This window comes from Phaseolus vulgaris, chromosome 3 (assembly GCF_051622355.1).
Source record: "Phaseolus vulgaris cultivar YP4 chromosome 3, ASM5162235v1, whole genome shotgun sequence".
In the NCBI taxonomy this organism is placed as follows: Eukaryota; Viridiplantae; Streptophyta; class Magnoliopsida; order Fabales; family Fabaceae; genus Phaseolus; species Phaseolus vulgaris.
The window spans coordinates 2,722,906-2,952,783 of NC_143500.1; the positions used below are offsets into that span (position 1 = coordinate 2,722,906).

Genomic DNA, 229,878 nt, shown 5'->3' on the forward strand with positions numbered 1-229,878 from the left:
TATCCAAATAGTTCCCATTAAAATTAGTTATTTTTTATTTTTATTCTCCTAAAATATAATTTAATATTTTTCGTTTTCCTATAATATAAAATAGGATTTTTGTTTTTTTTTTCTATGACAAGAAAATTATAATTTATTTGATGCTCAATATAAGATAATTATCTTATTATGCAACAATAACTTTGTAACTCTTATATTGTATATTTCATTAAATTGTAAAATAGTTATTGTGAGCTTTATATCTTTATCAAACTTAAATTCAAGTGATGATTCATTGCATATCTTGAGTTTACATTCAAGAGAAGTTTACCATTATCCATATTTTATATTTGGTTTCTTTAATTTGGTTAATTTTTTTGTTAATTTTCACAAGTTATTAATATTCTCTTCTTTAGTTTCTTTCATTATATGAATCGAAAATCAATGTAGTCACAAAGTGATTTTTATACTCATTATTGTTCATGACATTTGATCTATGAGTTCTTCTTCTTTTTAATGTTTTTTCTTTTTAATTTCGTCATTTACATTTCTTAGTTTATCAATTTTATGTTTAATTTGTTGTGTTTTTTAAGTTTTTCACAAAATGGTTTCATACCATTTTAAGGGTGATGTGTTCTTGATGAATTATATAATCTAATCAATTGAATCTTCTTCTTAAATCATTCTAAGACAACCTATAGGTAGATATTGTGTTTCATTAGTTTGATTGTGATTGGTGAGTCTACACCATGTCTTAATACCATTAACAAATGTGTTAAATTGTTACATCCCTATAAAATAACTTCTTGAAATCACTTTTTAAAGTGTCGTGTGCATGTTCATGTGCTTGTTGGAAAACCATGTCCGACATCATAAATATAATTTCTTATAGTTAATATTCTATTTGAACATCAAGGAATATCACTAACTTTCTCATATCATGTTCATTTTATGTAATTCTTCATTTCTTTAATTCATTTCTCTATTATTCTTTGTTGGGTTTTGTACATGTCATGGGTGGTTAGTTTCAATCGTCTTAATCTGTTTCAAAGACTCTACCAAACTAGTGCAAGGTTTTTTTTTTTTTATATATACAAAGCAATTAGCATGTCCACATTGTTATGGACACTTATCAAGCCTATGTTATGTGATTCCTTTTTTGGAATTTTTTTTAGGGATTATGTGAGGTAACCTTTTTTAGTGTAAAAGGATTGAAGTACCCCTTAAATACTTATTTTTATTCAATTAATTTATTGTCGATAAAAAATAAAAATATAATTCTTCATAAACCCATAACAAAGTTTGCTTGTATCATTTCGTGCATCTCCATTCAAGTCAACAAGTTCCAATAGAAATAACTTAAAGTCAACATGCAAAGATAACACTCAAATATGTGACTTTTGCTTTATATTTTCCTATTCTAAAATTAATCAATATATAATACATTTTAGGTATATTTTAATACAGTACATTTTATTTACAAACTTTTTCAACAATGATCAACAAATAATGTATGGAAAGTACTACTAATAGAAACATCACAGGGGAAAGAAAAATATAATTAATATCACACCCCAAGCGTAATGACGACGAAAAATTTGCAGTAGAGGTGTGATGGCGAGAAGCTTGCAAAGATGGTGTGGTGGGAACAATGTCACGATGGTAAAGGTCGTTGCTAATTAGAGACCTCAAGTGCGAGGAAGAAGATGGAGAAGTACGTGAGTGATAATGACGACGAAGAGATATCTCGAGAGAGCAAACTTGTGAGGGAGAAAGTTGCGAGTACGATGACTAATGAGAAAGAAGAAGTTGAATTAGATAACACAAAAATGTCAAGTTTCATAATAATATCTAACATAAAAGTTTTTATCTAAACAAAAATGTCATGCACAAATGAGGTATATTTAAAGAATATTTTTTAATGATGGTTAACTAATATAAAACTATCATTTCTACATTGTTTAATATTTAATTAACATACATAACGTATTTTTACATTGATTATAACATCTTAACATTTACAAAAATTCAACTCCACAAATTTTACATTAATTATATCAATGTAGAATCTTGTCTTGAAATACTTATTTTTGGTATTTTTATACTTTAAAATGTTCATTTTCCATAATAAATCTTACAAGTGATATAGAGGGTGAACCCATTAGCTCACCACAATTTTAGCAAGACATGCTGACATTTTATTTTTGCTAGTCTACTTTGGTCTATTGACTTTTTTTAATACTTTATTACATTATAGTATTTATTTAAAAGATGAACTTAAATTTCAACACTTATAAATTAAATTTCAATTATAAATAACAACAGAGTAATTTAGCAAGTAAATATAATAATCCACTTAAATTATCTAACTTAATCAATTAAAGATTAAAAAATATGTACATAATTAAATGTACTTTAAGAATATATATATATATATATATATATATATATATATATATATATTCTAAAAAAACTGATGAACTAGCACACTGGGTGTTTCTTCCTGCAATCCATCATTCTTCTTCCTACACTCCATCAAAAATTTGAAATGACAAAAATGACCATGAGAGAAAAAGTCATCCCAAAATACTTTTTTGAAACACATATTTTACTTTGAAATTTAACTTTTCATAAATTAAAATAATGTGTTCCAAAAAAAATATTTCTAAATGCTTTTTTTTTTCTTTCAGGTCGTCTATTATGTAAATAACTTTGCGTCTTTTTTTACTTACAAAATTGTGATTCTAGAACTCATTTTACCCATTCTAGATTACCAACTCCGAAAGTCGTTTTGAAAACCCGATTCTAAAAAGATGTCATAATAATCCAAAACAATACAACATAACTCGTTTTTTTTAGCTCAAACCACCAACGAAGCCTTCTCAACACACCACCACCTCCACCATAGCTCTGCCATTTGCTGCAACAACCTCAATGGTGTAAAAACCTGCAACTCATACACTGCCATGGAATCCACGTTTCCAAATAAAATGACAAGGGCAATTTGGATACTTTAAAAAATGATGAGGTGCAGGAAGAAGAATGATGGGGGTGCAGGAAGAAACACCCCTAGTCAATTTTACCAAACCAATAAAAAACCTGACTTAAACGGAACGGACTCAGTTTTCCCTAACTTTGAATAATATCAAATGGAAATTTTCTGCAATTTTCTTTTCCCATAAACTAATAAAGTTCATTAAAAGTACAAAAGATACCAATAATAATAATAATAATAATAATAATAATAATAATAGCATAAATCACAAACACTTACTAATTAATTTATACCTTAATATGTTCATTTTCTGAGTGAAATTTATTGATCAACTCATTGTGAGTAGCATTAATAGGAAACTCATCCTGCATACTTTTTTCCAATGAACTAATTTGTTCCTGTAAAACATAAAAATAAGAATAACAACACAATAACATAAATTTTCAAACACTTATTATTGAAATTATACCTTAAGATGTTCATTTTCTGAAGTAAGCTTATGGATAAACTCATTGTTAGTAACATTAGCAGATAACTTTTGTAAAGAAGTTTTCTTTTCCAATAGTTTAATCCGTTCCTGTAAAACATAAAAAATAAAGATAATAATAATAATAATAATAATAATAATAGTTACAACAATGCATAAATTTCAAATACTTGATGCTTAATTTGTACCTTAATATGTTTATTTTCTGAAGTAAGTTTATTGATCAACTCATAGTTGGTAACATTAGTAGGTAACTCCTGCACAATTTTCTTTTCCAGTGAATTCACCAGTTCCTGCACAGAATAAAAAATGAAACACACTTAACAACTTAATTATTAACTTCATAAATAAATATGAACCATCTCAGCAGGTGGTTCAATCCTTATACATCTTAGACAGAAAGTTCACAAGAGTCCAAACAACAACAACAACCCCCACAAACAGCAGAAGGAATCACTTGTCAAACCTAACATAAATAACTTGTTTTTAATCGAAAACATATAAACCAAAGGATGAAGACACCAATCTATAAAGAAAAAACAAGGAAATTTGAAAGTAAACCAAGATTAGATCTTCAGGTGAGTCAAGGAGAACATTTCAAAATAATCAATCTCCTTCCTTGAAAATATACAATGAGTTCCTCATTTTTTGTCATTAACTTATCAATCAATTCAATGTGAACATCATTAACAGGAATACCTGCATAGTTGGAGGTTGCTCAACTACTTTCTTGGCAGCTTGTTCCTGAATGAGCACTGCCTTAGTTTCTTGGAACTGAAGCTTCATCTCTTGCAAATCATGCTGTAGTTTTTCAGTTTCATGTGTCTTGGCTTCCTTAATTTCTTGGAACTGATGTTGCATCTCTTGCAAAGCATGTTTTAGTTTTTCAGTTTCTTGTGTCTTGGCTTCCACAATTTCTTGTAACCGAACCTCCTTCTCTTGCAAAGCTTGTTGCAGTGTTTCATTTTCTTGTGTCTTAGCTTCCTCAATATCATAATGATAAAAACAACATTTAGCATGTTGGAGATAAATAATAAAATAACCAAATTAGCAATACTAGGCATGAAGAAACACTATTACATGCTTCTGCATTTTCATTTACTGTAAATAAATAAATTACCCTCATTGTCTTCTCTTCTTCTAGACAAGAAGTTAATTCTTTGACTTGCTTTTCCAGATCATTTTTTGCAGCTTCAAGTGCCTTGGCTTCCCTGGCAGCCTGCACTAAGTTGAAATTTAGATGTACATATATATATATATGTATATATATGCATTATACATATATATATTAGTTGGTGATAACATCAAAGTTCTTGTTACAAAAGATAAGCCATCATTGTCATTGGAAATACTTGTGATGGAGGGGTTCAATGTTCAGAAATGTGATTCACATCAAACATTGTATGATTGATAATTTTTAAAAGTAAACAAGAGGGAAGAGGGAACACCATTTTAAGCTTTCGAAGTTCTCTCCTAGCCAATGCTCTCTTCCTGGAACACACTGCAAATGTTGTTGCTTTCTTTAGCCTCTGGAAATAAGTACGATCTGTATAACCTCTATATAGAACCTATGATAAGAAGAAAAAAACCCATTAAATTAATCAAGTTTTATGTATAATGCACCAAATATAATACAATTACTACTGATATAAACAATTTTCCAACACTTTCAATGCTTTAACCTCAAGCTTGTTCTGTCTTTACAAAGAAAAACATATTACAATGAAAGAAAGGGTAAGTAAAAGACTTAAATTTCAGTTGAGATTCTATAGTTATACTTAAAAGAAATAGATGAAATGTATTTTTCTGATGTGATTTACAAATGTGAATACAGTCTCAATTTATAGACGGTTTACAACTTTAAGAAAAGAAATAATAGGTAATGAAAATAAGAAATAATGAGTTTGTACAAATCAAATCACTAACAAGTTACAGTAAATAGAGAATGAAATCTACACTTAATTACACAATAATTTTTCTGATTATGCAACAGTTATGACAGATGGGGAGTCTACTAAACAATGTTCCTTTCATTATGGTCCTAGTGAAGGGTAGAAAGTTTTCATCTTTATACCTATGATATGATTGAAAGAAAACAAAGGTAATTGGCAAATATATAAAGGCAAAAGCTTACATACAGAACCATAGGTACTGTTGGTGCTGTTTTTCATTCATATTTAGAGTTTCATTCAGTAGTATACATTGTAGTTACTAAGATGCAAATTATCAAAGTAAAACTCCAAATTTTATTACAAAATAACATCAACAATTCCTATGCTAGAGTATCTAAGTTTTGTTCATGTATATTTTAAATAGGGAAAACTAAGCAGAAGTTTGAGATAGTAGTCTTCTTTAACTAAGAAGAAAATGCTTCTCTATCCTACCTGAATAACAATTGCAGCTAGTGATCGTTTTCTGAATCTAAGTTCTTTTCTAGCAACCATCCCTCTCAGACCAATTTGAATATAAATAGCTGATGCATAAATGGTTTTGTAAGCATTTCTGGAAATATGCATTAGGAAATCTTTCTGAATTTTCAAACAAGCTGCTTTTCTCCTCATGCATTCATACTGATGTCGTGCAAGTTTTCCTACATTAAATTTAGAGCGCATAAATGTAGAATCAACAACTGCATAGTAATATCTAACATCTAACATGAAAACTTTTATAAAAAAAATGTAATCAACATGTAATAGTATTTCATTGATTACATAGTAAAACACTTCAAACAGTCCTAAAGGATTCACATAAATGACACCTTTGGCAACCCTTTGAAGTTCTATGGCAGACAACTGCATTAAGATGTACTGTTTCTGACAGAGAAACGTGCGGAATTTTCTCTGAATGACAGTTGCAAATCTTCCCAGGGCCTCTGCACGACATGCATCTAGTTCTGCCATTTGACCTGCTCTCAGAAACACTTTTGTCTTTCCAATCTGCAATGGGAATAGTTCATTCAACAAGAGTTTTTTCTATTTCTTTTATAATCTTAAATCCAGGAGTCACACAAGCACATGAATGTCAAAAGCATGTGGCTGGTGAATTGCAAAAACATATGCCGCTGTATCTCAATATGCCTCTTGCAAAATCGCAATGAGATGGAGACTGCACATCAGATGTACAGGTAGACAAAGTCTCAACCTCAATAACAAAGTTGTTTCAAAATCAGAACATTTGTCCTTTCGATCAAGTTTAATCTGCAAATGCATAATTCCGAAGGAGAAAAAGATTCAAAGATAAACGCTTTTGTAGTTTAGGTATGGACTGCAAGTGCTCTAAGATTCTTAGAATCTTGATGTAATGTGACTCCATAATTTTTTATCAATATATACATGTTTGAAGGTATATTCTATAGGATGTGTTGTAAATATGATGCATCATGTTGATGGGTTGAAGCACTCCAAGGACTCCATTTAATTAGTTTATTATTGCTGATTAAAGAAAAAAACACAGAAATGCAATGCAATAGCAGTTAACTTTGTTAGTAAATAGCTAGAACATTACTTGCTTTCTTCATGGTGTTACTCAAACCAATGGAAAAGGAAAGAAAAAATAAAATATCCAAATAATATTTTGTTGGAAATCCAACATCGACTAGAGATTAAGACATTTCATAGTATATATGTGTATGCAAACCTTACCTTATAAACTGATTTTATAAGGTTCTTAAAATCTACTTCTTAATATGGTATCAGAGCCAGCTTAATTACAGAATAAATATCTCCTAATTATGCACAACATATTTTATTCCAATCCATGTTAAAGTAAACCAGCATGCAATGTAAATGTTACTACTGATATCATTAGAAACTCTAGTTGGATAAATTGGCACCTGATAATCTTTAAGATCCACTCTATCTAGAATCCTCTTGCAAGCAGTCATCCCATCACGGCTGAGAATGTATGGTTATTGTTATTGTTATTCGGTTTCAAATACTCCTGAATCAGATTCATCTACATGACTGGAAAAGGAAAAACAAAAAGTGGAAAGGCATGAAAATACCATGATTTCAGAACCTCAGGTTCCAGGATGCTAAACCTCTGAACAAATTCTTCAAATTTCTTTCTAGTGGGATATCCAGCACAACTTATCCGAATTGCCTCCAATACTCCCTGTGAACGGCATCCACAAAGTCTCAAGTCACTTGGCCAAAGTACTCATCACTACAAGAAAATCATTAAATAGAAACTAATTTTAGAGACAAAATAATTAGTTAATATAATAACTAATTATTTTTAGTCTCTAAAATTGATTTCTATTTAATAGTTTTTTAATAGTGCATGTCATACAAGAGAACACAGCCAAAATGGTATTGAACTTACTCCACATCGAAGCTGCTGCAACACATTATTGTTGTCGAATATCCGTGGCTTCAGAACATTATTTGGCTTTACACAACGAATGTAGTGTGGCTCGGTAGCATTTAGAGTTTCAAGCAATGATTGCAGTTGTAGCTTTGTAATACATGCATTAGCATAATGTAGATAAATACAAGGCAGAGATAATTTGCAATTATATACTTGGCAAAACAAAACAGACCTTATAGTTATAGTCTACCTATGTATCGTTTTTGTTAACATATGAGTTTTGGTTTAGTCTCTCTATAATACTTTTTTTATGTGATAATAGATGATTATTGTTACTTGAGGTATCAGCCTAACTGAGATGTCAAGTTGTATAGTGATACCTAACATGAAAGCTTTTATAAAGAAAAACAAAACAAACCTTAAACTGAGTGGCTATAGAAGAGAACTTTTTCGATTTTGTAGCATCCTGAGGTGAAGGTGGGAACAACCCTGAAACAAAGGAGCACTTGGAGGCCCTGAGTAGAGTAGCATGCTCTGGAATAACATAGTCTTTATTTTTATCAAGGAAAAGATTAGTTTGATAAGTGACCTGAAATTGAAAATCACCACATATTAAACCCTTTTTCTTTGCTGATATATTTTAAGTTGAATTGATATGCTGACTAGTTAAAAATTAAAGTAAAATTAGTCAGAACTTGAGAAAACTATGCAGATCAAAATGTACTTCACTTACATCACCGGCATAGTGCTTAATGGTGAAGTCAGTGCGAGACAACTTTGGCTTGTTGAAGCGTTTCTTGCCTATGAAGGTTTGATACATCTTTTCAGCAAATGTTTCATGCGTTGATCTTGGAAACATACTACAAAGAATAAGCAGGTGAAACTCACAATCTCAAAGAACATGCATAGCAGATGCCATTAAATATACCATCTAGAAGTATATTTATTGCAAAAGTGAATAATATTAGCCATTCTATGTCTAATTGAACAACCATAATCAAGTGTTTGAACCACTCAGTGATCAAATACATACCAGGCTTCATCCAGGAGAGCAATAATGCCAACAGGTTTCTGAAGTTATTGTAAGTGTACATGAATTAGAAATGTAAAATACGAAGAAACAAGTATAGCTCAGTAAAGTTCAAATGCAAACTCTTTAAAGAAAAAGAAAATGTTAAAGCCTAACAAGAAACAATACTACACAGAGGGAAAAGATTCTGAAACTCATCTTCAGAAGCCATGAACCAAGGTATACAAATACCCTTTCATTGCCACTCTACTTAAAGAAGGTCTTGTTTATTGGCAAAACTAAACTAACTCTGTTAAACTCCTGCTGAACTGTTACCCTTTTACTCCTTTTTCCTCTTATGATTCACTTTTAAACCCTTTTCTCTTAAGGTTATTGCTATGACTTGGTCCTAACATATGCAGTTATATGCACTAGCATTGCATCTACTTCCTTTAGAAATAGATTGTGAGATTAAAAAGAATTTACTGAACCATTATCATCACTTTGTCCAAAAATCTAGGTAGTTGTAACATCAATAGAATAATCACTATTCACTAATCATGACAGATTAACTTATGAGGAGTTTTAATTTGAATGGATGTTTCAAAAAAAGCATCATGAAAACTTATCAGGTTAATGATACTCACACTAAATCTCATGCAAGACTGAGATGAGAAAATGATAGAAGTTCCCTACAATGGAAAAATGGATGGAATTGTGAACTACACCTTCTCTATGAGATCAATAACATCTTGATTATCAACGAACTCAATATAACTCCAATCAATCTCTTCCTTTTTATATTCCTCTTGCTCCATTTTGAAGACATGCTGCATAATGAAATGTTGTTAATTGAGTCTACAACATAAATTGTCTAGCAGAAAATGGATTCCAACAAGATGGAAAATATAAACGAAATTAACCTGGTTGAAATGTTGCTGTAATTTCTCATTTGTTAAATTGATACAAAATTGCTCAAAGCTGGAAGTAACCATTAGATCATAGGAGAGTTCCAAAAGTTAGTAAGCCACATAAAAAGGGTTAATCCAAAAAATTACACCCTCTTTCTCACCCATCAACAACCAACACAATTATTTCTACTCTCCAAAAATTCTAACACCAGCTACCACAACATTTTTTAACCATTTATCCTATGCTTGAATCAAGCTTAACAAAATACTGTGACATGCAAAGAAGACAGATGCATATCAAGATATTGTCCCTTGGTTAATAAATGCATTGCACATAACTTCCCATAGTTAATAATCCCACTTCATGTAAACAAACACCTGAAAAAAAAAAGGTACTGGTTAAGCACCTGTTGGTCTTGAAACTCTCAAATCCATATATATCTAGAACTCCAATCAAACTATTTGACTTTGGATCTTGCCCAATAGTGTCGTTTATCTTGCACATAATCCTGAAAAACACATGTTTCCATCAATCAAATTACACAGAAACTCATGTATATTAAAATGAGCTTTTATAAGGATATGTAAACTTTTGAGCATCACAGATGTTACCAGTCAAAAAGCCTTGAATAAATTATTTTAGCTAATGCATCTCTGCTGAGAGCTGCAGAATTTGGATCAAGCGATTTTGTTATGGTATCACCACGAGTCACCATGATACGTTTGCAGAAAGAGTCTTCAAGGGATTTCTCATCACACCTTCCACAAACAAACAAGTAAATAAATAACCACAGAAGATTAATCTTCAAGAGAAACAGCAAATAAATTAATGGCATCACTTACATCAAAAGCTCAGCTGCGGTTTTTAGGTGGAAATAAGATTTTTCATCCTTGGGCTGAGAGGAATCCAACACCTCTTCCACTCCATTAACAAGATCAACATTTCCTAAATGAAGTATTGCAGCTACTGTTCGAAATATAGCATCCTGAGAGGAGGGATCACAAATATTTCTAATGAAAACAATAAATAGAAAAAAAGAAGAAACACACACTCTGCAATGGGGATGTTACTGAGGGGTACCTGCTCCTCAGAGCTGATCCCAACAACCTCCATAGCTCTCTTAGTTGCAAGGTACTCCTTAGAATCATCCACCCCATCAAGCTCAATGCAGCTTGATTGATTAAGGTAATGAAATTTTCTTGGATCTTCCAGTTTGTACTTACCAACATCCTAGACATGGGAAAACTCAAATAAAAACAAATTCACATTGTTAATTAGGAATGAAGAAAATTAATATAGGATTGATATTCCTTGTATAAATTAAACACACATGGGTCTTTATTTACAGATGAGAATAATAACAGGATCAATAACATAATAATATAAACTATGGGCTAAGCCCCTTTCATTCAACACACATCAAAGACTCATTATCTCACATCAAACAAGATCAACCAACAAGGTATTTCAAAATCCAACTCTTGAAGCTCATATGCATGTTGAGAATGCTCATTAACTTTTGTAATGAAACAGTAAATCTTGTAAGCACAGTTTTATCATTAAGTAATTACATTCAGAAACTATCCTTCAAGTTGATATATGAGTTCTAGATCTGGAGGCTTGTGCTTCTGTAAAACCCTAACCATAACTTGAATTTTATTCAATGGCTAGAGGCATCAAAGCCACTATGGATCATAGCTCATACACTATTTTATTGGAAGAAGATCTTAATGTTATCACACAAATTTTTTGCATTTGATGGAAAGCATATCTTCAATTTTGTAGGCCAAAATTTATTATCTGAAAGGAAGAATCATCTACCTCTTGTGGTGCAGCACAAAGCATATAAAAGCAATGATAATTTCTCTCAGGATTAGAAACTTGACAGACACGGGATCTTTCCAGCAAATATGTTCTGATAGCAGCTCCTGAAATTCTCCCCTTTTGATCAAACTGAATCTCCACAAACTTACCAAAACGACTGAAATTATACTATGGAAACTTAGGACAAAATTTAAATAAATTTAGGCAAAGAGGGTGCAGAGGAAATTGCAAAGGAAAAAAATATTACTGGACAACACATTTGGTACCTAGAATTATTATTCCTAACTGTCTTTGCATTGCCAAATGCTTCTAAAACTGGATTGGACTGCACAAGTGTGAATAACATGCAAAATAAGTAATAACATCCATGACTATATTTCTCAAGAGTGTGTCACTAAATTTACAATCACAATACTTTCACTACAAGAAAATCGTTAAATAAAAACTAATTTTAGAGACAAAAATAATTAGTTGCTATATTGACTAAATTAAATACTATTTTAAAAACTAAACAAGTTATTAGTTTTTAAATTAATTTCTATTATTGATAAATAGTTTCTAGATTGGTATCTAATTAGTTACCAATATTTTTGCTACCAAATTTAGAATCTAATTAATTGGTATTTAAAACCTTGGTAGCTAATTAAATACTAATTGATAAACTATTTATTAATGATAGAAACCGATAACTTTTTTTAGTCTCTAAAATAGTATCTAATGTAGTCAATATAACAACTAATTATTTGTGGTCTCTAAAATTGGTTTCTATTTAATGATTTCTAGTAGTGTAATATTTAGCATGTGGTTGGACAAGAAAACTAAAAGGCAGAAATATAATCAGAATACATGTCAAAATTTAGTTTCTTACCTCGAGAACTTGTTGCTCCACAGACCGTCCTTCAGTTTCTGCTCTTCCTCCTAAAAAAGCTAGATACTGCATGAGCATCTTTGTACTTTCAGTTTTACCAGCTCCACTTTCTCCACTAACCAAAATAGATTGGCTTCTTTTTTCGTTTATCATCTTGCTGTAGATAGTTTTATTGGTTAGTGAATGCAGACATGTCTTATTCATAATTTTATATCATTTCATAAGTGCCAAGAAGCTTTGATACTGTTAAGAAACCAGAAACTGTAAAAAAGAGTTATAAAACCAGAAATACAGAGAAGTCTTTTGTGTAGTTACTCAACGGAAGAAGAAAGAAGAAAAACAATTATCGTTCTATTTAATAATTTTCTTGTAATGTAGTATACGGTACATGTTACAAACTTATTTGTTTCTTAATTATCTAGATCTGTCATCATCATGTTTAAACCATAGAAACAGGTTAAAGCCACAAACCAAGACACAAAAAACTGAGAGCAGCAACAAGGTACCTATATGCAGAACTTGCAATTGCAAAAGGATGTGGACTCTGTTCACCAAAAGCTGCACCTTTATACTTCATCATGGTACTAGTTTCAGTCAAATGAGGTAACCTTTGAAAAGGGTTCACAGCTATCAATATATTTCCAGTGTATGTCTGCAAACACCACCACCAAAAGTTAAAGCTTCATTGCAGTGACTGTCAAAGCAAAGCAAAGCACATCTGAAATATGAAATTTCATTGCACAAGAAATATTTGACATCTTACATAAATTTTATTTCCGGAATATCGAATTTTCAAATTCTGAAGAACTCCTGGTTCATGCAGATATGCCAGTTTTGTCATATCTTCCACACCATTAGGTGGGAATTCTGGATCTTTGGGATACATGTTAGTCGATTTGCTCACAACCTGCAATGAAGATGCACATGGTGTTGAGTACTTTTAAAAGTTTTAATAATCTCATTGTGTAAGTGAATTGGTTTAACTCTAAAGTATACTGCAGAATCTTGCAGACAAACTTCTTGAAAAGATTTTAGCTAAACTACACAATTCCTTTCTAAAGAAGTATCCATGATGTGAATATCAGATGCACTGAGAAGGAATAAACTCTGCAACATACCGTGATATTCCTTTTCACCCATATAATAAGGCATCACACACCCAAAATTGCCTCAAAATGTACAAAGCATTGGAGAAAAGAACTACATATACTAGAAAAAGAGAAAATGTTTGTTATATTTGGTTAATATGTTTAAATTTGATCATGTTTGGATCATCAGTTACAAACCAATATGTGGAGAAGAAATAAGAAATGCAATACAGCTTCTGATGACATAGTATGTTTGTTACTTATAAGTGAGCTAATTCAGAACTATATAAAGAAACACATAGTATATTTGGATCTCTTTTTCTTTTATATACAGTACATGCATTGGTTATTCCAAACAACTATTGATGAGTGTAATTCTTCTAAAGTTAACAAATAATAAATCTTAAAATGGAGTATACAATTCTTCTATAGAATATTCACGTTTATTCACTTCTATATATCTGTATAAGGGTTGAGGCGCTTTTAAAGTATCTCATTTTATTTTATTTATTCTTTACTGATAAAAAATGATTTAATATACATTGAGGAAACTCACCCTGGTGCCCGATTTAAAGATAATGGTGACCTCATCTTTCTTAGAATCCTGGATTTCTCCATCTATCCAAGCTAATTCAGGGTCCTCAACCCACACAAAGGACCCTGCTACATAATTGAGTTGACCAGCAGCCTGTGCATTCAAAAGGATAATCAGTGCTTTTATCATCATAATAGAATTTCATTTGAATTTATATTGGCATCAATTGTGGACATGCTCACACTTTGCTCCCACATTAATTACAAGTAAAGGTCAATCATATAAATGAAGCTAATGCTGCCAAGTTTACATGACAACATAGTACATGCTACCTAGTTAATGTTAAGCATTAAACTCAAAGCCAGTTTTGTTTTAGAAATTTGAATGACCAATAATTATTATCTTTAATTCTAGTTTTGAATGTCATTTATACTATGATTTTAAATGTAATTAATAGTATAGTTTTTACCAGATAACATGTAGAATTTAAGAAGTCTATTGTGAAACCATTTAGAGAGATTATATTCTTATTTGGAAAGCAGCAGTCAAATAAGAATATACTAATACATTTAAGCCCCTTTAAACTTCAAAACATTGTCATCCATAACAAAAGTAAAAACAGAAACAAAACACTTCTGCATGATATTTAATAAGATGCATCTGTTCTTAACCAGAGTGCCTTAGCACACCTTTTAAATTATTTTTCTAAGAGAATCCAACATGCCCATCCACATCTACTTCAACCATGTCGAGAAATAATATCATACAACAACTTCATTGAAACTAGAAACAGATATAATCTAGTCATATTAAAGATTTTGTTGCCCCAAAAATGGGAAAAATCAGTTTAAAGCACTAGCCACCAAGGAATTTCAACCATCTCCATGTTATAGGACTAAAACAAATAAGCAAAAGCTTCAAAGGGTTGCTGACACTAAAAAAATATAGGTGAATGAAAAGTGCTTATTTGAACCATGTAACAGAATGTGAATCCTATCTAACTAAAGCACACGCAAGGAAAAGTAACACAATGTGAAATTGGAAAGTGTTAAAAGGTATTACCATTGCTAACAAAATGTTATGCTCCCAAATGAATCCGAGGATCAGCTACTCAAACCTTGGATTGCATCACCAGAGTCTACCAAGCAATGTGGAGAAAATAACTTGAGAATATTGAAACAAACTTGCTACTGTTACATATCTAACTTGGCGTTTTCTTGGTATGAAGATTGAAAGATTCAAAATGGGAGTCACCCCGGGAAAGTAGAGTTGCAGAAGAGGCTTCACAATCACGTTGCTTTTCACAAGAAGATGATCAAACCTATGCTAACCCTCCTCTGCAACTATCTTCCTCTATTCTCTTCTCTTGCTTCTACCCAACACGTTATAACATGACACATGAAACGTGATCACAAACAACAACTATGTATCTTAATCTTATGTAACTGGCACACCATGAAATCCAACTTCACATGTTGTCCTTATTCCTGTCACAAGATACCATATACACTTCCAACTAAAATTAAAAATCTTTGAATCCCTCGTTGTTTCTTCACACCTTGGATTCATTGTTTGCACATGAATCTCACACATGCACTATGCCATCATGTGATCCCCTTTGTTGAATACAAATACACCATGTCTTGTAAACTCTTGATGAGTTTTGACGTGATCAATCTCAGAAAGTGTCTTTAATCTTTCTCCTCCCTTCACCCTTCTTCTTCCACATCATGCATGATCATCCAAAAATGATGATCTTATCATAAATCTAAAGAAATTAAGAGAAAACACAAAATATACCCTTGTTGAAGAACTAATTGGTGCAACATCACCAGGGTGGTAGTTTTTCAACCATTGAATTGAATCTGAATATCTGATAGAAAATTGTTGTTTTTGGCAGAATTCAATGGCTTAGAAAACTCATGCTAGTTATGATTACAATTATAATTATTTTGTGTTCTCAACTATGTCTATATTTCTATTCTATGATCTCATTTGAGCTAGGATAAGTTGTTTTTTTTTTTGTTTTTGATAATTGAAGTGTATAATAATTTTAGCTGTAGTATATTTACACATGTTTATTTATAAACATTTTCTTAGTTTTTTTTTTATGTTTTTATTATTTAAAAACCATGATAAATTACTATATTTTAACTTTTTTTATCGTACAAAGTTGTATATTGCACTTGATACTTGGTAGTGTTTCATTGATATGTTATTTTTTTATATATAAAGCTTTCATGTTAAACATTATTATGCAACTTAACATCTCAGTTAGACTGACACCCCAAGTAACAACAATCATCTGTCATCACATGAAACAAATATTATTAAAAGAAAAATAAAGAAAATACAAAAAAAATATAGAGATTAGACCAAAACTCATATGTTGACAAAAACTATGTATAGGTAAATTATACTTATTCATAAAGAACTCTAAGAATATACTAGATAAAAACCTATTATACCAATGAAATAAGTCTCTCTACAAATAAATCTTAAGTTAGCCAACTTATCCGCTCACACATTCTCTTCACGAAAAATATAAGTAAACCCAAACCTTATTTTCCCACATTAATTAAGACAAGTATTCTACCGATTACGAAGCATCCACGGAACCTTAGTCCGAGCCATAAATGCACCATTAACCTAGGCAGAATCACATTCAAGTCCTACATTAGTAAGACCTATTTTTTTGAGTTTCCTCCCTAACATATATAACTCCATAAAACTCTGCTACCAAAGCATTCTGAACGTGAATAAACGTAAAGAAATCACCAATAAACTCTCTCATACAATTTCCAATTTAAGCAGAAAAATATACAATTTCTATATATCAAAATAAGAAAAATTACATGGACATAGTTGAGAACATACACTTCAAAATATTCAGATGATAGAACTTATCAAAATAATTGAGATGATAGAACTTATCAAAATAATATAAATTATTATACAGTTCTATTTTTCTTATTTTGATATATATATAGAAATCGTATATTTTTCTGCTTAAATAGAAACATAACATAGACATAGTTGAGAACACAAAATAATTATAATTGTAACCATAACTAGCATGAGTTTAGAATAAGATTTAAATGTAATATTAATATTAATACTATAATAGCAAAAATTAGTATAAAAATAGAAAATGAAGTAGATTTAACCACGTAGAGAAGCTAGTTAGATCTCAGGTTTTCCTCGAATAAGGGTAAACAAACATTGGTATGATTCATATCTGTTAAGGAAAAAAGGTAACATGCCACCGTTGCACCAATACACAAGTAAGTGACATTTTCTAAGCCATTGAATTCTGCCAAAAACAAAGAATTTCTATCAGATATTCAGATTCAATTTAATGGTTGAAAAGCTACCACACTGGTGATGTTGCACCAACGAGTTCTTCAACAACGATGAGGGTGGATGCTAGATGCTTGGATTCAAGAAAAGGCGTGTAGATTTTGTGTTTTCTCTTAATTTCTTTAGATTTATGATAAGATCATCATTTGTGGACGATCATGCATGATGTGGAAGAAGAAGGGTGAAGGGAGGAAAAAGATTAAAGACACTTTCTGAGATTGATCACGTCAAAACTCTCATCCCATGCATCAAGAATTTACAAGACATGGTATATTTGGGTTCAACAAAGGGGATCCCATGATGGCATAATGCATGTGTGAGATTCATGTGCAAACAATGAGTCCAAGGTGTGAAGAAACAACGAGGGATTCAAAGATTTTTTATTTTAGTTGGAAGTGTATATGGCATCTTGTGAGAGGAATAAGGACAACATGTGAAGTTGGATTTCATGGTGTGCCAGTTACATAAGATTAAGATACATAGCTGTTGGGGATATACATACATAGTTTTTGTTTGTGATCACGTTTCATGTGTCATGTTATAACGTGTTTACGTTGTTGGGGAAGACACGCACAAGGCAATTGGGTAGAGACATAGAAGGAAAAGAGTGAGGCAGAAGCAAGAGAAGAGAATAGAGGGAGATAGTTGCAGAGGAGGGGTTAGCATAGGTTGGATCATCTTCTTGTGAAAAGCCACGTGATTGTGAAGCCTCTTCTGCAACGCTATCCCGGGGTGACTCCCATTTTGAATCTTTCAATCTTGATACCAAGAAAAGGCCAAGTTAGATATATAACACTAGCAAGTTTCTTTCAGTTAGAGATAGATACATAGACAGCTTAGCAAGATAATCTACTCCTTGCACCCTTCGAGATTCAATATTCTCAAGTTATTTTCTCCACATTGCTTGGTAGACTGTGATGCAATCCAAGGTTTGAGTAGCTGATCCTCGGATTCATTTGGGTGCAGAACATTTTGTTAGCAATGGTAATACCTTTCTTCACTTTCCAATTTCACATTGTGTTACTTTTCCTTGCGTGTGCTTTAGTTAGAAGGATTCACATTCTGTTACTTTGTTCAAATAAACACTTTTCATTCACCTAGTACTTTTTTAGTGTCAGCACTCCTTTGAAGCTTTTGCTTATTTGTTTTAGTCCTAGAACATGGAGATGGTTGAAAATCTTTGGTGGCAAGTGCTTTAAACTCATTTTTCCCGTTTTGGGGCTACAAAATCTTTAATATGACTAGATTATATCTGATTCTAGTTTCTCTGAAGTTGTTGTATGATATTATTTCTCGACATGGTTGAAGTAGATGTGGATGCGCATGTTGGATTCTCTTACAAAAATAATTAGAAAGGTGTGCTAAGGCACTGTGGTTAAAAACAGATGCATCTTATTAAATATCATTCAGAAGTGTTTTTTGTTTTACTTTTGTTATGGATGACAATGTTTTTGAAGTTTAATGGGGCTTAACTAGGTGGCATGTACTATGTTGTGTCATGTAAAATTTGCAGCATTAGCTTCATTTTTATGATTGACCTTTACTTGTAATTAATGTGGGAGCAAAGTGTGAGCATGTCCACAATTGATGCCAATATAAATTCAAATGAAATTGTATTATGATGATAAAAGCACTGATTATTGTTTTGAATGCACAGGCTGGTCAACTCAGTTATGTAGCTGGGTCCTTGGTTTGGGTAGAGGACCCTGAGTCAGCTTGGATAGATGGAGAAATCCAGGATTCTAAGAAAGATGACATCACCATTATCTTTGAATCAGGAACCAGGGTGAGTTTCCTCAACATTTATTAAATCCGTATATACATGTCTGTATCAAGAAAAGAAATTGTGTAGTTTAGCTCAAATTTTTTCAAGAAGTTTGTTTGCAAGATTCTGCAGTATACTTTAGAGTTAAACCAATTCATTTACACAATGAGATTATTAAAACTGTTAAAAAGTACTCAACACCATGGGCATCTTCATTGCAGGTTGTGAGCAAATCGGCTAACATGTATCCCAAAGATCCAGAATTCCCACCTAATGGTGTGGAAGATATGACAAGACTGGCATATCTGCATGAACCAGGAGTTCTTCAGAATTTGAAAGTTCGATATTCCGAAAATGAAATTTATGTAAGATGTCAAATTTGTCTTGTGCAATGAAATTACTTATTCTGGATGTGCTTTGCTTTGCTTTTCTTTGACAGTAAGTACACCGAATCTTTAACTTTTGGTGGTGGTGTTTGCAGACATACACGGGAAATATATTGATAGCTGTGAACCCTTTTCAAAGGTTACCTCATTTGTCTGAAACTAGTACCATGGCAAAGTATAAAGGTGCAGCTTTTGGTGAGCAGAGCCCGCATCCTTTTGCAATTGCAAGTTCTGCATATAGGTACCTTGTTGCTGCTCTCAGTTTTCTGTGCCTCGGTTTTTGGCTTTACCCTGTTTCTTGGTTTAAACATGATGACAGGTCTAGATAGTTACTATTTGATATTTTTTATTTGTAGCTTTTGCATCCATTTTCACTAGAAGCAAAGGTTCATGGCAATTGCAAATGATATAAAATATTGAATAAGACATATCTGCATTCACTAACCAAGATAACTGTGCACAGCAAAATGATAAACGAAGAAAGAAGCCAATCTATTTTGGTTAGTGGAGAAAGTGGAGCTGGAAAAACTGAGAGTACAAAGATGCTTATGCATTATCTTGCTTTTTTGGGAGGCAGAGCAGCAACTGAAGGACGGTCTGTGGAGCAACAAGTTCTCGAGGTAAGAAACTAAATTTTGCATGATTGTAAGTACTATGATTATAAGTTTAGAGACACATTCTTGAGAAATATAGTTTTGGATGTTATTACTTATTTTGCATGTTATTCACACTTGTGCAGTCCAATCCAGTTTTAGAAGCATTTGGCAATGCAAAGACAGTAAGGAATAATAATTCTAGGTACCAAATGTGTTGTCCAGTAATATTTTTTTTCCTTTGCAATTTCCTCTGCACCCTCTTTGCCTAAATTTATTTAAAGTCTGTCCTAAGCTTCCATAGTATAATTTCAGTCGTTTTGGTAAGTTTGTGGAGATTCAGTTTGATCAAAAGGGGAGAATTTCAGGAGCTGCTATCAGAACATATTTGCTGGAACGATCCCGTGTTTGTCAAGTTTCTGATCCTGAGAGAAACTATCATTGCTTTTATATGCTTTGTGCTGCACCAAAAGAGGTACATGATTCTTCCTTTTGTATAATAAATTTTGGCCTATAAAATTTAAGATCTGCTTCCATGATATGCAAAAATTTGCTTAACAACATTAAGATCTTCTTCCAATAAAATAATGTATGAGCAATGATCCATCGTGGCTTTGATGCCTCTAGCCATTGAATAAAGTCAGAGTTATGGTTAGGGTTTTGCAGACGAATAAGCCTCCAGATTTGGAATTCATATATCAACTTGGAGGATAATTTCTGAATGTAATTACTTGATGATAAAAATGTGCAAAGGTACGCATTACATAGACAAGACAGTATAAATAGTTTACCAATATAAGACTACATAGGGTAACAAACAATGTGATTTGATTTCTCTTAATTAGAGTGTAATTAGTGGAGGAATTTCACAGTGCTTTGCATAAATGAAGTGCTCTTGTTTTTTAGAGATAGGGGAGGAGAGTACACTAGGTTTGCTCCTTATGTGTAAAATACAGTCACCAATGTCCAAGATGGTGGATACTAGTGGTAGGTTGGGTTGGTGATTCTATCTGCTGTTTGTGAGGGGCTGTTGTGTGGACTGTTGTGGGCTTTCAGTCCAAGATGTATAAGGGTTGGACCACTCATGAAATGGTTCACATTTATTTATTTTTTCTTGCTGATAAAAAAAAGTCACCAATGTCGGAGGTGGAATAGATAATGTGATAAAATGGTTCATGGTTGTTTTGGTACAATGATGACAAAGAGGATTAAATTTTATAAACTCAAACTATCCAATTCCCTCATCACTATCTTGATCCAAGTATCTCACAAGATTCATGGTTTTACTACAAAAGTTCATGAGCATTCTCTACATGCATATGAGCTTCAAAAGTTGGGTTTTGAATTTAGCTTGTTAGTTGATCTTGTTTGATGTGAGATAATGAGCCTTTGATGTGAATTTGTTATTATTTGAGTTTTCCCATGTCTAGGATTCTGGAAAATACAAATTGGGAGATCCAAGAAAATTCCATTACCTTAATCAATCAAATTGCATTGAGCTGGATGGGCTGGATGATTCTAAGGAGTACCTTGCAACTAAGAGAGCCATGGAGGTTGTTGGGATCAGCTCAGATGAGCAGGTACCCCTCAGTAACATTCCCATTGGAGAGTGTGTGTATGCTTCTTCATTTTTTCTTTTTATTGTTTTCATTAGAAAAGTTTGCCATCTCTCATCTCAGGATGCTATATTTCGAATAGTAGCCGCAGTACTTCATTTAGGAAACATTGAGTTTATTAAGGGAGCAGAAGAGGAGTTAGATTCCTCTCAGCCCAAGGATGAAAAATCCTTTTACCACCTAAAAATAGCAGCAGAACTTTTGATGTAAGTGAAGTCGTTAATTTATTTGGTGTTTCTTATGAAGATTATTCCTCAAGGCTATTGCATCTATGGTTATTTGTTTGTTTGTGGAAGGTGTGATGAGAAGTCCCTCGAAGACTCTTTCTGCAAACGTGTTATGGTGACTCGTGGTGACACCATAACAAAATCCCTTGATCCAAATTCTGCAGCTCTCAGTAGAGATGCATTGGCAAAAATTGTTTATTCAAGGCTTTTTGACTGGTATATCTGTGATGTTCAAGAAGTTTATGTGTTGTTATAACAGCTCATTTCAATATGTATGATTTTCTGTAATTCGATTTGTGCAAAACATCTGGTGATGCAGGATTGTGTGCAAGATAAACAACACCATTGGGCAAGATCCAGAATCAAATAAATTGATCGGAGTTCTTGATATATATGGATTTGAGAGTTTCAAAACCAACAGGTGCTTAGCCTTTTCCCTTTTTTTGCCCAGGTGTTTTACATGAAATGGGATTATTAACTATATGAACTTATGTGCTATGCAATAATGAATATGTTGTATTGTGTCATAGCAACAATGCTAATTATGTAGGTTGGTTTATGTTGTTTTTTATTTGAAAGTGAGGAAGGTATTTGTATACAGGTTGGGACACTCCTGAAGTGTTTCTTTTTTAATTCATTTAATTCTTTGTTGATAAAAAAAATAGGAACTTATGTGCTCTGTGTCTGTAAATTATGATACAGAAGTTGATAAAGCGATAAATTTTTTATTTTATGCATTAGGAGACAATATTATTGGTTATGGATCTGTTCTTAGGGGATAAATTTTGTATTTTATGCATTAGGGGACAATATTATGTTATTGGTAATGGGAAAAGATTTAATGTAGCATGGCTTTAACTAAACTTGATGTAAAGATGATAAAGAAAAGTGTATAAAAACTGGCTATTCACTTAAAACTTTAGTATATAAGTGGGTGCAAACCTCATCTTATAAGTTGGTTTATCTTATAAGCTGGTTTATGGGTGTAATTTTTTGGATTGACCCTTTTTTGTGGCTTACTAACTTTTGGAACTCTCCTATGATCTAATGGTCACGCCCAGCTTTGAGCAATTTTGTATCAATTTGACAAATGAGAAATTACAGCAACATTTCAACCAGGTTAGTTTCTTTTATATTCTCCATCTTGTTGGAATTCATTTTCTGCTAAACAATTTCTGTAGACTCAGTTAACATTTCATTATGCAGCATGTCTTCAAAATGGAGCAAGAGGAATATACAAAGGAAGAGATCGATTGGAGTTATATTGAGTTCGTTGATAATCAAGATGTTCTTGATCTCATAGAGAAGGTGTAATTCACGCTTTCATCCATTTTTTAATTGTAGGAAAGTTCTATCAGTTTGCCATCTCATTCTTTTGTTACATGTATTTTCATTCACATTTCGATGGTTTCACCATTTATACACAAGACAATATTAGTGATGATGATAATACATGTATTGTCTAACATTTTCATGATGCCTGTTTTCTAAAACTTGCCATTCAAATAAAAACTTATCAGCAACTTAAATATATTAAGAATAGTGAATAGTCATTATTCTATTAATGTTACAATTACTTAGACTTTCTTATAAAATGATGAAATAAATTTCTTTTATCTTGCAAGGATGTGCATTGATTGTTGTGGATATAACTTCATATGTTTTTGAACTTTACTGAGATATACTTGTTTGTTTGAATTTTACACTTCTAATTGATGTACTTCTATAACTTCAGAAACCTGGTGGTGTTATTGCTCTCCTGGATGAGGCCTGGTATGTATTTAAAGACTGAATGGTTCAAATACCTGTATTATGGTTACTCTTTCAGATATGGAATGGCTAATCTTATTCATTTTGCATTAAATATACATGTATTATGTAATGATATCTGCATGTGCATATCCTTTGAGATTGTGAGGTTGTCCTTCTTATTCTTTGTAGTATGTTTCCAAGATCAACGCATGAAACATTTGCTGAAAAGCTATACCAAACCTTTAGAGACAACAAACGCTTCAGCAAGCCAAAGTTGTCTCGCACTGATTTCACCATTAACCACTATGCCGGTGATGTAAGTGAAGTACATTTTGGTCTACATAGTTATTCACCATTAACACAAAGAAAAAAGGCTTAATATATGATGGTTTTCAATTTCAGGTCACTTATCAAACTGACTTTTTCCTTGATAAAAATAAAGACTATGTTGTTCCGGAGCATGCTGCTCTACTCAGTGCTTCCAAGTGCCCATTTGTTTCAGGGTTGTTTCCACCTTTACCCGAGGAAACTACAAAATCAACAAAGTTCTCTTCTATAGCCACTCAGTTTAAGGTTTGTTTTGTTTTGCCAAGCCTATACTGCAAATTATCTGCCTTGTATTTATTGGTATTATTCTTGATGCATGTTTTATGAAGCTGCAACTTCAATCTTTGCTTGAAACACTAAACGCTACCGAGCCTCACTATATTCGTTGTGTAAAGCCAAATAATCTTCTGAAGCCAGGGATATTCGAGAACAGTAATGTGTTGCAGCAGCTTCGATGTGGAGTAAGTTCAATGCAATTTTGGCTGCGTTCTCTTGTCTGACATGAGTATTGGTTGGTGTTAGAGTAGTATAGTTAGTATTCTGTTAGCTGGTTGTATAAGGATTGATTCATCCCTGAAGTGATCTATATTTATTTGTTTATTATTGCTGATAAAAAAAATATTTTGGCCAAGTGACTTGAGACTTTGTGGTGACATTCACAGGGAGTAATGGAGGCGATTCGGATAAGTTGTGCCGGATATCCCACTAGAAAGAACTTTGATGAATTTGTTCAGCGGTTTACCATCCTGGAACCTTTGGTTCTGAAAGCATGGTATTTTCATCCATTTCCATTTTCTGTTTTGCTTTTTCCAGTCATCTTATATGAATCTGATTGTGGAGTCTTTGAAACCGAATAACAATAACCATATATTCACAGCCCTGATGAGATGACTGCATGCAAGAGGCTTCTAGATAGAGCAAGCCTTAAAGACTATCAGGTGCCAATTTATCCAACCAGAGTTTCTGTTGATCTCAGTTGAACATTTACATTGCTTGCTGGTTACATGGATAGTAGTTAATGCTACCTTGCTTCCAACACATGTTATATTAACATGGATTATAAATTTACATGCTTTTGGAGACTTTCTTTTTTCCTCTTACATGGTTTAAGTAACACCATGGACAAAACAGGAGTTGTTTCACCTAGTACAAACAAAGTTAACTACTATTGCATCCATGTGATTGTGTGATTGCTGGATTTAAGATCTTAGCATAAAAGGAAAGAAGATAAAACTCTTGCTGACTGAACTATTTGCATTGCAGATTGGAAAGACAAAAGTGTTTCTGAGAGCAGGTCAAATGGCAGAACTAGATGCATGTCGTGCTGAGGTCTTGGGAAAGTCTGCAAGTGTTATTCAGAGAAAAGTCCGCACGTTTCTCTGTCGAAAACGATACGTCATATTGCAGTTGTCTGCCATAGAACTTCAAAGGGTTGCGAAAGGTGTCATTTATATGAATCCTTTAGGACTGTTTGCAGTGTTTTACTGTGTAATCAATGAAAGACTATTACATTGTACATTTCTGTGCTCTGAATTTTATGCAGGACAACTTGCACGACATCAGTTTGAATGCTTGAGGAGGGAAGCCGCTTCTATGAAAATTCAGAAAGATTTCCGCATGTATATTTCCAGAAATGCTTATAAAACTACATATGCCTCAGCTATTTGTATTCAAACTGGTATGCGAGGGATGGCTGCTAGAAATGATCTTAGATTCAGGAGACGGACAAAAGCTGCAATTATTATTCAGGTAGGATAGAGGAGCCTTCTCTTAGTTTTTTTTTATATATATAAAGCTTTCATGTTCGACATCATTAAACAACTTGACATCTCAGTTATACTAATATCTCAAGTAATAACAATCATTTGTCATCACACAAAAAAATATTATTAAAAATACAAAAAAAAACGACTACTATCTGAGACATTACCTTAGTTTTCTTTCAATCATGGTATTAAGATGTAAACTTTTTACCATCCACTAGCACCATAATGGAAGGAACTTTGTTTACTGGACTCCCCATCATATATTGGATCCTAGTTTTGAAATTCAGTTTCTCTGTTAACTAGATGTTCAACAGAAATTTGTGTCTTTTATTTACCCTTTCTTTCTATGTAACATGTTTTTAAAATTTTACAAATGACAGAACAAGCCTGAGGTTAAAGCTTTGAAAAGTGTTAGAGCAATTGTTTGTCTCAATAGTAATCATATATTCATACTATATGATATTTGGTGCGTTATACATACAACATGATTAATTTATTGTGCTTTTGTTCTTATCATAGGGTCGATACAGATGTCATTCGGCTAGTACTTATTTCCGGAAGCTAAAGAAAGCAGCAATCTTTGCACAGTGTTCCTGGAGGAGAACAATAGCACGGAGAGAACTTCGAAAGCTTAAAATGGTGCTCCCTCTTCTCCCTTGATTACTTTACTTGATTCTTCACAACATTAGAGAACTGCAAGTGTTTTTCATTTTAAAAGTAACTGTCATTCTTAGACATTTTGATTACTTTGAGAAATTGATCAGTTTTGTTACCATGAATTTCTTTATATCACTATTGTCTACTATTATATGCTGCTTTGCTCTTAGATTATATAATTTTGTAAGAAGTCAGTTATGTAGCTATTCTTTGTATTACCTCATGCTATTAGAGATAAGGCTTGAGACCAAGTTTACTTACTAGATATAACCTAACAACATATATTCTGTTGGGTACATATAAAGCACTGACAACACTGCAACTTTCAAATTCCTTATTCTCTGTCTTTTAGTTTCCTCTCTATGCAGTAAACCAGTTAGCACCGACTAATTTAACTATGTATCTATTGGAAATGAGTTTATTGTTTGGAAAGTGTTATTTTCTTCCTTTAAATATGAAAATGTAGTGTTATATCTATTTTACATGTGTATAAGTTTGCTACAAAGGTTTTGTATATGAACTTCTGTTATTTCTTTAAATAATTGAAAAAGATCTAAATTTTAACTTACTGCAGGCTGCCAAGGAAGCTAAGGTACTTGAAGAGGCAAAAAACAATCTGGAAAAGCAAGTCAAAGAATTAACTTCATGTCTAGAAGAAGAAAAGACAATGAGGGTAATTTACTTACAGTAAATGAAAAAGTAGAAGCATGACAAAGTTTCTTCATGCCTACTACTGCTAACTTGGTTATTTTAGCTATAAAGTACTGTTTTAATTGTATTGTTTCACCGACATTCTAAATGTTTCGGTTCATTGTGATATTGAGGAAGCCAAGACACGGGAAAATGAAAAACTACAAAATGCTTTGCAAGAGAAGGAGCTTCAATTCCAAGAACTTAAGGAAGTCAAGGAAAAGGAAACTGAAAAACTGCAGCATGATTTGAAAGAGATGGAGCTTCAGTTCGAAGAAATTAAGGAAGCCAAGATACAGGAAACTGAAAAACTACAATGTGCTTTGAAAGAGATGGAGCTTCAGTTCCAAGAAACTAAGGAAGCACTCATTCAGGAACAAGAAGCTAAGGAAGCACTCATTCAGGAACATGAAGCTGCCATGAAAGTAGCTGAGCAAACTCCAAGTATACAGGAGAATTCTGTTAATGATGTTGACAATGAATTGGTCAATAAGCTTACAGCAGAAAATGATCAACTCAAGGTAAGCATTGCATAAAAAGTGTTTGATAAATTTATGCTGCGATGTGTGGCATAGTATCCAAAGTTATAATTATTCTATATTCTTTACAGGAACTGGTTAATTCTTTGGAAAAGAAAACTGTACAGGAGATACCTGTTAATGTTACTGACAATGAGTTGATCAGTAAACTTACTTCAGAAAATGAACAACTTAAGGTATAAATTAAATAATAAGTGTTTGAAATTTATACATTACCATTATTAGTGTTATCATTATCATTATTTTTGTTCTGCTTTACAGGAACAGATTAATTCATTGGAAAAGAAAACTGTACAGGAGTTTCCGGTTCATGATACTGACAATGAGTTGATCAGTAAACTTACTTCAGAAAATGAACATCTTAAGGTATAAATTGTGGTGCCAGTACAGTTGGGGTGTAAACAACATAGTGATGCCTTAGCATTCTCATTTCTATTAAAAAAAAGTGTTTGAAATTTACATTGTATCATCATTGTTATTGTTATTTTTTATGTTTCACAGGAACAGATTAATTCATTGGAAAAGAAAACGGTACAGGAGTTTGCTGCTAATGTTACTGAAAATGAGTTGATAAATAAACTTGCCTCGGAAAATGAGAATCTTAAGGTATAAATTAAATAATAAATGTTTTTGTGTTATGTTTTTTTTTATGCTTTAGAGGAACTGAACTGACTAGTTCATTGGAAAAGAAAACTGTGCAGGAGTCTCCAGTTAATGCTTCCGACAATGAGTTGATTAGTAAACCTAAGACAGAAAATGAACAGGAGTCTGCAGTTAAGGCTACCGACAATGAGTTGATTAGTAAACTTAAGACAGAAAATGAACAGGAGTCTGCAGTTAATGCTACAGACAATGAGTTGATTAGTAAACTTAAGACAGAAAATGAACAGCTTAAGGTATAAATTACATAAGAAATGTTTTGAAATTTATGCTTAAGGTTGTCATAACATGAAAATAACTCCTGAGGCACTGCAGGGTCAGGTTAGTTCATTGGAAATAAAAATTGATGAAACAGAGAGGAAATATGAAGAAACTAACAGGATTAGTGAGGATCGCATGAGTCAGATTATAGAGACAGAATCAAAGATGATTGAGATAAAGACAAATATGCAGAGGTTTGTATTTGGTCTTTGTTTTTGCAGATATGCATTATAAGGAATATTAGATTCTCTCCTTGTTTTGATATGTTGCCTTCTTATGAACTAGACTTGAAGAAAAAGTATCCGACATGGAAACTGAGAATCAAGTTTTGAGGCAGCAAACCTTGTTGAGTTCATCATCCAGAAGAATGTCAGGAAAGTTTTCACCGGGTGCAGTTCCGGTAAGTACAAGATCATTGCTTATTAAGTGATGTTGTTGGTACTCTTAGTTGTATATGTACATTCCCGTCATTTACTTTTAATTGATATTTTTTAAATTATCCTCAATTAGATCATTTTTTTTTAATGCTGGTCCTAAGTCCTATGTAATTGTATTATTAGTTGTGTATACACACCTTGAGGAAAATTTGGAAAATTTCAATTAAACCAAGTTAATGAGTAATGTGAATTTACCCTTACTGGAGATTACATTAATGTCTTTTTTTTTCTTGCTACTGCAGGCTGCAGAAAATGGAATTCAGGTAATCAGGGGCTTAGATTTGAAAGCCCTTTTACTTTTCTTGTAATTTATGCATTTTCTTTGTATCAAGAAAGAAAAGTTTTATGAAGGTTTTGAATAAAAGTTTATTTTCTATAGGGACAGCAGACTTCTGTGCCTGCGAAAACATTTGGTTCAGAAGATAGTAAAGTAAGGAGATCTCTTATGGAGAGACATCAAGTATGCTTTTGTAGAATAATTGTTTATAATAATATATTTAATTTATGCTTATAAGTTATATGTAATTTTTTAGAATTTATTCAGATTGTCTTTTTGTTTGATTTCCCTGTGTATAGGAGAGTGTAGATATTCTTTTCAAATGTGTGACAAAAGATCTTGGGTTCTCTGAAGGAAAACCTGTTGCAGCATTTACCCTTTATAATTGTCTGCTACATTGGAAATCTTTTGAAGCAGAAAAAACAAGCATATTTGATCGTCTTATTCAGATTATTGGTTCTGAAATAGAGGTAAATGTCTATTTACTCAAACTATTTTTGCATCTGTTTGTTAGAGGTAAAGTTTATCAGATTTAGTCTTTGAAAATTAGTTCAGCCATGACAATAAGAACTTCTAATAGTAGAAAGGATTTGTAGTTGCTTATTAACACCTACACAAAGCGAATGGTATGCAAAATACTAATGATTTGTAGTACTGAAAATAATTTGTTGTGGGCTTTCCAATTCAGAGCACTATCAGACTTAGTTTAAGATAGATGATGGGTTTCTCCACAAGTTTTCATTATCAGGTTTCTTTCATTAAGTTCTCGATGTCCTAATCACTCCCAATGTTGTGATTTTTCTCTAGGGTACTCCAAAAGTCTTACAACCCAAACTTGCTATCTCTCTAAAGTTAAAGAAGATCTAATATATATTTCCTTTTAGAAACAAATATATCTTGCTTCGAGTAGGTAATTTCTATCCAAAGGAAGTACACTTCAATCTTAAGGTTCTTCATCTCAAGATGAATAGCTAATTCTCCTTTGAATCATTCTTTCAAGCTCATCATCACCTAACACGTGAAGACTGGTTAAGGTCATAAAAGGCCTTGTTTAATCATATCTCAGTCAGATATGCATAGTCTGACATCTGATATGTATAGTTTGATACGCATAATCTGATACAGACTCAGACTGCATCATCTAATACACCTTCTTACCTCAGTCTATTTCTATATTTCAGCTGAGCCTTATATTCTCCTTCAACAATATCTATTTGCATCTAATCTAGCCTTATTCAGTCCAATGTGCCTTCATTGTGAATATCCCCTTTGCAACTTATTGCATTGCCTTCTTATCTTCCCAAATGTTTAGTCTGATATACATAGTCAATATCAGACTCATACTGCATCATCTAATACACCATCTTGCCTCGGTCTAATTCTACATTTCAGCTGTCTTATATTCTCCTTCACATGCAATATTCCAACAGTGTCTCTTTGCATCTAGTCTAGCCTTATTCGGTTCAACGTTCACTGTGTATATATTCACTTGCATCATCTAGTTTATCTTCTTTTTTTATCAGCAAAGAATAAATAAAATAAAATTTGCACTTCAAGGGTGTCCCAACCCTTATACAAATAATCCCAACACAAACTTCTTATCCCCCAACCAGTTGAGGGTCCTGCAGACATTACAACACATTAGTCACATTATTAACATACCATAACAAGATACAAAAGCACATCAATATACAATTAAATCAACCCGCCTTCTTATCTTTTGTCTCTCTACTATCTCCCACCTCATTCCTTTCCAATGCACTCAATAGGTGAACTAAAAATGGTTTAGATATTGTATAGAGTCGATAGGTGAAATCTTGATTCTTGTATCTCATTCCTAAAAACATCAAATTCTCATCATTTAAGGCTTCTTGTATTGGTATAGAGATTTTAATCGAGTCAACAGGTGAAATTAAACTTTGTCAAGGATCTTTTTCTCATTGTCAAGGGAATTGGTAAATAATCAAGGTTAGATAAAAGGAATAAATAACAAAATCATTTTCTGTCTTTTACTCTGCAAAAATTGAAAACAATGTAGCATTTCTATAATAATAATTATAAACATATGGGACAAAAATTAAAAACACATTAAAAAGAGTGGCATTTTTGTGTGCTTGGTGTTCTTTAGTGTCCACATATAAACTGCACTCGAATATTTGAGGTAGGCACCCCTCTTTGACATATGTATACCAAACCAAGTCTATCAGAATAGGCAATTACCAAGATTAGCTATAAGTTTGATACCATGTCAAATTTCTTTTTAAAATTGTTTTGCACTAAGTGAATTTGCCCGATGTGGAACTTCCCAACATTTAGCACTACCATTTTATTGAAAAAAAGTGTATGTGTAGTTTAGATAAGGGAGATACATGGTTATTTTAATGTGGTCTCACCTGATATTGAACTTAACATTTTTGCAGGATCCTGACAAAAATGATTGTATGGCTTATTGGCTATCCAACACATCTTGTTTATTTTTCCATCTTCATCGATGTCTAAGAGTACCTACAGCACGGAAACCACCCACTCCGACATCATTTTTTGGGAGGATGGCCCAGGTATGAAGTTTCTTTATTGCTATCCAAATTGGAGATCCCACAACTAGAGATTAGAATATTTCATTTTTTATAAATAGATGCAAATCTCACCTTATAAGCTGGTTTTATGAGGTTAAGTTAGACTAACAACTTTCTTGATAAAAAAAATAATAGATTCATTTTTTGGTCTGGTTTTTGTCTCAAACTACATTATTCTTTTCATGTTAAATAGACAACTATGAATAATGGTATTTTACTCATTAAACTAACATTAAGGAATTTTTTGATGTTGTTTCTCAGGGTTTCCGCTCATCTAATAGTCTTTCCAGCAGTGCTTTTGATGTAGTGCATCAGGTTGATGCCAAGTATCCAGCTTTGCTTTTCAAGCAACAGCTTGCAGCTTATGTGGAAAAGATATATGGAATCGTTCGAGAAAATTTTAAGACAGACTTGTTACCTGTGCTTTCTTCTTGCATTAAGGTATGGAGGTTGTGTACTTTGTTATGAAATATGTCTTGGTATTCATATGCATGTGGTGCCTGTGTGCAGCAAATTTTACTCTGGTAGGATCAATAGCATAGGTAGCAACTAGCTCTTCTTTGTCTTACTTAATTGTGCACCAATCTGGTGTAAATCTTACCAAAGAAACTTCCTATTGGCATTGACTTCATATCTTCAAAGTTTTTACTCTAAATATTTATTTCTCCTGGTGTCTTGATGTCTTAGTATCTTGTTCATTCGTGTAAAGGCATGCATCATTTGAACACTTTGTTTTATATTCTAGACTCTTGCCTTTGGAAACATGAGATATGTCATTTTTTTCTCCTTTCTCTAAAACAATAAAACTAAGGACTCATGGTTAGCTTGAAGATGTCTCTTGCACGCCTGTGGGGTGGAGATCAATATGAATCTAGTTGACTATTGTTGGAGATCACACATCAACTAGAGATTAGAAAACAAGGAAATAATCTTTTGAAGAAGCTAAGAGAACTTCTACAAATTAACTTTTGAAAAAGCTTACTTTCTTTTTCTCTCTGTCAGAAGTACTTAAAAGAGAAGTTTATCTACAACGAGTGTCAATTTCACTGTGCTTATTCCACTTACCTATGATAATATGACTTCAGGCAGATAGAGCATCAGATGAAAACAGCCAACAAGCTGGTTCTTGGCTCAGCATTATGGAATGCCTTAATAAATATCTCAAGATTTTGAAAGAAAACTATGTATGTGAAGGTTTGATAGTGAATTGGTATCTTTACAGCCCTTGCCTTTCAAGTCCATTTTAATGTTATAGAGCAAACTGATATTTTGAATTTTGCCCCAGGTGCCTACTGTTCTAGTTCAGAAGCTATTCAATCAAGTTTTTCAATACATAAATGTGGAACTCTTTAATAGGTAAGCATGTCTTGTTTCATTCAACCCTTTTACAGTAATGGACTAATTATAGGCATTGCATCTGGGTTGACTTGTGAATTGGGAATGCTATGTTCTCCAGCATTCTTTTGCATGAAGAATGCTGCACATTCAAACATGGAGAATATTTAAAATCAGGGTTGGCTGAACTAGAACAATGGTGTACTGAAGCAACGGAGGAGGTACACTGTATCCACCCTTTCATAACTTTCCAATGCACACTGAAGTCACATACACTGTTTTCTCAGTGATTTAAGAGTCTGTCCACTATAACTATGAAGCTAATAACTATATCTGTTGCAGTACATTGGCTCATCTTGGGATGAACTCAAACATGCATCACAAGCAGTTAGATTCTTGGTATGTCTATGACCTCTTCTGTGATGTGAACACTTTTTCTTTGTAAACAGACTTCCTATCTATATAGCACAGACACTGATACAACACGGACATGGAGATACGTATAATCTCTAAAATGTAGGACACGAGGACACGGATCTATATATTATACAATTATGAATTATATAAATTGACATTAAAGATTTATGTGCACAAGTATGTTTCAATTTTTTTTGTAACAGAAAGGTGTTTCTCATGGCTGGTTCAAAAGGAGTTGTTCCTTATTTTTGTAATCGTAATAAAAATTTATACAACAAGTTTGAGTTTTTAGAAAATTAATGTATTTCTTCTTTTTAAAATTATGTTAAAATTGTCAGAAATCCAACAATTATTTTTTGAATTGGACACTTCACCGATACGTATCCTACAAGTGTCGTACAAGTGTCGGTGTTTGATACATGTATCCGACACGGACACACCATTTAAGAGGCGTGTCTGAGCCTCATAGAAGCCTATTGATTAACATGTTACTCTAGACTTTCTTTCTTTCCCATTGAGAAACTAGTAAGATGACATGTGAAAGGCACAATGGCTTACTTGTTTTTATATTATTACTGCAAACATACATGAGAATTTTCCTAAATCTTCAAACATTCATTCCTCTCCCTTGTTTTAATTTTTCATGAAATCATATTTCCAGGTTGCAGAAAAGAAAGATGAGCTATCTTATGATGATCTTACAAATGACATATGCCCTGTAAGTGTTTTCATCTTATGAGTGATTCATAACACATGTAAGCTAAAGCTATGAATACATGATCTTGCTTGTAAAATAAATATGAACAGAACACCACACACTGAATATCCTAACATTAACTTTGACTAAATTGTTTCTATATGAGCAAAAGATGGAAAAGATTTCTTTCTTTCTGTGTCTCCTATGTTTAGAAAGTAAGCATGTCTTTCTGTCCACACTTTGCATTACTCAACTTATTTCTTTTTATAAGCAAGAAAAATTAATAAATATATGAACTACTTCAGGATGATCAAACCTTTATACAGAACAACAAACCAACAACTCCTCACCTTTCCCCTTACAGCTTGTCAACCGGCCTACAAAACTAACAGAAATGCAAAAGTGAACTAACACTTTGCATTACTCAGCTTATTATAGTATGATATTAGTTATAACACCAACAACCCTCTTGCCTTATCTCACTAATTGTGATCAGCAACATGAATAAGACACATTGTATTCTGTCAAATATAATATAGATTTAATATGGTTCTTACTTCTTGATTCCTGCAAATATGACAATTTTATGCTTTAGTCATTCAATTTTTTTTTTATGGATTTGGTTTTTATAATTATAAGTTTTGAAAATGGTACCTGTCATCATTTAAAACATGGTATGTCATGTGCCATTTCATTGATCACTTTATCAGTAAATGATACCTATAATCACTTTAAAAACATATCATGGAGATCAAAACCAACAAAAAGTTTTGAAATGATTAAAACTAAAAACTTTTATAAACCTGTAATATACATAACTAGGTGCAATGTTTCTGTCACTCTAACATCTCTATATATATATGTGTGTGCTGAATTTAGGTCCTGAGTGCTCAACAACTTACTAGAATATGTACACTTTACTCTGATGAAGATGATGACAAAAAACAAAGTGTATCAACAGATGTAAGTTGCATCTATCTATATCTATCTATCCACATGTTTTCCTCCAAGCCATTACTTTGTCATGTGAATATTAGCTATTGTAATAACTGCTATGTACCTGTGTAGGTCACTACTAGATTGAAGCTTCTAATGACAGATGATGAAGATGAAGGTAGTAAAACCTACTCGCTGGAGGACAACACAAGGTAAACTCACACATATACATTAGGATCAGTTACAAGAAAATTTATTTTAATTGAAACTGCACTCTTCACCTTTCACTGTTTTTGTGCAAACTGCAGTCATCCTATTATAGTTGAAGAGATCCCTGCTTCTTCTCAAGATAAGAACATTCCAAAAGTAAAACCTCCTGATGAACTTCTTGAGAATGCAAACTTCCAATTTCTCCATGACTATTGCTAGTTCTCATGTGATGCAGCTTAGCTTTTAAGGTTCAAAATTGTTCTCTAATTCAACATCATGTTGTAAATCCACCCCATTCTGGCCCCTTTTCTTGTATTTTGTGAGCATCCATCATGTATTGGTTGTGTTAGCAAAAAGGCATGGTAGGTTTCATAACATCTCTTCACATTTTCTTTTCACCTCTTTTGTTATTAGATTATGAAAAGTTAGCAAATCTTTGTATTAGTGTGAAGGAAAAAAAGTAACCATTTGTAAAATGCTAGGAGTTGATCACTTAGATTTTGTTCTTCTGCCCTCAAATTTCACTGTAGAAAGCATTATATTACCATCAAATGATATGCTGCTGATATTGTTGGCCATATATAAGAGCATCATTCTTTGCAAGTCTGTTCAACTAAATTTGTCTTTTGTTAATTTTTTAATCTATTGTGTCAACTTTTACTTCATATAGGTTATTCTCACAACCACACAATTAAAAAAAAATTAATTAGGTTTTAGGGTATTATCAATTGAGTTTCTATTAAAAATAATATTTTTATTAAATATCCAAAATATTTTTATTTTTATTTGCATAACTACATTTAATTTTTGTGTTAACGAGATGATAAACATAATAATCACATCATTTTATGGACGACAAAAGTTAAACAACATAGTACTTAGACAAAAAATACAAAATATTTTGAACAATCAATAAAACAACTTTTTTACTAGAAACTCAATTAAAAATAGCCTAATTTATAGATTCTTAATTATAACATAATTAAGCCTAAAAAAATATAATTTTGTAATCATGTATAAATAAATTTTCCTATTATTATTTAAATTAATTATGTTGTCTCAAACATATTTTCAATTAACTGAAATTCCAAAGCTTATGACTTGTTTTATACTAAATAATAATAAAGGATATTTTAGGTTAAAAAATATTTTTTAAAGTGCATTTAACTAAATTAAAGGATATTATCTAACTTTTTTAGGAAGTATTAAGTAACTTTTTAATTACTGTAAAAGTTACTTAATTTTTTTATGTTTTAGTTAGGAGAAGTAATATATCTATGAGAATACTTGGTCATTGACCAAAAAGTTTCCTAAAATCTCTCATCTTATTATTTATTTATTTGTTTTTTATGCCGAAGTTTAAATTTATAAAGAAAAAGTTTGAGGTTTGGATGAATAAATAGTATTTGTTAAGCATAATGGTTGGTGTTGGTGATTGAAGGATTAGAAGTTGGTAGTTTTTTCGTCTATTCCTACATTTTTTTCTTGCACTCCCAAAATTTTGACATTGGTCTTGATCTTTTATTTAAAAAAGGCATCGTGGTGGAGATGGTTTGACACTGTTCTTCTTCTTCATTCATCTCGGCCACTGGTGGAGGGTCATTTTAGCTGTACAGAGTAAGGTGGAAAAGTGGGTTATGTTGTCAAAGTGATGTTTGACTTCTAAAAGTAAGAATTAAGTTTTTTTTTAAGAGCATTGATGGTTATAAAATTTTTGTGATTACCAGAAATCCAGATTCGAGAGTGTTCTACGGATTGATCAATCTAGAGTACTCTACGTAGCGGTGTAGGAAGAAACTGCCTTAAAAATTTTGATAGGTTAGCTACAAATATGAAAACGAACTTTGATTTTTGCAACTTTTTTTTATTTCTTTTATATATATATATATATATATATATATTGTTAAAAGTACAAAACACTTCTTTTTATATATAAAACATTCAAAGTTCTTTTTTTCCTCACACCATCTTCATTGTTTTGTTTTTGAATTTATCGTGGGAGATTTTACATTAAGTGATTTTTCAAATTCTAGATTTGTTAGATTATGACCAATTTGAAAGTTTAAAAATATATTTTATGGGAATAATCTAGAAATATTTTATCAATTACATGTCTCGTAAAAGTTTTTAAAATGAGTAATTCAAAAGTTTATATAATCATTAGATTTAGTAATTTGGAATTGATCTTTTTATATAACTACAAGGAAAAAAATGTCTTTAACATAAGTTTATTTTTTACAAATCATCATTTAAGTATGGTTATAGTTTTTACAGAAAAATCATTTGTTTAGAAGATATTTTTTAGTATTTTTTTTAATCTTAGAAAATATTAATTTTGTCGATATTTTTTATAATATTTAACATAGACTTCAACCCATCAATTTGTGTGAGGTTTCAAAAGCTCCGGTTAAATAATGTGGATCTTGAAACCTCCGCAAAATACTATGAATTTAAGAACTTTCATAATTTATCATGAATTTTAATGTCAAGAGTTTTTGTTGTCTTTTTTTCTCACAGCTTTTCATCAATGACAAAAAGAGTTAACATTTTGCGATCACCCTAATTCAAAGTCATTTTCTGATTAATTATTAAATAAAATTTAATTTTATAAATAACAAATAATTAGTAAATATATTAATTAAATTAGACATTATTTTATAAATTAAAAAAATAATTGGTATTTAAAATAATTTTTTGTTATTAATAAGTGGTTTCTAAATTGGTATTTAATTAACTATAAATTATTTTTTTATTTTTAAAATTATTTTTTATTTAATAAGTTTTTTTTTCTAATGTATAATATTAAAACTAAATTAACAACTTAATTTATATGCAATTAAAATGATTTCAAATTATGTCATGTGATATAATGTTTCAATTTAATTAGTTGTTGAAATTTGAATATAGAATTAGGTTAAACTCTTTTAGAGAGAGTTTTGGTATCACAATAACTCCTATTTAGCTCAAGAAAATTGCCTCTCCTAAAAAATATGATGAAAATACTTTTTCTTATTTTTTTTTAGCTTATATATTAAATATTACTATGCAATTTGACAAAACACAACTTTATACAAATACTTCATTACTATTACCATTTTGTTAACAAAATTAATGTGTAAATATTCCTTAAACTATTTATTATCTTTAGTAATTTCATTTAGAATTGGTAATAGAACTTTTATCATCCTTATTAATTAATGGTGTGACTACTTTAAGTTAAATCAATAAACAAAAGTTTTTTTTTTTTTTTATGTTGAAAAGGGAATGCACCTTTTATGGTATTAATCATTATTAAAAAAAATAGTGTTATTTAAAAAATATTTGTTGAAACCCTAATGTAGGGGTGAACAATATTGCATGGTAATTATTTATTTTTGTAATTGTTGTGTGTTGGAAGAAAAGAAAAGTAAATAATAATAATAATAATAGTAGTAGTAGCATTTTTTTTATTATCTTTTTATTATTTTAATAATATTTTTTATTATGTAAAGTTTTTGTAAAAAAAATAAATAAAATAAGTGTAGTATTTATGGATGGAAATTGATGTGATGCAATGGCATGGAGGTGCAACAGAAAGGGTAGAAATTGAAAAGCAAACGATGTGGGATTGAAAAATAGAGAGAGAAAGAGAAAGTGGCAGAAAAAGAAAAGAGAAGAAGGATCATAAAAACCTTCCCATTTGCTTCCAAATACTATACTCATTCCATCCAAAGCAACAACAACACTCTTTCCAACCAATTCACCATTTTCTCTCTCTCTCTCTCTCTCTCTCTCTGCGTCTCTTCAACAATCCTTTCACTGTCGCTCGTTCTCTCTCTCTCTCTCTCTTTCTCTCGCCGCCATTGTCAATGCCGGCGGCCTCTCCGTGTGCGCCGCTGCTCTAGCAGGAGATTCTGCGCCGGAGATTCCCGCCGCGGTTCCGTCGGATTTTTCTAGGGTTTTCTGATCGTTCGGTTCGGTTCGGGTTGCGCTCCGTGGCATCGACGACCTCATGCCTCCGCCGCGCCGACGCGGAGCGAACAAGGCGAAGGCCAATGGTCACTTGAGGTTGGGCGATCTCGTGCTCGCTAAGGTTAAGGGATTCCCGTATTGGCCTGCCATGGTGCGCTTTCTTTGTTTATCGAACTTTATTTCTGGATGTTCTTTTTCGAATTTTGTGTGTGTTTTTCAAATCTTTGTTATTCGATTCCGGATGGATGGGTGTAGTTTCGAGAATTTTTTTGGATGAGGGGCTTTTGCATTATTGGTAGGGATTTTCTTTTCGTTGAGTGGGTGCGCGTTGTTTTCATGTCGAACATCGTTAGGCTCTGATTGATCTCTGATTTTTGTTTTATCGTTATGTAATATGTTGGAGTGTTTGATTATGCTTCATCTCTCTGTTTTTGGTGATTTTTCTGTATTGTTAAATTGTTAGCTGACTTGCCGTTGAGGTTGGATTTTCGTTTGGTAGTTAATGCTGAGGTTACTGATTTTGTTTATTCTGTATGTTCAGATAAGCAGGCCTGAAGATTGGGAGAAACCCCCTGATCCAAAGAAATATTTTGTTCAATTTTTTGGGACCAAAGAAATGTGAGTCTCTCTCTCATTTCAATTCAAGCATTTATAGTTCACCACATGGTTTTAAATTCTAGTTGCTTCCCCATTGTGGTGAATGTGGTTTGCAATAACACCCTAAAGCTGTTGTGGCTACCACCGTAGCTGAGACATTGCAGCCACATCATGCAATGTACTCCATAATTTTCGCAGTTTTACCCTTAACAACGTGTGAGCAGATAGGTTGTGAAGTTATTTAGTGGATGTTTATAAACTCTTCAGTAGCTGATAATGGCTAGGTTGTCAAGTAATTGAATGAACGTTGACATATTCGGTAGTAAAATGAAAAGGCCAGGCGGATGCCATGGACCCCCCACCCACCTCGGGTCAGGTCCACTATGTGGGTCTATAGTATAGTAGGCAACCTTACCTGATTCCATGACCTGAACTTGTGGCCTCTGGGTCACATAGAGCTCATTTCAAAGGTTGCACGCAGGCTCCCCTCGATGACGAAAAAGAGAAAAATGGTTATCATGTGTATTAGCTCAAGAGTAGTAATAAATATTAGTGGACACTGATGTTGTTCAGAGCTGGAAAAGTAATACAAATGACTACTGGAGTTTGGAATTAACATCCTGACTCTTGTTGGCTTGCAGTTTGTCTGGCTGTCTATTTTAATCCCTTTTGGTTATGATTATTGCAAAATGAGCCCAAATACACAATAATACACACTAGAAAACTAGAAGAAGAAACACAAGATTTTGTACGGCTAGATATGTTAACACAAGTTCATTAGAAAACTATATATTTTCCATTTATGCACAATGCTTGTAAATAGACATTGATGATTTCTCATTAATGCACAAACATAGCTGTAGATGATTGTCACAATCTACAAAAGAATGATTGTGATAATTAAAAACAACTTTAGCAGGTATTTTACCCCTACCCATATCAAAATATATTTTCCATTTATGCACAATGCTTGTAAATAGACATTGATGATTTCTCATTAATGCACAAACATAGCTGTAGATGATTGTCACAATCTACAAAAGAATGATTGTGATAATTAAAAACAACTTTAGCAGGTATTTTACCCCTACCCATATCAAAATATATTATTTGTTCAATAAACATGTCCCCAAAGTGTTGTTCCAAGCAGTAGCATCTTGTAAGAGAGGAGGAAAGAAACTGATAGATACTATTACTAGTTAGGTGTCTGCTAGTTAGGTGTCTGCTAGTTAGGTTAGTTGGGCAGGGTGATATGGTAGAAGAAACAAGGCATATGGCCTATATATAATAGAACTGGGAGATCGATCTCAATTATTTTTGGAATTTGGGTTTGAGCCTAACATAACCTCTAAAGTTAGCTAATGAGACGAGGGTTGCTCCTCACTTACATGCACTATTTTGGTCAAGTCTCTACTCAATGTGAGATCTTCAACACACTATTTTATGTGCATGCGTGGGCAGCACTTTAGCTTTTATTTTATATTTTAAATTAAATTGTTGTTTTAATTTAAGAGCTCTTCTTTTTCCATCTTCTATTTCCTTTTTGAGTTATTTTCTGTCAACAGCATATGTGACTCATTTTAGAAATTTGGCAACCCTCCCTTGCTTAAGTGTTAAGCAGACAAATATGACATAGTCATGTATATACAAGGTCACGTAATTTGTTGACCCTTTTCCAAATACCTAAGTAATTTGTTTATTGTTTAATTCGACTGGCCATCTTGCTTTTATCTTCTTACTTTGTGCCTTTTCTTTCGCAGAGCTTTTGTTGCCCCTGCGGATATTCAAGCATTCACCACTGAGACTAAAACTAAGTTGTCTGCTCGGTGTCAAGGAAAGGCAAAATTCTTCGCCAAAGCTGTTAAGGAGATCTGTGCAGCATTTGAGGAGTTGGAGAAACAGAAAGCTAGTGGTTTGAAAGAGGACACTGATGATTCACATATTGGTTCAGGAACTCCTGTTGTTGGGGTAGTGGCTCCCCTAAAGGATGCCACTGATGCTGTGGTACTAAACGTAGAAAAAACTAACACATATGTGGGAGATGCTGGCTCAAATTTGGAGCAATGTACACAGAGATGTGAAGTAAGTGGTAGCCAAGGTGCAAAACCTTCTTTGTCTGGTCGTCCAATTGACAGTGCTTCTCCAGCGTTGTCCCCTGTGCTTGAAACTAAACCATCAATTGGTGAAGAACTAACTAAGCATGGTAGCAAATCTGACCTTGATGAACGACCATGTCTTAAAGTTGAAGTGTCTGATATTGAGGATGTGTGCAATGTTAATGACTTAAAGCAAGCTGATTATGTACAGAGTGTTTCTACAAATGGGAACAACTCAAGAAAGATTGTTAGTGGCTCAAGGAGAAGCAAAATTGCAGATGATAGAAAAAGAAGTGGTGAAGTTAGTAGAGCATATTTGAAGGATGAAAGTTGTGCAGGTTATGGTGGTCATTCTAGGTCTGGAGAGAAATTGAAAGATAAAAAAAAGGGGAAAGATTCATTTTCTGTTAAATCAGACTCTGATATTAACAGTGGAAGTAAAAATAATAACTTGCTGAAAGTTAAAACAAGTCTTAAGGTTAAAAATGAGTTACAAGAGAGCTTTGTATGTTTAGAGGCTGAGAGAAAAAAATCTTTTAAGCAAAACAAAACCCAAGTTCATGGAAAACGTAATTTGGGAACAAATGAAAGCTCACATGCTACCAAGAAGCTGAAGTGTATGGATAACAAAGACAACAAAACTTCAAAATCTCACTTGGAAGATGGGAATAGTGTTTTTCCTAGCTCTCCTGTTGTTGATGACAAAGAATTCAAACAAACAGAGTTCAAAAGGTCTACATCACGTTTGAAAACAGAAAAAGGTTTGCCATCAAGGGGTCAGATCAACATTGTAGGTTCTGATTATTCTGCTGGTGAATTGCTGCCTGAGACAAAACATCATACCCAAGTCCAGCAAGCTATGCCTGATTCTGCTAGCATTGCATCTGGTGGACATACAGAAATGAGTTCTCTTAGATTGAAAGGTGACACAAATAATCTTACAATTAAGCAAGTGAAGAGGAGACGGAGAGCTGTTTGTGTTTTTGATGATGATGAAGATGATGAACCCAAAACTCCTGTTCACGGCATAGCTGCTAAAGATATTAAATCACCTTTTGTTTCAGAGGGTATGAAGAGCAGTGATACATTGCTAGAGAACACTGATGTTGCTCAGCTGGCTACCAAAAAACCTAGTGCACATGAGGATATCCATTTTAAAGAATCCACTTCTGAATTACATAATGACAGTTTGTTAGCTGGGCATCCTCAAAAAGAGACTGATGAAGTTATTCCTGTTCAATTACCTCACAGTCCTGGGAGATTAGGTTCAGAGCAACTGCCTCCCAAGGTGGTGGATAAATTGAGCTCCATCTCTCCTGTAAATTCACCTCATTCTCTTCATACATCAAAGTCAAATGCTGAGCAACATAAATCTTCCAAACGTGTGCTTCATGTTTCCACTAATTCTACTCAAAAGAAGGTTGATAACAGGTCTTCAAAGAATTTAAATAGCATCAGCTCTTCACCAAGTCAGGTCACTACTCATAAAAAGAAGCCTGCATCTTCAGCAGAAACTTCTAAAACTACTCCAAAGACATTGCTACAGGCAGTTGAAGTTCCTGTTACAACAGAAAATTTAAAAGAATTTGATGCTTTTCATGTCGATAGGTACATATTTTTTTAATTTTCTTTTATTTCTGTATTTTATTCTTTGGATTTTCTTTTCATTTCCACTTCTTTATTTATATTATTACAGAATTGAGGTGGGCATGGAAGAAAAAAATAGTCTGTACACTGTTTCTAGGACTCCAGATAAGACTATGAAGAATCTTATTGCTGCTGCACAGGCAAAACGGAAACAAGTAGCTCAGGCTCAATGCCATCCTCTTTCCATTTACTATACTCAAGGGGGAACACCTAGCCCCTCTACCATTCAACCATTTCTGTCTGTCGCAAATAATATTGACCAGGCCGATTGGCAGGGAGTTCTTGAACACCCAACATTGGCTTCTCCATCAACTAGTGGGTATCAATCCATTTCTCAAAATCAACCTGATGCTGAAGAAAACGAGGAGAAAATAGTTAGTCCAGTGCAAAAGGATGTAAGGGGCTCTCTGAGTGGTGGTACTGATGCCGCTATTGCTCGTGATGCCTTTGAAGGAATGATAGAGACTTTGTCTAGGACCAAGGAAAGTATTGGGCGTGCAACACGTTTAGCCATTGATTGTGCGAAGTATGGCATTGCCAATGAGGTATGTTTTTTCATGTCATTTCTATTTCTAAAACAATAAATCAGATAACAACTAAAAACTTTATTCCGTATCTTCCATATCAAGTATGAGTATAAAATTGCTTTTAGTGTGCTTTTAGTCTCAGCATTAGTTATTGCTAGCTCTCTTGGAATGCTTTTTTATCAGTTGGTATACCATAAGTCCGTATTGTCACATAGGTGAATCGGTAAGCTCGGCTCTTGTTGAAAGCTAACCCTTAAGTTTTTAAAATGAAGCATTTTTGAACATTGTATTATCATGTATATATATTTAAAATAAACTAGTTAGTTTGCTTGCTTGTGTGTATCTGTGTTCAATTTTGTACTTGTAGAACATGGCAATGCTGTTTTTTGTACATTTTAAGAGTTTGTGATGTGAATATATGTTCTTTAATAATGTTAGGCTCGTACAATTACTTTTTACCTATGATGCGCAGATACAATATGCATATTGGATATAGTATGCATCTTAAATGATGATTCAATATTCTTAAAATATATAAGATGCAATACGTTTAAGATATATCTAGGTATGTATGGAAATTTATAAAACATAATAATAGATACATGATTGCAATTCTACAAATCTAAATTAAGAACAATCATATGACAAAAAATGTAATACATTGTCTTAAGTTATTTCCTATTATTTAAAAATATAATAACACTATGAATCTCATTCTTTCTTGAAATCATCTATAATGAGAACAATCTTCATTATTGGTTTATCAATACAATAGACAGTGCGTTCATGTTTCTATTATACATGTTTATATGTCTCGTGTAGTTTTTTATTTTCATAAATTATTTTGTAGGCTTGGATACTTCAATGTATGTATTGGTGAAGTATCCAAAAGTATTGGTATCAAATACATATCAAAATAGACATGTGAAGCAAATTGAAGTGCCGATTGTAACATCAATTTGATTGTTATTTTGCTTGTAATGGACTTACTTTGAAGTTTATGTTCAGGTTGTTCAACTTCTTATCCGAAAGCTGGAAAATGAAACTAGTTTTCATCGTAAAGTGGATTTGTTTTTTCTTGTTGATTCCATCACCCAGTGCTCACATAATCAAAAAGGTGGGAGTATGTACCACATAGTACACTGTTAGTTGCATTTGTTATGATGTGTCTGTATCTCACTCTTTTCTCTATTAGCTACAAATTTGCAAGTCTCAGGTAGTGGCTTTAATGACAACATGAACTGTAATCGTAAATATACTTTCAGGCATTGCAGGAGCCTCATACATCCCAACAGTTCAAGGAGGGTTGCCACGTCTTCTTAGTGCTGCTGCTCCCCCTGGGGCTAGTGCTTCTGAAAATCGTCGCCAATGTCTCAAGGTAAGCTCTTTCCTTTGGTAAACAGAAATTTTGTTTGAGAGGAAAAAATGGCAGTATAAAGAGGAATATAATTATACTCCAAAACAGAGCAATAAAACCAATAATGCAACTTCCACACTTTATTTATCAGCATTGAAGCAGACTGAATGCTCTAGATAGAAGCCATAAATACTATTACTTTGCCAGACTTTTTTTATCTCTTATAAACTACTTTAAAGTTAAATTTAAAAATAATAGCTTTAGGGTTTAATGTTGAAGTTGTTTGGTGTTTTTATACTTTTTAAGCTTGGAAGTTACTTTTTAGTCAAAAATTTCCGTGTAGTGCAATTGTAGACCTGAAAATTTGGAATTATGAGGGAAGGAGATGGCAAAAGTTCCTAAAATTCACTACTTTTTTTAAAGCTTATTTATCTTTATTATTTTCATTAAAAACTACTATTTTGGATGCCCTTTTTGTTTGTCTAGCTTCTCCTTCTAAGGAAAAAAGAAGCCTAAAATGACTGTACCAAACACTACCTAGTGTTTGGTAAGCTCAATAAGTTGAAATAATGTGATAGAACTGGTGTCAAAACAGTGAGAAAATTGAATTTAATAGAGAATAATAGTTAGAGAATCAATCAACCACTACAAAAATAGCATCCTTTGCCCTTGGCTTTAGGAAGACCATTATCTAGATGCATAGAGCTTGTTATGTCATTGGATCTTTAGAAGAAATGACTCTGAGGATCACCACCAACATTTTCTAATAAGTGGGAAGGCACCACAATTTTTTGCGTGCAGCGAAAGCAATAAAGAAGGGAAGGGACATTATTGTCCTCATTTGTGTACACAAATCAAATTGTAGCACTTGAGACTCTGGACTACTTTCGGTGATAAGAGAGAATAAAAGAATGTTCACATACCTACCTCAATTGTTCTCAAAAGAGAATTGTGTCATAGACATACTGGGGTTAGACACAATAACTTGCTGTGAACTAACTCTGATCCCCTTGATGATCCTATATCAACAATCATTGAGAACACCTGTTTCAAAATATCACCAAAGTAAGCTACAGTGTAGATTGAATCTCCCAATCTGATTTCTTATCATCTGTAGAATTAAGAGAGGATATTTTGTAGGATTATCTATTAGTTGATTACAACTTTCTTTAATAGGATATAATCAAAGGTAGTTTTCTATAGGAGTGTTTTTGTGCCAGTTTTTGTAAGTGGGTATACTGTGTGCCTGAGGGATATTAATTTGTTTGTTTTTACATGTGTGTGTGTGGAATGCAGGTTTTAAGGCTGTGGCTTGAGAGGAAAATTTTTCCTGAATCTGTTCTTCGTCGTTACATGGATGATATGACAGTTAGTTGTTCTTTTAGGCGTCCTTCTCGAGCCGAACGGTCTCTGGATGACCCAATTAGAGAATTGGAGGACATGTTTGTTGATGAGTATGGAAGGTGTGAATTTTTTTGTTTCATTGTTGTTATTAGGTTGGAAGCTCATTTTTGTGTCTGATCTCATTCTTATGTAATGTTTTCTTTCTAATAGTCTTTTGTTATTTCTAGACTATTAGTCTCTCGTAAAGAAAGAAAACAGATACAGCAAAAAATGGAATATATCCATTTGGAATTATGGCATATCAATGAGCTTTACAATATAGTTTGTAATCAAAAGGAAGAAGTGGGTTGAAAATAGTTTCATTAATTTGTATGAATTTAAATTGGTTTCTAATTGCATTTGTCAAAATTGTTTTGAAAAAGCAATCCTGCAGGATTTTCTTTTCTGACCTACTTTGACTGAAAACTAACTGTATATTCTTGATTTAAGCGGTGATTGTCAAAATGTAGTGGAAAGATTCTGGTCTAGTGCAGTGGCCAACAAACTCTAGACTCCACTGATATAGGAATTATTTAGGTGCTAAGTAGAATACAAAAGGGGGGGAGAGAGAAGAATAACAGATCCAAGAAACTGTGATCTGCACTTCATTATCACTTCAGTGTCTAAAATGTACAGCAGCCTGCTTTAGTTATTGGCGGCTATCCTGCAGCTTACCATTATAAAATCCCAACTAACAATAGCTGCCCAAATAATCAACTAACATCCTCTTTTTATTTATATTCACACACCACTCTAATTACCGTTATAGGAAACAAGAAATTGTACATGGAACATGTTAGAGATCTCATATCGACTATAAATAAGGCCAGTTTATAGTATATAAGTGAGTACAAAACCTCACTTTACGAACCGGTTTTGTAAAGTTGAATTAGGCTTAAAGTCCACTTCTTAATATGGTATCAGAGTTTTATGGGTGAGGTTTAAGTCTAACTTAACCTTACAAAATTAGCTCATAATGTGAGATTTTGTAAGGTTAAATTAGGTTTAAAGTTCACTTCTTAATATGGTATTAGAGTCATTTAGAGCCTATCATAGCTAGAATTTGTTGGGCTGATCATTTCACTCGCTATAGGATCAATATCAAACCACTCTTAAATATATAGTCACACGCACAAGTCTACTTAATAGAACATATTTTTTTTCTATTTGCATTTTCCTATTTTATATCACTCAACATGCTATTAATGATATTAAGATTTACTTCGTTTTATGAAATACAACTGTCTTGGTTGTTTTCTACTCTATTGATAAAGCTTTCTAATTCTAATTCTTTTTATATATCTGGATGTGTACCAGTAATACATTTCAGCTGCCTGGCTTTTTATCTTCTTGTGTGTTTGAAGAAGATGAAGACAATGATTTTCCTAGTAATGCATCTCCAGCAGATGCCACTCGCATTATTGTGGATTCAGAAACTTCTACTGTCACCCCAAGTGACAAGCGACATTGTGTCTTGGAGGATGTGGATGGTGAGCTGGAAATGGAAGATGTTTCAGGTCACCTTAAGGAGGAAAGACCTTTATTGCTGAACAGTCCTTCTGAAAAGAATTCTCAACTTCAGGGCTCAGAGATGATTTTGGATCCAGCTTCGAACATTTCTGCAGAGATACCTGATATTCTTGAGGGTTCTCCTCCTTTGCCATTAGATTCACCCCCTTCTCCCCCACCTTTGCCTTCTTCACCTCCTCCTTTGCCACCCCCAAGCCCTCCACCTTCACTGATTTCTCAAACATCTGGGCCTGGTCAGCCTCCGCTTTTCTCCCAGACAACAGTGCCACCTCAATCATCGCAACAGTCATCACCATTGTCAGGGTGTCAGCATAGTGTACCTCATGATTTTAGTGGCTCAACCAATGTAAGATGTTTTGGCTTTCAAATATCACTGGTTTGTTTTGGATTTGTTTGCTTTGATGGTTTTGACAAATCGAGTCATCCTCCCTACAGGGCAACCAAATAGTTCAACTGGCTGGAAATTCTTTAACTGGAAGTCACAATAGTTCAGTTGTCAAAAGTGAAATATTGCAACAGCCATCTGCTTGCTTTCCTGCAATGGCAGGCTGCAACTCTCAAGAACCTTCTGGTTTTAACCCTCCAAGGCAGTTAGAATATGGACAAAATGATATGTATCTAAATTCTCAAGGCCCTCAACCTAATATGCAATTTCAGCCGGCTAACCCACCATTTGCTCCAAGACATATGCATCCTGCCCTACCCCAAAATTCATCCAATCAATATTCATATCCAAAGCCTACAATTCCACAGCACCTTCCACATTCTTTCCATCCCCCCTTCTCATTGCCATCAGTTCCAGATGGGCAGAGACAATTTGGTGCTAATGAGCAATGGAGGATGCCATCAAGTGAATTTATAACAAACAATCAGCAGGGTCTATGGATGGGGAGAAATCCTTCATGTCCTGGTGGTCCTCCCTTTGGCCAGGAAGGTATATTCAGCTTACTGAATCCAACTGATTATCAAAGTAAAATATTATTGATGTTTTGTGCTGTTTAGTTTGTTTGTATTTCTTATTCCTGAATGTTTGTCATTAGCTTTAGCTTTTCATGAAGACTTGCATTCATCTATTTTTTTAGTATTTTTGTGCTGTGAGTACAGTTTAATGTTATAAATTCTGTTTTAATGGTGATAATGATAGGTTTTTTTCGGCCACCACTAGAAAGACCACCAATAAACAATGTAGGTTTTCAGCATCCAAATCCTAGCAACATACCTGCTCATCCGATGACAGGTATCTTTTGTTATTTTGCATTTCATCACTGTTTCCTGGCTCTTGGTTTCTGGCTTTGAGCTTCCACTTCTTAATAAATTACATTTATGCGTCAAGATCATTAATTCCTTCTTCAGGACATGGTGTTCCTCAGATGTTATCCTGTAGACCAGATATTCCTGCACTTAATTTTTGGAGGCCTACCTGATGCTGATAGAAATATTGTAAAATTCATCTGTACAATTGATGGGTAAGTATTGTCTATTGTATTCATATTTGTGCCTTGTTTGAAATGTTTACATAACTTAATTGTTTACGTCAAGAGGAAAATTACTTTAAATTAATGATCTTTGCTGCCTATGCATGGAATCAGTTTCTTTCATTATAAAAAATTAGGTGGTTGTATATATACTATGCTTTTTCTAAGTTTTTGGTCAGTTTTTATTCTGAAGAAAAATATTATTTCGTAGTTCTAGGTTGTCATACTGAATTATGATTGTCATTCTACCTTTCAGTGCCGATGCTGGTGGATCAACTATCGAGGTTACACATTGTGGTTTGAAGTTAGATTCACTTGTGTAGGACATACGCACAACTCCCCCTAAAGAAAGTTTTGAAAACTTGTGGAGGCTTTTGGCAGGACTGTGTATATTATAATTTTTCCTGACAATGTATCCCAAGAACATTTGCTTCCAAGTTTAGGTCCTTGTTTCTGACTTGGTTAGTTTGTCTGTTCTCATCCCTTGTAATTATTACATAAGATCGCTCTCTTTATATTGAAATTAGTTTCATGCACTCAATTTAAACTACAATAGTGGAAGTTAATTCTAGCAAAGCAATTGTTTTCTCTTCTCAAATTTTATTTTCTTGATTCTTTTCAGTGTTTTGTAAACTTGAAATGTTCAGTGTGTTTTATTGACTTCAGTGTCTGACCTGTCGGTATGTATTAATTGAGTTATGAAGCACTTAAATGATACCAATCTTTTAATTAATTGAAAAGAAAAAGTGCGGTAATTGATGGCAGGTGTTAACTTTGTTTTAGTGGATTTTTTTTTTTTCATATTGCTGAATATTCACTCCGTGTAAAAATTTAGTTTATTCATATTCATTTATGCATACTACCTTTTTCACCTGCTGTTCTCCCTGATATTCAAAATTTGTTTTAGAATATTGTCCATGATGCCTATACCGGGAAACAATAAATAATATAGGTTGAATGTGTCTGCTATTTCCCATGAAAGTTTCTGAAAGGAAAATTTAACCAGGGTATGGGGAAGTCGTGATAATTTTTTGTTTTGATAGAACCCATTGGTTTGGTGATTCAAGCAGTAGGAAGGAGAGCACCTAAGTGGGATAAAGGCCTAAAGTTTGATTTTCTATTTTGACTTAGAATTATAAATCTGTTTCCCATTTTGATCTGCTTTGGTGAATAAAATAGGTGATGGTATCTACAGTAAAGTTGGAAGCATATTATGAGGTATTGGTGTTCAACATGTAAACCAGGTGAAAAGTCAGTTTTGTCAGAGGCAGCCCTTGGTTTGTTTTATTTTAACATTTTAATTGAAACTGTGATTAATAGCACACTTATAAGGACATGCTTCCAAAATTTGTTAGAGTACCTTTAACTCAGTATTATCTCATCTTTGGCCAAAATATCTTTAGCTTGGCCTCAACTAGAGTATTTATAACTTAGGCCTTGCTAAAATATCTTTGACTCAACCTTGGCCAGAGTATCCTTAACACGACCTCATCAACAAAGTCCACCAAATGGGTCTGTAGGGAAAACATTAAGTGATTGGCCTCAACAAATCATGCCAACTTGAAGCAAGGCAAAGCTAAAGCAGTCATACCAAGCACAAGGAGACGAATTCAACCATATAGAGTACAACAAACAAAGTTAATAAACAAGGCAAGGGTTGCCTAAAAGTGTAAAACCTTGTAGATGATTCATATGAACCTATTCTTGAAACTCTCAATGCAAGACATTTTGAATTTCCAAATGGAAAAAGTGCAAGGGAGAATGATTTCCATTGCATAAAGAAGAAGAACAAAGGTGATTTTGACGATGTACCCATTGTCAAGACCAAAAATATGAGTGCATCTTTTAGCCACCAAGTGAGCTTTAATAATGTTTCCATTGAGACCAATCTTCACTGTATAAACTAGTGAAAATCTGAAATGGACCTGTTAGGGAGTAAAGGGACAAAGTTCATAAGTTTTATTGGTGTGTAAAACATCAATTTCCTCCAACATCAACTGTTGTGTGTAGGGATTACCAATGGTTTCACTTGTAGAGTTAGGAATAATTGTAGAATCGAAAGAAGGGATAAAGGAGAAATAGGATGGATATAAACAATCATAATTAAGAGTAAAAGCACATAAAGGGTTAACGTTTCAAGAGGATCAAATACTGTTTTTCAAAGCAATAAGAAGGTTTGATGCAGGAAACATAGGCAAATGGACGTTTGGAACAGGATATTATGTTTGAGGATTAGTAGATGCAACCGTCAATGAAGGTTAGTGGAGGTGGAGTACAGGCAATTATTGGAGTTAGAACAATGACTAGAACAACTAGTGAAAGTAATGATAACCTTTTTGAATGTGAGAGTAACAAGGATTGAAAGACTTGGTGGAGAGTTGTCTTTACATAGAATGAGATCATGGACAAAGCAAGTGCAACCAATTACATAGAGAAAATAATGTATAAAGGAGTAAAACACCTCACTGTTAAAAACAATTAGACTTCTTTCTTAACAGGTTTAAACTCCCTATGTTTCGCTTTGTATAGCTTTTGTGATTTTTTTTTTGTTTTTCAGCATAGGTTTTGGCCTAGTCCCCCTATGTTTGTTTGTGTCTTTTTTTTCTGTTTTATGTTATCTTTCATGTGATGGCATATGATAGTTGAAATCTAGGGTGTCAGCCTAACTGAGATGTCAGATTTCATTGTGATGCCTAATATGAGTTTATAAAAAAAAATAAGAACAAGCAAGACATGGGTTGATAAGATAACATTTTTGTGTAACACTCCGGAAGCGAAGAGAAAGATTATAATGAAAGAGGAAGGTACAATCTATTTCAGCTAAGTGACAAATTTTCCATTTGACATCATTCTATTGTTATGTGTGGGCAATGGCATTTCGTGAAAAATTCCCAACAAGGTTAGAGAATACTGGAATTGGGATATATATATATATGCATTAGTAATGTACAAAATTTTTAATCGTAGTACTAAATTATTTGTGATCCTCATTCGAGAAACCTTGTAAGATGGAGAAAACATTAAAGTTATTTCTCACTAAAAGTATTTGGTTATATGAGAAAAGTCATCAATACAAGTGACTAAATAGAAATAACGTAAGGTTGAATAGACTTGACCAAGACCCCAGATATTATTGTACGAAAGAAAAAGGTGATAACATGTATTCACATGTTGATTGTGAGTATGATGAATATGTTTGTGTAATTAACAAGACTCCTCTTGGGTATTCCAAATTATTCTGTCAATGTTATTCTTGTTTAAAGATTGTTGATATTTTAAAAATATTTGAAATTTGTATAGTTGATTATCAAACTAATGTTTGGAGTACTGTCATTATATTTAGGATTTGATGATTGTTATCCATGTTCTTGTGGAAGTTAAATTGACATCTTTGTATTCAAGATTTTCTACATTTTAGTTGTGATTATATCATTATTAGTTATTTATCGTTGTTTAAATGTTGCATTTAACTCTTATTAATGTGTCAGTACTGAAAATTTGATTGACTAAATGATGGCACATTTGCTGGCACGTGTCTTTTAAATTGACCTCGTTACTTCAGTGAAATTAGAGAGCTGCTTAGTCACTCATTATATTTCCTTGAGCTATCCAATCTGTAATGGTGGTGTTCCTCTTGTTCAAGGACTATTTATATTTATATTTTTATGAACGGTTCATTGTTTTTGGAAATTCATATTTGGATTAGTCTTTGGACAACCTGAAAGTTGTCCTTTATATTTGGGATTTTGTCAGTTGTTGACCTTATTTTTTTATTTACATTTTTAAAATTTACTGTTTTAAGTATCACTTTTTTATGATCATGATGTCCAATTATGACTCTTCTGCATGTTGATTCAATGTAAAATACTAGCACATTATTACAGTTTGCGTTCATTTCTTATTAGGATCCCATTTGAAGAAATTTATTATGTCACAATTTAGTGTTATTTGGATTACATGATTAACAAAATCACAGTTTTCTCAAAGATTGAGTCAGTAGCAGGGACAGTAGAGACACTGAGCATAAGCATTATGATAGTTCCTTTAGAAAGAGAGGGAATTTTAACCAGGATATGTGCTTGAAGATAAAGTTAGAGATATTGCTGTTTGGCACAATTAGAATTTCTTCTTGATTTAGCTCATTCAGGAACTTAATATTTCTTCTGGAGTCATAACTTCAATGACAAGTGATATAGAATTAACAGCAATAACATGTTGAATATTTGTCAAACTACAATCAACAGCTATTTCCCATTATGTGTTGTATAAGACTAGTTTAGAAACAGGTGTCGAATTACTATTTTTGTGTTAGGTGGCTACTATCAGTGATGATGACCAATCTCTTCCTTTACTAATGCTGGAGATTTGTTATTGGCCTATAAGTGTTCTATTACGGGCTGAGTTCTTTCTGATATAGAGAGGTTACACTGCTTGCGTTTTTTAAAGTTTGACCTTCTTGAGCTAACTGTTTACTTTTTGTTTCTCTTTTTTTATCCTTTAAAAAAAATTCTACAATAAATATTTTCCCTGCTTTTTTAAAGGTTTTAGAGTAGAAGAAAGCTGGTAGGTTGTGGAGTTGATGTCTTGCTGGAAGTGTGGATTATGTTGAAAAACTCACATTTGATGATTGCTAAAATATATGAAATATGGCCCTGTTATGTTGTATGAATTTCATGTTGCTTGAGCTAGGTTACTTGGTAATGTGTATAAAATATTAATTTCCCGGGTTAGGATGGTGTTTGGTTTGTTTTATATGTTCATATTTAGTTTCTTGTTTGATACCTTTCGTTTGTTTGATGTTTCAAGGATTTTGTGCAGAAATAGAGAAAATATGATTTTATTTTTCACCATTTAGTTAACAAATCTTTTTGTAATTTATTAATAAAGCCTCATTTGACAATTAAAACAAATCTGATACATCAAATATCCTTCAGATCTACATGATGCTGAAAGGGGAGAATCATATAAAAAAATGGGAAGTTGTCATCAAAGAACATTGCTGTAAAATTCCAACACGCCGATTTTCCATTGATTATAGCTGATCTCAGAAATGGTATTTAATGAGCGTTTCATATTCTGCTACTTAAAGTTGTGGATTAAAGGTATGAACACTGTAATGTTAATGATTATATTAAGGGTTTGTTAGGAGAAAACTTGTAGAATAAGAAAATAAGAAGGGAAAATAAAATAAGTTCATACATTAACTAATTTGCAAAAATGATCTTATATTAGCCTTTCTGAAATCTAGTTTTTAATTTCTGTGTAAGTTAATTTTAGTTTATAGGATTTATTTTAATTTTCTTTTCTTGGAGTTTATGGAAGAATTTCTCCAAATAAGCCTTAAAATTATAAAGTTGTGTGCATGTTTATGTTTTTTTAGGAATTAAAGCACAAGTGACTTTGAAATGCATATAAGTAAAACTTAAATGCAATCTAAATGTTTGTTTATAAACATTATTATGCTGAGAATCTTTACAAAATTAACAAATTTTGTAGACATCTTAATTTATTGCAACTCATTCATGGATTTTACAGAGTTATTGAGAAGAGCAGGTACTTGAAGTTTTGCTTTTATACAAGAGCTCATATCACCATTGCTGAAAAACAGGTTGAACTTTTTGGTTTGGTTTTTCTATCGTAACATTTCAATTTAGGCATAGCTGTATACATTGCTTTGCATGGATTGTTCGTTGATATTGTGAGAGATTGTAGCTAGGACAGTCATGCCATGGCTTTTGGATTGTGACACAATCATGGACACTTTATCTTGATGGCATGTCATGCTCTTTAGTATAAAATATATAATCCTATTCTTGTATTCAAGCACGTTATAAATATAATGCTTGAGTTGCATGTTAACCTTTCTATGCTGCTGAAGAGGAATTTTGAGTAACTTGAACATTTCAGGTTTTTTTGTAAGCGGAGATGGAGATTCGTATTACCTTTCTCATGTTTACAATGTGATTACTGAATGAACAATGAACAAGGTCAGACACTCAGACTCACATTGCATCCGAAACTCTAGATCTTCGAACTAGATAGTTGACATGGAGGAACTTAATTTCTTGTTATGTATTATACATACAATTTCTATGCTTGTGAAGGGCTAAAAAAATTTAGTAATATATTTCTGAATAGGATGACGTTTAATTGCACATTACGATGTTCAGATAGTCATGCACATCTTAATACACTTCTAGTTATTTTGTATACATACGGAAGAATCTTGAACAAAGATCTTTTTGTATTTCACTGTAGAAATCATTTCTGATGCCTGTCATTCTGCCTTCCCCATCAATCAGCAGATCAATTTAGTACCTTTTAAATACCTTATTTCATGCTTTATTATCATAGTTCATTGTTAGGGAAGATATGAGAGATTGTTGGTATCTGATTCTCGACTATCATCTCAAAATTGCATGAGGGTTTTTCTTATTTGAAGAATCCGATTTCTAAGCATCACAAAAGAACATATTTTACATTTAACAGTCTCTTTAGGAACTAACTTCACTAGATGTTTTAAGGACATATTCTCTCTGGACATTTGAAATTGAATGAGAATTGACTCCCACAAACTTGGATATAGATCCAAGGTAGTTATCATCTTAGATATGTTTTTTGTTTGTTTCCTCCACCTCCCAAAAATTTAATTTACTCTATATCTTTTTCATTTATAAAACGGGAGGGATTGTACATTCAAAATGTATTTCTCGATCCAGAAATTCATTTTGGAATGTACACTCTAAAATGAAAAAATATATATTTTGGAATGGACATTCTAGAATAGAAAAAATATAGTTCAGAAATGTATTATAGATTGTACATTGTTATATAAAATCTTAACTTCTAACTTTCAAAAATGTGCAATGTGAGAAGGGTAAAATTAAAATTTCAAATTATTTTGAGGTTGTAGCTTTGAGAAAATAGGGTGCAGAATGTAAGTGACCTAATTGAGTTAGGTTAGCCGGCTACATATAGTTAGTACTAGTTTGATTTTTTTTTTTTGCACCTCCAGAGGTTAGGCAAAAGATCATTTTGTCTTTAAAAAATACATTTTGGATTTTATAATATAAATATATATTTTTTATTATATCTTTTGGATTGTATAATTTGAAAGGTACTTTTGAATTATAGAAATTTTTTTTCTTTAAAAAGGTACAGCATGGATTATAAAATTCAAAATATATTTCTATTTAGAAATACTTTTTAAATTCTGTAATCTGGAAATATTATTGGATTTTATAATCTATTTTTTTAAATAAACTCGTTATGGATTATAGAATCCAAAACTGGAATATATTTGTAATTACTTTCCAAATTTTAGATCAATAATAGAATAAAAGATATTTTTAGTATTTTAAAAAAGTTGGGTGATATAATAAGTTAAGGTGAAGAGACAACCTTAATAGTATTTAGTAGTATTGTTTTAGATTCTAATAAAGAAGGTAGGTTGGCATGTTAACTTAAATTTCTAATTATAAATTACATTTAAAATAATTAAAAATATATTTATATGAATTTTTTTAATTTTAATTCGTTAATTAATATGTTTAATTCAATGATAATTGACGTTTTTATGATAAATTACTGAAGCACAATAAATAATTGGGAATTAATTTAAAAGTGTTTATAATTTAAATAAATGCTTTTATTTTTTACACAACACAAGGTAAAAAAAATGTAACAATTTACATAATAGCACTTTTTAGTTTATTTTTAAGAAAATAATTTTAATATTTAAAACTTATAAAATTAGAAAAATGCAAACAGGTTGAGAAATCAACTTGTTCTATTCCACAAGTGACTTAATAGGGTATTTCTTTTATTATCTCCATATTTATACATCTGTATAAGGGTAGGAAAATACCGACTTATCCATGGATTAGAAACATTTTATACTGCACAATTAGAGAAATATATTTTGGAGTGTGAAATATAAAAATAAAAGAATATATTTTAAATTATATAATTTGGAAATATATTATCAATGCTATAATTTAAAATATATTTATGAATTAAGTAATTTTGAAATCTGAATATATCTAAAATTACATATATTTTCAGATTAAAGAATTTAAAATTTATAAATATATTTTAGATTATGTAGTAAATCTTTAATACATTTTCGAATTATATAATGTGGAAATCTAAAAACATATTTTAAATTATATAATTTGAAATATATTTTTAAATTATGGAATATGGAATGTAAAAACCAGAAAATATATTTCATACTGAAAGTACATTACACATTGTGTAATTCTAAGCATATTTCAGAATTCCATAATAAAAAGCATTTTTAGACATTTTTAATGTTCCATGGAGGTGCAGGAAGAAACCATGGTTGTAAAATGTTATTTTCCTAAATGAGTTTGAATATTTTTCTCTTCTTCGTGGATTTGGGGTTATTTTTTTTTTTTCTTTTAGCACATTCATACTTTCCTCCTATACCTCCATAGCTGTTTTAAAAAGTTCAAATTATCCAATTTATTTTGAATTATGCAATTGAAAAATCGAGAATGTAGTCTTGATTATGCAAATTTAGATTATACAATCCAAAAATATATACAAATTATGCAATCTGAATACATTTCTGAAATTGAAAATATATTTTCAATCACACAATCCATTCCATTATGGAATGTATAATTTTACATAATTCATAGATATTATGTTCCACCTCGTCAACATTTCAGTGAAGTAACAAAAATAATATATTAAAATCTTTATTTTTCAGAAAATGTTATCCAAACTATATTAAAAGTTTAGATTACACACTCTATATACATTCTAGAAAAATATATCTTACTTAAAGAATGTTTTAGAATGAATAGTCATAAATGTTATTCGAGATTATGCATCTTGAAACGAAAGAGGATGCATTTTAAAAAAAATCATTCAAAATGTATTTGTAATTCGAAACTTATTTTTACATCTCAGATAATGTCTTCGAAAACTATATAAGTGAGGTAGAAGAAGAAATTATGAAAGTATAAAAAAAACAATTGTTCACCTTAGAATGATGAACATGAATTCCTGGAAAAATATTTGAGTCACATTTTATCTTTCCCAAATGGAGATTGTTAACAGAAGTCTAATTATGGGGATTTACATAATTCAAATTCTTCTTGCATGCAGAGAAAACTCAGTCCAATCACAGTTTTCCTTTATATACTCTTGTACATTTTTACAGCAACAAGAATTTTTACCTTGAGCTTGCTCCAATGGCAGAAGAAGCAATGAAGAGCAGCTTGCAAGACAAATCCAACACACAACAACAACCTTCATTACCACAGCCTCCACTCCCCCTTCAATATTCAACACCATACCCTCCTTATTTAGCTTTCTATTTCCCATCTTCATAAACATTCAGAACTCTAGCCACAATGAACTCAACAATCTTCCAGGCTAAGAATTTCATAATGAATTCTAGTATACTCTAGAATTTTCATTATGTAACTTCAAAACGCCTACTCTGAAATAGTAAAATTGTCCATTCTAAAGGATAATCCCTTGTAGAATATTCAAATAGGTTTCAGATTATATGTTTTGAAACTGCTTTACACTCTTTAATGGCTTCTGGAATGCTCTTCCATCTCAAAATGATTTTCCCGAAGGGATAAGTTTTCTGAAAAGGTGTTGAATTCTCTGTCTTTAATAGGTTTTCCTGGAAGGGTTGTTGAATTCTTTTTGGAATTGATTGTCAGGGAACAGATAAACATTTTGTAAGAAACAGCAGTCTAAATTTTAAAAAAAACTTAGGAACAACTTGATCATTTCATTTTTTGGGAGATGCAGGCCAAGATTCTTACTGTGTAGGAAGAAAGAGCCTTTCCAAACTTGTACATTAGCCAATCTGTGTGTGGCCAAAATCACTATAACTAAAAATGATTATATGAAGCCTAAGGTTGGGAAATCTGATCCTTTCAATCCTGTATTTCCTTTTAATATGGACAATAGGCAGCCAAGATATTTGAAAAAATAAATAAATTGAAGTATTTTCTGGCATAAAAATAATGCCCCTATTCAAAGAAATAAAATGTGATGTTTGATTATTTTTTTTGTATGTTATGTTCTTTCTACATTGTTTTACTTCCTCCAATCTACCCACTGGTGTAGCAGCTAATGATTCCATAACCTCTCAAACAGGGTCAAAATTGTGTTTGATATGGATACTATACATTAATCAAGTGCAGCTTTATTTTTTCGACCAGTTGTTGGTTTGGGCAAGCCATCAAAGATTGATTTTCCAATGGATGCAGTTGAGAGGGACTGCAAATCTGGTTTCAAATTCCACATTGCGGTTGGCCAAATGGATGAGGAGCCACTGTTATCTTGATCCTGTAAACAGGAAGTACTTGATGATTTCCTCACCCTAGATGAACCTTCATTTAGTGTAGCATCCCCCATACCCATTGCCACAGGATTCAAACCATTTTGTTCAGAATCAGTTGCCAATGTGGTTCGGCTAGCTGCTTTCTGTCTCAGAGCTAAGCCCTTTCCAGTTCTTGTAGGAAGAACACCAGTGCTGTTATTATCCTCCCTTAGAAGCAACTCTGGTATCCTGCTAAAGTCAGCTACAGATTTCTGACGTCTCTGGACAAGTTTGTAATTACATTTACCGGAGTCAACTTCCCCGATTATTGCAGCTGATGCATCATTTGATTTTTCCATAATCTCTTCCAAAATTACATTGACCAAGCTTTTAGATTTCCGATGACTACTGAGTGGTCTGTCAGACATAGGTGTGTTTCTGGGGAAACCATCTTCTGAGGGACTTGAGGACCCTTTTAGTCCATAGTAACCCTGGAATGAGCTCATGGCTGGTGAGACCTTCCGGTCAGATGACTTTATTTTCAGGGATTGGAATGAATCAAGCAGATCATGGAGTGCGTGAGTAGGAGAACTTTGATCTGAATTACCATATCTGAAGTGACAACATTCATGGCCTTAAGTGATTTAAATGCTAATGGGAAAGAAATCACACAGTAGTAATAATATAAAATAGAATATTGAAACAAACACAAATAGTGCATATTATAGATCTATTTTTTAATTAAAATTTCTTCTGAAATTTCCACATGAGCCCAATTCCTGTTCACAGAATTTCATATGGTAAGAAATTGATACAAATGACAGGTAAAATTCATAACAAGGCCCAGAGGATACCGAATTACAGTATAATTAAGTTAAAATGCAATTCTTAAATAGCAAGTTAGAAAAAAAAAGCAGCATTTAAGAAACAGAGAAATATATCTTCAACTACCAGAACCAATTTCAACACTATGATGAACAATATTACCCACCATGTCAATTTCCTAAGACCCCTTAACATTACAAACACATTTTACACTGCATTATAAGCAACCGTGATTGCCACAACCATTGCCATAATTTATTCTTAAGCATCCATCAGAAAACAGATTCTCATACAGGTGAATTCACAGTTATCAAAATCACAAAATCTTTAAAACGAGTATGCAGGATTCATCCATATTAATTATCTAGAAGCGAGTACACAGTCATATGATGGAAGAAAACAAAGGCGCCACACATAAAGGAAGAAAAAAACATGATAAATAGTGTTGATATGATAACAGAGCAGAATAAAGGAATAACAGCAATCTCAATGATATTATAGATACAAGAAACTAAACAAACTGAACTAGTGATGGAACAAAGCTAAGGATTTAATTTTGCTCGATGACAGCATAAAAATGGTTTTACAATGACAGAATACAATCTAAAAACTATAGCATTGAATTTCATTCTAGATGCATTCTCAGTTTCCCACATTCACCTTCATTTTCTTGTCAGTCTGTACAAGCATGCCCAACATATGCACTTAACCGAAGCACAATAAATTACTCTGCAGCAAGCTATTTTAACAAGAAGCATGCCCAAAATATCAAACTCCACTATGAAAGCTCTTATAAGGTAAGAAATCAGAAATTCCTCCCCCACCCCCTCCCTTTTGTTGTATACAAGATACTTTTCTCAAATATTTCAGTAACACCAAAAATTATGAGGCAGCATTTGACACACAAATAAAACATAATGGACGTTTTGTTACATTCTCCTTGACTCCACCCTTTGAGTGGAACCAAAATATACCAAATGACTTAAAATTATGTCCTATACTGTACTCTTTTTAAAGTACACCAAACATAGAACATGACCTACATGTTGTCCCTGCCTAATCTGTTCACCAAATGCTCCCTAAGACCTAGTTTCTCGTATTTAATGCTTTTCCTTGATCCAACAAATATAAACATACCCAGGAGTACTGGAACCATTTGATAAACAAGGAGATGGAGGATGCCTTCCAGGTAGCGGAATGTGGAGAGTTTTAAGAGCAAACATTTGATGGTCTGTAACAAGGTTATTCAACTTTTTGACATCTGCAACCTACAATTTTCCAAATAAAATAGAGGTGAAGAAATTACACTTCATTGCACAATTCAAATTGATTAAAGAAAAAACTTAGAAAAATAAAATTCAGCACAGTGCTCCCACCAAAAGTGGTGCTGGAGAAAAGGTCGGAACCGACTAACCAATGAAATCGACAAGGAAATAATAAAAATACAACAAAAAATCCTACAACCATTTAAAAACAGAAAACAATTTGAGTTTTCACCATTATTAATAGTATCTCTTCCTCTTAGTTGTGCCCCAAATTTCCTGTCATTTAAATTTTTCCACACACAAATGATGATTCCAACTAAAACATCTCAAAAGGAGATCTTATCATGTCCGTCCGCAAATCCTAGATTCAATATCCCCATGTACAGTTTCTAATCAGAATTGAAATTTGAACTAGATAATCCAAATAACAAAGCGTTGCATAAAAAGTCAAGATACGTTACCAATCAAAGAGCAATTCTGATTACAAAACAACATCGAAAGAACCTAAAAAAAATCTATCTAAGTTTTGTCATATCATATCAAACATAGGCTGCACCCACATCACACGCCACACACAAAATTGCGTGAATTTGACTCATTTATGGTACCATTTCATCATACGATTCCCTCCTGCATATAGCACCATTTCATCATCAAATTCCCGCTGGCATGAATTTCACTCATCAGCGACCCTCTCTCATCACTAAATTCCCCTTTGCGTGAATCTGACTCACACGGTACCTTTTAATCATCAAAAAAAAAATGACACCCTTTGATCATCAAATTCCCCCTTGCATGAATTTGACTCATACCCTAACCTCTAATCATCAACTTCCCAAAGAGGGTAAACACACGCGCGTGCACTTAAACCATCAGAACCAAGCTGATACAGAGCAGAAACTACAAAATTAAAAAAAAAAAAAAAGATAAAATTGAATTAAAATAATAATAATAATAAAAAGTACCTCAACACCATACTTGATAGCAACACCAACCAAGGTATCAAATTTTGAAACATAGTGTTCAATGTATCCAACTCTGGGAGGCGAAGAAGACAGCGAAGAAGGCTTCGCCGGACTCCGTTCTTCGCTCTGTACCTCTCCGTCGTAATAATCACACACAAACCTATCGTAATAGTATCCATTGCCGTTGCTGTTGCCATTGCCATTGCAATTCTCCTTCCACTTTTCCCTTTCCATCGCGTATTTCAACCCACACTTCAACATCGCAAACCCATTTTCGTATGAATCAGAATCGATCAATCGATTGATCAATCAATGAACAAACGAACGAACGAATGCTGCAACGCTCGAATTCGCGGATCTGTGTTTGTTTCTGTGTTTCTCAACGTTTTCTTCCTTTTTCTCGGAAAACGAAGGAAAAGAAAATTGATTTTTTTTTCTCTCTCTCTTCCTTTTCCTCAGATTTAGTTACAAAGATATTTATTTTTTTTCTCCATTCTTATAAATAATAAATACTCCAATTAATAATAAATGAGAGAAACAAGCTTTTGAAGAAAAAAAAAATCACACACAAAATTAGAATGTAGATATTACGTGTTAATTTGGCATTAGCTTTTTTTTTTGTATACTTTTAGCAATATAATTAGTAATAATTTAAAATTCTCAAAATTTCGATTAACGAATAATAATTTAAAATAATACACAAAATGTAATAAAGATATTATATTGAAAGCTAAAAATAAGAGAGAAGTCAAAATTGCATTTATGGGAAAATGAATAGAAAGAGAATAGAAGAATGGTCACATATTGGTTTTTTTTTTAACAAATGGATAATTTTCTTAAAAGATAATGTGTTAGGATAAACTATTTTACTATAAATAAATAAATGGTCACTTTTAATTCAAGTTATTACTTTTAAAATTTAAATTTATTTATTTTAATGAAATCGTTATTTAAGTGATGATTTTAAGTTTTATATATTAATTATAGAAGTATAATTAATGTTTTAAAACATAAAAGTAATATAAAATTAATTATTTCCTGTTTTATACATCAATAATTTTTAATTTATATATTAATAATTAGTTATGCACTATTTTCAATCAATGTATGTTTTACTATTAGTTAAAAAAACATTTTTTTAATGTTTACCATAATTTATTGTTATTTCATTTTATTCTTTAAATTACACAATAAAAATTCTCTTCAATCACATAATTCCTAATTAAAAAAATTCATTGAGATTATCATCTTAAAATCAACTAATTACATTTTTTTAAAATTAGATATGTAACATGATATTTAAATTGTAATTAATTAATATACTATATATATATCTACAAATTTAATTATTCAATCAATACTTTTCTTTTATTTATATTAATAATTACTTTATACACTACTTTTATATTCTAAAGTATCAATTACACCTATATAATTAATACAATATATATATATATATATATAATACAGTAATTAATTTTTTTTGTCAAGATTTCATTGAAAGAATCAAAGCCATTATTTAAGTGGCTACTTCATAAAAAAAATATAAATAACCACCTAAATGGTGACTTAAAAAAATTATAATTAAAATGACTCTTATAAAAAGAATAAGTCAATTAAGTAATACATTTTTTTGGAATGAAGTCAACTCACTAATGATTTATTCAAATCCCAAACTTTTTTAAGAAATTTACTCATTTCAAGAATTTACAGAAACAAATTTGATAAAATGCTCACACATTCATGTTAGTTTCGATCAAGTGATTAAGTCTCTCTTTAGATTTGCTCATTATAAAAGAAAAAATATATAATTTTTAATATATAAATACTTTTAATTTTTTTTTAAAATTTGTTACCTTTAATTTGTATTTCTAAAATTTATTAAAAAAAATATTTTTTAAATATAATATCAATCAAATCAATTACAAATTTTTCACTTTTTCACTCTTTTTCTTTCTTTTTTTTTCTTTCCTTTTTCACACCCTTTTAATCCAAACTTTTCAATTTTTATTTTTTCTTTTTTCTTTTTTCTTTTCTTTCCTTTTCCACACCCTTTTAATCCAAAATTTTCAATTTTTCTTTTTTCTTTTTTCTTTTTTCTTTTCTTTTCTTTTCTTTTCCATACCCTTTTGAGGGAGAGGATAAATCAAGAAATGAAAAATAAACAAATCAATTTAGTGGAAAAAAACAAACAACACAAGCCAATGAAATAAACTAAACACATTAGAAGAAGGCTTTAAAACCAATACCATATTTAATAGGTCTAGTGATAAACATAATTAAACAATTAATATTTGATTATAACAAGAAGGTTGAATTAGGAATATGAGTTAGGAAGTAATAGAAATCAATAGCCATGTTCTTACCTTCTTTCCATAAGTTTAAGAATGTTAATCAAGTGGAGATGGTCAATAGGAAATGTACAGTTACTTTTTTTTTTGTATTTAAGAATTATTATTGTGATGCCAAAATATTTCATATCATCAAAATCATTTAGAAAGATTTTTTTTATTGTGTGGGTACATTTTTGTTTTTAATTTAATAAATGGTTACTCTAACATTTATTGGGCACATAATGATTCTGACATATGTCTTTTATACATAAATTTGCCTATTGAGTTTATGGTCAAAAGTTTGAGACTTCTCAATGATCATCATTTTTTCTTCTTAAACTTGTTTTTTTCTTCGTCCTAGGATACTTTCTCCTTAGAAATTAACTTTAAATTATCTTTATCCTATTTTAAAGTTTTTTTTTTTTTGAATTTTTTTATTGTATTGATTCTTGCATCTAAGCATGTGCTTATTCTAGACATCATTTTCATAAAGCTTTTAAAACCCTAATTTTTCTTGTATATGACTATACTTTGGAGTAGATTTTACTTGTAGGCATTTGTCACATATTGTTAAAATCACATTTTGATCACAATGTTGGAATACACTCATGCACTTGCGGGATTGATTTATATCTTAAAAAAACTTTGTTCTAAAGTTTTAATTAAAAAAACCTAAATTCTTATAAATATGTTATAGAAAATCTCACAATTTTTCATGGTGAATGATTCATACTAACGCGTGAGGGTGACTACCCTCAACTAAACATCATCATTTTCTTCGTAGTTGATTTTGGGAGAATCTTGTATCTCTTTAGTCATTTTTAACCTGTAATAATATATTGACAATTCATATTTTTTACACCACCATCAATACTATTATTTTAATATATTTTATATCGTTTAATTATAAATTTATCCTTCGTTATATATATATTTATATCTAAATTCATCCATAAAAAATTGTATACAACAACTTCTAGCATTGTCAAATCACATTTGCCAAACTTTTTTATATCATCTTTTCATAAAACACAAATAAATGTGCACCTAACTTGAATGTTTAAATGCATGTAGTTGAAGTTTTCTTACGTCTCTTCTCAAACATCAATCTCTGTGTACCATATGTAGTACATAAATTTGATATACATCTCCATTATCTTTCCAATAAGAGAAATCTTCCCTTATAAATGTGAATGGCTCCACGATAAGATGTCAATGTTAGGACCTTATCTCTAATTACCACATGTGCAATTCACACAATTTTTGCTTATATTCCTCTCTTTTTCCCTTCCTTTTCTACTAACTGTCTTTTCTTCTCTAAAACACCCTAAAATAGTGTATTTAACTTTTTCTTGAAATTGGGTAAAGATCCATTAACAATCCATATTTTGAGTTAACTCAAAGTTGTAAGAGTTGTATAGAAATCTAAAATTTTTGTATATCCTATATCATAAACCCTAATTATATATATATATATATATACTCAAAAAAGGAACGAATCAGATCTGAATTATACACTTATTATATTCTGCTATCTTCACTGAATCTGCTCACAGACACAAGAGATGGACACCAACTCAACATTATTTCTCCCTTTCACAGCAGTGTTCTTTCTCTTCACCATTATCATCTTTCTGAGAGCCCTCACTTCACTCCTCACTCCAAACAAAACCAAACCAAACCTTCCACCAGGCCCTAAAGGTCTTCCCCTTGTGGGAAACCTCTTCCAACTGGGTGCAAAGCCCCACCAGACCCTGGCCACCCTGGCCAAGACTCATGGCTCAATAATGACCCTCAAACTGGGCCAAGTCACCACCATCGTCATGTCCTCTGCAGAGACAGCCAAAGGGGTGCTCCAAACCCATGATCAGTTCCTCTCAAACAGGAAGGTCCCTGATGCAATGAGAGGTGCCAACCATGACCAGTTCAGCTTGCCCTTCATCCCAGTTTCACACCAGTGGAGAGACCTCAGGAAAATCTGCAATGGCCTCTTGTTCTCCAACAAGAACTTGGACGCCACTCAGGAACTCAGAAGCAAGAAGATTCAAGAACTTTACAGTGACATTCACCATAGCAGCTTGAAGGGTGAACCTGTGAATATTGGAAGGTTTGCATGTTCTTTCTTATCAGCAATTGGTGATTCAACTTTATACAAAGAAGCCACATGATAACATAATCCCTTTCAAACAATTACTAAAAATACTAATCTTGACAAAACCAAACTTCAACTTGATGAAAGAATTACATTAAGAATTACATTTTCAAGTGTTTCAGTTTTACTTTTTGTGAGGTTTTTCATGTTAATACCAACTATATTATTATGTTGAATCTGTTTCTGTCTCTGAACCATGTTTTCTGACACCATGAATTGGAAGGTTGGCTTTCAAGACAACAATAAATCTGTTGTCCAACACAGTCTTCTCAGAGGATTTCATTCAGTCTGCTGAAAAAGCAGGGGAGATGAAGGAGTTGGTGGCCAACATCATGAAAGAGGTTGGAAGGCCAAATTTGGCTGATTGTTTCCCAGTGTTGAAGGTGGTTGACCCTCATGGCATCAGAAGACGCACAGGAACCTACTTTTGGAAGCTTTTGAACATCTTCAAGTGCTTGATTCACAAAAGGTTGGAACTGAGAAAAGATGATGCTGGTTACTGCACCAAAAATGACATGTTGGAGGTCATGCTCAACAATGCTCCACAACACACTTCTCAAGAGATGAACATAGTTAAGATTCAACGTTTGTCACTGGTATTTCCCTTTTCTGCACTTTTTTTTTCTCTAATTAAGCTTTCCTAAATGTTCAATCCATGTTACTTTTTCATCTGCAGAAGAAAATATTGAATGAATATGCATATGTTTTATCATAATAAATATATGAAGACAACTTTTATATATATATATAGACAACTTTTTCATCTGCAGTACTGTTGTAATACTCTGCAATCATATTTAATGTTTTCTTTTTTAATAAGTGATGCATTTAATAAAATAAAACATAAAATTTGATTGAAAAATCATACCAAAGGTTTCCTTTTTGAGAAAAAAATGAGACATGTCTGTACTATAGTTTTATGATAAATACAAGAAAAATAATAAAATATTTTTATTCGTAAATTAGAATTAACTTGTACACGTCCACAAGTTGAACAAATTTAAATTGAATTTTTTAATAAATTAGTTTTTATATAAATAATATTACAAGAAAATTATTAAATAAAAACAAATTTTAAATACTAAAATAATTAGTTATTATTTGACTAAATTAAAGATCATTTTAAAAATTAAAAAAAATTATTGATATCTAAAGTATTTTTTATTAATAATAAAAGTTTATAAAATAATTTTGAAATTAATATATAATCTTTAACTACCAAGATTTTTACTACTTACTACTTTATATTATAAATTAGTCTTTCTTAATATTTTAAATATCAATTTAGAATTTAAAATATTAATAACTAAAATTCAATAACTAATTTAAATATTAATTTAAAAACTATTTTATAAATTTTTATTATAATAGAAACAAATTTATATATTAATAATTTTTTAATCTTTAATTAATATCTAAATTAGTTAATATAATTACTAATTATTTTTAATATAAGTTTTAAATTAATCTGTCAAATCAATCATTATACAAATCATGCTTGGTGATGATTTTTCTGATATTTTTTAACCAATGGTTTGCCTTACTTTCACATGAACATTGGATTGGTAGTGAAATGACATCAAGAAAATGAAATGAAAAACATGGTGGACCCAAACTGCATGTGAAAGTCATATATGCTGACAAGTTTTGTTATCCTAAAGGATATTATGTTTTGTCAATACAAATGTAAAAGATCTGAACATTATGGTGATTGAGAACTGATACATTCAATCACTCTACAATTTCATCTATTTATTTAGAATTGTAGTTTTCTTTGTCAATGAAATGACAAAAAGTACTTTTTTTTAGTATCATGAATAAACAGATTATATACTAGCAGTTGTTATTCACATATCATTATCAAATTAAATGCGTATAATGTGTTGTCAGGATTTGTTTGCGGCAGGAACTGATACAGTAACAACCACAGTAGAATGGGGCATGGCTGAGTTACTTCGCAACCCAAATGTTATGTCAAAGGCAAAAGAAGAGTTGGAGAAGTGTGTTGGAAAAGGTAAGATTGTGGAAGAGTCACACATACCCAAACTCCATTATTTGCAAGCAATAGTGAAGGAGACTTTCAGACTGCACCCTGCAGTGCCACTTTTACTGCCTAGAGAAGCTGAAGAGGAATTGGAGATGCATGGCCACACAATTCCAAAGGGTGCACAAGTGTTGGTTAATGTGTGGGCCATAGGGAGGGACCCTAATTTGTGGGACAAGCCTGCTTTGTTTTGGCCTGAGAGATTCCTGGGATCAGAAATTGACTTTAGAGGAAGAAGTTTTGAGCTAACTCCTTTTGGGGGTGGGAGGAGAATATGCCCTGGCTTGTCTTTGGCCATAAGGTTGGTGTTCTTGATGTTGGGATTGTTCATCCATTCCTTTCATTGGGAGCTTGAGGGTGGGATTCAACCACAGGATATCAACATGGATGAAAGTTTTGGACTAACCTTGGAGAAGGCTCAACCTTTGTTAGTTATTCCAATCACACCAAACTAATAGTTATCTGGTATGCTAAATTCTCAAAGTGTTAGAATTGTCAGAAATTTTAAAAAAAAAATAATTGAACATTTTATCGATATGTATTTTATGAATGTCGTACACGTATTAGTGTCTGGTACGTATGTTTGATATGGATACTTCATATAAGAAACGTGTCCCAAACTTCATAATTTGATAGTAGTATGTTGACACATTCTCTCTCTTAATGCATTTTTAAGCATTTTCAATATACAATTTTTAAAATAAATATATAAGTATTAAATAAATATTTTTCTTAATTATCTCTTCAAAATTCCAATAATAGAATCTTGTATAATTTATTAGATTTGATATATTAACACCTCTGCAAATCTTGTATAATTTATTGGATTTTGATATATTAATACCTCTGTGGTGAAAACACACACTTTACACCATGATAAATTAATATTTTATTATTTTTATTTTATTTTTTAATTTAAAAGTATTATTATATTATTATAAATGTCAAATGTATATTTTTTAGGGTTCATGTTGTGAAGAAAATGAATAATGGTTGTTCTCATGGGTTATTTGTGAAGTTAATCGCATCAGAGCATAATAATTGGAAAAATTATTATGTGATTTAAATATAATCTTGATTAATTTTTTCATTATACGGAGTTAAATGTTACTAATTTTATTTCCAAAAACTAAAAAAAAATATTTAGGTAGGTGTCTCATAAAAATTATCAAATCCATAAATTCAAAATTTTATTAGTATATGATAAATTTTCCATACTTTAATAGGTTTCCACCTTGTCTGTTCTTAGAATTCTTTATGAATAGGTACCGTCTACCTATGTATCGCGTTTTTGTTAACATATGGGTTTTGGTTTAGTCTTCCGTATTTTTGTATTTTTTTTTCTTTTGTTTAATAATATTTTTTTCATGTGATGGTAAATGATTGTTGTTACTTGAGGTGTTAGCCTAGCTGAAATCTTAAGTAGCATAGTGATGCCTAACATGAAAGCTTTTATTTAAAAAAAAAATACTTTAGGATCTAAACTTTTTAGGTTAGAGTGATCTTGTGTCAATATAAGTAACAAACAAACAAAAAATAAAAATTTTGCCAATGCAATTTATAACTAAAACAGTAGACTTGATTCATTTTCAATCTAGAATTCACAAATTGTTAATTGTGTACATAGAGAAAAATGAAAAAAATGTGTTAAATATATAAGTAATAACAGATTACCATTTTAAATATTTTCTCTAAATTAAATAAATAATAATAATATTAATATGATATTTAATATAATTTTAAAAATTAAAATAAGTTATGATAACGTATAAAAATAGAGAATGGGTTAAATGCAACATTCATAATTCTAAAACTTATATATAAATATAGAAATAAATTATTATCTAAATTATTTCTCTAAATCAAACATGTTTTTTTTATGTGATAATAATAAGAATAATAAAGTTAAAAGATATCACAAATATTTTTTAGGCTTAGTTAAATTTTAAACTGTTGATAAATTTAGATATTTTTAATTAAGTTTCTATTAAATTTTATTGGTTTAATGAGTATTTTATATATTTTTTAATTTTTCTGTTAATTGAGTGATCTAATCTTATCTTGTCTTGTCATCTAATTTAGTTATTTTCACATGTTATTTGTGTTAATATTAAATAATGTAGTTTTGTAATTAATATAACAATACTTCTGTTGTTGGTTAAGGATAAATTTGAATTCCTTACCCAACTTTGAATTCGTGTTGCTGTAAAGTTATTTCTTTTTAATAGTATTTTTAATACTTTTAAAATATTTTAGTAACTCAATAATTGATTATGTTAAACTCTCTAAATTTTTTAGTAGGACACAAAAAGTGAACCTTATGAAAAAAATATAAGATTTTTTTTTCACATAATAATTAACTATCGCAAAATAGCTTCATCCTACTATAATAATATAATATGTTAATAGAGTAGGTCAAGCCTACGAAGCTTAACATGATACTAAAAATTGAAAAATAAAACATAAATATAATGAATAAGTTTTAAAGTGACACAAAAAAGTAAACATTGAAGTAAGATTAACATTAATTAACATAAAAATAGTGTTGACGTAGTTCACACAAAGATTAATTTAAAGAAAAAATGATTAAAATGAAAAATTAGATAGGAATTTAAAACTAAGATTTAGATTTATATTAGATTATGATTTATGATTACCATTACAATGATATATTGAATTTGGATTTTTGAATTAATTTAAAATATATAATGAATTTTTATTTTTGATTGATATAGATAGTCACTTTAAATAACTTTTTAAACTAAGTTTATTTTTTTCTTATTTAAAATCGACACTATTATTATCTCCTTGACACTAAATTATATAACTTTCACTTTAAAAATTAACTTTAAATTGACACAATTTGAACGTAATAACACCTTAGCTTCCGTCTTTTTGCTCAACATGGTAAAAATTTAATTATTTAATTATCAATTTATGAATAATAATAAAATATGAAATGTAAATATCTGTGAATGTGTAATTTTCGAGTAAATAAAAATGTTAATTGTAGATTAGTATTTTACAAAATTTTGTGTACCAATATATGATATTGGAATTTGGAATTTGTAGTCATCGTTATTGACCTAATATTTTAATGTTCTTGGAATTTGTGGTCAACGTTTTGATCTAACGTTTTAGGTAATTTCTTCCTCCACCATATCAATTTCAGCATGCACCCAATCAACTCTAAAAATGACAAAAATACTCATTTTAAATGACGAAAATAACCTTACACAAAAATGGAAAAATTATTTTTGAAATTTTTATCTGAAATATTTTGGATTTCAATTTTCCAAACATATTTTTGAATTTTGAAATTTTTTATCTAGAATGTATTTTTAGTTTTGTGTTCAGAATTTTTTTCCAGCATGTATTTTTTTATTTCTCAATTATAATTATTATTTTAGATTTTTTAATTTGGAATAAGGGTAGTTTTGGAAATTTAAAAAATTGATTTGGTGGAGGTTAAAAAATTGATATGGTGCAGGAGGATAGTTTTGGAAATTTAAAAAATTGATATGGTGGAGGTTAAAATTGATATGGTGGAGAAAGAATTTGCCAATAACGCTCCATTTTCTATCCTACTAATTGGAAACTATAAAACTTTATAATACATAAACTTTTAGCCTCACAATAATTAAAAAGTCCATAAATTTTTAAAATATATATATATATATATATTTATATATATATATATATATATATATATATATATATAAAGTATACTCTTATATCAAATAAGATCATGGCAACAAGCACATATATAAAAATAAGTATATAGGCAAAATAAAAATATATTTTTTTATTATCATCAATTATATGTAATCAAACATTATGTCATTATTAGAAGTGAAACCTTCTTCAAAATAATCTAAAACTATATGATAAACAAATGTCACATAATTACACCATCTATCTATTAAGGGAGTTATGTGCCTTACAAACTCATGCAATTTTATCATTAATCTTTAGAATTCATTTAAGTTAAAACATAAATACCAAGACACTAAGTAGCTTTTATCATTTATGTAACATATATAATTAAGTAATTATGAAATAATTATTATTAATATTTTTTTAGAGTTTGTTTGAGTTGAAACATAGAGTCAAATATGAAAAATCAAAATACTGGTCAATTTTTTACAATTTTATGTAATATACATAATAAAGTATTCATAACTATAATAAAATTATTAAATAAATTTTTTTATAGATAAAAATAATTAATTATTATATTGACTAAATTAGATAGTATTTTAAAGATAACAAAATTATTGTATCTAAAATAATTTTTATTATAAATAAATATTTTTTAAATTGGTATTTAATTAACTAACCAATAGCTTAAACATTGATAACTAATTATATTCATTTATAAAATATTTATTAATAATAAAAATTATTTAAATACTGATAATTATTTTAATTTTAAAATAATATTTAATTTATTTAAAATAATGACTAATTATTATTATTTTATCTAAAATTAATTTTTATTTAATGTTTTTTTTAATGTAAAATGATTATTCTATTATTAATCATTAAGTTAAAACATAAAAAAGTAGAGCATAGAAAGTCAAAGCACTAGTCAGTTTTTACAATTTATGTAATATATACCTTATAAAGTTATCATGGAATTGATTATTATATCATTAATATCCTTAATTATAATTGATTTGAGTTGAAACATCCAAAAGTATAAAGATAATTTATTTAAAAAATATCACAAATATAAAAATTTAATAAATATTTTCCTCATATAAGATATCTCATTATGTTTAATTTGCGTAAAGTTAGTCAAAAGACTAATGTTCACACAACTACAAATTTGAACATTTTAATAATTAGGTGTTGAAATAAGGCTTATTTTTGGACAAGTTTTCTTAAGCTCTTCTTTTTAAAAGGAAAATTAAAATTAGTTTATTCAGCTTATACATAAATTAATTTATAGAACTTATATATTCTTTTATATTTTTACTTTTATTGTTACACAAACTAATTTTAACTTATGATTTTTTCTAAAAAAATGTATCCTCTAAATAATTCTAAAAAAGTAGACCACATATCACTACAAGAAAATCATGAAATAAAAACCAATTTTTAGAGACCAAAATAATTAGTTACAATAAGAACTAAAATAGAGATCATTTTAAAAACTAAAAAAAAAAATGGTTTCTAAATTAGTTTATATTATTTTCTATTATTGTCAAATAGTTTCTAAATTGGTATCTAATTAACCACTAAGGTTTTAACTACCAATTATTTAGTTTCTAAATTTGGTAGAAAAACCTTGGTTGCTAATTAGATACCAATTTAGAAATTATTTAACAATAATAAAAACTTTTTTTAGTTTCTAAAATGGTCTCTAATTTAATTACTATTGCAACTAATTATTTTGGTTTGTACAAATCTTGTAGTATATACTCTTCTTAATCACAAAACTAAAAAAATAAAATTATATTTGAATATTCTTAAACATTTTTTAATTACAACAAAAATTAATTCTAAATAAAAAAAATCAATTACCATATATACTATCTTACAAACTAGATTATAATCTAAAATAATTAATATTTAAATTCAGATAGTTAAATAGATACTAATTTAAAAACTAGTTTATACTAATGATTCAAACTACTTTATATATTCATAATTTTTTTACTTTACAAAATAATATCTAATTTAGTCAATATAATAAATAATAATAATTTGTTTCTTACTTTACAAAATAATATATAATCTAGTCAATATAATAAATAATAATGGTTTGATTATTTTTTATATAAATATCTATATAAAAAAGTGTTTTATATCTTAGTCCAATCTTAAATTACTATAAAAAAACAGACAAAAATTAGTATGCATGCTAATTTGTAATTAGGTTTTAAAATATTTATTGTGGAATATTAAAAAGTATTTGTGAAGTGATTGTGCTATAAATAGAGCACACCATGGTTTCTCTTTACAAAGCAATAACATTGTGAAAGAAACACCTAAATTGGTTTCTCTCTTGCTACATGAAATCAATAGCAGTGATGATGAGTCTAAGCAGAGTCTTCATTTTCATGGTTCTCCTTTTCTGTTCTTTCCAAGTTCATCATGCAACCTCTTCTTCTTCTTCTTCTTCTTCTTCTGGTGGTGATTACAAACAAGCACTGACAAATTCTTTGCTGTATTTTGAGGGGCAACGTTCAGGGAAGTTGCCCTCCAACCAGAGAGTGAACTGGAGAGGAGATTCAGCACTTCAAGATGGTGAAGATGCTGGAGTAATATTTCTAATCTCATTTCACATTTTCCTTTTTTTTCATTTTGATTTAGAGTTTTTGCATATTACTATGTTTTTTAAGAAGAAAATATATAGTCAAACTCTTATAAAAAAAAATCAAAACTACCAGATATTACCAAACCTTCCAAATTACTATATAAAAGACTGAATTTAAGTGCATAATAATACCATTTAATCTCTCCAATTAATATGTAAGTTTCATATCCTTTTAGATGCATACATACATACACATATATATATATATATATGATTGAAAGGAGATTTTTTACTAAAGTTATTAATTGCAATATTTTTAGAAAGATTTATAACCATTTTAAAAATTAGTGGGGCATGTATATTAATAATATGCTTCTTTACTTTTAGTTTATGTTGAAAATATAGTGAATTGTTTGAGATTATAATTGTTAAAAGTAGGAAAAATAATATTTATAATTGACAACCATTTGTATTTTTTTTATTAAGATTGAATAATTTTGAAATTGTATTGATAAAATCATAATTATAAACTGGGGTCTTTCAATCGGTTTTTCACATTAACATTTTCCTTAATTTTTCATTGTAATGTGAGTTTGTGCGAGAAAATGATTTTTTTTTGAAAGGTTGTAAATGGGTGATTTTGACTCTAAAATTTTTAAAATAATATTTTTATTTTTATGTGAGTCATTATCTAAAAAAAATTGAATGATTAAGTTTAGAAGAACCACTTTTTTTAATCACTTATGGATTTTTAATTTGAAATTTTATTGGTTTTATAAATATCATTCATTAAATTAGAAAAAAAAATTATTTGTTGATTGATATACTAATTATTTGTGAACATTTTTAAATTATATTATCCTAAACGTTAATGTTAACGAATTCTTAGAAAAACAAGGAAAAAAAAATCAGTGTGTAAAACCCCATTCAACGTGACGGTTTTGTAAGTTATCATTAACTTTAAAATATTTTTTAGCTAATCCAAAAGATTAATTATGGTTATTTTTCACAAGTTTTAATGTTATACCTTAATTTTGTATATGTCAGTTTTTCTTTTCTTTTAAAACTTTACTCATTAATTATCAGTTTGTTCCTAAATTTCATACATATCATAGTTATAGGTTGACTCAAAATGAAAACATAAGTTAAACGCATACGAAATAGTGCAAACTTTTGTAACAGAGAAAAATAATTTCCTAAATTAAATATCTCATTACTATTTTATTTAATTTTTTTAATCAGCAAAACTATTTTATTTAATAACAAATCTCTATGATATCAAATCAATGTTTCAACTATTTTATTTAATAACAACTCTATGTGGATGCTATCAAATTATTGTTTATTTGGTGGTTCATCAACTCATAATTGTTTGATCCCATAAAATGATTATGATAAAAAAAAATTAGTGTTAGTTCTATATTAATTTCTATTATTGATAAATAATTTTTAAATTAGTATTTAATTAGTGAAAATATATCTAAATTAAATAGTATATAATTTAATCAATATACCAACTAATTATTATTTTTTTTTTCTAGAATTGAGTTGTATTTGATGATTTTCAACAATTTATTAAAAGAAAAACCTTTTTTACTCAAATATTAACTAATTTTTTCTGGCAGATTGATCTTGTTGGTGGATACTATGATGCTGGAGATAACCTGAAACTAGGGTTTCCACTAGCATTCACCTTAACCATGATTTCATGGAGCACAATAGAGTTCAATGACCAACTTTCCAAGCAGAATGAACTCCAAAACGCACTCAGGGCCATCAAATGGGGAACAGATTATTTGATCAAAGCACACGCCAGTCCGGATGTGTTATACGGCGAGATCGGAGATCCAGATTCTGATCATTCATGCTGGCAGAGACCAGAAGATATGACAACTTCTCGTACCTCTTACAAACTCGATGATCAGCATCCGGGTTCCGATCTCGCCGCTGAAACAGCAGCGGCCCTTGCCGCTGCCTCCATAGCGTTTCAGTCCACGAATACAAAATATTCTTCCACCATGTTACTTCATGCAACACAGGTAAGGATATATATAACACTAAAATACTTTCATTACATGGTTACCTAAACACAATATATTATTTATTAAGGTGTGAGATTGCTAATTTTTAAGACACTAATTAACAAAACTATTTCTTCAAAAACAAAAACAAAAAATCCTAAGTTAAATATTCTATGAATAAAGTTTCTTTGAGACTCTAGTAAAAAATAATCACTCCACGACTGTTTTTTTTATATATAAAATATATATATGAAATTGGTGTCAAGTATTATTATTCTAAATTAGTAACTGAATTTCTAATCATGATATATTCACAACTCATTTATTTTAATAATTTTTACATTTAATTATAATTTTTTTGGTTAAAATTCTCACATAAAATATTATGTATAATTCTCCAGTTGTCAAAGTATAATTTTTTATTTTAATTTTTATTTTTTGTGATAATTTATGGTGATTGTTTTCATTTGCAGTTGTTTGACTTTGCAAACAGTCATCGAGGTAAGTATTCAGACAGTATCCCACCAGCAAGGGAAGTATATTCCAGCAGCGGATACGAGGTGTGTATATATAAATCACTGAATGGCACTAATTAATACTTTTGGGAAATTAAAATTAAATGAAATATGCATATTAGTTATAGTTTTATATTATATATTTAAAATATGTAAAAATTTATTTAATTGTTTTAAGTTAACAATCTTTATAACATTACAACTCAAACAGAAATATTTTTTTATGAAATAAAATAATTTAAAATTATACTGATAGTTGGAGATTCCACGTGAACTAAAAATACTAAAAATTATGTATATTTCGTTTTTATAAGTAAGTGTAAATCTCATCTTATAAACTGTTTTTACGATATTGACTTACATTTGAAGTCTATATCAGAGTCATTTAAAAGTTTATACTAATGAGTGTTCTTCAATCGGACCGTTATCTAACCATCTATAATATATAGTTCTCACACATACGAGTTGGTAGCCTTCGTAGAATAACATTTTTCTTTGTTTTAATTAACAGGATGAACTGATGTGGGCAGCAGCATGGCTTTATCGTGCGAGCAGCATGAAGAAATACCTTGATTACCTGGGAGCAGTGACAGACAGTGGTGGTGTGAGAGCAGAGTTTAGTTGGGATGATAAGTATGTGGGTGCACATATTCTTGCAGCAAAGGTATCATTCAATTTTCACAGATACTAATGTTTAATCTCAAACTATGATATTGTTGAACTTTATGTAATTTGTTTTGAATGTGATGTGTGTGTGTGATGCAGCTTGTTTTGGATGGTAAAGTGAATGCATCAGGGATATGGGGTCAATACAAGTCACAGGCAGAAGAATACATATGCTCCTGTGCTCAGAAATCAAACCAAAATGTGGCAAAAACACCAGGGGGTCTCTTCTGGTTCTTGCCATGGAACAATAACCAATATGTTGCTACTGCAACATTTGTCATGTCTGTTTATTCCAAATATTTATCTTCATTGGGTTCTTCCCTTAACTGCACTGCTGGTGTTGTTACTCCTGATGATCTCACTTCTCTTGTTCGTTATCAGGTACTTCCATTCATCTCTTCTTAAAAACATTTTATAATATATAAGTAAATACAAATATTTACTAGGGTAGAAATGACATTTTACACTAGTTTTATGAGACATTTTATCACCAGTATAAATGTGGGCGTGTAAAATGTCAAATATAACACTAATTGAGTTATGTGACTCTATATTATACCAATTATTCGAGTCAATCGGTGTAATATATGAGCTTACTAACTAGCCATTTAAGTTCCTATATTACATTGGGTGACTCGAATAATCGGTGTAATATATGGTCAATTTCGAGTGATGAGTAAAATTCATATTACACTGATTTTATAAGATGGTAAAAACATTTTATAGCATTTAAGTGGATATAAACTTCATTTTATAGACCAATTTTATAAGATGATAAACATTTTATAATATATAAGTACAAAATTGAATTAAACTTGAAATACAAAATAACTGAAAGTTGTACTCTCTTCTTTGTGGCTATAGGTTGACTACATTTTGGGTTCAAACCCTAAGAACATGAGTTACATGGTTGGATATGGATCAAATTTCCCACAGAAGATTCATCACAGAGGAGCATCAATCATATCAATAAAGAAGGATCCTAGTCCAGTAACATGCAAAGATGGGTTTCCGAAATGGTTCTATAAGAATGCACCAAACCCTAATGTGTTGGTTGGTGGAGTTGTGAGTCCAGATGCAAATGATAATTATGAAGATAGTAGGAATGATTTCCAACTAGCTGAGCCAGCAACTGTTACTTTGGGACCTTTGGTGGGTGTTCTTGCTAGTTTAGCTTAATTTTTTAGAGTTTCACCTTTAATCTAAATCAATATCTTCAATCCTGACATGTATTAGATGATAAAAATGATCTCATATAATATATCAGATAAATTTTCAGTTGTAACTATCTTTTTAGTTGTAACTGTTTTATCATCAGTTGTAACTATCTTTTTAATTGTAACTCTTTTTTCAGTTATGGCTGTTATCGGTTGTAACTGTTACATCAGTATTATGATAATGAGTTTTTATATAATCGGATTTTTGTTGGTGTTGAAATAATATGGATTGAAAGAATTAATAATATATATATATATTTATTTATTTGTAACTCTTCGTTTATGCCAGAATTTTTATATTGCTTTAGTTTCAAGTTTCTTCTATACTCTTATAACTGTAACACTCCATATAATATTTTGCACTAACTAACTCAAAATATTCAATATCTACACGTTACGATAAATTATAATTTATCCAACAGCAGGTTTACGAAAAAAAATCTATATTTACAACCAAAATATGAAATAACAAAATAAACTAGATTTTTCTATCAATCTTGGCTCATCTATTTTAATTTGCATCTTTTTTTTACTTGCATATTAAATAAAATTAAACAATTACATAAAACAAGTAATATAAGATTTGATTCAATATACATTACTACTAGAAAATCAATAAATAAAAAATAACTAATTATTATATTAATTAAATTAAATATTATTTTAAAAAGAAAAAATATTATTTAAATTAGTTTATATATTAATACAAATTTATTTATTAGTTTCTAAAATCTTAATAAATAATTAGATATCAATTTAAAAATTAATTTGTAAACTATTATTAATAATAGAAATTGACTTCAAATAACAATTATTTTTTATAAAAAAATATAATTGAGTGAGTATAGAGTAAATAATTATTTTTTATTTTTAAAATTAATTTTTATTACAATATTAATTACTTTTTTTATCAAGCATATTCGAATTTACATATTAATTAATATTCGATTGATTGATACGAGGTTATCCAAAATCTCTTTATTATCATCACTATTCATTAATACTAAATCTCTCACAATCCAAAACTCTAAAATTTCAATACAAAGATCAATAAAAATCGATGACTTGCAACCACTAATTCAATATTATCTTAATGTACTTTATGATTCAAAGGTAAAGTAATACCAAACTATAACATATGTAGAGTTCACTTCCTTTCTGTTATTTCTTAAATTTTAACCAATATTATCTTATTCTAAAAAGTTTGTATTTTCTTTCAATAATCACAACTTTTTAAATAAGTTACATATCATCTTATTAGGAGCTTAGATTAACTAACATTACACATCCTCAAGACCAGTTGATGAAGAAGTATATCCAGCAAAAAAAAATTGAAAATAATTTAAGATGTAAGTTGCGCATAATCTGTTAATGATAGTGTACTTTAATTATAACAAATTGACCTCATCTTTTTCCCATTAGTTAGCTGATCTCCTATTAAGAGGGAATATAATTTATTTACAAAATCAATTACAAAATCTATTAATTATTAAGAAAGATTCCATAAAATTACCTAGAATTTTAGAGAAAAAAAATATCTATCGATTAAGAAAAATACAATTACATAAGATTAATTAAAACGCAACTAAGACTTGTGAAATACATGTCAATGAGAAATACGAATTCTAAATGTTCAAACTTGATACTACTTAAACTTTAAATCACAACAAAACCCAAACAATAAATTTCTCTCAATCTTTTCAAATACCTTACTATCTAACTTAAAAGACCATATCATGATCATAACAATTTCATTAAAGTGATAATAATTTAAAGGAAGAAGTTTGTGAACCCTAAATGAAAAAAAGTCTCCATAAAAAATGCACATTCTAACTCAAAATAAGGAGTGAATAATGAAACAACAATTTAACAACATTTCTAACGGGTTAAGAAAATAAAAAAAAATGCTATGTCACGAGTGTGGCGATACACATGGAATTTTCCGTTGCAAAATTTTTTCAGTAGCTCAATCGTCATTATCTGGAATTGAAGACCAGTTCAAAAAGTTGAAAACGTAATGACACGCAAGCAAACATGACCCTCCATAAAATAAAGCTACTCGAAAGAGAGACCCCAACAACTCGAAAACAACCGCGAAATTCTTCTAACAGAGAACAAAACCTCTCACAGAATAAAAGGAAAACTCTCTCTGTTTCTCTCTCTTTTTCTCCTTTTCCTTTTTACTTGTTCGTTGAAACCGAATCAAAATCAGAACCTATCGCATCGCAATAGCAGACTCTTCGTATGCGCAATCGAGCGCCGCAGAACAATGGCGTCTCCGGAATCGTTATTTCTAGAAGATTTCGGGCAGACGGTTGATCTCACGCGCCGCATCCGCGAGGTTCTGCTCAACTATCCGGAGGGAACCACGGTGCTCAAGGAGCTCATACAGAATGCAGACGACGCCGGCGCCACCACCGTTTCGCTCTGCCTCGATCGACGCTCTCACCGCGGCGACTCGCTGCTTGCGAACTCTCTCGCGCAGTGGCAGGGACCGGCGCTGCTGGCCTACAACGACGCCGTTTTCACGGAGGACGATTTCGTCAGCATCTCCAAGATCGGCGGAAGCGCCAAGCACGGACAGGCCTCCAAGACCGGTCGCTTCGGGTAGCTTATTTTTCGCCGCGGTGTAATTGAGCTTATTCAATTGAACTGTGATTATGTTGGTTGGTGTTGTGTGTTTGTTTTGTGTTGATGATTGGTTCAATCCAAGGAGTGAAGTTATTGTAGTTGTCGCTGGAGTATAGCGAGAGAAGTAATGTGTGGTTGTTGACAAAGGAGTTGTGTTGTTATGTTCTATTTTTTTTATAGATGATTTTAGTATTTTATGCTTGTGAGAAGTTAAAAAACGTAGTGCACTGCTTTTGTTGTGAATTTTGTTGCTGTTGTAGTTATTACTGGAAAATATCGTCAGAGAAGTGATGTGTTTGGTTGTAGAAGATTGACGAAGAAGTTGTATAGTTATGGATTTTGATTGCTTTTTCTAGCTTATTCGTGTTTGTTGAGAACTTCAAAAATATAGTACGCTTGTTTAGGTGTAATTTTTTTGTTTTAGTTGTAACCGGAAATTATGGTGAGAGAAGTGGTGTGTGGTTGTTGACGATTGATGAAGGAGTTGTAGAGTTATATAGAGTATGAATGTTTTTTGGAATTTTATGTGTTTTGAGAGAATGTAAAAATGTAGTCCGATGGTTTGTTTTTGTTGATCATTTCCTTTTCATGGACGAGTGAACTGTAGGAACTGAAGCTGGACTTTCTGTACTGCAATGTCAAGGCTCTGATAATGAGATTGATGTGTGGGAATTTCATAATGATTTTTATTCATAAACTGAATGGGGGATGTTGTTGAATTTTAATGTTTGTCATTTAGTGTACCTATAGATATAGTTGCACTCATATTTAAAAAGAAAAGGAAAGCTGTCCAAGGACACTTAAATGCTAATCCACATAGAGAGAAAGAGAGTAAAAAGAAAGAAGTCTAGGTATGATAGGAAGATAGAGATAGAGAGAAGGGATAGGTGGTAACGAGGTGTTTGATATACAGGAGTGTTTTTATATCATTACTCTTTCAAAATTGTCATTTTGTTCAATAACCAACGTTGCTGGTTTCCCTTTCTCTGTCTGTCCTTTTTCTTTTCTGGAAAAAAAATCATATTGACCTGATTTTTGGGTTCTCTGCATTTCTCTAATTCTTTCATCATTTTGTTCTGCATATGCATTTTAGGGTTGGCTTCAACTCAGTGTACCATTTGACAGATCTTCCCTCTTTTGTGAGCGGCAAATACGTTGTATTGTTTGATCCTCAGGGTGCTTATCTTCCAAGAGTTTCTGCAGCAAATCCCGGGAAGCGGATTGATTTCACTGGCTCATCTGCCCTCTCCTTTTACAGGGACCAGTTTTCCCCATATTGTGCATTTGGTTGTGACATGCAAAGTCCTTTTTCTGGAACTTTGTTCCGTTTTCCTTTGAGGAATGCAGACCAGGCAGCCAGAAGTAAGCTCTCAAGGCAAGCATATTCACCAGAAGACATTTCCTCCATGTTTGTGCAGCTCTTCGAAGAAGGGGTTTTGGCACTTCTCTTTCTTAAGAGTGTGCTGTGCATTGAAATGTATTTGTGGGATGTTGGAGAACCTAAACCTAAGAAAATTTATTCATGTTCTGTCAGTTCAGTATCTGATGATACAGTTTGGCATCGACAGGCACTGGTCAGATTGTCTAAATGTTTAAATACTACTGCTGAAATGGATGCATTTCAATTGGAATTCTTAAGTGAGAGAATAAGTGGTGATGAAGTTAAGAGGCAAACTGAGAGATTTTATGTGGTGCAAACCATGGCTGCAGCATCTAGTAGGATTGGCTCTTTTGCTACTACTGCATCAAAAGATTATGACATTCACTTGCTGCCCTGGGCATCAATTGCGGCATGCATTTCTGAAAATTCAACAAAAGTAATTTTCAATATCTTATGCCTTTTGCTGTTGCCCCAGCCTCCTCTCTCTCTCTCTCTTTCTCTCTCTCTCTCTCTCTTTCTCTCTCTCTCTCTCTCTCTCTCTCTCTCTCTCTCTCGTGCATACACACATTGAATTGTAGTTGTCTATAACTTTGAATTTGCTTTTGATTCTGCACCATTATTAACTTTAATCTTATTGTGGAAGTGAAGTCAGTTGAAAGTGGTGTCCCATTTACCTACATTTTGGTTCATACAGACCTGCAATTAATTTTGACTGCAATTGATGATTCAAAGTTAAACATGTAACTCTGTTTGAAGTATAAAAACTTCTTGGGCTTGTTCAAAGAGTTTGAAAAGATTTCACTCCTCTGGTTAGAGGTTTTGGGAGATCAATGGGGTGGTTGTTTCAGAGAAAAATGCAATCATGCTGTTGCTTGTTTGTGTTCTGGATATGGTATTTAGATCAGAGTTGTATCTTTAATAGGCCATCAAGTGGACTAGAGCTCTATACTGATGTGTTACAGCTTTCTATGTTTTTTGGTCCTCTGCTTGCTTTACTTTCTTTCCCTTTGTTCTTGTAGAATATGGTATTTTTCACGGTATGTTGCTAGTTTAAATTCTTGATTGTTTTTTCTGTTTCTAGATTTATTTTTAGAATTTTGTTTAAAACAAACTGCCATTATGGTGAATCTGTTATATGTAATGTTTTCCATGATGCATGATGCGTCCATTAGAACTTGCTTTGTTTTATAGGTGTCCCAGTCTAAATAAGAAAATGATTGAGGTGATAAAGTTACCCATGACAAAGATATTACATGCACAAGTGTGATTCTTCCTTATTTTTTGGAGCCCTTTGTTTATATATATACATATAGATAGATAGATATTCATGGTCCATTCCTCTTATTATTGTATTGTGTTTTTCACAGAACAATATTCTTAGGACTGGTCAGGCTTTCTGTTTTCTTCCACTACCTGTTAGAACTGGCCTTACTGTACAAGTCAATGGATTCTTTGAGGTCTCATCAAATCGTCGTGGTATCTGGTATGGGGATGACATGGACAGAAGTGGAAAAGTTCGTTCTATCTGGAATAGGCTTCTTTTGGAAGATCTTGTTGCTCCTGCTTTTACGCATATGCTACTTGGTATTAAAGAATTGTTAGGGCCAACAGACATTTACTATTCTTTATGGCCTATTGGCAGTTTTGAAGAGCCATGGAATATATTGGTTCAACAAATATACAAAAATATTGGTAATGCTACAGTTCTGTATTCGGATGTCAATGGAGGAAGTTGGGTATCACCAAGTGAAGCCTTTCTTCATGATGAAAAATTCACCAAAAGTGAAGACCTTGGTTTGGCTCTGATGCAGCTGGGAATGCCAGTTGTGCATTTGCCTAATTCATTGTTTGATATGCTTTTACAGTATAGTTCAAGCAAGGTGGTTACATCTGGTACAGTACGTCAATTTCTTAGAGAAAATGGTACATTTAATTATTTGAGCAGACAGTACAAACTTCTATTGCTCGAATATTGCCTAGAGGACTTGGTTGATGATGATGTTGGAAAAGAGGCTTATGATCTGCCTTTACTTCCTTTAGCTAATGGTAATTTTGCATCATTTTCAGAAGCATCAAAAGAAGTCTCTTATTTCATTTGTGATGAATTAGAATACAAACTTATGCATCCGGTTTCTGATAGAGTAATTGATCAGAACATTCCTCCCAATATATTGAGCAGACTCTCTGGCATTGCGATGTCCTCAAAAACCAATGTCATTCTTTGTAGTATTCACCATTTTGCTAAGCTATTCCCTGCATTTATGCCAGGTGATTGGAAATATAGAAGTAAAGTGTTTTGGAACCCTGACTCTTGTCAAAAGCCAACATCATCATGGTTTCTGCTATTCTGGCAATATCTAGGAAAGCACACTGAAATATTACCACTATTTATTGATTGGCCAATTTTGCCTTCCACATCGGGGCATCTGTTGAAACCTTCCAGACAATTGAAAATGATCAATGGAAGCAATATCTCTGAAACGGTGCAGGATATCCTTGTCAAAGTTGGATGTAATATATTGAATCCAAATTATGTAATTGAGCATCCAGATATATCTAGTTATGTATGTGATGACAGTGCAACAGGTGTTTTGGAATCAATATTTAATGCAGTTTCTAGTCCTGATGTTATGCATGCTTCACTTGATAGTCTAGTAACTGAAGAAAGAAATGAACTCCGAAGATTTCTTCTTGATCCTAAATGGTATGTTGGACACTCTATGGATGAATTTAGCATACGGTTTTGCAAGAGATTACCTATATTTAGAGTCTATGGAAGAGATTCTGCTGATGATTTCCAATTCTCTGCCTTAGAAAATCCTCGAATGTACTTACCACCATTGGATGTGCCGGAGATTATTCTGGCGGGCATCGAGTTCATGGTCAAATCCTCAAAAGTAGAAGAGGATATTTTGTCAAGATGTTATGGAGTTGAGAGAATGGGTAAAGCACAATTTTACATGCAACATGTTTTTAATAGAGTTGGCGAGTTGCAAGCTGATGTTCGGGATAACATTATGTTATCAGTTCTACAAAATTTGGCACTTTTGTCCCTTGAAGATACAAATATCAGGGACTCATTGAAAAATTTGAAATTCATACCGACACTCACTGGTGCTCTTAAGTGTCCTTCAGTTTTATATGATCCTTGTAATGAAGAACTATATGCATTACTAGAGGACTCAGATAGTTTCCCTTCTGGGGCTTTTCGAGAATCTGAAATACTTAATATTCTACGAGGCCTGGGACTTAGAACTTCTGTGTCTCCAGATACTGTTTTAGAATGTGCTCGATGCATTGATCGCTTGATGCATGAGGATCAACAAAAGGCATATTTAAGAGGGAAAGTGCTTTTCTCTTACCTTGAAGTTAATTCATTAAAGTGGCTTCCTGATCAAGTTGTTGATAATAAAGGAGCAGTTAACCGAATATTGTCACGAGCAACAACTGCTTTTAGGTCTAGCAACACAAAATCTGATCTTGAAAAATTCTGGAATGACCTACGACTGATTTCCTGGTGCCCAGTTTTAGTCACTACTCCTTTTCAGTCATTACCATGGCCAGTTGTGTCATCAATGGTTGCTCCTCCAAAACTTGTAAGGCCACTGAATGATTTGTGGCTTGTCTCAGCTAGCATGCGGATATTGGATGTTGAATGCTCTTCCACAGCTTTATTGTATGGCCTGGGATGGATGTCTCCACCTGGAGGAGGTGTAATTGCTGCACAGTTACTGGAGCTTGGGAAAAACAATGAGATTGTGTCTGATCAAGTTCTTAGGCAGGAATTAGCTTTGTCAATGCCGAGAATATACTCAATACTGACTGGAATGATGTCTTCAGATGAGATTGAGATTGTAAAAGCTGTTCTTGAAGGATGTCGATGGATTTGGGTGGGGGATGGATTTGCAACTTCTGAAGAAGTTGTCCTGGATGGTCCTCTTCATTTGGCTCCATATATTCGTGTTATCCCAGTTGATTTGGCAGTTTTCAAAAAATTGTTTCTTGAACTTGGTATTCGTGAATTCTTGCAACCTGCTGATTATGCTAATATTCTTCATAGGATGGCAGTTAGAAAAGGATCATCTCCTCTTGACACACAGGAGATAAGGGCCGTCACGCTAATAGTGCATCATATAGCTGAAGTTTACCATCATGAACAAAAAGTCCAGCTCTATCTTCCAGATGTGTCAAGTAGACTATTTCTTGCCGGTGACTTGGTTTATAATGATGCCCCCTGGTTGCTTGGCTCTGATGATTCTAGTGGCTCATTTGGCAGTGCACCAACTGTGGCTTGGAATGCAAAGAGAACAGTTCAAAAATTTGTGCATGGAAACATTTCTAATGATGTAGCAGAAAAACTTGGAGTTTGCTCTCTTCGCCGGATGTTGCTGGCAGAGAGTTCAGATTCAATGAATTTTGGCCTGTCTGGAGCTGCTGAGGCTTTTGGACAGCATGAGGCTTTGACTACAAGGCTTAAGCATATACTTGAAATGTATGCTGATGGACCTGGGACCCTATTTGAGCTGGTACAAAATGCAGAAGATGCAGGAGCTTCTGAAGTAATATTTCTTTTGGATAATTCTCACTATGGGACTTCTTCTATTCTTTCTCCTGAAATGGCTGATTGGCAAGGTCCTGCTCTATACTGTTTCAATGACTCAGTTTTTAGTCCCCAAGATCTTTATGCAATATCTCGTATTGGTCAAGAAAGTAAACTTGAGAAGGCTTTTGCAATTGGGAGATTTGGACTAGGATTTAATTGTGTCTATCACTTTACAGACATCCCTATGTTTGTTTCTGGAGAAAATATTGTAATGTTTGATCCTCATGCCAGTAATTTGCCTGGGATTTCTCCTTCACACCCTGGTTTACGAATTAAGTTTGTGGGACGACAAATTTTGGAGCAATTTCCCGACCAATTTTCTCCAATGCTACATTTTGGATGTGATTTGCAACATCCTTTTCCTGGTACATTATTTCGATTCCCTCTTAGAACCGCAGGTGTGGCCTCCCGGAGCCAAATCAAAAAGGAAATTTATACACCTGAAGATGTCAGATCTCTTTTTGCTTCTTTTTCTGAGGTTGTTTCTGAAACATTACTTTTCCTGCGCAATGTGAAATCTATCTCTATTTTTGTGAAGGAAGGAACAGTGAATGAAATGCACCTATTGCACCGTGTATGCAGAAACAATATTGGTGAGCCTGAAGTTGGATCTGCTGGAGCACAGGATGTGTTCAACTTCTTCAAGGAAAGTAGACGTGTTGGAATGAATAGAGCTCAGTTTCTGAAGAAACTAAGCCTATCCATTGGTAGAGATTTGCCTTATAAATGCCAGAAGTACCTTATTACTGAGCAAAGTACATCTGGTTGTAGTTCACACTATTGGATAACAACTGAATGTTTAGGTAATGCTCAAAAGAAAACGTCTGAAACAGCCAATAGTAGCTGTTACAATTTTGTTCCCTGGGCATGCGTTGCTGCATATTTGAATTCTGTAAAGCTTGATGTTGACCCGGTTGAAAGTTCAAAGGGGAATCATTGCATTGTTTCTCCTGATCTGTTTCAAAATGTTAGTTTGCCTAATCATTTGCTGGAAAATTTTGAAGGTCGTGCATTCTGCTTTTTACCTTTACCAATCAGTACTGGTCTTCCTGCTCATGTGAATGCATACTTTGAATTATCTTCAAATCGCAGGGATATCTGGTTTGGTTCTGATATGGCTGGAGGTGGAAGAAAACGCTCAGACTGGAATATTTTCCTCCTTGAAAATGTTGTTGCCCCTGCATATGGTCGTTTGCTTGAGAAGATAGCATCAGAGATCGGTCCTTGCAATGTGTTCTTCTCGTTGTGGCCAACAACATTAGGATTAGAACCTTGGGCATCAGCAGTACGGAAACTCTATCAATTTGTTGCTGAGTTTAATCTCCGTGTATTGTATACAGAAGCTAGAGGAGGTCAGTGGATTTCAACCAAACATGCTATATTTCCTGATTTTACTTTCCTCAAGGCAGCTGAGCTTGTAAAAGCGCTGTGTGGGGCTTCTCTACCTCTCGTTACTCTTCCACAGTCACTTTCTGAAAGGTTTATGGAAATCTGTCCATCATTGCATTTTCTGACTCCTAAGCTGTTAAGGTCTCTTTTAATCAGAAGGAAGCGTGAATTCAAAGATAGGGATGCAATGATTCTGACTCTTGAATATTGCTTACATGACTTGCAAAAATCCTTGCAGTTTGATGCTCTATGTGGCTTGCATTTGTTACCAGTTGCAGATGGTTCCTTTACATCGATTGATATGAAGGGAGTTGGAGAAAGAGTTTACATTGCACGTGGTGATGAATATGGCCTTTTGAAAGATTCCATTCCTCATCAACTTGTAGATTGTGCTATTCCTGAAGAAGTTTACAGAAAACTTTGTTACATTGCCGAAACAGATGGCACAAACATTTCTTTCTTGTCATGCCAGTTGCTCGAGAAACTTCTTGTGAAATTACTTCCTGTAGAGTGGCAACATGCTCAGCAAGTGAGGTGGACTCCTGGTATTCATGGCCAACCAAGTGTAGAGTGGTTGCAACTACTGTGGAACTATCTGAAATCATATTGTGATGATCTTATCATGTTTTCTAAGTGGCCTATATTGCCAGTTGGGGATGACTGCCTGATGCAGTTAGCACAAAAATTGAATGTGATAAGAAATGATGGATGGAGTGAGAAGATGTCTTCTTTATTAGTGAAGGTTGGATGTTTATTCTTGAGACATGATATGTTATTGGATCACCCTAAATTGGAATGCTTTGTGCAGTCAGCAACAGCAAGAGGTGTACTAAATGTGTTTTTGGCTATTGCTTTGGAACCACAAAAGATTGAGGGGATCTTTATAGATGTATCTGAAGGGGAGCTTCATGAACTCCGAAGTTTTATTCTCCAAACAAAATGGTTTTCCGAAGAGCATATTGATGACATGCATATTGAAATCATCAAACACCTTCCGATATTTGAGTCATACAAAAGCAGAAAACTAGTAAGTTTGAGTAATCCTATTAAATGGCTTGGTCCTACTGGTGTTTGTGAAGATCTTTTAAATGATAACTTCTTAAGAACTGAATCAGAAACGGAGCGGGTCATTATGAAGAGGTATTTAGGGATGAAAGAACCAACTAAAGTGGAATTCTACAAAGATCACATTTTCAATCACATGTCAGAGTTCCTTTCGAGGCAAGAAATTGTTTCCGACATTCTGCATGACGTACAACATTTGATTGAAGAGGATCTCTCTCTCAAGTCTTCATTCTCCTGTGCACAATTTGTTCAGGCAGCCAATGGATCTTGGCAACAACCATCCAGGTAATATCCTATTTATTGAAATAAAATTTCAATAATTCCCAATAAGTTATCCTCTATTGTATTTTAAGTTGCATTTTCTGTGGTTTTGCTTCTAAATGGTCAGCACCAGTATGAGTTTTGTACAAGGAAGAACATTAATTGCAAGTTTGCAATGTAACATGTTCTAGATTCCTAAATTAGGAATTTAAATTCTTTCCACAAGGAAAGCAAAAAGAATATACTTTTACAATTTCCCTCAACTTTATTCTTTTACTAGTGGGTTGATGGATATTGTTATTTAAAGCCAGTTAGCTTTTTATTGCACTATTATGGGTGGACATTGAAAAAAATGGTAGAAAACATCATGCATATCTGCAAAGTTTGTTTACTATTCTATTAGAAGACTGTGTTATGGTTGAATTGCATTTGTCATGTTGGCATTATTTTAGCTGTTTCATCTTGCAGATATATATGGTATACATTTATACGTGATCAATGTTTCAAAATCCACTAGCTTATTTTTTCCTTGTGAACTTTTGTTATGGCTATATGACTTTCTCACTGTCAAAGATCTACTCAGCCCAGAAGCTCTCTAAAAACAATTATTTTTTAAACCATCTGCACATGCTGGAAAAAAATATGAAGATGTGATGAGAATTTCAGTTATTTTTATTGATGAGGAATTTATTGACATTTCAATGGTATATATTAAATGTATCCTAAATTAATCTGCAACCTAAATTTCATTGGAAATTAGTCATGCTTTGATTTGACATCTTATATTTTTGCACTAATGTTGAAGTTTGACTCAACTAAAACAATTTATGGATAATTACTTGAGAAAATTGTAATTAGACATCAAAGCATTTGTAATTTGTTCCAAATTATTTATGTAAATAAACACTGAATTTTCAGCTGCCGCTTTCTTGTACTGATGTTTTATCCTTGAAAGGTTAAGCTTCTTGATTAAGTATTTTACTTGCTTAAAACTGACGTTTGGATTGCTGACTAGATTGTTATTGCAGGCTTTATGATCCTCGGGTTCCTCACCTTAAAAAGATGCTTCATGGGAATGTTTTCTTTCCTTCTGACAAATTCTTAGATCATGGAATTTTGGATACTTTAGTTTGCCTTGGACTTAGGAAAACTCTGGGATTTACTGGCTTGCTTGATTGTGCTAGATCAGTCAGCCTCTTGCATGATTCTGGGGACATTGATGCCTCCAAGCATGGTGGAGAGTTACTTGATCTTTTAGATACATTAGCCTATAAGCTCTCAAATAAAGGAAGAAGTAAGAATGATGATCAACAGGGTGATGTGGCTCTGGGAAGTAGCAGCATAATGGATGATGCTTTTGTAAATGATGGCTTCCCTAAAGAACAGACCTGTCTAACTGATATTGATTCATTTTTAAGCAGCTCAACATTTGATATGGCAGAAGAAGAGTTTTGGTCTGAATTGAAGCTAATCTCTTGGTGTCCAGTAATTTCTGATCCAGCTGTTAGGGGAGTTCCATGGTTAAAATCCAATAACCAAGTAGTAGCGCCCCCCACTAGTGTGAGGCCTAAATCACAGATGTGGATGGTATCTTCCTCAATGTTCATTTTAGACGGTGAATGTGACTCTACGTATCTACAGACTGAACTTGGGTGGATGGATTGCCCAAATATTGGTGTTCTAATAAGGCAGTTAATTGAGCTATCTAAGTCCTATCAGCAGCTTAAGATAAACTCACTGCTGGATCCCAGTTTTGATGCACAGCTGCAAAAGGAAATACCTTGCCTTTACTCAAAATTGCAGGAATTTATTAATACTGAGGATATCAATAACCTGAAAGCAGGGTTAGATAGTGCTTCATGGGTTTGGATTGGTGATGATTTTGTATCACCAAATGCACTGGCATTTGATTCACCTGTAAAATATACACCTTATTTGTATGTTGTTCCATCTGAACTATCAGAGTATAAAGATTTGTTGATAAAGTTGGGGGTTAGATTGAGTTTTGGTATTTCAGACTATCTTCAAGTATTACAAAGGTTGCAGAATGATGTGCATGGGGTTCCTCTCTCTACTGATCAGTTAAATTTTGTCCATCGTGTCCTTGAAGCCATAGCAGAATGTTGCTTGGAGAAGCCACTTTTTGAGACTTTTGATTGCCCCTTGTTGATTCCTAATGATTTTGGAGTTCTGATGCAAGCAGGAGATCTTGTATATAACGATGCACCTTGGCTCGAAAGCAGCTCTCTTATTGGGAGACATTTTGTGCATCCAGTTATAGGCAATGATTTGGCAGACAAACTTGGTGTACAGTCAGTTCGATGCCTTTCTTTAGTCAGTGATGATTTGACTAAAGATCTGCCCTGCATGGACTATAATAAAGTGAATGAACTTTTGGCGCAGTATGGAAACAATGAGTTTTTGTTGTTTGACCTTCTTGAGTTGGCAGATTGCTGCCAAGCCAAGAGATTACACCTGATTTATGATAAGAGGGAACATCCTCGCCAATCCCTGCTGCAGCACAATTTAGGTAATTTTTAGATATGTTTTAATAAAATTGGATATTTCTGTTCAGGTAAATGTATAGGCTTTGGTTTCTGTGTAATTTTGTTTGCTTATTCTAAAAATTTGAGAAGCTTGTGTTATTTCTTATAAAAACCTTTTTTTAGAATACTTATTTGATGTTTGAAGCTTTTGCCCAATATCATTATATTAATAAATGGAAGATTTTGATGTGTCATCTTAGTGTTGTGCTGTGATTGGATGCTGATGGTGCCTTTGAGGACCAAATTATCTTTCTGAATGGTTGATAATTTAATTGGTGCACTTCCTCTCTCTCTCTTTCAATGAGGATGTATAGAGCTCTGAATAAATGTGTTAAGAATATTTGTAGAGTTTTTATTATTTTGACGATTCTATTCATTTCCTTTTGTTCTGTATTCTTTTAGAGTATATCATGTTCTTCTTGGTGCAAGGCGGGTAGTGTTATTCTTTTTTAACCTGGGTAAGGCATCCAAGGTTGTGGATAATGGCTACTGTCTGTGTTGTGTTTGACTGGTGGATTGACCATGATGACCTGCCTAAATAATGTTGGGAATTGAGTCTAATTGGGTCTTACAGCAGGAACGAAAGCATTGCTAGACCAATTTATTCAGGGGGCCCAAACAGAGAGAACACGTTTTTTTGAGGAGGGCATGTTTAAGATTATGTTAGTCAAGGGCACCATATGAGTCTGGCTTCACCTGAGTAGTGAATAATTTTGGCTTTCTACAGTGGAGAGATAATGGGCTGCTGCCCTCCCAGCCCACCATGCCTAGTGAGTGAACCTACTTGAACTGTTAATTTTTTATAAAGGACGACCAAAGACTTGGTCCATTGAATAGGAGGATATTTCTTGATTGATGTATCATGTTGGATGTTCTTCTAGAGCTCAAGGTGTATATTTTCCCTTCTCATCAAGCAGTTAGCTTGCTGCCTTGTGACGTTATCGCAACAAGTTCTAGTCCTAGAAACAGCTTCCCTGCTCGGTAGGTTAGGTTGCTAGAGGCTGCTTACCTGACTTTCCCTAGACTACGGAATTGTGGAGTTGTGTGCACAGGGACTTATTTTCTTACTAAGTTTGCGAACATCATTGGATGCCTGTGTTGTCTAGCTTAACTTATGGAATACACATAGTTAGTCTGCAGCTAGGGGTATTTCAAAGTTAATGCCGTCTGTTGCGTGTGAAATTACCATACTGTGTTTAGCTGTTTTGGATTACTTTTCTAAATTTCAGTTAACATGGTATGATTTCTTTATACAGGTGAATTCCAAGGGCCTGCCCTTGTAGCAATCTTTGAAGGTGCCTGCTTGAGTCGAGAGGAATTTAGTAATTTCCAGCTCCGTCCTCCATGGAGATTGCGTGGCAACACAATTAACTATGGTTTGGGATTGGTTAGCTGCTATTCCATATGTGACCTTCTCTCAGTCATTTCTAGTGGCTTCTTTTATATGTTTGATCCTCATGGTTTGGTACTTGGTACACCTTTGACGAATGCCCCATCAGCAAAGATGTTTTCTTTGATAGGTATACTGTGTACTCATCATCTGAGTTAATGCAAAATAATTAGATAGTTTCTAAATTTTTCCATTTCATTCCCATTTTCTATTTTTCACTTTACTACTACTGATAACTTTATGCAAGTGTACTGTGAGTACTTTTGGTTGATCTCTTGCAGACATACTTCACTATGTCAGATAGTAGGGACTGTTTGACTGGAGAATTGTAGAGCACATACTTTGTGTGTGCTTTTATATCGAAGTGTTAAAACTTGTAAAGTTGTATAAGTAGTACATTATTATTATCCCAATAACAGAGCCAAGTCAGAACGAAGAAAGTGCAACACTATGGCGTTAATTCATTGAAATATTTTCTGTTCTCTTTACCCGTATGTCAAATTCATTGAAGCCCTCAAATTTTTTTCTTTATTTTTCTTGCATAAATACAGAAGATGAAAAATAATATTTGTTAAATTATTTTTGATTTTGGAATTGAATAATCACTCACTTGGTTAATAATGTTCAAACAGTGGTTAGTGAATAACTGGTTATTGTCATGCTTAATAGTGGAATGATTAATTGTTCCTAAATTGGAAAGTAAGTTTCAAATATTTCTTTTTTAAGTATTATTCTTTGATCCTTTTTATGGTAGTTAGTTAATGGTTACTTATGAGAGGTACCCTTATTGTCTATGCTTCAAGATTGGAAAGTCTTCTGGTTTCGATATCCAATATTTAAGCTCATTTTAATATGTATTTTCATAGTGTTACTTTTGTACTTTTTCCTTCTGTGGAGTATTTTTTTTATAAAATAAAAGAGCCTAAATATTCTTTTATTTAATTTTTTAATTTTGTAATCTAATAGCGAAATTCCTATACAATATTAGAACATAACGTTGTTTACTCTTGAGGTTTCAGGTAATGATCTGACTCAACGATTTTGTGATCAATTTAGTCCAATGCTGGTTGACCGGAATGACTTGTGGTCATTAGCCGATTCTACCATTATTCGGATGCCTTTATCATCTGACTGCTTGAAGGATGGACCTGACCTTGGATCAAACAGAATAAGGCTTATTACTGACATATTTATGAAGCATGGATCTAGAACACTCTTGTTTTTGAAGTCCGTTTTACAGGTAAATTTACTACTGTTCAGTTGTATATTCATGCAGCATGGCAGAACAAATAGGATTTAAGAGGTTGAAATTAGGTTTTATTTGGGATTTGGAATAGAACTTGGGGAATTGAATGTTCACATGGAATGTGGGGAAATGTTGGTTTGAAGGCATTTGGTTGAGTGGAGGTTTATGGGATGTGAGCCACGCATGCTAGATTAGGTTTGTGACAAATTCAAACAAGAAATTCTGGGGATTTGATGTGGTGAAAATCTAATGATTTTTGAGAGGAAATGGGTTTGGTTTTTTGTGAAACTTAAAATGTGTGAAAGGGACTAACACTTGAGGGGAAGATTGTTGATGTTCAAGTGTGATTTGGGAGTCTCACATTGGGTGAAAATGAGGAAGATGAACAAATATACAGGGTGAAAGTCCCTCAGACCCGTGTCTTAAGATTTTGGGTGTAGAGTTGTGTCTTGGTGCCATATGAGGTTGTCTCATCATGGCTCTTTGGTAAAGATCTCACGACATTTCCCCTCAAAGAACCCAAACAATTGGCTGTCTGTGGGCAAAATGTAGAAGGAGAAAGAAAAGACTTTTACTGGGGGGGAGGTTACAATGTCTGAAAGGGATTCACAGTTGAAGGGGAAAATTGTTGATGTCTTAAGTGAGTTGGAAGTCTTACACTTATGTTTATTGTGCTCAATAGTCTATCTTATTCATACCATATATTAGAAATAGGTACTTTATGTATTAGTGTTTTTACATTATTTTTTGCATCTCACTGTTAATTCCTTTAGATTTTCTGTTACAGAGTTAGTTAGCTATCAGTTAGTTTGTTAGCTTCTTATTCAGCAATGAGTCGTACAGTTCAGATATATAAGGTTGCCCTACCTGTACATTTTTCTACTGAAACATTTACAGTTCAATTTATCATTGTTCAGTTTTCTCTCTAATTCTCTGAATTCTATTACTGTAAGTGCATTAAGTACAGAGCTAACCAAATAGTAATTACATGGCTAATTAACTGTTTAACTACAGATCTGACTACTTTTTTAGGGCAGAAATAGTCAAGGAGTAATTATGATTCTTGGTGCGTGCATGTGTCTATTTATATACGAGGATAGCTTATATCATCTACTATTAATAGAAAATTGTGCATAGAAAACACCTGTATACTTAATATGTCTTGTTTGTAATTGATACCACATGAGAGGACTCTTGTTTGGAACATTTTAATAATTCTATTGAGCCAGAGTGAAATTGCATTCCTTATAGGTATCCATATCAACATGGGAAGAAGGAAATCCCAATCCGAGCCAGAATTTTTCAATAAGCATTGACCCATCATCTTCTATTTTGAGGAATCCATTTTCTGAAAAGAAATGGAGAAAGTTTCAATTATCCAGAATATTTAGCAGCTCCAATGCGATGATAAAGATGCATGTAATTGATGTGGATTTATATTCAGAAGGAACTACAGTCATTGATAGATGGCTTGTTGCACTCAGCCTGGGTTCTGGACAAACCAGAAATATGGCTCTTGATCGGTATGATTTTATTTGAATATTATAATGGATATCATGTGGTGTTTATGCTCAAATTGCAAGGATGTCAAAAACTAATGTTGAAACTTGGTTTTCAACAACACACAATGTCATTGTTTAATCTGTGTCAATGCTTTGCAAGAACTGGGTTGTCATTTTCCTTTTATTAACTTGAAAACCTTTTACATATCGATGGCTCAGATTGAGGATGCATCTAGCTCTTTCTCTAAAATATAAAATAGCCATTAATAAGAAAACAAAGAGAAGTTTATGAATGTGGAAGTTATTTTCCATGGTTTGTTTATTTCTTGGAAAAAAATTCCTTGGCTTTGCACATTGCTTCTTTGTCTTGATCATAAGCAAGGGTGCATTCATACTGCAGCCTTTTCATTCTTTATTCCGCTTTTTCAATTAGAGTTGGGTAGGACAGTAAACAAGTCTTAATTTATCTTGAAACTCAATCAAGAGTAATGATGATTGAAGTTTTATGTTCCATATATTATGTTTATCTCATGAAAGTTCTGTTTTGTTTGGTAATATCTATCAAAATTCCATTTTTTTCTGCTCAGGCGGTATCTTGCATACAACTTGACTCCTGTTGCTGGAATAGCAGCACTTGTATCCAGCAATGGTCATCATGCCAATGTTTACTCAAGGAGCTCAATTATGGCCCCTCTTCCTTTGTCTGGTTGTATAAACATGCCTGTCACTGTCATAGGTTGTTTCCTTGTTTGTCACAATAGGGGTCGTTTTCTCTTTAAATACCAAGACAGAGGGGCTTCCACTGAGGGACACTTTGATGCTGGAAATCAATTAATTGAATCTTGGAACAGAGAGGTGATGTCCTGTGTATGTGATTCCTACGTTGAAATGGTTTTGGAGATTCAGAAGCTAAGACGAGATATTCCAAGTTCATTATTTGATTCTAGTGCCTATTCTGCAATAAGTCTCTCTTTGAAGGCTTATAGAGATCAAATCTACTACTTCTGGCCACGATCTTGTGAGAGTCAAGTTCTGATTGATCAGCATGCTAATCTCGATAACAACCCTCCAAGTCCAACAACAGTTGTTCTTAAGGCTGACTGGGAATGCCTTAAAGATCAGGTAATACGTCCATTTTATTCTCGTATTATTGACCTTCCAGTATGGCAGCTGTACTCAGGAAATTTGGTCAAGGCTGAAGAAGGCATGTTTCTTTCACAGCCAGGGAATGGGTTGGTTGGTAATTTGCTTCCAGCTACAGTTTGCAGCTTTGTAAAAGAGCATTATCCTGTGTTTTCAGTACCATGGGAATTGGTGACTGAAATCCAAGCTGTGGGTTTTTCAGTGCGAGAAATTAGACCTAAAATGGTTAGGGATCTCCTAAAAGTTTCTTCAAAACCATTTGCTCTGCGATCAGTTGACATGTATATAGATGTTCTCGAATATTGCTTGTCTGATTTTCAGCAAACAGAGTCATCCAGCTCAGCCAGAGATAATGATTCCGCTACTGCCGGTGCTTTTTCTCGAGAAACTGATATCCACAGAATCACTTCTTCTCAGCATGGGTATAATATTCAAGGATCCACTACTCGGGGAGAAGCCAGTTCTGGAGATGCATTGGAAATGGTGACAAGTTTAGGGAAGGCTTTATTTGATTTTGGTCGGGGTGTTGTTGAAGATATTGGTAGATCAGGAGCACCTGGGGCTTACAGTAATGCTATGACTTCCATTCATCAAAATAGGGACCCGAAGTTCATATTGATTGCTTCAGAACTCAAAGGCTTACCATTTCCGACTGGAACTGGCCATTTAAAAAAATTGGGCTTTACTGAACTTTGGATTGGGAATAAAGAGCAACAGTCGTTAATGCTTCCCTTGGGAGAAAAATTTATTCATCCTAAAGTAATAGACAGGCCTCTCTTAGGTGGTATTTTTTCTAATTTTTCACTTCAGTCACTACTGAAAATGCGGGGCTTCTCCCTTAATCTACTGGCCAATCATATGAAACTAATTTTCCATGAAGATTGGGTGAACCATGTAATGGGATCAAATATGGCTCCATGGCTTTCTTGGGAGAAAATACCTAGTTCTGGAAGTCAAGGGGGTCCTTCTCCTGAATGGCTAAGAATATTTTGGAAATGTTTTAAGGGCTCACAACAAGAATTAAACCTTTTCTCTGATTGGCCCCTAATTCCTGCATTTCTTGGTAGGCCAGTCTTGTGCCGTGTAAGAGAGCGGCATATGGTATTCGTTCCTCCTCTTTTGGAGCACTCAAATTCAACAAGTGGTATTTCAGAAAGAGAATCTGCTGAAAGTTATGTGAGTGGGGTTAGGGTGACAAGGGATAATACTTCTGAAACTGACTTAGTTAAGTCCTACATTTCAGCTTTTGAAAGATTCAAAACCAGTTATCCCTGGTTGTTGCCAATGTTAAACCAGTGTAACATACCCATATTTGATGAGGCATTTATTGATTGTTCTGCTTCAAGCAATTGTTTTTCTATCTCTGGTCAATCACTTGGCCATGTCATTGCATCCAAACTTGTGGAAGCTAAGCTAGCTGGGTATTTCACTGAACCAACTAATCTCTCTCCTTCAAATTGCGATGCACTTTTTTCACTCTTTTCTGATGAATTCTTCTCCAATGACTTTCACTATAACCCCGAAGAAATTGAAGCTTTGCGTTCTCTCCCAATATATAAAACAGTTGTTGGTTCTTATACTAAGTTGCAAGGTCAAGATCAGTGTATTATCCCTTCAAATTCATTTTTAAAACCATATGATGAGCATTGTCTTTCTTGTGCCACTGATTCAAATGAAAGTTCATTTCTTCTAGCCCTCGGAGTGCTGGAGTTGCATGATCAACAGATCTTATTACGCTTTGGCTTGCCCGGCTTTGAGAGAAAATCTCAGAATGAGCAGGAGGAAATATTAATACATGTTTTTAAAAATTGGCATGATCTTCAATCAGATCAATTAGTGGTTGAAGCTTTGAAAGAAACTAAATTTGTTAGAAATTCGGATGAGTTTTCAACAGACCTGTTGAAGCCCATGGATTTATTTGATCCTGGTGATGCTATCTTAATATCTATATTCTTTGGTGAGAGAAGAAAATTTCCTGGAGAAAGGTTCAGTACAGATGGGTGGCTTCGAATACTAAGGAAACTTGGGCTTCGGACTGCTACAGAGGTAGAAGTAATAATTGAATGTGCCAAAAGAGTTGAGTTTCTTGGAATTGAGTGCATGAAATCAGGTGTTTTGGATGATTTTGAGACAGACATAATCAACAGTCATTCTGAAGTTTCGCCAGAAGTGTGGGCATTAGGAGGATCTGTAGTTGAGTTTGTTTTTTCCAACTTTGCTCTTTTCTTTAGCAACAACTTCTGTGATCTTCTTGGCAAGATTGCCTGTGTACCTGCTGAACTGGGGTTTCCGGGTGCTGGTTGCAAGAGGGTGCTTGCTTCATATAATGAAGCTATTTTGTCTAAAGATTGGCCTCTGGCTTGGAGTTGTGCTCCCATTCTATCCAAACAACACACTGTTCCTCCAGAGTACTCATGGGGACCTCTGCATCTACGGAGTCCTCCTGCTTTTTGTACAGTTTTGAAGCACTTGCAAGTAAAAACAATACTTTTGGTTTACATTTTATATTTACATTACTTACATCCATGTATTTTATGCTAGCTCTCTTTTTCCCTAGGTAATTGGGAGAAATGGAGGGGAAGATACTCTTGCTCATTGGCCCATTGCTTCAGGAATGAACATTGAGGAATGTACCTGCGAGATTTTGAAATATTTAGACAAAATTTGGGGTTCACTTTCTTCCTCAGGTGCTTCACTATTCTCATGTTATTCCATTTGGGCTAAGGGTTGAGTAGAAAGGGTGTGGCTTATATATTTTTGGTATTTGTCTCTGATTCTCCTGAAACGATAGGTCTGTCAATGCACCTAAGATATTAACACAATTACTAGACATGACCAACTGGCTAATCACATTTCTGTGAACCTCTAATTCTTCTCTGTTATGTTGATTAAGCAGGTTTGCTTAGGTTGTTGTTACATTGAATTTCTAATTACTTTTGCTATTTCAGATGTGGCAGAGCTACGTAAAGTGGCATTTCTGCCCGTTGCAAATGGAACACGCCTTGTGACGGCCGATGCTCTTTTTGCTCGTTTGATGATTAATTTGTCTCCATTTGCTTTTGAGCTTCCTACTGTATATCTCCCATTTGTAAAGACTCTTAAAGATTTGGGACTCCAGGACATGTTAACACTTTCTGCTGCAAAGGGTCTTCTATTACATCTTCAGAAAGCTTGTGGATATCAGCGACTAAATCCCAATGAGCTCCGTGCAGTGATGGAAGTTTTGAATTTCATTTGCGATCAAATTGTCGAGGGGAACACATTAGATGGGTCAAACTGGAAATCAGAAGCCATAGTTCCGGATGATGGCTGCAGACTTGTTCATTCAGGATCCTGTGTCTATGTTGATTCTTATGGTTCTCGATACGTCAAATGTATTGATACTTCCAGAATTAGATTTGTCCATGCAGATCTTCCTGAGAGAGTATGTATCATGCTCGGCATCAAAAAATTGTCTGACATTGTCATAGAGGTAGCAAGATTTCAGGAGCATTTTCCTATTTATTGTTATCTAACTTTTGTCTGCATTAGGCTTTTACTTACTGGAATTTTTCTGTTTGGTTTACAGGAACTAGATGAGAATCACGCACTACAGACTTTGGGTTCTCTGGGGTCTGTTTTATTGGTGACCCTCAAACAGAAGTTATCAAGCAAGTCTCTTCAAACTGCTGTCTGGACCATTATTAAAAGCATGGGCAGCTACATTCCTGCATTCGATAGCTTTTCATTGGATACTATAGAAGGCTTATTGAACTCTACTGCAGAAAAGATGCAATTTGTTAAGTGTCTTAAGACAAAATTTCTGCTATTGCCCAATTTAGTAGATGTTACACGTGCAGGCAAAGATTTCACCATCCCTGAGTGGAAGAATGATTCTGCTCGTCAAACTCTTTATTTTTTGAACCAATCAAGATCCTGTATTCTAGTTGCTGAACCACCCACTTATATTTCCCTTTTTGATCTCATTGCTATTATAGTCAGTCAGGTATTAGGCTCTCCAATCATATTGCCTGTTGGGCCCTTATTTGGTTGTCCTGAAGGATCTGAGATTGCAGTTGTTAATGTTTTAAAACTCTGCCCTGATAAGAAAGAAGTTGAACCCATAAATGGGAGCAGCAATATGGTTGGCAAGGAAATATTGCCACAAGATGCACGTCTTGTGCAGTTCCATCCATTGAGACCCTTTTATTCTGGTGAAATAGTAGCTTGGCGGTCTCAACAAGGTGAAAAGCTGAAATATGGTAGGGTTTGGGAAGATGTAAGACCATCTGCAGGTCAAGCTCTCTACAGAATTAAAATTGAAGTTGCGCAGGGGGATACACAATTTTTCCTTTCATCACAAGTATTTTCATTTAAAAGTGTCTCAGCTAGCAGTCCTCTAAAGGAAACAATTGTGCATGATAGCCCTTTATTAAGTAGTAACATGCCCAATGTTGATTTCCCAGAGAGCTCAGAAAGGGGAGAAAACTACTCTCAGGTTTATCCCTTGGAACTTGTCCCTAATTATTAGTACCATGTACCATAAATTTGCATTTATTACATGCATTGCAATTCGTGACCCATCATCCTGTGCTTTCCATTGACACATGAATAATATGTGTCAGCAAGATATTTTTGGACCTGTTAAGGTTGGGATGAAACCAAAAGCTTGTAATTAAGAAAATTTTTCTTGTTTAGTTTGTGGCTAAGGCCACCGAATAAAGAAGCATCTAATCCTTTTCAATTACTAGATATTATGCTCAATGCAAATTTCTTAACTGTTACATATCTTGTTACATTTAAAAAAAAGCATTCTGTCGGTTCATTTTGTATTGCTTGCATGTCAATTTTCTTAAATGAATGAGAAGTCTCTTCGTGTGAATAGGTGCAGCCTGTAAGAGAGCAGTCTGGCAAGGTTTCAGCTGCAGAACTGGTGCAGGCAGTCAATGAAATACTCTCTGCTGCTGGGATCAAAATGGAGGTGGAGAAGCAATCTCTACTTCAAAGAACAATAAATTTGCAAGAAAATCTAAGAGAGTCTCAGGCAGCTCTTGTGTTAGAGCAGGTTGGTGATTTTAACTTTTAGTACTATGATTTCATAGCGTCGTGTATCGTACCATTATTAATATTTTTCTTTCTGAATGGTAGTATGCCATGTGGGCATTCTAATTTCACAATCATTTGAAAACCTGTTTATGGTTTGTTTGAGTGTGTCATATACAAACCCGTTGTTAGTTTTGACGCATCAAACTTGAAAATTTTGACATCTTAAACATAGGTTTCTTGTTGGAAAGTTGGATATCCATTTACGAAATGCCTCCTTAAACTAATCTACCAACGATTTTACTACATATATATTGATTCAGTCAGATATTACAAGGGAGAAAGCGTATCGATTTGTAATGAAAATTGTATCTGTACTACATTACAGTTGTATAAGCTTTGGGCAATAGTTTTATTTTTGTACCGTAGGACACAGTAATGATTGAATTAAAGCAAGTACCTTAATGCTTTATAATGCATAAGTTCATCTGTCTTATAAGTTTGAAATAACATGCTACATCATTATATTTTGTACAGGAAAAGGTTGAAAAGGCAACAAAAGAAGCTGATACAGCAAAAGCAGCATGGATATGCAGGGTTTGTCTGAGTTCTGAGGTTGATATAACAATAGTTCCTTGTGGTCATGTTTTGTGTCGTAGATGTTCTTCTGCAGTGTCCAGGTGTCCTTTTTGCCGGCTTCAGGTTACAAAAGCTATCAGAATTTTTCGTCCATAATTTCTCCAATGCTCAGAGTTCCATTCGCCAATTATTAGTGTTTGCAAAGATTAATCGGTTGCATTGGACACTGACGTGAATATCATCTTTTCTGATTGAGCCCTAAAATTGGGTATTGTTGATTTTTTCATGTATATATTGGCCGCAATGAAAAAAGGTTTTGTCACTGTACCTTTCAATATTTTCACATTTTTTTACCACTGAATCCCTCAAATGATTGGTGAAAAAGTATTAAGGCTTTTTACCCACGCATCTTCATAATTTCTTCCTCACAGTAAAATAAAACAAAAAATGACCTTTTAAAATTCTAAAACTTCCCGAAAATTTTTAGAAATTTTTACGTGAAATGTAATAAAATACTTACCGGGGAATCTGGTTTTAGGGTTTCTCCCACTCATAACAATAATATTAATAATTTTACTAATAATAATAAGAATAATAATAGCATTAATTTTTTAGTAAGAATAATATTATCAGTAATAATAATAATATTTATAATAATAATAACATTACTAATAATATTATTAATAATGATATTAATAATAATAATAACAATAATAAAAATAATAATAAGAATCATCATGATATAATCACTAACTAAATTGAGGTTACATATTCTCTCATCTATTGATGATCGTTCAAATCTTTTCTATTGCAAAATACTAATATTGACTTTAATAACAATAATATATAATAATAAAAGATAATAAAAATATATAATAATGAATAATAATAATAATGTAAATTTCTTATTTGAAGAAAGCAACAAAAAGATGTAACAAACAAAAAATTAAAAAGGAAGAAGGCACAGAGAAGCACCACTGCCCACTAACTCACTCCTTCACACTCTTCTTCCCCCTACTCAACAATCACTCACACTTCTCCGCCATCTCCAAAATCTTCTTCCAGAGCTTCTCTCGCGTCTAGCACACGCGAACAGTCAAAGCCCTACGCGCCGTCGCACGCCGTCGTCTCCCTCTGTCAGGATCCACCGCGCAACAACCTGACCGAAAGGTGTGTTTGGTCTCCTCCTCCTCTGGATCCTAATTTGACCTTTGGTAATTAATACTTTAATTTTACCTCAAATTTCTTGGTTAGCAGTGAAATGACCTGCACGTGCACCACACGTGACCACTCTTCGCATTATTCACCACCACTGCAAGCAAAACATCCACATGGCTTTCAACCTCTTCTTCTTCTCCAGATTCCGTCGTATACACACGCAGACGGCGTCGTTTTCAAAGCCGAAGCTCGACGACGACGTCGTTGCGGCACTGTGTAATTCCTTCAGAGAGCGACGCCACTGGGACTTCATAACTCGCCAGTTCCGTTCCCTTCACTTAAACGACGCATCGGTTCAACACCTTCTTCTGCAATTCAATTCCCCCTCCGACGCAAAACCCGCATTGGGCTTCTTCCATTGGGCCGCATCTCGGCCCAACTCCACCTTCCAGCCCACCACTCGCTCCTACACAATCACCATCAACCTCTTATTAAGAGCCAACTTACTCACCCACGCGCGCGCTCTTCTTCGCTCTCTCACCAAAACCAACACTCACTCAAACGCCGTTCCTGCACTCGTCGATTCTCTTCTCGACGTCGTCGTTTCACCCTCTCGCGCCCTCGCCGTCAACCTTCTCATCCAAACCTACGCCAAAGCCAGGCTAACGGACGTCGCGTTTCACGTTTGCCGTTACGCGGAGGAGCGCGGATTCTCCGCCACCATCGTCAGTTTCAACGCCTTGCTTCACGCGGCTCAGAGGTCTGAGAAATGTTTTCTCGTTTGGGAGGTTTACGAGTTCATGATTCGGAGAAGGATTTACCCTAATTCGACGAGTTTGCGAATTATGGTTGATGCGTTGTGCAAGGAAGGTGAGTTGCAGGAGATTGTCGATACGTTGGATCGAATTATGCGGAAGAGTACTTTCCGTTCTCCTTCTATGATCGTGAATTGTAGTTTGATGTTGAGGATTTTGGAGAGGGGACGCGTGGCGGAATCGGAGTGTGATGTCATGGTTTTGTTGAAGAGGCTGTTGCAGAAGAGTTTGCTTCACGACACCGTTGTGTGGTCTCTTGTTCTGCATACGAAGGTTGTGTTGGGGGATTTGGATTCCGCGTGGGGGGTGTATAGGGAGATGGTGGGGAGAGGGTTTGAGTCGAACGCGTTTGTTTACACGTCGTTTGTTGGAGCGTTTTGCAGAGATGGGAGAGTCGAGGAGGCTATTGGTTTGGTGCGTGAAATGGAGGGGAAGGGGCTGAGGCCGTACGGTGAGACGTTTGAGCACGTTATTGTTGCGGCGGATTCGGAAGAGAGTGTGCGGGTTTTTGATGAGATGGTGAGGGTTGGGTTTGTGCCTAGTTGTGTGGTGTTTAATAAGGTGGTGGAGAGGCTGTGTGAAAAGGGTGAAGTGCAGAAAGCGAATGGAATGTTGAGTGTGTTGATGGATAAAGGGTTTTTGCCGGATGATGTTACTTATTCTCTTTTGATGCAGGGTTATGCAGGAAAGGAGGAGGTTCAGGAGGTTTTGAAGTTGTATTATGAAATGGAGTACAAACGTATGAGTCCTGGGTTGTCAGTTTTCGTGACGGTTGTTCGGTGTTTGTGTCACTGTGGAAAGGTTGAAGATGCAGAGAGGTATTTGAGGGTGATGAGAGAACGGTTGGTGGCTGTGGATGTGAGTGTGTATGAGGAGTTGATTGATGGCTACATCAAAAAGGGGAATACTGCGAGGGCTCTTCACCTTCGTGAGGAAATGGCTTCTTTGGAGTTGTAATGTGGCAATGTTAGGGTCTTTGGACACGTTGAGTATGTGACAGAAGAAGCAATACTTAAAGCATGCTTTTGGACAACTTGATTGCCTACTGGGTCCGTATTTGGTTTTGCTGAAGGATCTGAGAATGCAATTGTTAATGTTTTAAAACGTTGCTCTGATAAGCAAGAAATTGAGCCCATAAACGGATATGGTTGCAAGGCGCACCTCTTGTGCAGTTCCATCCATTATTCTGGTGAAATAGTAGCTTGGAAGTCTCAAAATGGGGAAAACTGAAGCATTGTAGGTTTGTGAAGATGTAAGGCCATATGCAGGTCAAGCTTTGGGGTTTCTGATAGTGTAATTGATCGGAACATTCCTCCCAGTATATTGAGCAGACTCTCTGGTATTGCGATGTCCTCAAAAACCAATGTCATTCTTTGTTGTATTCATCATTTTGCTCAGCCATTCCCTGCATTTATGCCATGTTTTAAAAAAATGGGATACTTCTGTTAAGGTAAATGTGTAGGCTTTTGTTTCAACAGAACGACTGTTAATGTGGTTGATGCTTCATGTAATTTTGTTTGCTTATTCTAAGCATTTGAGAAGCTTGTGTTATTTCTTATAAAAACCTTTTTTTAGAATGCTTATTTGATGTTTGAAGCATTTGCCCAATATCATAATATTAATAAATAGAAGATTTTGTGATGTGTCATTTTAGTGTTGTGCTGTGATTGGATGGTGATGGTGCCTTTGAAGACCAAATTATCTTTCTGAATGGTTGATAATTTCATTGTTGCACTTCCTCGATTTCAGGTTGTTGATATATGTGTGTTATTGCGAAAACTCTCTGGGAATATTCTCTACACATTTGAAGGTCATTGAAGAAGCCAAAGTATGGCACACTGACTAATGTCGCACCCTATCACCGTAGAGGTCCACGAGGAAGATAAGTTAGATGATATAATTGCCCATAACCTTATCAATCACTCATCTATAAATATAAACTTAATCAAATGTTATTTTATTAAAAAATATATGCTTCTATTATAATTTACATAGTTAATCATTATATTTAAAATTAATTTCATTTCTATAACTTCAATTTTATAAATATGTAAATTTTTACTTTAAATATTTTGTTTTTGTTTTTCTTAAGATGAACCATTTGACCAAAAAGTTGCATCTCATTTTCATATATCTCATCTAGAATTATTTGGCGGCGTCATGAGATACGTGGATTTATTCATTTTGACAAGTATAGCTATGTCCAAAATGAAAAAGTATTTAATAATTTAACAAAGTATCGATAATTATCTTTTATAAAACTCAACATATTATAAATCAAAATTCCAAAATTCAAAATTGTGGATTATAAATGATTAGAAATTAAAAGCCTAAAGAAAAACAAATTAGAGATTCTTTAAAATATAACATAAAGGAAAATTAAAAGTATACCCTGATTTTTAAGTGTTATATATATACACACACAAATATAACTTTATTTTGGGAAAAATGGTTTTTAAAGAGCAGCCAATTTTGTTGACTTAATAGTCAAATTCATACGTAAAGGATAGATATTTTTAACATAATTAAATATATCTTTAAGAATACATATTGTTTAAGTTTCAATGAAAGTTATTTATTTTAACTCATAAAATTATAAAAATATATACTTCCAATTATTACTAATTGTAAGATAACATTATTTTCTAAAATATAAGATTAAAATTGAATAAAAATTTCCTTGGATAGGTAGGAAGAAAAATGAATAAAAATTAAGATCTTGTTAATAAATGCCTTTAGAATATTGGTTAAATAATTAAAAGGAATTAAAAAAAATGATAGCATAATAAAAAATTAAAAAAAGATACATTTTTACATGTCAAAACTATTTTTTTTCCTCTCTTAATTAGTGTTTCAATAGATTTTTTTAGTATTTGTAGGTTGACAAATGTTCTAATGATACTGGTTAAGAAAAATCAAAACCCCCAAAATTTCTTTATTCTTTCAAGAAGAAATATGCTTGCTCCCTTTAATGTATTGCCAACTTATCACTTTATGTTTATTATAAAAAGTTTTCTTTTTTTCTAAACACTATTAGTACCCTCTTGTCTAAATAATACATACTTAAATCTACAAAATATCACTCTTTTTATAAAATTATTGAATAATAAAAAAACAAATAATTTAATTACAAAAACACTGACTTACTGAATATTTAAAGTACCAAAAATGGACCAATTAAAAGTGGTAAACACCTACCTAAAGAGAAGTCATACTTTGATAGCAGCCTCATGCACGTGCCTTTTAATCCCACCAACTGACTAATTATATTAAATTTGGCACAAAAAAATTTTTAATATACCCTTTTACCTTTTTTAGCTTTTAGTTAAATTAAATATAAGAATAAAGTTAATATTTTAATTAGCTGTTAATATTTTTAAAATATTTTTTTTAACAAGTTTGAGCCTTACTTTTATGTTATATTAACATAATAAAACAGTTTTATGAAATTTGATTTTGAACTTATATTCCAATAATGAAGATAATGATGTGGCTATATAAACATGACAAAACTAAACAAAGCACACAACAACTAAACACTTGTGAAAATGAGTTCTAACTCCAAAGACAGTGAAGTTTCCTTAGAAGTAGAAAAGTTGGATGATTCATACCGTTCTGCTGTGTTGCTTTGTTTCAGCAATGTTCTTCCTGCAGTTCTAAACGCTGCCATAGACATGAATTTGTTTGATGTCATAGCAAAGGCAAAGAGTTCTTGTGATGATCATTCAAGTTTCTCTGCCTCTGAAATCGCCTCTTTGCTTCCAAATCAGCACCCTCAATTGGCTAATAGGCTTCAAAGAATGCTGCCATTGTTGGTCAGTTACTCTCTTCTGCATTGCTCCATTCGCACCAATGAAGATGGTAAGAAAGAAAGAGTTTATGCTCTCTCACCAGTTGGAGAATACTTTGCTTATGATGATGAAGGAATCTCTATGGCTCCACTCTCAACCTTACTTCATCGTGGATTTCATGACCTTTGGTAATTACTACTTTCATTTTACCTCAAATTTCTTGGTTTAGTTTTGATTTAATCTCTAAATTGATGAAAATCCAACAATTGAGTTGTGTTGTTTAAGGATTCGTTTTACATTAGAATTATTCTATGATCAATTTGATATTAAGATACAAAGTTCACATGCTAGTTTGTCATTAAGTGGTGCACCATGAAGTACTTATCTGTGTAACTAAGTTCTGCTATAAAAAATATGTGCATAAGATTTAAAGAAGAGTGTTGACCTAAAGGAAAACAATGAAACAAGAAGAAATGAGTAATTAAGTTAATCCTTTTCTGAGTGGTAGAAGTCATGGACTTTAATATGCTTCTTATGTCATTTGTGCTCTTATTAGGAAGGATGCAAAAGGTGCATTTATGGACCCAAATTGCAGTAATCATTTCGAAAGTGTCTATGGAATGCCATCATATCAATATATGGAGAAAGATACAGAGTTGAATGAAATGTTTTTCAAAGCAATGGCTCATGCTGGTCCAATAGAAGTGAAAAAGGTACTCAAAGTATACAAAGGATTTGAGGGGTTGTCAACTCTGGTTGATGTAGGAGGTGGAGTAGGGCAGACCTTGAAACTCATTCTCTCTGCATACCCTTCAATTAAAGGAGTTAACTTTGATTTGCCTCAGACAATTCAAGATGCACCTCCTCATCCAGGTACATATATGCTATTCTATTCTATGTGATATAGAGATTTATATAATTATAAATTACATATAAAGATTTATGTGCACAAGTATGTTTCAGTTTTTTTTAATAGAAAAATGTTTCACATGGTTTGTTTAAAATGATTTGTTCCTTATTTTTTATAATCATATTAAAAATTTATATAATAAGTTTGAAATTTTAGAGAATTAATGTATTTCTTTTTTTTTTAAATTGTGTTAGAACCGTGTTAGAATTGTCAGAAATTCAACATATATCTTTTGAATTGTACATTTCACCAATACGTGTTCTACGAATGTCGATGTCCGACAAGAACACACAATTTAAGAGGCGTGTCCGAGTCTCATAGATGCTAGTTTCTCTTTGTCTATATATAAAGAAATGATCAATTATCAATATTTTGAAGTTTGTTAAAGTTATCAGTTAGCAAATTAACACTCATTCTGCCTGAAGGTATAGAGCATGTGGCAGGAGATATGTTTGAAAGTGTTCCAAATGGAGATGCCATCTTAGTAAAGGTTGGTGCATTACATGAGAGTTTAATTTTGTACTTTTAAAAAGAAGTTCAGTATACTGCATATAATTTCTAATCACATTTTCTTCTTTGGTTTTGATCATTTCAGTCTATATGTCACAATTGGACAGATGAAGATTGTATAAAATTTTTAAGAAACTGTCACAAAGCTTTGCCACCACATGGAAAAGTGATTGTTATGGACTATATAATTCAAGAGGTTCCAAATTCAAGTGATGCATCTAAACATAGTAGTATTGTGGACAATCACATGCTTTTAGCACATGGAGGGAGGGAAAGAACTGAGATTGAATTTGAGAACTTGTGCAAGAACTCTGGTTTTTCCAAGTTTCATGTTGCATGTACTAGCATATCAGCTGTGGGAGTGATGGAGTTCTATAAATAGAGTTTTTCAGTAGTTTTCAAGCAAAAATAGAGTTTTGGAGTAGTAATCAACATATGCAAGCAATCTTGAATAATTTTTTTTTTGGAAAAGTGAATGTAGCAATTAATAAAGTGTCTTGTAATATTTGAGTGTTCAATATTGAATATACTACAAATATATGTTATTCATAAAATACATATAGCACCCGTTCAAAAGAGGCACATGATAAAACAATATTTTCCTGTCTTTTAACTTGTGAAAATTTACTAATTTTTAAGTAGTCCTAAGAATGTATGTTTTTTTTTTATATCATAATTTGATTTGAGATTTAAACACTAAATAGTGTCTGATCTGGTTTTGGACAACTTGCATGAAGAGACCATAGAAGAGGAAACATGTTGAGTTTTAAGCAAAAGATCTTTGACATACACATACTTGCTTTGAGTCATAACCAAAAACTTGTTTAACTCATACTGAATTTCTATGCCTAAAAAATAGTTTAGTATCACCAATTACTCAAGAGAAAAATTAGAGTTCAAACTATGAGAGATTTGTTGAACTAGAAAAGCAATTGTACTCGTAATGATAATATCAATAACATATACCAATATAAATAATTGTGGATCAAACGTTAACTCTTATATTAGAATTTGGTATGCAAGAGATAAAAGTCTTATATTAGAATTTGGTATGCAAGAGATAAAACGTAAGAAACTGAAATTGGTTATTATTATCATTCGTTACTTTCTGAGAACGAAAGAGAAACCAATTAATTATTTGTTTTGGTAATTGCGTATCACAATTACTAAACTATAGTTTATGCTGTTGTAGGCATTATGTACTTTAATTTCGTGCTGTTGTAGGTATAATGATGTTTTATATTTTCCCTCCTTGTTATATATATATATATATATATATATATATATATATATACTAGAAAATAATTAATTACATATCAATTTTAAAAAAACAAAGAATTATTAATTTTTATATTAATAAAATTAGATGTTATTTTAAAGATTAAAAAGAATTATTGGTATTTAAATTAGTTTTTATTTTTGATAAATAGTTTCTAAATTGGTATCTAATTAACTATATAAGTTTTAGCTACCAATTATTTAGATTTTAAAGTTATATCTAAAACCTTGATATCTAATTAGATGTCAGTTTAAAAATCATTTAGCAATAACAAAAACTAATTTAGATATAATAATATTTTTAGTCTCTAAAATAATATCTAATTTTGTTAATATAGTAATTAATTATTATTTTTTTCTAAAATTAGTTTACAAAAGTTTTTAGTCTTTAAAATGTCTCTAATTTAGTCACTATAACACCTAATTATTTTTTGTTTCTATTTCATGATTTTATTGTAGAGGAATTTTCTTCATTTCTAATTGAGTTAGCAAAAGCATAATATATATAATATATGTAATTTAGTTCAACCTTCATGTCAAAATAAAACATATGGAACTTGACTTTTCCTTATTTGGGAGAAAGTCCTAAACAAGAAGTTTCATTTTACAGCATACCTCAGCACTAGGCCAAACCACTGATTTCCTTATCAAGCCATTTTTTTTCCAAAGATTGCCATTTTTTTCCCAAAGATTTTTTTGACTTGTGAGACAATTTTAGACTAATTGAAAGGTTCTCCACCACAATAAGTTTGAAGGGAAATTAGAGATATTAATTTAATTTATATTTCACTCTAAAAAATTACAAAAGATACAATTTTACACGTCAGAGTAATTTTTTTTATTTTCCTCTCTTAATTAGTGTTAGAATTTGTTGGTTGATAATTGTTAATGCCACTGGTTAAAACGTCAGTATCCCCCAAATTTCTTTATTTTTTTTTGAAGAAATATGTTTGCTCCCTAATACTTTAATGCATTATGACTTATCATTTTATATTTATCATAAAAAAGTCTTTTTTTTAACCATTATTGACACACTCTGGTCTAAATAATACACATATTTAAATCTACATGATATCACTCTATTTATAAAATCATTGAAAATGTTTTTTTTATAAGTTATAGTCTTAATTTTATGTTATATTAATATATTTTAATAACATAGTCTTATCAAATTAGATGCAATGAGGAACCATGTTATGCCTATATAAACATGAGAAAAACTACACAAAGTACACAACAATTAAAGAGTAGTGAGAATGGGTTCAAACTCCAAAGAGATTGAAGTTCCCTTGGAAGTAGAAAAGGTTGATGATCCATACCTTTCTGCTTTGTTGCTTTGTTGCTTTGTTTTAGCAATGTTCTTCCTGCAGTTCTAAATGCTGCCATAGACATGAATCTGTTTGATGTGATAGCAAAGGCAAAGAGTTGTTGTGATGATGCAAGTTTTTCTGCATCTGAAATTGCCTCTTTGCTTCCAAATCAGCACCCCCAATTGGCTAATAGGCTTGAAAGAATGCTGCCATTGTTGGCCAGTTACTCTCTTTTTCATTGCTCCATTCGAACCAATGAAGATGGTAAGAGAGAAAGAGTTTATGCTCTCTCACCTGTTGGAGAATACTTTTCTTATGATCATGGTGAAGGAAACTCTGTGGCTCCACTCTCAACCTTATTTCATCGTGGATTTCATAACCTTTGGTAATTAATACTTTCATTTTACCTCTAATTTCTTGGTTTGGTTTTTATCTAATCTTTAAATTTACGAAAATCTAACAATTGAGTTCTATTGTTTAAGGATTCACTTCTCCATATGTTAAGATTTTTCATCAATTTTTTCTTATATATTGAATTGTAAAATCTGTAACACTCTCTTATGTATATAGTACAATCTGGAAGATAATAAAAGAGTGTTATGGACTATATAATCCGAAGTTATTATTGGATCTGGGAATACCTTCTGGATTCTATAATTCTTAATGGATTTTTTTATTGAAAAAAAATATATTATGGATTGTAGAATCGGAATGTATAAATAGAAAAACTAACATTTCACTTCTAAAAAATCATTATATAGAAACTAAAAATAATTAGTTACTACATTGACTAAATTAGACACTATTTTACAGACTAAAAAAATTATTGGTTTCTAAATTAGTTTCTATTATTGATAAATAGTTTCTAAATTGGTATCTAATTAGCTACCAATTATTTAGATTCTAACCTTGGTAGAAAAAACCTTGGTAGCTAATTACATACCAATTTAGATACTATTTATCAATAATAAAAACTAATTTAAAAACCAATAATTTTTTAGTATCTAATTTAGTTAATATAACAACTAATTATTTTTTTATCTCTAAAATTAGTTTTTGTTTAATAATTTTTTTATAGTGTTTCCAGATTGTAAAATCTAGAAGTATTTTATAAGAACAAAATAATCTTTTTGCCTAATCTATGGGATTGCTCGAAGAAATTATGGAGGTGCAAGAAGAAACAACCTAAATTACTCTATGATCAAATTGATATTAAGATACAAAGTTCACATGTTAGTTTGTGATTAAGTGATACATGAGGAAGTAAGTATCTATGTAAATAAGTTTTGCTTAAAAACATATGTATGGTATAAGATTGAAGGGGGAGTGTTGACCTAATCAGAAACAATGAAACAAGAAGAAAGGGGTAACTAAGTTAAAAGTTTTGTGAGTGGTAGAAGTCATGGACTTTTAATATGCTTTTATGTCATTTGTGCTCTTAATAGGAAGGATGCAAAAGGTGCATATATGGACCCGAATTGCAGTGACCATTTCGAAAGTGTCTATGGAATGCCCTCATATCAATATATGGAGAAAGATACAGAGTTGAATCAAATCTTTTTCAAAGCAATGGCTCATGCTAGTCCATTAGAACTGAAAAGGGCAATCAAAGTATATAAAGGATTCAAGGGGTTGTCAACATTGGTTGATGTAGGAGGTGGAATAGGACATACCCTCATACTCATCCTCTCTGAATACCCTTCAATTAAAGGACTTAATTTTGATTTGCCTCAGACAATTCAAGATGCACCTCCTCATCCAGGTACATTTATGCTACTTTCTATGAAGCTCAGACATGTTTTTTAAATTGTGTGTCCGTATTAAACACACGCATGGAACACTGATACGCGTATGACACTTTTACGACATCAATCGGTGAAGTGTCTAATTCAAAAAATATGTTTTGGGTCTCTGAAAATTCTAACATGGTTCCATTACAATTTTAAAAAGGATAAATACAGTGACTCTCTAAAAAATCAAACTTATTGTATAAGCTTTTATTATGATTATAGAAATAAGGGACAAATCCTTTTGAACCAACCAAGAAAAACATCTTTCTGCCACAAAGAAAAAAGCTCAGTCATACTTGTTCACATAAATCTTGAATACACATATCGAAGTATCTGTGTCTATGTCATGTCCAATGTTTGTGTCAGTCTGTGTTATACATAACTAGTTTCTCTTTTTCTATCTATAAAAAAATTATCAATTAGCAATATTTTGAAAGTTTGTCAGAATTATGAATTAGCAAATTAACACTCATTCTGTGTGAAGGTATAGAGCATGTGGGAGGAGATATGTTTGAAAGTGTTCCAAGTGGGGATGCCATTTTAGTAAAGGTTGGTGCATTACATGAGAGTTTAATTTTGTGCTTTTGAAAAGAAGTTCAATATACTGTATTAAATTTCTAATCACATTTTCTTTGGTTTTGGTCATTTTAGCTTGTATGTCACAATTGGGGAGATGAAGATTGTATAAATTTTTTAAGAAACTGTCACAAAGCTTTGCCAGCACATGGAAAAGTGATTGTTATGGAATATATAATTCCAGAGGTTCCAAATTCAAGTGATGCATCTAAACATACTACTATTGTGGACAATCACATGTTTTTAGCACATGGAGGGAGGGAAAGAACTCAGATTGAATTCGAGAAGTTGTGCAAGAGCTCTGGTTTTTCTAAGTTTCATGTTGCATGTAGCAGCATATCATCTATAGGAGTGATGGAGTTCTATAAGTAGGGCTTTTCAGTAGTTAACTTTTCATGAATAAAAAACATATATGTTGGAAAAGTTATTGTAACAATTAATAAAGTGGAAAATGTGTTGAATGTAACATGAAGAAAAACATTTTTTTTCCCTAGTATTTTCAATAAATTTAAGTTGCTGCTGTTTACTTACCTATGGTTGAGGTTTTATTGTTGTTGGTGTTGCTAAAACATGCAGTTTTTGCTTGCATGGTATGAAATCTATTGCTGAATTGATTATAATTGTGAACATATATTTGGTTAATGTATAGAATTGAGATCCTAATCATAAATTGTATTGTAATTCTAATTGTAAATGTTAATTAAGTGAGATCAAATATCAGTGTTTGTATTATATATATACACACAAAATATTTATTATATTTACAACGCAAACAGTTCTTATTTACATAGCACAAACACTAGATACTGATACGACATTACAAATACAGATCTATATATTATATAATTATGAATTATATAAATTGACAATAAAAATTTATATGTACAAGTATGTTTCAATTTTATTTTGAAGCAGAAGAAAGGATTCGTTCTATATCTTTATAATCATAATAAAAATATATGTTTGAGTTTTTAAAAAATTAATGTATTTTTTATTTTTAAAATTGTATTAGAACCATGATAAAATTGTCAGAAATTCAACAAATATTTTTTGAATTGCATATTTCACCGATATGTGTCCTACAAATGTTGTATGAGTGTCAATACCGATATATATGTATCTGACACAAACACATCATTTAAGAGGAGTGTCTGAATCTCATATATTATTTATTATTGATATCTAGCACTAGCGGTGAAGTAATAGTAGAATATAGAACTTTAGCCAACACTGAAAAATCCTCTAACTCTGGTCATTATCATTGGAACTCCAAGTGCCTCATATGGAACTTGACTTTTCCTTCTTTGGGAGAAAGTTCTAAACAAGAAGTCTCATTCATAATACCTCAGCACTAGGCCAAATCACTGATTTTCTCATTAAGCCAATTTTTTTCTCAATGATTTTTGACTTGTGAGACAATTTTAGACATTTTTTTCTCAAAGATTTTTGACTTGTGAGACAATTTTAGACTAATTGACAGTTCTTCTATCACTCTAAATTTGAAGGGAAATTAAAGATATTAGTTCAAATTACATTTCACTGTAATTTCCATATACAGTTTTACACTTAGTTTTTGGTTAGTTTCTTAAATGACTCCACAGAGTGAGTCACACAACACTAAATAGCTACTTTTCTTATCTTTTAAAAAGGTTAATGAAATTTCTTCAAGTTCCTTCTCTTTCATTCTATTTTGTAAACACTATCCAGTTTTCTGCTGCAAATTTTAAATTTCTTCTAAATTTTATTTCATTTTCACACAATATTTTCTATATTAAGGATCCAAGTTGCATGATTGTCATGATCTCATAAAATCTATTGCATCTTACTCCCAATATATATTTTTTTTCTTTTTTTAATAATGTGGAATTAACAAGTGTTGTTAACCATGAATTATTAGGTAGCATCTTGTGATAGGTTGATTTATTCATTTTGACAAGTATAGTTACGTCCAAAATTAAAAAATATTGAATAATTTAACAAAGTGATAATTATTTTTAAAAAAAATCAACACTTTATAAATAAAAATTGTGGATTAGAAATTAAAGGCCTCAAAAAAAGAGAAAAAAAATTGAGATTTTTTAAAATATAGCATAAAGGAAAATTAAAAGTATACCCAGAATATAACTTTTGAACCTTAAGAGCCAACTTTGTTGACTTTTGAACCTTAAGAGCCAACTTTGTTGACTTACGAGAAAAAAATGTTTTTTTTTTCATTTTTCTAAATACAGCATAGTCAAACTCACATGTACATGAATATATATTTTAGTATAATTAAATATATTTTAAAGAATACATTTTTGTTTAAGTTTCAGTATAAGTTATTTATTTTAAATCTTAAAATTATAAAAAATATATTCTTCTAATTATTACTAAAAGTAAAATAACATTACTTTCCAAAATATAAGATTAAAAATGAATAAAAATTTCCTTGGATAGGTAGCAAAAAAAATTATTCAAGCTTACAAATCTAAATACCGCCAAGTTATAAAGAATGGGACAAATAATATTTTTTACATGAGAATATTGGTTAAATAAATGAGAGGAATTTAAAAAATAAATGAGAGCATAATAAAAAATTACAAAAAATAATTTTTTACATGTCAGAATATTTTTTTTTTATTTTCCTCTCTTAATTAGTGTTTCAATATTTTTTTTAGTATTTGTTGGTTGATAATTGTTCTAATGACACTGCTTAAAAAGTCAAAACCCCAAAATTTCTTTATTGTTTCCAGAAGAAACGTGTTTGCTCCATAATACTTTAATTTAATACCAACTTATCATTTTATAATTATTATTTTCTAACCACTATTATAATACCCTCGTGTCTAAATAATATATACCTATTTAAATCTACATGCTATCACACTTTTTATGAAATTATTGAAAAATAAAAAACAAATAATTTAATTACAAAAGCACCGACTTACTCAATATAAAGTACCAAAAATTAGGGGTGGTAAAGTGGGACGGGTCGTGTGGGCCAGTCTGCGGCCGGCTGAAAAAAATGCGGGGCAGGTTGTTTATTTCAAGCCGCTGATCCACTCAGGCCTGCCCTGCATAACCCGCAGCCCGCGTGAGCCAAGTGCGGGGCGGGGTGGGTTGATCCCATAACCCGCATAACTTTAAAATGTATAATTTTTTTTTCTACACCCCCATATTTTCTTCACGTAGTCTCATATTTTACATTCCGAAATTTTTAATAATATCTTATTACGTATGTTTCATGAAAATAATATTATAAGACCATTTACCTAATGCATCTAAATAAAAAAAAATTAAAATTTTTATTTAAAAAAATATTTTTTTAATAAATATTTCTTATACGGGTTGGCCCGTAGGCCTTCGAGCCAACCCTTATGCAAGGCGGATTAGAAAAATCAGCCCGCAAATTTTATGCGGAGCGGGCCAACCCGTCCCACTTTTTACGGACCAAGTGTGGAGTGGACCTATGCGAGGCGGGTCAGCCCGCATTGCCATCCTACCAAAAATGTAACAGATGAAAATTACACTTAATTGTAAATGTAAAGGGTTGTAAAATACAGTGAAATGTAATTTCAAGTGATATCTCCAATTTCCCTTGAAACAAAGTGGTTGAGTAGTAGAGAACCTGTAAATTTATCTTCACTATTCTTTATTGTAATTGTTATTCTCATATCTTTAATATTGTTCTTTCTTCTTATTTTTTTTTTTCAAATGATTACTTCAAATCTCCTAATGAATCTATTTCACTTACTATATATAAACCCTAAATTCTAATTTTAAATCCTAATGAATCTATTTCACTTACTATATATAAACCCTAAATTCTAATTTTAAATCCTAATGAATCTATTCTAATTTTGTATTATAGTGACTGAATTAGAGATAATTTTAGAAATTAAACAAACTTTTGATTTTTAAATTAATTTTTGTTATCGTTAAATGGTCTCTAAATTGTTATTTAATTAGCTATCAAAGTTTTTGCTATCTAATTGTTATCAATTGTTAAATAATTGATATTTAAAATTTTGGTAGCTAATTATATACCAATTTAGAAACTATTTAACAATAATAGAAACTAATTTAGAAACCAAAATATTTTGTAGTGTATAAAATGATTTCTAATTTAATTACTATAACAACTAATTATTTTTATTCTCTAAAATTAGTTTTTATTTCATAATTTTTTTTCATGTACTTAATATTTGAATTACGTTGTTCATTTTAAGAATCTCTTAAATAATTATTGAATCCGAAATCATGATACGATACCGTTCATGGAGCGTACAATGATAATAAAGAAAGAGAGGAATGTTACATTAAATACATTAATTTTCTTATAATAAAATTAAATACATTAATTTATAAAAAAAGCTAAAGAAAAAGAAAAGTTAGATGGAATAAATTTCAATAAACAATTTTGTTAAATTAATCATCTCACAAAGTGCTAAAGTAATTGGCCATTTTTTTTAATCAGCATAAAGTAATTGACCATAACCTTATGAATCACTTATCTTATAAATATAAACTTAATAAAATGTTATTTTACTAAACTATATGCTTGTATTATAATTTACATATTAAATCATGATATTTGAGATTAATTTCATTTGTATAACTTAAATTTTATAAATCGTATTTTTTTGTTTTAATACTTTTTATGATTTTCTTAAAATGAACCATTTGACTAAAAAGTTATACCTCACTACAACAAAAATAGTATTAAACAACAAAATCATTTTAAACAACAAAATATGACAAAGATCTTTAGTTTTTTTAGACAACAAAAGTCCAAAAACCGTTGTCTACAATAAAATATAACAATAGGTAATATTTTTAGAACCACTTTAGTCTTTCAATAGATTTTGTTATTATTTGTTAGTTGATAACTGTTCTAATCATACTGGTTAAAAGGTTAAGAAGTCAAAACCCCAAAATTTTTATATTGTTTCTTGAAGAAATATGTTTGCTCCTAATACTTATGGTCAAATTATCATTTTATATTTACCATAACAAGTATTTTTTAACAATTACTAATACCCTCTTGTCTAAATAATACATATTTAAATCTACATGATATCATTCTTTTCATGAAATCATGAAAAATGTTATAGTCTTCATTTTATGTTATATTAACATATTTGAATAAAATATAGTTTCATTAAATTAGATTTTAAACTTATATTCCAACGACGAAGACCATGTTATGGCTATATAAACATGACAAAAACTACACAAAGTACACAACAATTAAAGAGTAGTGAGAATGGGTTCTAACTCCACAGAGAATGAAGTTTCCTTGGAAGTAGAAAAGGTTGATGATTCATACCTTTCTGCATTGTTGCTTTGTTTCAGCAATGTTCTTCCTGCAGTTCTAAATGCTGCCATAGACATGAATCTGTTTGATGTGATAGCAAAGGCAAAGAGTTGTTGTGATGATGCAAGTTTTTCTGCATCTGAAATTGCCTCTTTGCTTCCAAATGAGCACCCCCAATTGGCTAATAGGCTTGAAAGAATGCTGCCATTGTTGGCCAGTTACTCTCTTCTGCATTGCTCCATTCGCAGCAATGAAGATGGTAAGAAAGAAAGAGTTTATGCTCTCTCACCTGTTGGAGAATACTTTGCTTATGATCATGAAGGAAACTCTGTGGCTCCACTCTCAACCTTACTTCATCGGGGATTTCATAACCTTTGGTAATTAATACTTTCATTTTACCTCTAATTTCTTGGTTTAGTTTTGATCTAATCTCTAAATTTACGAAAATCTAACAATTGAGTTGTATTGTTTAAGGATTCATTTTCACATTAGAATTATGTGAAATTCTCCCTACACCTCTCTCTCTCTATATATATTATTTAATTTAACTCTATCCTATATGTTAGGATTTTTCATTCATTTTTTTATACTGGATTATAAAATAAGTAACACGCACAATGTGTCTTGAATTGTACAATCTGAAAAATAATTTCTCATCTAGAAATATCTTCATGATTGTACAATTTAAAATACATTTTAAAATTATATTTTGGATTATACAATCCAAAATACATAGTATAATAAGGGGTGTTACGGATGGTAAAATCCAGAAGCAATGACTAGATCCAAGAACGCCTTTCGAATTTTGTAATCCAGAATAATTTTTTTAAAGAAAAAAAATATATTCTGGATTGTAGAATCTGGGAGGTATAAATAGAAAAAATAACATTTCTGAATTGTAGAATCCAAAAGTATTTTTTTAAGGACAAAGTGCTCGAACAAGCTATGGAGGCTCAACAAGAAACAATCCAGAATTATTCTATGATTAATTTGATATTAAGATACAAAGTTCACATGTTAGTTTGTCATTAAGTGATGCACCAAGTAATTATCTATGTAAATAAGTTATGCTTAAAAACATAAGTACGTATAAGATTTAAGGGGGAGTGTTGACATAAAGGGAAACAATGAAACAAAGAAGAAATGAGTAACTAAGTTAAAAACATTTTGATATGCTTTTATGTCATTTGTGCTCTTACTAGGAAGGATGCAAAAGGTGCATATCTGGATCCGAATTGCAGTAACCATTTCGAAAGTGTCTATGGAATGCTCTCATTTGAATATATGGAGAAAGATACAGAGTTGAATCAAATCTTTTTCAAAGCAATGGCTCATGCTGGTCCAATAGAAGTTAAAAGGGTAATCAAAGTATATAAAGGATTTGAGGGGTTGTCAACATTGGTTGATGTAGGAGGTGGAATAGGACATACCGTCAAACTCATTCTCTCTACATATCCTTCAATTAAAGGAGTTAATTTTGATCTGCCTCAGACAATTCAAGATGCACCTCCTCATCCAGGTACATTTATGCTACTCTTAAATTGTATGTTCGTATTGGACACACGTATCGAATACTGATATGCGTATGACACATATCGATGAAGTGTCTAATTCAAAAAATATCTTTTAGATCTTTGACAATTCTAGCATGGTTCCAAAATAATTTTAAAAAGAACAAATACAGTGATATTCTAAAAACTCAAACGTATTGTATAAGTTTTTATTATGATTATAGAAATAAGGAACAAATCCTTTTGAACTAACCATGAAAAACATCTTTCTGCCACAAAGAACAAAATCCAGTCATATTTATTCACATAAATCTTGATTATCAACTTATATAATTCATAATTATATTATATATACATCCATGTCCTTTGTGTCTTAGATTGAAAATTACACGTATCAAAGTATCCGTGTCTATGTCGTGTGCAATGTCTGTGTCAGTGTATGTTATACATAGCTAGTTTTTTTTTTTTCTATACATAAAAGAAATTATCAATATTTTAAAATTTTGTAACAATTATGAATGATCAAATTAACACTCATTCTGCATGAAGGTATAGAGCATGTGGGAGGAGATATGTTTGAAAGTGTTCCAAATGGGGATGCCATCTTAGTAAAGGTTGGTGCATTACACGAGAGTTTAATTTTATACTTTTGAAGAGAAGTTCAATATATTGTATAAAATTTATAATCACATTTTCTTCTTTGGTTTTGGTCATTTCAGCGTGTATGTCACAATTGGGGAGATGAAGATTGTATAAAATTTTTAAGAAACTGTCACAAAGCTTTGCCACCACATGGAAAAGTGATTGTTATGGACTATATAATTCTAGAGGTTCCAAATTCAAGTGATGCATCTAAGCATAGTAGTATTGTGGACAATCACATGCTTTTAGCACATGGAGGGAGGGAAAGAACTCAGATTGAATTTGAGAACTTGTGCAAGAGCTCTGGTTTTTCTAAGTTTCATGTTGCATGTAGTAGCATATTATCTATAGGAGTGATGGAGTTCTATAAGTAGGGTTTGCAGTAGTAAATTTTCATGAATAAAATATATATGTTTTGGAAAAGTTATTGTAGCAATTAATAAAGTGGCATGTGTTGAATGTAACGGCTTAGCCTTCTGATGTAATGTTATTTTGTTACTATTTTCATATATAAATAAATAATCTTATGTGTGTATTTTACACCAGAGATTTATCCTATTTTTATTTTTTCATTATTTTAATATGGTATGTATAAAGTTAAGTTAATATCTTTGTTTTTTTTTGTGAACCCAATTCTCATGGGAGTTTTTTTTTTTTTTTTTTTTTTTTTTTTTTTTTTTCCTGCTGCCATTGCACTCTGATACCTTTGTTGTCACGTAGTTTGTTCAAGGATATCGCCTCGTCATCCTTCTTACGAATCATATCAACAATGTTACCAGCTTTAAAACTCAGAATTTTGATATTTGGTATTTTAGACTTGGTCATCCTTCTAATAAAATTTTAGACCGCATCTGTAAATACAATTATGATATTCAATATAACAATAAAAATATATGTGATTCCTGTTATTTTGTCAAACATCATAGACTTAGCTTTCGTGATATTACATCTGTTACTTCTGATGTGTTTGATCTTGTCCACATAGATATTTGGGGTCCTTTTGAAATAAGCCTATGGATTATGTAATTCAGATATATTTTGGATTACATAATCTGGAAGAAAAGACTTTCGGATTATGTAATCCAAAAGCTAATCACACATATAAAAAAAAGGCTTCTGGATTATATAATTAAAAATTAATCTTTTATATAAAAAAGACTTTTGAATTATATAATCAGACAGTTAATCACAAAAAGGTTTTCGGATTGCTAAATCCAAAAACTAATTACAAATCTAAAATTTAAATTATATAATCTAAAATATTAAAAAAAATGATATTTTTGAAATAAAAAAAATTTATGAGAAGACACAAGAACTTGAAGAAGGCAAAGTATGGCACTCTGACCAATGTCGCACCCTATCACCATAGAGGTCCACGAGAAAGATAAATTAGATGATATAATATTGCCCATAACCTTCGCTCATCTATAAATATAAACTTAATCTAATGTTATTTTATTAAAATATATGCTTCTATTATAATTTACATATTAAATCATTATATTTAAAATTAATTTCATTTCTATAACTTCAATTTTATAAATATGTAACTTGTGAGGAAGAGAAAACAAACAAGTGAGAAGAGTAACATAAAGGGTAAAAAAGAGAGTTCATATCCATCGAAGTGTGAGATTAGAAATCCTAGTGAAAGATTAGAGAGATGTTGCATTCCATCATTATTGGATGAGATTGGGTATTATTTTCACAGAGTGAGTGAGAGAAACAAATATTATAATCCTACTTCATAGTGAAGAAGACATTTTTTGCACTAGGTCCCGTGAATTTTTATTTCTGAAAGTTTTCTCATGTTTTTATTTTCTATTATTTGCTTATTGCTTCCGTGAGTGCTCATTTTGTATATACACCAAAGAGAAATAATTAATTCTGATTTTCCCAAGAGGTTGAATGAGAGAAGCAGTTGTACTCGTAATGATAATGTCATCAACATATACAATATGTAAATAATTGGTAATATGAAATTTTTTTGAAAATATAACATGTAAATAATTTGAGAATTATATTGATAAACAAACAGAGATGGATCAACTTTGCTGGAATAAAAGGTGTAAAAAAGTAGTTTTAAGCATGCCAAACCTATGTTTATGTACCTATTTAAGACCATCAATAGTTTTATTGAGCCTCTAGACCAGATTTTTATCAGTGACGTCAAACCTGAAAGGTTGTATCATATAGAAAGTTTTATTAAGATTTCCATTCAAGAAATCATTATTAACATCCAAATGAAACAAATCCCACCCATTAGTTAAAGCAATTGTAAGGATAACCCAAATAGTAACATGTTTGATTTTTGCTAAAAAAAAATAATATGTTTGACATCAGGAGAAAAAGTTTCTTGAAAGTTAAACCCTTAAACTTGATTGAATCCTTTCGCAACTAATAGATGTTTTCTGAATATGTTGAGAAGCCTAGTTTGACCCTCAATTAATGCAATAACAGTATCAATAAAAGTTTTATGAAGCCAATAGCGATTTTATAGACGTGACACCGTAAATTAATTTTTAAATTGATATTTAAGCTGTGGACAAAAATCCTCCTAAAGTGTGATCAAATATTAGTGTTTGCTCATCTCAGAAGTCTCTATATCTCAGCATGCAAACTTTTTAATTGTTTTCTGTTAGCAGGTAGCTGTTAGTGTGTGTATATATATATATATATATATATATATATATATATATATAAATAAATAAATAAATAAAGAGAGAGAGAAGAGAATAAAATTGCAGATTGTAGGGTCAAAGTTCACAAGTTTTGGTGGAGGATGATCTTGGTTTGAAATATTTTTTTGAAAAATTCTACCGAAATAGATTTTTCCTGAAATTACACGTAAGAATCTCGACTAAATTTGGGACAAAACGCGACAAGTTGCAAGTCAAACGGATGAGTATTCACCAACGAAAAAAAATAAAACAGTTTCACACACAAACGAACCTTCCTTTCAGCCCTGACAGTGATGAATAAAAACTTTATTGTCAATCTTGTGGGACGAATCTGAGGCTCAAATCTCATCCAAAACTCAGTAAACACAGTGACGAATGTTTGGTAAAAATATCAAACCAAAATACCAAATGAGTAAAGCGTAGTAAGTCCCAAACCGAGAAAAAACAAAACTGGTTTTCCGAAAACAAAACGTCCTGGCTTTTCTTCCCCGTATCTTCTTTTTGTGATTTTGTTAATGGACGTGCCTCCTTACCTGGGTGCAAACAACATATGAAAGTACTTTTGTGAATTTTTTCATCTTATTACGGACCCAGAATAAAATTGCAGAAAGTAGGGCGAAATTTCACAAGTTTTGGTAAAGGATAGCCTTGATTTGCACAAAAATTATGAAAAATTCTCTCAAAATAGTTTTTTCCTGAGATTCCACCTAAAAATCTCCACTGAATTTGGGAGGAACCGTGACAAATTTCAGTTCAAACGGATGAGTATTCACCCACGCAAAAAATCAAACAGTTTAACACCAAAATGAACCTTCCTTTCAGCCCTGGCAATGACGAATAAAAAAATTATTGCCAATCTTGTGGGACGAATCTGGGGCTCAAACCTCAGCCAAAACTCGATAGACACAGTGAGGAATGTCTGGTAAAAATTTTAGACCAAAATACCCAAGGAGTAAGGTGTAGTAAGTCCCAGACCGAGAGTGAACAAAACTGGTTTTTTGAAAATAAAACGTCCTGGCTTTTCTTCCCTGTATCTTCTTTTTGTGATTCCTTTATGGACGTGCCTCCTTGCCTTGGTGCAAACAAAATACGAAAGTGCCTGTGTGAATTATTTTTAGCGCAGTACGGACCCAGAATGAAATTGCAGAAATTAGGCCGGAATTCCACAAGTTTTGGTAGAGGATAGCCTTGGTTTGCACAAAATTTCTGAAAAATTCTCCCAGAATAGTTTTTTCCTGAAATTCCACCAAAGAATCTCCACTGAATTTGGGAGAAAACGCAATAAATTTCAGGTCAAACGGATGAGTTTTTACCCACGAAAAAAAGCAAACAGTTTCACACACAAACGAACCTTCCTTTCAGCCCTGACAGTGACGAATAAAAAAATTATTTCCAATCTTGTGGGACGAATCTGGGGCTCAAACCTCATCCAAAACTCGATAGCCACAGTGAAGAATGTCGGGTAAAAATTTCAGACCAAAATACCCAAGGAGTAAGGCGTAGTAAGTCCCAGACCGAGAGTGAACAAAACTGGTTTGCCGAATACAAAACGTCCTGACTTTTCTTCCCCGTATTTTCTTTTTGTGATTCCTTTATGGACGTGCTTCCTTGCCTGGGTGTAAACAAAATACGAAAGTGCCTGTGTGAATTATTTTCAGCGCAATACGGACCCAGAATGAAATTGCAGAAATTAGGCCGGAATTTCACAAGTTTTGGTAGAGGATTGCCTTGGTTTGCACAAAAATTTTGAAAAATTATCCCAGAATAGTTTTTTCCTGAAATTCCACCCAAGAATCTCTACTGAATTTGGGAGAAAACGCAATAAATTTCAGGTCAAACGGATGAGTTTTTACCCACGAAAAAAATCAAAAAAGTTTCACACACAAACGAACCTTCCTTTCAGCCCTGGCAGTGACGAATAAAAAAATTATTTCCAATCTTATGGGACGAATTTGGGGCTCAAACCTCAGCCAAAACTCGATAGACACAGTGACGAATGTCTGGTAAAAATTTCAGACGAAAATACCCAAGGAGTAAGGCGGAGTAAGGCGCAGTAAGTCCCAGACGAGAGTGAACAAAACCGGTTTTCCGAAAACAAAACGTCCTGGCTTTTCTTCCGTGTATTTTATTTTTGTGATTTCTTTATGGACATGCCTCCTTGCCTGGTTGCAAACATCATACGAAAGTGCTTGTGTGAATTTTTTTCAGCGCAATACTGACCCAGAATGAAATTGCAGAAATTAGGCCGAATTTTCACAAGTTTCGGTAGAGGATAGCCTTGGTTTGCACAAAATTTCTGAAAAATTCTCCCGGAATAGTTTTTTCCTGAAATTCCACCCAAGAATCTCCACTGAATTTGGGACAAAACGCGACAAATTTCAGGTCAAACAGATGAGTATCACCCACGAAAAAAATCAAACAGTTTCACACACAAACGAACCATTCTTTCAGCCCTGGCAGTGACGAATAAAAAATTTATTGCCAATCTTGTGGGACGAATCCGGGGCTCAAACCTCAGCCAAAACTCGATAGAAACAGTGACGAATCTCTGTTAAAAATTTCAAACCAAAATACCGAAGTAGTAAGGCGTAGTAAGTCCCAGACCAAGAGTGAACAAAACCGGATTTCCGAAAACAAAACGTCCTGGCTTTTCTTCCCCGTATCTTCTTTTTGTGATTCCTTTATGGATGTGCCTCCTTGCCTGGCTGCAAATAACATACGAAAGTGCTTGTGTGAATTTTTTTTCAGCGCAATACGGTCCCAGAATGAAATTGCAGAAATTAGGGCGAAATTTCACAAGTTTCGGTAGAGGAGCCTTGGTTTGCAAAAAATTTCTGAAAAATTCTCCCGGAATAGTTTTTTCCTGAAATTCCACGCAAGAATTTCCACTGAATTTGGGACAAAACGCGACAAATTTCAGGTCAAACGGATGAGTATTCACCCTCAAAAAATCAAACAGTTTCACACACAAACGAACCTTCCTTTCAGCCCTGGCAGTGACGAATAAAAAAACTTATTTCCAATCTTGTGGGACGAATTTGGGGCTCAAACCTCAGCCAAAACTCGATAGACACAGTGACGAATGTCTGGTAAAAATTTCAGACGAAAATACCCAAGGAGTAAGGCGCAGTAAGTCCCAGACCAAGAGTGAACAAAATTGGTTTTCCGAAAAAAAAAGTCCTGGCTTTTCTTCCCTGTATCTTCTATTTGTGATTCCTTTAGGGACGTGCCTACTTGCCTGGGTGCAAACATCATACGAAAGTGCTTGTGTGAATTTTTTTCAGCGCAATACGGACCTAGAATGAAATTGCAGAAATTAGACCGGAAATTTACAAGTTTTGGTAGAGGATAATAGCCCTGTTTGCACAAAATTTTTGAAAAATTCTCCTCGAATAGTTTTTTCCTAAAATTTCACCCAAGAATCTCCACTGAATTTGGGACAAAACGCGACAAATTTCAGCTCAAACGGATGAGTATTCACCCACGAAAAAAATCAAACAGTTTCACACACAAACAAACCATCCTTTCAGCTCTGGCAATGACGAATAAAAAATTTATTGCCAATCTTGTGGGACGAATCTGGGGCTCATACCTCATCCAAAACTTGATAGACACAGTAACGAATGTCGGGTAAAAATTTCAGACCAAAATACCCAAGGAGTAAGGCGTTGTAAGTCCCAGACCGAGAGTGAACAAATCCGGTTTTCCGAAAACAAAACGTCCTGCCTTTTCTTCCCCTTATCTTCTTTTTGCCATTCCTTTATGGACGTGCTTCCTTGCCTGGGTGCAAACAACATACGAAAGTGCTTGTGTGAATTTTTTTCTGCGCAATACGGACCCAGAATGAAATTGCAAAAATTAGGCCGGAATTTCTCAAGTTTCGGTAGAGGATAGTCTTGGTTTGCACAAAATTTTTGAAAAATTCTCCCAGAATAGTTTTTTCCCAAAATACCACCCAAGAATCTCCACTGTATTTGGGGCAAAGCGCGACAAATTTCAGGTCAAAAGAATGAGTATTCACCCACGAAAAAAATCAAACTGTTTCACACACAAGCGAACCTTCCATTCAGCCGTGGCAGTGACGAATAAAAAATTTATTGCCAATCTTTTCGGACGAATCTGGGGCTCATACCTCATCTAAAACTTGATAGACACAGTGACGAATGTCGGGTAAAAATTTCAGACCAAAATACCCAAGGAGTAAGGCGTTGTAAGTCCCAGACCGAGAGTGAACAAATCCGGTTTTCCGGAAACAAAACGTCCTGCCTTTTCTTCCCCGTATCTTCTTTTTGCCATTCCTTTATGGACGTGCTTCCTTGCCTGGGTGCAAACAACATACGAAAGTGCTTGTGTGAATTTTTTTCTGCGCAATACGGACCCAGAATGAAATTGCAGAAATTAGGCCGGAATTTCTCAAGTTTCGGTAAAGGATAATCTTGGTTTGCACAAAATTTCTGAAAAATTCTCCCAGAATAGTTTTTTCCCAAAATTCCACCCAAGAATCTCCACTGTATTTGGGGCAAAGCGCGACAAAATTCAGGTCAAAAGAATGAGTATTCACCCACGCAAAAAATCAAACTGTTTCACACACAAGCGAACCTTCCATTCAGCCGTGGCAGTGACGAATAAAAAATTTATTGCCAATCTTGTGGGACGAATCTGGGGCTCAAACCTCATCCAAAACTCGATAGACACAGTGACGAATGTCGGGTAAAAATTTCATACCAAAATACCCAAGGAGTAAGGCGCAGTAAGTCCCAGACCGAGAGTGGACAAAACCGGTTTTTCGAAAACAAAACGTCCAGGTTTTTCCTCCCCGTATCTTCTTTTTGTGATTCCTTTATGGACGTGCTTCCTTGCCTGGGTGCAAACAACATACGAAAGTGCTTGTGTGAATTTTTTTCAGCGCAACACGGACCCAGAATGAAATTGCAGAAATTAGGGCGAAATTTCACAAATTTCGGTAGAGGATAGTCTTGGTTTGCACAAAATTTCTGAAAAATTGTCCCAGAATAGTTTTTTCCCGAAATTCCACCCAAGAATCTCCACTGTATTTGGGGCAAAACGCGACAAATTTCAGGTCAAACGAATGAGTATTCACCCACGAAAAAAATCAAACTGTTTCACATACAAACGAACCTTCCATTCAGCCCTGGTAGTGACGAATATAATATTTATTGCCAATCTTGTGGGACGAATCTGGGGCTCAAACCTCAGCCAAAAGTCGATAGACACAGTGATGAATGTCTGGTAAAAATTTTAGACCAAAATACTCAAGGAGTAAGGCAAAGTAAGTCCCAGACGGAGAGTGAACAAAACCGGTTTTCCAAAATAAAACGTGCTGGCTTTTCTTCCCCGTATCTTCTTTTTGTGATTCCTTTATGGACGTGCCTCCTTGCTTGGATGCAAACAACATACGAAAGTTATTGTGTGAATTTTTTTCAGCGCAATACGAACCCAGAATGAAATTGCAGAAATTAGGCTGAAATTTCACAAGTTTCGGTAGAGGATAGCCTTGGTTTGCACAAAATTTCTGAAAAATTCTCCCGGAATAGTTTTTTCCTGAAATTCCACCCAAGAATCTGCACTGAATTTGGGACAAAACGTGACAAATTTCAGGTCAAACGGATGAGTATTCACCCACGAAAAAAATCAAACAGTTTCACACAACATTGAACCTTCCTTTCAGCCCTGGCAATGACGAATAAAAAAATTATTGCCAATCTTGTGGGACGAATCTGGGGCTCAAACCTCAGCCAAAACTCGATAGACACAGTGAGGAATGTCTGGTAAAATTTTTAGACCAAAATACCCAAGGAGTAAGGTGTAGTAAGTCCCAGACCGAGAGTGAACAAAACTGGTTTTCCCAAAATAAAACGTCCTGGCTTTTCTTCCCCGTTTCTTCTTTTTGTGATTCCTTTATGGACGTGCCTCATTGCCTTGGTGCAAACAAAATACGAAAGTGCCTGTGTGAATTATTTTTAGCGCAGTACGGACCCAGAATGAAATTGCAGAAATTAGGCCGGAATTCCACAAGTTTTGGTAGAGGATAGCCTTGGTTTGCACAAAATTTCTGAAAAATTCTCCCAGAATAGTTTTTTCCTGAAATTCCACCCAAGAATCTCCACTGAATTTGGGAGAAAACGCAATAAATTTCAGGTCAAACGGATGAGTTTTTACCCACGAAAAAAAGCAAACAGTTTCACACACAAACGAACCTTCCTTTCAGCCCTGGCAGTGACGAATAAAAAAATTATTTCCAATCTTGTGGGACGAATCTGGGGCTCAAACCTCATCCAAAACTCGATAGCCACAGTGACGAATGTCGGGTAAAAATTTCAGACCAAAATACCCAAGGAGTAAGGCGTAGTAAGTCCCAGACAGAGAGTGAACAAAACCGGTTTTCCGAAAACAAAACATCCTGGCTTTTCTTCCCCGTATCTTCTTTTTGTGATTCGTTTATGGACGTGCCTCCTTGCCTGGATGCAAAAAACATACGAGAGTGCCTGTGTGAATTTCTTTCAGCACAATACGGACCTAGAATGAAATTGCAGAAATTAGGCCGGAATTTCACAAGTTTCAAAATTTCAGAAAAATTCTCCTAAAATTGTTTTTTTCCTAAAATTGCACGAAAGAAACTCCACTGAATTTGAGACAAAACGCGACAAATTCCAGGTCAAGCGGATGAGTATTAACCCATGAAAAAAAACAAACAATTTCACACACAAACGAACCTTCTTTTCAGCACCGGTAATGACGAATAAAAGATTTATTGCCAATCTTGTGGGACGAATCTGGGGCTCAAACCTCAACCAAAACTGAATAGACCCAATGAGGAATGTCTGGTAAAAATTTGAGACCAAAATACCCAAGGAGTAAGGCGTAGTAAGTCCCAGAAAGAGAGTGAACAAAATCGGTTTTCCGAAAACAAAACATCCTGGCTTTTCTTCCCCGTATCTTCCTTTTGTGATTCGTTTATGGACGTGCCTCCTTGCCTGGATGCAAAAAACATACGAGAGTGCCTGTGTGAATTTCTTTCAGCACAATACAGACCTAGAATGAAATTGCAGAAATTAGGCCGGAATTTCACAAGTTTCAAAATTTCAGAAAAATTCTCCTAAAATTGTTTTTTCCTTAAATTGCACGAAAGAAACTCCACTGAATTTGAGACAAAACGCGACAAATTCCAGGTCAAGCGGATGAGTATTAACCCACGAAAAAAAACAAACAATTTCACACACAAACGAACCTTCTTTTCAGCACCGGTAGTGACGAATAAAAGATTTATTGCCAATCTTGTGGGACGAATCTGGGGCTCAAACCTCAACCAAAACTGAATAGACACAGTGAGGAATGTCTGGTAAAAATTTGAGACCAAAATACCCAAGGAGTAAGGCGTAGTAAGTCCCAGACCGAGAGTGAACAAAACCGGTTTTCCAAAAACAATACGTCCTGCCTTTTCTTCCCCGTAACTTCTTTTTGTGATTCGTTTTCAGACGTGCCTTCTTGCCTAGGTGCAAACAACATATGAAAGTACTTGTGTGAATGTTTTCAGTGCATTACGAACCTAGAATAAAATTGCAGAAAGTAGAGTGAAATTTCAAGAGTTTTGGTAGAGCCTTGGTTTGCAAAAAATTTCTGAAAAATTCTCCTAAAATAGTTTTTTCCTTAAATTCCACGTAAGAATCTCCACTAAATTTGGGATAAAACGCGACAACTTTCAGGTTAAACGGAGGAGTATTCACCCACGAAAAAAATCAAACAGTTTCACACAAAAACGAACCTTCCTTTCAGCCATGGTAGTGATGAATAAAAAGTTTATTGCCAATATTGTGGGACGAATCTGGGGCTCAAGTCTAATCCAAACTGAGTAGACACAGTGACAAACGTCTGGTAAAAATTTCAAACTAAAATACCCAAGGACTAAGGCGTAGTTTGTCCCAGACCGAGAGTGAACAAAACTTGTTTTCCATAAACAACACGTCCTGGTTTTTCTTCCCCGTATCTTCTTTTTGTGATTTTGTTTGTGGATGCGCCACCTTACCTAGGTGCAAACAACATATGAAAGTACTTGAGTGAATTTTTTCAGCGCAATACGGTCCCAGAATAAAATTTCAGAAAGTAGGGCGAAATTTCACAAGATTTGGTAAAGGATAGCCTTGGTTTGTACAAAATTTATGAAAAATTCTCCTGAAAAAAATCAAACAGTTTCACACTAAAACAAACCTTCCTTTCAGCCTTGGTAGTGATGAATAAAAAATATATTTCCAATCATGTGGGACGAATCTAGGGCTCATATCTCATCCATAACTGAATAGACACAGTGGCGAATGTCTGGTAAAAATTTCATACTAAAATACCCAAGGAGTAAGGCGTAGTAAGTCAAAAACCAAGAGTGAACAAAACTGGTTTTCCGAAAACAAAACGTCCTGGCTTTTCATCCTCGTATCTTCTTTTTGTGATTTTATTTGTGGACGTGCCTCCTTACCTGGGTGCAAGAAATATATCAATGTAATTTTGTGAAATTTTTCAGCGCAATTTGGACGCAAAATAAAATTGCATAATTCCAGAGGTTCCGAATTCAAGTGATGCATCTAAAAATACTATTATTTTGGACAATCACATGTTTTTAGCACATGGAGGGAGGGAAAGAACTGAGATTGAATTTGAGAACTTGTGCAAGAGCTCTGGTTTTTCTAAGTTTCATGTTGCATGTAGTGGCATGTCATCTATAGGAGTGATGGAGTTCTATAAATAGGGTTTTCAGTAGTATATTTTCCATGAATAAAAAGAATATGTTTGGAAAAGTTATTGTAACAATTAATAAAGTGAGATGTGTTGAATGTAACGAGCTTAGCTCATAGTTTCAAAAGATTGATTCGGTTCACCCTGCCTAAATGATGGCGGGTCGGTGGTCGGTCTTTTCTATCCCTAATCGCATGAGAATGTAGAAACTACAAAATATGAGAGAGAAAGAGAAGAATCTATTTTACAATATCATTAATCTCTTTTAAATTTATTAGATCAATAAATTAAAAGAAATCTATTTTACATTGTCAATCAATTTTCCTAAACTCCGGTCTTGTAAATAAACAAAAATTTTGGTAAAAGAAATAACACAATCAAGGGATCTTGTGAGACGATTAATGGATAATAAATTAATGGAAACCCAAAGACATAGAGAACATTATTAATAGATAAAGAAGGAAAAATATTAAAGGTATCAAAATCATGAGATGAAACCCTAGATCCATTGACCATGGTAACTGAAAGTAAATAACCCATAGTAGACAAGGAAAAGAAAAACGATTTCTTACCAGTAATGTGATATGTTACACTTGAGTCTAGAACCCAAGAGCCAAGAGAGGTAGTGTGAGTGAGGCCATCAAAAGTTGTACTCGTGAGTGCAATAAAAGGAGTAGAACTAGAGATCTGACAATTCCCATACCATTTGGGAAATTTATTGAAAATAGCATTTTGTCGTGAGGTATGACACACACTAGATGTTTACGAGGGAGCATAAGAGGCCATTAATGAAGATTAGAGACAACAAAAAAACTTAAAAAATAGTAACATGGGCTTCGATCAATAAGAAAAAGACAAATCCATAACAAGGATGACGAGGGATCCGTCAACGTGACGACGTAGCAACGGAGGTGGAAGAGCGACGACAGAGAAAACAAAACTTAATAAAAATATTAACTTAGTTCTAGATATCATAATAAAATAAATGAAAATAAAAATAGGATAAATCTCTGGTGTAAAATAATCACATAAGGAATTTTTATTTATAAATAAAAATAATAACATAATAACATAACAAAATAAAATACAATGACTAAGTCCATTACATATATATGTGTTTTATTCATGAAAAAATTACTACTGAAAAACCCTACTTATAGAACTCCATCACTCCTATAGATGATATGCTACTACATGCAACATGAAACTTAGAAAAACCAGAGCTCTTGCACAAGTTCTCAAATTCAATCTCTGTTCTTTCCCTCCCACCATGTGCTAAAAACATGTGATTGTCCACAATAGTAGTATGTTTAGATGCATCACTTGAATTCGGAACCTCTGGAATTATATATTCCATAACAATCACTTTTCCATGTGCTGGCAAAGCTTTGTGACAGTTTCTTAAAACTTTTATACAATCTTCATCTGCCCAATTGTGACATACAAACTGAAATGACCAAAATCAAAGAAGAAAATGTGATTAGAAATTGTATACAGTATATTGAACTTCTCTTCAAAAGGATAAAATTAAACTCTCATGTAATGCACCAACCTTTACTAAAATGGCATCCCCACTTGGAACACTTTCAAACATATCTCCTCCCACATGCTCTATACCTTCACACAAAATGAGTGTTAATTTGCTAATTCATAATTGTGACAAAATTTTAAAATATTGATAATTTCTTTATGTATACACTGCTATAAAATCGTCAAATAAAAACTAATTTTAGAGACAAAAAATAATTAGTTGCTATATTTACTAAATTAAATATTATTTTAGAGACTAAAAAAATTATTAGTTTCTACTATTGAAAAATAGTTTCTAAATTAGTATCTAATTAGCTACTAAGGTTTTAACAACTAATTATTTAGATTCTAAATTTGGTAGCAAAAATCTTGGTAGCTAATTAGATAGCAATTTAGAAACTATTTATCACTAATAGAAACTAATTTAGATACCAATAATTTTTTTAATCTCTAAAATAATATCTAATTGTCAATATAACAACTAACTATTTTTTATCTTTACAATTAGTTTCTATTTAATGATTTTCTTGTAGTGATAGAAAAAAAAAAGTAGTATAAATGTACCTGGATGAGGAGGTGCATCTTGAATTGTCTAACTATTTTTTATCTTTACAATTAGTTTCTATTTAATGATTTTCTTGTAGTGATAGAAAAAAAAAAGTAACATAAATGTACCTGGATGAGGAGGTGCATCTTGAATTGTCCGAGGCAAATCAAAATTAACTCCTTTAATTGAAGGGTATGTAGAGAGAATGAGTTTGAGGGTATGTCCTATTCCACCTCCTACATCAACCAATGTTGACAACCCCTCAAATCCTTTATATACTTTGATTACCCTTTTCACTTCTATTGGACCAGCATGAGCCATTGCTTTGAAAAACATTTCATTCAACTTTGTATCTTTCTCCATATATTCAAATGGGAGCATTCCATAAACACTTTCGAAATGGTTACTGCAATTCGAGTCCAGATATGCACCTTTTGCATCCTTCCTAGTAAGAGCACAAATGATATGAAATCATATTACAAGTTATACCACTCAGAATTTTTTCTATATTCAAAATTACTTTTCAAATTGTATCATTCAAAATATAAGTGTTACAAATATATTTTTGTATCTTAATATCAAATTGATCATAGAACAAGTTGTTTCTTCTTTGAACTTCATAGTTTCTCCGGGCAACCATAGATCAGTCAAAAAGATTATTTTGTTCTTAAAAAATACTTTTGTACAATTTAAAAACTGTTATTTTTTCTATTTATATCTCTCTCCGATTCTATAATCCGGAATATATTTTTTTTCTTTAAAAAATCCAATTTAAACTATAGAATTCGAAAGGTGTCCTTGGATCCCATAATAGCTTATAATTACTCTTTTATTTTCTATTTTGGATTATACAATCTAAAATGTATTTTAAATTATATAAAACGAACAATATTTCTAGATTCAGAATTACTTTTCAAATCGTACAATCCAAAATACATATTATACTAAGTGGGTGTTACAATTTTTTTTACAATCCATCACACAAGAAAAAAAAATGAATTGAAAATCTTAAAAAGATAGGGTTAAAATTTTTTAAAAAAAATATGAAGAAATGAATTCTTAAACAATACAACTCAATGGTTGGATTTTCATCAATTTAGAGAATAAATTCTAAACCCTAAAAAAACTAAACCAAAAAATTAGAGGTAAAATGAAAGTATTAATTACCAAAGGTTATGAAATCCGCGATGAAATAAAGTTGAGAGTGGAGCCACAGAGTTTCCTTCATGATCATAAGCAAAGTATTCTCCAACAGGTGAGAGAGCATAAACTCTTTCTCTCTTACCATCTTCATTGCTGCGAATGGAGCAATGCAGAAGAGAGTAACTCACCAACAATGGCAGCATTCTTTCAAGCCTATTAGCCAATTGAGGGTGCTCATTTGGAATCAAAGAGGCAATTTGAGAGGCAGAAAAACTTGCATCATCACAACAACTCTTTGCCTTTGCTATCACATCAAACAGATTCATGTCTATGGCAGCATTTAGAACTGCAGGAAGAACACTGCTGAAACAAAGCAACACTGCAGAAAGGTATGAATCATCCACCTTTTCTACTTCCAAGGAAACTCCATTCTCTTTGGAGTTTGAACTCATTCTCACTGCTGTTTAATTGTTGTGTACTTTGTTCAGTTTTCTCATGTTTATATAGGCATAACATGATCCTTCATTACATCTTCATCGTTGGAATATAAGTTTAAAATCTAATTTGATAAAACTATTTTATTCAAATATGTAAATATAACATCAAATTAAGACTCTAGTTTATAAAAGAATATTTTAAAAATATTAACCGCTAATTAAAATATGAATTTTATTCTTATCACTATAAGACAATCATGAAATAGAGACCAAAATAATTAGTTGCAATAGTAACTAAATTAGAGACATTTTAGAAACTAAAAAAAAATTGGTTTTTAAATTAGTTTCTATTATTGTTAAATAGTTTCTAAATTAGTATCTAATTAGCAACTAAGGTTTTAACTACCAATTATTTAGTTTCTAAATTTAGTCTCTAAAACCTTGGTTACTAATTAAATACTATAATAGAAACTAATATTTAAAAACCAAAAAACTTTTTAGTTTCTAAAATGGTCTCTAATTTAGTTACTATTGTAACTAATTATTTTGACATCTAAAAATTGGTTTCTATTTCATGATATTTTTTTAGGGTATATTTAACTAAAACTAAGAAAGGTAAAAGGGTATATTAAAATCTAATGTACTCTGACCATATAAATTATTTGAGATAGCATGTGCATGAGGCTTCTATCAAAGTATCAAATTATTTGTTTATTTATTTTTCAATAATTTCATAAAAAGAGTGATATCGTGCAGATTTAAATAGGTATTACTTAGACAAGAGGGTGTTATAATAGTGGTTAGAAAATTAAGAAGACTTTTTATAATAATTATAAAATGATAAGTTGACATTGCATTAAAGTATTAGGGAGCAAACATGTTTATTCTAGAAACAATAAAGAAATTTTGGGGGTTTTGAATTTTTAAGCAGTGTCATTTGAACAATTATCAACCAAAAAATACTGAAAAAAAAAAATATTGAAACACTAATTTAGATAGGAAAATAAAATAAAAATTATTCTGAGATGTAGAAGTGTATCTTTTGTATTTTTTTATTATATTCTCATTTATTTTTTAAATTCCTTTTAGTTATTTAACCAATATTCTAAAGAATCATGTAAAGAAGTGCTGCCAATGACCTAGTCTTATGTGATGAAGTCATATTTGCTAAGTCTCTTTCAGTAACTGGAACACTTTCAGTTACTGGAACAGGGAAGAGTAATTTACAAACTAAATTATATCTATTATTCTTTTGATAACTCAATTAAAAAAAACTCTTAAATAAAAATTAATTTTAGATATAAAATTAATTAGTTGTTGTATTGATTAAATTATATTATTTTAGAAATTAAAAAAATTATTGGTATCTAAATTAATTTCTATTATTGATAAATATTTTTTAAATTGATATTTAGATAACAACTTTGAAATGTAAATAATTGGTCGTTAATTAGATAACAATTTAAAATATATTTATCAATAATAGAAACTAATTTAAATACTAATAAATTTTATAGTCTTTGTAATAGTATCCAATTTAATCAATATAACAACTAATTATTTTTATCTTTAAAATTTTCTAGTATTGAATTTATAAGTATTAACCAATGGTCATTTATTCATATATTGCATGATAAAATATCATGTAATCCTTTCTTAAGAAAACTATTTGGAGGTTGGATTAGAGAACTATTGAGATCAATTTTCTTCTTCCTCTGGTCGACCTAATTCTTAGAGTGTATGTTATTTATATTACTTTATTGGACATTTCTTATTGGGCCAGATTAGGGAGTTTGATAATGTTTAGGTATACATTACCTGACTCTTAACCTTTGATTAACCTGATTAATTCTGCTTGATCGTAATTGAATTTATATTGTCTGTCGGTCCAATGATATGGACTATGATCTCGGTCGATACAGTAATGAGAATCGAGATGTGACATCAATCGTACGACCCTTACCGATACAACAATCAAACAACATAAAGTAAGTGGAAACATATGCGTGCAACTATTTTGGAGAAGTGGATGTGCAGAAGAACAAAGCTAAAGAAAAAGAAAAGAAGTAGAGTAATCAAAGAGAAAGAATCATCAATATGCAATATTATAGACTTTAGAATCCAATTAAAAGTTCATTTTGGTTTGAACATTTAACTAACCAAGGAAGAATTGAAGATGATAACAAGAAAACACTTCTGATGAGCTGGTTGGGTTAGCCGTTAGGGCTTGTTTTTAGCATGAGTAGTTTATTTTCTAGATTGATTTCAACATGCAAAGGTGGAGAGAGGAGACTTGTCTGATAAGTCTTAAATAGAAGCACTTGGTAAGTAGTTTTAAGGGGGAGAAAATAAATGGTTTATTTGTTCCTATTATTATTAAATTGTCATTTTTTTCACAATTTCTAAGTTTATTGTTCTTACATTTTATTATTAGATTTTCCAAATTTCTACATTTTATTGATCTGTTAAATTTAAAAGAGATAACCAAGTAATTTACTACCTATGTTCTACCTATGTTCTTTCACTGACTCAGAACTCCTCCTTGCATCTTTGCTTATAACATGTTTGACTTATAAGGGTTGAATCACTCCTAAAATGGGTCACATTTATTCTATCTTTTCTTACTGGTAAAAAAAATAACATCCCTCTACCAATTCTGCTTTCTATTTCCAGTGCAGGGCTGAGGAGAATACATGGTTCTAAAAGCATATATGGTTGCTGGAAAAAAATAACATCCCTCTACCAATTCTGCTTTTTATTGTTAGATTTTTTTGTTGTCTCTAATCTTCATGGCCTCTTCTAACAAAGTGCATCATCTTTCCTTCAATTTTCTTTTTCTTTTAATTTCTCTAAATAGAATTGGGAAAACCTAATGCTAAATAACAAGTAAAATTACATTCGATAAATATTTTTATTTGATATGTAGCATATAAGCAAGGAACAACACTAGTGTTGGAGATCCCACATCGACTAGAGATTAAAGTCTTTCATTGTATATAAGTGGGTGCAAACCTCAATCTCATGAACTAGTTTTGTGGGGTTGAGTTAGGCTTAAAGTTCACTTCGTAATATGGTATCAGAGCCATTTCGAGTCTATCCTAGCGAGTGTTTGTGTTGGGCTTATCGTGCCACCTCCTATCGGACCACCCATAATATATAGTCTTCTAACTGATAAAGACTACCTGATCTAAAATTCCCTCGAAGTAAAACTTTATTGGATGCATGAGATTTAACAAAAGAGTGGTTAAAATTAAATTCAAATGGAGATGTTTATACAATTTGGTATGTAAGAGGTATTGAGAAAACATAAGAAACTGAAACTGAATATTATTATCATTCATTACTGTCTTAGAACAGAGAAAGAAAACCAATATATAGACTTAAGAATAAGTCCATATACGGTCTAAACAGAACAAGCCCATACATGACCCAAGCAGAAAACATAAGGAAGCAACAAACAACAGAGTGCTTTATGAATTCCATATTTACCATTCTGAATGATTTTTTGTCTTCCCAATTTTCTGGAAACATACTTTGCTTACGGAACCCCTATTCCGGAGACTTTTTTTGTTATGAAATTTCTATTATGGAATCATCTAAAATTATTAAGGATAATTCTGGTATTTGAAAGAATGTAGGGGTGCAGGAAGAAAAATGTAGAGGTGCAGGAAGAAATACCCCACTAGTTGAAGTTTGCTAAATATGTTGAGAGGCATATATAGTTCGACCCTCAATTAATGCAATAATATAATCAACAAGAGTTTTATGAATACGATAAACCAAACAACTCTGATCAGGATAAGCTTTGATATCATATTAGAAAGTGAAGTTTAAGTCTTCCTTAACCTCACAATATATAAAATAAGATTTGTATTAAAATTCATCACTAATTTATAAAATAAAATTTGTATTAAGCTTCATCACTTTGAATTAAAAAATAAGAATAAAATGTTCTACTTAATAACATACAGAAAATTTCTCTCACCAAGGCTAAGTTTCAAATTTTTGTGTGAAATCTCAAATTCCTATAAATTGCTCTTCGAATGTTCCATTTCTTTACATCATTGTTTCGACTGTCATTAACTTTTAAACTTGGATTTTGTCTCAAACATGATTCAAGCTTCTCATTTTGGATAGTGACTAAGTTAATCTTTTTAACACTATAAAAAAAGCATTAAATAAAAAAAAAATTTAAAAACAAAAAATAATTAATTATTATAATAATTAAATTAAAGATGATTTTAAAGATTAACAAAATTATTAATTTTTAAATTAATTTCTATTATTAATAAATAATTTTTAAATTAGTATCTAATTTACTACCAAGATTTTAATTATTAATTATTTGGATTATAAATTTAATAACAATCTTTAACATTATCCTCCTTCAACTCATTCATATAATCAAGGTCATTACCCTTTATAACTCTTCATCCATAGGCTCATTGCCCTTAAAACACTCCTGCCAAGCATCATCACGATCACCCTTGTCATTTTCATTACCAATTTCAGTCCATCCATCACCTTCAAGAAACACAATTTACTCTAATCCACGTGGTTTTTTTTTCTAATAATAAATAAAAAATATTTAAGAAATATTTCAACTCTATTACGTAAAAGAATAAAGATTTTATTACCATCCAAAATAAATCATCCCCACATCTAGTTAGAGTTGATTGTTCCTTACACAGATATAAAAAACCAATTTAAACCATATCAGAAAGTAAAGATACATAAGAGCTAATCCACAAGGATCATTACCCTTCATGAATTCTTACTTTGATTGGATCTGTAAAAGTTTTAAAAATAGTTAAACGAAATTGAAAAAATCTCTAATAATATATAATAGAATGAAATAAACTATTAAATATTATTCTTCTTTTAATTGATTCTTGGTTTGATACAAATGGTTGCTATCAATGTCAACCTAGGTAGAATAAAATTAGTACAATGATACATTAACACTACCAATTTATATAAAAGAAAAAAAAATAGTAAGACATTCATCTTCTTTCATTTTCTCGGGAAGTTGCATATCAGAACAATTAGAATACCAAGAATGGAAATAAGTTACTTTCTTAAAACTATTTTTAGAACAACTTTTTTTCATCATATACATACAATTCAAAAAAATTAAATAACATTTTGGAAAGATTTTAACTTTGTGGAAGTCTAACTTTTTCTAAGTAACTCTGATACCTGATAAAAATATCATTATTTTTTTGTATGGGAAAAGCTATGTTATGTTTTATTCTTAAAATACTTACATAACTATTTTAAAGAATGTTTGTGACCAATTATTACACATATAGGTTTTCTGTGATTGGTAGAGAGCTAAGTACCAAGACACAAAAAACTTGCTTTGTTGATCCCGTTAGCAGAAAAAGTGTTTGTAATACCCGCCTAAGTTTACCCATCCATATCAAAACCGACATGCCCTAGGACAACATATGAATTCTCTAACAACTCTACAGCTAGTCGTGAGAATCAAAACAACCTCATCCAAAACAAATGCACACAAAAGGCCAACACTAGCCGCTTGATCCATCAAACACACACACACTCTCCGTGCATGTACATATATGAGTGAGTGATCATTGTAGTAAACATTCATTCAGTTATCCTCGACCATAAACCTTAAACCCTAAACCAGAAAGAGGGTGTGAAGAAATGGCTCAGGTTCCGTTTCCGTCGAACCTTTTGCCAGGAGATGGAAGCCCTGAGTGGATGAGTAAGGCAGACAATGCATGGCAGCTTGTGGCGGCAACACTGGTGGGTCTGCAGAGTGTGCCAGGGCTCATAATATTGTATGGAGGAGCTGTGAAGAAGAAATGGGCGGTGAACTCAGCATTCATGTCACTCTATGCATTTGCATGTGTGATTTTCTGTTGGGTTGTGTGGGGATACAGAATGTCCTTTGGTGACAAACTCGTGCCTTTTTGGGGAAAGCCTGGTGTGTCACTTGATCATGTGTATCTGTTCGAGAGGGCCTTTTTGGGGGCTTTTCCTAATGCCACAATGGTGTATTTCCAGGGTGTGTTTGCAGCCATTACTCTGATTCTCATTGCTGGGGCTGTGTTGGGGCGCATGAACTTCTATGCTTGGATGATCTTTGTGCCTTTGTGGCTCACATTCTCCTACACCTTCACAGCTTTCAGCATATGGAGTACTAATGGCTTTTTGTCCAAAATGGGGATAATAGATTACTCAGGTGGATATGTCATCCATTTGTCTTCTGGGGTTGCTGGTTTCACAGCTGCATATTGGGTAAGAACTTTTGTGTCTATATGCTAACTAATTCCTTCCATTATTTTTAGGATGTTTGAGATTCAGACACGTCACTTAAATAGTGTATTCGTCGAGAATATAAGTATCGGATACGACACTCGTAAGACACGTATTTGTGAGATATTTGTTAGGTTTTTAAAAATTCTAACACGATTTTACCACAATTTTAAAAAAAGAAAAATACCTTAATTTTCTAAAATCTCTAACTTATTGTATAATTTTTTAATATGATTATAAAAATAAGGAACAAATTTTTTTAACCAATCATGAGAAACATCTTTCTTTCTGCTAAAAAAAACGAAATATACTTGTGCATATAAATCTTTATTGTTAATTTATATAATATATAGATTCATGTCTCCGTTTCCTATCTTACATTTTAGATATTATACATATTTCAATGAATATATCTGTGTGGTGTTCGTGTCAATGTCTATGCTACATTGATTTCAGATCCTCGACTATTGAACTATTATCGAAACACCCATAAATATATATAAAGCTGAGACTAGTTAAACTTAAAATTCACTTATTAATATATAACTAATCCATTAATTCCTTTGACTATGGTTAATGTTTAATTAATATGTCTAATGCAATCAATTTTTGTCTTAGGGATAGAAATATGCATATATAATAAGTTAAAGTATATAATATATGAAATGATTTGACAGGTTGGACCAAGGTTGAACAAGGACAGGGAAAGGTTTCCACCAAACAACATCCTTCTGATGCTTGCAGGTGCAGGGCTGTTGTGGATGGGGTGGACAGGGTTCAACGGAGGAGATCCATACTCAGTGAACTCAGATGCTTCCCTTGCCGTCCTCAACACCCACGCTTGCACTGCCACCAGCTTGCTCACTTGGGTCATTCTTGATGTCATCTTCTTCCGAAAGCCTTCTGTCATTGGAGCTGTTCAAGGCATGATCACTGGTTTGGTCTGCATTACCCCTGCTGCAGGTTTCTTTCTCAATTTTCATTCCCCATTTTTACATATATATACATAAACATACATATACTTCTTTCTTTTTGTGAACTGCACTGAGTACAACTAGCTAAATGAAGAAAAACATAAGGTTTTTCTTTAGAAATTTCATCCTCCAACATTTAACTTATTTTGCAATTTTTCTACTAAAAGTATAAACAATTCCATACAATTTTTTTATCAGAAAAAAAATACTGATATTTTAGGATATCTCAACTCTTATAAAAAAAAACATAACTAGATCTCTTTACATTCAAGATAAAAGTTTTTAAAACAAACAGAAGAAGATAATCTAAAAAAAAACTACTTTATCATAGTTTCTACTATTGATTACATGTCTACAAAACGCACCTAAGTCCTACAAGTCCCGCACCTAAATTTTTTAATGGATTCATGCAAACCAGCAGCTCAAAACATCAATCCAAAATAAGAAAAACATGTTACACGTACTTTCGATGTTATCCATACCTTCAATTACGTCATTATAAAGAATTCAGTGCGATCTATGATACCGTTATTAAATATCTTCTTATTCCTTTACATCCAGAAACCTGTTCTAACCTAACTAGTATATATGTATTATCTTGTTCAGGAGTTGTGCAGGGATGGGCACAATATATTTTATGATACATCAAAACGCATGTCTACAAAACAAAACGCACAATACCAAAACCCTACAAGCCCATAATAAAAACATTATACGTATTTTACCCATGATCATACCTTTAATTATATCATTCTTCAATTATATCATTGTAAAAGCTTCAATGTGATCTATCTGACGTTCTTAAATATTTTCTTATTTCTTTGCTTTCACATACATATTCTAACCTAACCTAACTAGTGTATATGTATTATCTTGTTCAGGAGTTGTGCAGGGATGGGCAGCACTTTTAATGGGAGTATTCTCTGGGTCAATTCCTTGGTTCACAATGATGGTGATCCACAAGAGATCAAAGCTACTGCAGAAGGTTGATGACACAATGGCAGTGTTCCACACTCACGCAGTTGCAGGAACCCTAGGAGGACTCCTCACTGGACTCTTTGCCGAGCCAAGACTGAACCAAATGTTCTATGGATTTCCAGGCCAATACGTTGGCTTTTTCTATGGTTTCCATCCCAACATGATGCACTCAGCGTTCAGGCAAATGGGGATCCAAATCCTTGGCATTCTCTTTGTCGTCTTTGTCAATGTTATCAGCACAAGCTTGATTTGCCTCTTCATCAGACTTTTTGTTCCACTCAGAATGTCTGAAGAGGATATGGAGATTGGTGATGAGGCTGCTCATGGGGAAGAGGCTTATGCCATCTGGGGTCAGGGTGACAAGCTTGAAAATTCAAGTTCAAAGTATGGAAGTTCGTTGTATGATGATGTTGAATCTGGGGCACCCAAGAAGAAACATGGTGGCATGGTTGAGATGATGTAGAACTAGTTTTGGTCGATGTCGTTGTCTTAGTCTTGTTCTTGTCTTCAAAAGCATAGTACACAACATATATATAGTAAAATAAATGTCGTGTTTCATTGTATTGAATCATATGCAACAACAACAACGTTATTTTACTTTCCCTATTCTCATTCTTCGTAACAAATGAACAAGATCGGCTATGGAAAGAAAGTGTTGCTATCTTGTTTCCTTTTATCAGTAAAAAAATAATAAATATAAAACATTCAGATGATCTAACCCTTATATAAAAAAAAACTTAAATTTCAAAAAAAACTAAAAAAAATTCATCATTGACAACAAAATGAATATATCAATACATCAACTTCCAAAAAAAGGAAAGAAAAAAAACACTAAGTTGTCACTTCTTTCTATGACATGTTTTTTTGTTTTTTGCCTACTCAAGTTTGGTGGACTTCAGAGAAGATAAAATTCTCAACATTTGTATCTTGAGAAAAAAGAACAAGAATTATTAGTGTGTGTCAACAAGTTCAATTAATGAGTTTTCATTTTAATTTTATTTGTAGTATGCCAAAAACAATGCTACATTATGTTAAATAGTGTACTTAAATATGATTTTAGTTTTAGTATAATAAATGGATTTTAATTTCAATTTCTATAAAATTGAAAATTACTATTTTCAATCTTAGTATTGTATGATATCAGTTAATGGTTTATATATGTTAAAGAAAAAAGTCAAGTGATTGTTGTAAGTGATACATAAGAATGTTGTGAAAATATATGGAACTTCAAAACACTCTTCAAATTTTTAAAATATTATTTATTCATCTTAAAATATTGGAAACTAAAAATAGTTTTTTGAAATTATTTTGATGAAAATAAAAAAAAAACGATGATTGAAATTAAAATTTCACATATTTTATAAGAACTAAAAATGATTATTTTAAAATTTTATAACATAAAAAAATTATAAATGTATAAATATCTTTTGAATACATTTCCTATCTAGAAAATACTTTTCGAATTCAACTATTCAAAGCTAGAAAGTACTTTTCAAATTCTACGATTTGTATTTTGAATTGTACATTTTGTATTTTAAATTCTACAATCCTAAAATGTAAAATATTGTATTGCAAACTGTAAAATTGAAAAAAGAATTTGCCTGAAGGTCATGGCTAAAGCCCTTGAATATGATTTTTAAAAACTCACCAAATAATCCAAATTCATTTAAATGTTGTATTCAGTTTTTCTTCATAATAGCATTAAATGTTTTATTAATTATTTATTTATAGTAGCATTGAACGTTTTAGTTAAATAGTTGTATAATTAGTATGACTTGTTTTTCATATTGAAAAATGTAAAATATGGATTTCACAATATCATATTATAAGTTTTTATAATAATTTCAAAACAATTTTTTATTTCATATTTTTTTTATTTAGACATAGATTATAATATATAATAGATATTTATGAAGATAATTTTATGAGAAAGGTATTTATGTACTTGTCTATTTGTATAAATATTAATTAATATATATTAAATATTTTTTAATATTGATACTCAATTTCTAAGATTTCCTTACGTCTAGGGGATATACAAGTGCTCAAGAAAATATTCATAATTAGTTGAAGCAAGTAAGAAAAATTACTTTTTCAGAAGGAAAGAACAAATTTTGAAAAGAATAAAAAGTGATTTAAGATTCTAACTAATTCTATTTTAGAAGAAAGTGAAAATTTTAGAGGCAAATATTTTCAATAATTTGTGTCCAATGAGAACAAAAAATGTAACTTTACAACAAAATTCATAATTATATGGTGTCTTGTTATGAAACGTAATCTTTATTGAATGAGAAAAAATTATTGTAACTAATAAATATTTAGTTCCAAAAAGTTAATACAATTAATTATTTAAGTTTTAATTTGAAACTGTGTATTACATTAAAACCATCAGCATCAGTTTATCTTTAATTTATCTTTGTTGAAAGAATAAAAAGGTCTTAATTTACTCTCTTTTTTCATGAATTGTATTATATTATGTCTAAGATCTATACTTTATATTTAAATACAAAAGTTTAATAAGATTTTCATTTTAATATTTTTTATTTAAATTTGTTGTGAGAAAAATTATTTTTAAGACAAAACATATTTTTTTTCTATTCTATAATTCAAAATCTTATTTAAAATTTAGGTCTTAATAATGAAACAATAATGTAAGATAATCATCTAATCAAAACATCAACATAATTTATTTTTTTTGCATGTATAATTTTTCTTGTATAATTAAAATTAATGATAATTTAGTATGAAACAATTACATTCCTTAAAGAGTAAAGGGTAAGTGTTTGATATACAACTGTCCCAGGTTCTAAACAAAACCAGAACTGCACAATATAGTTCTTTCTCCATGACTTGAAGTAATCTTTGCAATGAAAATTTTCCAAAACCAAGAGGTTAATCATTTCTCATCAATCCTTCAAATATGGTAACCCCTTGATTCCATTATCAAAAGATGTAGTAAATAGAAACTGCTTGATTCTCAAGATTTTCCACATTTGGTCTCCATGCCTACAGCAAAAGGTATGCATATATGTGTTCCATCCAAATGTATCTTTGTCTTTTATTTAAGATTGTTTGGCATATCACTAGAAATTAACACATAAGATTACTGAATTTCCATTCAGCGTTATATGTCATTATTATATATGATTTTTATTTTTTTTAAAATATGTTAAACATCACTATGAAACCTAATATCTTAGTTAGACTGACTTCCCAGATTTTATTAAACATATGTCATCACATGAAACGTAGCATAAAAAAAACATGGAAAGATTAGACCAAACTCATGCAAATGAATACAAAGAGAACTTCTTAGAATAGTCTAAGCAAACCGATACCTAAGGAGTTTATACCTATTAATGAAAAAAAAATCAAAGAAATGTTAGATCACTTACTGCTATACCAAACATAATAGCCTATTACTCAATCCTAGAGAAACAAGTTTTTAAGTCCAGTGGTTGTCCTCTTTAAAAATATAAAAAACTTTAAACTCAATATATTTACAAAAAGACAAACTATTATTCCATCTACTACGGATAGATCAGGAAACGAGATGTTTGGAAGAACAACAAAGGTAGATCAAGATAGAATCACTCTCAAGTCACAAACACATACAACCAACATTTTTTGGATGCTCAATAACAATGACTCCCATAAACTAAGCAAAGGGGAAAAATCTCATAAAATCCTGGTAGGCTGGGTTACTTTTCCAGACCCTGGTACTAATACTAAAGAACTTCAAGATAGAAAATTCAGATATACCATTATTAATAGATTTATTAGAAGAGTTACATGACTCAAATGTATGAATTTAATTAGACTATAATTCTCATATGGTAAGACGGTTTACTTTTACACAAATTATTTATTATTTTAAAAGTGATATTTAGAATGTTTTAAATTGGTTGATAGGATAAATGTCTTAATAGTGACAGTGTAATAACTCTTACTGTGTATATTTACCAACACTCTTTTCTCCCTCTGACTGCATAGAATTTAATTGAGAAAGTCAATAATCTGACTACAAAACTTACAGGTTCTACTTTGATTTCTCATCTACCTATGTTGGAGTTGGAATGATTTGCCCTTACTTGATAAATGTATCTCTTCTTCTTGGAGCTATAATCTCATGGGGAATCCTATGGCCTTGGATTGAGCACAAGAAAGGAATCTGGTATAGTGCAGATATACCAGCTAGCAGTCTAAGTAGCATCCAAGGATATAGGGTAAACATATATCCACTAAGCAACCTTTATTATTGGTATCTTGTATCATGTCATTTCAAAGTTAAAATTTGTTTACAATATTTCAAATTGTGTTGTGCTAATTATAAGAAAAATCCATGAACAGATCTTCACTGCAATTGCTATGATGCTTGGTGATGGTCTTTACCATTGTGTCATCATGCTAATACGAGTTGCTTATAGTCTTATCAAGCAATACCTTGAGAAAAAAGATTCACTCTATCTAAATCCAGAAAATGTTGATACAAGCCCAAGTGGAGATTTAGACACTCAACTTCGCACAGAGTATTTCTTGAAAGATCAGATTCCCTCTTGGGTTGCTTTCAGTGGCTACATTGTTCTTGCAGTTATTTCCATCATAACAGTGTCACACATATTTCCTCAGCTGAAATGGTATCATGTGCTGATCACATACCTCATTGCTCCTGTTCTGGCCTTCTGCAATGCCTATGGATGTGGCCTCACTGATTGGTCCTTGGCATCAAACTATGGCAAAGTGGCCATCATAATATTCAGTTCATGGGTTGGCCTTGAGAATGGAGGCATCATTGCAGGCCTTGCATCATGTGGTGTGATGATGAGCATTGTTTCAACAGCTTCTGATTTGATGCAAGACTTCAAAACTGGTTACCTCACCCTTGCATCTCCTAGGTCCATGTTTGTGAGCCAAGTTTTAGGTACTGCCACAGGGTGTCTTGTGTCCCCTTTGATGTTTTGGTTCTTCCACAAGGCCTACACACTTGGTGACCCTAAAGGCTCATACCCTGCACCCTATGGAGAAGTGTACAGAGGAATGGCCCTTCTAGGAGCAAAGGGTTTCTCTTCTCTCCCCAAACATTGTCTTCAACTAGCTATCATATTCTTTTTCTTGGCTGTGTTCATTAACATAGTGCGTGATTTGTTGGTGCATTATGAGACCAAGTATAGAATATACAGATTTGTTCCTAATGCCATGGCTTTGGCCATCCCCTTCTATCTTGGTGGGTACTTTGCTATTGACATGTGCATTGGGAGCTTGATTCTGTTTTTGTGGGAGAAAAGGAACAGAACAAAGGCAAATGATTTTGGTCCTGTTTTAGCATCTGGACTTATATGTGGTGATTCTTTGTGGAGTGTTCCTGCTGCTATTCTGGCTCTTGCTGGAGCCAGTCCACCAATCTGCATGAAGTTCTTGTCTAGTGCTGTAAATAAGAAGGTTGACACCTTCTTGGATGGTGGTCCTTGATGCTTCTTCGGTTGGATGATGATGTTCATGTGAAATTAAGGAATGATCAAATATTGTACTTGGATTTCTCATTATACAACTTCTCTTTTCTAAATAAATATGGAGACTTGGGTATGTAACTGTACATGTTGAATTGTTTTCACTTTTATCTTTGTAAAAAGATTCTTTCTTTTTTATCTCTACAAAAAAATTATGAAACCATTATTCTATGTTTGTGGTAATATATGTCACACTTGTTAATTATTTATGTGTCTAAGGAGGATTGTATGTATGGTCATCTCTATCTCTAGTATATGCAGATCATGTTAGTTAACACTTGAATTTTTAAGGTTTTTTTTTTATAATGGGGTAATTTTTTCCCTTTTCTACCAAAAAGAAGTGTTTTTGAAAAAATTACAGATATGAGAACAATGTGACACGACTTTTCTGATATGTCAAGGTGAAGTTATGTCAATGTGACACAACTTCATGAACGGAATTCGAGTCACTTTGGTATGATTTCATCTTAGTACAACTTCACCTACTCATGTTAAAAACGTGTCGTCTTAGCATGACTTCTTTTGCGTTGGTATGATTTCTCCATATCTATAAGTTTTCCCAAAACAACCACATTTCGATAAAAAAGAGGAAAATTGTCCCGCTTAGTAAAATTTCACTTTTTAAACCCTATTCCTTTAGTCTGTGTGCTTTTTTTTTCTTCTATGGTATTTTATTTTAATAATTTAAAATTATACATTAATTTATAAATTTAGTAAATTTATTTTAATAAAATATTTATATTACTATTTTATATTAAAATGTGTAATTTATAACTAGAATAAAAATAATGCGAGGGAAATAGTTGGAACTGTGCAATAATCTTTATTGGATACATAATTTATATCCATGATTACCTTGGAGGATGTCGTAAAAGAATAGAAAATTTTTCACACTCTCACAAAACTTAAACTTTAAAGATTAATGTGAATATAATTTACTTTATTTAGGAGATAGAAATGAAAACAAATTATTATTATCATATTTTTTTATCAATTTTTATATATAATATTAGTGGATTAGTTAATATAAATTTGAGTTGTCATTTTAAAATAATTCTTATGTTTATCTTTATCAATCTCATGGAAAAAAATTGCTTTAAATCAATTTCATATCTTTTAACTTATAAAATTAAATATGCAGGTAGTTGGAAATTAAATATTTGTTTTCTATCATTCAGACTAAAAAATAAACAAATATTTTCAAAACAGAAAACAGAAACATTTTTGTATTCTTTATTATCTTTTGATTTTCAAAACTAAATATCTTTAATCCTCTAAAAAATCTCTCTGTTCAAGAGAAAAAAAAAACAGAGGACACAAGAAACAGAGGAAACAAGAGACTCAAAGCAGAGCTTAGAACTGAATCTTCTGGTTTTGATTGAGAAGGTGAGAAAAAAGTGATCTTTGATTTGAACATGGAAGAAGAGGGTAAGGCGAAGGGTGAAGAGGCATTCAGGAACACAAGGGTGCCACCATGGACGAAGCAAATCACAGTGAGATCAGTGGTGACAAGCTTTGTTCTGAGTGTGGTTTTCAACTTCATCGTGTGCAAACTGAACTTCACGACAGGGATCATTCCATCGCTGAATGTAGCTGCAGGGTTGTTGGGGTTTGCATTGATAAAGTCCTACACTACACTCCTCAGCAACTGTGGCCTTCTGGGAGAACCTTTCACACGTCAAGAGAACACTGTCATTCAGACCTTTGTTGTTGCAGCATCTGGAATTGCATTCAGCAGTGAGTTTTTTTTTTTTTTTTTTTGGTCAACTTGTCACCCTTTTTTTAATTTTGATACTTTTAAAAAAGAATAACTTGTTCTTTCGTCGTGGTAAAAGTGTTTGTATGAATCTTTATTTACATTAAAAAAATTTATACGTCATTGTCATTTTTATATTTACTTATTAGACATTAAATTTTATTTTATTAAAATATTAAAGATTGATTTGATTTTATTGCTTTTTCAATTATCTAAAAAGTTATATTATCAAACAAAATTATAAAAAAAAAATTAACCTTTTTTAAGATTAAAGACCACCTCCCATAGGACAGATTACCAATTTTAATCTATATAGTCACAACCCAACTTGTCTACCGTTTTGCCACTCCTATAATGTATTTTTCTATAACTTTTTTTTATATGTTTTCACATAATTTTCTATAAAAATAAGTTTTTTTTTTAATTTCTTAGCTATTGATAAAAATAAATCTATATACACATAACCAACATGCAATGAAACTCTTTATCCTTCATTTTGGCTTAGGGGTAATAGATTAAAACAAGTAAATTTATGATTTACTTTCAGTTTGTTACTACTCCCTGTTGAAGATTTCAGAGATGAAAATTTGCATGAATATTTGTTGTTGTTCTTAAAGAATTCGCCTTTTAAATTTCCCAAATTTTGATGAATACTATGTTAACTTTGAGTCATACATAGTATCCACTGTTTTGTTTGTTACATGAAATTTGATCTGTGTCTTGTGAATAGGTGGCATGGGAAGTTATCTACTTGGGATGAGCCCTTACATTGGTGCCCAACTTAATGGGGGAAACACACCAATCAATACAAAAGGCCTCTCCCTAGGTTGGATGTTTGCTTTCCTCTTTGTTGTTAGCTTTGTTGGCCTCTTCTCTATTGTGCCTTTAAGAAAGGTTGGTAGCAACAAAACTCCAACATTATTCTGCACTTTCATGTTCATTGATCCAAATTTGATTGCACTTTGTTGAAGTTGTGAAACTTAAATTGCCATTTCACAGCTGATGATTTTGAAGTACAAACTGACATACCCCAGTGGAACTGCCACAGCTCTTCTTGTCAATAGCTTGCACACTCCAAAAGGAGCAAAGCTAGCAAAGTAAGTATTAATGGAATTCACATGCACAAATGGATAAACTGATATTTTTAAAAGTTGTCACCCATCAACCTATCAGATTCAGACACTCTTCTTAAATGTTGTGTTTATGTCGGACACACATATCAGACTGACATTCGTACGACACTTGTAAGACACGTATCAGTGAAATGTCAAATTCAAAAAATATTTGTTAGATTTATGACAATTCTGAGACAGTTCTAACACAATTTTAAAAGGGAAGAAATACATTAATTTTTTAAAAATTCAAAATTTATTGTATAAATTTTTATTATGATTATAAAAATAAAGAACAAATTCTTTTGAACTAGCCATGAAAAACATCTATCTGCTAAAAAAAAATCTGAAAAATTTGAAACATACTTGTGCACATAAATTTTTATTGTCAATTTATATAATTTATAATTATATAATATATAGATCTGTGTCCCGTATCCTACATTTTAAAAATTATATGAAATTTTGTATCCATCTCAAAATCGTATATTTTTTCAGTGTCCGTGTGCATATGTACTACGTGACTAATTTAACCTTATTATTATTCTTATGTAAACAGGAAACAAGTTGCTGTGCTCTTCAAAAGCTTCTCTGGAAGCTTTGTCTTTGGTTTTTTCCAGTGGTTCTTCACTGCAGGAGATGATTGTGGATTTAGCAGTTTTCCCACATTTGGTCTCAAAGCTTACAGTAAAATGTATGCATATGCATCTTACATATTATGATTAGAAACTCACTCATTTCCATTTGACAAAATATGTCTTTACTACATGAATTTAACTAAAATATAACTGTAAGATTGTTGAATTTTTACAACTCCTGCTACATATGTTTCCAGCAACTCATTTTCCTCCCTATGACTGTATAGTATTTCATTGATAATGACAATAATCAAACTTCAAAATGTGTAGGTTCTACTTTGATTTCTCACCTACCTATGTTGGAGTTGGAATGATTTGCCCTTATGTGATAAATGCATCATTGCTTCTTGGAGCTGTAATTTCATGGGGTATTCTGTGGCCCTGGATTGAGCACAAGAAAGGAATCTGGTATAGTGCAGATCTACCCACTAGCAGTCTGAATGGTGTCCAAGGATATAGGGTATACATATCCACTTAGCAACCTTTATTGTTCATAATTTTTCTTTAAAAAGTTGATGAGATCATTATGTAATTTGATATCTCGGTTAGGCTGACACTTCAACCAACAACAATCATCTGTCATTACATGAAAATAATATTATTAAAAAAGAAAAAGAAAAATATGGAGTTTTGTTCATAATGTTTTGTATGCATTTCATTTAGAAATTAAAATTTGTGAGTAGTACTAATCATATGAAAAATCCATGATCAGATCTTCACAGCAATTGCCATGATGCTGGGGGATGGTCTTTATCATTGCATCATCATGCTACTGAGAGTTGCCTATAGTCTTATCTCCCAATACATTCAGAAAAAAGAGTCATCCTCTGCAAACCATGAAGATGCTGATCAAAACACAAGTGATGATCTTGATTCTCAACTTCGCACAGAGTATTTCTCGAAAGATCAGATACCCTCTTGGGTTGCTTTCAGTGGCTACATTGTTCTTGCAGTTATTTCCATCATAACTGTGTCACACATATTTCCTCAGCTGAAATGGTATCATGTGCTGATCACATACCTCATTGCTCCTGTTCTGGCCTTCTGCAATGCCTATGGATGTGGCCTCACTGATTGGTCCTTGGCATCAAACTATGGCAAAGTGGCCATCATAATATTCAGTTCCTGGGTTGGCCTTGAGAATGGAGGCATCATTGCAGGCCTTGCATCATGTGGTGTGATGATGAGCATTGTTTCAACAGCTTCTGATTTGATGCAAGACTTCAAAACTGGTTACCTCACCCTTGCATCTCCTAGGTCCATGTTTGCGAGCCAAGTTTTAGGTACTTTCACAGGGTGTCTTGTGTCCCCTTTGATGTTTTGGTTCTTCCACAAGGCCTACACACTTGGTGACCCTCAAGGCTCTTACCCTGCACCCTATGGAGAAGTGTACAGAGGAATGGCCCTTCTAGGAGCAAAGGGTTTCTCTTCTCTTCCACAACATTGTCTTCAACTAGCTATCATATTCTTCTTCTCAGCTATGCTTATAAACATAGTGCATGATTTGTTGCTGCATTATGAGACCAGGTACAAGTTACATAGGTTTGTTCCTAATCCTATGGCTTTGGCCATACCCTTCTATCTTGGTGGATACTTTGCCATTGACATGTGCATTGGGAGCTTGATTCTGTTTCTGTGGGAGAAAAGGAACAAACAGAAGGCAAATGATTTTGGTCCTGTTTTAGCATCTGGACTTATATGTGGTGATTCTTTGTGGAGTGTTCCTGCTGCTATACTGTCACTTGCTGGAGTTAACCCACCAATTTGCATGAAGTTCTTGTCTAGTGCCATGAATAAGAGGGTTGACACATTCTTGAATGGTGTTTGATGCTACTACTTTGGTTGTACTATGATGTTCATTTGAAGTTCAGATATTGTGTTTTTGGTTAGATTTCTTAGTATGCAATTTCACACTATTGAATAGTTTTTTAGGGGAGGGTTCATAGTTCTACATTATTATCTCCATGAAAGTGTGAAGTTATTATTTTTGTTTATGATGTCTTTACACTTGTTACCTATTTGCATGTTTAGTCTACAATAAAAATATCAATTATATTTCATAGATATTGAGTTTCTAAAACATATTGCTTGGAATTGATTTGTAACCATGGGAATGGAGAAAACTTTGTCACAAAAGACAAAACTAGTGGAATAAACATGATTTTTTTATTATTTTGTTGTATTGAAATACGACTTTAATATAAAAAAAAATCAGTAAAAAAAGTTATATCTATCAAATACGACTTTAGTATAAAAAAGGGAAAAAAATTAAAGTAAAAACAAAGAAAAAATAAAAAAAATTATGTTTATCATACACAACTTTAATAAATAAAAATATGAAATAAAATCATTTAAGTCAAACATGACTTTTGTATTGTTAAAAAAAAAGTTATACTTCTACAACACAATTTAATACCAAAATAAAAGTAGAATATTCAAATTTATAGGGGTGCACATGGAAATCATGGGGTGCAAAAAGAAATGTTCTTCTTTCAGATGCTAGCGTGGGAATGGTTTTGAACCGAACCGAACCGAACCGGTTGTAGCTAGTGTGGGAAAGGGTGAACCGAAACTCGTTGGTTTGAAATGCGTCATCGCACGTGCGATTTATTGAGATGAAAAACAAAATTGAAAACCCCTTCGTCAAGTTTGTTCGAGTTCTAGCTTAGCTCCCAATTCTTGCACTGTTATGGATTCTTCTTCTTCGACCCAGGTTGGTTCCAAATCATACCCCTTTTCTTCTTTCCATGTTTTTCTCTTTATTTCTTTATTTGGGTTCTCTTTTTTCTCTTTATTAGTTTCTCAATTATCATCGCTTCTTGGATCAATTGTTAAATCAAACCATTATTTCCGTTATATACGAGTCTCACTGTGTATTCAAACTATAACCCTGAACCAAAGATGTATTCTTTTTTCGTTATATAGATAGTGGCATGCGTTTAATCTCTTGGAGTGTGTTTCATTGACTAATATTATGAAAGGGTAGAAAGAAGAAATCATTTTTATCATGCTTTTTTATGTTATTATTGTTTTAATTACTTTAGTGGAAGTTGTTTTATTTGATGTGGTACTCTTGCAACTGTATTTGTTGAATTGAACAGAAAATCAAATGTTAAATTGCTTTGTCACAAAATCAGGTTGTTAGGAAGCTTGATTCTGGGTTTTTGTTCTCGAATACCCTTTTTAATTTTGAGTGGGAAAGTTTTGAGAATACCAAGAAAAGGAATGACACAGGACCAATAGGAAATTGCCCCTCTGGAGCAGGAGTAAAATGTTAGTTTATTGCCCTTTTTGTGATGTGAATTGTTGTGGGTGTGGTTGTTAGAGAAGGTGAAGAGTAGGGAACTTAGAACAGAGTGGGATTGTTTAGAAAGGTTTGGTTTCATTCCAGAATGAGTTCATGTTGACTTTATATCTAAACTTGTTTTTGTTGTATAAACCAGTAGAAAGTGTTCTATTTCCATTCCAAGTTTTCTAGTACACAACATGTTCAACTTTGCAGGACATTTAATGAATCCTTATCTATGAAATGACAAAATGTTAAACTGAAAGAGATATCAATCTATCACACCTCGTGTGTTCCAATTAGCCTATTTTGGGGAAAAGAAAAGCAATTGTTTTTGTGGAAGCTGTGTGAGAGAGGTTTTAAGAAAATGCCATTTTTTTTCCTAGAAAATGTTGAAAACAAAAACACATTGTTAAGACAAGGGCTGTTATGACAACTACGCACATCCTAGCACAACTATATCATTGATTCTTAGAAATTCCCTAAATCAGGATGAATGCAAGTTGGCAAATGAGAATTAACCCTTTAATTTCAAATATTGTGCCATGCTTATAATCAAATCTTCTGCCCCCAAATGGAAAGCGCGCATTAATTACATGTGAAGAAAATATCTGAAACTGGGTATTTGAGTTTGCTTATGTGTGGGTAATTAATCCTTTAGCAGTTAGGTTAGAGCTCCTTACTGTATTATCATTATTATTATTTATCAGACAAAAAATGTGAATCTTTAACATTCGGAAAAAGAATAATGTGTAATTATACTTTGTTTTTGTTTCTTGTACTTGTAATTGGAGTTTCTAACTTCTCTGGAAATCATATGATTTTGGACATCAATATTCTTAGCCCTTATGATTTCTCGGTCTCAGTCATTTAGTAAATAGATGACTTCATGGCTGTTATTGCTTGCCTTTTTTTCTCTCTACAGTTTGAAAATTTTGTAGCTTCCTTGGTTGCTCATGTAAGTCACATATAGGAGCAATATGTAACTGAGGTTACTGAGAATTATGAGACAATATGCTGGGGTTGTGGACTGCGTGTTTTGCTTCCATCATGTGCCTCTGCTTTCAAATGTGGCTGGTGTGGGGCTATTACAGATCATAACAAAAAGAAACGTGACCAGAAGAAGTTCATCAGGTGGAGAGTAGTGCGTGATCGATGCTTTGTTTCTGTTGTCCTCGTATTTATATTTTTTATAATATGTAAGTCTCTGTTGTTCCTGTTGTTTTCTGCTTTTATTTATTGTCATCGATTATGAGCAGACTTGTTTTTATTTTCCTCAGGGTAGGTGTTAGTTTTAAAATTGTTCCTCCTTTTCTGTGTTTTTCTCTTCCTGCCAACATATTTTTATCAAATATCTGCCTAGTGTCAGAAGTTTGTATGATAGATTCAAATTGAGAGATGGTGTACAAGTCTTCCGTTACTACAGTCTAGTGCGTTGGTCCTAGTACTTTCGGGGTCTTATAAATATACGTGATCTGAAGGTTTAGAGTATGAGATAAGCTAAATGGCAAGAAAATTCAACCAAAATAATTCTGAAAATCTAGAGCATACAAGAAAGACACATCAGATGAACAAATTTAAGTAATCTTCTTACATCTCTACCAGTGAAACCCCTCTTGAATAAAAATTAGACAGAAGCCAAGAAAATCACTTTATCCCACGCAAAATGCAATTATGAAATATTTTGTAAAGGCCATGGCATTGCTCTTCCATCATATTATGTTTGCCTCTTTCCTTATCTTTCCAATAAAATATTGCCTTCCCTTAAAAAATGAGAAAATCACTAGTAGTGAATTGTTTTTATAATATTTTATTTAGAAAAATTAGGCACTTAAGTGGTTACTCATTAGGCACTCCTTTCGTTAATTGTTCGTAAACCAGAATATTGTTATTTCTCAACAAGAACTCCTTTTTGTTTTTATTTTTAATAATTTTTCTGAAATAGAATTTTCTCTCAGATTATTTTTTTTGGCTTCTTCGAGATATCATCTTGTTTTATTTTTCTTCTTTTCTTTCCTTTTCTACTTTTTGTTTGAACAAAGGGAAAAAAATCATCTATTAGAAAATGCCCTCTCCATTTCTCTTTAGTGTCTTCGAATACCCAGGTTTTCTTGTTAGTCAAGGAAGCCTTTTCCTTATTAATTTATTATTTATCTGATGAAATTCAAGCATCTAGATTTTTTCCTTATATAAAAAACAATCTCTGTGCTTTGTCTAATATATTCAGCTTTTAGAAAGGCAAGAATAATATGTAGGAACTCTCAAAAAATGTTAGTTTGATGCCCTGAGAATTTGGAGAGATATCTTGTTTGGAATTTATTGCTAAATCTGTAATCTGTGAATACCTTTGGTTATAGATCTGGTCTGCCTGCCATGTAGAGACCATGTCCTGCAATTTTAATTCTTGATCTTCAATCTACTCACTAATTTGCATTGTTACTAGATTAAGATTTTATATGCCCGATGACTTAAAAAGATGATTTCATTACATTGTTTTATTTAAAGTTTGGATTGGCTATGAAAAGAGGGCATGTATTTGATGTTATAGTTTCAGTTCTTATTGGTGCTTTTCAGGATCTTGTAGTGCTGAGGAAATTTTTCTTTGGTTTATGATTATCTGTTTTTCTCCCTAATGATGTCAAACTATAGCAGATCATCCTATTAGCAGTAGATCTTCATTAAATGTTTTATTGTGGTGTCTGTTAATCCTTAATATCCATCAGCTCTTCCAAAAATGGACTGAATTATTTTATTACTTTCTTGTACATGTTTTTTTGTGCAGTTGGTGGGGTGTGGGCAGTTTATCCTGTTCTCTTTTCTATCAGTATTCTCTGTGGAGTTTTTCACTCAATCATTACAGCAATATTGTCCATAGCCACCATTTCCTTTTTCAGCATTTCAGCATTTCAGTGTGCTGGCGCACCACCAAATGTGTTATGGGGAAGCTACCCTGCTGTAGGGAAAGGTGACCTTGAAAATTATACTTTTTGTCACTACTGCTCTAAACCAAAGTCACCTAGAGCTCATCATTGTCGTTCTTGTAGAAAATGCATCCTGGACATGGATCATCACTGCCCATTTGTAAGTTTTCACTTTCCATCGTCTTCTAGTTATGGAAATATCAGTTTTGTTGTTGCAATCAACTCTTCAATTTTTGGTTTATATAGTAATTAATGCACGCCATATTTAATTGCACAACTTTTTACCATATCAAGTTTTAGCTATATAGTTCTGTATGGATCTCAGTTTGGTTGTTGCTAAAGAGTTTCTTTGTTGTTGTGAATTGTGTGTTTAATCACCACATGTAAATCCTTTACTTATAATCATTCAAAGTATAATATAGGGAAACCTAATAATGGAGAATATTTGTAGCGTTGCTGTAATCATTACCTACCAACTTTTTTAGAATGGATGATTTTGTTGGTGGTTATAGTGATAAAATAGCATTTTAAACTTGCTTTGTCTTAATGCTCGTTTGATCATATAAATCTTTGGCAGATTGGGAACTGTGTTGGTGCAGCTAATCACCGGAGCTTCATTGGCTTCCTCATTTCTGTAGTGTTGAGCACAATCTATGTCTCTATCATGTCTGTATATGCAGGCTTGCATCTGTGGCCACCATTGACATACTCCTTTAGGCACATAAACGGGGTTAGTGGCAGCTATCTGTCATGGACAATTTTGAATGAAATTGTTGTTGCATTCCTGAGATCTGCCCTGCTTCTTTCCTCTAGGGGACTCATTCTTGCTTATCTCTTCATTGCAAGTGTTTCGTTGCAGATAGGATTAACCGTTCTTTTGTGGCAGCAGCTCTCCTATATATACGAGGGGAAAACATACTTGAGTCACTTGAGTTCACAAGGAGATAATGAAGAAGAGAAGAAAGATTGTCAAAACATTGTTAGATTTTTTGGTCTTCAATATTCTATAACCAGATTTTTACCAAACTTCCGTATTACTCGAAAGAAACACATCAAATGAAAACATGTTTTTTAGGCGATGACATTGGCACACTTTCACAATCTGTATCAGTACAATTGGAATTTTTTCAGAAAAATATCACTTGTGTATAAATTGTCTCTTATGTGTTGGCTGATGATGAATTAGTTTCCAATTGTGTTTAGTATTTGCTCTGAATATGGTATGGGAAATTTTAGGGACACATTCTTCATTGTGTTTGTGTCCAAAATCAATTGGGGTTGTGTTCTAGAATTTTTTAGGGTGGTTTGGTCTTCTAGCTGTGTACAGAAGAGGATATAGGACTCTCTTGATCTTGAGTTTTTGAAGTGTTTGTGTGAATAGAAGGTGATTTAGAACTCTCTTGATCTTGGGTTTTTGAAGTTTTTGTGTGAAAATAGAAGGTGATTTAGGACTCTCTTAGTACTTTGTACTTCCAAATTTTAATAAATTAAACTACTTACTTTAGGCTTAGTGAGTCTGAAGGTCTCACTTTATTGAAAAAAATGCACTGTGCAAACACTGTACTAAACAAAATTCTACTTTTATTTTATACAGGGAAACTTGACAACCTAAAAATAAATATATAAGAAAAGATAAGTTTGAAATTAAATGATATGAAAAAATATTAAAATAATAATTAAAAGTTGTAATGTGATTATATAAAAAATTATAAGTTGTTATCATTATCCTTTTGTACATTGCTTTTTTAAAATAAATCTTGTACATTTTACTAACAAAATTTTATTTTACGAGTTATATTATCCTTAGTGTCACATTTTTTGTTTACATTTAACAATGTATTAATGTGTTAAAAAAAGAATGATATTTTGTCCTTTTTTTTTGTTAAACAGTGTTGTTTGGATAACTATTTTGTAAAATAATATTTTGATGTCATTTGATTTTTTGTAAACCTTTTTTGTTATGCATGTCAACATAATATTGGACATTTAGCCATTAATAAATTACATTAATATTAAAAATATGATGATACAAATATATAGAAAAAATTAGACGGTAAAATTTGTAAAATAGTAATAGTTGAATTATATATATATATATATTATAATAAAAAAAATCCTATAGTAAAAGATATTTTTTTTCGGAGTTTCCATTTCTCATTAAGGAAGATTTCATTTTTTTTGGTATTGAAATAATTATTAAATACATATTAATGAAGAGGAAAGAGAGAATTTGCCGAAAATATATCAATGGTTTTTTTAAAAAGAATTAAATGCAGCTATTATTTATTTAAGTTAAAATAAATGAAAAATTAAGATTGTAAACACACACACACGCCACCTAGAAAATACATTCTGAAAAATAATATCCAAAATTCAAAAATGTGTTTTCCTAAAATATATCTAGAAAAAGGGGTTTCGAAAGTATTTTTTTTTATTCTCATACTCTTTTCATTTAAGGTCATTTTTATTATTTTGTAAAGCTATTTCTTTTATTTTGCAAAATTTGTGATGTTTTGTTTGTGTTTATAGTGGTTGAAAGAGGTTGAGGCTATATAGAGGTATTCTCTTGAAAAAACAATAGTCCAAGAATATAGAAAAACAACATATTTATGGAAAATAACTATAATAATAAGAAAACCCATTTCCTATAAAAGGTATAAGAAAGCTAGAAAACAATGTGTGATAATTGTAAGTATAAAAGGAAACAGAGAAACTCATTGTGATTCATGAATAAAATAATTTAGAAGCAGATAGAGATGGTGCAATAACACATATCTGCATCTTCTATTAAAGTAAAACCAATTTAATTGGCAATTAAGCATGCAAAGTAAGCAATTCAAATTAGGGAAAGAATTTTGAGAAACAAGATCATGTTGATTTAAAAAGAGAAGAATGTATGGAGGTGCAGGAAGAAACAGTCTAGGTTGTGCTCACAATTGTTATTTTTTTTTCATGCACTTAGTTGACTGTTTCGTCCTGCACCTCCATATCTTCTTCTGGCACCTCCATACATAACATGAAAATATATTTTTATCCTTATTGTGTCATCCCCATAGAATAACTTTCGGATTATGTAATCCAAAAATCACATTTAAAAAAAGACTTCCAGATTACATAATCCGGAAGTTAAAAAAGACTTCCGGATTATGTAATCTGGAAAGTAATCATGCATCTGAAAAAGACTTCCGGATTATATAATCCGGAAGCTAATTACAAATTTGAAAAATGACTTCCAGATTATGTAATCCAGAATATTACAGAGGGACATTTTTGAAAATACGAAAATCTATGGAGGTGAGAGAAGAAAGTATGGAGGTGGAGGAAGAAGCAGCCCACTTAGTTACATCTTTGGGCTTTCTTTTTCTTCTGGATTGTTTGAGTAAACTCCTTTTTGTTGGATTACTCATATTTTTTTTTTAAAAAAATTGAAATATTCCTTAAATATTTTTATTTATTAATTTTTTTATTACTAATAAAAAAATACAACATCCATAAGATTATATGCTAGAAACATAGGGTTAGGTTAATAATTTTACTATTTTTATGTTGAAATTTAAATTTTACTACTCTTAATAAAAAAAATATAAAGAACAAGAAAAAAACACTACACAGTTTCTTCTTATACAAATAAAATAAGAAAAAATAATAAGATTAGTGTTTTTTTTCTTCATAATTTTTATTTTAATTGTTAAGTGAAAATAAATCATTACAAAAATATATTTTCATAATAATAAGAATTTGAGTATTTTGGCCCAATCAATATGTAAAAATAATAAATATTTAACCTTATTTGTTTAAAATATTTAACATGAATGTTAAGGATTTATGTTAAATAATAAATGTTTTCTTGTAAAAGCATAGTTTTAGATTTTAAAATAGATGTTGAGATTTATGTTAAGATTTACTTAGAAGATATTTTAACACTCAATTTCACCATATAACATCATAATAAACTATAGATAAAATAGAAGAAAAAGAATAATCCTTTTCTTTATCCATCAAAATCCAAATCCAAAATCATGCTTAAAAATATTGGAAGTTTAACAAAAACAAAGAGATTTAAGAAATGTGCACACAAAATTTAGATCTTGAGGCTGATTTTAAAAAATATCACCAAATCATTTTGCAACAAATTTACCAAGTTGATCAGAAAAACATTTTAGGATGTAAACATTCATGTTCTTAGTGACACCTAGTCTCCACAAACAATAAAACAAAACACTATCAGCAAATTGCAAATCCATAAATTCCTCATAAGATTATCCAGTCACCAATAAAGTTAAGGTTAAAACAAAAACTTGATGAACATTGTTGTTAAAATAACAAAGCATCTTTGTGAAAATCAATAGGCATCTTCCCTAACAAACACATAAAGCAGCCACCAAAAATTTGGAGATTACAATCTTGTATCTGTGATTCTCCTCAATAAGATCTTGCCACAGAGATCTCCTGTTGAATGACAAGACATCAACCAGTTAGGGTACAAACTAAGGAATTTCTGTTCATTTTCTTTTAATGAAACAACATTAGAAAAGTATTTCCTGATAGCATTCATATTCATTTGAAAAGCATCATCAAAACAAATAAAAGGAAAAAAAAATTAACGAAAAAAAAATTAACTCGTTATTACGAAGTGAATTTTAATTGTAACTCAATTCCATAAAATCAGAGTAAGGTTTGTACCCACTTATATGAAATGTTCTCATATGTGAGATATCTAACATTGTTATAAGTAAATTATGAAAACTAAGAAAGAGAGTTAGGGGAAGTTTGTGAAATTGTATGAAAAAATAAAACTAATCCAAATAGTTTATGAAAGTTAAAAATGAGAGAAGACATTCAATAAATCATGCAACCTTTTGTTTTGTGGGTAATTTTGATCATCAACTATTTAGAACATTGTATAAGCTATTAGAAACATGTTTTTAAACATCATTTTCAGTCTAGCTCAACCAAACAACATAAACTTTTACTCTCTTTTTGCACTTCCTATATAAATCACCTAACATATGATATGAGAATGTTTACATATCCTATATCAAATTTAAATTACTAGCTAAATTCCACAGACTCTCAGAGAAAAATATCCAAACAAAATAACTGGAAAATAATGACAGTCATTTATAGTACAAAGTCACAGTGACATGAAAACACTATAGTGAATATAAATGAGTTGTTTTGGTGATACCTTTAACTAAGAGATGGAAGAAAGACCCTTATGAGTTGGTTCTTTGTAACCTTCTTTCTGCAGGTAGGGCACTTATTCTGTGTAGATATTGCAGTGGTAATGCAACCCCTGCAAAAGATATGACCACACCTGGTAGACATGGGTTCTACAAAAGCAGCCATGCATATTGGACAATCAAGTACAGGTTTCTTAGGAGGTGGTTCAGGTGACTTCTTTTCATTCTCCTTCTTTGCATTGTCCTCCTGTCATAACAATAATGATGTATTCACAACCTCATTTACTCATGCAATCACATGAAAGCTTCAGTTATCAAAGTATTTTTCCTCACTGAAATGCATGAACCTTAGAAAAGAGTAAGAAACATAAACATAATCAATACTAGAGTGAGGGCATTGTGAAAAAATTAACATGTTCTTCTGAGTGAGTATGAAGTTCTTACACACTGAGATGGACAAAATCTAGTTATGTTTAACAAAAAGAACTAATTATATTGAAGTTATGAAATGCTGTGCATGTTAGTAAGACAACCTGTTGTTTTTGTGGGACTAAATTCTCTGAGATGAACTAAGATGAACAAAATCACAGCATTCTCAGCTCCAAGTCATTGACAATATATAGCAAAGAAAAAGCTTAGTTTAGAGGATTTCATTACCGTAGAACTGCTACCAGTTTCCACAGTTCTATAGATTTTTCCATCAATCACTATCTGTTTTGGCAATTCTCCAGTCTCTTCATCTGCAATGGGTAATTTTTTAAAAAAAAATCAATGAATGAAATAAAGTATTTGAAAGATAGACTAATCCATATACAAAAGAAGTGTTTATAACAGTCTATCTTTGTGTATGTTACATGATATGATCAACCAGTACAAAAGAGTGCATCCCCTATGGAACATCAAAATACAACCATAGTTCATGAATGACAGATTAAACCACCACAGTTATATTAAGAATTTATCAAAAATAAGCTCAGTAATCAAATAGTACATAGAATAGTGTGTCATGTCAGATGATTGTTGTTATTTGAAGTGTAAGTATGAGATATCAAACATATCTGAGATCTCAAATCTATATAAGATGTCAAGTTGTATAGTAATGATGTATAATATAAAAGTTTTTATAAAAAAAAAATTACCACAAAAATATGTGCAAACTCTACACTCACATTCATGTTTTCCACATTCTAAAGTTGGATTTATTGCTATGAAATGATATATACCATAAATCTAAGGGTATAGATTGATTCATTTATATATGATAATGAATATCAATTCTTTTCCTCATTTGTTGTTCCTGCTGTAGCTTGCATTTAATCAAGTATAAGGCTATTCATTAGAGGTAAAACCTTCTAATAGATTTTCAAAATGTTACAGTATATGGTCCACTTGAGTGAAAACTTCTCTCCATTGACAATAGAACCAATTAAAAACAGTTCTCTTCTTTCAAAAACAGCAACATGTGAAGAAAAATGGAGTGTAATGCAAAGACTAATAGACCACCAACACTTGTGAAGGTTATGCAAAGAAATGGAACGCATTCCAACCCATTAACCTACCCTCATCAATGTAGGATTAAAGTTATTAAATAATTTCAAAATTAAAATCTTCAGAAAAGAAAAATTCATCACAACAATGTTTTTCTTTCAATTGTTCAAAACTTTGTATGAATTTCAAATTGACACTGAATTAAGATGCCAATTCAACTCAGGATAGTCACTTCTTCATGAGGAAAAATGGAAACCAAACCAACATATCTCATGAAAACATCAATACCCAAACAGAATCACTGAGAAAAAATAAATTTAAAACTTTTGCTCACCAAAACAACACACATTGATACAAAAGTGTCAGATTTGAAATAAGGTTCCCATGTCTTGAAAAAACCAAATAAAATGAAAAAAAAAAACCACTGATATACACTGTGGTAGGCAAAAGGAAATAATTTATTAAAAGTTGAAAGATCTATCCATCAAGCATACAATATATATACATAGATATATCATTTGGTTTAATAGATACATTAATCATATCAGACTGCACATTCACATCTTTTCAATTTGTAGAGGTATAAAGAAATGGAAGCCAAGCCTCAAAACTTATCAAAAAACCAACACATTCAAACAGAATAAACAAAATCACCACCAACTAAAACAAAAATGATGAAAACACAAAGCCAAATCCAACAAAGAAATCTCAAAATCATTTCATCACTGTCAAAAAATAATGAGTTACCTATATCATAAATGCTCCTCCTGTGAATCCTCCTCCTCTGATTGCTCCTAGCCTGAGATAACAAAAATCAGAATCATTTCTTTTCTATCGGTAAAAAAAAATTAACTACTTAAGAAGTGATCCAACTTGTATACATACCAACAACTGCACTACTCAAAAGAAAGAACCAATAAACTTACCAGAACCAACCAACAAAATCAACGAAAGCAACTAAACAAAACACTACCACCAAACCTTCAAACACAGAGACTTTAAATCGACATGAAACACGTCAATAAATCAATACACCAATCAGAATCATATAGAAGGAACACTTATCAAAATTTAAACAATGGTTTTAATTCTTGAGTCATCAACACAGATTCTTTTGTTTTTCCTGAGAAAATTAAAGTTAATCTGAGCAACAAAGTTTGAACCTGAGCAAATGTAGTTGGTGACAGTTCAACCACATCATCATCATCCTCGTTTGGATCAACAGCATTCTGCACACTAGTCTCCTCTAATGGTGGCATGAGGTTCAGGTCCAACTGCAAGGCCTTCCTCTGACGGCTACCCCTCAAGGATCTTGAACTCATCTTCTTCACAGTCTCCGAAAGTCCAACAAAGTGAGGAAGAAATTGCAGAGAGAGAGCCAATTCAGAAGAACTAGAAAAGGTGGTGAAGGGAATGCACATGCATGCTGAGAAACACAGAGAAGAGAGAGAAAAAAAAGTAAAAGTGAGAAAAGAGTGAAGTGAAGAGAGATATATAGAAGAGAGTGTAAGAAGTGAGAAATGGTGGCACGCTTCCACACGTGTGGCATTGGACCACACGCTCACTTTAATTTTTCATTTTCGTCAACTCATACAACGTAACTCTTCTTATCAAACAAGTGACAGATTGTAATTTTTGTTTTTTTCCTCAAATTCTTCATTATTTTTATTTTATTTTATATTAAACATTAATTCTCCATTAATACATTTCACAGTTTAAATGTTATTTATTACTTTTTTTTTCAACTTTATAACATTTTACTGATATTATTTGTTTAAAATTTATCATTATTATTGTTATTATTATTATTAACCAAAACGCATGTTATTCATATCTTTTATAACTATTTTAATGAATAATTAGTTAAAAGATAAGAAAATTAAAATTTAAAAAAAGTATACACAAGAATAAATAAAATTAAAGAAAACATTTTTAGGATGTTGGAATCCTTATAGAAAACTATCAAACATCTAAGAGAAACAAAATTCAAAAAATTACATATATACATATAATTTGGTAAATATAGTATTAAAAATATATATATACTTCACTTTTAAGAAAAAAAAATAATTATTTTGAAATAAATTATTTAATTATATATTTTATTAAATAATTTTTATTTATTTATAAAAATATAAATTATTTAATTAAAAGATGACACAAAAAAGTTATCAAATAATATATCATCTCTCTATATACAATGGTATTTTTTTTTTTACTATCGTATTATTAGAATAAATTACATTCGTCTCACCCTTTTTTTTCTTATTTTTTCATTTCGTTTTATATTTCAATCTTTTTAGATAACTTTAGAAAATTCTTTAATTATTTTGATAATATTGCACTTATATATTTAATTAACTTCTTTTACTTTGTTTTAAAATTATTATAATGTGTATACTGTTATAAGAATGCTTATTATAAACGGTAAAATTTTGAAATGTCGTAATAATAATCATAATAATAATTAATCTCTTAATTAGTCTTGTTGTCTTTATAATTGTCCCACTTATTCTTTCTCTTTCTACATATAACGCACCACAAACATGCATTTATTGCGTGAAATATATTGAAAATTTCATTAATAAACGAATTTAATATTTAATGTTTTAAACTAAATTTAAGTTAAGAATGGAGAAGATATTTATTGAAAGGAGTTGTTCGATAAGAAATGTAAAATATTCATTAATTGAAAAACATAATTTAACCATTAATGTCTTAATTAATTTAAAATAATTCATTTAATATATTAAGTCATCTTCAATCAATACACTCCTTTTTATTTTTTTTTATTTTACTTTTGACAGTATATCATCTTCGGTAAAAGAAAATAAAGTTAGTGACTATATATATTTTTTAAATAAAAGTTTTCAAGTTAGACATCACTATGCAACTTGACATCTTAGTTATGCTGACATTTCAAGTAACAACAATCATTTGTCATCACATGAAGAAAAAAAATATTATTAAAAAAATACAAAAATATGAGAGACTAAACAAAAACTCATATGTTAACAAAAACGATACATAGGTAGATTATATTGATTCATAAAGAAGTCTAAGAACAGGTTGTAGCATATTGTACCAATGAAAAGATTTTCTATGAATAAATCCTAAATTAGCCAACTTATCAACACACGCATTTCTTTCCTGACAAATATGAGTAATTAAGACAAGTATTGCATTTATTACGAAGTATATTTTTTTATTTTAAAATTTCACTAAATCGTATAATTTGGAGAGAAAATATCATCTAAAATGCATGAAATTAAATAAATTAGGCTATGTAATTCCTTATCTTTTATTATACATTAAAAATAGTCATTACTACTCTATTCTTAGAACTCGGATAAATAATGTAATTTGGAATAAAAAATTTAACAAAAACAGTAAAAAAGTTAGAAAATTAATTCATTTTCTAATTAAATTAATACATTAAATTCTCATTTTTTTTCTATATTAAAAGTAATCATTGTTCAGTTTTAATAATTTAGATTAAAAAATGTAATTTGGAATAAAAAAAATCTTAACTAAAATATATAAAAATGAATAAATTAGGTATTTTAATTCATTTTATAATGAAATTACTAAATTAATTTTTCATTTATCTACATTAAAAACAGTCCTTATTCGGGTTTTTAGTTCAACTAAATAATGCAATTAGAAATAAAAGTATTAACTAATTATATACACACAAAAACAGTAGTTTTTAGCGAAGTGGTACGCATTCACATGGTGAGGACGTTATTTGTTGTTATTACCATCATCAATTTCTGAATTTGAACCATACTTACTAGTTTTTTTAGAAAAAAAAAATGGATTAAATTGAGAATGTTCAAAATAATAAGATGAAATGGAAAAAAATTATCACAATAGTGGAAATAATTATATTATAAGATTTGTTATAATATAATTTAATCTTATATTAAATATTTAACCTACATCCTCACGTTAAAGATGGAACATCTTAAACATGAAATTAGGTAGAACCACATAACACGTAACACAATAAATTTATTATAGTGCATGGTTGGGCGTGTGTTTCATTGCTAAATTTTGTCCAGTTTAGGATGAGCAACGCGCCTGCTTTGGTGAATGAGGTTTGAAGAGTTGTTTGATTCGCAATAGTCAACGAGAGTTAGAAGCATAAAAATAAGGTTATTTTTAACGGGAGAGTAGTGAATGTTCTGGAAGTTTTTGCTTTGATTCAATTAAAGACTTGGTCACGGGTAACATTCAAGTCATAGTTTGCGAATTTTTCTTTTTTTGATTGGTGCATAGATCTGTTGGTTTGTATGAGGATGTTCTCATGATGTATTCATTCGTTTGACTGTTTTTCCTTGATGTCTTCCTCTAGGTTAGCTAGGAGAGTTCTGTTTTGGCGGACTTTGGAATAAGTCTTGTGATGAAGATTATGGATGAGTTCTTGTATAATTCATATTTATTTATTGTTTATTGCCGATAAAAAAATAATAAATTTATTAAGATAAATATTCAATAACTCTAATATTATTTTACCAAAATAAAATTTAAATTTAGTTTAATATTATAAAACCGACTTGAAAAAGTAAAATTTTCTCTCGCTTATATACTATATCCTAACAACATGTAATTTGGAGTAAAAAAAATCGTATTAAAATATATACAACTTTATAAATATATCAAATACAAAAATTTAATTAATTTTTTAAAATTGAGAAAAAAAAATAAAAAAAATAATATATATATATATATATATATATATATATATATAAAAACACTGCATACCACCCTTATTCTTATAATTAAACTAAATAATGTATTTTTCATTGAAACAAATATTCAACATATAAAATGTATAGAACTTTATAAATTTATTAGGAAACTAATTCAATATTAATTAAATTAGTAAATTAAATTAAATTATATTTATTTATAAAATAATGATAGTCCTTATTGAACTCCTAGAATTCAACTAAATCATGAAATTTGGAATAAAAATATTCTTAACTAAGATGTATAGATTTTATGTAAATTAGAAATTAGGACAATATTGATTTTTTTAATAAATTAATGTATTTAATCTCTTGAATGTGTACATTAAAGACAATCCTTATCCACTTCTTTAACTAAATCATGTACTTTTTAAATTAAAAAAATTATTAACTAAAATGTATAGAACTTAATAAATTTATAAATCAGGTAATTAATTTATTTCATTTTAAAATTAACTAATGCATTTCATGTAATTTGGAATAAAGTTCTTAACTAATTTATAAAACTTTATATAAAATGTGTGAAGGAGTATTTAAAACAGTTTATGTGGAGATGGAGAACATGAAACATTTTGGTGTTGGTGTTTATAAGGATTAGTTTAAGGAAAAATGATATGTCTACAAATAGACAATTTTTATACCAAACTCATCATGAAGAGAAGTCACATCTCCCTATTTTGTATAATGGAATCAATTTCACTAATCCTCTCAACAATTTTATCTGTGGTGTGAATGGCTTCACTAAGAAATGGATTTTTTTTTATTTAGTTTTATTTATGAAGATTTATAAATATATGGATTTGTTAAAGGAAGTATTTTTTTTCTTTACTCTCATATTCTCTTTTTATTGAGTTATGAGAGTTTTTTTTCTTCATTTAAGCGTTTATTCAGTATTCGAATATAGTTATCCGAGCTTATTTATAAGGGAGTCCAAGGTCGATAACACTCCTTCGTTTTTTATGATTCTTACTAAAAGTCAAAATATCATATTTTATTCATCTAATAATGAGATGAATCCCTGTCAATACTAAGTAGTCTAAAAAACACATGGAACGCCTACTCCAAAAGACAATGAAATAATGCATAGTATAATTACAACTGTAAAATGTATAAGGAACGAAAACACGTGGGTTTAACTAGTTAAACATCACGATCTTGTCCTCCAACAACAACCATGTAACATTGAGGATGATCGAAAAATTCGCAATCCATGACATACAAAGCATGTCAATGAATACCAAATAAGTTCATCCCATATCCAAGATGATGCCTACATCCAAAAAAACATTTGATTGAGCACACCAAACAACTCACACAAGTACTTGATGATTGAGATAAAAAATCCTGATGATCATAAATAGTTTTTGTCTCTCATACTACTAAAGTTTGGTGTTCTCTGCAAATTATCCTCACACATAGAGACACCAATGACGACAACCCCTCTACCCCAAGTTTAAGTTTCCAAACATTAAGAGATACGATGGATGCTCTAACCCATACAAGCAATTAAAGGCTCATAAAGCACAATTCAACCTCTTTTTTTCTGACCACACTCAAAGGAGGAACCTTACATTGATATTATAAATAGTCATCAAACTCTATTAACTCCTTCTAAACGTTTACCATAAAAAGTCCAAAACACAATTTAGTGATAGGTGACAACATGTGGCTAACTCCTTGTCCTTAAAAATGTAAAACATGAGAGAAATGAGTCACTATTGTAAAAGGTTTGCTCGTCCGCACTCTTACTCTCATGCCCTCACATGCACACACATAATAATTTTGGATTAAAAATCATAATATCATAATTTTTTTATCTCTGTCTTATTATGTATCTGTCATAAAAATAATACAATGAAACCATTTAACTAATTATGTAAATAAAAAAATTAATTTAATAAATAAAGCTAATTTTATTTAAAAAAATAGTTTTATTAATTTTTTAAAAAAAGTTTATAAAGTTAGCTCCTAAGCCCACTACCCAATTCTTTGCACAGCCCAAACCCGCATTTGCAAAACCAATTACCTAACGGGCCGGGGCCACATTGTCATAAGTACTTTTTATCTCATTCTAGGACAATACACATTTAATATCAATATTTTCTTTCCTTTCTTATTTCAATTTTTTCAATCAATAAAGTTTAGGGTTTACACTCTTCCAGTAAAAAAAAACACTGATACTTGACACAGCATACAGTAAAAATATACTCTTAACAGATATATAAATTAATATTTTAATTATTTATTCATTTTAATTAAAAAATTATAACATTATTACAAAGAGTCGCAACAAAGTAATAGTTATCTACTTCTCACTGCTTTATTATTATTATTATTATTATTATTTTTATCATACTTTATACTGATTATTATTATTATTATTATTATTTACTATTACAGAAGAATTTGTTGAAAGGTGAAAGTTTACAAGGGTGCTGGAAAGTTGAATCTGAATTACTGCAAGTTCCTAAAGCAGCCATAGAAGAACAGCACTGCAAGTTCTGTGTCCCACACAATGACTTCCACACCTAACCACCTCTCTCTCTCTCTCTCTCTCACCAATCACTTCATCATCTATTCTCCACCATCTTCTTCCATCCATCAACAACCATGTTCTTCCGCAAACCATCACCTCTTCACTCTCTCCCTTCCCCAACACCACCCTCCTTCTCCAAATCCAAACACCCCCACAACCACAAGTTAACCTACACCCTCTTCTTCTCCCTCTTCCTTCTTCCATGGCTTCTTCTTCTTCATCGCCACCTCACACCGTCACAAAAACACGCCGCCACGCCGTGCCACCCTTCACGACCGCTCTTCTACATCCTCCCCCTCCCCTCCCGCTTCAACCTGCAACTCCTCCACAACTGTCAAAACCTCAACATCTACACCAACATGTGCCCCCATGTCGCCAACAATGGCCTTGGCCAACCCCTCTCCACCCCCTCCTGGTACGCCACGCACCAGTTCATCGGAGAGATGATCCTGCACGCGCGTCTTGAGAACCACCCCTGCCGCACCTCCGATCCCCACGCTGCGCGGCTGTTCTACGTCCCCTTCTACGGTGGCCTCCACGCCTCCAGCGTGTTCCGTGAACAGAATCTCATCCTCCGGGATGCCCTCGCCGTCGATCTTGTTGACTTCGTCCAAAGTCAACCCTGGTGGCAGAGGCACAGCGGTAACAGAACTAAACCTAATTCTTCCTGCTTTGTTACATTATATACTATATTTTTTATTTTATTTTTATTTATCAGCAAAAGACATTAATATATACTATATAATATGTAGTTATTATATATTTTATATTTATAAAATTATAAACATCATATTCAAACATTTTTCTTCTATAAAAATGTGATTTGTTATGTTTCCAAAAATTTAAAATAAAATTAGTCATAGTTTTGTTTTACATCACGGTCTATGAGAGTCAGACACATCTCTTAAATAGTATGTGACATACATATATGATATTTATAAGACACGTTTCACTAAAATATTTAATTTAAAAAATATTTATTATATTTGTTTTGACAATTCTAACATAATTCTAATAAATTTTTTAAAAAATAAATATATTAATTTTTAAAAATTTAATTTTTTTTATAAATATAAACATATAATTATGAAAAATAGGTGACAAGTGAAATAGCTTTTGATAGTGAAGATTCCGTTTGTTGTGTGTAGGGAAGGACCATTTTGTTGCCCTGGGGAGAACCGCATGGGATTTCATGCGCACAGAAGATGGAGAAGACTTTGGAGCAAACATCTTCCTTAACCTACCTTCTGTCGGAAACATGTCGGTGCTAACAGTGGAACGAAATCCCTGGCATGGCCACAACCAATTCGCAATCCCCTACCCCTCCTACTTCCACCCCAAAACCCTCTCCGACATGCTCACGTGGCAGAACACCGTTCGTCAACGCCCTCGCCCCCACCTCTTCTCCTTCGTCGGCGGCACGCGCCCCAACCTCGCCAAAGCCAAGGTGCGCGACCACATCATCACCCAATGCGACGCATCAGAACGCTGCGTTTTGGTCCGCTGCGCGAGTGGCGACGCGCGGTGCCACGACCCCATGCAGGTTCTGGAAGTTATGAGCAAGTCCACGTTCTGTCTCCAGGCCCCCGGAGACTCCTTCACGCGCCGGTCAACCTTCGACTCGGTTCTCGCTGGGTGTATTCCGGTGTTTTTCTCAGAACACACTGCGTATACGCAGTACGTGTGGTATTTTCCTACGGAGAGGGATACGTATTCGGTATTCATCGACGAGAGAGAGGTGAATGAAGGGAAGAAGAGGATCGAAGATGTGCTTGTGGGAATTGAAGAGAAAGAGGTTGAGAAAATGCGTGAGGTGGTGATTGGGTTGATCCCGAAACTCACTTACACGCACCCCAATGCGAGTGGGGATGTTGGCTTTGAGGATGTTGTGGATGTCGCGCTGCAACACCTCTCACATCTCTTGGACGAATCCAGAAGCTTCGGAAGCGCCGACATTTGAATAAGTTGAAATTCGTTGACAACATTACATTTATATCAATATTTTAGAAAATAAATAAATAAATAATGAAAGAAGTTTTTGTTATAGAATATAATTAATTTACAAAAAAAAATCATTTGCATTTTTAGAATTATATTTTAATTTAAGTATAAACTAATTTTGGTTAGGAGGAAATTTACTTTTGTTTAGTTGGTTCTGGTTTGTAAAAGAATTTGTTTTAATAACAGTATTCATAAATAGTTTTAACTACAGGAAAAGTTATTTGATGATCTTTTAATTATTATAATAATACGATTTTAATTTTGTATATTTTAATTGTATGAATTAATTGTGATTTGGTGGTAAGTTTTTACATTGTGATTTATCAATTAGTTTCTTAAAAAGTATATATGGTTATGTGATTTTAGTTTTTCATCCATTCATATATATTCATCTTCCATGTCCATTAACTTATCATGTGTCATGCTTATGTGATTGGGTGATTATATTTTGAAACCATGCACCAATTTACACTTATAATAAAATATTAATATTTGTAATAAAAAAATATTTTTAATAAAATATTAAACAAAATATAAAATGTTAAAATAATTTTTAAAATTAAAAAAAATTAAAAAAATTAAAATATTAATATTTAGTGAGGTGTAAGTGGAGAAATGGGTGTCAAATCCTATGTGATTTTAGCTTTTAATAGTTTTTTATTCAGTATTTTTTTTAGTGAATTATAACAATTGAAAGATGAATATGATGCTATTATCTTTTAAATTTGAGACTAAAAACTTTTGAAGCTAATGACATTGAAAATGAGGAAGTTTTAAGGGGTCAAAGTGTGTTTGTTGAGGGGGTGTAAATAGGGGTAGAGTGTCAGTGAAAAGAAGGTAGCAGCAATAAATGGAATCGTTAATAATGTTTGGGATTGTGTGTTGAGGAAAGTTATGGCAACAGTTTTTGGTTTTGTATTTATTATGTGGATCCAGTATTTGAACAAAGTTTTATATTTTTTATTTATTTATTTTCTAAGTTAACTTGGGTTAGTATTATTATTTACATTTTAATGGCTTTATTATGGTAGTGATCTTTGAATGTGCCACAAGCTTGTAAATTTATTTATTTTTAATCAACGTTTAGAAAGTGATTCTAATGGTATTATAGTAGGTTTTAGATGCACAATTATCGCAAGAAAATGCTCTTTCAAGAAAATGTTTAGCCAAAGATTTGTGTACAAATTGACCAACATAACGTGGTCTGTTTTTCTTCTCTACATTTCTCTCAGATTTTGTATTCATGCATGACTCATCCAAAAGTAATTAACGAAGAAAGAGTGTGTACCCAACACGTTTCTTTTTATAAAAAAAAACAAAATGAAATAAATAAAAAATATAAAGGAATGTTTCAATTAAATTGACACAAAATTTAAAAGTTTAAAAGAACTACTACTTAAACCTTTAGATGCCGTAATTTGTAGAAAATTCAGGCACAATATAGGGTTAGATGAACCAAGATTTTAAACCGTGTTCATGGAAGCATTATTTAACACTCATAGACTTATAATTAAACTTTGAAAGAAAATTTATCTTGATTTAATGATGTTGACATTATTCACCTTTAGGAATTTAGTTGATATATTGTATAAAGAAATTTAATGATTTTCTTGTAGTATATGATATATGAAAGAACATAAAAAAAATAGTAAACAAAAAATCTTGATAATATATTTGTGTAGTAACATAGTATAAATGTATTAATGTGCATGAATCAATTTCTTAATATTGTGAGGAAAACATAATTGTGTTCCACTAAAGCACTCATTTGCAAATATTTTATTTGCAGCTTCAGCTGGGTGAGCAAAGTCATAAAAATAATATTCATTCCGATTTGCACAAGGTTTCCCTCCTTGGACACATGGGTCAAAAATATTTTTGAACCCTGAAAAAGTAATTAATTAAAGTATGAGTTATGATCATAGTAGAGTACAAAAAAATACAAGAACAAAAGAAATTGTTTACCAAAGTTTTCAGGAGAATTTCTTATTTTCTCGGAGAAGTTGTAATTATCCACATTAATGAAGAGTGAATGTGAGAGTTGGGTTTGCAATTCTTCGAGCTTCCTAGGAAGTTTATCTGAGTAGAGTTTAACCATTTGATTCACATCTTCATTGCAATTTTGTGAAAATGGTGTCCTTATAACACTTATAGGGGTGCACCCAATTTGACCAATTCTATTGATCACAAACTTTCGAGCTCCTAGATTATAAATTCTCTGGAGGAAAAGAAAAAAATGAAGAAGGAAACATGTTTTTCAGATTCTTTCGGAAAAGTTGAACATTTATGACATACAACAAACTCAATCAAAATATCACAATTATTATATGTGAAAAAAATAAAGAAGGATTTAATACCCATTTCTTCTAAAATTACCTTGATACGTAAAGTAAGTTGCTCAAGTAGGTAATTTGCATATTCTTCTGGATTAAGATTTTTATTGGTTCCACTTGGATTGAAATAATTCAACATGTAATCATTAGATCCAATTGATACAAGATATATGGATTTAGATAAGTAATCCCTTAGTTTTGTTTCGTTATGTATGATTCTTGGAAGATCGTTGGCAACGGTTGAGGTGAAATATTCAATTTGTTTATCCAATGACAAGCACTCTCCCTTCATCACAAAATGAAAATATAAGAAATAAACGAATTTTTTATTAAATTGGGGTTGTTTTTGGAAAAATTAAGGATATGAAGAAGTTGTGTTTATTGTGAAAAAATCGTGAATGTGGTACGATTTCTGACATGAAAAAGTTAAGTTCAATTCAAACTGGTTACACCAAAGTCATGTCACATTAAAATGACTTCACTTTGACATGTTAGAAAAAGTCGTGTTACGTTGACACTACTTTCTCGTATCCGTAATTTTTCCAAAGACAACCTCATTTTAATAAAAAAAGAGGATAAAACTTATTCACAAAATCGAAATAAAATGAGTGAGACAGTTTTATTTATTTAGAATCTTACTGCTCTTGTTGAATTTAAGATTCCACATGAACCCGATGCATAGTTAATTCCTGTGGCTACTTGATGTCTCTCAGACTCAGACACCCCTAAGTATGGAGGCGACATTGGCAAACCCAACCTAATAGCTATAAATGAACCATAGATAGATGCATAAAAGTCCTCATAATTAATAACAACTTGTTCTTAGTTAATGGATTTTTAGCTTAATTACAAAATTTGATAATGAAGTTTATCTTTGTATAGATAGATAGATAGATATGTTACCAATAATGTCAGCAAAAGTTTTGCCATTGGTGAATCTGCCAGTGGAACAGTTGTTGAAGTCAATGCCATAGGGAAATACATTTGCTTTGGCAAGTGTGTTGAGATTGTTATTGTTTCCAGCATCTACAGTTGAATCACCAAAAACATAAAAAGCTGGAGCAATCTTCTTTCTAGAATGTGAGGCATTGCCCAAAAATGCTAATTGTTGGGTTATGATTATGGATATAACCCACAAATTTTTCAAGCTTTTTTCCATTTTGTTTTCTTTTGTTTGTTGGGTTATGATTATATTTTCTTTTAGGTTATGATTATGTTTAAATAATGGTTTTTCATGGTAAACATTACTATTTCAGAACCAAAAGTACAACTCAAATGTGTGTAGTATGCTTTGTTGTCTAACTCTCTTTTATTCCATAAACAGGATTTTGTTCTATTTTTAATTTTTATTCTCCTTTCTTCTACTATGTTTTTCTGTTTATAATTATGTATGTGTTTCTTTAGCTACATCCCTCTTCTCCTTTTTTTCTAAATTTTCAAAGTTATTTTTCATCTTTGGTATAAATAACTCCTATTATTTAGAACAAGGTAAGTACATAAAAAAACAATCCTATCTAATCAAATTCATTTTATAGTAAGTATTTTTTTAAATCTCTTTATTTTAAATTCTTTGTGTCTAGTAACAAGTGTTTCAAGGTTTTATTAGCTTTATTAGGTTGGTCAAATTGTATTTGTTCTAGTAGGAAGTTAATGACAAGCTTCTTGGAAGAGTAGTTGTTCGATTGTGTGCGATTTTGTACATGGGTTAGACCACCACTAAAGTAGTTCTTATTTATTTATTTTTTATTACTGACAAAAAATAGCTTTATTAGTTGAAAAATAATCATATATAAACTAGTTCATATTCATTTCAACACTATTTAATCTTAACTATTAACTTTTAAGAAAATAAATTGTAAAAATGAAATATAACTTTTCCATTCAAATAACTTGATAACTATAGGTATAATTACCTTATCCGTCCCTACTTTCTGGGGCAATAGTCAATTTAGTATAGTGGTTTTAAAAAAAATCAATTTCGTCCCTATGTTTGTTTAAATGTATGCAAAATGGTTCTTTTTGTTAAGTCGCATCAAACGACATTAATGGTTGCTTATGTGGCAGAGAGAGGTGTTCACGTGCATTGTGAATTTAAAGACACATCAGATTGGGTTTGTGTGAGGTGGCATGAAATTGGGTTAGGGTTTCTTCTTGTGATTTTGGATGGTGGGCTATGTGATTTTAGGAGTAATAATCGTTTTTTAAGTGTAGAAGAAAGTAGTGGCCGTTGTTTGCAGTCATCTTCCCCATATCACCTTACTGCCAGATGAGATTTCTCTCATTTTTCTCCAAACCAAACACTTCCTTCTCCTTACAAACCCATTACCCTTCACTCTCTCCATAATTTTTCTGAAACATTTCTAGGTCTTTTCCGAGACCGTCTTCGACACGAGACATTATCCACCACCCTCGGGTGCTCACACACGTGCAAAGCCCTTCTACGCACAAACTTCGCGTTCGATTCCGACCGAGACTCACGTACGTTGCACGCACGGGCACACGTGCGTCGCTCACACAGATTCACATCTCGAAAGTTCTCAGATCTGGTATGGACCTAAGGCCTGGGACTGCTTCTTCCTTATCGCTCGAGTATTGCATCGCCTTTACTTGGAAAAAGTAATTGACTGCCTGCAAGGGTGAAGTGTGAATGAATCTATGTTTTGTGAATGAATCTCATTAATTGAAGGTGTGAAATGAGACTTTGTGGCGTTAGGCGAGGGTTAGATGGCTTAAAGAACACCCAGGAGTCTTCTTGCTGCCACCCCAATTTTAAGTAAACATACCTTAAATCTCCAATTAATTTTTCCTTAATATCTCAATCCTGCTTATAATTTACAATTAAAAAATCATAACTCCCAATTCAAATTTCAGAAACCCTAATTCCCAATTCATTTTTCACTAAACTAATCTAAGCATCCATATCACTTGACACCTCACACCTCACATTAAACCCAATCACACTTCTCCCTGCCACATAAGCACCAGTTAACGTCGTTTGGTGCGACTTAACAGAAAGTACCATTTTGCATACATTTAAACAAACATAGGGACGAAATTGATTTTTTTTAAAAATCACTATACTAAATTGACTATTGCCCCCAGAAAGTAGGGACGAATAAGGTAATTATACCCCCTCCCCCCCCCCCCCCCCCCCCACACACATATATATATATATATGAAAAATAAAAAATTTCTAATGAGGGTCAAAGTTGCCATAACAGATAAAGAGTGTGAAAGTAGGTTCAATAAGAACGACATTAACATGGAAGGAGAATATAATTACTTTATATTAGTTCGACATTTCTATAATTTTTTTTATGTTAATTTTGGTTCAAAGTATTGGAACATATTACATGTTATTTAACAAAGTGAATATTGTCGGGAACAGTTTAATTTTTTAGTACAAATTTTAAATATTGCGAATTCAAAAACTTGATGACCCTTTTTTACAAAAGTGTACCAAGTTAGAAGTAATAAATTGTTCCTAAGAACAGATATTGAATCCACAAGGAACCATTATTTAAAATACTAATAGTGGCTAATTTGGAACCTATGTTATGACTGGTTATGAATGAATTCGGTTGATCTTATTGTTCCCGGGTCACATTTTGAACACTTCAAAATTTTGGATGCACCTAATTCAGTTAATCTTACTATGGCTAATATTTGGATAGCTTTGGTCAGTGAGATTTGGAGACACAAGAATAATTATTTGTTTAAAGGAGGAGTGGTTGATCATACTAAAGTATTTTCTCTGGCACAGGTCAAGGTTTGGTCTTGGATCAACTCAAAGATACTGTCAGTGAGTTTCTCATTTTCTGAATGGTGTCTTGAACCCTTGGTATGTATGTACTCGATTTAATGATGGTGCGTTGTTTTTTTCTCTTCAGTTATTAGTGTTGGAAAGGAAATAGAGGATTAATCTGTGAATTTTATATACGAAGGTGGAAATGAACTTTTATCTTTTATTCTCTAGATGAAGGTTGGACCATCCCTAAAAAAGCATTAACTGATTATAATAATATGTAAAATAATTTGATTTGAAAGATATTGACATAAGTTTGTGTGAAAATGAAATGAAAACAAAAGAAATGAGTAAAATAATTCAATTAAGAAAATTGGGAATAAGGTTAATCCTTGTTGCTCGTATGTAGTTTTAAACGTGTAACATTCCAACATTCTATCTTTATTGACATTGATGCGCATATACAAATCATCCATATAAATTTCTCACATACAAAATTAGTAAGAGAGTGTCCTAAATACCGATTTATCGCATATTTATAAAAACTCTTTATCATTACAAAATCACGAATAGTTTCAAGCTTTGAGAGTAAAATGATAATATCAATCATCCATCAAGAATGAATATTATAGATAAATATTACTTCAATACATAAGAGTTTGAAGAAATTACTCTTAATCCCAAAGAAACGAATTAGCCTATCATGGTGACTATTACAAGCATGGACGACAAGAACAAGAAAAGAAGATCCAAATTGTTTCTCCTTGACGACTTCCTCCTTAGGGTTTTCTTCTTTGGGTTCCTCCCAATGATGCCTAGGGTTATGCCTCATACCTTCTATTTAGCCAAATTGGACTTGGGCTAAGTCACATATTTATTCATAATATATCAATTTGCTTCATTTCTCCTTAAATTTCGTAAAATAACATAAAATTGGGAAGAAATCATTCATATTCATCTTATAATCCAAAAATTAGAGATTGAATTATAATTATTTTATAAGTCCATAAATGACCTATCTTTTTGTAAGAAATATTATTGAATTATAGCACTTGTCAACTACAAAGTCTTATGTTTGGTTGATTAATGAAAACACTTTGATTTTCTGTAGTTATATCTTGATATTTGTTAAAATTTCTTTAGTTTTAATTAGACTTAATTAAATTTTATTAAAATTTATAAGATAATTATAAAATTTGATGTTATATACTTTATATTATTTATAACTCGAAGACTAAATAACAATAATTTTTTTATTATGCAATAAATAAACAATTTTAGTCATTGAGTATAAAACATTAGGGGCATCTTCATTTTGTCTATGTAATCGTTGTAATGCAATCTCTTACTTTGGTTAGGACGATATTATGTGGAATATCCATTTTTTTTTATCAGCGAGACATAATTAATAAATGCGAACCACTTCAGGGATAATCTAACTCTTATACAAAAAGATATCTCTTAGCCTCCCCAAACAAACCATTACATACTCACTATCAAGTGATACAAAATCGAGAATTTTTTTTCTTCAAAAATGATACAAAACATCTTAGTAAGGAGTAGAAAATACTTATTTTTTTCTTTAGAAACATGAATTGGTGAGAGAAAGAGAAATGAGCATAAAAAAACAATGAGTAACTTAAAAGGTTGAGGGAAGAGAAAAAAAAATATCTTTCTTATTTTTTAATTTTTTATTATCTTTCATTTTATGTTTCACTATTTATTAAAATTAAAAGGCATGTTTTATAAAAATTTAAAAATCTCCATAATTTAATTTGAATATATTCTTATTATGATATACACATAATTTAAAAGCGTGAAGGAAGTTCATATTAATCTCAATTTCATCTTTTTATAAGTTTTTTATCAACTTTTAACCATGTTTTTGTTTTAGTGATTGAATATGATTATTAAACATAAAATATATTTTTGTAATTCATCTTCTCAAATATTTTATCCTTGATTCCCTTGCATACATTCTTCCAATATTTATTGTATTGTTTTTCTTTTTTTTTTCTCCCTTCACCTATAAAGTACAAGTCATTAACTTTATTATATACAAAGCATTGCTTATGATATATTGCTTATGATATATAGAGAGAACGTGAAAAACAAATAGCAAAAAAAATGTTGATACTATATTTTTGTAAAAACATAATACAAATGTATTAATGTGCCTGAATCAATTTCTCAATATTGTGAGGAAAACACAATTGCCTTCCACTAAAGCATTCATTTGCAAATATTTTATTTGCAGCTTCAGCTGGGTGAGCAAAATCATAAAAATAATATTCATTCCGATTTGCACAAGGTTTTCCTCTTTGGACACATGGGTCAAAAATATTTTTGAACCCTGAAAAAATAATTAATGAAACTATGAGTTATTTAATGAAACTATGAGTTAGGATCAAAGTAGAATAAAAAACACAAGAACAAAAGAAATTATTTACCTAATTTTTCAGGGGAATTTCTTATTTTTTGGGAGAAGCTGTAATTATCCACATTAATGAACAATGAATGTGAGAGTTGGGTTTGCAACTCTTGAAGTTTCCCTGGAAGTTTCTCTGAGTAGAGTTTAACCATTTGATTCACATCTTCATTGCAATTTTGTGAAAATGGTGTCCTTATCACACTAATAGGGGTGCACCCAATTTCACTAATCCTACTGATCACAAACTTTCGAGCTCCTATATCATAAATTCTCTAGGGAGAAAGAAAAAAAATGAAGGAAACACGTTTTATCAGATTCTTTGGAAAAAATTGAACATTTATAACATGCAACAAACTCAATCGAAATATCACAATTATTATATGTGAAAAATCAAAGAGGATTTAATACCCTTTTTTTTCTAAAATTACCTTGATACGTGAAGTAAGTTGCTCAAGTAGGTAATTTGCATACTCTTCTGGATTAAGATGGTTATTGGTTCCACTTGGATTGAAATAATTCAACATATAATCATTAGATCCAATTGATACAAGATATATGGATTTGGATAAGTAATCCCTTAGTTTTGTTTTGCTATGTATGATTCTTGGAAGATCGTTGGCAACGGTTGAGGTGAAATATTCAATTTGTTTATCCAAGGACAAACATTCTCCCTTCATCAAGAAATGAAAATATAAGAAATAAACAGATTTTTTATTAAATTGAGGTTGTTTTTAGAAAAATTAAGGATATGAAGAAGTTGTGTTTATAGTGAAAAAGTCGTGCCAATGTAGTACGATTTCTAACATGTCAAAGTTAACTTCAATTCAAGTTGGTTACACCAAAGTCATGTCACATTATCATGACTTCACTTTGACATGTCAGAAAAGTCGTGTTACGTTGACATAGCTTTCTTGTATCCGTGATTTTTCTAAAGGCAACCTCATTTTAATAAAAAAAAACAGAAAAATTATCCACAGAATCGAAATAAAATGAGTGAGAAAATTTTATTTATTTTGGATCTTACTGCTCTTGTTGAATTTAAGATTCCACATGAGCCTGATGCATAGTTAATTCCTGTAGCTACTTGATGTCTCTCAGAATGAGGCACCCCCAAGTATGGAGGTGGCATTGGCAAACCCAATCTAATAGCTATAAATGAACCATAGACAGATGCATAAAAACCCTCATAATAACAACTTGTTCTTAGTTAATGGATTTTTAGCTTAATTACACAATTTGATAGTGAAGTTTATCTTTGTATAGATAGATAGATAAATATGTTACCAATAATGTCAGCAAAAGTTTTGCCATTGGTGAATCTGCCTGTGGAACAGTTGTTGAAGTCAATGCCATAGGGAAATACTTTTGCTTTGGCAAGTGTGTTGAGATTGTTATTGTTTCCAGCGTCTACTGTTGAATCACCAAAAACATAGAAAGCTGGAACAATCTTTTTTCTTGAATGGGAGGCATTGGCCAAAAATGCTAATTGTTGGGTTATGATTAAGGATATAACCCACAAATTTTTCAAGCTTTTTTCCATTTTTTTTCTTTGGTTTGTTGGGTTATGATTTTGTTTTCTTCTGAGTTATGATTATGTTTAAATAATGGTTTTTTTATGGTAAATATAACTATTTCATAATCAAAAGTACAACTCAAATGTTTGTAGTATGCTTTGTTGTCTAACTCTCTTTTATTCCATAAACAGAATTTTTTTCTATTTTTAGTTTTTTTGTTCTCTTTTCTTCTTTTTTCTATTATGATTTTCTGTTTATAATTATGTATGTCTTTCTTTAGCTACATCCCTTTTCTCTTTTTTTTTTCTTTCTAAATTTTCAAAGTTATTTCTCATCTTTTTGTATAAATAACTCTTATTATTTAGAAGGTAAGTTCTTACATAACAATCTTATCTAATCAAATTCATTTTATAGGTATTTTTTAAAATCTCTTTATTTTAAATTATTTGTCTCTAGCAACAAGTATTTCAAGGTTTTACTAGCTTTATTAGGTTTGTCAAACTGTATGTGTTCTAGTAGGAAGTTAGTGACAAACTTCTTGGAGGAGAGATTGTTTGTTTTTGTGCGATTTTGTACATGGATTGGATCATCACTATAGTGGTTCTTATTTTTTATTTTTTTTTATTGTTGATAGCTTTATTAGTTGAAAAATATTCCAATATAAACTAGTTCATATTTATATGAATATTTCTCAACACTATTTAATCTTAACTATTAACTTTTAAGAAACTAAATTGTAAAAAGGAAATTAACTTTTCCATTCAAATAACTTGATAAATATATATATATATATATATGAAAGATAAAAGATTTTTAATGAGAGTGAAGGTTGCCATAACAGATAAAGAGTGTGAAAGTAGGTTCACTAAGAACAACATTAACATGGAAGGAGAATATAATTACCTCATATTGGTTCGACATTTCTATAATTTTGTTTTCTATGTTAATTTTGGTTCAAAGTATTGGGACATATTATATGTTATTCTAACAAAAATATATGTACAATAATTTAATTGATTTTAAAGATATCGACATAAGTTTGCGTAAAAATTAAATGAAAACAAAATAAATGAGTAAAATAATTCAATTAAGAAAATTGGGAATGAGGTTAATCCTTCTCACTCGTATCTAGTTCTAAACGTGTAAGATTCTAACATTTCATCTTTATTGACATATGATGAGCATATATTTATTCACACTCACTAGCCTTATTCATAGATTATTGGACTATAATAATAAATAAAACCATTGTTTTAATTAATATTCTTATAATTGGGTTTATTTGGGCCTTAACTATTATTATTGTTAATTTTGTGTTTTTAGAGTAAATTATCCGGAGGAAGCATCTACCTTTGTGAATGGGCCAAATATGCAAAAGTCCAAGTTGTTTCTTGAACCAAAACAGAAAACAAATTCTAAGGAGAAGAAAGAGAAAATAAAATCTACAATATCTCAGAAACAGAATTGGAAACAAATCTTGTGCAAAATACAAGAATTCTGGAAAGATAGAAACTTGGAAACGGTTAACAAAATATAAACTACAATATTCTCTCAAGATCCTTGGAGCAGAAAAGCCTATAAAAGGACACAAGCATCAAGGAGAAAAGAGAGAGCTTCATAGGGTTTTCTTAGTTTATTTTCTTCTTAGTAATTCTTTTGTTTTGCCTCCGCATGGAAGGCTAAACCTTTTTGGTTGATTCTTTTGTAATTCCCCATTGAGTTCTGAGGTTTTGTTCAATAAAAGTTTCGATTTTTAATTCTCTATAGCAGTTGTTTTTATTGTCTAATCTCCTGGAAAACTAGTTTTTGTGAGAGGTTGTACTTGAACGCATGATTGAGAGTCTTCCTTATCTTAAACTTTGGTTTCTTAGTTAGTTCGCATTGTTTTAATTAATTTCTTGGGCGCATGATTCAAGGGAGAGGAGGTAAGCATCCCCATGGAGTATACGCATGGAACAAAGTGGGTATTGATTAAACTAGTAGACGCATGTTTTACTGGTGAGTTTCAGTTGAATTAGATTGGCGCATGTTCAATCTGGTTTAACTCTGTTGGAGGATTGAGAAAAGATTAATCTTTAGAGAACCTGTGAAGAATTCAATGGTGGAAGAACTTGGGATCAACCGTTTTTTATTTGCTATTTTAATCTCTTTTATATTTTTTGCACAACTATCTCAAACCCCCTTTTCATCTTTATTGTTATTGCTAACTTTTATTGCTTGCAGATAGATTTTAAACCCTGATCAACTGACTTTACTATTGGATTCGTTGGGAGACGACTTGGGGACATTTGTCCACAATTATACTATCATCTCAATAGTGTTAGACAAGTCTACGCTAGAATCATATTAATTTGACAGCAAAACGACAACTATCAACATTGATATGCATATAAAAACCATTCATATCAATTCCTCACATAAAAAAAAATTAGTAAAAGAGTCTATTGAATATTAAGAGTAAAATGATAATATTAATCATTAATCAAGAAATGAATATTATAGATAAATATCACTTCAATACATAAGAGTTTGAAGAAATTACTCATAATCCTAAAGAAAAGAATTAGCCTATCAAGGTGACTATTACAAGCATGGACAACATGAACAAGAATAGAAGATCCAGATTTTTTCTCCTTAACGGCTGCCTTCTTTAGGGTTTTCTTCCTTTAGTTCCTCGCAATGATCCCAATGATGTCTAGGGTTATGCTTCATACCTTCTATTTAGCCTAATTGGACTTGGTCTAAGTGACTTTTTATTCATAATATATCAATTTGCTTCATTTCTCAATTTGGGAAAAGATCGTTCATATTCATCTTATATTCCAAAAATTAGAGGTTGAATTATAATTATTTTATAAGTTCATAAGTGGCCTATCTTTTTGTAAAAAATATATTAAATTATAGCACTTGTCAATGATAGAGTCTTATGTTTGGTTGATTAATGAAAACATTTTGATTTTCTGTAGTTATATCTTGATATTTGTTAAAAGTTCTTTAGTTTTAATTAGACTTACTTAACTTTTTTTAAATTTATAAGATATTTATAAAATTTGATGTTATATACTTTATTATTTATAAGTTGAAGACACTATTAAAGAAGAATAAATTTTTTGTTATGTACTAAATAAACAATTTTAATCCTTAATTGTATAAAACATTAGGAGCATCTTCATTTTGTCTTTATAATCGTTGCAATGCAATCTCTTATGTTGGTTGGTACGATATCACGTGGAATATCCATTTTTTGATTAGAAAGAAAAAATAAATAAATTTGAATCACTTCAGGAGGGTTTAACCGTTATTAAAAAAAATACTCACTATCAAGTAATACAAAATATTTTTTTCTTCAAAAATGATACAAAAACATCTTAGTAAGGAGTAGAAAATACTTTTTTTTTTCTTTAGAAACATGAATTGGTGAGAGAAAGAGAAATGAACATAAAAAAAAATGAGTAACTTAAAAGAGTGAGGGAAGAGAAAATAAAAAATAATATCTTATTTTTTTAATTTTTTATTATCTTTAATTTTATGTTTCACTATTTATTAAAATTAAATGACATGTTTTATAAAAATTTAAAAATTTCCTTAATTTAATTTCAATATCTTCTTATTATGATATACACAGAATTTAAAAGCGTGAAGCAAGGTCATGCTAATCTCAACTTTCCTCTTTTGTATCAGTTTTTAACCAACTTTAACAATGTTTTTGTTGTAGTGATTGGATATGATTATTAGATATAAAATATATTTTCTTAATTCATTTTTTCAAATATTTTATCCTTGATGCCCTTGCATGCATTCTTCTAGTATTTATTTATTTTATTATTTTTTTTCTCCCTTCACCTCTAAAGTATAAGTCATTTTTAATTTTGATAGAAAAAACTTGTTAGATATATATCTAGAATATTTGAAGCATTGTTTATGATATATACAGAACGTGAAAACAAATAACAAATACAAAAATGTTGATGATGTATTTCTTTTGGAACATAGTACAAATGTATTAATGTGCATGAATCAATTTCTCAATATTGTGAGGAAAACATAATTGTATTCCACTAAAACATTCATTTGCAAATATTTTATTTGCAGCTTCAGCTGGGTGAGCAAAGTCATAGAAATAATATTCATTCCGATTTACACAAGGTTTCCCTCTTTGGACACATGGATCAAAAATATTTTTGAATCCTGAAAAAGTAATTAATTAAAGTATGAGTTATGATCAAAGTAGAATAAAAAAACACAAGAACAAAATAAATTGTTTACCAAATTGTTCAGGAGAATTTCTTATTTTCTGGGAGAAGCTGTAATTATCCACATTAATGAACAATGAATGGGAGAGTTGGGTTTGCAACTCTTGAAGTTTCACAGGAAGTTTATCTGAGTAGAGTTTAACCATTTGATTCACATATTCATTGCAATTTTTTGAAAATAGTGTCCTTATAACACTAATAGGGGTGCACCCAATTTGACCAATTCTACTAATAACAAACTTTCGAGCTCCAAGATCATAAATTCTCTGAGGGAAAATAAAAAAATGAAGGAAACACATTTTTCAGATTCTTTGAGAAAAATTAAACATTTATGACATGCAAAATACTCAATTGAAATATAATAATTACTATATGTGAGAACTCAAAGAAGAATTTAATACCCTTCTTTCTAAAATTACCTTGATACGTAAAGTAAGTTGCTCAAGTAGGTAATTTGCATATTCTTCTGGATTAAGATTGTTATTGGTTCCATTTGGATTGAAATAATTCAACATGTAATCATTAGATCCAATTGATATAAGATATATAGATTTGGATAAGTAAAGCCTTAGTTTTCTTTTGCTATGTATGATTCTTGGAAGATCGTTGGCCACGGTTGAGGTGAAGTATTCAATTTGTTTGTCCAGCGACAAACACTCTCCCTTCATCACAAAATGAAAATATGAGAAATAAACGGATTTTTTTTATTAAAATGGAGTTGTTTTTTTAAAAAAATTAAGGATATGAAGAAGTTGTGTTTATTGTGAAAAATGTCGTGTCAATGTGGTACGATTTCTGACATGTCAAGGTTAACTTCAATTCAAATTCGTTACATCAAAATCGTATCACATTGACATAACTTCACTTTAACATGTTAGAAAAGTCGTGTTAAGTTGATACAATTTTTCCATACTCATAAATTTTCAAGAAACAACCTTATTTTAATAAAAAAAAATGAGAAAAATTATCCACAAAACTTAAATAAAATGAGTGGGACAATTTTATTTATTTTGAATCTTACTGCTCTTGTTGAATTCAAGATTCCACATGAGCCTGATGCATAGTTAATTCCTGTGGCTACGTGGTGCCTCTCAGATTCAGACACGTCCAAATATGGAGGTGGCAATGGTAAACCCAACCTAATAGCTATAAATGAACCATAAATAGATGCATAAAAACCCTCGTAATAACAACTTGTTCTTAGTTAATAAATTTTTAGCTTAATTACACAATTTGATAGTGAAGTTTATCTTTGTATAGATACATAGATAGATATGTTACCAATAATGTCAGCAAAAGTTTTGCCATTGGTGAATCTGCCTGTGGAACAGTTGTTGAAGTCAATGCCATAGGGAAATACATTTGCTTTGGCAAGTGTATTGAGATTGTTATTGTTTCCAGCATCTACTGTTGAATCACCAAAAACATAGAAAGCTGGAACAATCTTTTTTCTTGAATGGGAGGCATTGGCCAAAAATACTAATTGTTGGGTTATGATTATGGATATAACCAACAAATTTTTCATGCTTTTCTGCATTTTGTTTCTTTTGTTTGTTGGGTTATAATTATGTTTCTTTTGCATTATGATTATGTTTAAATAATAGTTTTTTTATGGTAAACATTACTATTTCATAACAAAAAGTACAACTTAAATATGTGTAGTACGTGTTGTCGTCTAACTCTCTTTTGTTTCATAAATAGGATTTTGTTCTATTTTTAGTTTTTTTTTCACTTTTTTTTTCTGTTGGAATTTTTTTTTTATAATTATGGATGTCTTTCTTTAGCTATATCCTTCTCTTTTTTTTTTCAAAATTTTCAAAGTTATTTCTCATCTTTTTTGTATAAATAGCTCTTATTATTTAGAAGGTAAGTACATATAGAACAATCCTATCTAATCAAATTCATTTTATAGTAGGTATTTTTTTAAATGTCTTTATTTTAAATTCTTTTCCTTTAGCAACAAGTATTTCAAGGTTTTATTAGCTTTATTAGTTGAAAAATATTGTGAACTCAAAAACTTGATGATCCTTATTTACTCAAAAATATTGTGAACCAAGTCAGAAGGTCAGAAGTAATAATTTGTCCCTAAAGATGGATATCAAACCCATAAGGAATAGTTATTTAAAATCTTAATTGTAGCATTCACTAAGTATAAGAATATATACAATAATTTAAATTGGAGGTTGAATTATAATTATTTTATTAATGAAAGTCCATAGATGTCTATCTTTTTGTATGAAATATTATTGAATTATGCTACTTACCAACTACCAAGTCCTATTTATGGTTGATTAATTAAAACACTTTGATTTTCTATAGTTATATCTTATATTTGTTAAAAGTTCTTTAGTTTCAATTAGAGTTAATTAACTTTTATTAAAATTTTAAAATATTTATAAAATTTGACGCTATATATTTTATATTATTTATAACTTGAAGACAATATTAAAAAAAATAACTTTTTTGTTATACGGTAAATAAACAATTTTAATCCTTAACAGTATAAATATTAGGGACATCTTCATTTTATTTCTGTAATATTTTACGTTGGTTGGTACGATTACATGGAAAACCCATAATATTTTTGTTATCAAATTGTTTCATTTTTTATAAAAAAAAATAATTGAATAAATTAGAATATTTAAGAAGTATTTTAGTCTTTATAAAAATAGAAAATCTTTCATATCACTTTAAGATATGTTCCAAATATAGGAACTTACATAATATGTTTAAATAGACCTAAAACTAAGTAATATATTGTCCTATAATGCCGTGTCAAAATATTAGTTCTTGTGGTCATCTATCTATAACACTTTCATTTAACAATAAGAATATTGTACAATATGGAATAGAAAGTCTTAAACAAAAAAAAATTGTACAAATTTGGCTTCCTTTAGTCAACTTTGTTGTATTGTAATCGATCATTAATGATAATGAGGATACATAAAACATCACATGTTACTTCAAACACATTTTCAGACAACTTATAGGATCAATACACCATTGTGAATAAGTGAAATTGGTTGAATATTCTTTGTACTATGTAGCATTATTAAACACCACATTGTTCTATTGCCTCCAAATCTCCAACATTAGTGCAATTCACATTCCGCCCCAACCAAATTCTTCCATCCTCATATATTTCTTTACCATAATGTTTCATGGTTAGGGAAGTCACCCTCTTATATTGCTCTATCTTTGTATTATTTCAACATTTCCTTTCACGTGTTATCTTTTTTTTAAATTCTTCAACACCCTCTTCAGTTAATCTTATTATGGGCAACGTGTGGCTTGCGTTGATTAGTGAGATATAGAGGCATAGGAATAACTGATTATTTAAAAGTGGAGTGGTTGATCACACTGAAGTGTTCTCTCCGGTACAGATTAAGGTTTAGTCCTGGATCTCTTCAAATATACCGTCATCCAATTTCTCATTCTCTGATTAGTGTCTTGAACCATTGGTATGTATGCATTCAATTTAGTTTGTTATAAGGATTGATCCTTGTTATTCTTTTTTATTTTGGTAGAGATGGGTTAGACTGTAGGAGGTCTTGTTGGCTGATATGTAAATGGAAAGGTACTTTGTGAACATCATTTTATTGTATAAGGGTTGGACCACCCCTGAAGTGGTTCCATTTAATTTCATTGTTATTTGCTGATAAAAAATCATAATTAATTTAAAACTAAAAAATTTAGTTATTTCTTTTTCAATATAAATAATCATATTGTTGGCAAGAAGTTCATCTTCAATTCTTTTTTGCAATAATATTATTTTGATAATCTTTATTGAAAAATATGTTCTTTGTAGTTGTAAAAACATGAAAAAGTTAAAATATATAAGACAGATTCAACAATCAATAAGTAAAATGTACTTCCATATTTTTAATATTGAAACAATTTAAGCATGGTTGATAAATTCTTCAAATCTAGATGGTTAGGAGCATCAAAATAAAATGTTAAAATAATTCATGTAGAAGATGATGAGATTAGATATAGTATTTCATGAAACTAATTATATACTCACAATCAAGTGACGCAAAGAGAGTTTTTTTTTCTTCAAAAATATTAGTAATGAGTAGAAAATGCTTTTTTTCTTTCGATGATTGGTGAGAGAAAGAGAAATGAGCATAAAGAAAAACAATGAGTAACTTAAAAGGGTGATGGGAGAGAAACAAAAAATATCTTAATTAATTTTTTATATTTTTTATTATACTTAATTTTATGTTTCACTATTTATTAAATTTAAATTATATGTTTTATAAAAAATTAAAAATCTCCTTAATTTAATTTCAATATATTCTTATTATGATATACGCAAAATTTAAAAGTATGAAACAAGTCCATGCTAATCTCAAATTTCGTCTTTTCGTCTTTTTTTTATTAGTTTTAACCAACTTTAATGATCACTTTTGTTCTAGTTATTGGATACTATTATAGACATAAAATATATTTTCTTAATTCATCCTCTCAAATATCATACATTCTGCCAATATTTATTGTATTTTTTTTCTCCCTTCACCTCTAAAGTATGAATATTTTTAATTTTGATAGAAAAAATTTATTAGATGCATATAGACCATTTTAAGCATTTTTTATGATATATAAAGAGAACGTGAAAGACAAATAGAAAAAAAAAAATTGATGATATATTTATGTAGGAACATATTACAAATGTATTAATGTGCATGAATCATTTTCTTAATATTGTGAGGAAAACATAGTTCTCTTCCATTAAAACACTCGTTGGCAAATACTTTATTTGTAGCTTCAGTTGGGTGAACAAGGTCATAAAAATAATATTCATTTCGATTTGCACAAGGTTTTCCTCCTTGGACACATGAGTCAAAAACATTTTTAAACCCTGAAAAAGTATGAAAGTATATGTTATGATCAAAGTAGAATAAAAAAACACAAGAACTTCTAGAGATTCATGGTAGACGTTGTTTACCAAAGTTTTTAGGGGAAATTCTTATTTTCTGGAAGAAGTTGTAAGTATCCAAAATAATGAAAAGTGAATGTGAGAGTTGGGTTTGCAACTCTTCGAGTTTCGCAGGAAGTTTATCTGAGTAGGGTTTAACCATTTGATTCACAACTTCATTGCAATTTTGTGAAAATGGTGTCCTTGTAACACTTATAGGGATGCACCCAATTTGACCAATGCCAGTGATCACAAACTTTCGAGCTCCTAGATCATAAATTCTCTGAAGAAAGAAAAAAATGAAGGAGACACCTTTTTCAAATTCTTTGGAAAAAATTAAACATTTATGACATGCAAAATACTCAATTGTTTTTTTCTTAAATTATCTTGATACGTGAAGTAAGTTCCTCAAGTAGGTAATTTGCATATTCTTCTGGATTGAGATTGTTATTGGTTTCATTTGGATTGAAATAATTCAACATGTAATCATTAGATCCCATTGATACAAGATATATGGATTTGGATAAGTGATGCCTTAGTTTTTTTTTGTTATGTATGATTCTTGGAAGATCGTTAGCCACAGTTGAGGTGAAGTATTCAATTTGTTTGTCCCATGACAAGCAATCCCCCTTCATCACAAAATGAAAATATGAGAAATAAACATATTTTTTTTTATATAAATGGGGTTGTCTTTTGAAAAATTAAGGATATGAAGAAGTTGTGTTTATTGTGAAAAAAATTGTGTCAATGTGGTAGGATTTCTGACATGTCAATGTTAAGTTCAATTCAAAGTTGTGTGACATTGACATGACTTCACTTTGACATGTCAGAAAAGTCATGTTATGTTGACATGACTTTCTCATATACGTAATTTTCTCAAAAACAATCTCATTTTAATAAAAAAGAAAGAAAAATTATCCACAAAATCGAAATAAAAAGAGTGGGATATTTTTATTTATTTTTGAATCTTACTGCTCTTGTTGAATTCAAGATTCCACATGAGCCTGATGCATAGTTAAATCCGGTGGCTACTTGATATCTCTCAGACTTAGACACGCCCAAATATGGAGGTGGCATTGGCAAACCCAACATAATAGCTATAAATGAATCATAGATAGATACATAAAAAACCCTCATGTTAACTTGTTTTTAGTTAATGGATTTTTAGCTTAATTACACAATTTGATAGTGAAGTTTATCTTTTTATAGATAGATATGTTACCAATAAGGTCAGCAAAAGTTTTGCCATTGGTGAATCTTCCTGTGGAACAGTTGTTGAAGTTAATGCCATAAGGAAATACATTTGCTTTGGCATGTGCATTGATATTGTTATTGTTTCCAGGGTCTACAGTTGAATCACCAAAAACATAGAAAGCCGGAACAATGTTCTTTCTAGAATGTGAGGCATTGCTCAAAAATGCTAATTGTTGGGTTATGATTATGGATATAACCCACAAATTTTTCAAGCTTTTTTCCATTTTGTTTTCTTTTTGTTTGTTGAGTTATGATTATGTTTTCTTTTGAGTTATGGTTATGTTTAAATAATGGTTTTTTATGGTAATCATTCCTATTTAATAACCAAAAGTAGAACTCAAATGTGTGTAGTTTGTCTAATTCACTTTTGTTCTATAAACAGAATTTTGTTCTATTTTCAGTTTTTTTTTTCTGGCCATTTTTTTTGTTATAATTATGTATGTCTTTCTTTAGCTACATCCATCTTTCTTCCTTTTTCTAAATTTTCAAAATTGTTTCTTATATTTTGTATAAATAGATCCTATTATTCAGAAGGTAAGTACATATAGAACAATCCTATTTAAGCAAATTCATTTTATAATAGGTATTTTTTTAAATCTTTTTTATTTTAAATTTTTTGACTCTAACAACAAGTATTTCAAGGTTTTAGTAGCCTTGAAAAATATTCCTATATAAACTAATTCGTTATTTATATCAGTATTTCTCAACATTCACTATCAATCTTAACTAATAACTTTCAAGAAAATAAATTACAAAAATGAAATATAACTCTTCCATTCAAATAACTTGATAATATTATATATATATATATATATATATATATATATATTATGAAACAGCATTTATGAAAAATAAAAAATTTCTAATGAATGTGAAAGTTGCCGCAACAGACAAAGAGGGTGAAAGTAAGTTCACTCAGAACGAAATTAACATGGAAGGAGAATATACTTACTTCATATTGGTTTGACATTTCTATAATTTTATTTTTGTATGTTTATTTTGTTTTAAAATATTGAATCATATTAAAACACTTTGATTTTCTGTAGTTATATTTTCATATTTTTTAAAACTTTTTTAGTTTCAACTAGGCTTAATTAACTTTTATTAAAATTTACAAGATATTTATACAATTGCACGCTATATATTTTATATTATTTATAACTTGTAAACAATATTAAAGAAGAAGAATTTTTTTGTTATGCAGTAAATAAACAATTTTAATCATTAAGAGTATAAAAGATTAGGGGCATCTTCATTTTGTAGCTGTACTCGTTGCAATCATGTGCAACACCCATAATACATTAGTTTAACTTTGATACATTTTCTGTGAAAATCTCAACCAAATAGAAACCCATCTTTGGTCATCTAGATGCTCCTACTTTCCCAGATACAAATATGACAATTTTTGCATCAGATTTTGGTTTACAAATTATAGGATCTGTAAGTAATATCTCATCTACACTAAGATTTGTTACCAATAACAATCAAAATCTCTCTTTTAGACACGCTAATGAATCAAAACTTGAGATATGCACAGTGCTAAATGAGTTGAACCAATTCGGGTCATCACAACTACTCAGGAATTTATTGACCAATCATAGCTCATGTAGGAGACATTAACATGAGCACCATCACCTAAGAGATGTGTCAAAAGACCTGCTTTATTTGCATCCAAGTAATTTATTATCCACTTTAACATGTTTATCTCTTGTCCGAAATCCCCAGAGTACCTGCAAATATAAATATTTCTTGAGCAGAATGCTAGAGTTTGCAAAAGGCTGCAGAAATGCACAAACTGCTTACCACTTGAAAATTGGAGTGATATGAATTGTCCTCTTCTCCAACTCCACTTCAATTCCATCATTTTCAAAAAACTCTCTAGCTGCACATCTCAATTCTTCTGCTACTCTATAGGGTGAGAAAAACCTCACCTTTGGGCTCGACTTCGTGCCATTACAGAGGCCAAAGTGAACTAACGGATTCAATTTTACAAGAGCAAGCTGCAATTTGGTAGGAACAAATGAATCAAGTTGTTTCTATGAGAAAGAAATTTACTGGGAATTATAAAACACACACGAAAGTTGATGCTGCAGCAATGGATAAATTCATCTCTGTCTCCAAGTTTTGAATAATGAATTAATACCTCTTTTTAAGTCAGCAACACCACCTTCCATTTAATGTTAGAAAAATAAAGTTCTATGTGTCATTGTTTGATTTTGAAGCTTGATGGAAAGGATATAAAGAACATGATTCAAGTTTCGTCCTTAATTTACATGGTTGCTAACGGTAAGTCTTCAATTCAACCAACATGAAATTAACCAAAACCTTAAGTAGAGAAACTGCTTACCTCTAAGCGCCTGTCTCCTGAACCAAATGGCTTAATTAAGGAGTATGGTGACCTCCGATTGCTTCTGAGGATACCATTTTTAATGGTACTAAGAGAATAAGAGTGCCCTCCAATCAAGTACTGGAAATCAGAGAAGGATCTCCTAGTAATCACACCTTCTTCACACCCGACTCTAATGATAGCATGAATGATCATGGCATTGTACAAATTTAAGAAGAAGGCAAGCGTCTCGTTTTCTGATAGTTCCAAGAGATTCACCCGCTGCAGATCTTGGGTCATGTTTACATACCTGTACTTGGGAAAACAAGAAACTAACTTTAGATAAGCAAAATATGATACCTGCCCCCACTTCGTTCTTTTCATGTTCTCTGTAAGTATATCAAAGTACATGCACTTCATAAAAAGACAACTATATTCTTACCAAGACAGTGAAGAACACAGATGCAGGCAAAATAAAAAGGTTTTGCAGAGACAACATGTGAGCCGCTCAATTGGGAAATATTCCTACTCATACTATTAACATTGCACCCTGCTTTGTTATTATTACTTCATTATCATGAAAAATATTATAAACTGTCAATAACAAAAGTCTAGATTCCTTTCATCATGTTTCAGTAATGCAGAGATTATACAGTAGTTTATGCAGGAAAGGGTTCAAAACACATAGCTAGAGCGAGAAAATCCAGGCATTTGCCTTACATTCCCAAGTTTGTTGAAAGTTAAAATTTGACAATCAAACTAATTAGTATCAAAATTGATGAATTCAACAACAAAGCTTGATTAATTTACAAGACACTAAATAGGTAACACGATGAAAATCAGTGATTAGACAACCCAGCCTGTCTATTTTGCATGTAACGCATTCATTATTAGTCACATGGGGATATACACAAAATTGAAGATCCGCAAGAAATAAACTAAGAATGAGCAAATATATGGTACACAGGGAAACACAAGCCATGCATTGCATTCACAATAATATACACAAAAATATAGAACTTGGTGTATTTGTATGTGCCATACCTACGAAATTCTTCACTTTTGCCAATGGCCACATAATCAACACGTTGCCTGTCTTCAGAAGCATAAGACTCAAGAATAGCAAACATAATCTTGGTGAGCCTATCACACACTGCAGCTGCAGCCTTCGGTTCACTATCATTTGTGGCACCACGGAAGTTAAAGCATTTGGAGATGAAGGGTTCGTGCTCAACGAATCTATAGAAGTGGTTTCCCTCCTCAAAATCATTTTCCCTAAAAAAAAAGGAGGTTGACAATGGCAATAATATTACTGAAGGAGTGTAGCTTGTACATTAAAATGCACCTTGTTGTTTCATAAAAGTTCTTTCCTTACCCGAAAACATGGTGGATGAAGTGCTTCTTGCATAACTGTTTTCCAATCTCAACAGCCTAAACATATGTTTGTAATGGAAACCATTTAGTGGAAAATTGCAGTTAGAGCAACAAAATTGGGGACCAAAGTATGTTTGAAATTGCAACATTGAAAACAATGCACATTATGTTAAGAAACTTGAAATTATAACGGTCATGTGCCAATTCTAAATCACATAATAGTCACTACAATGATTGTGGGCCTTAATTTTACTTCATGAATGAATTTTGATTACTGATGCACAGGCAAAACGCTACTAACCTTACAAATGGCAGCTATTAGTCGAGTCCCACTGTGAGCAATTTAATAATAATAATAATAGAATTTATTTAAAATTTAATCTATATTAATTTTAAGATAGATAACTATACATATTTAATAATGTTTACAAATTGGTATAAATTATTTTATCAATTACACCCAATGTTTTATAAAATATATAATTTAGTCATTTAATTTCTATAACTTTATGTTATAATAATTTGTAATTTTCTTTTACTGCATGTAAACTAGTTAGTGTTAATGGATATTGTTACTAAATATAATTTGACAATAACTCAATATATTTTCTAAAATGAAAATTAAATAAAGTTATGGCTGATTAATAATTAAAGAATTAAAATTGAATAAAAATAAATTTTAAAACTAAAATTCTAGACAATTAAAAATTAAAAGATTGTAGTAAAAAATAGGAACTTTGTAAGCCAAATTGAAAAGGCAGAAACAAAATTCCAAAACAAACACAAAATCTCTAAATTAATTTTACCTTATGCATACAAAATATTACCAAATGTATTCTTTAAAGCATGTTGGGATGGAAATTTTGATATTTTATAAAAACATTTAAAATATTTTATAATAAAATTTGAAATTTTTCTTATTTTTAAATTTATACTTCTTTTTTTCATTCTTTCTCTCGTCTACTCGATAACTATTATCGATTTAACTAATCTTAAAATATTATTATTTTATTTGAGGTTTAAATATATTATTATTGATATTAGACTAAAGTTATTTTCGGTTAATATTAGAAATACTCTTAAATCTATTTTTCAATCAAATTTTTTAATTAATATTAATTAAATTTATTTTATGAACAAAGTTATTCAGAATTATTTCCTCCATCAATTTTAACAACAAACACAACAAGCACTAAGTGTAAAACTATACATATTTAAGAAAAACAATTGTGATTTGTTAGACGTTAAAAATCACCCTCTCAAAGTGAAAATGTCAAATCAGAACGGTGAGATTTTTATATTCAAATTTAATTAAATATTTGTAAGTAGTTATCAAATAAAAACTACGTGATTCATGACGTTTTTATTGGATAAAAATATACATATTTTTTTTTTACATTAATATATTCTGGATAAATTCATTTTTAAAATAAGAGAAGTTACTCTTATATTACTTTTTTACAATAGTTTTATAATAAATAAAAATAAAAAACTATTAAATAAATAAATTATGTGATATATTTGTATAAAAATATTATCATAATTTTATAATATTAATGAATTAAAAAGGATTTTAAATTCAGTTTAAAATAATTAATAAATAAATTTTTAATTCAATAAAATAATAATCATATTCTTTAGTGTTTACTCGTCTTAGTTGATAGATAAAATATTTATAGTTGTTATATAATTATTTATTCTAACTGAATTCAATCTCAAAATTCAATAAATAAAAATAATAATAATAATAATAATAATTAAAAAAATATTAAACTCAACATTCATATACCTTGGTAAGAGCGTAGCCATGGTGGCGAACCAGAAGCTCCACCAACTCGCTTCCGGCGAAGCAGTTCCTCGCAATCTTCATTTTCAACACTCTGTCCTGAATCGGCAACCTCTGTCTCAAAACCCTAACCACCTTCAAAACTTCCTCCACTGCTTCCTCCTCCTCCACCTCCTCCGCCGCCTCGTCGAACCCGTACGCCGGAGCCGCCAGCCCTTCCCCTTCGGCCTCTTTTAGCCGCCTCTCCAACTCCTTATTGCCGTCCTTCCGCAGCGCGTTGAGCTCCACCAGCCCTCCGATTAGCTTATCGCCGAAGAAAATCTTCGGCACCGTCGCGCTCCCCGTTCTCTCCAGCAACTCCTTCTCCCGCTCCGCGAACACGTCCACGTTTATCTCCACGAACCTCAGCGCTCTCTCTCTGAAGAAGCTCCGCACCGCACCGCACTCTCTGCAGTTTGAGCGCGAGAAGAAGCTGATCCGCCGCGGCAGGACCGATACGTCGTTTCTCACCGCCACGAAGACCTTCAGTCCCGAGAGATCGAACTCCGTCACGCCGTCGTTCTTGTTCTTCTTGGAGGCATCGTCGTTGTGGCGCTTCAGCGTGGAAATTCCACGCGAGATCGCGGATGACAGCACGTGGCGGCGCTGGTGAAAGAAGTTGCCGAATGCGGTGGAAACATCGACGTCCTTTCGGTGCGATGCGGTTGGGGGCACGGGCTTCGGAAGAAGCGCGTGAGGCTGCAGGATTACCTTGTTTAGAATCTTTTGCGACGACGGCGTTTCTGGTTCTGTGGATTGTGTTGTTGTTCTTATGGATTCTTCTACTTCCAAACCCATTGTGGTTCTGTGTTGTGTGAATGAAGGACGAAAAAATAGATGAAAGTGAGAATGAAGAAGAAATGGAATTATGGTGAATTTAAACTGAGACTTCTCAGATTACAAAGTAAACAAATTTAAAAAATTAACTCAAGTTCTTATCCTAGTATCTACTATTTAATACTATTTTATCAAGAATGATGTGATATTAAAAAATATTCAATTTTAAAATTATATTTAGTCTTTTTTATTTTATCAAACTATAGATATTAATTTTATTTTCTCCACTCGACTATTTCTCAGCTAATATGAGGTTCGGACATATCTTTTAAATTGTGTTTAAATGGATATCGACACTCTTACAATATTCGTAAGACAGATGTTGGTGAAGTGTTCCATTCAAAAAATATTTATTAAATTTCTGACAATTTTAATACGATTCTAATATAATTTTAAAAGAGTTACATTAATTTTTTAAAAACTTAAATTTATTGTATAAATTTTTATTATAATTATAAAAATAATAAACAAATTCTTAATTTTTTTAAACTAAAATATATTTATACACATAAATTTTTATTATCAATTTATATAATTTATAATCATATAATATGTATTTGTGTTATGTAATATGTATTTGTGTTATGTGTCCTATATTTTAAAAATTATATGTACTTTGTATCTGTATCGTCTGAGTGTTTATGTTATATACAGAGGAACTCACACAAACACACAGTGTTCTTTTTTACTCATGTTTTTTTTTAAATTAAATAAATTAGATTTTAATCAATTAAATGAAAATTTAGTTTATAATATTTCAAGTGTGTTTGGTTCTACTGTTTCGTGAATTCGAATCCATCATTCTGATATAGTGAAATTATGAACTATTTAAAATAGTTTCGATTTAATTTATACTACAATTATAAATTCATTATAGGAAGTTAATCTCTTGATTAAATTTCATTAATTTTACATAATAGTTTTGACTCTAAACAGATAAAAATACCTAAATTAGCCTAATTTTTTTATTAAGTTTTCCATAATATATATATATATATATTGTATTCAATTTCGGTATGTTTTATTTAATGCTTGATTTAATGAAAATCATTAACAACGGTAAAAATTTCTTTAACAAATTTTAACAACGACCTTTTCTAAATTTGAATTCAAGACTGCTAGTGAACGGATAATCATTCCACGTGGACTGATTTATAATTACAATAGTTAATATTAATTATTTTAAATACTATTTAATTAAAATTTATTTAATGAGTATTTTTTATTTGACTTATTCAAGTCATATTTAGAAAATTTCTATTTAACATAATTCTGTATTAAAAAAATTGATATTTTTAATTAAATTTTAAAAATATGTGTTTATTGAATATTTAAATTTTTTAATTGAGTTTTTTTATTTAAATTTTTTATAATTTGATGACGTGAATGTTTCTATAGTAAATTGAAAATAAAACACTATTTGAATTGCAAATGACAAGTACGTAGATGTCAAGTAAGTTACAATAGCTTAATGAGGTTGTTGATTAAAAAGCACGTCATGTTTAATTCTATTATTTATTTTTAAAATAACCATTCATATATCTGTTTATGTGCATTTTTTTTTTTCAAATTTGATTGAAAAGTTGACTTCATAAGTTTCTGATAATAAATTATTTAACATTTATTTTAATATTATTAATATAATCTCATATTATTTAAAAATTAAGATTAAAAAAAATTAATTATGATGGAACTCAAAAACTTCTAAACAAACAATAATCTTAACAACATTATTTCAACCTACTTCATAACAGTATTATTAATAAAAAAGAATTTAAGTTGTTAGCATTTATTAACAAATATTGACCACTATTTATTGAAGAAAAAATGAAAGAAATTATTGTTCTGACTGATTTTCCAACAAGAACATAATCCAAAGACTTTGATCGTATTTGTTGGTTAATGCTGAGCTTCCACGTGGTGAAGTCTACGCTTATTTGTTACGTTCTTATTTTATTCTTCTGTCCTAAGTTTTTATAACAAAAACTAAAACTACATTTTTATTTAATTATAAGTTTGACTTTAATCATCACAAATTTTAAAAATATTATTAAAAAGAGAGAACGGCTAAAAACTATATTGATTATTCGATAAAAGTTATTTTTTTGAAAAAAAAAATGTTTTGATATTTGGGTTGTATTTTCAAATTGATTTCAATGCTGAAAAATGTGTAGTTTTAATTATTTTTATACTTAAATTTAATATTCAATGATAACTTTTTATCATGACAAAATTAATAGAAAGACTAGATTCATGTAATGTGTGATTTTAATTATTTAATGACATTCTTTTCTATATCATGATTAAATATTTAATAATAATTTTCCACACTCACAAAATTTTAAATGATTGAATTTATATATTTATCTAAATTCTATTTAAATTTGAAAAATAATTACTTTTAAAATACAATACCGAAATGAAAAATTTGATTAAAAATACATAAAAGAAAAGGACTCGTGAATATAAGAAAAACTTTCTTTTGTCCACAAAACATGAATTAGTATTAACTTTTAAAATAAATAAAAATATATGGAAGATTACACCAAAATTTAAAAAAACAAATCAACTCATGATGGTAGCATAAACATCACATTAAGAGTATAAAAAAATTAATTAAAGACAAAAAGATACATAATTTTTTTTCCTCTAATGGATTGTTTTCATAAAAATAAATTATGTAATCCTATAATCAATCATTTAAAGTAGAAAAATGAATTATTTAATTTTATAATGAATAATTAAAAAAGCAAAAGAGAATATCCAATGTGTTGATGTTTGATTGGAAGTTGGAATTGGATGATGTATCCAAAGTTTAGGGTTTAGGGTTTAGGGAAGGAAGGTACACATCATAACCAAATCACCAACCAACCAATGCTGGCCACAGACAGCACCTAACACAAACAAAGGGAAAAGATACCTTTGAGGACAAAGATACCCCTCTTGCCAAACACATCACACTTTTTTTTTCATTTTTTTTTCATTTTCATCTTCTATCTATGAGTGAACCAATTGATGCACACTCATTTCAATTTAATCACTTCTTTTAAACATCTTAGTTAGTTTTAACATCATTGATTTTTGTTATTGATTGTATTTGTATTTTTGAAATGATTAAATATGTTTTAGTATCTCTATTATAACACGAAATTGTTTTTTTTTTATTCAACATTCAAATACTTGTAATGTTGAAGATCTTACATCGATTAGAGATAAAGACATTTTATTGTGTATAAGTGGGTGCAAACCTCACCACATGAGCCAGTTTTATGAGGTTGAGTTAGGCTTAAAATTCATTTGGTAATATGTGATATGAAAATGATTGGAATAGATCATTTCATTTCTGTATGTAAAATTATTGTTAATTTTTATTAAAGATTATTATTTTTTTTTAAGATTCATTGTTGTTTTGATTGCAGATTAATGTTCATTATAATTAATTTCAATGGATTAATGAGGTGTAATCTCAAATTGAACCAATTTCACCTACAAAATGACTCATTCCAATCATTTTCATACTACAAACATTTAGATGATCTAAAGTTTTAACCAAAAACGAAAACCAATTTCGTAGTATCGAAAAATATATTTAACCATTTTAAAAAACTTCATAAGTTAATACCTTCTTCAAATTTTTAGACTAAATTATGATTTAGGGTAATTTAATATTCAAACATATATATATATATATATATTTAGTAAGGATAATTTTGTAATTTTAGTATCATGGAATGTGGCGATAATCTAGGAGAAATTGGATTGGTTGATTGAGCTAGGAGTGTTGGAGGGGCCATAGAAAGATACCCAAATTACTTTGGTTTGGGTCTAAGTGGGGACATTGTGTGAAATTAGGACTCATTCCATCTTAATTAATTCCTTTTTTTTCAACCCATAATTAAAGGTTTGGGAAATTCACATTCCCAAACGTCTCAACTCAACCAACACTCATATTATAGAAGAAGCACGTTTGTGTTTATGAGACTGCAAAAATTCTCATTTTGGTATTGTAGCTTTAAATATTTTCTTCATAGAAAAATGCTTTCTGTTTAAATCTATCCATCAAGAAGCAATGTTCAAAATTCTAATACGACACGTAGAAGGAGAAAATGTAAAGCTTTTAACATGTATGACTTGGTTTCTTTTAAGGGAAAATAAAGTTGCTGGGTATTTAATAAATTCAAACTAGACAAAAATAAGTATTTACATTCACTTCTTTTACTGAAAAAGTTATTTCTATTTTTAAAGTATTTAAATTAAATTAGTTTGTGTGTGGGGTGTGTATGTAAAAAAAAAAAATTCTCATTTTTTTCTCTCTCTTGCATGCATGTCATATATAAGAGTCTTTTCCTCTAAATTTTCATATTGTGATTTTTTTTATATATTTATTTCTTTAAACTTCATTTTTTTTAAAATTTGATCATATTCTTTAGTAATTGGATAACTCAACATTATTTATATTTGATCAGTTTTTCAATTTGAATAAGTGTTTATTTGTTTTGAAAATCCTTTTTTTATTTTTTTTATTTAAATTTAACATAAATTTTAAGAATTCGCCTATTTGAATTGGAAATTACTTGAGTATAAGGAATTATAGATAAGAAAAACTAACCTTAATAACTATTTTATGATGAATTTGTAATGTAATATAGTTTAGTTGTGAGGATTTTGTATGATATTTATTATCATGTAAAATTGAGATTTGTAATTTGAGCTAATATGAAATATTGAAATGTTACATATTGAGTTGGAGTTCTCTTTGAATTAAGTAAAGTAGATTAATTGTATTATGTGTATTTTGTAAAAAATAAGGTTGTGTTAAAATAAGAATGTAATTTTGAGTTTAAAAAGATGAAATTATGAGTTTAAGTTATAGTATGTGATGTTCTACTAATACATTAAATATTTTTAAAAATAACTATATTACTCAATTTAATTAAGGTGTCTTCTACAACCATATTAAAATTATAAGCAATATATTAATTGATATTAAATAATCACATTAATTACAATTTTTTAAAAATATGTGTTTTAGATATTGAGTTGAGATTATTTTAAAGGGCGTTTTGAACATGTACATGAGTAAAGTTCTATATTTTTATAATAATCTTTTTAATATATACCTGGTTGAATTATATCATTTAAGTTTAGATTGGTTGAATTAAACATATTAATTAACAATGGTATCATGTTTCCTTTAAATTTTTAATGTCGCATCATGTAGAAAAAAAATCAATCAACATGACAAACTAACTATTAATTGGACCCAGAATCACTAACTACACATTAACGTTATTAGAATAAAACGAACGAAAAGATAAAGCAAATTACTTTTTTTTAATCTAGTTTCTTTTTCAATTACATTTTTTTTTCTTTAACAACGAATTTAAAGAATCTATGCCCACTTTTACTCAAATCAATGGCTTGTTTTGAACCAGTTATGATACCTAAATTTTACCAAACACTTGAACTCTTCAACCATTTCCCACCCATGAATGATTCCTCCACAATAACTTTTTTTTTAAAGTCTAGTTTTTTTCAAATTGAAACATTCATCACTTTTTTATATAAAGCTTTTATGTTAAGCATTATTATGCAATTTGACATCTCAAGTATGCTGACACTAAGTAAGAACATTCATCTATCATCACATGAAAAAAAAAATATTATTAAAAAAAGAGAAAGAAAATACAAAATATGGATGATTAGACCAAAATTCATATGTTAATAAAAATGATACATAGATAAACTGTAACTATTTATAAAAAAACTATAAGAAAAGACTAGATGAAAACCTATTACACTAATCAAACGAGTATTTATAAATAAATCCTAACTTAGTCAACTTATCTGCAGACACATCTCCTTCACGAAAAATATGAGTAATAGTAAATTTTATTTTCAACCTTTTTTCCCCCACACTAATAAACCTTCATCACTTTGCATCTGAACCTTTTTCTTATTACTAAATACTCAAATTAAATGATCAAAACCAAAATAATGTTGACGGAAATGGAAAATGATTTTAAAGTCTCCAATATAAAAATAGTATAAATAAAAGTAAATATTTTATATAAAATAATTAGTTAAACTTTTAATAAAAATTAATGAGATTTTTGTATCAATAAAATATTTAAAATATAAAGAAAAAGGAAATGCACATAGACTTGGTCTCCTTACAATTAGTTTGGGGCATGTCCACTGAATATCTTAGGACTGATTCGTTCTTTGTTTTTTAAGGTTATAAATTAATTAACTTAGTCTTCAAGTTAGTGATAAGCATGCATGAAGCAGTCGTCTACTCTCAGTACTATAAGGTCAAATGCCATTATAGTATGCTTCTGCTTTCTTACCAAAGTCAAAATATTATATTCACAAAAAATCTAAAAAAAATATATTAGTACGTATTAGTAATAATAATGATATTATTATTATGTGTATTTATCTACAAATGACACTTGACATTTAAATAAATAAATGAATAAAACACATAATGAAAAAAAAAATAGTAAAAGATTCACATTAAGATTATATAATCCTAAAGGTATTTTTATTCCCGAAATACTCTTCAAATTATACTATTTAGGAGGTATAAATAAATAAAAAATTATAAAATCTAAAATATATTTTTTAAGGTTAAAATGGTCTTTAACTTGATTGATGGGTGCTGCAAAATGCAAGAAATAACCTTTTTTATATTCCAAGAAATATATTGTAAAATGAATGGAAGATAACAGAAGAAAATCTGTGAAGTAAAAAAAGTGAATGTCTTGTTTGAATTATGTTTAGATTTTATTTTCTGTATTTTATAATTTTTTTGGGATCACTCAGTTCACTTTAGAATGAGTTCTTCTTAATGTTATATTTAGAATATATTCTGAAAATTTTATTTCAAAATAAATGGAAGTAACCCAACAATTTTATTGGATCCTAGAAGAAATTTTGGTATATTCTATATCTCGGATTGACTAATTGAGTCCAATTATATTAACTTATAACAAATGCATTTTATCATTATTTAGATAAACAATTATTATACTATACTTTATCTTTTAAAGTTTAATGTGAAACTTAGGAAAAGAGTATAAAAATAGTATTATGAATGAGTATAAAAATTACATCTTTTTACAATCAAAGAAATATCAATGAAGCATGACCATTACAGAGAAACACATTTAAAATAGATAATTGCTTCCTGCACCTGTCAATTTGAATCTGCACCTCCACAAGTTTTAAAATGACTATTTTATCCTTTTCTTAAAGTGAATTCCAAATTACTTGTTCTGGAAATTTTTCTAAAACATACTTTTCGAAATTCATAAAATACATTTTAGAACAATTTTTGGGATAAAATTTTTAAAATACATGAAATACATTTAAGAACAAACTTTCTCAAACAAAATTTCTGGAATAAACTTTATGAAACGTAAACAATACCTTTTAGAATATCTTTTTCAGAATAAATTTTCAGAACAAGTTTTCTGGAACACAATTCATGTGTTCTGGATAGGACTTTTTAGAACAATTTTATTTTGTGCTTTTCTTTTGTGAGGGAGAAACGGGGTATTTTGGTTATTTCATCCAATTGGGAGGTGCAGGTTAAAAATGGGGAGTGCAGGTTAAAAATGGGGAGTGCAGGAAGTAATTATCTTTAAAAAAACATCTTGGGACATATAAAAGATTTAGACATTATTGTGGGTGGTGGCTAGTGAAAGCTTGACATGTGAACCTTAATTTCCCTGCACAATATCTCCAATTCTTGTACTCTTTGTTCCATTCTCTGAAGGTTTTGTCTGATATCTTCTTTGTCTTCTAAGAATGAATCTGTGTTGTGATAGTAAAGAATGTTTTGGGAGGGAATTGGTAAGTGAGTTGATGGAAGATTGGGTTGTTGAGAAATAAGAGCCTGCATTGCAATGATTGGAGGTATTCTAGGGTTCTTTGCAAGATCTTTACAAACTTCAAAGCTGAGTTTGTTGTAATTAAGACATCTACACAATCTTGACCTCTCCTCAAATGCCACCATTGGATGAGACTGCATTTCATAAAACACTGATTTTAATACTACAACTGAAATTTTTGTATGAATCCTGAAGAAGAAAATTGGTTTTCACAACTAAAAGCTTTGTGCTTTGCAGGATGAGAACAAAAATACATTATAATAAGGCCAAAATTTGTCAAAATTCCAGATAATAAGAACAGATTTTTTTAAAATATTGCCAACATTTGGCCAAGGTCACTTGCCATCTGATCAGGGCACTTCCCTTATCTTTTTGTTTTTATTGAGTTTTGGAAATTTCACAATTCTTATAGTAAGATAATAACATGTAACTTCACTAGAGTCACTAAATCAATTCAATGGTGAAGTGCTGATAAAAATAAATCAGTGCTGAAGTATAAATATGAGGTTCGGATACTGGTCTTAAATGACGTGTTTATGTCATACATACATATCGATCATCGATATTTGTACCATAGTCATAGAACACGTATCAGTGAAGTGTTTAGAGTTTAGTCATAGAACACGTATCAGTGAAGTGTTTAGAGTTTAGGATTTAAAGTGTTGATTAGTGTGAAAATGACTGTGTTATGTATAGAATATAAGAAAAAATAAACAGCTTCAATGTATGGTAAAAAGGGTATCTGATATCCACCTGAAGATAGATGTCGATGGCTCTGTAAACTCCATCAAAGCAACTTCTAGCACAATCAGGCAAACATTCTGCAACTGCAAGAAATTTAGTGACCTTCAGGTTCTGATCAGGGGATATCTCTATCAAATACTTGTCAACTAATCTACCAACTTTTTTCAACTTCTCCACACACCCTCCATCAGAGCCATTCATATAAACAAATTGCTTAATCAATCTTATCACACATGTTACATCATAACATAGCCCTATATGGTGCCCAGAGACCAGTAGATCATCCAAGGTTGCTTCCTCAAGCACCCCACCAATCAATCTCTCAATTTCAATTCTGCAATCTCTACTCATCCCAAACCTTGATACAATCCTCAGCACCCAAAAAAGGCCTCTACAAGAAAAACTCTTGTCACCACCAAATGTGATCCCATAAACAGCTGTATCTGCAAGACCAGCATAACCAACACTGTTGTTGCAGTTAATCTCTTTTGTTTGAGTCACTTTTTTCAGATAATGAAGCAGAAATCTTGTGAGAATTGGGTTGTTGTTGTCTCTTTTGTAAGCTCCAATAGTCTGGAGAATCTTCTCAATGATCTTTGGGGGTAAAGTAGCCAAATCCTCAAACCACCATTCTTTGTTTGCCAAATTTGACTTTACAGTCTTGGAAGTAACTTGTGTTGAATAAGAAAATGTCTTGGCACAATTGCTCTCAGGAGATGAAGGGGATGATGAAGATGAGGAGGTGAAAAGATTTCCCTCAAAATTTTGATCCATTTTTGCCAAGAGGGCACCAATGATATTCTCTAACAGAGCATAGTTATCAGCATATGTATGAAATAGTTCATAGTTCTTGAGACTCACAAGTATTTCATTCCATGTCCAGCAGTGGATTCCCTGAAGAAAGGTTTCTGTTTGCTGCAAGAGGTTGTTGCAGAAGACCTCCTCAGTCATTTCCAGATAAAGGGCACAACAATGGAGGAGAAGCACGTTCGAGACAGTGATGGGGATTTTGCCATGGTTGTAGCAGAATCTTGAAACCAGCTCAAACCCTTCTGACCCTCCTGGGAAATCATTGATTTCAATGCTCATGGTCTTGCTGTGGCACATTCTCTTTTCATGGTTCAGTCTTTTTTTTATTCTTCCACAGTATTTTGATATGAACTTCTGCAAAAATAAATGAACTAGATAAAATATCTTTTCCTGAACTTAAGATTGTAAGAGAAAAAACCACCTAGAAAAGGAAAACAACAACGAATTCCTAGAGATATACCTTGTCCAAAAGAAATGTTTCTTCATCATTAATGTGGATTTGCAAGTCACAGTGCTTCGGCATAACTGCTTCTCCCGCATTGAGCTAACAGATGAAAATTGTATTTTACCAAAATAGAAAGGAATGATTATATATAAGAGAATCATAGTATCTTACCCTATCTCGTGGCTAATGTAGAGTTTCATTATTTTAATATAGAAGAGGGTGCTTCATTATTGTAACATTTGTCGTGTTGCATGAACAAGTTGGCTAATACAGAATATAAGATAGATTTTGAAAGAAAATGACAATGATGTTTTGTGGTTGAAAACTACTTGGGTACCGAATGACAATGGAGTCTGTGAAGGTTTGTCTGACAGAGTGAGAAGGTGAAGATCAAAGCATTTTGTTAAATAGTTTTCGGTGTGTGATGTACATGCATGCGTTGGCTTTGGAGTTTGGATTTACTTAGGGATGTACTTTCAAAACATGTGAAGATGAACACTGTTGTGGACCCTCGTATCCATTATTATTTCAATAGTGATGTTAGAATGTTCATTCTAACATTCCTCTGGGTGAAATTGTAGCATGTTATAGTAATTAATGGTATGAAACCATAGTTTAATTTATGAAGTTCGGACACTCTTCTTAAATTTTAGTGTGTCAATGTATGATATTTGTATCGGAAACCGACACTCATATGATACATGTATGACACGTATCTGTGAAGTATCAAATTCAAAATTATTAGTTAGATTTTTGACAATTATAATGCGGTTCTAACACAATTTTAAAAAAGAAAAATACATTAATTTTTTAAAAATACAAACTTTATTTTATAAATTGTTATTATGATTATAAAAATAAAAATAAAAAACAAATCATTGTGAACCAGTCCTGAAAAACATATTTCTGCTAAAAAAAACCAGGAACATACTCGTGCACGCAAATCTTTATTATCAAATTATATAATATATAGATTTGTGTCTCGTGTCCTACATTTTAAAAAATTTACGTATTTTCGTATCCGTGTCCGTATCGTATCAATGTCCGTGTCAGTGCTATATAGTTCATAACACATTAAAGAAAACATTTGGTAGTCCTAAATGAAAAAAAAATTATAATCTCAATGCAAATGGGTCTAGCCTTTACTAATGGTGTGTTTTCTGAATTTTTATGTTTAAATTTAACTAAAGGATAACAATTTCAAATTCATAATCAAACATTTAGAAAAAAAATTGATGAATTTGATACCCAAAGTTTGATTTTGTTTTCTTGTAACATATAAATAATTTAAAAAATAGTTAGGAAACAGAGTCAAAATATAGTACTATATTTTCATTTCGTATGTCAACAAATTAATAGAAGGAGTTACTATATTTTTACTGTTTTCTAACTAGATTATTTTCTAAGTAAATTTTTTAAATCGTTACAAGAAACAAAATTCGACTTAGGAAACAAAAATTCATCATTTTTTTAAAATATTCATTATAAATTTGAAAATGTTCTCATTTACTAAAGTTTAAAAATTAAAAATTAAAAAATACAAAAGAGTAAAGGCTAGGTCCAAATTGTATTGAAATTATAAAAGTTATTTAATTTAGGATGTTATGACTTTAAATCATTAAACTACGATAAACGCTACATCTCTATTCAAATATGATAATTATAAAAAAGGTTTGATAATATAATTTAAAAAATATTATCCTCATTTGTAAGGATAAAATAATGTATACATTAGTTTTTATAGCGAAATACATATTTTAATTACATTTTCTATAATTATGTTAATTTTTAATATTTATTTGATAAACGGTAAGATTTGATCATTACAATATATTGCAACATATAATTATTTTCTTAATAACTTTTGATATAGTTAAAAAATTAACTAATTATTAAATTTTTCAATAACACATAAAAAGATTCAATAAAAAACATTGAAAAGAAATGGAAAAAGAGAAACCATTAATAAAAAAAAAAATCTAACATTTTAAAGATGAGTGGTGAAGTAAAGAAACAAGACAAATTAAAAAAAGTAGTCATGCTATAATTCATCAATCTCATTAATACAAAATCGATTGTAAAAACTAGTGTACTAATTAATTAAAAGATGGAGATAGTTTTGGTTATCACTATCTGCTCTTAACTTACATGATTAATTTTTTTAATAATTTAAAAAAAAAATCATGTAAGTTTACTTAGTACATTGGTTTGTAAACCTAATTTTGTACTAAAAAGATTGATGAAGTAAATCATGATATAATTTACTTAATTTTTCTTTACTTTGTCACTCATCTTTAAAAAGTTAGAATATTCTATTTATCAATAACATATTCTCTTTTTTCATTCTTTTGTTTTTCTATTTGTCTTCTCTCTCTTTAGAATAATAGCTTATACAAAAATTTATTTTAAATTATTAAATTTCTCTTAAAAAAGCTATATAATTTTTTAAAATTTCATTTTACTTTTATTTTTTCCATGTTTTTTATTAATTTTTTATATTTTATGTAAATATCTAATAATTAGAGTTAAAAAATTAAATATGACAAATTTTATTAAGAAAAAAATTGCATTTTTGATATATTTTAATGATCAAATCTTACAATTTTGTAGATATATATTAAAATACTCTAAATATTAAAAAAAACGTAATTAGAACAAGTGTAATTAAAATATATATATATATATATTCGATTATTTTTTAAAATTATTCAATTATAAAAATTAATGGACACAGAATCTTATAAAAAAAGAATAATATTTATTTAATTATATATCAGAATTTGTATAAATATAATATTTAACTGCAGGTATAATAATTTCTCAACTCAATGATAGTTTTTTTTACTAAATGTACAGAGATAGGGATATACTATCTTCAGAAAGAACAAATACTATATATATACATACATGTTTCTTACAATGCTCCCATCATAATATTTCTAGTTAATAAAGACATGAAAATGAAAATTACATATCAAAATTAATAAAACACTCACTATTATGTTTTGAATGTGTTAATGACTATAAATTACTAAATTACTAAATGTGTTAATAATGTCTATTTCATTGTGATAGAGAAAAAAATAATAATAAAAAAAATAATTGCTAGAATGACAAAATAAAATAAAAAATAGACTGATAGATTACCTGACGAACTATTATTGATTTTTTTTCATACAAAAATTAGATATTCAAACAAATATATCAAGTAAGACATGAAAATACTTATTCGTGTCTAACTTACATTATTATTCTTTTTAAAGACATTATGACTTAACTTAAAAAAAATGTCTTTAAAAAAAGCGTAAGTTATACCTTTAAACAATGAAAACAAAATATATATTCATCTTTTACTTAATATACTTATTTGAACATCTAAATTTGCATAGAAAAAATCAATGCAAGATCATCAGGTAATTTACTTAATCAATTTTCTTTATATTTTGTTGTCATTCATCTTCAAAAGTTAAATTATTTTTATTAATTATGTATTCTTTTTCATGTTGTTTTCCTGTTTATTTTATTCAATCTTAAAATAATAATATTTTTCAATTTAAAATTTGTCAATTTTTTCAGAATTAAATTAAATATAAGATTTGATATAAAAAAAATAGAAAAAAAAATTACCTCACTCATTCTTTGATGAATCTTTGCACTGATCCTATAACCATGCGTGGTTTTTCACTGCCAAATGCAAACCTTCGGTCAAAAAAGTTTCACACCATGGTTTCTTTAATGTATCATGGTTTCTTATAGATTTCACCAGATCTGACAGGGACAAAAAGAAAACCAATAAAATGCAAATGAAACGCAACATTTTTTTTTCTCAAATACAGAAGAAACACGACAACATCATTCTAGTGTGTATGGTATAAAAATAAAGATAGAAGGTTAGAATTAATTATATTGTCGTATAAAAATATTAAGATAAAAAACAATCATGTTATTATAAGAAAAAGAAAATTCATATACAAGCGTATTACAAAAGACATGACCACATTAAATATATAAATATCATACCTGAATCCTTCTTCATCTTCATGTTAACCAGTCAAGTTATTTTCTATACATGGCATCCATTAAAATTAAATAATGGAGATCTGTCCAAACAAATAAAGCATGAAAAATTGACCATAATACTGTGTAGTTAACAAAAAAAATCAGATCTACGAGATTGTTCAGAATTAAATTAAATTTGAAAATTAAAAAAAAAAATATAGAAGTAAAAGTAAACTCAACTGAGTAAGCCATGGTGGCGGCATGAAGAAACTGACCAACCACGCCACCGCAGGAACCGCCCCGCATGGTGGTTTCTCACGGCCATGCAAACCTTCAGTTCAAAGAGTTTGAACTCCATCGTCTAGGGTTGTTGTTGTTCTATGAAGCATTGTGGTTTTGGTGATTGAGCTTAGGGTTTTTAAAGCAGAAAAATGAGGCGAATGCAGAAGAATTGAAAGCGTTTATTGTTTCAATGCAAAAGGGTTGGGTTTCTCCCAAGTAGCAGGTGAGACTGCACCATTTAGGGCAAAACCAAAGCATGCTTCAGTCACTTTCTCCGAAGCAACAAGTGGGTCTACATTTTTATTTATATATTATTATTTTTATATTTTTTTTTGGATTATAAAAATTAACCTTAAAAATAATTATTAAACAAGTAAATCATGATATTAGAAAGTATAATAAATTCATAACTTACAAAACAAAGTTTATCTATAAACGGCTAGAAATATGTATTTATCTAAACTTTCACTTTCATGGATTTTTGTATTATCAAATATCACATTAAATGTAAAGTAATATCACAGATAGTGTGCACCCTGGTGCATATTTATTATATTTTTCTATAATATAGTGCAGTGAAAGTAATGAGAGTAGACTTTTTTTTTAATGTGTTTGAAAAAAAAAATTATTTTAATGTAAGTGGAGATTCATAATTTTAACAATTTGATAAAATAATATTTAAAATATATTATCATGTAATTCACTACCGATACTTGATGTGTTACATTTTTTTCATTTATAAAGAAAGGTTCTATATGATTTTATTTTCATGTTCGCATTCATAAAATTAAATTCCAAAAAATGTATTAAACAAATAATTTATCATATTTATGGTTTTAAGAATTAAAAACATTCATTCTAAATTAGTATCTCAGTAAATAAAGATAGAAAGTTTGATGTATAAAAGAAAGTTTCATGAAATAAACACTAAAAATTTATAAATTTTTCTGGAAACAGAGAGCATTGCAGTTTCTGTTTCCATGCGCAATTTGAATCATCTATTTTTCACATTTCAACAACTCAATTTAATGAAAATAAACGTATTTATCCATATTTATTATCTACTTACTCTTATCGTAGTTTTCAATTATAGTTTTGTCTATTTCATTACAAATTTAAATGTGTCACAAGCTTTTGAAAAAATATTTTCAATTATTTTAAATATATAAATAAATGTCAATAAAAATAGTATATGATCGATAAATATTTTTTTATGTATCTGACTAATAGGTTAATCGTTGTGACGATTTATACAGAGTCGATAGTTTTTGGATAGGGAATTTTCTCAGTAGTCTATAAAAAACATCGTAGATCTTCCAAGTTTTCGGTGTTCGAATACTAATAGGGTCAATTTTTAAATGGAGTTGGAGTCTTTGTACAATAAAAGGGGAACTTAGACCGACCGTTTTGACAAAAAAAAAATATTGCATACCCTCTTATTCTATAAAGACCTTGAAGAATTTCCTTGTAAAATATTTATAGAAGGTTGTGTAGGAGGTAAAAATAATATTATCCAAATGACTGATAAGTGATAACCAGTTCACAGGATTGGTCAGATGGGAGGTATAGTAATGAAGAAATGTCTCGTCTCGTCAGGAGAGGGATGTAAATGAAACATATCACAAACAAGTCGGAAGGTCTGAAAAGAAGCTCATGAGTTGAGGTGAAGCTGAGAAGGAGCAACGTTGAGAATGTATTGATTTTTTTTTATCAGCAAAGAATAAATAAAATAAAATGAGGTACTTCAGGGGTACCCCAACCCTTATACAAAAACCAAAAACAAGTTTCCTTGCACCAGCAAGTATCCACCAGACCTTACATGACAATACCCAAAAACACGTATAAAATACCAGATACAGAGATCCCCCAACCCTATATTGAAACACGCCCTCAAAACAGGCACAAAATCCAACAGTTGAAGAAGATCTTTACTAGCATTCTGACCTACATCAAACTCAATGTCAAATACAACAATCGAACCTACAAAAGAGAGCATAACCAGAAAATCCTGCACAAAACACAAGCAACTTCCAATCGCAACCCAAGGCACACACATCAATCCATCCATGTCAAGGAAACCTGCACAGAACATACCACAACTTCCAAACCTGGGTACAAACATTAGATAGGAGCAGCAAATCAATCTTTCAAATATCTCATACAACAATGGGGTTTCAAGCACCAGTCTGAGTAAGAGAAAGTAGCGAGCTTTTCTTTTACCGTGATCCAAGACCAGGTCTTTCTTTGTACCACAATGAAAACCTCCACTGCGTCTACCCACCCGTTCTAAAAAACAACCTTATTCCTATGATTCCAGATTTCACTTACAATGCCTACCTAAATGCCCCCCAACACCTAATAATGGTATATTTCAAACCTATTGGTTTAAACATCTTAAAATGCCTTTGTGCATCACAATGTAACACCAAAGAGGCCCCTAGCCACTTAATACACAAACCCCAAATTCTCTAAGAGACCTTACACTCAAAGAATAAATGTCTTACCGATTCTTCTTCCATACCACACAAGGGACACCGAACGCACGCCAAAGGTATACCACATCTCAAAAGATTGTCCTTAGTGGCAATAACATTACATAACACCCTCTAAGCCGTAAATTGTGTCGAAGGTATAGTCTTTAATGTCCAGAGTTCCGCAAAGGAATTCTCAACCATTGCAGGCTCCCCCCATGAGAAAACTATAGGCTGCCTTCACAGAGAAGTCCATAGAATCAACATCCCTCCAATGCCATTTGTCGGTCTTATTTTCACTCTCTCTTGTTAACCTCTTGTTATCCAACACCTGCAATAAACTGTCAGCCAAACTAGATTCTCACACAAAGAGATTCCTTCTCCACCTCAACTGCCACGACCAACTATTATTAATCCAAACCCCAACTTGTGAAAGAGTGTGACCAATATCTAAAGTTATCACATAAGTTCAATAGACTGTTTTGAGAATGCATTGATAGTATAAGAATTCTCGGAAGTAGAGAGCATCTCAGTCTTTGTTTCCATGCGCAATTTGAGTAATCTATTTCTCAAACTCAACAACCCAATTTAATGAAAATAAACGTATTTATGCATATTTATTATCTACACTATCACCATAGTTTTCAATTATAGTTTTAGCTATTTCATTATAGATTTAAATGTGTCACAAGCTTTTGAAGTAATATTTTCAATTATTTTAAATATATATAAATAAACGTCAATAAGAATAGTGTATGACCGATAAATATTTTCATGTATTTGAAGAATAGATCAATCATTGGAACGATTTATACACAGTCAGTACCGACATAAAATCCACAACAAAAAACACAAATAACGGTCAAAACTTACCTTAAAAAATGCCATAAATTAACTCACCCCTACAATCAACAATAAAACCTTTTTTGACCAAAGCCCAGCATTATTAATACCCAAACCAAGAACTAAGAAGTAACATAGTGCATTAAACATATTAAAAGTCACACACTCATATGAGCTTTTCTTTATTTAACAAAAATTATAACTTTTAATATTATAATTCTTACTTCTTAATAAAAAAAATTAACTGATAAATTCTATCACAACAGATAACAAAGACACATTTATTTAACAAATTTTAAATTATAACTTTTAATATTAAAGCTTTTATCGTTTCAATGAAAAACGATTGGGACACTTGCTTCGAAACAGCAGGTGAGACTGCACCATTTAGGGCAAAACCACAGCGTGCTACAGTCACTTTCTCCGAAGCAACAAGTGGGTCTACATTTATATTTATATGTATTATTACTTTTATATTTTTGATTATAAACAAATATATCATGATATTAGAAAGTTAATAAATTCATAACTTGCAAAACAAAGTTTAACTATAAACGAGTACAAATATGTATTTATCTAAACTTTCACTTTCATGAGTTGAAATTTGTATTATCAAATATCACATTAATTATAAAGTAATATCATATCATGATTGTTTCTTATTCTAGACCACAAGTGGGTTTGTATATGGGTTGGGATACCCCTTAAGTATATCTGTTATTTAATTTATTCATTGCTGCTGATAAAAAAAAAAAAATATCATATATAGCGTGCATCCTGGTGCAAATATATACATCAAAGTTGTTGTTTAAAAAGAACAAATATATACATCAAAGTTCTTGTTTACTCTTTTTCCTTTGAAAGAATGAAACATTGAACACAAGATTTTCCTCATCTAGCATCCTAAGGACACAAAGATCTCCCTCTTTCAAATCACAATCCTTGACAAATTCAAACCACCCATGGGAGAATCTAGCAAGGCAATTCCGATCAAAAAACAGCAATTTTACTTCCCACCATCTATCCCCAACACTAAGACTCACGTGCCTTCCACTTTTCTCAAGATAGCTCTTTGCATATCGAAATGGTATTGTCTGCATTAATACATTACAAATATCATTACTTCATCAACATCACAAAGAAAAAAAAAATATACCTATAACATTAAAAGAAAATTAGTTTATAAATTAGTTTATATTATTGTTAAATAATTTTTAAATTGGTATCTAATTAGATATCAAGGTTTTAACTACCAATTATTTGGCTAAATTTGGTAGCAAAAACTTTGGTTGCTAATTATTTACCAATTTATAAACCATTTGACAATAATAGAAACTAATTTAGAAACCAAAATTTTATTTAGTCCCTAAAATGTTCTCTAATTTAGTCACTATAACAACTAATTATTTTTTGTTTCTAAAATTGGTTTCTATTTCATGATTTTTCTTGTAGTGTAAATATGTTTAGGAAAAAAACTGCAGACAATTAAGGAGATCTATGTTTTCCATGTCTAGAACCAATAACTAAAATGAAATGTTTATTCTTAATCAAATAATCATTATATGTGATTTTGTTTATACAAATGATTCACGAAAATCATCAAACAAAAACCAATATTTAGATATCAAAATAATTAGTTGCAATAATAATTAAATTAGATACCATTTTAGAAACTAAAAAAAAATTGGTTTTTAAATTAGTTTCTATTATTGTGAAATAGTTTCTAATTTGGTATCTAATTATCTACAAATGTTTTAACTACCAATTATTTAGATTCTAAATTTGTTAGCAAAAGCCTTAGTTGCTAATTAGATACCAATTCAAAAACCATTTAACAATAATAGAAACTAATTTAGAAACTAAATAATTATTTAGTCTCTAAAATGGTCTCTAATTTAGTCACTATAACACTATAACAGCTAATTATTTTTTGTCTCTAAAATTGATTTTTATTTCATGATTTTCTTGTAGTGGTTATAGTTTGTCATACCGGCACTTCATGAAGATAACACTATAACACTATAACAGCCTTAGTTTTTCATGAAGATAAAGATATCATCTCTAGGCTTTGGTGTCCTTGCTTTAGGGGATGAATTAGGGGATGAAGAAGGCATATCAGAAACTCCTTTTTGACCTGAAAGTGTACATTAAAAATGTTAAATAGAAAAACTTGGTAATGTCAAATGCAAAAAATTCACTCACAAATTCACTAATTTTCTTGAAATGTCACAATATATATTAGGGTAATAGTGATAATGTATACCTTTGAAGAGGGAAGTGCTTGAGTTCTCTTCTAGAGGATATATAGTAACCTTGAATAAAAATGGTTCACTGTCTAACATCTCATGAAAAGCACAAACATCACCAAGTTTCAATTTATTGTCCCACAAAAATTTCCTCCACCCACTGGAAAATACAAATTGTCCATAGGAATTAACCTTTGTCTGAACCTCCCAAGTTCTGCCATGTTCAACAAAAAGTGTAGCAGCATTTCCTTCCTTGTGTCGATATAATATACCAAATTCCTCTGGCATGATCTGCTCAGTTCATGATCTTTAGGGTTTGCAAAAGGAGTGTAAACATCTACATTACAAATACTCAATAATAGACAGAAAAAGAAAATAAAATTATTACCAGAAGATCTCTCTCAATGTATGTTTTTCGGATAATACATGTGAAATGCTCATGGTTAGACTTGAACGTTTCCTTCACCTTCTCGTGAAACGTTTTCTTCTTGAAATCTCCTTTGCAATTTTCACTTGGCTTACTATCAGTACCTGCTGCAAATGTTCATTTTCAGTATCAATTTATATACATACGCTACGATAAAAAAAATAATAATGAAATAAAAATCAATTTTTAAAAACTAAAATAATTAGTTACAATATAATAAAATAATGAAATAGAAATTAATTTTTAGAGACCAAAATAATTAGTTGTAATAGTAATTAAATTAGAGAACATTTTAGAAACTAAAACAAATTTTGGTTTTTAAATAGTTAATAAAGGTTTTAACTATGAATTATTTAGTTTCTAAATTCGGTAGGAAAAACTTTGGTTGCTAATTAGATACCAATTTATAAACTATTTAACAATAGTATAAAATAATTTAGAAACCATTTTTTTTTTAGTTTTTAAAATGGTCTCTAATTTAGTTACTATTGTAACTAACTATTTTGGTATCTAAAAATTGGTTTCTATTTCATAATTTTCTTGTAGTGATATTACTACAAAAAAAACCCATGAAATAACAATAAGAGAGAAAAAAAATAGTCATTATGTTGACTAAATTAAATATTATTTTAGAAACTATAAATAAAAAATTATAAAATAGTTTCTAAATTAGTTACCAAGATTTTACCTACTAATATTTTAGATTCTAAACCACTCCCTAAAGAACTAATGGAAAATAATTTAAAATATAAATAATTAGTAGATAAAATAAAACCTTGATAGTAGATGATTATATATTATTTTATAATTTTTTATTAAGAATAAGAAGTACTTTAGATATAAATATTTTTTAATTTATAAAGTGATCTTTAGTTGATATAATAGTTAATTATTTTGATTTTTAAAATTATTTTTAAAAAAAATAAGACTAACTAACCAGTGTTGTTGTGATTGGAATAATCAGAACATTCTATCTTTATATGCTTATTAGGTATTTCTTCTTGTGCTTCTTCTCTTGGCCTCTTACTTCGTTCTTCACTATTTTTTAGAGAAAAATCAGAACCTTCATCAATTTCTTCCACTTTTTCATCAGTAGCATCCCTGCTTAAAGGGTATTCGATTTCTAAATCACTTTTTCCAAAAATAATAACGTTAAAGCAAGAATTTCCTTCATATCGAAACACTAACAAATGTGGCACATTCAACTTGGAGTATTTTGCAAACTCTTTCCAACCATTGCAAAACCAAACATCACCATCCTTATTCACCCAAAAAACTTTGTTCTTGCTGCCATTTGGAAGACTTAGAATCACAGGATTTGACATTCCTTCCCAATGTCTACTCACAAAACTGGTTGGAACTTTCTGGCATAGAATTTCATCAACAGAGTAAATCAACATAACTTTTTTTAAAATAATAAATAAATATGAATCACTTCAGGATAATCTAATCATTATATAAAGAAAAAATGAGAGATAAAACCTTACATCCCAACTAAATCAATCTTCAAACAAAAATTATCGACTAACATAAAATCTAAGAATATCACATATACATGAACTCACGCAATTGTCAAAATATACCAATACATCAAAATCCAAAATAACATAAAACATAAACAAATCACTGCTTATAATTATTTTCACTTCACATTAAATCAATATAACTAACTGAAATATAATAAGTACATATAGAAGAGAAATCTGAATGGATTAAATGAAAACAATTTTTACATATATTGAAATTAGTTTATGTACAAATTTGAAAGATTATATGAAAACCTAATTCAGTCTGATATATAACACTTATCTTCTCACAATTAAACAAATGTATATATCCTACTACATTCATTAACAACAGTAATCACAGAAATTCACAATAATTAACATTTAAAAAAGAAAGAAAACTTTTGTAAGATCACCCATTCAATTTCAATCAAAACATAACATGCCAATATTACCAAAAACAGCAAATAATAAGATTAAATTAAGGAGGCATTTCAGTTTCAGGTGTCTCAACCTTGAACGATGAATCACATGTGGTTAATAACCACATGTTGAATGTTCAAAGAGAAGATACATCCAGAAAGAAACATGTAAGGATTACCAAGAATGGTGAATTTGCAGCAGATTATGCAGAATAAATACCAGAAAACGCCCCTTTTGACAGCACAGAAAAGTGGTTGAACTACACTAATATAAGCTGTTAATAAAAAAAAATTATTGATATTTAAAGAAAAATAAACTATTACCATTATTCCTCGTTGAAGGTTGTGTTCTGCAAAAACCTTGAGAAAATGCACTCCGTGACATTGAGAAGACATTGTTCAACTCGTTAAACCTAAGTGAAGTGGTGCAAAGTAGAGAGAACTTAAATACAAAATTAAAATTTGTTATGAATAAATTACGACTGAAAATTTTAAAAGCGGAATAAATTCATGATGAAATATATGAAGATTCTAATATATCTCCACTAATCATGGAATATTGCAAAAATTTTGGTTAATGACCAGGCTCTGTGCCAAAAAATACCAACAAATATAATAATACTAACAAATATATCTATGCCAAAAAATAACTGATTTTTTTTTAAAGAATCTTAAATATATGCTTTAACCATTCTTAACCTTTTTTAACAATTCTTAAATATTTGAATAAGATTAATGTAAAAAGAATCATATCGTTTATTTTATTTTATTTTTTCCTGATAAAAAAATCATATCTGTTTGGAATAACTTTTCACTGTAACCAATAAACCTTAATATGGGAACAGGTTTTTAATTTGAAACATCTTAATGACGAGGCTCTATTTTAATATAATAATACCAACAAATATATCTATGCCAACAAATAACTATTTTTTTTAAAGAACCTTGAATAGATGCTGGATAACTTTCGTACCAGTAATAATTTGTCCCCAATCTCGATTTCATAAAGAAGAGTAAATTATTAAATACAATAATAATTAAATATAAAAAAATCGATCAAAATTGTGTTTTTGAAAGTGATTGTATTGAAAGAATTAGTTGTTTCAATTTGGAAAAATATAGATTAGGTTTTATGTGTCTCACTTTGTATTTTGATTAGCATGTTAACTGTATGAAACTTAGCATGTTAACCATTTGAAACTTAGCATGTTAATCATATAAAAGTAATTTATATCAATTTCTCACATAAAATTCTTAAGAATATTCCCTAAACACAATTTGATTATAGGTCCGTATTGATCTGAAAAAATTCACAAAAGTATTTTTATATGTTCTCTGCACGCAGATAAGGAAGCACGTCCATAAACAAATCACAAAAAGAAGATACGAGGAAAAAAAGCCAAGACGTTTTGTTTTATGAAAACCAGTTTTGTTCACTCTCGGTCTGGAACTTACTGCGCCTTACTCCTTGGGTATTTTGGTATGAAATTTTTACAA

General features: G+C 31.2%; 24 protein-coding genes across 39 annotated transcripts; 14 read left to right on the forward strand and 10 right to left on the reverse strand.

The window, feature by feature from the left end:
- Nucleotides 1-3,261: 3,261 nt before the first annotated feature.
- LOC137808803 (myosin-6) lies at nucleotides 3,262-14,752 on the reverse strand. Its single transcript, XM_090300787.1, is given in 27 exon segments — nucleotides 3,262-3,372; nucleotides 3,444-3,551; nucleotides 3,650-3,754; nucleotides 4,161-4,455; nucleotides 4,580-4,680; nucleotides 4,910-5,029; nucleotides 5,846-6,051; nucleotides 6,220-6,397; nucleotides 7,294-7,354; nucleotides 7,465-7,574; nucleotides 7,785-7,916; nucleotides 8,188-8,358; nucleotides 8,503-8,629; nucleotides 8,803-8,840; nucleotides 9,507-9,608; nucleotides 9,702-9,759; nucleotides 10,097-10,198; nucleotides 10,302-10,448; nucleotides 10,533-10,723; nucleotides 10,726-10,920; nucleotides 11,512-11,671; nucleotides 11,781-11,839; nucleotides 12,383-12,539; nucleotides 12,889-13,034; nucleotides 13,146-13,289; nucleotides 14,027-14,158; nucleotides 14,726-14,752. Coding segments are annotated over 27 exon segments (3,483 nt in total).
- Nucleotides 14,753-19,351: 4,599 nt separating this feature from the next.
- Nucleotides 19,352-36,090, forward strand: LOC137805719 (myosin-8). Its single transcript, XM_090300177.1, is given in 41 exon segments — nucleotides 19,352-19,495; nucleotides 19,612-19,757; nucleotides 19,980-20,136; nucleotides 20,256-20,314; nucleotides 20,425-20,584; nucleotides 21,540-21,689; nucleotides 21,789-21,931; nucleotides 22,022-22,168; nucleotides 22,272-22,373; nucleotides 23,014-23,071; nucleotides 23,159-23,260; nucleotides 23,688-23,725; nucleotides 23,894-24,020; nucleotides 24,107-24,277; nucleotides 24,361-24,492; nucleotides 24,694-24,803; nucleotides 24,909-24,969; nucleotides 25,295-25,472; nucleotides 25,575-25,780; nucleotides 26,317-26,436; nucleotides 27,029-27,127; nucleotides 27,279-27,710; nucleotides 27,755-27,859; nucleotides 27,945-28,049; nucleotides 28,209-28,289; nucleotides 28,463-28,579; nucleotides 28,659-28,798; nucleotides 28,890-29,004; nucleotides 29,284-29,304; nucleotides 29,421-29,501; nucleotides 29,618-29,788; nucleotides 31,739-31,876; nucleotides 32,156-32,335; nucleotides 32,980-33,078; nucleotides 33,180-33,250; nucleotides 33,351-33,450; nucleotides 33,572-33,628; nucleotides 34,308-34,364; nucleotides 35,223-35,306; nucleotides 35,412-35,491; nucleotides 35,588-36,090. Coding segments are annotated over 41 exon segments (4,944 nt in total). The 5' UTR covers nucleotides 19,352-19,372; the 3' UTR covers nucleotides 35,709-36,090.
- Nucleotides 36,091-39,044: 2,954 nt separating this feature from the next.
- Nucleotides 39,045-56,329, forward strand: LOC137806016 (ENHANCER OF AG-4 protein 2). 4 transcript variants are annotated; one of them, XR_011080294.2, is made up of 15 exons: nucleotides 39,045-39,591; nucleotides 39,982-40,058; nucleotides 41,798-43,741; nucleotides 43,830-44,325; nucleotides 45,316-45,424; nucleotides 45,573-45,685; nucleotides 46,961-47,127; nucleotides 48,365-48,923; nucleotides 49,013-49,511; nucleotides 49,722-49,814; nucleotides 49,931-50,043; nucleotides 50,309-50,513; nucleotides 54,987-55,154; nucleotides 55,588-55,660; nucleotides 55,960-56,329. XR_011080294.2 is itself a non-coding variant. In XM_068605890.2 (12 exons), the coding sequence occupies exons 1-11, from the start codon at nucleotides 39,481-39,483 to the stop codon at nucleotides 49,999-50,001; spliced, it is 4,239 nt and encodes a 1,412-aa protein (XP_068461991.2). In that variant the 5' UTR covers nucleotides 39,045-39,480; the 3' UTR covers nucleotides 50,002-50,043; nucleotides 50,309-50,632. The 4 variants fall into 4 exon arrangements, 1 of the variants encoding a protein (XP_068461991.2); XR_011080293.2 differs by lacking the exon at nucleotides 54,987-55,154; XR_016519445.1 differs by lacking the exons at nucleotides 46,961-47,127; nucleotides 54,987-55,154.
- Nucleotides 56,330-60,024: 3,695 nt separating this feature from the next.
- Nucleotides 60,025-63,897, reverse strand: LOC137806015 (uncharacterized). The gene is made up of 3 exons (XM_068605889.2): nucleotides 63,423-63,897; nucleotides 62,330-62,460; nucleotides 60,025-60,979 (listed from the first exon to the last, which is right to left on the reverse strand). The coding sequence occupies exons 1-3, from the start codon at nucleotides 63,681-63,683 to the stop codon at nucleotides 60,235-60,237; spliced, it is 1,137 nt and encodes a 378-aa protein (XP_068461990.1). The 5' UTR covers nucleotides 63,684-63,897; the 3' UTR covers nucleotides 60,025-60,234.
- Nucleotides 63,898-67,026: 3,129 nt separating this feature from the next.
- LOC137806014 (geraniol 8-hydroxylase) lies at nucleotides 67,027-70,578 on the forward strand. The gene is made up of 3 exons (XM_068605888.2): nucleotides 67,027-67,862; nucleotides 68,131-68,503; nucleotides 69,798-70,578. Exons 1-3 carry the CDS (start codon nucleotides 67,321-67,323, stop codon nucleotides 70,404-70,406), a joined length of 1,524 nt encoding a protein of 507 aa, XP_068461989.2. The 5' UTR covers nucleotides 67,027-67,320; the 3' UTR covers nucleotides 70,407-70,578.
- A 5,364-nt stretch (nucleotides 70,579-75,942) lies between these two features.
- On the forward strand, nucleotides 75,943-80,881 carry LOC137805718 (endoglucanase 13). Its single transcript, XM_068605651.2, has 6 exons — nucleotides 75,943-76,220; nucleotides 77,842-78,255; nucleotides 78,711-78,797; nucleotides 79,264-79,416; nucleotides 79,518-79,799; nucleotides 80,283-80,881. The coding sequence occupies exons 1-6, from the start codon at nucleotides 75,972-75,974 to the stop codon at nucleotides 80,595-80,597; spliced, it is 1,500 nt and encodes a 499-aa protein (XP_068461752.2). The 5' UTR covers nucleotides 75,943-75,971; the 3' UTR covers nucleotides 80,598-80,881.
- Nucleotides 80,882-82,665: 1,784 nt separating this feature from the next.
- LOC137806011 (Zinc finger, C3HC4 type (RING finger) family protein) lies at nucleotides 82,666-105,715 on the forward strand. 4 transcript variants are annotated; one of them, XM_068605884.2, is made up of 13 exons: nucleotides 82,666-83,242; nucleotides 84,360-85,083; nucleotides 86,015-91,989; nucleotides 92,994-94,495; nucleotides 95,768-96,031; nucleotides 96,921-97,141; nucleotides 98,399-98,670; nucleotides 99,237-102,267; nucleotides 102,350-102,479; nucleotides 102,741-103,264; nucleotides 103,361-104,269; nucleotides 104,657-104,836; nucleotides 105,352-105,715. In XM_068605884.2, exons 1-13 carry the CDS (start codon nucleotides 82,905-82,907, stop codon nucleotides 105,547-105,549), a joined length of 14,268 nt encoding a protein of 4,755 aa, XP_068461985.2. In that variant the 5' UTR covers nucleotides 82,666-82,904; the 3' UTR covers nucleotides 105,550-105,715. The 4 variants fall into 4 exon arrangements, with proteins under 4 accessions (XP_068461985.2, XP_068461986.2, XP_090156116.1 ...); XM_068605885.2 differs by having other exon boundaries at nucleotides 104,663-104,836; XM_090299990.1 differs by lacking the exons at nucleotides 82,666-83,242; nucleotides 84,360-85,083 and having other exon boundaries at nucleotides 91,527-91,666; nucleotides 91,755-91,989.
- Nucleotides 105,716-106,422: 707 nt separating this feature from the next.
- LOC137806012 (Pentatricopeptide repeat (PPR) superfamily protein) lies at nucleotides 106,423-110,024 on the forward strand. 3 transcript variants are annotated; one of them, XR_016519398.1, is made up of 3 exons: nucleotides 106,423-106,563; nucleotides 106,651-108,816; nucleotides 109,116-110,024. XR_016519398.1 is itself a non-coding variant. In XM_090299993.1 (2 exons), the coding sequence occupies exon 2, from the start codon at nucleotides 106,725-106,727 to the stop codon at nucleotides 108,321-108,323; it is 1,599 nt and encodes a 532-aa protein (XP_090156119.1). In that variant the 5' UTR covers nucleotides 106,423-106,563; nucleotides 106,651-106,724; the 3' UTR covers nucleotides 108,324-109,011. The 3 variants fall into 3 exon arrangements, 1 of the variants encoding a protein (XP_090156119.1); XR_016519399.1 differs by having other exon boundaries at nucleotides 106,651-108,705; XM_090299993.1 differs by lacking the exon at nucleotides 109,116-110,024 and having other exon boundaries at nucleotides 106,651-109,011.
- Nucleotides 110,025-110,171: 147 nt separating this feature from the next.
- LOC137808802 (isoliquiritigenin 2'-O-methyltransferase) lies at nucleotides 110,172-113,153 on the forward strand. Its single transcript, XM_090299994.1, has 4 exons — nucleotides 110,172-111,345; nucleotides 111,714-112,030; nucleotides 112,493-112,557; nucleotides 112,663-113,153. Exons 1-4 carry the CDS (start codon nucleotides 110,915-110,917, stop codon nucleotides 112,957-112,959), a joined length of 1,110 nt encoding a protein of 369 aa, XP_090156120.1. The 5' UTR covers nucleotides 110,172-110,914; the 3' UTR covers nucleotides 112,960-113,153.
- A 1,933-nt stretch (nucleotides 113,154-115,086) lies between these two features.
- On the forward strand, nucleotides 115,087-117,997 carry LOC137808801 (isoliquiritigenin 2'-O-methyltransferase). Its single transcript, XM_090299507.1, has 4 exons — nucleotides 115,087-115,550; nucleotides 116,611-116,927; nucleotides 117,440-117,504; nucleotides 117,607-117,997. Exons 1-4 carry the CDS (start codon nucleotides 115,246-115,248, stop codon nucleotides 117,901-117,903), a joined length of 984 nt encoding a protein of 327 aa, XP_090155633.1. The 5' UTR covers nucleotides 115,087-115,245; the 3' UTR covers nucleotides 117,904-117,997.
- A 4,743-nt stretch (nucleotides 117,998-122,740) lies between these two features.
- On the forward strand, nucleotides 122,741-125,538 carry LOC150028620 (isoliquiritigenin 2'-O-methyltransferase-like). The gene is made up of 4 exons (XM_090299995.1): nucleotides 122,741-123,204; nucleotides 124,030-124,346; nucleotides 124,888-124,952; nucleotides 125,058-125,538. The coding sequence occupies exons 1-4, from the start codon at nucleotides 122,777-122,779 to the stop codon at nucleotides 125,352-125,354; spliced, it is 1,107 nt and encodes a 368-aa protein (XP_090156121.1). The 5' UTR covers nucleotides 122,741-122,776; the 3' UTR covers nucleotides 125,355-125,538.
- An 11,959-nt stretch (nucleotides 125,539-137,497) lies between these two features.
- LOC150028621 (isoliquiritigenin 2'-O-methyltransferase-like) lies at nucleotides 137,498-140,100 on the reverse strand. The gene is made up of 4 exons (XM_090299996.1): nucleotides 139,648-140,100; nucleotides 138,609-138,925; nucleotides 137,956-138,020; nucleotides 137,498-137,850 (listed from the first exon to the last, which is right to left on the reverse strand). The coding sequence occupies exons 1-4, from the start codon at nucleotides 140,073-140,075 to the stop codon at nucleotides 137,554-137,556; spliced, it is 1,107 nt and encodes a 368-aa protein (XP_090156122.1). The 5' UTR covers nucleotides 140,076-140,100; the 3' UTR covers nucleotides 137,498-137,553.
- Nucleotides 140,101-145,683: 5,583 nt separating this feature from the next.
- Nucleotides 145,684-148,932, forward strand: LOC137808810 (ammonium transporter 2 member 5). Its single transcript, XM_090300355.1, has 3 exons — nucleotides 145,684-146,327; nucleotides 147,023-147,308; nucleotides 148,201-148,932. The coding sequence occupies exons 1-3, from the start codon at nucleotides 145,731-145,733 to the stop codon at nucleotides 148,758-148,760; spliced, it is 1,443 nt and encodes a 480-aa protein (XP_090156481.1). The 5' UTR covers nucleotides 145,684-145,730; the 3' UTR covers nucleotides 148,761-148,932.
- Nucleotides 148,933-151,286: 2,354 nt separating this feature from the next.
- On the forward strand, nucleotides 151,287-153,885 carry LOC137806067 (putative metal-nicotianamine transporter YSL7). The gene is made up of 3 exons (XM_090300389.1): nucleotides 151,287-151,315; nucleotides 152,334-152,523; nucleotides 152,648-153,885. Exons 2-3 carry the CDS (start codon nucleotides 152,374-152,376, stop codon nucleotides 153,764-153,766), a joined length of 1,269 nt encoding a protein of 422 aa, XP_090156515.1. The 5' UTR covers nucleotides 151,287-151,315; nucleotides 152,334-152,373; the 3' UTR covers nucleotides 153,767-153,885.
- Nucleotides 153,886-155,042: 1,157 nt separating this feature from the next.
- On the forward strand, nucleotides 155,043-159,374 carry LOC137806068 (putative metal-nicotianamine transporter YSL7). Of its 3 annotated transcripts, none has more exons than XM_068605992.2 (6): nucleotides 155,043-155,541; nucleotides 156,291-156,454; nucleotides 156,560-156,657; nucleotides 157,232-157,366; nucleotides 157,581-157,770; nucleotides 158,023-159,374. In XM_068605992.2, the coding sequence occupies exons 1-6, from the start codon at nucleotides 155,220-155,222 to the stop codon at nucleotides 159,136-159,138; spliced, it is 2,025 nt and encodes a 674-aa protein (XP_068462093.1). In that variant the 5' UTR covers nucleotides 155,043-155,219; the 3' UTR covers nucleotides 159,139-159,374. The 3 variants fall into 3 exon arrangements, with proteins under 3 accessions (XP_068462093.1, XP_068462094.1, XP_090156961.1); XM_068605993.2 differs by lacking the exon at nucleotides 155,043-155,541 and adding an exon at nucleotides 156,004-156,067; XM_090300835.1 differs by lacking the exon at nucleotides 155,043-155,541 and adding an exon at nucleotides 156,047-156,084.
- Nucleotides 159,375-159,912: 538 nt separating this feature from the next.
- Nucleotides 159,913-164,670, forward strand: LOC137806070 (DHHC-type zinc finger family protein). Of its 5 annotated transcripts, none has more exons than XM_090300470.1 (5): nucleotides 159,913-160,023; nucleotides 161,570-161,795; nucleotides 163,379-163,561; nucleotides 163,641-163,677; nucleotides 164,095-164,670. In XM_090300470.1, exons 1-5 carry the CDS (start codon nucleotides 160,000-160,002, stop codon nucleotides 164,153-164,155), a joined length of 531 nt encoding a protein of 176 aa, XP_090156596.1. In that variant the 5' UTR covers nucleotides 159,913-159,999; the 3' UTR covers nucleotides 164,156-164,670. The 5 variants fall into 5 exon arrangements, with proteins under 5 accessions (XP_090156596.1, XP_068462095.2, XP_090156592.1 ...); XM_090300466.1 differs by having other exon boundaries at nucleotides 159,923-160,023; nucleotides 161,522-161,795; XM_090300467.1 differs by having other exon boundaries at nucleotides 159,923-160,023; nucleotides 161,560-161,795.
- A 3,046-nt stretch (nucleotides 164,671-167,716) lies between these two features.
- On the reverse strand, nucleotides 167,717-171,648 carry LOC137805725 (uncharacterized). Its single transcript, XM_068605658.2, has 5 exons — nucleotides 171,352-171,648; nucleotides 170,936-170,987; nucleotides 169,358-169,440; nucleotides 168,706-168,947; nucleotides 167,717-167,966 (listed from the first exon to the last, which is right to left on the reverse strand). Exons 1-4 carry the CDS (start codon nucleotides 171,607-171,609, stop codon nucleotides 168,708-168,710), a joined length of 633 nt encoding a protein of 210 aa, XP_068461759.2. The 5' UTR covers nucleotides 171,610-171,648; the 3' UTR covers nucleotides 167,717-167,966; nucleotides 168,706-168,707.
- Nucleotides 171,649-177,403: 5,755 nt separating this feature from the next.
- LOC137806071 (Exostosin family protein) lies at nucleotides 177,404-179,695 on the forward strand. The gene is made up of 2 exons (XM_068606000.2): nucleotides 177,404-178,120; nucleotides 178,627-179,695. The coding sequence occupies exons 1-2, from the start codon at nucleotides 177,553-177,555 to the stop codon at nucleotides 179,436-179,438; spliced, it is 1,380 nt and encodes a 459-aa protein (XP_068462101.2). The 5' UTR covers nucleotides 177,404-177,552; the 3' UTR covers nucleotides 179,439-179,695.
- Nucleotides 179,696-181,179: 1,484 nt separating this feature from the next.
- Nucleotides 181,180-182,971, reverse strand: LOC137808811 (GDSL esterase/lipase At2g03980-like). The gene is made up of 5 exons (XM_068610093.1): nucleotides 182,716-182,971; nucleotides 182,452-182,576; nucleotides 181,856-182,098; nucleotides 181,445-181,697; nucleotides 181,180-181,364 (listed from the first exon to the last, which is right to left on the reverse strand). Exons 1-5 carry the CDS (start codon nucleotides 182,969-182,971, stop codon nucleotides 181,180-181,182), a joined length of 1,062 nt encoding a protein of 353 aa, XP_068466194.1.
- A 4,754-nt stretch (nucleotides 182,972-187,725) lies between these two features.
- On the reverse strand, nucleotides 187,726-189,528 carry LOC137808812 (GDSL esterase/lipase 7-like). The gene is made up of 5 exons (XM_068610094.2): nucleotides 189,273-189,528; nucleotides 189,013-189,137; nucleotides 188,417-188,659; nucleotides 188,008-188,260; nucleotides 187,726-187,910 (listed from the first exon to the last, which is right to left on the reverse strand). Exons 1-5 carry the CDS (start codon nucleotides 189,526-189,528, stop codon nucleotides 187,726-187,728), a joined length of 1,062 nt encoding a protein of 353 aa, XP_068466195.2.
- A 3,977-nt stretch (nucleotides 189,529-193,505) lies between these two features.
- Nucleotides 193,506-195,292, reverse strand: LOC137808813 (GDSL esterase/lipase 7). The gene is made up of 5 exons (XM_068610095.2): nucleotides 195,037-195,292; nucleotides 194,777-194,901; nucleotides 194,175-194,417; nucleotides 193,769-194,021; nucleotides 193,506-193,690 (listed from the first exon to the last, which is right to left on the reverse strand). Exons 1-5 carry the CDS (start codon nucleotides 195,290-195,292, stop codon nucleotides 193,506-193,508), a joined length of 1,062 nt encoding a protein of 353 aa, XP_068466196.2.
- A 3,139-nt stretch (nucleotides 195,293-198,431) lies between these two features.
- On the reverse strand, nucleotides 198,432-200,151 carry LOC137808814 (GDSL esterase/lipase At1g71691). Its single transcript, XM_068610096.2, has 5 exons — nucleotides 199,896-200,151; nucleotides 199,646-199,770; nucleotides 199,068-199,302; nucleotides 198,704-198,985; nucleotides 198,432-198,616 (listed from the first exon to the last, which is right to left on the reverse strand). The coding sequence occupies exons 1-5, from the start codon at nucleotides 200,149-200,151 to the stop codon at nucleotides 198,432-198,434; spliced, it is 1,083 nt and encodes a 360-aa protein (XP_068466197.2).
- Nucleotides 200,152-201,155: 1,004 nt separating this feature from the next.
- Nucleotides 201,156-206,381, reverse strand: LOC137806072 (uncharacterized). 2 transcript variants are annotated; one of them, XR_016519688.1, is made up of 7 exons: nucleotides 205,417-206,381; nucleotides 203,629-203,684; nucleotides 203,298-203,528; nucleotides 202,275-202,563; nucleotides 201,731-201,927; nucleotides 201,450-201,657; nucleotides 201,192-201,418 (listed from the first exon to the last, which is right to left on the reverse strand). XR_016519688.1 is itself a non-coding variant. In XM_090300661.1 (6 exons), exons 1-6 carry the CDS (start codon nucleotides 206,248-206,250, stop codon nucleotides 201,504-201,506), a joined length of 1,761 nt encoding a protein of 586 aa, XP_090156787.1. In that variant the 5' UTR covers nucleotides 206,251-206,381; the 3' UTR covers nucleotides 201,156-201,503. The 2 variants fall into 2 exon arrangements, 1 of the variants encoding a protein (XP_090156787.1); XM_090300661.1 differs by having other exon boundaries at nucleotides 201,156-201,657.
- Nucleotides 206,382-213,351: 6,970 nt separating this feature from the next.
- Nucleotides 213,352-220,577, reverse strand: LOC137806073 (BTB/POZ domain-containing protein At3g19850). Its single transcript, XM_068606002.2, has 6 exons — nucleotides 220,426-220,577; nucleotides 220,207-220,286; nucleotides 219,814-219,954; nucleotides 216,202-216,285; nucleotides 214,941-216,095; nucleotides 213,352-214,321 (listed from the first exon to the last, which is right to left on the reverse strand). Exons 3-6 carry the CDS (start codon nucleotides 219,820-219,822, stop codon nucleotides 213,992-213,994), a joined length of 1,578 nt encoding a protein of 525 aa, XP_068462103.2. The 5' UTR covers nucleotides 219,823-219,954; nucleotides 220,207-220,286; nucleotides 220,426-220,577; the 3' UTR covers nucleotides 213,352-213,991.
- Nucleotides 220,578-229,878: the final 9,301 nt, after the last annotated feature.

What these genes read in the sequence shown, in the direction of transcription:
- LOC137806016 (XM_068605890.2), top strand. Translation starts at nt 39,481, where the DNA reads ATGCCTCCGCCGCGCCGACGCGGAGCGAACAAGGCGAAGGCCAATGGT. An exon ending in AGTATGGCATTGCCAATGAG is followed by an intron (nt 44,326 to 45,315) that starts GTATGTTTTTTC and finishes GTTTATGTTCAG; the next exon opens with GTTGTTCAACTTCTTATCCG. An exon ending in GTGCTCACATAATCAAAAAG is followed by an intron (nt 45,425 to 45,572) that starts GTGGGAGTATGT and finishes ATATACTTTCAG; the next exon opens with GCATTGCAGGAGCCTCATAC.
- LOC137806015 (XM_068605889.2), bottom strand. Translation starts at nt 63,683, where the DNA reads ATGTTGAAGTGTGGGTTGAAATACGCGATGGAAAGGGAAAAGTGGAAG. An exon ending in CTATCAAGTATGGTGTTGAG is followed by an intron (nt 62,461 to 63,422) that starts GTACTTTTTATT and finishes GGAAAATTGTAG; the next exon opens with GTTGCAGATGTCAAAAAGTT. An exon ending in AATGGTTCCAGTACTCCTGG is followed by an intron (nt 60,980 to 62,329) that starts GTATGTTTATAT and finishes TTGTCACTTCAG; the next exon opens with ATATGGTAATTCAGATCAAA.
- LOC137806014 (XM_068605888.2), top strand. Translation starts at nt 67,321, where the DNA reads ATGGACACCAACTCAACATTATTTCTCCCTTTCACAGCAGTGTTCTTT. An exon ending in GAACCTGTGAATATTGGAAG is followed by an intron (nt 67,863 to 68,130) that starts GTTTGCATGTTC and finishes ATGAATTGGAAG; the next exon opens with GTTGGCTTTCAAGACAACAA. An exon ending in AGATTCAACGTTTGTCACTG is followed by an intron (nt 68,504 to 69,797) that starts GTATTTCCCTTT and finishes ATGTGTTGTCAG; the next exon opens with GATTTGTTTGCGGCAGGAAC.
- LOC137805718 (XM_068605651.2), top strand. Translation starts at nt 75,972, where the DNA reads ATGAAATCAATAGCAGTGATGATGAGTCTAAGCAGAGTCTTCATTTTC. An exon ending in AAGATGGTGAAGATGCTGGA is followed by an intron (nt 76,221 to 77,841) that starts GTAATATTTCTA and finishes TTTTTCTGGCAG; the next exon opens with ATTGATCTTGTTGGTGGATA. An exon ending in CACATATTCTTGCAGCAAAG is followed by an intron (nt 79,417 to 79,517) that starts GTATCATTCAAT and finishes TGTGTGATGCAG; the next exon opens with CTTGTTTTGGATGGTAAAGT.
- LOC137806011 (XM_068605884.2), top strand. Translation starts at nt 82,905, where the DNA reads ATGGCGTCTCCGGAATCGTTATTTCTAGAAGATTTCGGGCAGACGGTT. An exon ending in TCCAAGACCGGTCGCTTCGG is followed by an intron (nt 83,243 to 84,359) that starts GTAGCTTATTTT and finishes TATGCATTTTAG; the next exon opens with GGTTGGCTTCAACTCAGTGT. An exon ending in AGAAATATGGCTCTTGATCG is followed by an intron (nt 98,671 to 99,236) that starts GTATGATTTTAT and finishes TTTTCTGCTCAG; the next exon opens with GCGGTATCTTGCATACAACT.
- LOC137806012 (XM_090299993.1), top strand. Translation starts at nt 106,725, where the DNA reads ATGGCTTTCAACCTCTTCTTCTTCTCCAGATTCCGTCGTATACACACG.
- LOC137808802 (XM_090299994.1), top strand. Translation starts at nt 110,915, where the DNA reads ATGAGTTCTAACTCCAAAGACAGTGAAGTTTCCTTAGAAGTAGAAAAG. An exon ending in AGATGCACCTCCTCATCCAG is followed by an intron (nt 112,031 to 112,492) that starts GTACATATATGC and finishes TTCTGCCTGAAG; the next exon opens with GTATAGAGCATGTGGCAGGA. An exon ending in GAGATGCCATCTTAGTAAAG is followed by an intron (nt 112,558 to 112,662) that starts GTTGGTGCATTA and finishes TGATCATTTCAG; the next exon opens with TCTATATGTCACAATTGGAC.
- LOC137808801 (XM_090299507.1), top strand. Translation starts at nt 115,246, where the DNA reads ATGAATCTGTTTGATGTGATAGCAAAGGCAAAGAGTTGTTGTGATGAT. An exon ending in AGATGCACCTCCTCATCCAG is followed by an intron (nt 116,928 to 117,439) that starts GTACATTTATGC and finishes TTCTGTGTGAAG; the next exon opens with GTATAGAGCATGTGGGAGGA. An exon ending in GGGATGCCATTTTAGTAAAG is followed by an intron (nt 117,505 to 117,606) that starts GTTGGTGCATTA and finishes TGGTCATTTTAG; the next exon opens with CTTGTATGTCACAATTGGGG.
- LOC150028620 (XM_090299995.1), top strand. Translation starts at nt 122,777, where the DNA reads ATGGGTTCTAACTCCACAGAGAATGAAGTTTCCTTGGAAGTAGAAAAG. An exon ending in AGATGCACCTCCTCATCCAG is followed by an intron (nt 124,347 to 124,887) that starts GTACATTTATGC and finishes TTCTGCATGAAG; the next exon opens with GTATAGAGCATGTGGGAGGA. An exon ending in GGGATGCCATCTTAGTAAAG is followed by an intron (nt 124,953 to 125,057) that starts GTTGGTGCATTA and finishes TGGTCATTTCAG; the next exon opens with CGTGTATGTCACAATTGGGG.
- LOC150028621 (XM_090299996.1), bottom strand. Translation starts at nt 140,075, where the DNA reads ATGAGTTCAAACTCCAAAGAGAATGGAGTTTCCTTGGAAGTAGAAAAG. An exon ending in CGCGGATTTCATAACCTTTG is followed by an intron (nt 138,926 to 139,647) that starts GTAATTAATACT and finishes TGCTCTTACTAG; the next exon opens with GAAGGATGCAAAAGGTGCAT. An exon ending in GGGATGCCATTTTAGTAAAG is followed by an intron (nt 137,851 to 137,955) that starts GTTGGTGCATTA and finishes TGGTCATTTCAG; the next exon opens with TTTGTATGTCACAATTGGGC.
- LOC137808810 (XM_090300355.1), top strand. Translation starts at nt 145,731, where the DNA reads ATGGCTCAGGTTCCGTTTCCGTCGAACCTTTTGCCAGGAGATGGAAGC. An exon ending in GTTTCACAGCTGCATATTGG is followed by an intron (nt 146,328 to 147,022) that starts GTAAGAACTTTT and finishes ATGATTTGACAG; the next exon opens with GTTGGACCAAGGTTGAACAA. An exon ending in CTGCATTACCCCTGCTGCAG is followed by an intron (nt 147,309 to 148,200) that starts GTTTCTTTCTCA and finishes TATCTTGTTCAG; the next exon opens with GAGTTGTGCAGGGATGGGCA.
- LOC137806067 (XM_090300389.1), top strand. Translation starts at nt 152,374, where the DNA reads ATGATTTGCCCTTACTTGATAAATGTATCTCTTCTTCTTGGAGCTATA. An exon ending in GTAGCATCCAAGGATATAGG is followed by an intron (nt 152,524 to 152,647) that starts GTAAACATATAT and finishes ATCCATGAACAG; the next exon opens with ATCTTCACTGCAATTGCTAT.
- LOC137806068 (XM_068605992.2), top strand. Translation starts at nt 155,220, where the DNA reads ATGGAAGAAGAGGGTAAGGCGAAGGGTGAAGAGGCATTCAGGAACACA. An exon ending in ATCTGGAATTGCATTCAGCA is followed by an intron (nt 155,542 to 156,290) that starts GTGAGTTTTTTT and finishes TCTTGTGAATAG; the next exon opens with GTGGCATGGGAAGTTATCTA. An exon ending in CTATTGTGCCTTTAAGAAAG is followed by an intron (nt 156,455 to 156,559) that starts GTTGGTAGCAAC and finishes GCCATTTCACAG; the next exon opens with CTGATGATTTTGAAGTACAA.
- LOC137806070 (XM_068605994.2), top strand. Translation starts at nt 160,000, where the DNA reads ATGGATTCTTCTTCTTCGACCCAG. An exon ending in ATTTATATTTTTTATAATAT is followed by an intron (nt 161,796 to 163,378) that starts GTAAGTCTCTGT and finishes TTTTTTGTGCAG; the next exon opens with TTGGTGGGGTGTGGGCAGTT. An exon ending in TGGATCATCACTGCCCATTT is followed by an intron (nt 163,678 to 164,094) that starts GTAAGTTTTCAC and finishes AATCTTTGGCAG; the next exon opens with ATTGGGAACTGTGTTGGTGC.
- LOC137805725 (XM_068605658.2), bottom strand. Translation starts at nt 171,609, where the DNA reads ATGTGCATTCCCTTCACCACCTTTTCTAGTTCTTCTGAATTGGCTCTC. An exon ending in GAGGAGCATTTATGATATAG is followed by an intron (nt 169,441 to 170,935) that starts GTAACTCATTAT and finishes TACCCATTGCAG; the next exon opens with ATGAAGAGACTGGAGAATTG. An exon ending in AAACTGGTAGCAGTTCTACG is followed by an intron (nt 168,948 to 169,357) that starts GTAATGAAATCC and finishes TTGTTATGACAG; the next exon opens with GAGGACAATGCAAAGAAGGA.
- LOC137806071 (XM_068606000.2), top strand. Translation starts at nt 177,553, where the DNA reads ATGTTCTTCCGCAAACCATCACCTCTTCACTCTCTCCCTTCCCCAACA. An exon ending in CTGGTGGCAGAGGCACAGCG is followed by an intron (nt 178,121 to 178,626) that starts GTAACAGAACTA and finishes TGTTGTGTGTAG; the next exon opens with GGAAGGACCATTTTGTTGCC.
- LOC137808811 (XM_068610093.1), bottom strand. Translation starts at nt 182,971, where the DNA reads ATGGAAAAAAGCTTGAAAAATTTGTGGGTTATATCCATAATCATAACC. An exon ending in AACTTTTGCTGACATTATTG is followed by an intron (nt 182,577 to 182,715) that starts GTAACATATCTA and finishes GTTCATTTATAG; the next exon opens with CTATTAGGTTGGGTTTGCCA. An exon ending in AAATTCTCCTGAAAACTTTG is followed by an intron (nt 181,365 to 181,444) that starts GTAAACAATTTC and finishes TTACTTTTTCAG; the next exon opens with GGTTCAAAAATATTTTTGAC.
- LOC137808812 (XM_068610094.2), bottom strand. Translation starts at nt 189,528, where the DNA reads ATGGAAAAAAGCTTGAAAAATTTGTGGGTTATATCCTTAATCATAACC. An exon ending in AACTTTTGCTGACATTATTG is followed by an intron (nt 189,138 to 189,272) that starts GTAACATATTTA and finishes GTTCATTTATAG; the next exon opens with CTATTAGATTGGGTTTGCCA. An exon ending in AACTTACTTCACGTATCAAG is followed by an intron (nt 188,261 to 188,416) that starts GTAATTTTAGAA and finishes CTTTCTCCCTAG; the next exon opens with AGAATTTATGATATAGGAGC.
- LOC137808813 (XM_068610095.2), bottom strand. Translation starts at nt 195,292, where the DNA reads ATGCAGAAAAGCATGAAAAATTTGTTGGTTATATCCATAATCATAACC. An exon ending in AACTTTTGCTGACATTATTG is followed by an intron (nt 194,902 to 195,036) that starts GTAACATATCTA and finishes GTTCATTTATAG; the next exon opens with CTATTAGGTTGGGTTTACCA. An exon ending in AAATTCTCCTGAACAATTTG is followed by an intron (nt 193,691 to 193,768) that starts GTAAACAATTTA and finishes TTACTTTTTCAG; the next exon opens with GATTCAAAAATATTTTTGAT.
- LOC137808814 (XM_068610096.2), bottom strand. Translation starts at nt 200,151, where the DNA reads ATGGAAAAAAGCTTGAAAAATTTGTGGGTTATATCCATAATCATAACC. An exon ending in TCTTGAATTCAACAAGAGCA is followed by an intron (nt 199,303 to 199,645) that starts GTAAGATTCAAA and finishes TTTGTGATGAAG; the next exon opens with GGGGATTGCTTGTCATGGGA. An exon ending in ACTTGAGGAACTTACTTCAC is followed by an intron (nt 198,986 to 199,067) that starts GTATCAAGATAA and finishes AATTTGAAAAAG; the next exon opens with GTGTCTCCTTCATTTTTTTC.
- LOC137806072 (XM_090300661.1), bottom strand. Translation starts at nt 206,250, where the DNA reads ATGGGTTTGGAAGTAGAAGAATCCATAAGAACAACAACACAATCCACA. An exon ending in TTCATCCACCATGTTTTCGG is followed by an intron (nt 203,529 to 203,628) that starts GTAAGGAAAGAA and finishes CTTTTTTTTTAG; the next exon opens with GGAAAATGATTTTGAGGAGG. An exon ending in CAGGAGACAGGCGCTTAGAG is followed by an intron (nt 201,928 to 202,274) that starts GTAAGCAGTTTC and finishes ACCAAATTGCAG; the next exon opens with CTTGCTCTTGTAAAATTGAA.
- LOC137806073 (XM_068606002.2), bottom strand. An exon ending in AAACATTTCTTTTGGACAAG is followed by an intron (nt 216,096 to 216,201) that starts GTATATCTCTAG and finishes TTATTTTTGCAG; the next exon opens with AAGTTCATATCAAAATACTG. An exon ending in CCATCGACATCTATCTTCAG is followed by an intron (nt 214,322 to 214,940) that starts GTGGATATCAGA and finishes TATGAAATGCAG; the next exon opens with TCTCATCCAATGGTGGCATT.